The 288,358-nt window shown below is 44.9% G+C and overlaps 3 protein-coding genes and 3 long non-coding RNA genes across 11 annotated transcripts in view; 3 read left to right on the plus strand and 3 right to left on the minus strand.

Annotated features, from left to right (window-relative positions):
- The window catches only part of PARD6B (par-6 family cell polarity regulator beta), a 19,819-nt gene extending 18,793 nt beyond the window's left edge, over window positions 1-1,026 (minus strand). The window contains exon 1 of the mRNA XM_081011467.1: window positions 378-1,026. Coding sequence (XP_080867593.1) covers window positions 378-452 — 75 coding nt within the window. The 5' untranslated portion in view covers window positions 453-1,026. The remainder of the gene's footprint in view (window positions 1-377) is intronic.
- A 27,753-nt stretch (window positions 1,027-28,779) lies between these two features.
- On the plus strand, window positions 28,780-131,579 carry RIPOR3 (RIPOR family member 3). 4 transcript variants are annotated; one of them, XM_081011081.1, is made up of 22 exons: window positions 28,780-29,088; window positions 71,576-71,703; window positions 79,006-79,152; window positions 82,693-82,771; window positions 83,986-84,009; window positions 86,131-86,184; window positions 94,131-94,280; window positions 95,283-95,346; window positions 96,433-96,476; window positions 97,492-97,617; window positions 102,165-102,310; window positions 112,174-112,303; window positions 113,741-114,355; window positions 114,980-115,119; window positions 115,791-115,929; window positions 119,569-119,704; window positions 120,980-121,141; window positions 123,076-123,234; window positions 125,699-125,901; window positions 128,720-128,803; window positions 129,227-129,317; window positions 130,943-131,579. In XM_081011081.1, exons 2-22 carry the CDS (start codon window positions 71,603-71,605, stop codon window positions 131,041-131,043), a joined length of 2,895 nt encoding a protein of 964 aa, XP_080867207.1. In that variant the 5' UTR covers window positions 28,780-29,088; window positions 71,576-71,602; the 3' UTR covers window positions 131,044-131,579. The 4 variants fall into 4 exon arrangements, with proteins under 4 accessions (XP_080867207.1, XP_080867208.1, XP_080867209.1 ...); XM_081011082.1 differs by having other exon boundaries at window positions 28,780-29,059; XM_081011083.1 differs by lacking the exon at window positions 28,780-29,088 and adding an exon at window positions 29,969-30,059.
- Window positions 131,580-132,550: 971 nt separating this feature from the next.
- PTPN1 (protein tyrosine phosphatase non-receptor type 1) lies at window positions 132,551-222,150 on the minus strand. 2 transcript variants are annotated; one of them, XM_081011341.1, is made up of 9 exons: window positions 221,849-222,150; window positions 160,715-160,805; window positions 158,211-158,311; window positions 153,918-154,016; window positions 149,204-149,341; window positions 145,769-145,978; window positions 144,262-144,423; window positions 142,370-142,602; window positions 132,551-136,601 (listed from the first exon to the last, which is right to left on the minus strand). In XM_081011341.1, exons 1-9 carry the CDS (start codon window positions 222,050-222,052, stop codon window positions 136,412-136,414), a joined length of 1,428 nt encoding a protein of 475 aa, XP_080867467.1. In that variant the 5' UTR covers window positions 222,053-222,150; the 3' UTR covers window positions 132,551-136,411. The 2 variants fall into 2 exon arrangements, with proteins under 2 accessions (XP_080867467.1, XP_080867466.1); XM_081011340.1 differs by having other exon boundaries at window positions 142,370-142,605; window positions 221,849-222,142.
- Window positions 222,151-222,276: 126 nt separating this feature from the next.
- LOC308480292 lies at window positions 222,277-230,088 on the plus strand. Of its 2 annotated transcripts, none has more exons than XR_013988001.1 (3): window positions 222,277-222,587; window positions 227,516-227,592; window positions 228,811-230,088. It is a non-coding gene; the product is annotated as an uncharacterized lncRNA (long non-coding RNA). The 2 variants fall into 2 exon arrangements; XR_013988002.1 differs by having other exon boundaries at window positions 222,277-222,580.
- Window positions 230,089-242,267: 12,179 nt separating this feature from the next.
- LOC308480300 lies at window positions 242,268-254,494 on the plus strand. The gene is made up of 3 exons (XR_013988010.1): window positions 242,268-242,748; window positions 244,104-244,179; window positions 252,901-254,494. It is a non-coding gene; the product is annotated as an uncharacterized lncRNA (long non-coding RNA).
- Window positions 254,495-255,350: 856 nt separating this feature from the next.
- LOC308478885 lies at window positions 255,351-258,371 on the minus strand. The gene is made up of 2 exons (XR_013987354.1): window positions 258,014-258,371; window positions 255,351-255,815 (listed from the first exon to the last, which is right to left on the minus strand). It is a non-coding gene; the product is annotated as an uncharacterized lncRNA (long non-coding RNA).
- Between the last annotated feature and the right edge of the window lie 29,987 nt (window positions 258,372-288,358).

Here is a 288,358-nt window from a genome sequence, read left to right on the forward strand (position 1 = left end):
ACATACAATCTTAAAAGAAAAAAAGCAACTGTGGGGGTTAAGACTGCCTGCTAGCTGCGGCCACTACCCAGGACGAGAGCACCTTCCCACACCCGGTTTCAGGTGCCTGGTACGGACTGTGGGCCGGGGATTGGTGAGCCCTGAAGAGAATGCCCTTTGTACGTGCTCAGAAACACTGTTGCGCGCTGAGGTTCTGGGCTGCGGAATTAAACGCGGCCACCCGCTTCCTTGGTAACCACTCCCCCCCAAAAAACAAAAACACCCACAGAGACCCCGAAAGAGCACCCGCACCCACCCACCCACCTCAGCGAGACGTCACAAACCCGAGTACCCCTCCCCAAAGCCGAGGCGGGGGCCGGTGTGGGGACGCCACCCACCTTGCTCTTCACTTCCATGGTGCCGAGGCCGCCGCGGCTCCCCGCTCCGCCGCCTCCGCGTTGGCCCCGGTTCATGCCGCGGGCGAGTCTGTCAGCCAGCCCGTCAGCCAGACGCTGGTCCGCTCGGCGGCGCGAAGGGAGCGAGTCTGAGGGAAGCCCGGAGCACCACCACCACCACCACGACCGCCGCCGCCCCTCTCAGCCTCAACCTGCCGCCTCCCGTCTGAGGAGGAACGGCCGCCGCCAGACCGACCTCGCGAAGCCGAGGGGAGGGGAAGGGAGGGGGAGGAGGAAGGAGAGGGGGAGGGGCCGCCGCCGCCGCCCAGCAGCCTCCTCCTGGCACCTGCAGCTCCGCGGAAGGGAGGAGGAGGAGGAGGCGGCGAGGGGAGCGGAGCGAGAGAAAAAGAGCGAGGCACGAAAGACGACGCATGCGCACGAGCGCGCGGGAAGGAGGTGGGGGAAGCCAGGAGGAGGGAAAGCCCCGGCGCACCTGCACCTCCAGCGCGCGTGCGCAACCTGCCGCTCCGGCAGGAGGAAGAGGAAGAGGAAAAGCACCTGCTCGTGGCAGGAGCGGCCGTGGCCCGTGAACGCGCGTGCGCACAGTTCGCGCGCGGGAGGGCAATACCTGCCGGGCTGGATTCCAGAGAGAGATGGGGGGCGGCGCATGCGCGTTTAGCGGCCGTCTCTTTCCTTGGGTTTTTTTTTTCGCCTGAGGGTGGAAGGACACCTAGCCACCTTCTGAGGGATAAATATATACAGTGCTTTTTTTCCCCTTAAAAATGTTTAGGGGTTGAAATATACTCAGAGTCGCAAAGTGATTTCATGCTCTTTATTCAGCTCATAGTGGTGAGGAGGAATGAATAAATGTCCCCTCACAGTATCTGCTTTATATACATTATTTACACAATGGGCTGCACATGATTGGCTAATTCTGGAATTCTACTGTAAGCCAATCAGGTTGTGGATTCACTTCTATCTGGAGCAGGATTGGGTGGTTCCTGCCAACCAATCATACTGCTGCATTGTTCTAGGACCAATCAGACTGCTGCATTCTGAATCCTATTGTTCTAGGACCAATCAGACTGCTGCCTTTTGGATCCTATTGTTCTAGGACCAATCAGACTGCTACAGTTTGGATCCTATTCAACTCAGTACATAACACCCCTCCCCTCTAAGTTCCAGTCCTGCCCGGGAGGTCGCATTCATAGTCCTCAAGGTATGCCGGCGGCCTACGTGTGCGTTGTGGCCTGGGGTGTTCCCTGGTCCGGGCTCCGGGTTCTGGCTCGTGTTCCAAGGATGCTGGCTGTGATGCGGCTGTTTGGTCTGGTGCAACCGGCTCGCTCAGTCGTGGTTCTGGTTCCGGTGTCCTTTCGGCCTCACGGGTCCTCTCTGTATTTACTGATTCTGCCTCTCCTGCTGGCCCCTCCTGCTCTATGGGCCTCACTGCCCCGCTGTTCCCTTGGGACTCCTCTGACCTGTCCTCCTCCTGGTTTTCTCCCGGGAATCGTCGCCGTATCTGGTCGCAGTGGCGGCGCCAGCATTGCCCCCCATCCGTTAGCACCTCGTACGACACGGGGCCAGTGACCCTGGTGATTGTGGCGGGTACCCATGCTGGGCCTGCCCCAAAATTCTTTGCGTACACTGGGTCCTGGGCCTCGAAGGTCCGGGGGTTCCTGCCTTCCCCCACCACTACCTCATCCTGAGCTCTATCGGGGTGAAGGCGGTCCAATCTGATTGCAAGGCGCCGACCCATTAGTAGTTCAGCGGGGCTCCGGCCAGTCGTTGAGCTGGGGGTGCTGTGCTGTGCTAGAAGGAATGTGGCAAGGCGGTACTCCCAGTCCCCTTGCGTCATGCGGCGAAGGGTGTCCTTGGTGGTCCGCACCATGCGTTCTGCTTGGCCATTGGTGGCAGGGTGGAACGGCGCCGAACGGATGTGGCGGATGGCGTTCTGCGCTGTGAAGGTTTGGAATTCTCCTGACGTAAATGCAGTCCCGTTGTCTGAGACGAGAGTGTCAGGGAGCCCGTGGGTTGCAAACAGCCTGCGTAGTACCCGGATGGCTGCGGACGTGGAAGTGGACGGTACCAGTGCGACTTCCAGCCATTTGGTGTAGGAGTCCACCACTATGAAGAATGTTTTCCCCTGAAAGGGGCCAGCGAAATCCACATGCAGGCGTGACCATGGTGCTCGGGCGGACTCCCAGGACTGGACTGGGGCCCTTGGGGGGTCTGGGCGGGATTCTTGGCAGGCCTGGCAGTGTTTGACCCAGGCCTCTATCTCTCCATCGATCCCCGGCCACCACACATAACTCCTGGCAAGGGCCTTCATTCTTACTACCCCTGGATGTGTCTCGTGTAGGGCTGTGAGGACCCTTTTGCAGAGGGGCTGGGGAACAACGACTCTGCTTCCCCATAACAGGCACCCCTTGTGGGCCGACAGTTCATGTTTGCGGGTTGTGTAGCCGGCGAATTCTGGCCCGGGGCTGCTGCTGGGCCATCCCCTCCACACCCAGTCCAGGACCCGGGAGATGACCCTATCTTTCTTGGAATGGTGTGCAACTTCTTGTGCCTGAATGGGGCGGTCGGGAAGCAGCTCCAGGCTCATAACCTCTTGTGCAGGTGCTGGGTCAGGGCCTGTTTCCGGTAGTGGTAGCCTGCTGAGGGCGTCCGCATGGCCCATCGCCTTCCCAGGTCGGTGAATCAGTGCATACTGGTAGCTGGCAAGGAAAATTGACCACCTGAGGACGCGAGGAGACAGCACTTGGGGGGTCTGCTTTTCGGGGGCAAACAAGCCAAGCAACGGCTTGTGGTCAGTCACCACGGTGAAGGGCCGCCCGTACAAGAAATCATGGAATTTTTTTACTCCCTTTACGATTGCCAGACCCTCCTTGTCGATTTGCGAGTAGTTCCGCTCGGTTGTGTTGAGTGTCTGGGAAAAGTACGCCACCGGTACCTCTCTTCCATCCGGGAGTTGGTGCCCCAGGACAGCTCCAATGCCATAGGGTGAGGCGTCGCATGCTAGCACCACCGGCAGCCTCTCGTCGAAGTGTGCCAAGACCGAGTTTGAGACAAGCAAGTCCTTGACTGCCTGGAATGCGGCCTCCTGGCGCTGGCCCCACACCCAAGGGGCCCGCTTGTCCAGGAGTCTGTGTAGGGGCTCCGCTACCGCCGCCTTGTGGGGAAGGAAGGAATGGTAAAAGTTCAATAGTCCCAAGAAGGCCTGAAGTTCAGTCTTGCTCTTGGGCGCTGGGGCATCACAAATGGCCCGTACCTTGTCCCCAGTTGGGTGGACCCCTTCTGCGTCCACCATAAATCCCAGAAAGTCCACCTGAGGCACTCCTAGTAGACATTTTTCCCGCTTCACCTTGAGACCCGCCGTCTGGAAACGGTGCAGAACGGTGCGGAGGCGGTCCTCAAACTCCTCTGGTGTGGGGCCGGCAATCAACACATCATCGAAGAAGGGGGTGACGCCAGGAATCCCTTTAAGGAGAGAGTCCATTATATTCTGGAATATGCCTGGTGCCACGCTGACACCGAATTGCAGCCGCTTTACCCTGAACGCTCCTCTGTGCGTCACAATCGTCTGTGCCTCTGCTGTGGCCTCATCTACTGGCAGCTGTTGATATGCTTGGGCCAAGTCCAGCTTGCCAAAAATTTTCGACCCAGCCAGGGTGGCAAGGACATGGCTGACCACTGGCACTGGGTATGCGTGGGCCGTGAGGGCCTTGTTTATGGTACATTTGTAGTCTGCGCAGATGCGGACCGAACCATTAGGCTTGACGGGTGTGACGATTGGGGTTTCCCAGGGAGCATTAGGCACCGGCTCCAGCACTCCTTGCTCTACGAGTCGGTCCAATTCCTCGTCTATACGGGGTTTCAAGGCGAACGGGACCCGGCGGGCCTTGAGCCTGACCGGTCGTACTGCGGGGTCAAGCTGTAGCGCAATGGGGGGGCCCGTATACTGTCCCAATTTCCCATCGAAAACCCCTGGAAATTCCTTGCATATGGCGTCCACGTCCACTTGTAAGCTAGTGTGGTTCACCCCGGTGACAGCTAGCCCCAGTGGTCCAAACCATGCCAATCCCAGTAAGCTAATGTAGGGGCCCTTGACCACAAGCAAGTCCAGTTGCCGCGTCCGCCCTCGGTATTGCACCCTGAAGGTCCCCACCCCCATTGTGGGGACCTTACGTTTCTGGAAGTCCCGGAGGGTGAATGGGGCCGGCCTGAGTTTGGGACCCCCAGTGGGACACAGTTTCCTTAAGGTCCTTGCCGAGATTATGGATAGAGTTGAACCCGTGTCAAGCTCCATGCGGCATGGGGCCCCCTCTATCTGTACCTCTACATAAATTTTCTCTACGTTGGGGTGGGGCAACTGGTATACCTGGAAGTCCGTGAGCTCCGTCGAGTTGCCTTGGTGCGTTGGGCCCCGGGACCTGGGGCTCTTGGATTGGTCATCTGATGCCTGGTGTCGGGTGGGCCGAGCCCGACACACCCGGGCGATGTGTCCCGATTTTCTGCACTGCCTGCACTCTGCGTTGCGGAAACGGCAGGTCCTCCTCTCGTGACTCTCCCCGCAGCTTGCGCAGTTCCCTCCTTCTCGTCGAGGCAGCTGTGGTCTGTGCGCTGCTTGAGTGCGCTGCTGTACTCGGTGCACCTCCTCCCTGTCGGATCCTGAGTCGTCGGTGAGGTCTTCATGGTGGACCCTCGGTTGGGATGGCAGGCTCGGCCGTGCCTCTTGGGTCGACCTCTCGGCAGCTTCTGTTGCCAGGGCCTCCTCCAGAGCGACCTGGAACGTTAGGTCCTTCTTAGCGTAGAGGCGTCGTTGCAGCTTCTCATCCTTCAGGCCACCGACGAGGCGGTCACGAAGCATGTTCTCCAGCTCTGAGAAGTTGCAGAACCGGGCGGCTTGGCGGAGAGAGGTCACAAACCCAGTTATGGTTTCCCCAGGGGCTTGCCGCTTTGTGTAGAAGGCATTTCGACGAGCCACCACTGAGGGCTGCGGCGAAAAGTGCCCCTTCAGCTGTTCCATTATTGTTTTGTATGGAACAGTAGCGACGTCTTCAGGCGCAAGGAGAGCCCGGGCGATTTCAAACGTCTCCTCTCCGCAGACGCTGAAGAATATCGCCCTCTTCTTGGCGTCTTCTTCGTCGGTGACCCCTTTGGCTTCTAGGAGGAAGGTGAAACGGGAGGCGTACGCTTCCCAGTCTCCAGATGCTGGGTTGAATGGCGAGAAGCTGCTGTTGGCTGCCATTCTGAGTTCCTTGTGCCCCGGAGCTGAAGCCTGGATACACGGTGCGAGGCAGCGGTGCGGCAGTTGGCGGTGCTGCGGTGCTGTGTGTGGCAGTCAGCTCAGCGGGATCCCATCCTCGTCGCCAGTGAAATATACTCAGAGTCGCAAAGTGATTTCATGCTCTTTATTCAGCTCATAGTGGTGAGGAGGAATGAATAAATGTCCCCTCACAGTATCTGCTTTATATACATTATTTACACAATGGGCTGCACATGATTGGCTAATTCTGGAATTCTACTGTAAGCCAATCAGGTTGTGGATTCACTTCTATCTGGAGCAGGATTGGGTGGTTCCTGCCAACCAATCATACTGCTGCATTGTTCTAGGACCAATCAGACTGCTGCATTCTGAATCCTATTGTTCTAGGACCAATCAGACTGCTGCCTTTTGGATCCTATTGTTCTAGGACCAATCAGACTGCTACAGTTTGGATCCTATTCAACTCAGTACATAACAGGGGTACTCTCATTTTCCTACTCATATTGAAATACTGCCCCTCAACGAGGCCAAAGTTACATTCACAAAATGATTAGGGGTATGCGTACCCCCAGAAAAAAGCACTGAATAATATATATATATGTTTATCCCTGATAAAGACCCTGATGTTGGGAAAGATGGAGGGCACAAGGAGAAGGGGACGACAGAGGACGCGATGGTTGGACAGTGTTCTCGAGGCTACCAGCATGAGTCTGACCAAACTGCCGGAGGCAGTGGAAGACAGGAGTGCCTGGTGTGCTCTGGTCCATGGGGTCATGAAGAGTCGGACACGACTACACGACTAAACAACAATGTTTATCCCACTTCTGCACCACCCAATAATAATTGCAACCAAATAATACAACACAACCCTCCCACCTCAAATAATAATAATTCAGTCCTTTTTGTTTAATGTGAAACTCCTGGAGAGGGGAGGAGGGATGGGGTAATGTGGGGGGGAAACCATCAAGTATATAGTCTGTGAGTGTGGGACAGAGAAACAGGAGAGGTTGATAATATGGAACCTGCTGTATTTATTTACTCCATTTACAACCCCTCTTTTGACCAAGGAAAGGAGTATATTTTCATCCTCACAACAGCCCTGCAAAGTAGGGCTAGTCTGAGAGATAGTGATTAATTTGGCCTAAGGTCACCCAGTGAGCTGGGATTTGCACCAACAACTCTGAGCCCAACCTAAGACTCTATGAAATGAAATATTGCTTTTAAAGGGGAATGGAAATGTTTGGGAATCTGCAGAGAGAGGAAGATGCAGTAAGATCAAGAGGGACATAGGAAACCGTCCATGATTGGGATTGGGATTAATTAAGATCAACTGTATAGTGTTGTGATAAAAATAGAAACCATTTGGCATTTACTCATTGTTAGTAAAACCGACTTGTCATTGTGTGGGTGGAGACTGGAAGAATGGGATTGTATTTTAAGTAGCATCTGTATGTATAGGCAAAGCGTCTCTGGGAATTATTTTCTGCTAGTAGGCCAGCAAAAATTTGCAATGGTCAACTGGGAGGGAGGCTGGGTTTGTGATGTTGGCTGATGCACCATAAAAACAGGCATCTCATTGCATAAAATGTTTCAGGTTTTGCATGAGGTCTAACAACCGCCATGGGGTGGGGAAACATTTCCATTAGCAAATTGTGCCCTCCCAGTCCACTGAACTTTCACAGTGGGCTGTAATTATTGCTCTTGCTGCTGCTTAGAATGTAAGATAAAAGTCTGTTATAATAAGTCCTCTGGAAAAAAAGTAATGAAGTGTGTTCTAAAGTAATGTACACAGATCAAATTTAAGTGTTGTTAAAACAATTACAAGTCTTCTCATTTCACTCAGGTGCCACATTATAGGATGTGATAACATAAGCTGCAACATCAGCAACTCATTCACTGACCTGATCTATGCCATCACCAACCCAGCAAAGCTCATCTGCTTTTTTCATAGGATAAAAATAACAATTCCTACAAAAATAATAATAAAGGGACACAAATCTGACAAAATAAATTATTTTGAAACATTCAGAAACCAGTAGGAGAACATGACAGTCTCTTGGAGCATTCTACAAGTGACCTAAAAACTGCTGTTCTTCAGTAAAAAAAATTTAAAGGAAGACTTCAGGGTACAATAGTTGAATTAGAACTTATTCAGAAGTTTGATTCAGTTAAACTTTAACAGAGACTTTTGTTTCCCTTCACACTACAGATGTCAATTAACATAACAAATCTAGGATGATAGTGTTTTTAGTAATTCGTGATAACACAACCATCCTAGATTTTCTATGTTAATTAACACTTGTAGTGGGTCAGGCAACCATTGTCTCTTTTTGGAGTCCAACTGATAGAATCAAACTTCTGGATAAGTTCTAAACTTCCTTTATAGAAGGAATTGATTACTGCAGTGAATGGTCAGTGTGCTTATCTTCCATACAGTTGAAATTCAGCACTCTAGTTCTTAGCCTTTAAGGGGTTCCAGTTACAGATAGGTAGCCGTGTTGGTCTGCCATAGTCAAAATAAAAAAATCCTTCCAGTAGCACCTTTAAGACCAACTGAGTTAGTTCTTGGTATGAGCTTTCGTGTGCAAGCACACTTCTTCAGATACACTGAAACAGAAGTTGCCAGATCCTTTAAGGGGTTGTAAGACTTCTTGTTCTTTTTGCTGCAACAGACTAATCTGTAGCTACCCCTCTTGTGGCATTGTGGCCCCTTGACTAAAATATGTCTTGTGGCAGGCATTATAGACCAGAGCACATTTCATCACATGCTTGAAGAAGTTAAGATTTGAAATAACGATAATATATGCAAACATGCCTGCTTTTCCATCTTTCATTTCCATACAGAGCAGCTTTTCCATCTTGCTTTTTCAAGGACTTTTAAATTTTGTGTTATGTGAAGTAAAACAAGTGAAATTTTTGGGAACTAACTTGAACAGTGGGGTAAAAATCCATACAATGGGAAGAGAGAAAACATTTTAACTGGGATGCAGTTCAAAAGGAACATTGGAAACTGCCTTATACTGAATCAGACTATTGGTCCATCTAACAGTCAGCACTGACTGTTATCGACTCTCCATGGTTTGGGGGGGGGGGGACGACACTCCCTGAGCCCTACGTGGAGATGATGGGGACTTTTTGCATGCAGAGCAGATGCTCAGCTACAGAGCTGGAACACTTCCCCAACTCCATAGGGCTACAGTCCTAGTCACACTCACATACTTGGGAGTAAGCCCTGAGGAACTCAGTGGAATTTGTTGTTGTTTAGTTGTTTAGTCGTGTCCGACTCTTCGTGACCCCATGGACCAGAGCACGCCAAGCACTCCTGTCTTCCACTGCCTCCTGCAGTCTGGTCAAACTCATGCTGGTAGCTTCGAGAACACTGTCCAACCATCTCGTCCTCTGTCGTCCCCTTCTCCTTGTGCCCTCCATCTTTCCCATACAATTTTGTTGCAAATGTATTTAAAATCCAAATTTTTTTTGCTTAACTGGTTTGTGGGTTGGCCATTCTGGGCATGCACTTGAAGTATATCACATGTTGCTATTTAAATGATCAAGTGTTGGAGAGTATAGGGAGCAGGGAATCGGAGCTCGGTTTCCATTCATTTTTAGATTACCAGAACCTATCAGAAAAGAGCCAGGCCGATTCTGCTTTTCTTCTTCCATTTTCCTCTCTAACTTTCTGCTGGGCAGTGCAATGGAAAATGGAGGAGATCACAGGCCACACTGAGGATTTGCGTGTCAGTTGAACTAGCCTGCTTCTGAGATGCAAAAGCTGAGCTCTGGGTGCTTAAACCCATCATGTGGCTGGTTTTATCGCTAAAGATTTATTAGGTTTCTATGAAGGAAGTTTATTTCTCCCCCTGCATTCCTGGAATTGTTGGAGTGCTATAGAAGGAGGGTGTGGCAAAAGGTTTCTTGAAGTCAGCAAGGTACAGTCATATGAAACCTTTGGAGCCAGTCACATAATATTAATCGCTGCTTACGTCACATGAATGACTTGGTAGCCATCAAGGAAGCAAACCAAGGAACAGTTCAGTTTCTGATCATAGTAAAGAAATGGGCATGTCTTCTGCTCCTGGAGAGAAAGTACAAGATTAGAGAGCTATTTTAGTCATCCCTCTGCAGAACCTGTGAGTCAGACTTACTAGAAGGTGGTGATTTATTTATTTTTTTACTTCCCCAAAAGAAAGGAATGTTCTATTTCTACCAACCAGTTCAGAACAAGATGGAGAGGTTTGATTTCTTCCCCTAATGCTAACATTTATCATGGTCAACCTTAAAATCCAGTTTGCGACTACCAAAGTTGATAAGAATTTATTGGAGCGAAGTTGTACTGACTGCATATTAATATTAACATTTACTCAACAAGCATGAAATCCTATACCCACTTAACTGCGACTATGGCTGCATACACAAGCAGATACATTTAAGGCATCCCTCCAAAAAAAATAAAGGGAACTGTAATATGTTAAATGTGCTGGAAATTATAGTTCATTGAGGGGCAAACTAGTTTCCAGGATTCTAGTGTGGAGGGGTGCACTTTAAATGTATTATGTGTACACAGCCCAAGTTACATTTAACTCAGTGTGACTGACTTCTGCATAAGTACATTGGGGGGTGAGGGTGGTTTACAATGCAGGTCAAGTCAGAAGTAATTGCAATTAGATTAAATAGTTCTCAATCCCATGTTAGGGAGTTTAGGCTTGCCCCCTCAATTTTCAGAACTAGAAATTTTGGGCACTGAGAAAATCCTACACATGACCAGACTTTTCCACCTGCCAGATTAAGATCACTTGTAGCATCTTAAAGACTAACACGTTTATTAAATTTATTTAAATTCCTCAGATTCATGAAGTGTGATCCTCACTTGTCAGATTTCTATACACATGGGCATAATGGGTGGAAGGAATGTAAAGGCTACAATTAAATGGCAATAGAAAGAAAAAGTACAGGGTGGGTTTTTTTTTTTACAATTAAATTAGAGCTTAAATATATGCAAAATGACTGCTCACAAAAGCAACAATCGTTGATACTGATAACGCAATCATCTTGCCATTGAGTTGCTGAGTTTCTTTTTTATTCATTTGGCCTGAATAGGGACAACTGTTTCTTTAGCAACACAGGTGGTAATTTCCTCAGTAATGCTAAAATAATTCTGTTATTGTGGGTAACAACTAAGGATGGTAGCTGACTAAGTCACACCCACTGATTTGAATATCACCCAGAGAGTCTTATGGCACTTGGAGGAGTTAACATATTTATTATGGGTTATGCTTTTGTGGTCTAAAGTCCACTTGCGTCAGTTGCAGGAAGGGCAAAAAGTTGGGTCTATACAGAATGAAATAAAAAAAGCACAGTCTGTGACAATGCAGTTTGAGGTTAACGGTGTAGTGGTGTAGTCTCGTGGGTGTGTACTTATAAGTAAGCCCTACTGGACTGAATGGGACTTACTCTTAGGTACATGTGTATAGGATGGCAGCACTGATACATACAAAATAGCTACAGATATATTTTGGTGAATAAAATAACACTTGTAGTTGGGCAGGAGACCACTGCTATCGGGGAAAGGATTTCATGCAGTAGCAAAGCACATGAAAAAGATGCTAAATTCAATGCCAGTACTGCTAGGTAGGAACAGGAAAGACCCTCCGTCTGAACCCTGGAGAGGTGCTGTCAATCATAAACAATACTGAGCTGGAGGGACCAGTGGTTTGTTACCAAACTTCCTGTTCAGACTCAAACAAAGGGAATCAAACTTTGTTATTCATTCCAATTCAGCTATTTTGGGGTGGTGTGTCACTGAGAAATTATGAGCTCTTATGTCACAATAAATGTTCTTAAGATGAATCTACAAGGCTCTTCGTTTTTTTGCTGCAACAGGACAACACAGCTATCCCTCTGGAAGCAGATTGTTCACGGTTGCAAACATGCAGAAATGACATTTGCGGCATGCAAACAACTTAATCCCACCCATGGATCACTTCGCACAACCAGCACCACCTCCTCACTCGTGATGCTGATGCTGCACGTGCCAACATTTCAAGATGCTACAGCATGTCCAGTGGTCATGTGAAGCAACCCTTAAAAAGATTAATAAAGCTGGTATTGTCGCTGGTTATGTGACAAGCACACAGAGTGCAATGAGACTGAGTGTTTGGGGGGGGGGGGAGAAGGCTCGGTTAATTTCATTGTACACAGGTTGTACATTGACAATAAAGATACTGTGTTGTTGTTGTTGTTGTGTATACCTACTAAAGTCCATGAACATAACTAAGTCCAGTCCATTAATTTCAGTGGGTCTGCTCTGACTATTATTGGATATAGTTCGCATATACACGCAGAGGGAGAGAGAACGACATAGAATCATAGAAACAATAAAAAGTTTATGACATTTGCACATTTCTTTACAGCATATATAACACCCATTTATGTCTTTAATGTATAGATCTTTTCCTCTATAAGGAAGTTATAAGTTAAATTGTCTTGTAAGTTAAATTATGCACTGCTCTTAAAGGGCAGAACAAACTGGCAATCAAAACTTTAACTAATTACAGATGTTTAGGAACCTCCTATGAATCACTTGCTCTCAGAGATGAGACAGATAAGATTATTTAAGACGTTAATAAATGTGAAAAATGTAGTCTCCCGCATAACCATTTGAATGTTCTTCATTCCTTTGGAGTGATGATCCTGATATTTCAACATAAAACTGAGTATGTCCTGGATCTTAGGTTGCAATCCAGAAATAACCAGTGCTCAGATAGGCACCAATGCTGGACTGCAGCCTTAAGCAATTTGTTCCAGATGTGTTCTTTGAGGATTGGGCCTGCTTCACTGTGTCCCCCCACCCCAAGCCCTACACTTCCTCTGTTGTTTGTTGAATCTAGGGCTAAGTACACACAGCATTTTATTCTAGAACCAATGGAGACCGCTGCATTGAGTGGCAAGATATGGAGACTTGTAAGCTTTTACAAACCTCCCCATGACTGCACATCCCGGGGGAGGGAGATTGTGAGCACATTCAGGTGAATACATTTACAAGCCTCCTTCAGACCTTGCCTCTCACTGTGGCAGGACTGGGGCTAAAGGGGGCAGGGATGGCATACAGGGCCCCATGACTCCAGCATGCTTGCGGTTTAGTAACACCTGAAGAGTGCTTGTGGCTGTGTAAACACACTTAACCATTTGTAGTGCGAAGAAGTCATGTTTCTCAATAAGGAATCATCCTCAGTGTGTTGCCTTCATTCTAGAAATTGATTCAAGATTCAATTTGCCATGCACGAGGTTGGGTGTGGTTACCTGATCTGGAAAACTTCCCCTTGATTTGGTTATCCCTGCCTTTCCTCCTCACCCATGCCCCAGGTGAATGAAGGAAGAAGCCTTATTGTGATCTTGGTATAAATCCACCCATAGTAGGTCTCGATTGTGTGTGGATTAGGCAGAAAAAACAAGATCTCAGTCGTTTGTTAAGCATGCTGGGCATGGGCGTAGCCAAAAGGGGACAGCTGCCCCCCAATCAATTAATAAAAGAAAATAAAAACAACTAACTGACAAGTTGCATCACAGAAAGCTCAGTTCTGCCCCCCAAAACATAAAGCCCGTTTACCCCCCAAAATTCCTGGCTATGCCCACGGGCTGGGTATTATATCTCTGTGAGGGGTACACTACAGTTCACAGGATTCTGGGGGCTTCACATATATTACACAGCCTCAGTTTTGGTAGTGTGGTGTAGTGGTTAAGAGCGGTCGTCTCGTAATCTGGTGAACCGGGTTCGTGTCCCCGCTCCTCCACATGCAGCTGCTGGGTGACCTTGGGCTAGTCACACTTCTCTGAAGTCTCTCTGCCCCACTCACCTCACAGAGTGTTTGTTGTGGGGGAGGAAAGGAAAGGAGAATGTTAGCCGCTTTGAGACTCCTTCGGGTAGTGATAAAGCGGGATGTCAAATCCAAACTCCTCCTCCTCCTCCTCAGCAGAGAGGAGGATGGGGACAAACTAGGATCTGCCTTTCAATGTCTCTTGTCCTGCCTATTTTGGGGGCTCCCTGCCTTCTGGTTCCCCAGTACCAATGGGCACAAGCCACTGCTGCCGCCCACAGTGTCTTTGGGCAGCTGTGGACCACCTAAACCTGTTTTCAAATTGACACACTGCAATGTAGTGCAGAATTGCTCTGCAATGAGCTTGTTTTCTGAACAAAAACACTTTCTTGAGAACCATTTTTATGGGCCCAAAATATATGTGATGGATCCATATTGTGCGTGGAACTCTGTGAAAAATGCAAGTATTTGGTCTCAATTCTGTGCATACACAGGCTTCTTTTTCTGCCTCTGTAATCTTTCCCACTGGATATCTGTGTTCTGCAAGTGTCCCTGACCCAACTGCTCTCCAGATCAATGCATCCTAGAAAATAGGCTTCTGCTTCGGAGACTGAAGGCCGCTTTATCTCATTCTGATCCTGCAAAAACCAGCTCCTTCCATCTAGTACAGTTAGCTCCCATTGCCAGCACCATGTGTGATCTATTGAAGTGAACTTTGCTACGGATTTCAGTTTCTATGCAGGTTGATTACGTAACGTATTTATTAACACTGTAATGCTGTGTATGTTTACTCAGAAGTTAAGTCCTCAATTGTTTTTCAGTGCGGCTTACTCCCAGAGTTAAACATGCCCAGGACTGCAGTCTAACAAGGTGTTATACAGTTCCCTGGCAGAAACCTTCAGAAGGCTTTCTCTCAGGTCCAAGGAAGAAAGAGCTGTAATGGGGAATGTGGAGGCTGGAAGTGTTTCAAAGGACAGGGCACAGCTAATTCACTGATGTCGATGAAAGCAAAGGATGTTGATGAAAGCTCTGCTAGGTGCCTGCTTCCAATATTCAGACTTCTGCAGTCAAACACTGGGATTCCCAAGTATCCCATTAGGAAGCATACAGCAAGTGAGTTTCAGCAGGTGACATTCTGCCCAGCTACAAGAGATGCCTTGTTCACTTTTTCATCTAGTCACCCTAGGCTCCATCCAGCCTCCAAACTCACTGATTGATTTGACTAAGTCTCTCAAGCCAACCTCCCTTGCAGGGTTGTTTTCTGACTGGGACAACATGCTGCTTTGAGCTCCTGAGAGCAAAGATGGAGAACTCATGGTCCTTATGATGTTCTTGGACCTCCCATCTTCCAGCAGCCCCAGTCAGCATGGCCAATGATCAGGGATGAAAGGAGTTGTCGTTGTCTTAACAACAGCTTGAAGGGTCACAGTTTAGCCACTTCTGCCTTAGTGAACAGATGATGTAAAGGTAAAGGTAAAGGGACCCCTGACCATTAGGTCCAGTCACGGACGACTCTGGAGTTGCAGCGCTCATCTCGCTTTATTGGCCGAGGGAGCCTGCGTACAGCTTCTGGGTCATGTGGTCAGCATGACTAAGCCGCTTCTGGCGAACCAGAGCAGGGCACGGAAATGCCATTTACCTTCCCGCCGGAGCAGTACCTATTTATCTGCTTGCACTTTGACATGCTTTTGAACTGCTAGGTTGGCAGGAGCTGGGACCGAGCAATGGGAGCTCACTCCGTTGCGGGGATTTGAACCACCAACCTTCTGATTGGCAAGCCCAAGAGGCTCAGTGGTTTAGGCCACAGCGCCACCCGCATCCCTTTGGATTGGCTTGTCTAAACACAAATGTATTTAGCCGGCACAAAAAGAACACAGTGAAGGCATCTGCCTCTTGTCAATAGGCAGGGAGTGATTAATAATCCATTTTCTTTCTCAGCTGTCTGAAAATTTACTCTCTGAAAAATTTCTAACTTTCTATTCTGTACAATGAATAGTTCCACAGAACTTAAAAGCTTGCATATTCCTATCCCAGCAGCAGTTCGCTTCATTAAAAAACCCCAACCCAGTGTATTAGCTTTCTGCCCTCTATATTTATATTTCCTTTTGTCACGGAAGAATAAATAGAGAAGTTACCCATTAGGATCCACCCTATGCGAGCCCCAAACTCCCATTTACTCGGCTTAGGGTGGAGGGGATTTTTCCATCATATTTATTTGAAAGTGACACGGTGTTGCAGCGAAATATTCCAGGCTGGGCCTTTTAAAACATTCCTCTCCCCCAACATGGGTTTTGGGGCCCACCCCAATTGACACTGGAAAACTCTAGATTTGCTTGAAAATGGAAATAATCAAGCCCTCGAAGCTTTGCTTATCACGCCCTGCCTTTCACCCTGCTTTATGTCTTAAGCAGCCTTATCTTTTTCAGGCATGGGATTTTAGTTTGAAGTTTGCAGGCAACAGAGAGCATTTAACACTTTCCATTCTCAAAAGCGCTTTTCGGCCACAGTTAACTTAAGCCTTGCGGAATTATTGCCCTGGACGCTGAGAGAAAAGCAGTGTTTAAGGCTCTTCACGTATACAGTAACCTCTTTTCCTCCTGGTACAGACAGCTCCTTCTGTAGGCGTGTGGGTCATAGCTTTTGCTGACATGTGTGGCTTACAGTGAATCTGGCATTTTCGTTCAAGGAAAGTGTATAAAATGGGGCACAGCTTACTTAGCAATAAATTCTGAAACACACCCACAGAAAACCCCCAAATGCAGAAATCTGTTATTGCACACATTCCTTCAAAAAAAAAGCAGCAGTACACAGCAGAATACTGTACCAGCTTACTGAGATAAATATGACTGCAATCCTATTCATTGTTACTTTGGAGTAAGCTTCACCGGTCAGTGGTGCTTAATTCTGACTGCACAGTTTCAACCTTAAGCTTAGACAAAATATATTCAGCCTGGTAGAACACAAAATGTAGCTTTTAATGAGAAATACAAACCATCTTGCACTGCCCAATTAAATTGCTAGTATGAAGTATTTCCCCATCAAAGAAAAAGAAGTATCCAGCCTCTGCCGAATTATTTCGTTAATTCTCTGACTTGCTGTGTGCGACTCTGCCACAAACAAACTTGAAAACCTTGTTGTCCCCTCATTAACTTGCCAGAGCAAGGAAAATCTGTCAATTACCCTGGCAATCCAGCAGATGGTTGCTTCTACTCTGGAAAAAGTCCTGGAACTGTCCTCCCCTGCATTCTCCCTCTACTATACGGGTAAAGAGATTATTGTGTTGATTTAGCATGCAGCCCAGTCTGTAACTCAGCCCAAATTTATTCCAGTACCACATCCATCCATATAATTTGTCCTAGCGTTCTTGGGACCCCAATCAACCACGTCAGTTCCTGATCGCAGATTCACACAACAATAGGGAATTCACTGTGAAAGTTGGAAAAAAGTGCTTGACAATCCTGCACATGCTGGCCTTCTAAGCCTTTGGACAGTCATGTTCACCTCTTGCTACAAGCAGTATTTAGAAACTGATATGCAACTGTAAATTACTATTTTGTCAACATGTCCTGGAAGCTAAAACTTGCTTGCAGCAGTGTGTTTGCATATGCAATTGGCTGGCGACAGGCAGGCAGCTGCAATATAGGTGGAATTGACACACATAAAAAACGCCATGAAAATGCTTTTTAAAAAAAGTTTGGAAAAATACATTGAATTTGGCATAACTCACTGTCACCATCTAGTGTCTCATTTGTACACTGCACTTTACAACACAAATAAGGAGAAATGCCCAATAAGCAGAGTATCTGAAAGTGTGCTGAATCTTTTGCATCTGTTTAACTTTAAAAACAAAAAATGGAAAGGTGAAATGTTCTCCTAGGTGTGATTTGCTAGCCACCCCACAGAGATATATATATTTTTTTCCTGGCATCTGAAGTGATGTATGAAGCTGGACTTTCCCAGAATATACCTCCTCTTCAGAGTTAACTCTTTGTTTACTCTTGCACTTTGCTTGTGAACAAAAGTTTTCCTCACATTAAAATAAAAAGACACCTCCTGAAGTTTCTTTTGTGATAAAAGTGCTAAGATTTTCCGCTGTGGCTGAAAATCCTGGGATATTTTTTGTAGCAAATCTATCTATCATCTCTCTTCCCCCCCCCCATCTATCCATCTTAATTAATTTTGTATTCACTGATGAGCTGGAATAAACTTTGGATTTCTATCCACTGGGGTGTTATTGTTGTTTTGTTACTTACCTGTTATATTCCTCTCTTCTACTAAAATTTAATACAAATATATTTTTTTTAAATAGTCACTTGTTCCCCTATACTTTCCTGCTTCTTCTCATTCCTCAAATCACCCTTTAGTTCAGCAGATTGTAGGAGGACTTGGTTATTCCCACAGATCCTGGGCTGCTTGTATTCAACTAACTTTTACTCTGTGTAGACCTATTGAAACCAGTGAGCCTAATTTGGTCATGGGACTCCTCTGAGCAAAGATTAGCTGACTACAACCCACAGCTCCCTTAGTCCCAAGGCAAGATGCAATTCCTTCCATCTATCTCCCAATCCAGCCCACAATTTCTGCTTTGGATATGGGTAGGTTGTGCTGCTCTCACTGGCAAGCTACCCACATGCATCTGGGCCCATGTTACGGTTGAGAATGGGCAGGTCTCTGGTCATCATGCACCAAGAATGCCTTTGCATTCCTTTCAACATACCTTTCAGCATTTCTGTCATCTGGCTTTTTTGTGGCTGACAGCTACTTTTGATCTGTTCTGAACTATTTGTTAGTGCTGGGGAGGGTGCAGCCTAGAAGCTAAGAGTGAGCTGGAAAGAGATTGCTTCAGATCTTGCAGCAGAGGACTGGGCTAGAGGGCCCTTTGCTCCAAATAGGTGATCCTATATTAAGCCCACGCAGAGTTTAAGACAACATTCCCCATGTCCTCCCCCCCCCCCCGAGAAAAGTGAACGCTTTATACTTTCCCCACCAAATTTCCTTGGGCCGATTTGTCCGCAATTTGACAGGTTGAATCCATTCTGGATTGCCTGTAAACTGCATAAATTTTGGCTGGTGGTGATGTTATTTCAATTGTAGTGAATGGGGAACACAATGTGGCTTGCACCTCAAAATGCAGACTACAGTGGAGAGTGCACAGTGGTTCAGGTTTTTTTTTAAAGTGTTGTTGTTTGTTGTTGTTTAGTCATTTAGTTGTGACCCATGGACCAGAGCACACCAGGCACTCCTGTCTTCCACTGCCTCCTGCTGTTTGGTCAAACTCATGTTGGTAGCCTCAAGAACACCATACAACCATGTCGTCCCCTTCTCCTTGTGCCCTCCATCTTTCCCAACATCAGGGTCTTTTCCAGGGAGTCTTCTCTTCTCATGAGGTGGCCAAAGTATTGGAGCCTCAGCTTCAGGATCTGTCCTTCCAGTGAGCACTCAGGGCTGATTTCCTTAAGAATGGAGAGGTTTGATCTTCTTGCATCTTCTTGATCTCAAGAGTCTCCTCCAGCACCATAATTCAAAAGCATCAATTCTTTGGCGATCAGCCTTCTTTATGGTCCTGCCCTCACTTCCATACATCACTACTGGTGATTTTAAAGTGCACAGAGGTGCATCTTGGGGCCTTTGTACATCTCTTCTAGGGGATGCTATATGCCAACCCAGGCCTGCACCTGGACGCGGGTGGCACTGTGGTCTCTTGTGATTGCCGATCGGAAGGTTGGCGGTTCGAATTCCCATGACGGGGTGAGCTCCCGTTGCTCTGTTCCAGCTCCTGCCAACCTAGCAGTTCAAAAGCATGCCAGTGCAAGTAGATAAATAGATACCACTGTGGCAGGAAGGTGACCGGCGTTTCCATGTGCTCTGGTTTCCGTCACGGTGTTCTGTTGTGCCAGAAGCGGTTTAGTCCTGCTGGCCACATGACCTGGAAAGCTATCTGTGGACAAACGTTGACTCCCTCGGCCTGAAAGCGAGATGAGCGCCGCAACCGCATAGTCGCCTTTGACTGGACTTAACTGTACAGGGGTCCTTTACCTTCTTTTTTTAACCTTTTGCACCTAGTGTGGTGTTTGCCTCCTAGGTGGGTCATAAGGAAAGGGTTAAATGAGTGTGAAGTGATTGGCCAGTGGAAACCTGAGGGGAGGAGTTAGAGTTAGGGTTGGAGTTATGTGGAAGTCAGTTGAGAGTTGAGAGTTGGGAGTTGGAGAAGGGAGAGAGAGGATAAGTCTGTGGGTTGGTTGTGTTGTGAGAGAGTGAGAGGAACTGTTAGGTGGAGTCAGATAGATAGTTGGGATAATCAGTTTGAAGTTGTTAGGAACGAATAGGTCAATAAAGTAACTAAGATTAAAAAACTGACAAGAAAAATTAACTGAAACCTTAAACTTGTTCATGCTTATAAAAATAAACTTGATTATTTGTTAATGTTAACAACTGTCTGGACTCCGTGTGTACCCGAGGGAACCGGGTTGGTGGCAGCGAAGAGGCAATCACAGTGGTGGCACAGGGATCAATAGACCGTCAAACGTCTGGGGACCCTGTGTGATCGCCACACCCCGCTCATGACATACTGAACAGGAATTGGCTACATTACTAAAGAAAAAGCGTTTTAAATGTGTTATAACACTGTGACACCAGATGGCGCTGTGGAGTTTCGTCTTTCGGCAACTTGATTTCCCATTATGTTTACAACGTGTTTTTCTGAATTTTTTGGGGGGATGTGTCTAGATGCAGCCTGAATCTCCATTATTCCATATTGTTATGAATGTACTGAGATTAAAATAGGGCAACCTCGCCTTAATTGAACTCTTGTGTGCCTAGCCAGTGTATCTGACGTGAACTTCCACAAGCGGTTAAAGATGGAATGTGTTTTGTCTCGTGTCAGCCACAAGCTCGTGATAGAAATGCCTTGCAAGCGCAGCAAAGCCAGGAACTTTCTGGGAAGAACAATTCTGCTTCAAAAACTACCTTGAGATTTAATGCAAAGTTTGGAAGTCCTCCTTGCTACAGATGAAACCTGGCAGGCATTCATTAACCAAAGTAAGGAAACAGCATTGGAAATTACAGCAATAACCCAGAAGAGGGCACTATCCATTTATACAGGCCTCCAGGATTAAGAACAGATTTACAAGGCTGAAATCATTCAAGTAATAAATTCAGTATGAATCTTAAATTCTGGATTATGTGAGTAGTTATTGTGACAGATGTTTAATGTCATCCGTTTCCTTTGCAGGAATAGCATCCAACTACACAAATGTCTTCGTATTTTCACTAATTATATAACGTCTACTGCTGAGTAATAAAGCAGAAGGTGATGCGTTTTACATCTTACATTTAAAAAAAACACCAGGGCAAATCCATGACATTTTAACAACAACTTATTGGCACATTTTATAAAGAGACAAGAATAGGTTACACGTAACGCTTTCAAACTGGGAATTTCAAATATTAAGACATTAAGTAAAACATTGCTGTAACAGCATTTTTTCTGATAAGAATAGTTGATCCCCTGCATTTTTGCAAATATAAAATGCTGCTGAATGAAGAGTTCTGGAGAACTTGAAAGCTTGTGTGCTAGTTGACTATCCTAATTACTGCCCTAATATGGATTTTGGAATTTTCCAGCCGTATTTTTTTGATGAATGTGCCACATGTATTTTATTTTTTGATGCCCTCTTATATCTCACATATGGATTTTTCTGATGGTTTTATAATCTACCGGTTGTATTTAGTGCTGTATGGTTGGTGTTGCACTCACTCAACAGGATTTCCCCTTCCTTTTTTTCCTCCTCCCTGCCTCCATCTGCTTCCAACCCTCTGGAGCACCTTGGGCGGCGGGGGGGGGCAGAGTGCATGGAGGAGGAGAAGGAAGTTCTCTTCAAGGGGAAGTCTGCTGTGCAAGTGGAACAGCAACGCTGAATATGACCCACTAGTGGAACGGTCTCCCTTGAGAGGTTGTGGACTCTTTTTCCTTGGAGGTTTTTAAGCAGAAGTTGGATGGTCATCTGTCATAGTTGAGATTCCTGCATTGAAGCGGGTTGGACTAGTTGAGTCCCTTCCAACTCTACGAATCTATCATCTATCTATCTATCTATCTATCTATCTATCTATCTATCTATCTCTATCTATCTATCTATCATCTATCATCTATCATCTATCTATCTAATCTATCATCTATCTATATCTATCTATCATCTATCTGCCTACCTACCTACCTACCTAAAGCTAAAGGTAAAGGGACCCCTGACCATTAGGTCCAGTCGTGACCGACTCTGGGGTTGCGGCGCTCATCTCGCTTTATTGGCCGAGGGAGCCGGGGTACAGCTTCCAGGTCATGTGGCTAGCATGACTAAACTGCTTCTGGCGAACCAGAGCAGCACACGGAAATGCCGGTTACCTTCCCGCCGTAGCAGTACCTATTTATCTACTTGCACTTTGATGTGCTTTCAAATTGCTAGGTTGGCAGGAGCAGGGATCAAGCAACGGGAGCTCATCCTGTCGCGGGGATTCAAACCGCCGACCTTCTGATCGGCAAGCCCTAGGCTCAGTGGTTTAAACCACAGCGCCACCCGCGTCCCACCAACCTACCTACCTATTGCTTATTAGTGCTTCATGGTGTGTGTTTTGCAAAGTTAGCTAACCTTGGCAAAGCTTTTGATACTTGGATGGATATTTAATCGTGTCCTATAGAGATTGCAAGTGTAGCCTGAAACATTTCAGGATTATTCTGAGTGTAAGGCTCACAAGGAGCTGTCATGATGAATTGTCCAGGGCTTGTTCGCAACTCAAGAAAACTATGCATATGCAGCTTTAGAAAGCAGATTCCAAACATGCAAAATCAGCCGGGGAACAATAAATTTGCAGCCTCATGCCCTTTGTTTTCCAAAGTATTCACTGGATCATGGAATTCTTTTTCGAATGCTGTCTGAGTAACTAATTAAATGATCTGAACACCAGTTTCTATCTGGAAGATTTATAGCCAAGTACCGTATTTTTTGCTCTATAAGACTCACTTTTTCCCTCCTAAAAAGTAAGGGGAAATGTGTGTGCGTCTTATGGTGCGAATGCAGGCTGCGCAGCTATCCCAGAAGCCAGAATAGCAAGAGGGATTGCTGCTTTCACTGCGCAGTGATCCCTCTTGCTGTTCTGGCTTCTGAGATTCAGATATTTTTCTTCTTGTTTTCCTCCTCCAAAAACTAGGTGCGTCTTGTGGTCTGGTGCATCTTATAGAGCGAAAAATACGGTATATTATTAAGAGTTTGCTGGGAGGGGATGAGGGTGGAGGAATGAACAAGCCCCCCGCCAGCAAATAATTCGGGGAGACTGTTAAAATAATTCAAACCAACTACAGGCATTGCAACTATGCCAAAGGAAGATATGGTTCCAAGCAGTGCATTGTAAAAAGATATGTTGCGATGAGTCCAAGAGCACCACCCAAAGCCAGCTCCACATACATACACACACACAGTAAGAAAATATCTATCTGTAGGTTCTGAGAACTCAGGCACATGCTATGGAGCAAAGCATCAATAGTCCCTGCTGCTTAAGGCAAGGGTGACAAACCACCAACTCACCATATGCCCAGCTTCCTTCAACCCTGTTTACTGGTGGCAACCAACGGTGCAACTGGAAATAAAACAGTCCCCTCCCCACAGCCACTACGGAGATGCACTGTGAGGCCATGGCATACCGTGGGTTGCCAGCACCCGGTGCTGTGCAGAGTGGGGCTGGAAGGGAGGGAAACAGATGGAGTAGGCATGCTCATTCCACTGCCTACCAGTGTCTGCACCATCAGGAGATGGTAGCCACAGAGATAAGAAAAGAAGAGTTGTTCCATGGTATGCACTTTCTGGTTGGCATGGAGAAGCTGTTTTCCAATGACCCCCAGCAATGGAGATGTGCAGCTGTGCTGAGGCATCACCAGGTGTTGAAATTTTGTGCCCTTAAATTTTTTGCGCCTGGGGCAACTGCCCCTGTGCCCCCCCCCAAGCTATGCCCCTGCTACAAAGCGGTGCTCTGAAAACAGGAAGGAGATGCTTTACTTGCATACATACATACACTGCTCCCATCATCCCTGCTGTTATGTACTGAGTTGAATAGGATCCAAAAGGCAGCAGTCTGATTGGAACTAGAACAGGATTCAGAATGCAGCAGTCTGATTGGTCCTAGAACAATAGGGTCCAGAATGCAGCAGTCTGATTGGTCCACAGGAGCCACCCAATCCAGCTCCAGGTGGAAGTGAATCTGCAACCTGATTGGCCTACAGGTGAATCCCGGAATTAGCCAATCACGTTGGGCCCATTGTGTAAATAATGTATATAAAGCAGACATTCTGGGGGAACTTCCATTCCTCCTCACCACTATGAGCTGAATAAAGAGCATGAAATCCACTCTCGACTCCGAGTATATTTCACCTGCTTAAAATGACCCAATGCAGGGCCAAACAGTGAGACCTGCAACATTGAGTGGCTTCCCCATCCCCAATGTCCATTTGTTGGATGTGCATATGTCTGAACAGGGTAAGCCTACAGGACTAGAGACTTATAGAGGTGTCGGTTTCTGGGGAAGCTGGAACTCTGGGTGGCTGGTTCCAGTTCCTGTGGAAGCGCGCGTGCGCACACACATGCGTCTATGTGCATAGGCCTCTCTGGATCAGTCATCCTCACTCAAGGTATAGAAGTCAGGCGTGAGGGCTGAGAAAGCTGTACAATGCTGGGATGTGAACGCTGGCCTTTCAACACTTGGATTTCATTTGGATATGAAAGGGGCTCAGGAAGGGGTAGGGGTTGTTGAACACAAATTCCTATCAGCCCCAGGCACCATAGCCAATAGCCAGGGATGGTGGGAACTGCAGTTCAGGAACATCTAGAGAACCACTAGGTTCTCCACCCCTGGTAGAGTCTGTGCCCCCTTTAAAAAAACGAATCATCTTTCCTCCAGCATATCCAGGATATAACATCCCACAAAATACATAAACGTTACTGAATAGAGACGAACAGAAACGACGAAATTCAGCAACTTGAGACACTCCTGCTTATAATACATAAGACAACAGTTCCCATGAAATGTTGGCATTACAGCAAATAAAATTGACAAATCAGCAGATACCCTAGGGACAGGTCTTTGGTTTTCTGGTGTGTTTGTGAAAATAACAAAGCTCCACCATTCGCCTGCGAGTGTATGGATATGTTTCTCTTGCCATTCTCAACTTATCTTTTCAGTGACAGCTATTTGCCACACCCCCTGGTACCAACATGTTAAACTAGCCCTGTTAAAATCTTTCCAAAAAGTAAGGTAAAGGTAAAGGAACCCCTGACCATTAGGTCCAGTCGTGGCTGACTCTGGGGTTGCGGCGCTCATCTCGCTTTATGTGGCCAGCATGACTAAGCCGCTTCTGGCGAACCAGAGCAGCGCACGGAAACATCGTTTACCTTCCCGCTGGAGCGGTTCCTATTTATCTACTTGCACTTTGACGTGCTTTTGAACTGCTAGGTTGGCAGGAGCAGGGACCGAGCAACGGGAGCTCACCCCGTCGTGGGGATTCGAACCGCCTACCTTCTGATTGGCAAGTCCTAGGCTCTGTGGTTTAACCCACAATGCACTGCACGGTTCCACGTAAAGCTTAAGTGAGCCCAAGATAAGCTGAGCAGTTACTGACAATATCAGTACTTGGCGATAACACACTCAACCTGTCTTTGTTATGTTAATTTCCATCTGTAGTTGGATAGAAAACCTTTGTCTCCATTCAGACCTTGTGGGCTTTTAAGGATTTTATCAAAGCTGACATCACCTAAGAGAAAAGGATTTTAACAGGTATGGAACACAGATATGCCTGGGTAGTACTGGTTATGCCGCTTTCCCTAACTTGTGCCCTCTAGACGTGACTACGTCTCCCATCATGCCATCTGCTGGGCCTGATGGATGTTATAGTCCAAGACATTCAGAATTCGCCAGGTTGGGGGAGGCTAAGATAATGGATGAATGCAAATGAATTTGTTTTCTGCAAAGAGGAATATTGCGACATCTGTGACAAAGAGAGTGGAACAATAGGATTCATATCAAATGACAAAGACAGATGAGGGCTTAACAAACGAAACTGTTGGCAAATGGTTTACACAATTTTGTTTAATTGTTTACACCTTCTTGATCCAATCTGGTGGAGTTATGGAAAGCACCTTTGAGGATTAGGGCTGGATTGCGGGTCCCCTGTTGGCCTGCAATCCCTGCCCTTTGCATAGGACTTCAAACCACTCCGTACACTTTGGACCCACTATTTAAGATTTGTTTCCACCCTGGTGTAATGTCATGACATTTCGGTCTGCATCTTTTTTCTTTCCTTTCTATTAGAGAAAGGAGATGCAAAAGCTTCCTTTGCTTGGCACACCACGCACAATGCACTTCCAGACTGAGATCTGGTGTGCTACACACAACACATCCCCTAGTGTCATGCGGAACACAGTTTCGGTGAGCTGTGCCAAACAGAGCAGATGCGAAGAGGGTTTCCAACTCCCCCAAAGAGCCCTTGTGCCTTTAACAGCTTAATCTATAGACATCTTCAGGTAAAGCTTTTTGCTGCATTATCACTATGTTCTAGGGAGGTAAAGGACCCCTGGACAGTCCAGTCAAAGGCGACTATGGGGTGTGGCACTCATCTCACTTTTTGGGCCAAGGGAGCCGGTGTTTGTCCACAGACAGCTTTCCAGGTCATGTGGCCAGCCTGACTAAACCGCTTCTGGTGCAACGGGACACTGTGACGGAAGCCAGAGCGCACTGAAATGCCATTTACCTTCCGGCCACCTATTTATCTACTTGCACTGGTGTGCTTTCAAACAGCTAGGTTGGTAGAAGCTGGGACAGAGCAATGGGAGCTCACCCCATCATGCAGATTTGAACTATTTGAATAGGGTAATGGCATGATTTGGTGTCTTCCTCACCAGGAAATCGTGGGCATGATATTTGCAAGAGCCCAGAAGTGCAATGATTTACTTATCTAAGAGTTTTCTTGCTTGCCGGTGTAAAGTCAGAAAAGGGAAAAGGCTCAGTGGTAGTGCAGAAAGTCTTTTATCTGGTCTATGGCATCCCAAATTAAAATACTTCAGGCACATGGACTAGGGGAAAACCCTGCCTGAGGCCACAGTCAAGATAGACAGCACTGGTCTAGCTTCTGTTGCTTCCCTCTCCCAGAATTACTCTGTGTAATTGAAGATTTAGTTTTGCACAAGGTTAAACCACAGAGCCTAGGACTTGCTGATCAGAAGGTCAGCGGTTCGAATCCCCGCAACAGGATGAGCTCCCGTTGTTCGGTTCCTGCTCCTGCCAACCTAGCAGTTCGAAAGCACGTCAAAGTGCAAGTAGATAAATAGGTACCACTCCGACGGGAAGGTAAACAGCGTTTCCGTGTGCTGCTCTGGTTCGCCAGAAGCGGCTTAGTCATGCTGGCCACATGACCCGGAAGCTGTACGCCGGCTCCCTCGGCCAATAAAGCGAGATGAGCGCCGCAACCCCAGAGTCAACCATGACTGGACCTAATGGTCAGGGGTCCCTTTACCTTTACCTTACAGGTAAAACCTAATTAATCTGCACGAAGCTTCCTTCTGCATTACTGAAGCAAACTGAGATCAGGTTTTAATTCCAAACCCTTGGGAACAATATTTTTCTTAACATCCAGCATGCAGAAGAGTTCTGCTTAACGGGAAAGCACGCTACACTATGCATTTTGGTTGACCCTAATTTCTGTGCGTTGCTTTTTTTTTAATTATCCCAAGAACAAAAATATACTTACTTATTGCTACCAATGGGTGGCAGCAACGGGTTCTGTTGCACCAAGACGTGTAGTTCATGCAGTTGGGAACAAGATCCTTAGGGGGAAAGGGATTAAAATTTAAGATATTTAGATGGGGAGATTAATCAATGGAGAACAAAAGCTTTGAAAGATAAGAAAAGCTTGCAGAAAAAGAGAAATAAGAAGGGGGAGGGGAGTCAGTTGGCTTATAGTTAAGGTGATTTAATTTAACATTTCCCCATCTTCCAAAGTCCTGACATTTCTGTATTGTACATTTGCGTGAAACTATTTAGTACATATGTTTAGATAATGATGAGTATGATTATTATGGATCCAGACAATCATACCAGTGAAATCTTGTCCATATTAAGAGTTGGGGTTAAAGATTTGCCTGTTTTAATAGGCAGCGAATATCCAAATGCTGAGAATGTTGAGCAGAAATCACAAGGAGGCATTGTTAACCCCACTTGCAACTTGTGAATATACAGAATCATTTATATATATATATATATATATATATATATATATATATATATATAATGATATATACTGTATCATGTATGCATGATCAGTGGTACTGAATGCTCACTAAATGCATAAGGGATGGGTCAAACTTCATACGTTTCGGGATGTTGGAGACAACCAAAACAGAGTGGACATCCAGCGAGGATGTCCACAGTAGGACTGTGGCTCAATGATACAGCATCTTTTCTGCATGCAGAAGGCCCTCAGCATCTCCTGGTAAGGCTGAGAGAGACTCCCTTTTGAAATCCTGGACAGCCACTGCCAGGTAGTGTGGACAATATTGAGTTAGATGGAACGACTTTTAAAAGAAAGGCCACTTCCCATTCGCCCACTTGAAGGTGTACCTAGGGGTTGGTTAGGTTGGCCTCCACCAAGGGTGCAGACCTAAGCGGTGCAAAAATTGCGCCCCTTCACTGCAGCTCGGAAGACTAGAGGCCGGTCCGCTGGTCCACGCGCTCCCGGGCTACTCCCTGCTGTTTTAGGTAGCCGGACGAGGCGCGCAGGCTCCTTTGGGCGCTTTGGTGGAGGAGCGCAAGGGACGCGGAGGGGGCACAAGGGCGCAAGGGAGCCTGGATACGCCTCTGCCCACTCGCCCTCCATCAGGGTGTGCACGTGTACGTGTGAACTACCCTAGCCTTGGGCGCTGGAGAGGGAAAAACTTTCAGTTTCCCCTTTACCTTCCTTTGCCTGCCCCTCCCCTGCAAGGTTGTATTTGGCCTTTTTCGCTCGCTCGTAGCCGGCCAGGAGGGAGGGGGCGGGCGGTGTGAGGTGCTCCCCGACGAATACGAGCCGAAGAAGGGCTGGCGATCGCAGCATGCGTCGGAGGCGCCTCCATTTCCAGTCCTCGACGCCCCCCACCCCCTTGCGGGCATGGGCGTGAGGGAGGGAGGGTCGTGGTGGAAGGGGAGAGGGAGGGGAAGAGAAGAGAAGCAGTCAGGCAGCAGGGGGTGGGGAGGAGGACGCGGGAGGCGATCCTCCTCGGAGGCCGCCGCCGCTGCTGCGCGCGTCTTCCTGGAAGAGGCGCCCCGTCCCGGTGGTGGCACGCGCGCGCCCAGACGGCGAAGGTGGCGCCCGCGATAAGGCGGCCCCTATCGGGACCTCGCAGGCAGCAACAGCCGCCGACGGCGAGGAGGAGCTGCCGGGGAGACGAGCAGCGGGCACATCCCCAACGCCGAGAAGGGAGGGAAGGAGAGCGGGCGGCGTCAAGGCACCGCGCTGGACGCGCACCGGAGGCTCGACAGCTCGGCTGCCCGGGCGGACGGACGGACGCCGCGGCAGAAGCCCACCCGCCGCCCAGGTGCGATCCCCGGAGGAGATGTAGCAAAGGTCTGTGGCGGGCGGGGGGGGGGGCGGTCAAGGGGGGCGTCAATGCACAGACGTCGAGGGTGCTGGTGTTTGGAGACTGGCGCCTCACCTAGAGGAGACCCGGCTGGGCACCTTTATGGAGAAAGGTGCCATAGTAGAGTCTGGAGAGCTAGAGGTCTGCGTAGGAGAGCGTTTGCTGGAGGTCCGCAGGCAGCCGGTAAAGGGTTTTTCCGTGGGATGTTTCCAGGGCATGCTATGAGGGCTCTTTTCGGCCGGACGAGAAGCTCCATATAACTCGCGATTGGTCCGGCAAACGCCTCTCTTCTGCCTTAGGACTAAAGGGTTCGCCCTGCTGAACACCTGGGACTTACTTGCTTCCCAGGAACCACGCAAATAATTTCGCCACACATCTCCCCCATTTCTCCCCATTATTTAGCTCTAGGTGTCCTGACTTCCTGGGTGTGCTGAGGCACCTATACCGGTTCATGGGAATCGTAACAAATATTATTATGCTAGAAGTACCCAGGGCACTTTATAATCTTCATCCTGTTTGCTCTCAGGTCGGTAATTACCGCGTTCCCATTTTAAGGATGGGGAACAGTAGCTAAGTGAGTTGCTCAAGGGCATAATGAATCTGTGGCACTTCAAATCATCGAATCTAGGTGTCAGTCCAACATGAGTCGACCAACAGAGTATGCCTGGTGATCTCTAGAAAGCAGAAGTAGAATGAATGGGTGGAAATGTCAAGGGCGCATATTTTGACTAAGCATCGCTGGTATCCTCCTATTGGGACAGAGGTAGCTGGTGCCCATTGGGACTGGAAGACAGGGAGCCCGAACAGTGGGTGGGACCAGAGCCAATGCTAGACAGAGCCAAGAATCCTAGCTTTGCCCCCCCCCCATCCTCCTCCCTGCTGAAGAGTGGTAACACTGAGATGGAGGGGATGGAAGGAGAGGTTGGCAGGCAGCAAGACCTCCCTGGACTGGTTGTAGGTAAAAGGACAGGCATGTAGGTTGGGGCAAACTGGGGCTTGGGTGGCAGCATCTCATTCGCCCTGATGGACCACTGGCAAGAGCTGTGTCAGAACAATAGGAAACTAAGAGGCTGCCTTATACTGAGTCAGACCGTTGGCCAGTCTAGTTCAGTATTGTCTACACTGACTGGCAGAGGCTCTCTCAGCCCTACCTGGGGATTCTGGCACTGTGGGGGGTTGGACTAAATGACCCTCCTGGTCCCTTTCGACTCTGTGATTCTATGCTGGGATTGAACCTGTGGCCTTCTGGGTGCAAGGCAGATGCCTTGCCACTGAGCTATACAACAGGAGGGTGTGGACTGTCCCTCATTGGAGGTGTTTAAAAAGAGTCCAGGGTACTGCAGATTCCTGCATTAACCAGGGGATTGCACAAGATGCCCTTCAGAGATGCTGCCAACCACCTATTACATTAGTGTTGCCATATGTCTGGATTTTCCCAGACTCAACAACTTTGGGCAAAACTTTAAAAAACTCAACTTTTGTACCTGGATTTTCACTTTCTGAAATATGGCAACCCTATATTACGTGCCTATGAATTTATGATTACTTTCATAGCCTGCCTTTCCTGCAAGGAGCTCAAACTGGTGTCCCACTGCCGTGTTTTATCCTCACGACAACCCCGTGTAGTAGGCTAGACTGAGAAAAACGTGATTTGTCCGTGGCTTTATGGATGCATGGGGATTGTCCGTTGTAGCACTAAGGTGAACACACCAGCAGTGCAAGGATTTCTGCTTGTGCAATGGGACGTCCTCCCCATCTCCTCCCCCTGCACCGAGGGCTTCTCCAACCCCCTGGAGCAGATTTAGGGTGGGTGTGATGCATGCACAAGGTGGGTTCTGGCAGGAGGAACATCTCATTGCAAATGCAGAAACTCTTGCATTGACAGGACTCAGTAGATAACCACCTTGGGTATCCCAGGCCCTAAGTCCAGCATTCTGGACTACTACACAACACAGGTTCTACTATGATCATAACTTGTCTTAGCTTCCTCCTCGAAAATAGAGCCCTCCAGCATAATCTAACATCCATTGTCTTTGAAGGAATGCGTGGGATAGACTGAAAACAGAGGTTGCTTCCACATGACCTGTTCATTGAACATTCATCCTGATTTGTTTGCAGGGAGATTAGACCATGTTAGCTATTTAATGAGCGTTCATTGTGTTTCGTTCGTGTTTGATAATGACATTGTGTCAAGGCAAGTGTTACTTCACACTTTCACGTACAGCTTCCCATCACTTTCCTTATGGCAAAAGCCTGATCTTTTGGGGACGTGGGTTTGTTGTGCAAGACCAACCCGTCAAGCATAATTGCACAAACTGAGTTTGCTGGCAAGTGATTGAAATTCACCCGAAAACACTGACAGTCTGCAAGCGCCCAGAGAGACAGATCCACTTAAATGAGGGGTAGAAGAAGCAAGTACCTACAGTAGCAGATGGCTTAACTGTATAATACTTGTATAGCAGAAGTTCTCAAACTGTGGAGAATGTCCACAGTAGGGAGTGTGGGGTAAGGCACAAGAATCTGGAAGAGGAGATGCAAACTTTCAGTGTGGGGACAAGAGATCCTGCAGCAGCAGCAGCAGGCAGAGGCAGATAGCAACTTAGGAACATTTGTTGGCATCAGTCTGTCTCAAGAGACAAGGGACTGGGCCTCTGGGGGTGAAGCCAAACCACTGTGTTTGGAGCACTGTGTTTAGTGACCTTTCCAGAATGCAAGCCTGGGCAGTGTGCATGGAGGAGATCCCAGGTTGCACAGATGACAAGACCCGCTTTCTTGGCTTCACTGATGTGGTCCAAAGGACCACTATGTTTGGCACCAGCTTGGCTACAGGAGTTGCTGAAAGGAGGCATACAAAGCACTGTCCAACCATCTTAGGGACTCCAGATTTGTGGAGGGGTTTCTCCTTAGCCTTTTCTTCTCCCAAAGATATCCTGCAAGGCAACGGAGATTTAGGACTGGAGTTTTCCTTCTCCTAGGTGGGCTATCTTCCCAGGTTGATGAGCCCCACCTGCTCCTCACTTCCCTCTACAACACGTGCAGAAACTGCCTTCTTTTGACTGGACTCACTATTGGTCTCATCAAGAGACAATGGAGTGCACCTCCGGGGTGAAGTCAAACCGCTGAAGAATCACAGTGCCTGCTGGGGCTGCAGAGACCGTTAACTTGTAACTGGTGACCTTTCCAGGGCACAAGCCTGGGCAGTGTGTATGGAGGTCCTGGACTGCCCAGACTTGTGCCCCTCTCTTGGTCTCAGCTGCTGTCTATGTGCCATGTGGTTTCTGGAATTCCAAAGGGTGGGAAGGGAAAGCACACAGATAAAAGTCCCTTGATGAAACTGATGAGTCAGAGAGGTTCTTAACTTACAGCTGTTTGACAGAATTTTGTGGAAGAAGTGACAATGGGCCAAAACCAGCCGTGTGGGAAAATACTTTCTTTTCCATTTTAATCTACAAACTGGAGCAAAGCTGCTAAATTCTGGCTCAGGAAGGATGCCACACAATGGGGGAAAGCGCCAATATCAGATGGGGTGGGGGAGAGACTCATTGGACACCATTGCTTGGTGAGAGAATGAGAGGAGCTGTTTTATTGCATAGGTACCAAAAATGCTAGAGAGCTATCTGTTATCTTTCATGCAGGCATAAAATTGGAAGCATAAAGAGTCCTGAATGTTGGAAAGCTTCCCACCACTCTGAGAAATGGTGTCTCGTACGGTATGTGCATGCAAATGAAGACTTCTGGGTCCAACATTTTTCAAAGATAATTCTCTGAGGCACTTAGATGTCGAACGATACGTCCTCAACTCTGCTCCCAGAGGATGCTGGAGGGCAGAGTGTTGTGCGTTCAAGGGTCCTTGAAGAACAATGATCTTCAAACTGCCTTGGGCTATGAAATCTTCATTTCTGCACACCTTTTGAGACTCTACCCCACACAACCCCCTGCTCAGGATGTCACAGGGCCAGATGCAAAAGGATGTTGGGATGTCAACAGAGCCAAATGCTCCCTGGGGGAGAGGGAAGCCAATTGCCTACTGCACCCAATGAACAACACCAATAGGATGACTGCCATTCAAATATAAACATACTGGTACATTGGATCGAGTAAAGATAAGAGATTCTAACCGCCCAGTTTTGGTAAAAGAATCCCATTTTGTTGCTTTCGTTAAACAGTCCATAGAAACTCCTGCCAATCTATTGCAAGTAATCCAGCAACCTACCTGTTCCTGTCAGGGCTGGCCCATGTCAGAGCTGCAAATAATACCCAAGGCCGGTCAAGTTATTTTGGTACCTGAGGCAATAGATCCCACAAGCACCTCTTCCATTCCCTGGGAATAGAAATGCAACAATAATAAATCGGATAACAATTTGCTGCCCTTCCACGACATCCAAAACCAACTGCTTGAAGTGGCACCTCTCAGCTGGGCGCTGCCTTCTTTTCCTAGCTTGCCTCCTGACTTTTGATGCTACAGTCAAACCTCGGCTCCCAAATGCCTCTGTTTTGGAACGTTTCAGCTCCTGAACGCCGAAAACCCGGAAGTAAATTCTCCGGTTTTTGAACACTTTTTGGAAGCCAAATATCCATCGTGGCTTCTGCCTGTGTGCAGGAAGCTCCTGCAACCAGTCACAAGCCACACCTCACTTGTCAAACCTTTCGGAAGCCAAATGAGCTTCCGGGACAAATTACACTTGACAATCGAGATTTGACTGTATTTCTGAATGTGTCTGAGCTGGGGCAACTGGGGAGAGGCAGGCAGGCAGGCTAGTAGGAGAGGAGAGCAGGCGGCAATAGGAGATGGGAGGGGAGGGGGAAGAAACTTATTGCACATGGGCGGAGAACGAGAGGTGAACAGGCGGTGGGGGCGAGAGGAGTCCTGTGTCCAGTTGTGCATGGCAGAGGAAGGTGTGCTTCATAGAAGTTATGGGATGGGGGGAAGAAGTGTGGGCAGGCTAGTGGGCCTCACAATATTTTGTTCAAGTTGGCACCTATGACTCTGCCTAATGATAGGGCCGGTCCTGATCTTCTCATCCTGAAATTGCATTGTGGAGATAACAGTTATATCTCCCTTAGTTACGTTTTGTTTTTGTTATACTTACTTTCTAGGACTATGTAATGATTGTGCATTATTTGCTTTTAGTCCTGTTTGTGGTTTTTGGGTCGCAGCCCAGCTACATTTTACTGGAGATGTGTTGTTTCAAAGTCTCTCTATAAATAGCGCTTTTGATAACCCTGCCCTATATAAAACCTGAATTGACCATACTGTATATAAAGCCCTGCATTATGTGAAAAGTGAAGTACGGACATACATGCCGCCTTTCCATAGTTAAAAGCATGCACTTGGTTGTTTGCAGCATGAAAAAAATTACATAATTACAAAGGTAACAAAAGTAGTTCTAATACATTAAATAAAACATCAAAAAGTGTGCAACCAAATTGCAACAGTTTCTATATAAACCATAGTAAGATCTAAAATATACACAAAATTAATATAAATAACAGCAACAACTCACACCCCAATCCCCCTAAACAATACCCCAGCCTCAGTGTCTGTTCTGCAGCCTCAGCTTTTGTAGCTGGAGTCAGTCCAGGCCCCATCCTCCCAGGCAAGGTGGGAAATGGCCTGCAAGGCAGGGAGCAAGTCTTCCAGGACTCAGCCATGTGAACAAACTCTGTGTTGACCACTGCAAGATCACCAGGTCTTGAACGCTTTCCTTTATCTCTACAGAGGATGTCCTCCTTGTCCCAAACCTCTTTGATGCTTGGGCTTCTCAGATTATGACTTATTCTTTCTATATACAGTACTTGTATCTTTCAGGAGCTCAGGGCTGCAAATCTGTAGGCTATCCCAATTCACCCTACCCCGGCAATGTCCAGAAAATTCCATACGTATGGCAACTCAAACTAGTAGTACACACACACCAACTTGCCTTGGAGTAAAGGTAAAGGTAAAGGTAAAGGTAAAGGTAAAGGGACCCCTGACCATTAGGTCCAGTCGTGACCGACTCTGGGGTTGTGGCGCTCATCTCGCTTTATTGGCCGAGGGAGCCGGCGTACAGCTTCCGGGTCATGTGCCTTGGAGTAAATCCCATCAAAAGTACTTCTGTGTAGACATGTATAAGCTTGTGGTATAAAACTGACACAGTTAATTGAATATAATATTGTTAATTGGGTGACAGGCCTAGTTATCATGTATAGCTTCGCTCTGTGACAAAGCAGAAATGCGTTGCAGTGAAAAAATTCTACTCGTATTCCTCACTCTACACATGAAAATTCTGTTGTCAACCTGCCTCACTTTCACTCCACATGTGAATATCCTGAAGATTAAATATTTTTGATGTTTCCAGTTTGAATACATTTTCAGGTTTTCTCTCTCAAGAATCTGGCTTTTAGTTAGCATGGATGAATCTGTCAATTTAACTTTCTCTGAAATTTCTAATTGTTCCAATCTCATGTTCTGTTCACCAGATTTTCACATCAGTTTGCATATTTTTTTGTAATTAAAAAATGTCCTCCTGAAAACAACAGCATTTCTCCTAATACAGTTGTACCTTGGATCTCGAACGCCTTGGCTTCCGAACAAATAAGCTTCCGAACCCAGAAGTGAGTCTTCCAGTTTCTGAACTATTTTTGGAAGCCGAACGTCCAACGGGGATTCTGCAGCTTCCAATTGGCTGCAGGAACTTCCTACAGCCAATCAGAAGCCTCCTATAGCCAATCAGAAGTCGTGCTTTGGTTTTTGAATGTTTTGGAAGTCGAATGGACTTCCGGAACGGATTCCATTCGACTTCCAAGGTATGACTGTATACACATTTCTTTCTGCAATTTTGCGCAGTATAGACATTTTTGCAAGCAATTCCCCCCAACATTTCTTATGCTATTTTCACGAACATAATGCATTTTTATGCACGTGCCCTAACATATGCCTTTTCGTAAACATTTTTTGGCTGGAGAACTACTTTGAAAATGCCAGAGAAGCGCTAATTTTGAAGGAAAGCAACATTTCAACCAGCGTAGTCTTTTGGAAAGTACAAATCAGATAGGCTTGCAAAAAAAATGTGGACCCAACCATATATTTCCACTGTCCCTAGTTTTCACTGAGGCCTTGTGTAACTTCTTTCATTTCAGTGATGAAACTAAGATTTGGGGTGGGGTGGGAAGTCTCATTTTTGAAGGTGACTTGGCAAGTTTATCTGCTATTTCTTAAACACACCAAATCATATCAGAAGCAAACCTTTGTGCCATTTCCAGCTCTGTCTTAGAGCAGGGGTGGGGAAACTTTTTGGCCCAGTGGGCCAGATCTTTATCTCCCCTATCCCAACCCCATAGGACAGCTTCAGCAGGCAGGTGGGGACTACCACCTGTCTGTCATCTGATGCCACGATGATGTCAGGTGCCTTTCTTTACTTTATGTTAATCAAAAACTTATCTCTCTATTTACAACACTATTTTAGTACAGTGGTACCTCGGGTTACATATGCTTCAGGTTACATACGCTTCAGGTTACACACTCTGCTAACCCAGAAATAGTGCTTCAGGTTAAGAACTTTGCTCAGGATGAGAACAGAAATCGTGCTTCGGTGGCGCGGCAGCAGCAGGAGGCCCCATTAGCTAAAGTGGTGCTTCAGGTTAAGAACAGTTTCAGGTTAAGAACGGACCTCCGGAACGAATTAAGTACTTAACCCGAGGTACCACTGTACATTAAAACACATATATTTGAACACATGGCTTATAACGACCACCTCCATTGATTTATATGTTTAAATCAGGACTAATGGAATATTCTTATTGTTACTGTAATTGCTGGGAGTGGTGTTTTTGTTTTTTTTAAAAAAAGAAACATTGATATTATCTATTTATTGTTTCTTTTTTGCAATAATTTTTTAAAAGGCGTTATTTTAGTACAAAAGACTGTTGAGCACTTCTTCTTTTTGAAACAATTTTTATTTGATTTTACAAGTGAAGAATTATAACAATACAAAATACATATCCATATTTACAGATTTCCCTCTCCTCCATGTAGTCCTATTGTCAACTTTTTCAACTGCATATTATTTCAGAATCCATATCTTGTATCTCACCATATTGTCCATGATACTTGCTACATTACAAGTGTTATTAGAATCCTGCTAATGTTTTTATCCGCTTACAGTGGTCTCCTAGATAAATTATAAATTTTGCCCATTCTTTATTGAGCTCTGAGTCCAGTGGTGCCTCAGGTTAAGAACTTAATTCGTTCCGGAGGTCCATTCTTAATCTGAAACTGTTCTTAACCTGAAGCACCACTTTAGCTAATGGGGCTTCCCGCTGCCGTCGCACCACCAGAGCACGATTTCTGTTCTCATCCTGAAGCAAAGTTCTTAACCCGAGGTACTATTTCTGGGTTAGCGGAGTCTGTAACCTGAAGCATATGTAACCTGAAGCGTATGTAACCCGAGGTACCACTGTACTTCTGAATGCCCTTTCCTCCCAATTTATTTGTCTGCCTTGCTTCTTGATCTGGATGTTCAACGAGGAATGATAGGTGCTGAGAAGCCATAAATTGAAGCAATGTTTTGGGTGTCCCATGCCATCTGTGCCTTATACTGAGTCAAACACTTGGCACATCCCACTCATCATTATCCATTCTGAGTAGCAGCAGTTCTCCAGGGTTTCAGACTGAGGATATTCCCAACCCAACCTGGAGATGCTGGGGATTGAACCTGGGACCTTCTGCATGCAAAGCAGCTGCTCTACCACTGAGCCACGCCCTTTCCCAGATCTACTACCTTCTTGAGTTGGAATTCCATCCATCACTTGTAGTGGCCAAGGAAGTGCTTGGCTCGCCCAAAGCTTTCCTCCGCAGCAGCTCCATTCCTTCAAGTCAAGTGAGGACATGACAACAATGTTTGGAACTGCAGAAGAGATCGAACTGTGCTAAATGTCAGAAAGAGTGTCTTTAGTGGAACAAGCTGCTTGGGAGGTTGTGCAACAATGTGCACCCGAGGAAGCTTCCCAGAAAGGATTGGCGAGGCGTCTCTGGTGGAAACGGAGACCAACTGCTGGCCTGTAGGCTACATCCAATCCACGAGCCCATTTTATCTGGCACAATGCAATCAAAGCCTTGATAAAAATTCTGTCCACAATTATTATGCGCAAGGAAAAGAATGCTGTTTTCAAAAGGTTGGGATAGACAGATGCCCCATATTTTCGTGCCACATTTTTCCCTTGGGTACATTTGCAATGCTGGTTGCTTTTCCATGTATAATTCAGAAAGGCAGAAGAATACTTAGCATTTGACCTTTGAGGCATTCTTTCCTCAGTCTTACCCATACGAATGATCTCATGTTTCCTGTGCAGTCTTTGGTCAGATCCACCCCATACATTTCTAGCACTCTTATTCCACTTTAATAGTCATGGTTTCCCCCAAAGAATCCTGGGAGATGTAATTCATTAAACATGCTGGCCTCACAAAGTTACAATTCCCAGCACCTTTAACAAATTACAGTTCCCACTATTCTTTTCAGTTCTCGCACTAGATGCCACAAACTTTATTCTAGAGCTTGAACTCTGTGAATGGGTTGTGGGGTGTTGCAAAAATACATAAATGAGGACTGAACCGCTGTCTGGAGAACAGAGTGCACCCCCTTAAGATTGGATTGAATTATTATTATTATGGCAGGTTTTGAATAAATGTATACAAACTTTTTATTGATAACATATATATAGATGACTTAAGGATCTTTACAATTTTATAACATGCAGAGAATAACATGTGCTAAGAAACTAGAGAGAGGAGCTGAGGGAAGTCTGGGGGGTGGGAGGGAGGGTTTTTTTTTCTTTTTGGGGAGGGAAAAAATGGAGGGGGAATGAGGATGATGTATTTTTGATTGATTGTTATTTTGAAACTCTTAATAATAATAAAAAAAGAATTATTATTCCTCCTATTTGTGATGTTCAGGTTGTGAGTGCCATTTATTATGTATCCAAAATGGCGGCATCCAGCCAGGCTCTGAGCATCCTGATAACCTCAGGCTGCAGTGTAGCAGGAAATGGAGAAGAGTTTCCCACCAGCCTTAAAACAACCAGGTCCCCAAGGGAATCCTTGCTGGGTGATGGGCCTGAGATGAGACAGGGATTACAAAGGCAGACCATTTTAAAGAGGAATTTGATGGATGGAAGTACTGGGAGTAGACTGAGAGATGTGTTTTTCAGACATAGTAGTCTTTGGTTCTCAACATCCCTTGCCAGTACGCTCCTTGTTTGCATCTTTGGGGAACCATAACGTTGCCAGTCCTTCAAGGACTGGTGTATGGCAAGGAATCTGGAATAGAAATATGACAACTAGAAGGCAATTAATCATATGCTCTTATTGGAGAAATGGGATTGTGGAAGGACTGAAAAGAAGACCTGTGGACAGAATTGTGTAGGCATAGTATTTGTGCTGTATCTGTTTAATGTATTACAAACATGACTTTCACCAAGGGCCAAGAGGAAATGAGCTGGCAGAATGTAATTAATCAAGCTGTAATTTGGCCCGCATTGAACATTGGAATGAAAAGTAGCTGATGGTAACAGCCAAATGTTCCTCAGGGAGCAGCTCTTTTAATAAGCATATTTTAGGGCGTGAAGGATTTAATCTATTTCTGGAGATGGTGAGCACAGCCTATTGGGCATTAATTCTACCATGCCTGGTTGAAATGAACGGGGCGATGGGCAAGAGGAGAATTTGCTGTTCTCCCAGTGAGATTGGATTATGCTTGGAGTCTTCCGTAGCACAAGCAAAGGCAGATCTATTTTTGATGTGCCATTTTCCCCCCAAATCTGTTTCCATTGCCAACTAAGTTCTGCAAAAGCAGAGCTTTCTGTTTTGGAAACTTTCTGTGCAGCTTTAAAGACAGAAGGTCTATAGTCACAATTTCTATGGTAACTCTAGGGAGGAGAGTGAAGAAAATAATTCCGTCTCAGCCACTGAGACATTGAACTCAGTGATGGTTACAAACACTAGGTTTTGACACTTCTGCTGGAAATATGCTAAAACCGCAAAGATTTCAGAACAGTGTGATGGAGTGCGTGCTGAGTTTTGTCCATCGTTTGGGAATCCTCCTCTCTCAAGACTGACAAATTGTTAAGGGTAATCTTTTGTACAGTGGTACCTCGGGTTAAGTACTTAATTCGGTCCAGAGGTCCGTTCTTAACCTGAAACTGTTCTTAACCTGAAGCACCACTTTAGCTAATGGGGCCTCCTGCTGCCGCCGTGCCACCGGAGCACAATTTCTGTTCTCATCCTGAAGCAAAGTTCTTAACCCGAGGTCCTATTTCTGGGTTAGCGGGGTCTGTAACCTGAAGCATATGTAACCCGAGGTACCACTGTACTAGAGAAACGAGTGGATAGGGAACTGGGCCTCCCATTTTTTCTCCTTGGAGCTTGCTACATCCTTTCCATCCTGGGCCCTTAGCTACACAGTCTAACCTACCCCCAGGCAGGTCTGTCATTGCCAGCAACACAAGGACACATGGCCATAGAGGCTGACCAGCTCAATATTGCCATGTACCACCAAATAGTGTGGTTTCAGAACTTTGGAAAAGGAACTATCTCTGGAACAGAAGTGCAATTCTGATGGAAGATGGGAGGAATTGCTCAACGAACAAGAAATCAGCTTATGTTAATTTCTGATCTGATCTGATTGGGTGGAAAGGGTCCCGAGAGAAGAGCTTTTTATTGGCTCCTTGCTATGGGTGGGTGGGCCAAGGAGCACATACTGGCAGCCAGCTCCCCTTCGTGCTAATAGCCGCTGCATTTAGTGCTAAAGTGAATCTAACTTGTACTACATTTGTATAAATAAGCATAAATATTTATGCAGACTTTTCAGGAAGATAAGTGTGATTGCTAGCTGTTTTCGGTTGGTTGGTTTCTGGCTAAGAGCATCACACGGTCAGGAGAAGATCCAGGGTTTTCTCAGTCATAACGCCATGCGAGCGCTTCTGTCTTCAATTTATTTCACACCAAGGTGGAAATGGCAACAACCAAGTTTGTGTCGTTTTTTAAATAGAGATAGTGTTTAAAAATTCCAAAGGCTGTGATATGGTATATATGTTTGCACATTTTTTTTTAAAAAAAATCTAAGCCAGGGTATCTGAAGAGATATTCCATGTGGCTGTGAGTGGAGATCGCGATGGTGGAAGAGCTCTTATCGGATGAGACGCATCTCCACTCTGCTTCACATTTTTCTTGCTGACAACAACAACAACATGATTTGCTGCCTTCCAAGATAGTTAGCATCCTGGCTCAGGATTGCACAACCAGATGTGTTACCACAGAAACAATCTAAACAGTAAAGCTCTTTTTCCAGTTCCAACCCACCCCTCCAATAATGGCGAATCAAAATGTTGCAGCCATATTTCAGCTTTCTGTAAATGTGTGTTTGAGAAAGAGAGTGTAGGAGGACGATACTTTCCTACATCTGTTAACATTTTAAGGTTCTCCATACAGTCCTGGAAATTGAAATATACTGTATTAGGAACGTGATTTATATGCCTCAGAGACAGTTTTATTAAAATCCTGAGTTTTTTAAAACATTTTTTTCCTAAAGAGCTGCTCATTTCTTCAGAACTGATTTATTCTAACTCACTCACAACAGGCTTAGTGGCAATGGCAGATAAAGGCTGTCTCTTTGAAAGCAAACAAAGTAGTTGAGTACTCTCAACTGTGACAGATTCTGATGCTGACAAATGTTAACTTATTAGTAATATAAAGTGAATGTATATTGAATTAAGGGAAGCCTCTCTTTTTTAACCCAGTAGTTCCCATTCTTGGGCATCCTAGTTTGCCAGAGAACTGCTGGTAGACCACACGAGGAATAAATAAATGAAGTTTGCAATCCTAAGTACACACTGGGCTCCTCCACATGATCTGTTTATTGAACATATATCCTAATTTGCTTGCACTAAGCTTATGCAGAGGTCAGTTTCTGGTCTTTATTGAGCATTTCTTCTGATTTGCTTGTGGGGCAGCTATATGACAATGAGAGTCCATCCAGCATTTATCCTGATTGACTTGTGGGGTGTTTATATGTTTTCTCATTAACCACCTGTTCATTCCCTACATTGCAGTGCTTTTCCCTGTCACTTTCCTAACCACAAAAAGCACTTCAACCCAGAACTGAAAACCATGGTTTGGAGAGGGTTTCCCACTCCACTTTGAAGATCGCGTGCTAAGCATTGGCTGCTGTGGTTTGGAGGACCCGCTGCATTGAACCATGGATAACCGAACCCTAGAGAGATAAGCACTATTCTGCTGAGGCATGGGCCAAATTAGATGCTGGATTTTCTATTTTGTCTCCCCGAGCACAGTGCTCTATTTTCTCCCATGTTACTGAATGCCTGCCACTCATGCCTATGGGAATAAGAGACACCGTTTGCCTGGGTGACCAGACCTGCCCTCTGCTCAGTGCTGGCAACAGGTTATGGTGATGCTAGCAGTAGGTTCCCTCTTTGTGTAGCCTTGTCTTCTGCTTGGCATTGTCATATCTGCTCCCAGACTTTTCCTAGAGAAGTTAGACTGGCTCCCTCCTTCTGCTGGCAGGCAAGGACCTTTCATTCCAGTTTAGGAACTGACTGGAAAGGGCTGGCACTGTGATTTCCCCTACCTTCTTGCAGTTACATTACCTGTGTTTTTAGAAATATATTTTTATATTATTTTAATTCTATTAGTGCTTCATTATTTTTTTAAATGACTATCTTTTTGGCTTTTGCTATTTTATCTTTAAACTGCCTTGAGCCCTGATCTGGGGAAAAAGGTGGAATAATAATAATAATAATAATAATAATAATAATAATACATATAGTTCTTGGAGGTGTTATGCTGAAAAAGCCACATTGAGGCATATGGTATGGGCTTGTGTTGTGACCTACTGTATTGTTTTTTGGACTGTAGTTGTTGTCCATATCAATATTGTACTGGTGGAATTCATTGATAATTGCAGATGTTCATGGATTTTTAAATTATGTTCCTATAGTATGGGGGCTAGCAGCAAGACGGCAGAAGTGGATTTTGTAAGTCCTTACTAAGAAATGTGTGCATCAAGCCTGGAAAGATAAACATCCACCATCTATTACGTAATGGTCTGATGGTCTTGCTGTCCTGGCTGCATTCAAGCATGTTTCCTATAAACGATAATCTTATATGGATACCTATTTGGACATCTGGAGGGCTTATATTGATTTATATGTTTAACATGGGTATTGTATCCTCGCTGTGACCTGATGATGTTTCTTGTATTATTATTTTTATTGTTGTTATGATGGTTTCTTTCTTTCTTTCTTTCTTTCTTTCTTTCTTTCTTTCTTTCTTTCTTTCTTTTGCTTGCTAATAAAAGATTCATAAAAAGCGAAAAAGAAATAAGTGGCGTACTATAAACGGGACCCATATTGGAGCTGAATTACACCCCTGCCCAGTCATATCATTAATTTATCTTCCATACTATGGGATCGCACTTTTGTGGCACTGCCGTTGGAATTAAAGCGTTTAAGATTGAGCTGATTGCGCCCTTCCTTTCTCCGAATCTCCCAGATGTTCCTTAAGGATGAGGAAATGTTTTCATTCTGAAATTGCCCGATGCTGACTCCATGTCCCCATCATTTTATTGCTAAAAATGCCTTGGGCTCGGTGTCAGCTGAAAGTTTAAGCGGCCTGCTATGCTATTTTTGGATTATTCGAGTGCATTAAGATGGATGTTTTCCATGAACAGCACGCCCCCCCCCCCAGCCTGGTCCTCCACCAACATATTTCTCTCTGTACTCACATAACCTCTTTGATTTACTGGTTGAATCATCACAAACTTCACAATCTCACACATGCTTCCTCCAGCCTGGACAGACGGGACCAAGAAATAGACACAGCCAGATTCCAGCGTAGTGCTTAAAGGGTATATATGCCTATACCTTTTGTGTTCTTGTGAGGCTGTTTGCATTGTTCCATCCCTGCAGGTGAAACACAATACAAATAATCTCCAGCTAGTTGTATAACAGACTCTTGAAGCGGCATTCTCATTGGAAAGGCTGAGTCTTTTAAAAATAGCATCCACCTTTGCGAATGACCCTCTGGTGGTGTCTTCCCCACGGTCCAGTGGTTTGTAATATGTTACGGAACAGAGTTATGAACTAGGAAGTCCACAGCTAAGATAAGGTGCACTGAACCTGAGCTGTTTGTTTGCTGGTGGCAAGCAGTGTGGGGATAGAGTAGGAGTCACTCAATTCTACATACCCACCCCGTAGACCAGCTGCCCAACAGTTGGTCATCAACAAGCAAGGGTAGAACTTGGAGGAGCTGATAGACAATAACTTGTTAGGAACACTCCCATCCCATGGAGTTTTTAACCCGTGCTGTTGCAGTCCCAGATGAGGCGGCCTCAAAGGAGATAACACCAATGGGTAGCACTCTTTCAGGTAGCACCAAGGCCAAAACTGTCGCCTCTGTTTGTTGTTGTTTTTGTCTTGATGGGTATTAGGGGAGAGGGAGAATGATTGTGGGTGCTCCCTCATGCCAGCAGGGAGTTATAGGGGTGGGGAGCATGCAGTTATCCCCCAAAATATGCTAGTTACATAGATAGCAGAAGTGATTGTGCTGCTGCTTGCAGAATTGGAAGGCGGACTTGGCTGTCTCCATTTTGGACCCGCTAGTAGTTATTATGATCCCCATAAGTTACTCATTTCAGTGCATATTGGTGTTTAATTGCATATCTGATCCAATGTGCTATCCTAAAATGTGAAGTGGGTTTTTTTTGGTATTTGACTTTTTGATATTTTTAGGTTGTTGTAAACTCCTTAAAGTTTTCTTTGAAATATGAAATGGTATATATATAATAACAAACTGGGCAATCTTTGGCATGCCACTCTCTCTCAGCCTCTGCCTTCCATCAGCCCTTAACAACTTGGGGCCAGTTTATCTGCAAGATCACCTTACCAGATATATATGCTTCAATCTGCAGAACTGGTTCTGTTACAGGTCCCACATAATACGCCTCCCCCCATTTGTTAGAAATCCATCTTTTAGTGGTGTGGAACCCACACATTGGAATACCCTGCCTATTGACATAAGGCAGGAGCCTGCTAAAACATTTTTGTTTAGCCAAACCTACCTAGATGTGTAGAATATTATTTACATGTGTATTGAGCTTATCACTAAGATGATGCAGAATCAGCGGGTGATCTGTTCTCTGCTAGGGAGCAATCTATTTATGTCCATGGAACATGTTGTGGGCTGGGTCATGATGACTGTAACCCAGTGCTAAATTTCTAAAATGGGAACTGTCAGTGCTCCAGCAGTTGGGAAGTCAAGTCCAGAGCCCTGAAATATCTTTTCCTTGATTCATGAGAATCTTTTACGTTTACTTTGTAGTACAGTAGTGTAGCCTCGCCTTTGAATGACTATGTTGGTTCCTGCTGGAGTGACCTTTTTTTGGTAAAATCTTGAAAGAACCCCCAGTCTTAAGTTTTCCCCTTCCCCGCTGACAATATATTGTGACTAAATGTGCTTTACGGTGTTAGGCTGTGGGCACAGACAAAGTAACTCTGCCTAGGCAGTTGTCCCCACTAAATCCCTTTTAAAGAACATCTAATTTTTCCAAGTAGAAAGTAAAAGAATACATAATGTATTTTTTTGGGGGGGGGGGGTTAACGATGTTTATATTTGAATAATTCTCCAAAATGTGGGTATTTATTTGAAGAATCTGGTTGTTTTTTTTGCAGGGGGTACTGATAACAAGATTACATTTTGGCATCACTGCTTGCTGACCATAATAGGGTGAAAAAAGGTAAAGGACCCCTAGACGGTTAAGTGCAGTTGGACTTGACTATAGGGTTGCAGCGCTCATCTTGCTTTCAGGCCGAGGGAGCCGGCGTTTGTCCACAGACAGCTATCCGGGTCATGTGACCAGCATGACTAAACTGCTTCTGGCTCAACAGGACACCTAGCAGAAGCCAGAGCGCACTAAAACGCCATTTACCTTATTACCACAGTGGTACTTATTTATGTACTTGCACTGGTGTGCTTTTGAACTGCTAGGTTGGAAGAAGCTGGGACAGAACAACGGGCGCTCACCCCATCGTGCGGATTTGAACTATTTGAAGAGGGTAATGGCATGATTTGGTGTCTTCCTCACCAGGAAATCGTGGGCATGATATTTCCAAGAGCCCAGAAGTGGAATGATTTACTTATCTAAGAGTTTTCTTGCTTGCTGGTGTAAAGTCAGAAAAGGGGAAAGGCTCAGTGGTAGTGCAGAAAGTCTTTTATCTGGTCCCTGGCACCCCAAATTAAAATACTTCAGGCACAAGGACTAGGGGAAAACCCTACCTGAGGCCACAGTCAAGATAGACAGCACTGGTCTAGTAGTCAGGCCAGTATGCTGATTCATTATAAGAAAGTCTCATATGCTTTTATCATGCCATTGGAGGAATGGACTTACAATGCAAACAGGAGGCCATTAAATTATACATTCTTACATTATAATAAATGTGCATGCTGAAGATCCGTTTAACCTCACTTGGCCCTTATAACTAGATGTTGTGAGCTTCCCAGAAGCACTTAACTGCCCACTGTTGGTCTACAGTTCTTGTCTAGAATGACCTTGGTCTGATCCAGCAAGTCGTTTCCTGAGATCTTGTGAACTTGGCAAGAGAGTAAGCCACTCGCTTAAGGAATTGTTTCTTAAATGCTGGTGTTGGCTTCAGAACAACGAGAGTTCAGAACAATGCAGCCAAGAGCCTCCCTTCAGTTTCTAAACACACATTAAGGCAACCATCATTAATGGGCACGCCTTCCTCAAGAACAGGAAGGGGTCAGGGGCCTTACGCCTCTCCTTGAGCGGTAGGCTGTTGTCCCTCAGGCCAAGGCCAGATCTACTTAGCAGCTTCCCTTCTTAGCTGAAGCAAGTCAATGTCCAGGTGGCAAGCATCCTGGACTACAGCCCTCCATTTGAAAGAGTCCTCTGCTTGAAAGGCTATCTAGCCCTTTACTCAGTGGTTTAAGGCAGGGATGGGAAATCATAGCCACATCCCCTCAGGGCTAAGCTGTCAGAGGGCGGATGCCAACTGTGTGTGAGAGACTGAATCCAACAGTGGAAAGGAACTAGAGAAGAAAAAAAAAAAAGAAAAAAGGCAGAGCCACACCTTTTCTCTCTCTCTTATAGCCACATCTGTTCTATCTTTCCCTTTCTGTCATTCTCTTTTGTCTCTCTGTTTCTCCCAATCTCTCTCTCTCTTTCGGCTGCCCTCTTCTCTTCTTGTCTGCTGCCTGGGAGAGCAACAGGTTTGCTCTGAGCCGAACTGATCCTTTGCAGAGGGTGTTTGAAATTAGGAAAAAGGGCTGCACGAGATTAGTCCAAGGGCCACATAAAATCAAATTAGCCCGAGGAATGAAGAATTGCCCACCTGCGGTGCAAGGGAACGCAGCATGAAAACCACCACGCTTAAGACATGCTACCCGGAATCTGGTAGCGATCAAAATTACGGTCTCAACCAAACTGAATTGTGTAATAAATGGACCTGCCCTTCTCCCTTTTGTGACGCATGGAGAGGATAACTTTCTGGATTAATTTTGAGACGTGCAACACACCTCTTTTCAGTCTGCCCACTGGTTTGGACCACGCCCCTAACAATAATAGAACTTCTGAAAAAGTGGAAAGAAACAAAATACCAAACAGATTATTGTCTTGTGAATATATTTGATTGCAGTGTGAGTCCTTAAACTTGACTCCCAGACCATGGGCATAGCCAAGGGGGGGCAGAGAGGGGCAGCTGCCCCCCAATCAATAAAATTCAATAAAAATACATAGCAAACTGAGATTCTGCCCCTCCCTAACAAAAGCCTGCCCCCCATAACAAAAATCCTGGCTACGCCCATGTCCCACACTGAGCAGGCTTGAGCTGTGTGGGTCTTCCCTTTGTGCATATTAAGTGCTGACTCTCTCCCCCCCCCCCCCCCGGCTCTGAGTTTTAAAGCTGAACTCGTGTCCATTTTGACCTTTGTCATTGGAGGTGCTTGGGTGCAAATGGGCCCTTTGATGTGCAGATGTAGGGGAGTCATTTGGCGGGAAGAAAAACATGGGCAAAACACAAGAACAGAGACTTGCCTGAAACTGGCACTGAAGTGGGAAGTTCATTCTTGTGGAGTGGAAGTCACAAGAAGCCCAAGATGTTTCGATTTAAAATCTTCCTCAAGGGCAGCAGAGGCTGTGATGTTCTTCAAAGAGAAGTCTCTTGGGATCCTTCCACAAGAATAAACTTGGTGCCTTTCCATAAGAACTTTCCGATTCAGTATTGGCAGTATTGCCTTACTTTCGGTGTCAGCTGCAAGCAAGCAGTGGCTCTGATCCAGAGAAAGACTCTTGACCAGAGGCGCCAGCTTCTCCAGACAATTGGGGAGAAGCCCAAGATGGAGGGCACAAGGAGGAGGGGACGACAGAGGACAAGATGGTTGGGCAGTGTTCTCGAAGCTACCAGCATGAATTTGACCAAACTGCGGGAGGCAGTGGAAGACAGGTGTGCCTGGCGTGCTCTGGTCCATGGGGTCACAAAGAGTCAGACACGACTAAACGACTAAACAACAACAATGCCCTTGACTAACAAGCTACTGCACATGATGGTGATACAGGAAAATAGGAAGCTTCCTTATAAAGTCAGGCCAGTGGCCCATCTAGACCAGTGCTGTTGACATTGGCTGGCAGTGGCTCTCCAAGGCCTCTTGGAGATGCTGGGGACAGAACCTGGGACCTTCAGCATACAAAGAAGATGCTGTGTCACTGAACTAATAACACACCTACGATCTTCCTGGTTTGTGGTCCTCGATTGTGGTTGGGGATGAGCAGTTCTCGTTGAAAGATGGAAGGTCAGGAGACTCCCTTGGCACACACTGCAGTGTTGGCGGAGAAGGCATTCACTACATAGCATGTATTTGGTTTGATCTCCATATCTGCTGTTGGTTGATCTGGGTGCAAAGTCTCTGAACCTGCTTCAGTTGCTGCATGCCCAGACTCAAGAGTAGTAATAGTAACTGTGCAGGCAGAAGTCAAGGTAACTGTGGAAAAGAATCTGACCCAGTCAAGGAGATTTACGCGTAGATTTTCCTTATGGTTTAACAATCAGGGAACTCTGGACTTTGTAGCTCTGTGTGGGGAATACAGTAGCAGACTTTTTAAAACTCTCAACATCCTTAACAAACAACAGCTCTCAGGATTATTTGGGGTAACTGTTAAATGGTATGGGACTGTTTTAATTGTGGGGTGAGGGTGTGGCCTTGTATCACTATAACTTTCCTGGCTTCCCCCAAAGAATTCTGGGAAACGTAGTTTGTTAAAGGCCATGAGAGATGTAAGGAGGTGTGCTGGTCCAGGGGGGAGGTTACCGTGGGGCGAGGTCCAGGACCTGAGTCGAGGGTCGGCAGACAGTCCTCCACGGGCGAAGCGGGGTCCACAGTGAGGAGCCGGGCAAGGACAGGAACTCTGGGGGAACAGGACTGGGTGCTGGCCGAAACAGCTCTTCAACGACGTTGCTCCCGCAACCTGGAACCGGGCTGACTGGCCTTTATCTTCTCTGAGGCCAGGGGTGGTCCCGGCCGCCAGGTGACCCGCCTCTCCTGGCCTTAAGGCGAGCACTCCTCCTGGGAGAAACCAGTTCCCTCTGCCTCTCTGCCCTGAGCCTCTGCAGCTCAGGAGAGGCCGGTGGGTTACTGGACCCAGGGGGAGACTCACTTTCCCCTGACAGGGCTGGGAGAGGCGCACCTGTAGGCAATGCATCCTCAATCGCCTCCGGAGCCAGAGTGGAATCACCTGGTACCTGCTCCTGAGGATCTGGCACAGGTGCAGGCACTTCAGAATCAAGGCCCTGCCCCAGCTCAGCCGGCCCTGGAGGCAGGGACTCCTGTGCAGGCTGGGATTCCTCCGGTTCAGCCTCTGAATCGGATTCCCAGGCCATCACAGGAGGCCTCTATTCCCCTCCTAGAGCCAAAGTTCCTTGGGAAGACAGGTTGACTCTTAAACCACTCTGGGAATTGTAGTTCTGGGAGAGGAATAGGAGTCTCCTAACAACTCTCAGCACCCTTAACAAACTACAGCTCCCAGAACTCTTTGGGGGGCAGTGGTATAATACTGCTTTGAATTCCAGTCATAGTTCCAGTCCTGACTGACTCTGGGGCTGCGGCGCTCAGCTCGCTTTATTGGCCGAGGGAGGCGGTGTACAGCTTCCAGGTCATGTGGCCAGCATGACTAAGCCGCACATGGAAACCCCGTTTACCTTCCCGCTATTTATCTACTTGCACTTTGACGTGCTTTCAAACTGCTAGGTTGGCAGGAGCAGGGACCGAGCAACAGGAGCTCACCCCGTCACGGGGATTCGAACCCCCGACCTTCTGATCGGCAAGTCCTAGGCTCTGTGGTTTAACCCACAGCGCCACCCATGTCCCTCTAATGGTCAGGGGTCCTTTACCTTTAACAACTCTCAACACCCTTAACAAACTACAGCTCCCAGAACTCTTTGGGGGGGGGGAAGTGGTATAATACTGCTTTGAATGTGTAGTGCAGACGGGAGCATGCTTAGGAGCTAGTACTGATGGCTGTGTCTGGGCAGGTTGAGCAGCTGCCACTCCCGCCAAAAGGCTCTGCATGGAACCCTCTGCACAGTGCTTCAGAGTTACTTTAATTTATGGTCCTTTCCACCGAGCCATCCCTTGTGTTTACATTTTTCCCTTTAAATGGTGTCATACATAATTTGTTCTCATAAATAAAGGAGAGAGCAGTGCTCCTCTGAATTTATTATCTATTTTTGCAGCATGCTCCTGCCAGCTTTTTATGATTATTTAAAGACACTGATAAGTGCTTACTCTCATAAAGGCTATCATAACTGTACACTTTGGATCTCATTCCTACCTGCAGAAAAATAAGACCCCATAAAAATTTACAATGCAAACCTCTGCGTGTATGCTCAGTCCTATAGAGCCCAGTGGGGCTTATTTCTGGGTGTGTATAGAATTATAGCCATAAACTAAAATTCTAACCATGTCTACTCAGGAGTGAATCCTACTGAATTCAGCGAGGCTTATTTTCAGTTAAATAGGGTTAGGATTCTCTTAATTTATTATGACTATATTATCACATGGTGATTTTTAGAAATATAAAGCATCTTCCCTAACAGTCAAGCCAGCCGATTCAGAATCTGCTAACTTGATCCCCTCGTTTCAAGATTAATGCGCTCTCGTTTGGTTTAAAGGAAACCCAGCACATTTTAAACATTTCTAATCAATGATCTGACATTCACATGGCTAGAGTATAGTAAACTGGTTAGAGCTGCGTGCTGTGAGATCTCAGTGAAGTGTGCATCTTTAATATTGCCATTTGCACTAAAATTCAGGTATGCAGAATATTCTGTATTATTCCAAGTCCTTATTCAGATCCAGAGGAGGTGGAAACCCCAAACAACCAATGAGAACTAAGTATACCTAGTGGCCATATAATGCTGAGTGTCATTTAGGTAGAAGACCCAGAAGGCTGGGGAAGAGGAGAAACGGAATGAAGTATCCTGTGCCTGGAACCCCGAATGTTCGAGCATGTCATGCTGCAACATTATGTTGCAGGCCCGACTTGCAAATCTATTTGTGACCACATTTCCATACACATTCCAATATTGGGTGGGTGTTACACTAGTTTATGATATAAGTGCTTATTTTACCCTGTAATAGTACGGGAGGAAAGGAGAAGTGAACAGTACAGGCACGTATTTCTTGAGGCTCAGGTTGAGCTGGGAGACCTGATCGTCATCAATATTATTCCACATTTCTCCATCCATGTGGCTTGTTTTTAAAGAGCTAAAGTGATGTTGGACTCTCTGGTTCCTGCGCTGTGAAGGAGCAGATGGTATTTCTCACCATCCTCTAACTAAGCCCATAGCAGAAGTAGAAGAAGAGAGCAGGTCAGTACATATTTTTCTTCCTTCCTTCCTTTTCTCTTTTCTTTTTTTAAAATGAAACCTTGGAAGTAGGAAAAACCCTGATGTATCTTTCCTATAGAAGGCCATAACTAATGTGTTTTTCCATCATTCAAGCCAAATCGTGATTATAGAAGTCTTGCTCCTCCTCCCTCCGAAGCCATGGCAAAACTCCCAGGGCACTTGCTAGGATCAGGATTGGGCCAGAGAAGCAGGAATGGTGCCATTTCTATCATTATCTTAGCAGCAGCAATTTCCCCCTTCCATTACGGGAGGCACAAGCGGTCAAATCAAAGCATGGCTAAATGTGCAATCGCAGGAGCTGTGTTGATTCTGGGCAAACCTAAGCCAGTGGTCCAGAGCCTGTGGCTCTGTGGATGTTGCTGGACAACAACTGTATTCAGCACCAGCCAGGATGGATTGTAGTCAGGAGTGCGCAGTGTGTTTGGGGACGGTAGCGCTCACCTGACCTGGCCTGAGAGGGGGAGGATTGAGGCAGCAGGGAGATTTGGCGCAGTGCAAATACACCAGCAGGAGCATCCAATTTCCTCCGCCGATGTGCTTGCACCTCACCCAACTCCTTGCTCCTCCACCTGCTGGTAAGCACCAGCAACTCAGCCGTCAGTTGCGTGCTGCCCTCTTGCAACACCATCTGCTACTTGTTGTAGTCCCGCAACTTCTAGAGGTCATCAGGTTGGGGAAGACAGCTCCAGGACAACCACAGCACCTCTGCTAAATGTCAAGTGCTGGACTTTGCACAGCTCCACGCAGCTCACATTCCTAGTGCATCCAGCTGACCTAGGAGGCATTTGGGGACAGGGCCTTTTCAGTGGTGGTGCCAAACTCATGTCATTCTCTCTCCAAGGAGGCTCGCTTTTTGTCCTTTCCCCACTTTCCGCCTTCACTTTTTAAAAATTGCTGCTGCTTCGTTGGTGGTTTTATTATGATTTGCTTTGCTCTGGTTTTATTGTTGTTTGCATTGTGTTGCAAACCGTCATTTGGTTAACGGGTGGCGTCTATATCTAAACACACCAAATAAATCAATTAATTTGTGCTAATTGCCCCTGGAGATAGGGTTAACAGCAAGGAGAATGTCTTGAGAGCTGCATGCAGCCTGAAAGATGTATATTTCCTGGCCTTGTTCTTTCCTAAGGCTTCTCCCCCTCCCTTGATAGTTTCCTGAAAGTATGCCCTTACTTTTAAAGGGCTTATTAGCATTCAGCCAAATGCAGTTCTGGTTCCTGCCAAGACTGAGCAGACTGTCCAGCTAGATTTTGCTGCATTCCAGAATCTGCGATTCAGGCATTTGAATTTGTCATCAGATTGAAATGGAAACCAGCGGAGGCAACAGTGGGCTCTCTCCGAGCTCGTAAATCAGTCTGCAGCAGAGTGGCTTGTTCTGGGCCTTTGGACTGAGTGGAAAGAAAACCTTGCAGGAGAGTGCTTGGAGCACCTTGTCTAGGTCTTTGGAGCAGTGACAAGATCTCAGTTTGCTATTGACCAGAGTGGAGCTCAAGGAGAGTGTGGAACAGCCCTCCAGGTTGTGCAGCGCGGCTGATCTTGTGAATGCGCAGACAATGACACAGACCGAGGGGGAATGCATGTAGTTCGGTAGGAGATCACAGGCTTAGCAGGCGTAAGGTCACGAGTTCAATTCCTGACATCTCCAGGTAGGGCTGGGGAAACACTCGCGCCTCAAATCCCAGAGTGCTGCTGAAAATAATACTGAGCTGGATGGACCCATTGGCCAAACTTGGCAGAAAACAGCTTTTGTTGTAGAGTTGGAAGGGACTCATCCAGCCCAACCCCCTGCAATGCAGGAATCTCAGCTAAATCGTACGTGACGGATGGCCACACCTTGACTGATTAATTCGAAAGACACCTGATTTGGCATTTAAGCAAAATAAAGGAAGGAGGGAAGGCGGGAAGCCCGCAGCCTGTCTCGCCAGAGTGGTGCATGCTCTAGTTATCCCTCACTTGGACTACTGCAATGCGCTCTATGTGGGGCTACCTTTGAAGGTGACCCGGAAACTACAACTAATCCAGAATGCGGCAGCTAGACTGGTGACTGGGAGTGGCCGCCGAGACCATATAACACCGGTCTTGAAAGACCTACACTGGCTCCCAGTACATTTCCGAGCACAATTCAAAGTGTTGGTGCTGATTAAAGCCCTAAATGGCCTCAGTCCAGTATACCTCCACCCCCATCATTCTGCTCGGACACTGAGGTCCAGTGCCGAGGGCCTTCTGGTGGTTCCCTCGCTGCGAGAAGCCAAGTTACAGGGAACCAGGCAGAGGGCTTTCTTGGTAGTGGCGCCTTTCCTGTGGAACGCCCTCCCTTCAGACGTCAAAGAGAAAAACAACTACCAGACTTTTAGAAGACATCTGAAAACTGCTCCAGTTTTTGGTCTCAGCCTTCGAGGCTCTGGGAGAAGCCATCTAATTAATTTTCACATCCAGCCTCTACTGGAGGCTGCTTCATTGCTTGTGGTTTGTGGATTTACTGGCAACAATACCCCTCTGCCTCAGGAACACTGTTTCCTAAGGATCTTCAGAACAACCTTGTAAATTTCCTTGTTTGCAAGGATATACCCTCTTATCCGTCAATGGCCTTTGCATATCTGTACGTGAGACAGATGAACTCAGGGAGACTGTGCAAAGTTTTGTGCATGCACCAAAGTTTCTGCCTGTCTTTGGGTTGCAATGCCTGCGACAGGGACAGAGCCAAATATGTATGCAAACCGCACATGTATATGAGCCTGTGGCAAGCTCTGCCAAGAATGTTGGCAATATTAATTTTAAGAGTATAAATTTCCTTGCAACCAAGAATGCACATGAAAGAATTTAGAAGGCTTGAATCCACGCATTGTAGATTTGTAAAATGCACACGGCTCTGGTTATGTATAACTCGTTAGCTGTGCTGCAGCTTGGTTTGCTGAGTGCTGGGTGATGCTTTAATTGAATTTTGTGGGTGAGGCATAGACTTTCAGTCTAGGGTCTGGGTTTTTTTTTTTTTACAGTCTTTTAAAAAGAAATATGCATGCTTTCTATTTTGCTAATCAGTTTTTGATGTGCGTTTTCTATTGTTTGCTCTGTTTCCCTCTGTATTGAAGGCACCACCCTTTATGGGCTGAAAACCTGGACAAGTTGTCTAACTTGTTTGGTGGGTGGGCTACTTGCTAGATGGAAATCAGGTTCTTAATTTGTCCCAGTGGGCAAGAGGGTGGTGACCAAACAAGACTCCAGAGGCTGTACTCTGTTTGAAAAGATTTATTTTAAATGCATCAGCAGAAGACCAGTGAATGCATTTCAGTTTGTAAAAAAATGATATAAGCCAAATAATATCAAAGAGGAAGCAACAGCACATTGTGCACAAATGAATTTTGGGAAATGCCAAATACAAAGTGACTATTGCATGCATAGTGTGAAATACCATATTTTTCGCTCCATAGGGCACACCGGACCATAGGGCGCACCTAGTTTTTAGGGGGTGAAATAAAGAAAAAAAAAATTATCCCCCCCCCAGCCCCAAAGAGCAAAGAAGCCAAGACAGCAAGCGGGATCCATCCCACTCGCTGTCTTGGCTTCCTCTTTAGCCACGCGCAACCTCTCCAGCTGGGAGAGGCTGCGCGCGGCTTTGGCAGAAGCCAAGACGTAGCTTCTGCGGATATGTCCGCAGATTGCGGATAGCTGTCCGAAGCCCGGGGAGCACAGTGCGAGTTGGCGCTGCACTCCCCGGGCTTCGGGCTGCAGGCTGCCCGCCGCGCTCCAAAGGCTTGAGGATAGCTTCCTGAAGCCTGAAGAGCCTGCATTCGCTCCATAGGATGCACACACATTTCCCCTTCATTTTTGGAGGGGAAAAAGCGAGTCCTATAGAGCGAAAGATACGGTATGCCTTTTAGTTTAAGAGAAGGACGTAGCTACCAATTGAAAGCCAAATTCCAGGAAGCAGGCTCCTTAGGTGCTTGTTTCTGCATATCAACCAGGTGTCCAAGAAACAGAATCCAGGAAAATCCAAGAGAAAATTAGTAAAAATCAAATCTTATAGTAAACCTAACCTGAGAACTAAAGTAATCTATATTTAAAACTGTCCATAGACCGAAGCTCAGGAAAAATCAACTAGTTTGTGCAAAATCTCAAGGAACAGTTCTGATACAAGGGTAAAATCCTCCCAAAACAAGGAACAAAAATTAAATCAATTCTGCACAGCTCAATATCTGGAAAACTCAGCACAGGAAAGCCTAACCCAGTGGAAAATTATTACAAGCAGAAAGAGCAGAATCTAAAAACAGAGGTTTTTTTTCTTTGTGTGTTCCAAGCAAGATATATCTTACAGCACAAAAAGACGTAAGAAAAAACTGCTTGTGTAAAAACGAGATGAAGCTAAGTTGGGAGTCCAGAGAAGAAATAAAAAAGTTCCCTCTGTTCCCCAATATCCCCAAACCCCTTTCCTGCTCGCTGATTAGTTCCTTTAATGTTGTGGTGCAAATGCAGTGGCAGAAGGGCAGGACTGGTTCAACCAGTGCCATTTGCACTGTACCAACCCTTTCTGCCCCGCCCCACCCAGTAAGCCAAAGCAGCTCACTGCTGGGTGGCTAGCATAGTGCCTCTGCCTCACCTGGCAAGCTGCTTCTCTCTGCCTATCCACACACACACAGAGCATCAGTAGCACTGCATAGCATGGTGCATGATTTATTAGGATCAGCAGACAATTCTACAGTGGTGAGCCGGCAAAGGATGTTGCAAAAGTTAGTGTGTTGCACTTGGCTGTGGAAACCTGGGTTCACCTCTGTTATGTACTGAGTTGAATAGGATCCAAAAGGCAGCAGTCTGATTGGTCTGAGAACAATAGGATTCAGAATGCAGCAGTCTGATTGGTCCTAGAACAATAGGGTCCAGAATGCAGCAGTCTGATTGGTCCACAGGAGCCACCCAATCCAGCTCCAGGTGGAAGCGAATCCACAACCTGATTGGCCTACAGGTGAATCCTGGAATTAGCCAATCATGTGGGGCCCATTGTGTAAATAATGTATATAAAGCAGACATTCTGGGGGAACTTCCATTCCTCCTCACCACTATGAGCTGAATAAAGAGCATGCAATCCACTCTAGACTCTGAGTATATTTCAACCTACCAGCCACAAAGTTCACTGAGGCTGCATCTACACAGCTATAAAAAAAACACTCTGAGAATGCTATGAAAAAACGTTTTAAAGCTCACAATGGAAAATTTCACAGTGTTCCAGGTTCAGCTCTACAGCGCCATCTATTGCCACAGTGTTAGAATGCACTTATAACTTCTTTTAAAAAACGAATGTAGCTGAGTCCTTAAGTATCTGAGCCTAGTCTTCTTACAAAGTGGGGTGCCCTCCACCCATGCATACCACCCTGGGCTGCGGTGCTCTGGCAGATGATGACATTGCTCCTGTTCTGTTAAAAAAGTTCCTTATTCATAGAATTGTAGAGTTGGAACTTGGAAGGGACCCTGAGGATCATCTAGTCCAACCCCCCTGTGATGCAGCAATAAGCAGCTGTCCCATACAGGGATCGACCCTGCCACCTTGGTGCTACCAGCACCACGCTCTAACCAACTGAGCTATCTGTTAAGTTGTGGGTGAACATATCAGACGACACAGCGATTCTTCAAACAGCTCTTGATTATTCACAGGCCAGAACTGAACTGAAGAGTTCAGCCAGCCTGCTTTTATAGAGCTCCAGTACAACGCAACTGTAACTATCCAATCACTGAACGTCACTTTCAATCCCTTATTTGCATATGTGGACCTGAGTGAAAACTATCAACAGTATCCCTCTGCTGGCCCAGGGTGAGAACTTCAGTACATAACACTATCCAGGCCCTTTCTTCAATGGTTCCCAATTCATTCCCAAGGGAAGGTGGTGCCTATGACAAGCAGAAGCATCTAATTCCTGTTTGGTCCCCATCCTCTTCCCTGGTATGCTGTACTAAGATGAAGGAGGAGGGAAGCTAACACTCCTTGTACTGGTTGCAAGTAAGAAGGCAGGCAAGTGGGGGGCAACTAAGATTGGCAGGGCAGCTTGCCCTAGTGGACCAGCCTCCGCTGCCTGCGTTCCTCCTCTATGAGCGTGTCTGTCTGTGTGTATTCTACAGCTGCCAGATTTACAGTTAATAATCCTCCTGTGCTTCACATGAGGCGCACTGTTATTTCTGTTTCCTTAATTTGATCTGTCTCCTGGACATCCTAGTCATGCAGTTCCCCAGCTGTAAAATGTAAAATCCTTACATGATGGCTAAAGAGGATGAGGGTGTAGTCAAAGCCTTTCGAGAAGACAAAAGCCAAGATTTTTCCTTTAAAAAAAAAAAAAAAGCATTGTATTAGCATGTATCCAGTTTAAACAATGCAAGATTCTGTGGTGGTGGTGTTAAGGTGGAGAGGACAGACTTTCTGTTGGAGAATAGCTTGTTTGCTGCTTAAAAAAGAAGAAAAGCAATGGGGCAGAGAGGTTTTCCGCAACCAGGGAGGCAAAATGCACAGCCTGGAAAAAGGGACTCACAAAATATCAGCGCATTGCCACGGGAGAGATGGGCAGTACTGCAGATGCTCACCATTTTTTTCCTTAATTTTGAAAGGGAAATGCTCTCATTTGTGAGCTTTATAGTTGTGGACATCTTTGTTTCCAAGGAAGTCCTCCCAAACTGCTGTGAAATAAAATAAGGGTGTTTAAATGTCCGTTTTGTGTTGTTGTGGCAGGGGAGTAGGAGTGTGTCTCTTGCCCCCAGTGGTGTCACAGGCCCTAGATTGTTTCCCTGAAAAATGCACACATGGTCTGTCTCCAGGTGAAGATAGAAAAGTCTTCATTACAGTCTTGGTCCCTAAAATTTGTTTTAATTTGTTGGAAGCAACTCAGAGTGCCTGGGGCAACCCAGTCAGATGGGTGGAATATAAATAATAAGCTATTCTTATTATTAGCCAGAAGGTGACAAAAATGCTCAACAATCATGTCCCACAAAGCACCCCAAACTGCAATGAATGTGCTGACTGGGATTAGAAGAAAAAAACCCAAAACAAAAACATCCCCCAAGTGATTGAAATTCTGCAGTTTCTGTGCTGGGAAAACATGATTTCCTCACAACTGAAGCAATCTGGGGAAAGAAACCCAGACCCCTCACAACCAATGAGTAACAGCTGCCCTTTTTATTGTGCAGTAAAACAATCCTCTTGTTTAACATATGGTTGAGGATGTGTTGATTCTGTCTTTCTGTAATTGTCTGCATTGGTGATCCGCAGGCATCAGAAACACAAATTCCTGGGAATCTTGATGACTCATATTTTAAAAGCCACAAGTTTCTAGTCTCTGTGATTCCAAGGTAAAACAGTACAAATGGGTGTGAGATGCCACATGGCTGAAAATGGTGTGTTTACTTTGGTTAAAAGTACATGTGTGTTGTTTAGCTGATGTTTTAAGGGCCATGGATAGTGCCCCAGAGACAGGGTGACTGTACATCCTACTTTTCTTTATTTGAAGGGTTGTTCAGTCTACGTGTGATTTAAAGGTAAAGAATCCTAAGGAGGGATTGCAGGAGGGGGTCCTTCAATAGTGAAGGTAAAAGTAAAGGACCCCTGGATGGTTAAGTCAAGACAAAGGTGACTATGGGGTTGCGGCGCTTGTCTTGCTTTCAGGCCGAGGGAGCCAGCGTTTGTCCACAGACAGCTTTCCAGGTCATGTGGCCAGCAGGACTAAACTGCTTCTGGTGCAACGGGACACCATGACAGAAGCCAGAGTTCATGGAAATGCTGTTTACCTTTCTACCACAGTGGTGCCTATTTATCTACTTGCACTGGCATGCTTTTGAACTGCTAGATTGGCAGGAGCTGGGAAAGAGCAATGGGTGCACACCTTGTTGCAGTGATTTGAACCACCGACCTTCCGATTGGCAAGCCCAAGAGGTTCAGTGGTTTAGACCACAGCGCCACCCGCGTCCCTAATAGTGAACACCTGGAGAGCAGACTGAGCAGACACCCAGGCCAACTGGCCACAGCCTTTCCCATTATGGTGGTTTTTCTATTTAAATTATAGCAGTCTCTTCTAAATTCACATTTATACATATCTATGCTTTTGTAAATATTATCCACATCGATGTCCTCTTTCGCTCCCTTGTTTGGTGATGCGTTTCCTCCTTTTTGATTATGTGTAGTGCTCTCCCCAACAGGATACAGAATTTCTTCTGTCTGCCTTCACATCCTTCACTTTCTGCTTAGCATTTATCTTAACCACATCAGCCCTGACCAAAAAGTCAAATTTCGGTGAAAACCCAAACCTTAGGTTCAAAATACATGCTGCTAACCAACACATGTCCTAGAAGTCTGCTTGCTTAACTTGCACAGATGAGTACACATTGAGGAAAGAGGATCCCATGATTAAGAATTTGGGTTTGTCCAGTTTGGTGAGCAGTGTACATTGGTGGGTTGCAAACACACACTCACATTTTCGGTGCCTGGTTAATACAAGTACAGTGTACCTTGGTTCTCAAACTTAATCCTTTCCGGAAGTCTGTTCAACTCCCAAAACCATTCAAAAACCAAGGTGCGGCTTCTGATTGGCTGCAGGAGGTTCCTGCACTCAAGCGGAAGCTGTGTCGGACGTTTGGCTTCTGAAAAACGTTTGCAAACCAGAACACTTACTTCCGGGTTTGCAGTGTTTGGGAGCCTATTTGTTCGACAACCAAGCCATTCGAGAACCAAGGTAACACTGAAATATAGTAATGCAGTCCATGGCCAGCCAACAAGCATGTTTCTTTCCATGACTTGATGGCTGCTGACCAGTGGCGTAGCGTGGGTTGTCAGCACCCGGGGCAAGGCAAGTAATTTGCGCCCCCTAACCCGTGGATTTGCGCCCCCTAACCCTAACCCCCAGATGTTGCGCCCGGTGCGCCCGGCCCCCCCCTGCACCCCCCACGCTACGCCACTGCTGCTGACGGTTGCTGATAAATTGGTTGCTTCACACTGTGGAGTTGCGTAACTGTGCCATTTGCTTATTTGTAACAGAAGGCTGTTGAAGCATCTTGCGCAATGCCAGCACAGTGGTTTCCAAGCTTTTTAGGCTGTCTGTATTTAGTATACTGTGTACCCGTCTTTCTCTCCCAGGGAGCCTGGTTTCCATATGCCCTTAGGGCTTAGGGCTGAACTACATATTACATGCAGTTGTGTGCAACTTCCCCAGATGGCATTTTCCCTCCCAGAGAAGTTGAGCGGGAATGATGTAAAGGGAAGAAGGCGTGGGGAAAAGAGATGCCTAGACTTTTCTTCACCTGCCTCTTCTCTTTCCCCCTCAATTATATTTTATTAAGTTTCAACATTTTTAACATTTGCAATCAAAACACAATTTTCTCTTTTCTCTTATTTTCATCAACTTCCCACCCCGTCTTCCATGGGGTTGTTGTCTCTCCCCTTCTGCCACACCCTATCTTCTATCTATTAAATAATAACCACAGCATTATAATCTAATTACTTCCATTGCTCATAACTCAAATCCTGTTTGAGAGTCCTTCGTACTATAATATTTCTTTAACTAGTCCTGAAAAAGGCTTCCATTCTTCCATGAAACACTCACCATTAGATTCTCTTAATTTTGTTGTTAATTTTGCCAGTTTCATTACCATACCTATCCTTTGCCAGTTCCATAGTCCATTACCATACCTATCCTTTCTTCTTTGCTTGTTTGTCAGCCTTGTTGACAAGTAGGGCAGGACGTAAGGAAAACAAAGGTTCTCCGCTTTGGCAAAGGAAGAGTTCTCCGCCTTGGCAAACTGTGACAGCATTGCTCATCATGACTTCATTTTCTTTTCTCGAGTGCTGCTCTCAGTTTTTTTTAAAGTTTTGTACAGAAATTGCAAATCAGAAATGTGGGGTGGGTTTGTGCATAAGTGCTTTTAATGTTGTCGCCTCTCTCCCCGGCGTTTTATTTACTGTATGAGCTGAAGAATACCTCCAGTAAATGGTTGAAGCAGCAGTGATGGAGGAGGGGATGCGCCATCTTTTCCCCAGCACCATTTTGATGTTCTGAATTGCTCTCTCTCCCCCCGCTGCTCCCAAGCTAAAGAGAGGTACCAATATCATACTCATAGTGGTCTATAGCATGTGGGGCGGGGAGGAATTTAGATAGGAAAACGGTGCTGCAGGTAATGGTTTACCTCCCTCTCCTCATCCTGCACCACTTTCTCCAATCAAGAAAGAGCCCATATTTTGTATGACATCTCTTTTGCCCCTATGATGTAAAACTGGAGCGGAGAGCCTCAGACTCTGTGGCCCTCTGTAGTCTCTCTATACGGCCCTTGGAGCTTTCCACAAGGCATACCCCGTCTCTACAGGCCCTGGTTTCAACCTTGAGTGTTTTAGTCTGGCTGGCTTGTGTCCTTCTACTCGAATATTTCTTACTTGTCTTGCTTGAGATTGCTGTGTGTGCAAAGGTCAAGTTCACATTCATTGCTCCACCCACATTTCCTTTGATTCCGCATGTGGCCTCTGAAAGCTTGTCCAGAAGGGAATGCGGCTCTGCTGCTGAAAAAGAATCCCCATCTCTTGGGGGATTATCTATCATCTATCTATCTAAAGCAATGACAAACCTAGACAGCATCTTAAAAAGCAGAGACATCACCTTGCCAACAAAGGTCCGTATAGTTAAAGCCATGGTTTTCCCAGTAGTGATGATGGATGTGAGAGCTGAACCATAAAGAAGGCTGATCGCCGAAGAATTGATGCTTTTGAATTATGGTGCTGGAGGAGACTGCAAGAAGATCCAACCTATTCATTTTGAAGGAAATCAGCCCTGAGTGCTCACCGGAAGGACAGATCATGAAGCTGAGGCTCCAATACTTTGGCCACCTCATGAGAAGAGAAGACTCCCTGGAAAAGACCCTGATGTTGGGAAAGATGGAGGGCACAAGGAGAAGGGGAAGACAGAGGACAAGATGGTTGGACAGTGTTCTTGAAGCTACCAGCATGAGTTTGACCAAACTGCAGGAGGCAGTGGAAGACAGGAGTGCCTGGTGTGCTCTGGTCCATGGGGTCAAGAAGAGTCAGACACGACTAAACGACTAAACAACAACAACAACAACAACAACCTATCTAATCCCCATCTCTTGATGTGAAAAGGATGCCATGTGCACCCTTGTGGAGACCACTAGTAAGAAGACCTCTGTGCCTTCTGATGACTCTTGCTTACTGACAAGCCCACAGCTGTTCACAGTTTTGCAGCGCTGCCACTTTAAAGGAATAAAGGCCAGTGCCAGTGGGGCAGCCAGCCTTTCAGATTTAGGGAAAAGATGACGGAAACGATTTCCAGAGTCCTCCTCATTGACCTTGGAGCACAGCACTTCGGAAAATCCCATCCGAGTCAATGCCAGCCCTTGAGGGAGTGAAAACATAACCCCAACAAAACAAATTAAAAATAGATGTTTTGCAAACTTTGGGCCATGAAGGAGATAATACTATTATGTGTTTCCACTTCTCCATTAAGAAATTCCAGGGGGTGCAGAGCTCAGTGGGTTTGGTCTTCTTTGGGTTGAGTTCACTGGAGGCTTTTGGCATTTTGCAATATTTGCTTTTATTTACAAATCTACAGGTTGTACACAGGTGAATGGACTAATGGTCTGCCTCAGTATAAGGCAGCTTCTTATGTCCAGGAAATATTACGTTCATCTATCCCAGGAAACCATTTGGGGATGTGTTCTTTAATGCATCCCCATAGCCCCAGACATTTTGCTCTGTGGGACAGTTTTTGAGGCTCTGCCTCAAATCAGATTAGGAATTTAAACTTTACTAGAACTTGTGTTTATTTTTCAACAGACACATATACATTACAGTGAATGTCAGAAATGTGGTGGCTTATCAGCGTTCACATGGGAATGCACACAATCCGAGAGAAATATTGCCTGAAAACTCAGAGATTCACTGGTGAACATTGGCCATTGCCTAATATAACTGCCCACATTCTCTTATCTGTATTCCAGATTTGAGGACACCCACACTTGTATAGCTCTTTCTAGGTATTCACAAAACTCATCCACCTTTGTTGGTATTCACATGGCATGTACTTAATGTCTGACATTTACCGTAACCGATAGTTGATGCTTGCATGGAAATAAAAATGAAATAAAACACCACTATTCAAGGAACCTCCATAAGGACTTTTGTGGTGCCAAAGTTTTTAAATAATGGGCCTCTCAGCTTCTAAAGCATAGATAAGTAAATGCAATTTAATTATAGCACCAACAGCATCATTACAGTGCCAGCAATTGGATCATCTTACAGATAGAGGATGCTGATTCTTAAGATTATAGTTTTGGAATGTTTGCATAGCGAAGTATCTTGTTAGGATGACACTGCTACTGAGGTCAATGGTCTCTCTGAAAAAATGCCTGGGAGCAGAGGTTAAACGCAGAGTTTATTTTCCCAGTAGATTTAACACTGCGGTTAAGAGCTGAAACTTAATTAGCCCTGGTATTTAAGTACTTTGATAGTAACGGCAACCCAGTTCTGATGTTTTTGCACAACAGCAATGTCCTTGCCATTTCCCTAACATTTTATAAGCTTTAACCCTTACCATGTTGTTGTGAAAAGCCTCTGGGCAAAATCTGCCAGGAGCTCAAGATACAGTGGTACCTCGGGTTAAGAACTTAATTCGTTCTGGAGGTCCGTTCTTAACCTGAAACTGTTCTTAACCTGAGGTACCACTTTAGCTAATGGGGCCTTCCACTGCAGTCGCTGCGCGATTTCTGTTCTCATCCTGAAGCAAAGTTCTTAACCCAAGGTACTATTTCTGGGCTACCGGAGTCTATAACCTGAAGTGTCTGTAACCTGAAGCATCTGTAACCTGAGGTACCACTGTATATGCATTTTTTATGTGGCCCAAGATTAACACAGATGCCCATGTGCCCATGTGTCTTGGAGGGAGGGAGAGAGAGAGAGAGAGAGAGAGAGAGAGAGAGAGGATGTCAACCTGTTCCCCTCTGGCGATGCCTGCTGTAGTTGATGGCTGCAATCCAGGCAGGGGTTGTTCTAAGCTCTTAGGGACCAGTGACATCAATGAGACGTAATCAGGCATAACTTTGCTGCTTCCATGCCCAGGATGAAGGCAGCCCTCAACTCTGGACAAAGCAGTTCCTGTTCTGCCCAGGTCAGTCCTGGACATCTGGCAACCATGCACAGAGGTAGTTTACTGAACTTAAGTAAATATTATTTGAGCCCATAACTAAAAGAAAAACATCACCTAAAATGGTTTTAGGAGGTAGAAAGGCTAATGAGTCATTTTTTCCTCGCAAAACTTTTGAACTGGCAGAGCCCAGAAACAACCAGTCAAAGGGGGTAGTGTTAAAGGAAAGTAGTCCAAAGTGTAAATAATTACTAGAGGGGAGAATATATCTCGCTGTATCATCAGTATTGTCAGCAATGTGTGCATTGCAAAATTCAAGAGGACAGGTCTCTGTCCCAAGGGGCTTACAGTCTAAAAATTGATACAGTGAAGATGACAGGAGAAGGGGAGGGAGATACAGTGGTGTGTGCTGTGGCTGTATCAGCTGTAACAAGACTTGAGAGGACAGGAGTGATTTTATCCTCCAAGTGTCTTGCAAACTGACTCACAGCTATCTATGCCAAGGTTTCCATAGATCTGTTGCTGAATTCAGGAGGCTAGGCGCAACTCAGAAAAGCACAACTGAATGATTTCTTGCAGATGCAATAGAGGAGGCAGCCCCCTCTTTTTTTTTTTTTTTTTTTTTTGCTTCCTTTGCTGCCACATAATAGGCACCCCTACAATTGTCCATTCGTGCACATCAATCTCTGACTTTTGTCTTCTGGGGGTTTTCCTGTTGTTATTCAGTCTCTCACAGCTACAATAAACCTACCATTAAAATTATGGACTTGTCATTTCTTCGTCAGAGGGCAAGCAGGCAAATTTAGCAGGGGATCAAATACTTTTCCCCTTCACTGTATGCCACCACTGCTGAAGGCCAGCACTGCATGCAACTCCCTAAAAAAATAATAATCAAGGAACTGCCTGGGCTCTGCAGCGTCATATCCTGACTTATAAGCAAAAAACAATCCACAATCTAGGCTCAGACATGGTAAGGATCCAAGCTTAAGTATGGCTTCCTGGTTTGTTTCTGCCACTTGTGCGGGTGGAAGATCAAAGTGGAAACGATTCAGCAGCATGCACTGGCTTTTTATTTGCAACAAACCACGATGAACCTGCAACCCCGTTTTACAAAGTACTTCTTTTGCAAAGAAAGTAATTATTCACACAGTACACATAGGTAACTATGGACCCACTCCCACAGGAGGCAGTGAGGACCAGTAGCCTAGATTGCTTTAAAAGGGAGTAAGACAAATTCATGGAGGAGAGGGTTATTGATGGCTATTAGGCATAATGGCTCTGCTCTGCCGCCACTGTCGGGGACAATATTACTTCTGAATACTAGTTGCTGGGCGTGGGTCATGCTGTTGTGCTTGAATCTTGCTTGTAGGTTTCCCACAGGCATCTGGGTGGCCACCCCAAATCGGAATGCTCCTTGATTGTTCTGTGCATGAATTGTTGTGGAATGAATGAAAATTGAACCCCCTGCATTGCAGGGGGTTGGACTAGATGACCCGGATGGTCCCTTCCAACTCTAGAATTCTATGATTCAATTCTACGATTCTAACTGACTAGCCCCCATTTCATTTCAGTGTTTTGTCTCCCCCCTGCTGAAGTTGACTGTGCACATACCCCAAGTGGAGGGCAAGGGAAGAGAAATACTTAGAGGCTTGAGCTCAGCCTGACCGGGCCAAGTGAACTTTGCAGATGGATTTCAGCAATACATCTTTGGAGGTCTCCTTCCGAGCTCCTCCCTGGCAGGGAAAGAAGCATTTGAATGGAGGCCAGATTCTATTTAATTAGGAGCAGTTGTAAATATGTTTCTGCACTTCCTTAAATTTGATCCCCCCCCCCCAAATCCGAATTAGAGCTTCATGGAAAGGCTCACATGTTCCACATACACAGGTAACACACAGAGAGCAGAGTGGACACACACGCGTGCCAAAAGTAGCCCCTGGGATCCTCAGAAATGCCTAGGTTCAGCTCCAATTTCCCACTCACTGCGCTAGCATAATTTCTCCTAGGCTAGCACTGGGATCTAAAGGAACAGGGGAAGGGAAGGAGCAGCAAAGAAGCCAAGAATGTGTGGGGTCTTCTAGCTGGCTTTTGTTCGAAGAATCAGTGCGAAGGTCTTGGGGTTCATGGTGGATGACCCAAGGCTGGTGTTATGTACTAAGCTTGGATCCTAGAACAACAGGCAAGTAGGAACCTAGAATGCAACAACTGATTGGCCTACAGGAAAAGACCAGTCAGGCTCCAGGAGGGAAGCAGAATCAGCCAATCAGATGGGACTCATTGCGTAAATAATGTATATAAAAGCCTAAGGTTTGGGGGGCAAATGAACCACTGTTTTACAAGCTGCAATAAAGAGCATGAAATCAGTACAGAAGAAGGAGTTTGGATTTGATATCCCGCTTTATCACTACTGTAAGGAGTCTCAAAGCGGCTAACATTCTCCTTTCCCTCCCTCCCTCACAACAAACACTCTGTGAGGTGTGTGGGGCTGAGAGACTTCAAAGAAGTGTGACTAGCCCAAGGTCACCCAGCAGCTGCATGTGGAGGAGCAGGGAATCAAACCCGGTTCACCAGATTATGAGTCCACTGCTCTGAACCACTACACCACACTGGCTCCCTACAGTCCCCCGAGTATATTTCAGTTGGTGACTTTGTGCACTGCAGCACCTACTCCTTTGCAAGCACCTTGAACTGAGCTTTAACAGCAACAAGAGCCAGGTGGTAGAGTACGAGGCTTGCATGCAGAAAATCCCTGGTCCAACCCCTGACATCTCCAGTTAAGGATGGAGGAACTCCCTGGAGAGCCAATCAGTAGAGAGTCTGTGCTCTAAACTGTGTAGCCAGAATTGTGTCCTCCAGATGTTAAACTGCAACTCCCATCACTCCCAAGCAGCATGGTGAATGGTCGGGGTGGTGGTAGCTGTGGTCCACCACCATCTGGAAGACACTACTGAGCTAGATAGGCCAATGATCCAACTCAGCATCTGACAGCTTCTGATGCTCTTGTGTTACAGTGGGCTGAGTGTACGCACCATAAGCTGTGATCCCAGTTTCAAACTTTCTTCAACCTTTCTAGAAAAGAAGCAGTTCTGGTGCCTGTTCCCAGCCTAATAGAACCTGACAGGCATTTGTCCGGTGGACCTTCTCTTCTTCTTGGCTGCTGCACTTCTGACTTGGTGCCAGAGTCTGGGTTCAGCAGAAGACGATGGTCCTGGGCGCATATGAACTGATTTTCTGGGTGCAACAGAAGAGGACCGAAAACATTCTTTGGAACGTCAACAAGAGGGCAATGCCCTCCTTCCCCTTCCCCTTCCATTGCACTCTTCCAGCGGCAGAACACACACCATGGCAACTTTCTTGAGTTGATATTGCAAAGATTTCCACGCTAGAGAATAAAACAGAGGCCTCAGGAATTTATTTATTCCCTGCACATCTGGTGTCATGGGAGCGGGGTCAGGAAATAACCACAAGGTCAAGCCTGCAAATGTCTTCTTTTAATTGCTTGTTATGCAAGGTCTTTTTTTAAAAAAACAAAACCTTATTATTAAGTGGTTTATTTACTTCAGCTCTAATGATTGCAATGATGGAATGACTTTTCTCTGTTTCGCACCAAGTCAGCTTGCAGGCCTCATGGGAATATCCTGCCACTGAGCCTCTTGGGCTTGCCGATTGGAAGGTTGGCGGTTCGAATCCCTGCAACGGGGTGAGCTCCCGTTGCTCTGTCCCAGCTCCTGCCATCCTAGCAGTACGAAAGCACACTAGTGCAAGTAGATAAATAGGCACTGCTGTGGTGGGAAGGTAAACGGTGTTTCCGTGCACTCTGGCTTCCGTCACGGTGTCCTGTTGCACCAGAAGCGGTTTAGTCATTCTGGCCACATGAGCCAGAAAGCTGTCTGTGAACAAACACCAGCTCCCTCGGCCTGAAAACGGGATGAGTGCCGCAACCCCATAGTCTCCTTTGACTGGACTTAACTGTCCGGGGCTCCTTTACCTTTTATCCTGCAGCCAAACCAGGTTAGCGGGTCACCAATCTATTGATCATGTTGAGCTCTGGAGATCATTAGAATTTCCCTCATTGCACAGTTGGAACAACTGAGTCCCCTTGGGGGAAATGACACATTCTATACAAATTTGTGCAACAAAGTGCTGACTTGGGGTGAAAATGGTTGTGGTCACTATATAGATCAGCACATTCGCTTTCTGTTGAGAGCCTGACATTGGATGGCTGCTGAATCAAGGCAGCTGGATGGTACAATATGGTGGTCCAGTACCATTTAAACCTCAGTACCTTATTCAGACTACACATGCAAATGTTTCATTTTTATAGCAGTTGCTAATGGGAGCTCCCCCCGGCCCGGTTTAAATAGCGGGCATGGGGGGAGCAGATTTGACTGCAACAGGGTGGGAGGGAGGTTAAAGCTCTTCCCTGCCCACCCCTGGCCACTACCCAAAGTTTCCATCCAGTTCAGGCCCCCTGGACATGCTGTTTCCTCCTTGAAAGCCCATCTACACAATTGCTAATAGCATTCAAAAAGGCATTTTGTCTGGAAGTTAGAGAAGTTCTCTTCCGGATGTGAATGGGAGCTTTGCTTGGAATGAGTGGCAGGAATTGGGTGCCTCTCAATTCTTTGTTAAAGGCAAACATTTAGATTTGTTGCTTACTTTGCAGCTCAGCTGTGTGTGTGTGTGAGAGAGAGAGAGAGAGAGGGAGGGAGAGAGATTCATTGTCATCCTTTCGCTGCATGGACAGAATTTACATGTATGTTGCATTTTAAGACATGGGTCTAAATTCTACGCACATGCAGCACTGGGAATCCAAATTCCCCCAAGGAACAAAAGGGGAGTGAGTGATGATGGGAACAGAAGCAGCAGCCAAAGGAAACCACGTTTGTTGGGGGAAGCCAACATGACCTGAGTTAGATTAATTAACGAGAGGCAATGTTGTGCTTTGGGAGCGAAAGCCTGCCAGCGACCAAGATTTTGATCCTGGCGTGGTAAAGCTATATCGGGCAACTTCTGGAAAAACAAACAAGAGTCCAGTGTAACTTTCAGTGGAAGTCTGTGCAAGCCCATTGGTGTGGATCCAGTTACAGAATTATGCAAAGCGCTGCCAGGCTGATGCTGGGGGGAAGGGGTATTTTGGTGCCGATGAATAGTCTGACTTCATCTCTTTCTTCCCTTGATAGCTGGACCATTGATTGGAAATTGTAAGAGAGGCAGGGACTTCTGTTTTGCTAGGGATGCTAGCTTGGAGCAGCTGAACAGTTGCCCAGAAATGAGATCTCATGTATGTGTGCATAATTTGGTAATAGCAGCAGCAGCAGCAACAACAACAACAATAGCTTGGTGCTACATTGTTCCAAGCAAATGTACAGCACAGGAGTTGGGCTGTAGAGTAAGTGGTGCAACCCAGACCATGCATGTGGAGAAAAGCCATAACTCAGCGGTGGAGCACATGATGTCCATGGAGAAGGTCCCAAGTTTAGTCCTTGAATCTCCCCAGGGAATCACTGCCTGTCACCATAGGCCATCCTGAGCTATTTGGACCAATGGTCTCTCTCCACATCACCCATTTTATATGCGAATTGCATACCGCTCAACCGTCCCGGAACAGCAACGATTGAGTAGAGTGGTACCTCGGTTTAAGAACAGCTCTGTTTATGAACGATTTGGTTTACAAACTCCACAAAACTGGAAGTAGTGTTTGAGAACTTTGCCTCTGTCTATGAACAGAATCTGAACAGTGGGAGGGCACCGGCGGCGGGAGGCCTCATTAGGGAAAGCGCACCTTGGTTTAAGAACGGTTTCGGTTTAAGAACAGACCTCTGGAACGGATTAAGTTCGTAAACCAAGGGACCACTGAACTGCTAAATCATCCACAACTACAAGCACCCTCAGTGTTTCCTTGGGGCAGCAGAGGAAGAACACAATTACAGCTTGCAAAACAGATTAGCTGGTGCAGCTGCTGATACAATGGAGGATGTATTAAATGGGTTGTTTGTTGTGGCGGGGAAATGTAGAAAATGCATTTAGCAGACAGATCTGTAGGGGGACGATGGGAATGCAGTCAATGCACGAGCCAACGTTTGCACAATACTCCTGCAATTCTCCTTTTAAGGACAATACATGATATCAATCGATACGTAGTATCATAGAATAATAGAATCATAGAGTTGGAAGGGACCATGAGGGTCATCTAGTCCAACCCCCTGCAGTGCAGGGTACCTTTCACCCAATATGGGGCTTGTACCTAAACCCTGAGATTTAAAAGTTTCATGCTCTACCAACTGAGCTATCCTGACTGCAGGATGTTTTTTTAAAAAAAATAACCCCTTGTTCTGTACAAATAGTTGAGCATTTTATCTACTTCCTGTCTAATTTCATCTGTTTCTCCTTTTATTTCCAGAGGCAACAGACACGCTAACCAGGAACCATGTCGGTGAAACTCACATTTGACTCCCCTGCTGATGGGGGAAGGATCAGCAGGAGCTGTTCCTTTGCTGGGTTCAGCAATGCGCAGAGCCGAAAATTAATGTGAGTCGCACCGTTACAAGCAACAAGTTCCTTTTTCTTTTCCTCAGCTTATTTGCGTCTTGTTATTCTGGCTCAACCTAGCCATTCAAAGCCACAAGCTGCTCTCCCATCTCATTCGTTTTAGTAGCTCGTTTCCCCGCTCCCCAAAATGGATTGATAGCTCTGGGCAAGGAGGGCTAGCTCAGTGGTAGAACATCTGCTATGCATGCAGAAGGTTTCCGGTTCAATCCCCGGCATCTCTAGGTAGGACTGAGACCCCTGTCTGAAATTCTGGAGAGCTGCTGCCAGCCAGTGTTGACAATGAAGGGCTTGGGTGACCTGTCCTGACTCAGTACAGGGCGTATTCCAATGTTCCTGGGGTTTCAGTTCTTGCCCATGTGCCATTTTCATGTGAAACCCCCTGCTATTCCCCCACTTAGATACTTGCAGATATGCAAGCTGAGTACAGTGGTACCTCGGGTTACATACGCTTCAGGTTACATATGCTTCAGGTTACAGACTCCGTTAGCCCAGAAATAGTGCTTTAGGTTAAGAACTTTGCTTCAGGATGAGAACAGAAATCATGCTCCGGTGGCAGTGGGAGGCCCAATTAGCTAAAGTGGTGCTTCAGGTTAAGAACAGTTTCAGGTTAAAAACGGGCCTCCGGAACGAATTAAGTACTTAACCTGAGGTACCACTGTACTTAACAGTCAAGCAGGGTGCAAAATGTAGAGAAACCAAATGTGACAGATTCATCCATCCCCAGGCCCAGATATAACTGGATGCCAAGGTTTCCTGGTTTATTTCCCCTGCCCACTCCAGAGGAATCGTGAAGTGGGATTATCCAGGAAGCACGCAGCAGCATGCTCCTTCATCTTATCAAACCACTAAACCAGAAACCCAGTCTTATTGCAATGACTGAATGAGGCCTATGTGCTTGAATGTTGTGTTAGAGTGTTGCATCTCACGCTTGTGTACTCAAATGAATGTATGTGGAGCAGGCACAGGTGCATGTGAGGGAGAGCGAAGGGGTTTGAACACAGAGAAGGTACTATTTTAATTGGTTTAAAATATTTTTCACCTGCTCTCCAGTCATGACTCTCAGAGTGGCTTACAAGATTGACATCCAGTGCCTTTTAAAATGAAAGCAATAAACTATCTACTGCAGTCGCACAATCAATCAGTAGCTGGACTGGGTTCCACACAGTCGCAAAAACAAAACAAAAAGAGCCGCAAAAACAAAAATGCAAAATAAATAGCAAAAACAGGCAGACGTCAGCGTAACACTCAAAATGGAAGTGTGGCTCTCAAATCAGAAGTGTAACACTCAAAACGGAGCACGTTCGGCTTCTGAAATAAGTTCGCAAACCGGAACACTTACTTCCGGGTTTGCAGTGTTTGGGTTCCAAGTTGTTTGCGCACCAAGGTGTTTGAACACCAAGGTGTTTGAGAACCAAGGTACCACTGTACTTATTTTGTGGTTTTTATATTGTCATTTTATGTCATGAACTGCCCTGAGATCTGCATATGAGGGGCGGTATACAAATATAAATTATTATTATTATTATTAATTTATTATTATTATTATTATATATTGAATTTATATACCACCCTATACCTGGACGTCTCAGGGCGGATCACAGAACAAAATAAAAATATAAAACCAGAATACAGTGGTACCTCGGGTTAAGTACTTAATTCGTTCCGGAGGTCCGTTCTTAAGGTGAAACACTTGTGTATAAACCACGTTATAGGATGCTGCATGTGTTGTTGCCATTGCAATAGGTGATTCTTACTGCTTTACAGTTCTGGGAAATAGCAGGTTCTGCCCTGGCACTGCAGTACTGTACAGTGGTACCTCGGGTTAAGTACTTAATTCATTCCGCAGGTCCGTTCTTGACCTGAAACTGTTCTTAACCTGAGGTACCACTTTAGCTAATGGGGCCTCCTGCTGCTGATGCGCCGCCGGAGCACGATTTCTGTTCTTATCTTGAAGCAAAGTTCTTAACCCAAGGTACTATTTCTGGGTTAGCGGAGTCTGTAACCTGAAGCGTATGTAACCCGTATACAGTATGTAACACTGTATATATAATCAAAATAAAAACAGCAATCCAATAACGCTCCCCTCCCCCCAAAGAACCACATTTTAAAAGGGCATAGGATGTCAATCAAATCAACTAAAGGCCTGGTTAAAAAGGAATGCCTAAAGGTGTATAATAAAGCAATCATCATCATCATCATCATATGAATATAGTGAAAGCAAACACAGTAAAAACTGAGTTAACAGCCTCGCCTAGGATAGACATATAACTAAAAGGCTTGGGCAAATCTAAAAGTTTTCATGTAGCACTAAACAGAAAATAAAGTAATCTTCCTTTCAAAGGGGTTTCATAACCTCTGATTTTGGATGAGGGGAGGATATGGACTGGGTAGTCAGCATGGTGCCTTCCAGATATTTTTGGACATCAACTCCCTTAATTTCTAACCATTGGTCATGATGGCTGTGGTGAGTCCAACAAAATATAGAGTGTTGGCTACCGTTTGCTAGGGCCTCTGAAGATGATCTCACCAATCTGGAGAAGGTGACAGACTCTTAGGTTTATCACACTCACCCCAAAATGCGTACATGGATTTCCACTTCCATTATAAAACCTGAACAATATCAAGCTCCAGCAAGTCCTTTCTGCATTGTGCTGGTTGTCTAAACTTCAAAAGGCGGGGAATTGGGGGGGCAGGGAGAAGAAAACCAAGCAGGCAATTGAACAAACAGATTTGAGACTGCAGTACATAGTGGGAGTTCTTGCAGGGAAAGGAGTCGAACAGCTGTTTCCAGGACCAGAGCACCTCCAGCAGAGTAAGAATGCTCCAAAGAAGCGAGTTTACATTTCCCTGAAGGCTATCCAGTTACTATCCAGTTGTAAAGCATTTTTAAAAGCAACAACAATCAGGTCTTTATGTACTTTTGCAGGGTGGTGGAGAGATTGCAAAACCGAAGTCCCATTTTAGCAAGGAAGGGCTTGCACTACAAGTAGGCTTCAGGACTTCCAGAAAACAGATGCTGCTGTTATTTATGATTTCTGCACCACTTGTAGGCAATGTTTATGGCCAGACGCTCAAACTACAATGAGTTGGAGCTTGAACATTGCAAGATACAGGCCACAATCCAACACTGTCTTAAAAGGCACTGAAGCCAATTGACATCAACATTCTTTAGGAGGTTTAACAGTGCATTGGGTCTTGACCACAATAATTTTTGGTAGAATTCCACCTTCTATTGCATTTAATTGTCCTTGTTTCAGCTTAAGTTGAAAATCAAAGGATAATGCACCTGGATGAGTGTTTTGATAAGGCATCATCTTTGCTGGGTCAGGATAATAGGTCCCAGGGCCCATAAGCTAAGCAGGTTGGGGTGTGATCATTGACTTAGAACTTTGGGTTCCATGGCAGGTGGTAGATAATAAGTAAGTTGATATTTGCTGGTCTGATAATAAGGTTGAAGACAGATGGAGCACCCTGTGAGCTTTCCACGCATAGTGTGAACTCAACTTCATAGTTTGCATTAAAGTCAATGCAAGTAGAGACTTGTTTCCAATGCAGGGTGGCCAGATCCAAAAAGGGCTCCCAAACCTTTAGAACAGTGTTTCCAGCTGTGGTGGTTTTTTTTGGACTACAACTCCCATAATCCTTAGCTTGTGGGGCCAGTGGTCAGGGATGATGGGAGTTGTAGTCCAAAAACAGCTGGAGACCCTAGTTTGGGAAATACTGCTTTAGAAGAAGGAACTTCAGCAGGTATAAACTAAGGCCTGTTGAGTCAGCTCATAGCCACTTCTGATCCTTGCTTTGCCACATAGTTATGCAAAACAATGAAGGATCAACTGGCTGCCCCCCAAACATTTCTGATTATGCCGAAAGCAGTCTTCAGGGGTTAGAACTGTGCAGGTCCAGACTCTGCATATTTACTTAGTAGACAATCACACTGAGTTCAATGGACATTACTCTGATCTTGGCAGAGAACTGCAGTATGATCTAAGCATACATCACTGAGATTCTTAAGTAAGTGACTGGAAGCTTTAATAGGATCACATTATCCCTCTCGTCAGATAACCTTCATTCATTCCTAGAGAGGGCAAATTCTAGGTACACATCAATTGCTGCATATAACGGAGGGTTTTCTCTGACGTAGTGCTAAATTAAAGTCACTAAGTGGCATATTTGTTGCTGCTGGCAAAATGTTTTGCACCAGCAGAATGCTACCGCGTAAGAGAAGGGCACAAGCAGTTTGCTGATAACTTTGTTTCCCGATGGATTGTGTAATCGCTTACACAACGAGTTTCCGCTAGTGCAGCTTTTGCACTGGATCTCTCTGTTGCACAACCCTAAAACTCACCCATCCACTAACCAAGAGCTCTTGCACTAGCAGACATTGGAAAGAGCCCTGAGGCTGCAATGGTAAATGTACTTTCTTGGGAAATGGTGGGTCTTGCTTCTGAGTAAGCATGGGTAGGATTGAGCTCCAAGACACCACTCTCACAACAGCTGATAGAACTAGCCAGGTGTGTCTGCTGCAGCCTTTGTTTGTTTGTTTATTAACAGGTGGGGTGGAAATCCAGTTGATTGCAAGGAGAGAATGGATGATGTTAAAGGAGGCAAGAATTCACTGAGCTTGACTTTCTGAAAAGTAAATAAATGATTAAAGGACAAGGGAGTCAGCAAAAGTCAGGTACAAATCATCAAGTATTCCAAGAGAGGGATAAACTAGCCAGGAATCTGTCAGAAAAAAGACCACCTTCAACAGAGATTCCCTGGATTGCCTTTACTTGGATAGGTGAGCAATGCTCAGTGGTTCAGTGGCTCTTTGTATTTACACAGCTACATAGTATTATGCTGTAAAAGATACTGAGGTTTTTTTGTTCCAAGTGGGACTCTTAAATTAATGCAACTTGTTCTGTCCTGTGTTCCAAAGGAGGAACAAAAAATAAGTTGGTTTAGCAAGGAGGGCAGAAGTTTAAAGATTTAGTTTTCTTTATCTTACAGAGAGGTAAGATGACTCACTGTTTAAGTAGAGAGAATGATAGGGACTTTTCTTTCTTTCTTTCTTTCTTTCTTTCTTTCTTTCTTTCTTTCTTTGAATTTCTCTCTAGACAAATAGCGTACAACCTAATTCTTCTGAGTGGTAGTTAATGCTGGTCCTACTCAGAGTTGCCCCATTGAAGCTGAGGACATGACCAACTAAGGTTTGTTAATTTCAGTGCGTCTGCTCAGGGTCTGCATAGGAAGGGTGGGGGGGGGGCGGACTGCACCGGGTGCCCTCACTGAGGGGGGTGACATTTGGTGCACTGCCTGCCCGCAACTCCCAAGCCTACCTTGAGCCGTCGGGGTAAGGGAGAGAGCTGCTCCACTTTGCCAGCAGCATTCCCCTCTTCCCCCTTCATTTTGACAGCTTGGGGGAGCTTGGGAGTTACGAGCGGGCGGTGCGCCAAATGTCCGCCATGGGTGGCTTGCTCTGCCCCCAGCTGCAGGGCGCGCGCGCCGCTCCAGGTACCTGAGCGGCTATCCCGTACCTGGGAGGGCACCTTCCGCACCACACCCCCTTGGGAGTGCGCCTCCCTGCCCTGGGCAGCGTGGGCATATGCTCCGCCACTGGGTCTGCTCTGAGTAGGACTTAGTAGGGTGCCACCCACTATGTTTAACTGAACGTAGTCTCAGTGACTTCAGTGGGGCTTACTGTCAAGAAACTGTGCATTGTGTAAGTGAAACAGATGCTATTATCCATTAACATTGCAGTGAAACGCTGCAGTAGTTTAGGCTGTGATCCTATCACCACCTACTTGGGAATAAACCTCACTGAATTCATTAGGACTTCCTTCTGAGCAGACATGGTTAGTATATTCTTCCCAGGTGGCTGTTGGTTAGGGTACAGACCAAATGGCACTGGTTAATACATGGATTGAGGGCGTGTGTGTTACCTGTGGCTCTTCAGATGTTGATGGGACTCCATCTCCTGCCAGGCCCAGCCAGCATAGCCAATGATTGGCGGTAATGGGCAATGGAAGTCCAGCAACATGTTTAGGCAAGCATTCTCCTGATTTGAATCTCCAGATCTAATAGCTGTTTTAATAGTTTCAGTGGCTACTCTGTTTCAATGAGTTTGTTCCAGTGTCCATTTTAATCATGGGTGCTTTCATTATGTGTGTATTTTGGTTATGTGTGTATGCTCTTATAATTAGTTTTACACTTGCAAACTGTTTAGAAGCCATTCTGATGCCTGTATATAAATAAATATGGAGATTTTCGCTCGCTCAACAGGGCTTCTCTCCCGCCTCTTTCCCATGCCCCCCAACATTGGCTAGGGGTATGGGTTGGTGAACCCCAGACCTGCATACTGTGTGGCAGGGAGAGAAAGAGGCTGGATGATTGTTCCATTTGGCGAGCTGTAAAGTTTGTGAAGATGGAACATTCGTCATAGCATGACGTTGAACTCTACCCCTTGGGTTTAAGTTAGCCATGCCCATGAATTTGAATGGGTCTACTCTAAGTAGGGCTAATATTGGATACATCCTTTGTCTTTTTTTATAGATGAATCATTCTCTCTCTCTTTGGCAATGCTTAAATGGCTACTCTACTAATACTGTTAACTCTTCTGTTCCAGGGAAACAATTTATTTTAAAATGAAATAAAATAAAAACATCTCAGCCTTTTTTTTTGTTTTTTTGTTTAATGCTGCTTGCTAGCTTGTTTCTGACTGCTGTTTTGTCTTTCAGTAGGTCTTATTGTAACCAGCTAGGAAACCTTTGTGGAGGGATGGTGTAAAATTCTATCAAATAAATAAATAAAATTCTGGGGGAGAACTGGCAAGGATAGGAAGGTTTAAATCGGGCTTTCTCAAACTCGGCCCTCCAGATGTTTTGAGGCTACAGTTCCCAGCATCCCTGACCATTGGTCCTACTATCTAGGGATCATGGGAGCTGTAGGCCAAAAACATCTGAAGGGCTGAGTTTGAGGAAGCCTGGTTTAAATGCTCCAGAGATACAGGAGTATCAGGAGGGTATGTGTAAAAAGCAATCAATGGGCAGCATGTGATTCTCCCCTGCGCTGGTTTTGGAAGATGTGTTTGTTAAGGTAGCACTGTTCTCTTCCTAACCAGAACACACTTCGACTGGGTAGCATTTAATTTTTGAGTTAACATGCAGAGGATTAGGTTTTGGAATTAGGCTCATCTTTCTAATCTTACATCCTCATCATGGGCAGTGAAGCCAAGCAATTTGTGTTCTTGTTTAAATTCATCATGGTCTCCTCTCTCTCTCTTAATTGCCCTTTCTGCAGGAAGTCTCTCAGCAAAGGTTCTACGAGGTCTAAAATGTCAGTGAAATCTGCCAAGACCTATCCCTCTCTGCAGAAAGGGATGGTCATCTGGGATCCCAAGCCACAACAAGTGAAGAAGGTTTTTGAAGCTTTGAAGAAAGGACTCGAGTAAGGCTTTCTCTTCTCTCCCCATCCCAGCCCATTCCTTTTATCACACTAGAATGTTGGAATATGCTGTCTTCTCTGTGTTAGCATTTACTCAGCTGCTGCTAAGTGCATTTATTAATCATTATTATTATTATTTATTCAACTTATGCACCGCCCTATACCTGGAGGTCTCAGGGCAGTTCACAACAAGACCACAACATATAAAATCAAGCCAAAAGCAATAACCCAATAAACACCCCCCCTCAAAACCACATTCTAAAAGGGTCTTGGATTTATTCACTGTCTTCTCTGTATTAGCATTTATTCACCAACTGCAAAGTGTTGTATAGCATAAGGAAATAACTCACCCTGTGCTCCAGGGCCCTGCAGGGAGAGATGCCTTTTCTTGGTACTTTTGCAATAGCTGAATATGGTTCCTCAACCAATATTGACAACTGGAACGTGTCTGCTTAAATGGGCGTTCATGGCTGGTGGATGCTAGCTGCTAATCACATTATGCCTGGGTCTGAAGAGTAACTGTTTGCAGTTGGCCTAGTCAGCAAGAGAGACAAAGTTTGAGGAGGTTTTTGTTTGTTTGTTGTTGTATTTATTAGTCATATTTTCCACAAATGTAACTCAAAGAGACTTACAGGAACATTAAAAGCAAGTAAAAAGCAGCCTAAAATACTCCTTGGTTACATTTATAAAAGGGCAGATGTAGCTCAGCCCACCCAACAAAAAGGGTGATCAGCAGAAGAGGCCGCAAGCATAATTTACCCTTCAAAACAGGGTCCAAAAGCCTGGGTGAATAAAAATGGCACCTAAAAACAGATAGTGATGGTGCCAGCCTAGTCTCCCTAGGGAGAGCATTCTGAAATGGGGAGGCACCACTGAGAAGGCCTGTTCTCATGCTTTCGTCCTCAATACCTCTCTCAGGGAGAAAGGCCTCAGATGACAAATGCAAGGTCCAGTTTGATCCACGAGGGGAGAGACGGCCATACAATAGACTCATAGACTTGTAGAGTTGGTATTGTGGTCCTGTGGAAGACTTTATAGATCAAATCCAAGATTTTGAACTGGGCCTGGAAACTAATTTGCAGCCAGTGCAGTCATGCCATGATGGCTGCTATATGGTCAGACTGTCTTGCTCTGGTCAGCAGTCAGGATTCTGCACCAGCTGCAGTTTCTAAACCACCCTTCAAAGCAGTCCCACCTACAGCCTTTTGCAGTCATCTCACCTTGAGGTGTTCCTGCTTACTGGGAAGAAAGAGCCTTGGGGAGTTCAGTGGAACCAAGAAAATGTACACATGACCATTTAAATTGTATTTTAACCCGTATTTTAATAAACTGGTTTTTGTTTGTTTGTTTGCCCCCCCCATTACGTTTTATTGTAATTTTATTGGTGTTAGCCGCCCTGAGCCTGGCTCTGGCCAGGGCGGGCGGGGTATAAATAAAAATTTATTATTTATTATTATTATTATTACTCAGCCATGTGGAGAATGCCCAACAGATAGTAGTCAACAATGTAGAATAATAGAATTTTAGAGTTGGGAAGAACTACGATGGTCTTCTGGTCCAACTCACTGCAATGCAGGAATCTTTTGTCCAACGTGGGGCTTGAACTCACAACCTTGAGATTAAGAGCCTCGTGCTCTACCAACTTCTTGCCACCAATATCCATTGAGGGAAAGGATTGTTGTGTTATAATTAAAGGTAGCGCTGCCTTGATCCATGCCTTATACTTTTAATTTGACAAACGCTGACACCCCCCTATATATATATATATATATATATGCCAAAATCGCTAGCAATCATAAATAAATAGCTAGCTGTTCAGCTCCTGAATGGCTTTCTTGGATAATAAATTTCCTTTGATGCAGGTAGCTACTTGTTTTGTGTTATCTTTGCTTGGCTTGGGAATTTATGAAATAAGAGCAAGCAAACCTTTCGCTCCAGTAAGTTTACTGCGCTGCCGCGTTTTATAGAGGTTGGAGTGCAGAAATATTTAAACTAGCTTCGGAGACCACTGTTCTTGTGTTAACTGGCAGATGATCAAATGGCTGGATTCTGGAGGAACAATGTGTCTCGGGTGGATGGGTGGGACTGTCTTTGCAATGGTTAGAGGGAGGGGAAAATGCCCCCAAAAGTAACTTGGAAAAGGCACAGGCTACTTAACATAAACACATTGACCTGTTTAGGTTCTGCATCTTGTAAAGAAGCACTGACTGCATCCTTTTTTTAAATACAAGAGGAGAAAATTGAGTTATTCATGTCTGGTCTGAATTAACTCACAAAGTTAGAGGAATGTGAGCCTAGGAGGTTTTTGCCCCCTGGGAGCTAACATGGAGTTTTGAGTCTGTAACTATTACTTCTACTTTTTGTGTGTTGGGAGGGGGGTGTCCCACTGGACCCAGCAGGAGCTAAGAGGCCAGAACCCTGAAGGGTAATTGTTCAGTGGCAACAGGCATTTTCCATTCCATTCCCTTGTTTCCACGGACTCTCCAAAATAGCAGGGAGCCGTGGTGCAGAAGAGGGGTAAAATGGGAGAGTGAAGTTCTAGGGCTTTATTCAGCATTGCAATGACAGCTTCTGTTGAGTGCCAGGGAACCCTCCTTGCTTTGGCAATAAGGAGGCTTTCATGTTAACAATAGATAGATAGATAGATAGATAGATAGATAGATAGATAGATAGATATAGATGATAGATAGATTATCATAGAGTAAGGTTGGGGAACTGGATCTTTCCAGTGGTGGGTGAGGTGGATCTGGATTCCCACCCCATCCTTCCCAGGCCTACTTTTACAGGTGGGCCAGACTACCCACCTGTCAATCACCTGGATGTCATAATGATATCCGGTGATTAAAGTAACCACCAATCAACCTCCTTCGAAGATGTGCTGGAATCGGAGAATGAGGAGAGTAATTAAGCAGAGACTGGGTACTTCCCTCCTTTTCTTTGAAAGGGTTCCTACTTCAGGCTAGCCAATTAAATTAGAACACTTCATTCCAGGATTATTGGCATTTCTAATTAAAAGCTGAGAATGTTGCAATACAGCTGGTTGAAGGTCTTTTTTTTAACGTTTAGTTTATTATTATTATTAATTTGCATGTTTAATTCATTCTATAAACATCTGTTCTAAGCTGATCCTAATGTTTTGCTTTTCTTGGGGGCAAGTATATACATGTGTGTGAAGATGTAACCTTCCCATGCCCAATACTCTCCTGCATATCTCCCACTTCCCTAAAACAATCCCCTCTGATTTATGCATAGTGGGTGGCGCTGTGGGTTAAACCACAGAGCCTAGGACTTGCCAATCAGAAGGTTGGTGGTTCGAATCCCCACCGCTCTGGCGGGAAGGTAAACGGCGTTTCTGTGCGCTGCTCTGGTTCGCCAGAAGCGGCTTAGTCATGCTGGCTACATGACCTGGAAGCTGTACGCCGGTTCCCTGGGCCAATAAAGCGAGATGAGCGCCGCAACTCCAGAGTCGTCCATGACTGGACCTAATGGTCAGGGGTCCCTTTACCTTTATAATAATCACATCTGATTCTTCTCTTCCTGTAGTGAATATCTGGAAATGCATCAGGCTGAGCTGGATTACCTCTCAGAATGCCACAAAGATACAAGAAGAAACTCAAGGCTGGTAAGTTGTTCTCTCTTTCTAACTTCAATAATTTGCTGGTAGACACTGTAAACAAAGAGTAGGGAACCTGTGGTCTGCCATATTTTTATAGGACTCGGTCTTGGCATCTGTGGTGGCACAGAACTGTATGCACCACTTGTTCCAAACATTGAGCCTTAACTTCATGCTCTATACATGACCAGGCCAAACCAACATCTAAACAGAAAGGATCTTCTGTTGCCCCACTCCAATTTAGTCCTAAATCATAGGAAGGACAAAATATATTTCTGCAGAGCCCAACCCTTTTATCTCCTGCTGCCGCTGTGGTCTAAACCACTGAGCCTTGGGCTTGCTAATCAGAAGGTCGGTGGTTCGAATCCCCGTGATGGGATGAGCTCCTGTTGCTCGGTCCCTGCTCCTGCCAACCTAGCAGTTCGAAAGCACATCAAAGTGCAAGTAGATAAATAGGTACCGCTCCGGCGGGAAGGTAAACGGCGTTTCTGTGTACTGCTCTGGTGTCAGTGTTCTGTTGCTCCACAAGCGGCTTGGTCATGCTGGCCACATGGCCTGGAAAAACTGTCTGTGGAGCAGACAAACACCGGCTCCCTCGGCCTGTAAAGCAAGATGAGCTTTACAGTTGCGACTGGACTTAACTGTCAGGGGTCCCTTTACCTTACTAGTAAAAATAGCTTGTGGAGCTGCAACAATCCTGCCTTCAAAAAAAAAAAAAAAAAAAGCAGTACAGCCCTTTGGACAGAAGAACTTCTCCTTGCTCCCTTCAAAGGACCCACAGGCTGCAAAAAATGGGTTCTTTGTAGACATCTTCCAGACCATGTGGCTCTTGGGATGGAGGCCAGAGGTTTCTCACTGCTGTGGCGGTGAAAGCTTTCATTCAAGCCCACCTGGACCACACAGCTAATAAAAGCGAAAAAACACCCTCTTGCAGTTAAGATGCTGAGAACTCTGAAACACAAGGAGGAGGAGCAGACTTCTACATAAAAACAATATATTGAAACAATAAAACCAGAACTTTTTTCTGGGGGTACTCAGTACCAGCATCAACTACCCTCCCCAAAATGTTAAAAGTGTGGCAGTTACTGTAACAACTTCATGGTGAGTACCAGCATCTTTTTTTTCTAACACCCCCCCAAAAATATAACTCTTTTCTAGCATTGCACTGTATGATTGTGGATGTAGTAATCTGCATGCTAAAATTTAGCACATTTCTCTTTCAGGCTTTCTACTATGATTTGGATAAGGTAAGAAATGTATTGGTGGATTCTGTTTTACTTTTGTTTGTTTTTTAAAAAATCAAGCTTATTGTGTTTTATGTAAGCTACTTACAGATTTTTGCATATTTAGTAGCATAAAAATATTATTAATGATTATGGAAATTGGCTTAAGGTGACTGAGCATGTGTGCACTGCAAGCAGCACAAGGTCAAAGAGACATATTTAAAACTATTGGCAGATCTTACTCTCCCTGACCATCCCCAAATATTTGCCTGAATGCTTATGAACATTGGAGAAGTCTAGTGGCATGAAGGCTGGGCCTTGGGGAGTGTGGGATTCTGGTTGGTGCACCTTGGATTGTGAGCAAGAACACAAAGGAGCTCCTACATGCCTGCACCTAAAGTACCAACTTCCGAAACCTATCTGTATGGAGGGGTCAGTAATTCTGATCTGACAGGGCCTTCTTTGTGGTGGCTCTCAGACGGTGGAGCTCTCTCTTCTCAGAAGTGTGCAGTGGGCATGCCTAGATGATTGTTGGCATCCGTCTGTCTGGAGAGCAATGGAAGAATGTGCCGTTGAGGGTAAAGTCAAACTGTGGGAAAGTATGTCTATACGCTATGGATTTTTTAGCAGGCTTTAAAAATCCATCTTTCCCAAAACATCCCCCCCCCAAATTCTGTTACTAAAAAAATTAGTTGCTTTGCTAAGCTTTTATAGCTGTTATGCTTCATCTTTTAATAATTGTCAATGCTACTCAGTGTTAGAAACTGAGATATGAAAGGAGCTAAATGGCACCTTAAACCTAGGTTATGGGCGCAACAACGAAATGTCTAGGTGCTTTTTTAATAAAAAGAATACAAAGCTGAAAATGAATGAACTGCAGCTAAAATCCTGTGTTCATTTTTCACATGGTCTAGTCCTTCCCCTGCCCGCCCCCCTAATATTCTTAAGAGGGTCTCTTCTCCAGTCTTCAGAGAGTAGCTGGAAGTGGGGAGGCAGAAAAAGGTCCTCCTTTCCTTCCACTCTACAGTTTTAATCTGAAATCTTTGGCGCAGTACTTTGTCCAGAGCTCAGAAACTGCTTGCACTAATGAAATTCCTTGTCGCAAAATGCGCCTAGAACAATGGGAGTTTCGAACACTGATGCTACTGCTTCAATCACTTTGTTTATAGCTCCGTTACTTAGAGAGTGGTGCTGATAATGCCAAGTTTGCAGGATTGATCCCCGTGTGGGACAGCTGCATATTCCTGCATTGCAGGGGGTTGGACTAGATGACCCTCATGGTCTCTTCCAACTGTAAAGGTAAAGGGACCCCTGACCGTTAGGTCCAGTCGTGACCGACTCTGGGGTTGCGGCGCTCATCTCGCTTTATTGGCCGAGGGAGCCGGCGTACAGCTTCCGGGTCATGTGGCCAGCATGATTAAGCCGCTTCTGGTGAACCAGAGCAGCACACAGAAACACCGTTTACGTTCCCGCTGGAGTGGTACCTATTTATCTACTTGCACTTTGACGTGCTTTCGAACTGCTAGGTTGGCAGAAGCAGGGACTGAGCAATGGGAGCTCACCCCGTTGCGGGGATTCGAACCGCTGACCTTCTGATCAGCAAGCCCAAGGCTCTGTGGTTTAGACCACAGCGCCACCCGCGTCCCCTTCCAACTGTACAATTCTGATTATTTCAGAATCTTGCATTTCTTCTACACAGTGGAGGCCAGTCCATTGAAGTGAATGGGGCCCTACCCTACAACCAGTCTAAGGGGGGAACATTTGCCTTCAGCTTCTTTCTCCTCTTTAGTCTCAGTGTTGCCGCTGTAGAACTTGGGACGGAGGGTGTTGCTAACAAAACCATCATTGGTAGGATTTGCCTGTCTTGAATTCTGGCTCTTCTTCCTGTTGGTCTCCCTCCCTACCAATCCCAATGGGCACCAGCTGCCACTGCCTTTTTGCCGCCAAAGGTGGCATATAAATTACAAATGTGGATGCAGTTAGCCCTCATTGGTATGCCAATACTGGTTCATCGTAGTCTTCTTAAAACAACACCACATGTTTAGGCAATGTCTCATGGTAACAAGTTAAATTCTTTCCCAGCAGTGCAGTGTTTGGTGATGTATAAATAACCTCTTGCATGTCTTTTTGTCCCTCCCTTAAAAGCAAATCCGCTCTGTCGAAAGATATATCAGGAAACTGGAATTTCATATAAGCAAGGTAAGGGCTTATATTCTCTGTTTGCAGGGTTAATGCCATGATATAAACAAATGTAGGGCAGGGAAAAAAAAACCTTTTGCCATAGTCTGTTTGAAGGCAAATCACATTAGGTGCTTTCTAAAGCCACAATAGCTTTCTTTGCAAAAGGAGGAGACCTTCTTTTCTTTTCTTTTTTCTTTTGCGGTGCCTCCATGCAGAGTGATTACTGAGCGCAGCCCAGGTTTAGCCTGTAGAACCAGTTTGTATGCCCTGCCAGCATATTTGGAAGAAAGCAAAACTGCTTGAGGTCGGAGAGAAGGGAAGGAAGGAGCCATTATTAGCTGCATGACAGCTAAAAGAAGGCGGCCCATTGCTCTTGTGCCAGGAGATTCCCAAACCACAGAAATATATATATTCCTCTCTCTATTTTGCTGGATTCGTGACTAGTTCATGAGGACTAGTCTAATTCAAGACCAAGAGCTTGCTCCTGTCCTATTATATTCAGCCAAGAATAAATGTTAAAAGTATACCATCCTCCACTGGGAGGAAGGGAAAGGAGAATGTTAGCCGCTCTGAGACTCCTTCTGTCAGGGAACTGCCATCGGAAGGAAGGGAAGTGAAAGGGCTCACACAGGTTGGGAGAGACTCAGCAGCTGAAGAGGGAACCAGTAGGGGGAGAGGAGCTGGGCTGAGGGAAAGGGAGCTGGAGGGATGGCTCAGAGACACTTCCAGCGAAAACAGTGGGGAGGTTTCAGGACCTCCTGTAGGGACACCCACTCCTCGCCGGAAACTGTCACGCAGAGAGTCCAGAAGACGTGTTTCCGTTAAGGAGCTTTTATGTTGGAAGCGATTCCGAAAGCAACCACTGTCGGAATCTGCCAGCGACTGACGGAGCCATGTTTAAGGGGCTCCGTTACAGACAGAGGTTTGCAAACTTGACCAAACTCTGAGGGACTAGGATTTTACACACAAGCAGCTCATCGTCCCATCACAGCATTCCGACAGTCTTCGTGAGCAGCTTGTGCAGGAGAAGGCATCATGAGCAACCCAGCCGGAACCGGAGAAGCAGGAGCTGGAGCGGGTCCAAGCCTGGAAGAAAGGTACCGGGTGTTGGAGGTCCAGCTAGCGCTGCAGACGGCGAGGCTTGAGGAGAGGAGGGCTCAGGATGCAGACAAAAAGGGGAAAGACACCCAGCTCGTCAGAAAGGTACCAGGATTGGTGCAGAAGTTTGGGGGGGAGCCCAAAGACTATCATGGCTTTCGGACAGAGATGCAATATGCCCTCAATCTGCAGTTTGATGAATTCCCTGACGAGGAATCACGAGTGGCTTTCGTGATTGGGCATCTTGAAAAGGGGGCGAGAGACTGGGTTAGACCCCTGATGGCAGCGAATAGTGACGTCCTAAAGGACACGATGAAGTTCTTTCGCGCCATGGATCTGATGTTTTCCAGCGATATTGAACAGGGAGTGGTCCGCAGACAGTTAATGGCTTGCAAACAGGGGAGCCGATCTGTCCGTGAGTACTGGACTGAGTTCACCATGTTGATCCATAAATTGGGGTGGGATCTATCGGCGGAACCCATTCAAATGCTCTTTGAAGAAGGGCTTTCTTCGGCTGTGAAAGACGAACTTTCCCGGGCGCCCAGGGCGGAGTCTATGGACCAGCTGACCAAATCAGCGCTGACCATAGGAGCGCGCCAGGAGGCGAGAGCATTGGAGAGGCGGGAAGGGAAGGGGGAACGTTGGAAGGAGTTCCGCATTCCAGACATTCCAGAGCCAACTTTCCCGCCGGCAGAGCCGATGGAAATCGGAACAGCGCGCGCGCGCGCAGTTTCAAAGCCCAGTGAGGGGGGAAAGAAGGAGGGAAAAGGCGCCCGGAAATGCTATCTCTGCCAACAGCCAGGTCACTTTGCCAGAGTCTGCCCCCAGAGGAAGGAATGGCAAGGGATGGTAGGAGCTGTGGAGGGAAGAGAGGAAGAAATACCGAAGCAAGTAAAAGCCAACGCCTGGCTGCCACCGTCGGGGCACAGCAGCCAGGCCAAAGAGCAGTGAAAGTGCCCACGCCAGAACCTCCTAAACCCGCCCTAGTGATAGAAGTGGCGCTAGAGCTGCCAAACGGACACCCTCTAAAGATAAAGGCGCTGTTGGACTCAGGCAGCTCCTGCAATTTCATGAGCAAAGAGTTTGCAGCTGAACACCAGATACAGACGATCCCTTTAAGCAACCCCCTGCAGGTGACCACGATCGATGGCAGGGAGCTGTTGGGAGGAGAAGTCAGCTGGCAGACCGTCCCAATGATAATGAAGGTGGCAAGGCACACCGAACTGATAGCGTTTAATGTGGCCACCTTGGGAGGAGCTCCCATTATATTGGGGATGAGCTGGCTAGCGTTACATGATCCGCTGGTGGGCTGGCATCAGAGAGTGGTTTCTTTTGGTTCAGCACATTGCTTAGAACACTGCAAAGAGGGAAAGGGTTTGGCAGGGGCCCAAGCCACCCTAGCAGGGACTGAAGTAACGGAGAACGTGAAGGTACCACGACAATACGCAGATCTCCGCGACGTCTTCAGCGAAAGGGAAGCTGACCAATTACCCCCGCATAGACCCTTTGACTGTCAAATCAATTTACTCCCTGGGGCACAGCTCCCTGTAGGCAAGCTGTACGCCATGTCAGACAGAGAGATGCAGGAGCTAAGAGAGTTCATTGACAAGAACCTGAAGAGAGGGTTCATCAGAGAGTCCAGGGCGGTGGGGGGCAGCCCAGTGTTTTTTGTGGATAAAAAAAACACGAACAAGCCGAGGCTTGTGTGTGACTTCAGGGCCTTAAATGCAGTGTCAGAACCAGTGGCTTTCCCTATGCCCAGGATTGACGACATTTTGACAAGGGTCAGGAAGGGAAAGATTTTTACTAAACTGGACCTAAGGGGGGCGTACAACCTGATACGAATAAGGAAGGGGGATGAATGGAAAACCACCATGTTCACCCCTTTGGGGGCATTTGAATATTTAGTTATGCCCTTCGGCCTACAAGGAGGCTCCGCGTGCTTTCAATCGTTTATGAACCACGTCCTGGGGCCTTTGCTTTACAAGAATTGTGTGGCCTTCTTAGACGACGTGTTGGTGTATTCTGAGAATGAGGAGCAGCATGTGAGAGACGTCAGAGAAGTGTTGAGCAGGCTGCAAGCCAACCAGCTGTGGGTGAAACTGGAGAAGTGTCAGTTTCATACCAAGGAGGTGGAATTCCTGGGGTATCGCCTGTCAGACAAGGGATTGGCCATGGATCCCGGCAAGGTCCAGGCGGTGCTGGAATGGAAAACACCCAAAACAAGGAAGGATGTGCAGAGGTTCCTAGGATTTGGGAACTTCTATCGTAAGTTCATCCGAAACTTTGCCCACCTGACGGCGCCCATTACGGACTGTCTCAGCAGTAAGAAGAAGTTCGTTTGGACTGAGGAGGCGGAGCGAGCATTTGAGGAACTAAAAAGGGCCTTCGCCTCGGAACAACAACTCCTGCATGTGGATTTACAAAAACCGATGAGAGTGGAAACTGACGCATCAGACAGAGCTATTGGGGCGGTGCTTCTGCAGCCAGGGAAGGAGGAGTCAGAGTGGAGACCGTGTGCCTTTTTTTCGCGAAAGCTGAACAAATCCGAGAGGAACTACACGGTGTATGACCGAGAACTACTAGCCATTCATGAGGCGTTCCGGAGATGGAGGCACCTGCTAATTGGCGCACAACATAAGGTGCAAGTGTGCACTGACCACAAGAACCTAGAGTATTGGAGGACGGCACGAGTGCTCAACCAACGGCAAGTGAGATGGGCCCAGGAGTTCTCCAAATTTAACTTTGAGATTTGTTACGTGCCAGGCCCAGAGAACATTAGGGCGGACGCTCTCTCACGCAAACCTGAATATTTGGAGGGGGAGGGAGCACCCGAAGAGAGACATGTCATTCCAGAGGACCGCTGGGTGTGTGGGGCGGCATTGGTGGGACAAAGAGAACTGGTAGAGGAAACAGAGAATGATGAATACGCCCAGAATAAGCTCAGAGGTCTTAGGGGTGAGGGAGAGGAACCAGGGGGTTTCGAGGAAAGAAATGGAGCTTTGTATTACAAAGGGGCACTGTATATCCCTGAAGGAGACTTAAGGGGGAGGGTACTCAAGCAGTTGCACGACAGCCCCACGGCGGGGCATTTTGGACAACACAAAACCATGTGGTTGGTCACCAGGGAATTTTGGTGGCCTAAGGTGAGGGAAGATGTACGGGAGTATGTAAGAGGGTGTGAGCAATGCCAGCGAGCCAAAGGGGAGAGGCGGGCACCGGCGGGGCTATTAGAACCCTTACCAACCCCAGAACGACCTTGGGAGGCAGTGTCGATAGATTTTATGACTGATCTGCCGAAGTCCAAGGGGAAAACAGCCATCATGGTGGTGGTAGACCTACTAACAAAGATGTGCCACTTTGTAGCCTGCTCGCATGCAGTCACGGCGGAAGAGACAGCGAAGTTATTTGTAGAACACATTTTTAGGTTGCACGGGGTGCCATTGAGGGTGGTCTCAGACCGAGGAAAACAATTTACTTCCAGGTTCTGGAGGAAGCTCATGAGCTTACTGCAGGTGGAGGTCAACTTTTCGACTGCCCGGCACCCTGAAACCAACGGGCAGGCGGAAAGAGCAAACGGGGTCCTCCAGCAATACCTGAGGTGTTATGTCAATGACAGAGAGAATGACTGGGTAGAAAAGTTGGCGCTGGCGGAATTTGCCTACAACAATGCCGAGAATGTGTCCACAGGGATGAGCCCCTTCTTGGCTAATTATGGGTGTCATCCCAGGGCTTTCCCAGGGGGAGAAGGGGAGAGATGGGGTGTCCCGGCAGCCGAGCATTTTGTAGAAGAAATGGAAGCAATCCATCGTCAGCTCCAACTCAACTTAGAAAGGGCGAAGGAAGAATACAAGAGGCAGGCAGACAAGAACCGAAGGGAAGGTGAAACCATAAGGGTGGGAGATAGGGTGTGGCTGTCAACCCAAGGGTTGCCGTTCAAAGGAGGTTGTAAGAAATTAAGACCCAGGAGATTGGGTCCCTTTGAGGTCATTCAACAGGTCAACCCAGTGGCTTTCAGGCTCCGGTTACCCAACCACATGAAACTGCACCCAGTATTTCACAGGTCGTTACTGTCACCGTATGAGGGGGGACGAGAAGGGATGGCCACTCGGGGACCGGTCATAGAAGAAAGGGAATGCAGCAGCCATGTGGCAGAAATCCTCGACGCCAGATGGAAGGGGGATCAGGTGGAGTATTTGGTAGCGTGGGAAGGAGAACCGGAGTCAGAAAACACTTGGGTAATGGCAGAAGATATCAATGACGAGGTATTGATAGAAACGTTCCATCAAAGGTTCCCAAGGAAACCTCAGCCTGTGGAGAGGTTCCGGAGGGAATACTTTGGGACCACCGATGAGGAGGAGGAGTTGGAAGGATTCTCGGAATCGGAAGGGGAAGGGGAGATGGACTCTGAGGAGGAGGAGTACTTCGAGACCAGGAACCGCAACAGGTGGAGAGAAGTGTTCGGGACATCGGAAGATGAAGGAAGTTCATTCCGGGGTTTTGCCTCCTCACCGCCCGTAGAGGAGGGGGCGAGAGGGGATGAAGGGGGCCCTGGAGGGGAGGTGGATGTCAGGGAACTGCCATCGGAAGGAAGGGAAGTGAAAGGGCTCACACAGGTTGGGAGAGACTCAGCAGCTGAAGAGGGAACCAGTAGGGGGAGAGGAGCTGGGCTGAGGGAAAGGGAGCTGGAGGGATGGCTCAGAGACACTTCCAGCGAAAACAGTGGGGAGGTTTCAGGACCTCCTGTAGGGACACCCACTCCTCGCCGGAAACTGTCACGCAGAGAGTCCAGAAGACGTGTTTCCGTTAAGGAGCTTTTATGTTGGAAGCGATTCCGAAAGCAACCACTGTCGGAATCTGCCAGCGACTGACGGAGCCATGTTTAAGGGGCTCCGTTACAGACAGAGGTTTGCAAACTTGACCAAACTCTGAGGGACTAGGATTTTACACACAAGCAGCTCATCGTCCCATCACACCTTCGGGTAGTGATAAAGCAGGATATCAAATCCAAACTCTTCTTCTTCTTCCTCCACTATTCAGTTAACAGCAGAAACCTTTTCTGTTGAGATCTGGGTTTGACTTGCTCTGATTTCATGTAAACATTTCGTTGTCTTATACTCACTGCATTGACTCTGATGAAGTAATCTGAGGAAGAAAAGGTCTCTTTCAATAACTGTGTTGGCCATTGCACTTTGCAGCACTTTGATGGCTTCCACTCGGTGGTGCCAAGACTAAATATTCTTGTAAAGAGGCACAAAAGCAGCAGCATGGCATCATGCCAAGTTTATCTGTCATGCAAAGAATTGTTGCGTGTCATGAGCAGGATTGTGCCTGACATCTAGAGGAATCAAATGCCCTTAACTCTTAGAGACAGGACCCGGTAGGTTTAAATGGTGCTCAGCAGACCCCCTTTGTCTGACTACTTTAGAAAGCCAAATAAAGGATTTTAAAATATTTTGTGCAGAATTACCCATTGGTGCTTTTGTTGGCTTGAGTGAGGGGTATGCCTTCATTAAGGGTTTATGGATTTTATTGGCCTTAAAATTAGAGCAAACTGTGCTTTAAGGTTGCACATTACAGTGGTACAGTTGTTCCTCTTTGGCATAAGCATTTTCATTACTGCCATATGCACTCAAATTTTACAGCGGGTATAGCATCCTGTTACATGTCAGATTAATCCCTCCTTATTGCCACAGCTCTGAAAACAGGCTTTGTTTGTGGGTGCCTGAGTTGGATTTGAATGTGGACAGTAGGCCAGGTTTCTTTAGGCAAATTGCCCTCTCCTCAGTCAACCAACCTCCCAGGATTTTTGTGGGATCAAAGGCCGGTTCCCACATTGTCCTGTCCTCCACATCTGCCTTGCCAACCAGGTGTCTCTGGAATACGGCTCCTGTCTATCCAGCTTGGCGTGCTTTCTAGGGTTGATGGGAGTTGCAGCCCAAAACACTGGAGTTTGGTGAAGGCTGCTCTGTGCCTGGCAAGATGGACTGAACCTTGGACTTTGGTGTTCTCCCAATGAATAGCATGAGCCGAGGCCTTTGCAGATTTCTTCTGCCACAAGAAAGCGGGTAGTTAGATTGCAGAAGTGTCTCAGCTCAGTTGCAAAACATTCATCATGCCTCAGGTTCAATCCGTACCATTTCCAGCTTTAAAGACCTTGGGTAGGATCTCTGCCTGAAACCTTAGTAACACTGATGGAGTACACCAGTGTTTCCCAAACTTGGGTCTCCAGCTGTTTCTGGATTACAGTTCCCATCATCCCTGACCACTGGTCCTGCTAGCTAGGGATGATGGGAGTTGTAGTCCAAAAACAGCTGGAAACCCAAGTTTGGGAAGCACTGGAGTGGATCAAGGGTGACTAACCTGTGCACCCCCTGCAATTGTTATTGGACACCCATCAGCCTCATGTATTCAACAAGACCCGATCTTGACTTTTCCTACTTGATTTCACTGAGTATGATCAAGTCAAAGACAATACTTTCAGCTCCCATTGGTTTTTGTTGAAGAGAGCGCATGCTGAACACTGCAATTCAGAGAGTACCTTGGATTGTAAACTTTTAAAGAAAAACTCATTCTTATAAAACAATTGGTTTTATAAGAATGTTTATAAGAATGTTTTTACTTGCAATGTTTCCATATATGAGCTCTGGGAACATAAGAAGCTGTGCTGGCTGGCAGTGGTTCTGTAAGGTTTCAAGCAGGCGACATTCACAGCTTTATCTGGGTAGACCAGAGACCTGGACTTTTTGCATTCAAAAGCATGATAACTGTAAGGCGTCAAGCATTATTGAAATCAATGGGATTTGTTGTAGTTGTTGGAATGAATTGCAATCTTTTTACCTTTCTTCCCCCTCTTTTTTAAAAAGGTAGATGAATTATATGAAGCTTACAGCATCCAGTGCAGGTTGCGAGATGGTGCTTCAAATATGAAACATGCCTTTTCCATGTCTCCGTCCACAAAAGCATCAAGAGAGAGCCTGGTGGAACTTTATAAAAACCTTCAAGAATGCACAGAGGTACAATTACTTTTGTATCTATCAATTCTTTGTAATCCACAGGTTTTTGTGTGTTTTATTTTAACGTTGACATTGACTGTTCTTGAATGTCACCCTTGTAAAATCTGTCTGGAGAGCAATTATTACATTTATATTCTGCGGCACCTAATGAGGATGCTCTGAAATATGTGATTATATCACTCTTATCAGCCTGATGCTGGCCAGTTTGCAACGTGATCAGTATTAATTTTGCCGAGGACAATATAAAGGTGTACTAATGTATGTTTCTTTTCTACCAGTCTAATTTTCATGGCTTCCCCACAAAATCGTGGGAGCTGCATTTTGGTAAACAGGCTAAGAATTGTGTCAGAGATCCCTAGTCTCCCTCTCTGCGGAACTGCAGCTCGCAAGGTCCTCTGGGGGAGACATAATTACCATTAAACAGATTTGAATCTGTGGTGTGAAGCTCCTCTTAGCTGAATTTGGGACCCTTTTCCAAATTCTGTCTGTTGTAAGCAGATGAAACACAGGAAGCATTTCTGGGGAACCATAATAAAGGAGTTGCAAGCTTACCTGAAGAAGATTCCCCCCCTCCTTTAAATGTCCAGGAATTTTATTTGTTACAATTCCTTTTTGCATGGCTTGCATTGCGGTATGTGAAATGGTAATGAACTTGCTTAACTACTTCCAGGAAAGATTTTCTTTGTAGGTTGTAAATCTGCCAGCTCTTGCCTTTTCCATCCATGTCTATGCTGCGATGAGTCCAACAAGTAACTTAACAGGCAGAAAGAAACCAATGTATGTTGGTCATTTTGGGTTGCATTTAACGTAGCATTCAGGAGACCATTCCATCAGTGCAAAAATTCTTCCAACCACCCAGAGAAGATTGGGGGACAGTGGGTTATGGGAGGGGAGAGAATGGGGGAGATCCTGTTGCGCTTGTGCTAATTGGTGCCTAGTGCAAATATTTGACCATCACTCTGAAATGTTAACTTGTGCTCAGTGCCATTTTCTTTCTTTCAGGATATGTGTCTGATAGAGGGTACCCTTGAGGTGCATTTGGGAGAGTTTCACCTGAAGATGAAAGGTAAACCAAACTTTTTACTTAGGGGTTTGGCATGAAGAACAAATCCTGGATTCAAGAACAGAATTGTTGCATCGCTTCTCTTTTCCACTACTGCCCCCTTGAGAATAAACCGGTGTGGTTCTCAAACCAGCCATTAGTTTTTCACTATAGATGTTGCCAAGGAGTTTGGGATGAGGCAGGTTCTTATGAAACTTCCATTGAGTCTTCTGCCAGTAATTGAATAGCATCAGACATCTTCAGAATCAAGAAGCCAACCCACTTTTGGTGGTTCTAGTAGTAAATTGCTACCATGTAATAATCATATATAGTGGTTTAGAGCAGAGATGTGAAACAGTTTCTGGCTGGTAGGCTGAATGCTTTGGTCTTCCAACTTCCATGATTTGCACTGCCCACCTGCCAATCACTTGAGGGCACCATGATGTCAAGTGAAGCATATTTCTTTGCTCACGTGGTTTGAAATGGGTGGCTTTGCAAGCACTAATGGTCAGCTGGTTACCAGTGCTTTAGAGTGTTCAAAGCAATCTTATATCCTTATCCTTCTTTTGTGTAAAGGACCAATTGAAAGTGAGTAGCTGAAGACTACATGCTACAGAGAGATGCATGTAACTTCTTTAAAAAATGAAAAGCAGCCAGTTCTTTTAGATTTTGGCAAAGGAAAAGGGATGGCAGGAGAAGGGTTAAGAACATACTCCCCAAAGACTTTTCTTCTTGTCTTCACTGCAGCTTGCAGTGGCTGCTTTTCATTTAAAATAAAATGTCATTTGAACATATATGCAGCTCTCTCTGTAGCGCTGTTTTCTGACCCTCGTTTGTTCTCTCAAGAGGTTGTCCCGTATAAGCAAGCTGCTGGTCTGTGCTGTGCTCTGGAGTTATTTACATCCATTGCAATTATCTGCTGGATATGGTTTATTTAAAAACAAACCTTGCCACCACCTCCCATCCCAAGAGATTTGCTCACCCATAAATCTTCCTTGTGGCATTTACTTGAAGGGACGGTAACCAGAACTGTTTTGAGATCTCTAACAATTTATGTTAACGGCTTGTGTTCTCTGAGTTGATGAAATTCCTTCTTGTGCTTCTTTCCAGGGTTAGTGGGATATGCACGTCTCTGCCCAGGGGACCAGTATGAGGTATAGTATTTAGCAGTCCGATTGCAAAAAGTTGCTTGAAGGTGGCAGAAGGGCTTCAGCTCAGTGGCAGGAAGCCAGACTATTGGTCCATTGAATTCAGTATTGTCTACACTGATTGGCACTGGTCTTCCTGGGATTCAGACAAGCATCTCTCCCAGTCCTACCTGGAGATACCAGGGATTGAACCTGGGGAGCTTCTGCTACAGCCCTTACCTACATAGTAAGGCACATGCTTTGTTCGCAAACAGCCCCACATTCCATGCTTAGCATCCCCATGTAAGGCTGTCAACTCCAGTCTGACATCCTGGAGAGATTCTGTCCATTGGTGAAGATGAGTGATGGGTTCCTGCAACTCTCCAGGTCCTGCTGGACTCCCTGACCATTAGCTGTGCAGATGGAGGATGATGGGAGCTGGAAGTAGAGCAACATCTGGAGGGCCACATGTCCCCCTATTTATGGTGCATGGAAGACTGATCTAGACAACGCCTCATTTGAGCTGGTACAGATTAGCTTCCTATGTCCATATAAAAAGAAACCTAGGATGCTGTGGAGATGGATTGAGCCTCCAAAATACTGAATTAGGTTGTTGCCTCTGGTTGGATAGAAGAAAGAGAAAGCATACCAACTCATATAATATGCAAATAAGTCATCGCATATTTGCGTATTTTAATAGTTAAATTGGTTTCTCGTTCAGCACTTCACATGACTGGGAATTGCCTCCTGTGTACTTACCTAATTCATGATGGTTTGATGAAACTTGGATTATATGTTTAAAGGTATACATGCATTTATGTGACTTGGATAGCTCAGTCGGTAGAGCGTGAGGCTCTTAATCTCAGGGTTGGGGGTTCGAGCCACAGGTTGGGCAAAAGATTCCTGCATTAGTTCAGGGGTTGGACTAAGTGACTCTCAGCCTTTGGCCTGATCCAGTAAGGCTCTTCTTATCAATCTTTTGAGATCCCACAAATTAAGACAAAATACATGCTCCTCCAAAATCTTGGGTTTTGTTTTTTAGGTGTTTGTACGGCTGGGGCGCCAAAAGTGGAAACTGAAAGGCCGGATTCTGACCGACGACAGTCAGACTTGGGATGAGGAGGAAAAAGTTTTCATACCCAACCTCCATGAGAAGTTTGAAATCAAGGTAATGGCATGTATTGACTCTTGCTAGCAAAGCAGCTGCCTGCTTCATGTTTCTCCCTAAAGCTCCTGAAACAAATTTCATAACTGTTTGCTGAAGGCCCAAATGTTAGCTTCTTTGAACCAGCCATAGCTTCACTTCCTTGCCTTTCCTCAACATTTTATTTCTTCTGTGAGGCAACATGGTTAACTTTGGTATGATACATGCGAATCTTGAAATTCTGTTGGTATGATACATGCAAATCTTGAAATTCTGTTGGTATGATACATGCAAATCTTGAAATTCTGGTGCTTAGTGATCAAAGAACGGACTGGAGAGCCTGTATTTAAGACTGGGATGCAATGAACATGAATATTTGAAGTAGGACTGAGGGACTCCAGCACTGGATCCATCAATGACATGGCACTTTGAAGGGTGTATGGCACCAGAGTAAACTGGCAGATCTTCTTGTCAATCGAGTTTGAATTGGTGAGTAGGAACTAGTGGCAGGAAGTGGTCCAATCATCTACCCAGAACTTCACTTCTGACAAGCTTGCATGCAGGTTCATACAGCCGCTACCTGTCAACACACCTGCCAGTTATCCAACATCCAGTGAACCTATCTTTTGTGATGAGTTACGGTGAGCCAATCAAACCGAGTGAGGGACTCACCCTAGTCACGTTGTTTTGAAACCAGCTTCCTGCTTGTCAAAGCTCTGAATTTGACTCTTCCTGAAATGCGCTGTTCTCTGAAATGACAGTCCACTTGGAGCTTTCAAACTCTCTGAACTGTTGCAACACTCCTTGTTTGCTGGCAGTGAGAATGCTGGAGATGGGTAGAGTCTCATTGAGAGGAATTCCTGATCCCTCTCCAGCAGAGCTTTTGGAAATGTGTTTAAAATGTTCCTTTATTCACTGCCCCCCCCATCCCGCTCACTCCGTGTTGAGAGGTTAATTGAGATGCACTGTGCAAACACTGTGAGAAAACATGCGAGTCTTGCACTTTGCCAGTGAAGATGAGTCATCTCCAGATTCAATGAAGAAGCGATAGACTTGGCTTTTGTGTCGTTGGCAGAGCTCAGTCCCACACGTTTTAAGATTTTCTTGCTTTCTTTAGCCCATAACATTTTAACCATGTTGGGGTGCATTCATACGCAGGCCCAGACAGAGGGGGGGGCCATATGGGCCACTTGGCCTGGGCCTCCGATTCCAAAGGCGGCCTCGGTCAGCATATTCACAATCACAGGGGATTCACTGGGGTGAATGCGGAGGCGCAAAAGCCGTGGCGGTGGTGGGCGGATTCCCTGGGGCCATGGCTGGCAGCACAAGAGAAAAGCTTCCCCGGCATCCAGGGCGGGTCCTGCTATCGGCTCTGCAGAGGAGTGTGGAACAGGCACCGGGTGGGTGGAGGCAACCAGGGCTCCAGCAGCCAGCGCGCCGCGAACGTGATGGTGGACCATATTTTTCATGCTGTTAAAAGTTGGTGAGTTTTTGTTTGAAATCTTGTTTGCCAAAAATTAAAACCATGTGTACCTTAAAGATAAGTGTGCTGGCTTTCTTATCGCTATTTTTTTTTTTTTGAAAATGATGAAAAATGGATGAAGATGTGGCCATTTGTTTAAAATTTTGTTGACTAGGCCAGGAATATTACTTACATATAGCTTTAATAAACCATGTTTTTTAAAGAAATAGTAGCTCACAAGCATACGTCTTTTTAAAGAGTAGAATAAGAAGACAGAGAAGGGACGCGGGTGGCACTGTGGGTTAAACCACAGAGCCTAGGACTTGACGATCAGAAGGTCGTGGTGAGCTCCCGTTGCTCGGTCCCTGCTGCTGCCAACCTAGCAGTTCGAAAGCACCTCTAAGTGCAAGTAGATAAATAGGTACCACTCCAGCGGGAAGGTAAACGGCGTTTCCATGCTCTTCTCTGGTTCGCCAGAAGCGGCTTAGTCATGCTGGCCGCATGACCCGGAAGCTGTACGCCGGCTCCCTCGGCCAATAAAGCGAGATGAGCGCCGCAACCCCAGAGTCGGCCACGACTGGACCCAATGGTTAGGGGTCCCTTTACCTTTACCTAAGAAGATGGAGAAGTTTTAATTATAATTATAATTTAATTTTAATTAATAGTCAAATTTGTCTACTTAAAAATAGATTTATATACTTATTATTTATATACTTACTTATTTTTGAGACTTCAGTTATCCCCAGGGTAAGAAAAAGGGGGGTGGGCACATTATCTACCTGGCCTGGGCCTCTGCCTGGCTCTGCAAGGCCCTGTTCATATGTGCTTTCTCATCAGTTCTTTAAAAAGATCATCAGGTCAGATGTTAGCTTGCATCAGTGGAACGGACACCCTGGGAAGGTGCTGGACTCTCCTACATTGGAAGTTTCCAAGCAGAGGTTGGATGGCCATCTGTCATGGATGCTTTAGTTGAGATTCCTGCATTGCAAGGGGTTGGGCCAGATGACCCTTCGTGGTCCCTTCCAGCTTTACAATTCTAGAATTATATGAAGAGCAGCCAATATGGTGCCCTCCATTTGCTGCTGAAGTACAGTTTCATCATCCCTGACCATTGGCCATGCAGGCTGGGGATGATCGGAATTGAAACTCAACAACATATGGAGGGAATACAGATAGCTCAGACCTAAGCCGTGTAGAAATGAGCCCATGAGAGAGAATTATTGAGGTTGGATAGGTTGCACTTCTGCTGTCATCTTGTTGACCCAGTGAGGGGCAAGCACAAAGTAACCTCATGCACCTGACTGAAATGCTTCTTTGCGTTGTTCTATGATTCAGCGTTCTGTGATTGTGGTTTTATTACTATGCCTACTGCTAATGCAACTACCCTGTCTGCCTTGCTCTGTGCCCTGGGCTATTGCAATTACCCTGACCTGTCTTCCCTCAGGCCCTGGGCTAGTATTTTGGCAGCATGAGAAAAGCAAGTGTGCTTCTTCTACCCCATCCTGTTGTGTTTCTGCAAGAATAGGGGTCTCTTATCCTTTCTTTTCCAATGCTGCCCTTCTTCCCCCACCTCCATCGGGTCTCATCCAGTAGAAATAAATGTGGCTTTGCCATAATCTAAGCAGGAAGTTCTTATGATGCTTTGGTCTGTCTGGAACAGCGCAAACTCATAATTATATCCCATAACCCTTGATCTTGGTGCTTCTACGAAGGGTGTCTTGATGTCTCACCCAGAGATACCTGGCAGTTCTCCTGCTTGCACAATGCAGCACTGGATGCTCATGTTAAAAGGAAGGAGAACAGCATATTCCAAGCACATTAAGAACTCATCGCACCATCCAAGTACCCGAGAAGTCTCTCTGAGTGTTGAACCTTGTAATAAAAACACAGCACTGTTTGTTGTGTATGCCTTGTACCAGGGCAGCGGGCTGTATGGGGATACAGCCGTGAACAGTTTGCACTACAAACTTCTGTATCAGTTTATCTCTCCTGGATATTCAGATTCTGAAATCTGAATATTCTACCTTGATGAAAGTGATAAGATCCATTAGAAGTCTCTTACACCCTTAAGGGGACTACAGTTCCTTGGGGCTCCTGGGGAGAGGAAGTGACTTGCTTGAAATCTGTAGCACAGATAAATCCTGTGTAATCTCCAACTGTTCTGAATCTGTTTTTCTCACTTAATGGCAATGTATGATTGCTGTGAATGGGAAGTGTGTTGCTGCACAAGGATGAATTTGCATGTGTCTTGATTTGTTTTGCCGGGTGGAAATGAAACCCAAGGGCTGGCTTGGTATTGGCTTCGTCTCATGTTCGTCTGGGGAGAAACAAACCATGAGTGCTGATTCATGCATACTGCTGAGCTTGTTCTCTGTTTGGTGTCTCCTTCTGGTTCAACACAGGCAGGAGTGGGGCAGGTGCTACTTGAGCTGTGCTCAAGTTCACAGTAAACCATAGTTTGTTCAGACTAGAGATGGAGAACTCGTTGCCTTAGAAACAGAAGAAGCTGCCTTATCCATCGATTCATTGATTTAGCTCAGTGTTGTTTACATTGACTGATGGCTGCTCTCCAGGATTGCCAATTGAGTTCTCTCCCAATTCTACCTGGAGATGCTGGGATTGAACCTGCATGCTATGCCACTGAGTTATGGACCTTCCCTTCCAAAGGTTGCTGGACCACAACTCTCATAATCCATGACCATTGGCCATGGAGGCTGGGGCTGATGGGAGTTGTAGTCCAACATCTTCTGGAGAGCCATCACTGGTTCACACTATGGCTTACCATTATGTGCCAACGAGGCCACTGTGGGTACAGCCTTTTGGTATGCCGTGAACAGGTAGGGTTTGCCTGGAATTCAACCATTCTGTTCTGCTGAAAGTTGAGATGCTTTTATTTTGGGCTGTTACGCCACACATTTATCCATTTATGATAGGATTGGTGCACATGTGCTCTGGGAGATGCATGAGAATTGAAATGTCTTGGGTAGAAGACTTCGCTACTGTGCTGTAGACGACATGTTCATGTACCAGTTTCCATACTCAGAGGTTGGTATGCATATAGCTACCCTAGACTGATAGCACGGTATCCTTTGTTGTTTTTGTTGTCCAGGTCACAGAACTGCGGGGACTTAGCACCCTGTTGGTTGGCATGGTGACATGTGACGGCATCGACTTCTTCACAACCCGGCCTCAAGCCATCATTGTGGATATAACTGAACTGGGCACCATCAAACTGCAACTGGAGGTCCTCTGGAAGTAAGTGTGTGCTGATTTCGCTTGCTAAGATCACAACGTGTGCTGCGCCAACTGGTACCATGAAAAGCAGTTTTATGTGGTCCTGGGTAACATGGCCACCATTTCACTATGAAGGACAAGCTGTATATCTTTGTAAGAGAGAGAACATGACTGTGTTCAGATGACCACATTCATCTGAGGCATGTATGAGCTTTATGTCCTTTCTATGCACGCGGACCCTTCACTCATTTCTTCGCCACAAGCACAACTCAAACCAGGGGCAGAGCAACTCGAGCTCTGTTTGTGCTGGTGGACTGGGGTGGGGGTAGGGAACATGCCCTTGAGCTCCCTCTTCTATCCGCTGTATGTGTGAATGAGAGGAAGTGCCACCAGTGAGAATGGCATTGCTAGCCAGTAGAAAGCCCCCAAATGAGGCTTTCTAGGGAGAAATGGGGCTAAGCTGGCCCTGGTAGCCAGTGGATCGCAAACCAGGCCCGCTTCCACCATATGACATCATCATACCTAACCTGGGCTTACTCTATGTGCCGTTTTCATGCTGGCACATCAGCCTGCCTGCTTCCTCCATCTTCCACCCTGACCACGTGTGGCAGGGCAGTGATTGCTCTGCAACTCTGCATGTTTGAATGGCATTTAAAGCCTCTGATAAACTATAGTTTTCTCTTTGGACTAAAGCGGCTTGGTGTTGGTTTATTATCCTGGCTTTCTGAAGCTGGCACCCGCTGAAGTTTGATCAGTTACTTTTGTGATTACCCAGCCACAGTCAGGGTTAAAATTTGTCCGCTGGCAAGGCAGGGAGACGGTAATACATAACCAGTAATGCATAAAAAAGACTACAGACTCAGGATTGTAACTTAAACAAACAAACCCGTCATTTAAGGCATAGTATGATTATCTTTGCATAGAAGATAGTGCTATTATGAAATCGGAAGAAGATAAAAGCAACTTAAAGCAATGCAATATGGGGATATAGTGCTTTAAGTAAATAATATGGATTAAGAATTGTATAAGAATAGCATTATGTTTGCGTTGGCAGTGCAATCAATCGTAGTTGGTTTTTACCTATCCTGATTGAAGATTTAGGCTCCCGAAGCTCAACAACCCATCTTATTGGGAAACAGAATTTTTTGGATTTCACAGGATATCTAGGTTTCCTAGTTTGCTTAGCATTTTGGAATAAAGTTCAAAGTTGCATATCCAGAGCTCTGAAGCAGCACTTGCAAAAGAGTTAGGCAGCAAGGCTAGGAGAAAGAGAAAATTTCCCAGGACAGGAACTGGACCAATAGGGTAGAATTTTCCACCTTTCACATCAGTTTTATTACTTACATACCGTATTTTTCGCCCTATAGGGTGCACCGGCCCATAGGACGCTCCTAGTTTTTTGGGGGGGAAATAAAGAAAAACATTTTATTTCCCCCCCCCCCCCAGCCACAGGGCTGGGGCGGGGGAAGCCCGAGCTTCCCCTGACCCCAGCCCCCAGAACAGGCTGCTATCCACAAGCCTTGGGAGCCCGGCGGGAACTCCCGCCGAGCTCCGAAGGCTTGCGGATAGCTTCCTGAAGCCTGCATTCACCCCATAGGACGCACACACATTTCCCCTTCATTTTTGGAGGGGAAAAAGTGCGCCCTATAGGGCGAAAAATACGGTAAGTGAACTTGTGTAAGTTGTTGACTTATGGACTACACTTTCTCCCAGATACATTCTGATACCACTTTCAATAATGCAATGATTGACCATTTTGAAGGTTGATGTTTTTCTCTTTGCATTACTTAGCACCTTATTATGTAGATCTAACGAGGTTTTTCCAAGATGCTGAGGTCTCCTGCCACTGTCGCCGAGAGTCAGCAAAAAATTCCAAGCACCTTACACAAAAGTGACACAGAATATTTACATTCTCGACATCCATTTTAATCCATCAGGGAGTGGCTGCTGTACAGTCAACTGAAGTTGATGTGTGCTCCAGATTAACATGCCCCAAATGGCAAAGTATGGTTTATTAGAGGCTTCCTGGTTTAATTGTGCGTTTTGCACAGGCAGCAGATAATGTGTTCCATTGTGTACACAAAAGGCTTGTGCATATCTCGGCTTAATAAACCAAGATAGAGTGGTCAAATTAGCTCTGTGTTTCAGTGCACACTCTACGCCTGTTTGGGACTTTTGCTGCATATATCTGAATGCATGTGAAGCCATTTCTTGTAAATGGTATCTGTTGGATTATAGCATCTCACTGGGGCCTGGGGTCTGTTTGTGCACTTCCAGCTACCAGGCTGCTGAAACAGGGCATTCCTTGAGCCCACAGAAAGTGGCCACCTCTGCTGTCTAGTGAATCTGGGGCTCAGGAAGGTTGGTGACGGTATAGAATTATATTGGCAGTTCTCTTTCTGTTCTCGCCTGCAGGCCAAGCTCATCTTAGGTAGGAGCAGCTGCCCCACCTTCAGCTTTATAAATGCCACTTCTGGAAGAAAGGATGTTTGGGAGGAGAATATATTGCCCAGGTTGTTTTGCTGTCTTCTCTCTCTCTCTCTTTTTAAAAAAGACTTTTTATTCTTTCTGTTGGTGGCAATTCTGCCAGTGGCTTTGTTCTGCCCTCCCCTTAACAATGAACTGCTCTGGGTGAACTTGAAGCTCACTTCCCTAGGTCACTGGTAATGTCTATACAAATAATGAAGAATGGAATCTGAAGATGAAACACAGCTGAGAACGAAAGCTCCTTAAGACTGCACAATAAACATTTGGCCGGTACCCAAAATAAGGGGAAGGGAAGGAGGCCACCTGAAACAAATTGTTTATACGTTCATCAGCTTTCCCATGTTTGGATCTTAACACAATGACCTGAAATGTGTGTTGTGTCAAGTTCCTACTTAGCCGTTCCAGCACAATCACTTGTCTTCCACTTCAAAAATTCACCAACAGTGGTCTTGCTTTTAAAACTTTTTTTAGGGTCATCCTTTTGTAAACTTTTTTTGTGTGATAAATGATTTGCTATTAAAGATTGGCTTGAAATGCTAACGTTGACTGATGCTTGCTGCTGGGCGAGGCGTGTGAAGCGATTTTTTTATTTTAAAAAAACACACACTTTTTGACCAGAAAGATGGCCTTAATCTTTGTAAAAAATCTACTTTGGAAAGCAATAGTTTTATTTATTAGTTCCTGTTATTTATTAGTTCTTGGACTTGTTTCGTGTTTCCTTTTTCCATGTGGTTAAGATGTCTTTGTTTTGACAGAGTTTGCGCATCACGTTAAACCTTAAACCAAATATTACCATGCGCAAGTAAGTGCTGCCCACTTTACTGTTGCTGGGGAGCACCAGTGAGGAGACTGCTGTTGCACTTGAGATCTGCTGGTGGGCTCCTCATAGGCATCTGGTTGGCTACTGTGAAATCAGGATGCTGGCCTAGACAGGCCTTTGGCATGGTGCAGAAGGATCATGATTGCTGCTCCCCACTCACCCTGGGAGAAAGCTAACCAGGGTGCCTGGCTTAGCATTGTGTGCAAACCAGGAATTATGGTTTGTTTTGCTTCCTTCAGAAACCATGATCTGTCACCAAGGTTTGTTTGGAGCAAATGAACTTGGATTTGATGCAACACTCAATTGGGATCATAGTTTGTTTCCTTCCAGAGCAATCTCTTCTGCATAGTAAGCCATGGTTTTGTAGCTTATTGCAAGTGTGGGAAACCTTTGGCCCTTCAGATGCTGCTGAACTACAACTCCCATCATCCCTGGCCATTGGCCATGCTTCCTGGGGCTGATAGGAGTTGAGTTGGTTTTTTTTGATGCATTAGTAGCACTGAAGTGAGCTCCCTGGGGTGCAAGCCTAGGCAGTGTGTATGGAGATCCATGCTGCCCAGATGACAAGACACCCCCCCCCTCGGCTGATGTGGTCCAAAGGAAAGCAGAGCAATATGTTTTGCTCCAGCTTGGCTGCAGGAGTTTACGGAAGGAGGCATACAAGATGCCATCCACTCGCCTTAGGGACTGCATTCTGGATTTGTGTAGAGTTTACTCCTTAGCCTTTTCTGCTCCTGAAGATGTTCCGCAAGGTAGAGGGTAAGGACTGGTTTACTCTCGAAGCCTTTCTCACAAATGAGTATAGCCACAGGACAATGTGATCAGAGTTTTCCTTCTCCTAGATGGGCTACCTTCCCAGATTGACAAGCCCTATCTGTCCCTTGAGAGCAAGTGTGGTGTAGTGGTTAAGAGCTGTGGATTTGTAATCTGGGGAACCGGGTTCGTGTCCCCGCTCCTCCACATGCAGCTGCTGGGTGACCTTGGGCTAGTCACACTTCTCTGAAGTCTCTCACACCTCATAGAGTGTTTGTTGTGGGGGAGGAAGGGAAAGGAGAATGTTAGCCGCTTTGAGACTCCTTAGGGTAGTGATAAAGCGGGATATCAAATCCAAACTCTTTTTCCCTCTACAGCACATGCAGAAACTGCCTTCTTGACCATTGGACCCACTATTGCTCTCATCCACTCAATCCACTGGAGCCTGTCTTCGCATGCAGGGCAAGACCCTAACTCATTGAGGGTTTGAGACCCATTAGCTACCCTCACCCAGTTTAACTGGTCATTTGAAGCCGTTTCCAGGGTGTGGCTGCTGTCGCATGCTGACAGCTTCTAGGAGCCACGGATGAGAGCTGTGTGCAGAGGGACCAAACCTATGGTGGACAAACTGCCCAGAAGGAGCACGATACGTCCTTCCCCAGAGATACTGCCCCTCCCCTAACACCCCAAGTTCAGGAACATCTGGAGGGCCAAAGGTTCTCCACTCCTTCCTTACTGTGACATGCAAACATGGCCATTGCACCATACAAAAGCTGGAATAAACTGGGTGTGCTTGTGTGTGTGATCTCCCCTTAACTTCCTGGATGTTTACAGCGGGATGCTATTGTTTCTCTGTAGTGTAGGACGAATATAATTCCAGGGAGCTTCTCAGAATCGGTGCTCAGATTATGGGAGAAAAAATGTAGGCCAGCCCTTAATGAAATCCACACGTTCCATTTTCCTCCCTCCAATTTTAGCCAAATAATTGTCCCCCGCTCTCCCAATATCCTTGTAAAAACAGTAGCTAAGGGTGTGTGTGCCAGAAAAGGTAAGAGGCCTGGGTCCTTTGGCTTTTCTGCTCTGACTTCCCTGCAGCTCAAGTCCCATCTCTTGTTTTCCATATAGATTTTGCACATCTCTTTCTGGCTAAACCAGCTTTGGTAGTGACTATATTGCAAAGCCACAGTGCAGAGAAGCCTCTTATGTTTCCTGGCTGGAGCACTGTAGCGAGCGAGTCGTTTGAGAAGCCAAACTCAGAGCAAGTTTAATTGATTCCAATTCTCCCTTTCTGTGTGCCAAAAGTTTCCACGGCACTCTTTGCAGCAACTCCTGGATCACTTGGGGTTTGCCAGTCCTTCCCTGCTGCTAGATCTGCAAATCCAGAAATGTGTGTTCCAGCTCTCCTAAGGCTTGAATTCTTTTCTAACAGGGAAACGTTTCCTCTACAAACTTAAATGGGGACCTCTTGTGGCAACTTTGGCAATCCCTTGTACAAACACCAGTGAGTAAGGCTGCACATGGAGGATTGTCTGTTCAGAAGTTGCACAGAGGAGAAAAATTTTCGGGTTCACTTTTTCTTCTTTTTCTTTGGCTGAAGCTCAAACATACTTGGGAGGCTGGGAGCCTCAATGGTGCCTCTTTGGAGGCTTCACTTGGGGCAGAAACCCTGGCTAGACCTCCCCCCCACCCCAGCTACAGCTCTGCCTAAGAAGTGCTGGGAATTCTTTTGTGGCATGGCGTCATGGGGTTCCAGGAAAATACAAATCTGTTAGGCTAACGTCTGTGCTAGGTAAATTGTGTGTGTGAAAATATATTCCGATGATATACTGGATCTGCATGGAAATGAAAACTCCAGGGGGATTCCTGCAATCCTGTTTGTAGTGGGAAACTAACACACAAACAACCCTTACTGTCTTTCCTCCAAGAAAGAAACATTTTATTCCGAGAAACTCTTTTAATTGGGGGCATGTTTTATTTTGTGAGCTAATCCTTGGTAGGAAATCTAAAAACATTTTTGCAGTGTTTTGAGTTTGCTCAATATGTTGGTCTTTCAGTAAGTGGATTCTCATGGGGCTTTGTGCAAAAATCCCCCAATAAATTGACACCCCCAAAAAACCCCAGCAGACTTGTTTGCTTGCTTGTAGCCACATTTAAAAATAAATAAATACACACTTTCCTTCCATTTTCAGTGGAGATCGTTACACTATAAAATGACTTATTTACAAACCAGCTGCTGTGTGTGTGTGTGTGTGTGTGTGTGCGCGCGCGCGCTTTTTAAATCTTTAAATCTCAAGAGCAGGGAGAGACAGCCTTATGTTCTGTGCAGGGCCATAAGCCCATGGAAAAAGCCCACCAGGGTTGCAACTGGTGGTGGGTGGAGCCAGAGCATCGCTCACTCCATGCCACACCCCCAGGGCCGTATCCATGATTCTCTGTCCACGAGTTCACTGGTCTTCAACTGTTGAATTGAGACCCATGAGTAGGTCATGACCTGATTGAAGGTGGGTCGCAACAAGAGCATTACCACCTTGCAAAGATATGTTAAAAGATTAAGAAATGGGTCCCCAAATGCATGTTTGGGTTAGAAGTAGATACTGGATCTGAAAAGGTTGAATTCTGCTGCACCTAGTACAAAGAGCTCTTGCCCTACATGATGGGTGAATTTTAATGTTGTGCACCAGTGGAATCGGTGCAACAGCTTTGCTGGCGGAAACTTGTTTTGCACAATTGATTGTGCAACGATGTTACCACAGCAACGCCTTCTCTTGTGCAACAGTGTCATTCTGGTACAAAACATTTCACCAGCATAACATGCGTAAATGCATCATTTTATTTTTTATGCCCCCTTTCCGTAACTAAAACCATGCTCAAGGCGGCTTACAAGCCAAAATAAATAAATACAAACATAACAAAAGCAGTCATAAACTATGAGCAGAGCTCATCAAAAGTCCTCAGCCCACCTGAACAATTTCCACATGAATTGTAGGAGTTACAGGTAAAAAATAAAAAGCAACAATACTCCCCCAAAACAATACCCAGATGTTGCACCCACCCCAATCCCTGAGCGACAAAGAGACCTCAGGGGTTCCAGCACTTACCCAGCTTTTGTTTTTCATGGAATGAAGATTAATTGATGGATTTATTCACTCACACAACCTGAGCACAGCATCATCCCATGTGCTCTACATTTTTGTAGAGCTGTGAAGAAGAAAGAAGAAGACGACGTGGTCCTGTTCCAAAGCAATAGCTGAACTGGAATATAGAAGGGAAATGGGCACAGATCCAGTTCCCTGGCGTGTGTCCCCCCCCTAGAAAAGTAAGAAAATACAGGCAGAAAACTTAGATTAGATCCAGAGTGTTGAAAGTTCCTAAATTATTTGTATAGTTGTATAGGGACACAAGAATGGCTTTGTAGAAAAGGCCCTGCGTTACACACCAGAGTTCACATGGTAGACTGAGGAAACAATATACATTACAGTCGTACCTCGGAAGTCGAATGCAATCCATTCCGGAAGCCCGCTCGACTTCGAAAATGTTTGGAAACCAAGGCGCGGCTTCCGATTGGCTGCAGGAAGCTTCTGCAGCCAATCAGGAGCCACGGAAGCGGCACTGGACGTTCAGGTTCCAAAGAACATTCACAAACCGGAACACTTCTGGGTTTGCGGTGTTTGGGCGCCAAAACGTTCAAGTCGAAAGATGTTTGTCAACCAAGGTACGACTGTGCATTACTTCCTTACTCCCATGATGAGGAGGAGTGGCCAAGCTTAGCCTGGGAGGACAGCTTACTCTATGATATTAACTACTTCATGCATTAATTAGACGTAAGCATTTTGGTTATATGAGGCTGGTGGTCCCACATATTGAGGTTTTAACACTGAAAACCATAAAGTGCATCTTTTCTGCATATCGGTAGTCAGGTGAAGTGTATGCATTTGAAACAAGCCAGTGAAATGGACTTGTAAGTAACTGTGGCGTCTGCTTTGGATGGAATATTCTCTGCCGTTCAGAGATCTTCTCTTGTTTTGTTACAAAGTGAGAAAAAGCAGATGAGTTGCTAATCTTCCTGTGTGGCACTGACTTGCTTTGACGAAGCCCAGCTGTGTGACACTGGCGAACTTAGCCAATTAAACTTCATTAGTCTTAATGCTGCGTAAGCCTTGCCTCCACGGTGGTATCGCAGCAGCACCTTCGGAGTAAAGAAGTTATTATCCGTGCTCAGGTTGTCTTCAGGCTGAGATAAAGTGGTGCCCCGAAGTGCACAAAAATAGAAGAAAATCTGATTGAAATCCATGGGACTGAACAGCTGAAATCTGGCAGAAAATTAGCTCGTAACTGGTCTTCGCTAGGGCATTTCCACCTCCCCAAGATTGATTGTTATCCATCCAGTGCCCTTGCTAGATGGTGTCCACCATTATATTTGAATATCTGTGTTTTGGGATGCTGCTCTGAGCATCTTTTTAGGTGGCAGAGTGATATGTGCATGTAAAAATAAAGATGTATCTGAGGGGCCCTGCAACAAAACGTTGCAGTGTGGAGTTTGCTCCCTTCCTCAGTTTTCTACCACCCTCACCGCATGCTGCCTTCTGTGCAAACTAAGAGTACTCTGGACAGCACTGCAGAGCTCTTGCAAGCTACTCAGAACCTTTCTTGTATTCAGCGTGAACTACAGTTCACTGGAATTGTCAGTCACTCTCTTCCTGCCCCTTCCAAACTGCAATTTGGGGACAAAAACATTCATTTGCTTTGGGATTTGCATTAGTAGTTTTGTGTGTGTGTGTGTGTGTGTGTGTGTGCGCACGCGTGTGTGTTTTAAATGCTACACACGAACTTGGCTATAGCAGGAACGCTGCTACCTTCTGCATTTTTGGAAGGTGGGGTGTGTGTGTGAACACACTTGCTTCCTGAAAGCATCACATTTGAAAACTGCTGCGCTAGATGAAGAATTATTTTGGATGAGTGTTCAGCTTCTGAAGTGTTAAAAGCAAATCAAAGCTTCAGTTCACAGGACGGCATCCCAGCGGCAGGATGTGCATTCATGCTGCTCCTCGTTTATTTTAATTTATTTCAGTCATATCTTTTACCCCCATTTTAATGAAAGCATTTTCAAGGTGGCTTTTACAGTAGAGTATCTCAAACAGTAAAAAAACAAGGTGAAACAATGCTATAGGCTAGTAATGAAAACAAAATTAAAGCAAGGGACTAAACAGCAATAAATCAATAAAAACAGCCAGTGGATAAAAGCAACATAAATATGCTGTGTTAAAAGGGCTTGAGCAAATGAAACTGTTTTAATTTGGCAGTTAAACACACAGTAGTGGGGGCTGATTGCCCATGATGCTAGCAATGTCATGGGCACAGTCTAATAGGTGCTCTCGACACTCGCAAAACCATATTCTGTACTGTACTCCCAAATGCAGCAGATATCTTAGCTGGGTGAAAAAATTGTATCGCTCCCGCCACTGAACATGACATTGGTGTTTTTCTTCTAGCTGAGGAAACGAGATATTCCTGCAACGGAACTATCTTCTGCAACAGCACTTAACAATCAGTCTGTTTAAGGAAGTTTTTAATGTTTGAAGTTCTATTCTGTTTTTAATGTTCTGTTGAAAGCCGCCCAGAGTGGCTGGGGAAACCCAGTCAGATGGATGGGGTAGAAATAATAAAATTGTTGTTGTTGTTGTTGTTATCAAGCATTTTTCCATACAGTGGAGGTGTGCAAACATACCATGGGGGAGAGGAATGACACTTATTCAGTGGTTATGGCGCATGAAACCTTTGAGTTCCGAGTTCATCCTCTCTCTTTCTCTCTCTCTCCCTCCCGTAGCCCTTTTGACACTGAAAGCCTTGTCTTGTCTCCTGGATCTGCCTCCAAGTTTTCTGTGGGGAGCAGGAAAAACTCCATATACAGCTGGACCCCACCAAACACCCCCAGCTTCCGAGAGAAATATTACCTTGTAAGTATGAGCGAGATGCAAAGAGCTTCTGCGCTCAAGCCCTTACCCTCCCAGCCACTTTTGCAGTGTGTCGTGACGCCTGCAGGAAATTGTCCCACTTGCTGAAATGTATCGGGCAAAGGAAAACAAAAGTATGCTCAGTTAACAGCCTCTGATAAATGAGTGTCAGCTCCACAATATACTAGTCTTTTCTGGCTCTCCTCAGACAGGAGCCATGCCATTTAGAACTGTTGCTAATTAATGAAATGAAGATGTAAAGCACCAAGGGCCTTCAAGGAGCTGAAAAAGCTTCTGGTGAGGCAGAAAGACTGAAAAACAATGGGTTAGGGGTGGAATTCCATGTACATTTACATGGGGGTTACGTTCCGAGGCACCACACCTTTAAGTGAAATGGTGTATATTGGGAACATCATTGCAAAAGCCTGCAAACACCCTCTAAACCTCTGGAAACCCTTTGAAAAACAAAAACCCTGAGGGGGGGGGGGAAGAAAAAAATTCACCAAACTCCACCACAACCACTCCCTTCTTGCTCAAATTCCAATTCTCCACAGGCCTTAATTGTCTGTACAAAGGCTTATGGGATTGCTGGGCGCTGGTTTTGCACCATTTTTGCCATTTTCATGCTCTTTTAGGGTCGTTTCTGCCCTTTTCTGTGCCACCTCCAGGTTTGCTGCAATGCATACAAGTGCAATTATGTATGTCTTGAACATGCATAAATGGGACGTTGCCTGTAGCGCTAAGTGGGGCATGTGCACAGGGAATGAGGGCCACTTGAGCAATGAGATGTTCCCCACCCCGTCCTCTGCCCATGCTCCCCAATTCTCCAGTGTGGTGTAGTGGTTAAGAGCGGTAGACTCGTAATCTGGTGAGCCGGGTTCGCTTCCCCGCTCCTCCACATGCAGCTATTGGGTGACCTTGGGCCAGTCACACTTCTCTGAAGTCTCTCAGCCCCACTCACCTCACAGAGTGTTTGTTGTGGGGGAGGAAGGGAAAGGAGAATGTTAGCCGCTTTGAGACTCCTTCTGGTAGTGATAAAGAGGGATATCAAATCTAAACTCGTCTTCTTCTCCAGAGCAGATTTAGGGAACGTGGGGGAAAGAGGAGAGGGTTGGGGAAGTCCCATTGTACAAGAGAACCTCATTCCACATGCACAACAATTTAGTTGAATCCCTCCCTGGATGAGTAATTTTGCAATTGAGGGACACTGTGGGGGGAGAGCTTAGCCTCTAGAGAGGAGAACTGAACTTAACACTGGAAAAATGAGAAACTGAGAGAAAATGAAGTTGACAGATTTGCGCAGTGTAGCCATTGTTCAGAGATGATGATAGTTGAGATTCATCAATGTCTGGAAGATCGCAGGTTCCTTTTAGGAGCTGCGCTTACTATGTGCTGTAGAAAGGCACTAATTGCGTAATTCCACCTCTCTCTCTGCCTCAGTCTGTTTTGCAGCAAGGGAAAAAACAAGCAGATATCAGAGACGAGGCCCGAGATCCCTGCATCCTGAGCTACTTGGCCGACTGCGATTTTGACATGAGTCTGAGGAGCACCAGCCACAGCCTTACGGAGACGACAGAAGGCAGCTCATTCAGCTCAGAGGACCCGAAAGGGGCAGAAAGCAGGAATGTGACGCCACCTTCGAATCAGAGGGCGCTGCCCATGCCACTGACTATCCTACAAGATGCTTGTGTGGCAGAAGAGCAGCAGGACCTTCTGCTGTGCCAAACTCCCAGCCGCAGGACTCTAGACATCCTACAAGAGACCACCCATGCTGACCCCGCTCTCGCCACACCAACACACCCACTGGATCAGGAGAAAGTGGGGAGCAAGTCCACTGTCTGGGACAGGAGTAACCATTTAGTACAGCAAAGGAAGGTCCTCTCTGCTGGTCGAAGAGGATTGAGAGCCAATTCTGATGTCAGAGCTGGTAGAAGGACTAAGTTGATTGAGAAGACGCTTCAGGAAGTGTTCCTTTTGTTGAAATCCCAGCATCCGAGCCCTATCCAACTGGAGGAATTGGAATACCAGCTTTTCTGCATCCGGGGCAAATTAAAGGTAAAGAATTGTTGTCAATTTTTAGCTCTCGGTTTGGCTCTTATCCTTTCCACTCCTAGATTCCCAAAGATGGCAAGAACGTTTGCGCAGACATATGGATTATGCCCGAGCCATGCACAAGGGTGAAAATGTTCCTAGAGAAATGCACCCTAAAGCAGGTCTGGGGAATCTGGCTTTCTAGATATTATTGAGAGCCAGTGTGGTGTAGTGGTTAAGAGCGATAGACTCGTAATCTGGGGAACCGGGTTCATGTCTCCGCTCCTCCACATGCAGCTGCTGGGTGACCTTGGGCTAGTCACACTTCTCTGAAGTCTCTCAGCCCCACTCACCTCGCAGAGTGTTTGTTGTGGGGGAGGAAGGGAAAGGAGAATGTTAGCCGCTTTGAGACTCCTTAGGGTAGTGATAAAGCGGGATATCAAATCCAAACTCTTCTCTTCTTATTGGACTATAACTCCCATCATCCCTGACCATTGGCCATGGTGGGTTGGGGCTAATGGGAGTTTGGGAAATCAGGGTGGTGGTGCTGGAATATTCACTGGTGATATCTGTGCTACTGATAGCCCATGGGGATGAAAAGGGTTTCTACTGAAAAGGAAATGCAACTCATTTTGCATTTTCCAACAGCCGAAAAAGTACCAACTGAAACACTCCTCTGTGGAGAGCTTGATGGTTGAGACAGTGCTGGAAAGCTTTGACTTCCTCAATGCTGATGGCAGTGCGGATGAACTGTCATCTCTTGGGAGTGTAAGGACCCGTAGTACCAGGTAAGGCCTTCTATATAAATTTGCAACCTTCTTTCCCTATCTGCAGAAATGCTGTATATACACAGCCCTGCCTCTGAGAGGTTAGAAGACTGTGAGAAAGAAGAGTGATGGCCCAACAGGGCTAGATTAAATAATTATGCTGCCTATAGTATTGAGTTGAGGGAGCCTTCATGCTCTACCAACCGCTCATCTACCAACTGTGCTACTCTGATAGCTTCCCAGAAGCTTCTGGTTGACCACTCTTGTCAATCAAAGCCTTTTTGGTAGTGGCACCTGTCCTGTGGAACGCCCTCCCATCAGATGTCAAAGAGATAAACAGCTATCTGACATTTGAAGACATGTTTAGGGAAGTTTTTAATCTGTGACATTTTAATGTATTTTTAATCTTTTGTTGGAAGCCGTTCAGAGTGGCTGGGTACAAATATATTATTATTATTATTATCATCATCATCATCATCATCATCATCCACTAGGGTTCTTCTGATGTCCTGTTCTTATGCTCCTTTCACTGAATTCCTTTGTATCACTGGAATCTGATCCCGGATCATAACCCAGAGGAAGCCTTGACCATATTTCCTCAGTAAGATAGGGCTTGGTTCACGACCCATCCCCCTGCCGCCATGCTTTATTTTCATTCTATTAATTATTTGCTTCCTTATCCTTGTCCTTAGCACCAGCAGCTACAACAAAGCCACACTTCCATCCCTGGGCTATGATACCAAAAGAGAAAAGAAGGAGTTAACCACAGGCAGTGATGACCTAGATACACTTCTGAAAGTTCATCTGCATTTTTGCAGAGCTCTTCTGCAGGTGGGGAATTGTGTTTGATTGCTTTCTCTCTCTCTCTCTCTCTCTCTCTCTTTTAAAAAGGGGGGAATTGGAGTCTTATTACTATGATTAATCTTACGGAACGGGAGACTCAGGACAGTCGGTCTTTGGAGAGAAGATTGTATTGTTTTAATGAGCACAATCAGCAGACATTTGAACCGTTTGTCATGAGTTGGGATTGGCGGGAGAAACTCAAGTTAGTTCTCATTCAAAGGCGAACCTACCTGAATTGCACTTTCTGAAGCAATATGCAAACCCAAACACAGCCATCCTTTGAAATTCTCACTTTTCCAAATTTTGCCTTTTAGGTCTCCAAGGCATGTGTTCAGGAATGCATATACTAAGGCAACGTGTGTATGAAAATGTACATATTGGGGAAGATAACAAATACAAACGGGAAAATCCACTTTGCAAAAATGCGTATTGTTGCATACGAATTAGGAGAAATTCTCACTTAAAAAAATGCTGATGAATCTTCGTGAGAACTTTAAGAAAAAATCACAATCTGATGTGGAAATGTAGAGAACTGAACTTAAGGCTGGGAAAAAGAGACTGGGAGAAACCAAAATTGAGAGATTGTTGCATCCCTGTGACTCATGTGTAAGAAGAAGCTCTGCTAGGTTAGATCAAAGATCCATCTAGGCCTGCATCCTCTTTCCCAAAAAGATACTTCTTGGGAAGTCCACTAACAAGACAGGGAAGTAATGGCCGTCTTGTGCATGCCTTGGAAGTCTGACTTTTTTGTGTAATTGGAACTCTGACTTTCCCTTTTCTCATCTGATGACAACAGGGCCGGACAACCCTAGGTATTTTTCAGGTTGGCTTGCAGCCCTATCCCTGCATCTTTTGAACATATGAAGCAGCCTTTATGCTAGTTCGGACCACTGGTCCATCTAGCCCAGTACTGTCCATTCCAGGGGTAGCCAGCATGATGGACCACAACTGCCACCATTACTGACTACTGACCATGCTGGTTGGGGTGATGAAAGTTGGAGTCCAACAACTTCTAAAGAGCATCGCCACACCGAAAGGGGTACCTCTGGCCCAGTCTCATTGGCAGCAGCTCTTCAGGATTTCAGGCAAGGGGTCTTTGTTGACATGCAGAGGGCCGGGAGGCCAGCTGGCTAGCTCCAGCTGGGCCGTCTCCTTCCTGGCGTCCTGCTGTGAAGACCCATCACCTCTGCTCCAATGTAAATCAGCGACCCGGGCTTCAAAGCCTGGGCACACTATCAGCAGATCAAACTGCGCACACAGAATAGGCGTGAGGCTTGTGGAAGCATACTACAACTACAGATTTATTAATCATAAATCAGGACAAAGAAACATGTCATCTCTCTCGTCTTCTCAGAGAGAAACGGGAAAAGCAAAAGCAACACACAATGGAAGTTCCCAGCAAGCTGTGCTGGAATGTAAACAGACATGTGACACGCAACAGTTCCATGCGTCTGCTTCTTAAGGTGGAATAGAAATCTCAGCAGTCTTTCCCAGCTGCTGCTGCCTGATCCTGCTAAGCGGCGATTCAGGTGGTTGTACATGGGACCTTCAGAGCTTCTTTCTCTGAGCTATGACCTTCTCCTTGCTTCTGAGAGTGCCACACTGATTCACATACAGTGGTACCTCGGGTTAAGTACTTAATTCATTCCGGAGGTCCATTCTTACCCTGAAACTGTTCTTAACCTGAAGCACCACTTTAGCTATTGGGGCCTCCTGCTGCTGCCGCATCACTGGAGCATGATTTCTGTTCTCATCCTGAAGCAAAGTTCCTAACCTGAGGTACTATTTCTGGGTTAGTGGTGTCTGTAACCTGAAGCATATGTAACCTGAAGTGTATGTAACCCGAGGTACCACTGTAATGGATATCCAAATATTTAAAGAAAGGTTTGCCTGGCTGTTTTCTCATGCCAGGGCAGCTTTCCCACAGGAAGGTGGTCCAGCTCTTATTTGGCGCTCTGGTAAAAACAAAACAGACACCCACCCTTTTTAAAATCTGCTTTCCTAATACATGCTCGTCAGACTATTTGCAACAGATAGTTATGTTTCCAGGGCCTGAGCAGAAATTCTCAGGAAGCCTTTGAAGGCACTTCCAGATGTTGACTTCCCTGGGGACATGACTACCCAGTGCAGAGCTGAACAAGGAAGCACTGTGATGATTGTGAGGTCCCAGGTAACTCTGGCACACAGGCTGACTTCCAAAAAGTCTCTGCTCCTGGCTATATCTCTCAGCAAGTAGGCCCCTTCCAGCTCCATTGATTGCTGGCTGTGCTGTATCTGAGAACAGGGCAGCCAGCTGCTCCTTCTTTCATGCTGATCATCTTTATACAGTAGTAGCAGTCAGGAGTGGGAAGAGCACAATTCACAAAGGAGAGAGAGAGAGAACGATTTTTGGAAGAACCCTGAAGCCTTAGACTCCCAAAGGTTCTGTTAATGCTTACTCATGAACAGATCTTCTGGCTAGGAACCATTCTCAGTCAGCAGATGTTCAATGTTCCATACAATGTCTGTTGAGATACTACAAGGAAATGCCTTCTGGTGAGAACTCATTATTTTCAGCTGTAAATGTGGAGGCAGAGCATCCCAGACAGGGGTAGGGCCAGTGTTACAGTCTTGCTCCCCATCCTCATTCAGTTATGAATCACATGGGTATGGGGGTGGGAAGTTAGAATAAGGCTCCAATAGCAAACCTATTTATTCATTTGTGTCAACTTAATATTGAGCTAATCTCAGCTCACTAGTGAGTGCGCTTATATAGTTTGCTTTTTCCAAGGTATTTGTTGCCAGTGTTGGGGTTTCTGTGTCAGTTTCTGCTGTGCATAGGCCCTTTTACAGGAATTTTCACACGAGGACGTATCTTGTTTGCACTGGCCTTTACGACCAGCTTTGGATTGCAACTGAGAATGGAGTGATCTGTCAGTTCCAGTTCCCTCAGTTTCTCATTTTCCCAGTCTTAAGATTCAGTTCTCTCCATTTGTATGGCAGTTTGCAAATTGTTTTCTTCTAATAATCACATTTTTATATGCAGCTTTGAGTTATATACACATTTCTGCAAGCAGTTTTCCCAAATTTAATGCATCCTTGTGTGTTATTTTCACCTATGTGTTCAATTTTTATATCTACACTTTCACCTAATTTTTGGAAACATTGGTTGGATGCAGAATTGCATTGCAGTAGTCGGATAAGTGCAAATTTAGAAGGATAGCTGTGTTTGTTTAGATTCTCATATTGTTTTGGAAAAATGCAGATTTGTTAGATTCACCTGTAAATGTGAAATGAACTGAAAAGCCTTAATTGCAGCCTAAGAGCTGCAGTATTGCAAGAGTCCTCTTTGCGCATTTCTCTGTGGTCCATAATATTGGCAGCTGCTTATCGGCATGCACTACAACAACACAGTAATTTCAAAAGGAAGGAAGTGGCTTTATTCATATCCATGCTCAGCGGAGTGCAATTAACTCACAGCTGTTGCATTTGACAATGTGTGTCCCAGCCGCAGAGGTGGGAGGCAGGTGTTCTCCCTGATGGCCCTGGGAAAGTTTTGGATCATGTGCAGATGAACTTGGCTGTTTCGTTGCTTAGTATACAACCCTGAGCAGTAGCCTCTTTACTCCTCCCTTCTTTTGCTTCCAGAAACTTGTCCTGCCAAACCTAGCTCCAATTGTCCAGCAGAGCCTTTTGGAAGAGGTGTCACAACAGAAACACGTTCTGGAGATAATCTCTGCTCTGGCTGCTCCTGTGCCGCGGAACCTGACTTCTGTGGAAGAGAGTAAGTTATGAGATGTCCAAAACTTTAACGTGTGGAACAGACACTCCCAAGAATCCTCTGTTTTTCACCCCCCCCGTTTAGCAGGGGGTGGGGATGGAGGACCTGTTATGACCAAGGGCTGCATTCGCTTGTGGCTAACGTTCAAGGAGCCAGTGGGATCAAAGCAAAAGTGGGTGGAATAACCCCACACAGTTTCTCACACACATCCCAATTCACATACATATAGCACACACCCATTCTCACTCCCCCCCCCTTCGCTCAACCTCCCTGTCGGACTACAGTTCCCATCATTCCAGGCCATTGGCCATGTTGTCAGGGCTGATGGGAGTTGGAGTCCAGCAACACCTGGAGAGCCACAGGTTCTTGAATGCCTTCCTTAACCAAGTGCCACTCCTTCCAATAGATCTTCCACTTCTAATGGCCTCCCAGCTCTCACTTGCGTGCAAAACAAAAAAGTCCACATTGGACATATCACTCTCCCGCCCCGCATACCTTTGCACGTCATATGTGACTCAAACTCTCAAGACGGCAGATATTGATCTGGGAGCTTGGGATCAAGCTTTTATTGAGATTAGTAAAATGCTGGTGGAGTGATTTGGTGACGTATGCATCCGTCTACGTATCCCTATCTGTGCATATTTTCCTTTTGGCGTGTATACTGATTAGCACAGGCTCAATTTAGGCTTATTATTTTATACACATATACATATCTTTAACTTTTATATGTTATTATTATTTTATATTCTAATTGATTCTTGAATGTTACTATTTTGATGTAGGCTGCCTATTTTAAAGTTATGTTTTATTATCACATTTTTCTATTGCATTAGATTGTTATAAGATGTACATTTTTTGTTTCTTTGGCTTGTAAACTGCCTTGAGTATTTTAAGATAGAAAGGCGGTATACAAATTAAAAATGATGATGATGATACATATACATATACATATACATAAACACACACCGCCCTATACCTGTAGGTCTCAGGGCATTTCACTGGATAAAATCAAAATAAAAAAAAAATCACAAAATACATATCCAAAATAAACAACAACAACCCAATAGCAGCCCCCCCCCCCCCCGATTTTAAAAGGGCATTGGAACATTTTTGCCTGGTGCCAAAAGGTGTATAATGACGGTAAACCTCCCTGGGGACAGCATCCCACAGATGGAGGAGCCACTGCAGAAAAGGCATACTATCTGGCATTTCACTTTTAACTTGCAAATGGGTTTCAGGCCCCTTGCTGCCATTCATATTATTATTATTATTTTGCAGTCATTCAAAAAGCTAAAAAGCAGAAGCGCTGCCTGAAGATTTGGAGTGAGTGCACTGAGCGGGGGAGCATTTTATTCTGTCCGGTGGAGAGATTTTGGAACCCTTTGAAATACATACTGATGTTCAAAACGAAAGAGAACTATCAAGGACACATAGAAAAAGGTAATACCTGTCTACCCCGGGTGCATGAGATGCACGATTGTATTTGTGCCTTTGCTTCTGATTGCCCAGTGTTGATCACTTTAAAAACTTGGCAGCAGTTTTGGATTTCAGTTAATCCAAAGCGGTGCAATGATTAAAATATCCACTGACTGATTAAAAGGAAAATGTATTCATTTATAAAAATGTAATCTGTGTAATAATAATTCTTCAGCATTTATAACTTGCCCCATGGCTGTTCAAAGCCCTTGATGTATATTAGCTCAGCAATTCTTACAATAATCCTGTTCAGTATTACTGTCTCCAGGATTCCTCAATATTACACCTTCACTACAGATAGTGGAACTCTGGCTGTTGGGTGAGTCACCTATAAAAAGCTACCTGGCAGAGGGGACATTTGAACCCAGGACTTTCTGATCCATGGCCCTAGTAGTCACTTAGCTGGTAATGCTGCATGATGTAGCTTAGACCCGTCCTGTAAGCAAAGGCTGGCTAACCTGTGGCCCTCCAGATGTCATTGGACTCCAACTCCCATCAGCCTGTGTCAGCAAGGACAATGTCCAGGGATGATGGGGATTGTAGCCTAGCAACACACTGGGGCAAGACAGGTTCCCCTATTCCTGCTGTAGCCAAGGGAGCATTACAGCAGAGGTGGGGAATCTGCAGCCCTTCAGATTTTACTGGACTCCAATTCCCATCAGTCCTAGCCAGCATGACCAATGGTCGGAGCTCACTAGAATGGTTGCAGCCCAACACCACCTGAATGGCCTCAGGTGATCCAGCCCTGAATTAGAGCCGCCACCTCCTCTGGCATCCCAAAAATTCATTTGACTGAAGTGGGTTGAAGAAGGGCAGCGATGGTTGCAGGCTCTCCTTCTGCAATTTCATGCCATAGTTTTTCTTCTTCTTGCAGTTGTGTATGTGAATTCACGATTGCATAGAGAAAAAAGCACCTCGATGCTGATTCCAAGTTTGAAAATTACCTCACTGACCCAATCCATATGTTTTCCACTCAAATATTTCAAACTAAGAGGGCTGGTATTTTTCATCTTTTAATTCTTTTTGCTTAATTCTTTTTGCATACAAGTGACCGAGCTCGGGATTTCTGCCTGAGGCTGAAATCTGGCACCTTCTGACTTATGCATAAAGATGTTTCCCCCCCTATGCTCAGGTGGTGAATACAGTGGTACCTCTGGTTGCATACAGGATCCGTTCGCAACGTGAAAGGCCCGCAACCTGAAGCGCCGTATCTGCGCAGGTGTGCGGCGTGATTTGGAGCTTGTGCACATGCGCAAAGCACGATTTAGCGCTACTGCGCATGCACTAGCGGCGAAACCTGGAAGTAACCCTTTCTGGTACTTCCTGGTCGCCGTGGGATGCAACCTGAAAAAACGTAACATGAAGCAACGTAACATGAGGTATAACTGTAGTTGTGCCCTGTGGGTACTAAGCAACACCACCATCTGCTGCTGCTGCATGGCTTCCATGAATTACACTGGGACTCCTGTCCTGTGTACAGTTATTCTCGCAGCCATGCTAAGACTGTGCCCTCTAAGTAAAATGGTCTTCTCTTCATTATTTTGCCTCCTACCTTTGTGCATTGTGTGATGCCGTGATTACAAGTGGAGAAAGGAATATTGGGCCCAGCATTTACTATATTCACAATTTCAACTTTCTTAAAAAACAACAACACGGCATTATTGTTTAGTTCTGAATGCAGTGAGGATGGGCTTGAAAGTGTTTAGGCAATAGTGGTTACACACAAAATATTGATCTAGATGCACCTTTGTTTTGATCCAGCAAGGCTCTTCTTATCTTCCAATGTATAGGAGGAAATTCAAATATCCAAGCCCTGGCCATCTCTAGATAGAACTGCTTGCCTCATGTTTATTTTGTTTAAAGCATCCCACACCTCATTTCTATGTGCCCCCTTTCAGTTTTGCAGGTGTTCCTGGAGCAGATAGTTGGAGGCAGCCTGCTCTTTCCCTCGACGGATCTCCCAGCTGAATCAGTGACATTATTCCAGTTTTACAGCTACCTGGAGAAGCACCATGTGAACAATTTGGAAAAACACCTGGCCAGATTTGCTAAAGAAGGTAAATGAATGGCTGGTGAGGGAGACCCTATTTGAGATTTGGTCGGGTGTCTGCCAGGTTACGAGTTACTATATAGGGTGAATCTCCAAGGCCCACCACTGGCTGTTGCATGTTGAAATGATAGCTACTTGAGAGACTGTCCTGTCCCTTGAGCTGTACCCAGCAGGTCACTGTGTTCTGTAGGAGAGTTTCCCTTTCAAGTCCCAAGGCTAGCAGAAGCTGCTCCAGGGCAACTCGGAACAGGGCTTTTGGTGTGGTGGCCCCTGTTCAGCAGGGTTCATAGGATAAGTGCTGGCTATTTGCACTTCCTGGAAACAACTGAAGATTGTTCTAGGTGCCACCATTTTGATTTCTCATAACAGTCCCTTCCCCAACCTGGTGTCCTCTGGATATTTTGGACTACAACTCCCATCATTTCTGACCATTGTTTGGAACTGATAGGAGTTGTAGTCCAAAACCTCTGGAGGGTGCTCAGCTGAGGACAGCTGACCTAGAGCAGGGGTCAGCAATCTTTTTCAGCAGGAGGCCGGTCCACTGTCCCTGCGACCTTGTGGGGGGCCAGACTATATTTTTTGGGGGGGAAATGGACGAATTCCTATTCCCCACAAATAACCCAGAGATGCATTTTAAATAAAAGCACACATTTTACTCATGTAAAAACACCAGGCAGGCCCCACAAATAACCCAGAGATGCATTTTAAATAAAAGGACACATTCTACTCATGTAAAAACACACTGATTCCCGGACCATCTGCGGGCTGGATTTAGAAGGCGATTGGGCCAGATCCGGCCCCTGGGCCTTAGTTTGCCTACCTAGAGCAGCCTTTCTCAACCTGTGGGTCCCCAGATGTTGTTGAACTACAACTCCCATCACCCCTAGCTAGAAAGGTCAGAGCTCAGGGATGATGGGAGTTGTAGTCCAACAACATTTGGGGACCTACAGGTTGAGAACCGCTGACCTAGAGCAACACAGTGATATGAGTGCTGCTGTTGCTGTCTGCCACTGGTAGGCAATTCTTTCAGGGCCCACCAGGGGGCACTTTACCAAGCGCTCATTCAAATTGGTAGCCTTGCAGGTAACTCTTAGTGGCACACGGGTGGCGCTGTGGTGTAAACCACTGAGCCTCTTGGGCTTGCCAATTGGAAGGTCAGCGGTTCGAATCCATGCAAGGGGTGAGCTCCTGTTGCTCTGTCCCAGCTCCTGCCAACCTAGCAGTGTGAGTAGGCACTGCTGCGGCAGGAAGGTAAACGGCGTTTCCATGCACTCTGGCACTTGCCACAGTCCTCCATGCACTAGAAGCGGTTTAGTCATGCTGACCTGGAAAGCTGTCTGTGGACAAACACCGGCTCCCTTGGTCTGAAAAGCGAGATGAGTGCCTCAACCCCCTAGTCTCCTTTGGCTGGACATAACCATCCAGGGGTCCTTGACCTTTACCTAGGAATGGAAGGAAACAAGTGAACACAAATATGAGGCAAAAACGTGATTATGGGGCAGGGAGACATGACAGAGGTTTATTCAATTATGCCTAGGGTGGTCTAAGTAGATAGAGAGAGAGAGGATTTTCTCCTCCTCTTTTAACATACTGGTCCTCAGTGTCACCCAAACATCTTCACCGTCATTGCATTGTGTGTTACATAATATCCACAATTAATTGCCACCAGGTGTGGCCCTGGTGCTCACCTAGGTGACTTAAGAGGGTGATTAAACAAATTTACGGAAGGTGAGTCATATGATCAAAGAAGAGTAGAAGTGGAAGGGACCCCGAGGGTCATCTAGTCCAAACCCCTGCAATGCAGGAATTTTTAGCCCAACGTTGGGCACAAACCCTGAGATTAAGAGCCTCACATTCTTCCAACTGAGCTGTTGGGTTGATCAGAAAGATAATTCTCTACCTGTGACCTAGCCAAAGTTGCTAGCGCATTGGGCGGACCAGTGTCTGATTTAACAACCTTAAACGTTAATTTGTACCGGCAGTTGTATACCTTTAAACAAAAAAAGGCATTGGGGTTGTGTCCAATGAAGTTGTCCTTTTAGCACAATGTTAATCAAGCCTGGGTCCCCAGCTGTTGTCGGACTACAACTCCTATCACCCTTGCTAGCAGGACCAGTGGTCAGGGATGGTGGGAGTTGTCCAAAAACAGCTGAAGACCCAAATTTGAGAAACATTGTTTTAGTACAAAGACTTCCGCCTATGCGATGGGACTTCCTCTCCCTGCATACCTCCCAAATTTGTTGAGGTGGTGTTCCTTCAACTCTTTGGAGAAGATTTTGGGGTGTGGGCAAGGGAGCCCATGGGGAGAGGAAGTCCCGTTGGTGCAGAAACGTCATTGTTTCAGACTGCACTGCATGCAAACTGTTGTAGAATAAGTTACCTTGACATTATACCGTGGAGGGAAGAGAGAATAAATCGGAAATAGCTTTTCAGAGCCATAATCCACTTATGGTTGGGTTCCTCCTCCGCAGTGATGCTGACTGAGGACCTGCAGCGTCCTGGGAGAATGAAGAAAATAAAGAAACTGAAAGGGAAGCGACTCAGCCGACTGCAACCCCTTCCACAGACCTTACAGCTCCTTGCTGTTCTACAGCTTGATGAAAACCATCGTGTGGGCAAGGCAGCCATGTCGTGTCTCTCTCGGGCGGCAGCTGATAGGAATTTCAGGGAAAAGGTAACTGGCTTTCCACTTTGCTTGGCATTCCCTCGTTTGCTGCATCCAGATAATATATGCCTATATGTTTGGGAAGGGGCCATAGCTGAGTGGTAGGGGCAATGGTTTGCATGCATAAGAAGAGTCCTGCAGGACCAGGCCAAAGGCCCATCTAGTCTACCATCGAGAGCCAGTGTGGTGTAGTGGTTGAGAGCGGTAGTCTTGTAATCTGGGGAACCGGGTTCGCGTCCCCGCTCCTCCACATGCAGCTGCTGGGTGACCTTGGGCCAGTCACACTTCTTTGAAGTCTCTCAGCCCCACTCACCTCACAGAGTGTTTGTTGTGGGGGAGGAAGGGAAAGGAGAATGTTAGCCGCTTTGAGACTCCTTAAAGGGAGTGAAAGGCGGGATATCAAATCCAAACTCTTCTTCTTCTTCTACCATCGTAGTCAACCAGGACTTTTGGCTGTTCCATGGCCTTCAGATGTTGTTTTGAGGCAGTGAAATACCAAAAAGTTGTGCAGGGCTGAAACGCACCAGGGCCAAAACTAGGCTTTCTGTCACCTGGGGCAAAGACCTAGTTTGTCACACACACCCCACTTGTTTGTGTACATGCGCGCGCACGCACACACACACACACACTTGTTCATAAAGGGCATAAAAAGTAGTTTGAAAGAGGCTGGAGAAGAGAGAGTCTCTCCAAATAGTAAAATTGTCTGTGTATGTACCTGACTTTCATTCAGCCTTAAGTACATCTCCTCATACAGTAACAGATCCTTTGAGGAATTCTATGAAGTACAGTATTATGACTGTATGATATAATAATAATAATAATAATAATAATAATAATAATAATAATAATGGAAACTGTGATAATGATCAGGAAACAAACCAGCGAGTAAGTCCTATTGAACTCAGTGGGACTTATTTCTGAGTAGAAATGTTTAATATTGCAGTATAAGACTGCAGAATCTTTACACAGTTACCTGGGAGTAAGTCCCATTGAATTCAGTGGGACTTTCTTATGAGTAGTGAAGGCTTCCAGTTTAAGGCTTGAAAGAATAAATAAAAGAATAAATACTCCACAGGTTTCCTTAAAAGATCGCTGGCTGCTGAACCATTGCAATTAAAGAATTTAAAGTGGATTGGCTACATTTTCCTCCCAAATTACAGGAAGGGACAAAAACAAAGGTGCTTCGCATGTCAGCATCACATTTCTTTCATTGCAGGTATTTTATTTTCAGTATAAAGAGGATTCGGTTTTTGTAGCTGATTGTATGCAGCAGTGCCCTCTTTATGTATTCACATGGTGTAAACATAGTTACAGGTAGGTAGCTGTGTTGGTCTGCTGTAGTAAAAACAAAATAAAAAAAATTCCTTCCAGTAGCAACTTAGAGACTAAGTTTGTTATAGGTATGAGCTTTTGTGTGCATGCACACTTCTTCAGATACAGTGTGCATGTACACGAAAGCTCATACCTATAATAAACTTAGTTGGTCTCTAAGGTGCTACTGGAAGGATTTTTTTATGGTGTAAACATGAATGTTGTCCTTTAGATCCAAACCCACACACACACACACACACACACAGAGAGAGAGAGAGAGAGAGAGAGAGAGAGAGAGAGAGAGAGAACACATAAGCAAGCAATACTCCAAAGTATCAACTTGACATTTAAATTGTTTAATCATGATAAAAGCTTCTGCTTCCAAAAAGGGCAGGAGGTGGTGTTCTTATCTCTTTGCCACTTTTAATTGATCTCTGAGACTTTGAGGGAAGAAGAAGAAAGCAACAAAACTTCCCCTTTTCAATTTTGCTTGGAGAGCAACCTTCTCCAGGATTTCTCTTTTGCACACAATTCCCAAAACAAAATAAAAAAAATTCCTTCCAGTAGTACCTTAAGAGACCAACTAAGTTTGTTACTGGTACGAGCTTTCGTTTGCATGCACACTTCCAGGAAAGCTCATACCAATAACAAACTTAAGTTGGTCTCTAAGGTGCTACTGGAAGGAATTTTTTTATTTTGTTCCGCATATGGCAGACCAACACGGCTATCTCCTGTAACTAAGCTCCCAAAACAGACAGGGGGAAAGGGGAAGGAGGATTGTTTCCCAGGTTTTCCTGCTTCCCTTTGCAAATTAGCATCCTTTTGGTGCTCAGCAGCTCAAGACAAGAAGGACCTAGTCCTAGCTAGAGGCTTCACCCAGGGCTGAGACCCTGGCGAGCACCCCCACCCCATTAACTACGGCCCTGCTCCTCATCACTGTAATTGCTGCTTGCTAGCTAGCCTGTTAAAGGACGCGGGTGGCGCTGTGGGTTAAACCACAGAGCCTAGGACTTGCTGATCAGAAGGTCAGCGGTTCGAATCCCCACAACGGGGTGAGCTCCCGCTGCTCGGTCCCTGCTCCTGCCAACCTAGCAGTTTGAAAGCATGTCAAAGTGCAAGTAAATAAATAGGTACTGCTCCGGCGGGAAGGTAAACAGTGTTTCTGTGTGCTGCTCTGGTTCACCAGAAGCGGCTTAGTCATGCTGGCCACATGACCCAGAAGCTGTACGCCGGCTCCCTTGGCCAATAAAGCGAGATGAGCGCCGCAACCCCAGAGTCGGTCACGACTGGACCTAATGGTCAGGGGTCCCTTTACTTTTCCCTTAGCTAGCCTGTTCTCCTCTCCCTATTCTTTCCTGGTATCTCCCAGAAATATCCGTTCACAGGAAGAGAAGCAGTGGAAACGGTGGGGAAAACAGCAGAGTTAGGAGGCTCCAATATCTTATGTTAGGGCACTTTGGAGCAGAGGAGGAGGGAATGTTATCCATGCCATTGAATGCTCCATTGTCTTTTGCAGGCTCTGCTTTTTTACACAGATGCCTTAAGTAACGATGATGCGAAATTGCAGCAAGCCGCATGTCTGGCCCTCAAAAACCTCAGAGTGAGTATTTTTAAATTATTGCTTAGTGGGGTCGTGTGTATGTGCAGAGTCACAGGCAGCCAGGAGAGGGCGCAAGAGTCACCAAAAAACATGATCATTGTACAGTATTGGAAACTGGAACACAGAGAGGGCATAAGAAAACACATACACGAAAATGAGTGTTGTTAAAGGGTGAACCTAGTTGAAAAACCACCTTGAGATGTATGGATAAAGGGTGGTACACAAATTTAATTAATAATAATAATAATAATAATATAATACAGAGAGCTACAGATTATTTATGATGGTGATTTATTAAATCTCCAATTTATTAGAGTGCCACAGGCTATCCATCCGTCTGAGTCAGTGCATTGATGTAAAGAGTTAGGAAGCATTCTGAAATAATTTAACAGCTGCTCCTGCACTGCTTCTTTTATATAACAGGGTGTGGAAAGCATAGAGCAAATTGCCAGACTGTGTCTATCAGAATCAGAGGAAGTGCGGAACGCCGCCAGAGAAACGACTCTTTCATTTGGTAAGTGCTTATAACGATTCCCTGCAGATGGATTTCGAATGAGCGAATAGTGAGCTGAAAAGCAGAAGCAACAGCTAGTTGGCCTTGGCTTAGAGAAGCATCGCCGCTTGCTCTGATGGTCTCTGTAGTGGTCTCTGTTTTGGTTGCCCCTGCAGCGGATCTTCTTTTGCCCTCAATTCCCAGCACTGTTCTTGTGACAGATTTCTGGAAAAAGAGCATGGCACAGCACAAATGACTCCTGCAAGGGAAGGACACGCCAACAGAAACCCTTCCACCCCATTCCTACAAAACTCTGTCTCTTGTTCCTGCAGCACCAACCGCCTCTGCCCTTTTATCTTCATGAGAATTGACTTTGGCCTGCACCCTGAAGTCTTGTTAAATCATTTCAGCTCCCTGTCCACCCTTATTCAGCTTTGTAAATTGCTCTACGTATTATATACTGCTTAAAAACCTACGCTTGGTTCTGATGCATCAGACCAATGGTCCATCTGTTCCAGCATCCTGTTGCCACAGCGGCCAACGTGATGCCCGGGAAGCCCCAAGCAGGACCTGAGTAGAAAAGCACTCTTCCCACTTGGGGTTCCCAGCAACTACTTCTCATACTGCCTCCAACAGTGGAGGTAGAAGACAGAACGTATCCATAGTGGCTTGTTGCCATGGCTAGATCCTGTGATAGTCATCAACTTCACGGGTTTTAGAAGAAGCCTTGGACCTATTCATGGAGGAATGAATAGGTCAAAGTCTTCTTCTAAAGCCCGTGAAGTTGATGACTATCACAGGATCCTGTAGGAACAGACTCCATGGTTTAACTATAAGAACATAAGGTGAGTCTGGTGGATCAGGCCCATCTGGTCTAGCATTCAGTTCTCACTGGCCAACCAGATGCCCATGGGAATCTCCAAAGCAGGACTTGGAACACCCTTGTGACCTTGAGAGACCTATAGCGAAGGTGGAACAATACAGCCACTGTGGCTAATAGATATGCGCTGGTGTGACTATGTGCTATGTAAAGTAATATTTCCTTTTGTCTGCCCTGAATCTTCTAACATTGGATATCAGCTATGTTGGGTGGGCCAGGTTCTAACATTATGGGGGAGGGAGAAACAGAGAAACTTTTCTCTCCATTCTCGTACTATTTTTTCTAAACTGAAAAGCCCCCAAGGTTTCATCAATGGAGTTTTGTTCCAGCTACTTGAGTCATTTGGGGACAGATCCATACCATACACTTAAAGCAAACAACTTCCCTCCCCCAAATCACGAGAACTTTAGTTCCCCCCTACAATTCTCAGCACCCTTAGCAAACTAGAGTTCCCAGGATGCTCTGGGGGAAGTCATCAGCTTGAAATGTGCAGTGCATGTTCCCTTAATGTAAGCCATTACTCTGCTCTTGAGTTCACCCTTTGCCATACCTGTTCCAGGTTAACAATATCCTTTTTTTTAACTTTTGGATATTACCAGGGGAGCCATTAGGCAGGCCCTAAACCTCTTCTTCATAATAAATTATTTCCATGTGGTTGTGAAAAAATTGGTCGCAAAATTGTAAAAGAGGGAAGAGTCGTGCGCAAGGAAAACTTTGCTTATCCCACAACGGCAGTCAACCTCCTGATTTGTCCCTTTCTTCACAGGTGACAAAGGAAGGCTGGCTTTTGAAAAGATGGACAAGATCTGTTGTGAGCTGAGGGATACCATGTACCAAGAAGCTGAAATAGAAATCACAGTATTTTAAGCAGTGCCTTTGAGGGAGAGGCCAGATAATCTTGCACCACCTGCAATTTGGCTACAAGAGTGTGGGAGAAAAGCACACAAATGTTAAATCTGTCTCGGCTGGATTTAAAAACACATTATCTTGAGAATGAGCAGAGTTTCCGCACGGTGCAAAATCTCTTTGGGTGACTCTGATCTTATAACCAGAAAGGTACGGTGTAAACCATTAAATATCAGCACCCCCCTGTCTTCAGTATCACAGGAAACATTCACCCTGAACTAAGAAGGCATCCGAAAATCTTGCACTGAAGCTCTCCATTTGGAGGAGAGGAGACAGAAGCAGCTTCTTTTTTGACTGTGAGATGTTTTCTTAGGAATAACCAAGGAGAGAAAAAGAAAACCACAAGGATGGGCCACACTGGGAATGCAGTGAGTGGCATTAATGAAGATTTTGCAGCCCTCTACAACTTCAATCCAACCTGCTCCCCTTTTTTAGGCCATAGGAAAATAACTTGCATATTTATTTGCTTAATATTGTGGACAAGGACTTCCACACAATCTCTAAAGTAATTAGCGACAGTAAATTAACCTGAAATCTTCTTTCAAAGGGCACCTTGTTCTGGCAGCGGATGTATTGGGGTCTTAAGATAAGACTGAAAAACATGGGGTTTGTGACCCTAGAGCATTGCAGAGTTGGAAGAGGTTAACAGCTAAAGAATCCTCACCTCTTGCTGGTCACTTCCCACCATTAAGCCCCTGAGCCATTCTTCTAATATACATACACACACCAGAATCTAGCGCCAGGAAAAACTGAGAAGCCAGCTGTTCCCATGAGTGCTTAATTCTGGGTTTATAATCTTAACCGAGAAGCTGTTTTTAAGTGGACTGTCGCTGCAATACTAAGCACATTTACATTGATCTTTTACTGAACTTGGTGAGATGCACATTTGAGTAAACAGGTGCAGATGCTGATGAACACCACCTACCATCTTTTTTTACCACTGAATGCAGTTGGGGGGGGGGCAGTGGTCCTTTGCCAATTGCTGAGAACAGAAACGCTTTCATCCCTGAGTATGTGTGTTTATATGCAGCTGCCCATCACTGGATCCTGGCCCCTTGCTTTTAATGTACATATTTTATACAGAACTTTGTGCTTTTTTATTATTAAAAACTTTTCAGTATTTATTGCTGGGGCTAGTTTACATATTGTTCTTTTTTTAAAGTTTAATAAAATGTTTGAAAAGTCAATTGCATTCTTCTTCCAGTTATAATTTAAAACACAATGCAAAACACAGCACTAGAAGAGAGATGCTTTGGAGGAACGAAGGTATTCAGCAGTTTGACAGGAAAAAATATCAGGAAGGTGCTGCTCCTGGTTCTCTTGCTAATGCACAGTTGCAGTGAACCAAGTTAGGCGAAGCTGATGTTGTCGGTAGGAAAGCGCACAAAGGAGATGGCTTCAGCAGCAATATGAAGTTTAGAAGTTCAGGACTAGAAAGAGGAAGTGGAAGACACTCCAAGAGACATGCTTCTTTACAAAAGAATTTTATTGTTGCAGCTAAAATGAGAACTGAAAATCTTTATGGGAAATTGAAAAACTGTACAGTTTTTTACTGAAACTGTGAGGTCATTGCAGCGCCTTACACAAAAGACAATATACCTGAAAACGTATTATACCAAAACATTTAGCTTGTTCGTTGTTGTTGTTTTTTTAAAGATTTTATTTTATTTTTCTTAAAAAAAACTTTTCTATGGCAATCTGTAAAAAAGAAAGACCTGATGAGTATATATTTGCTTAAGGCATATAGCAGAGCAGCTCACTAACTTTCTAACAAGTTTAAACATGGATATTTTTTTCCCCGGCCCCCACTTCCCACCCCACCCCTGCCCCCATCCCAAGAATAGGTTAACCAATACATCCACTTTGAAATGCTACTTGTATTTACACACCCAAACTACTACATACATAGACAGGACACCAAAACAAAATGCTTACAAGTTCAGCATTATAAGCCTTATACACACCTCACCGGGCTTTTGACTAGGGCAATTCCACTGCATGTTTTCACTACAGTACGAGTCCTTCTCGAGTTCAAATAGGATAAAAAGGCAAATCACTAATACTGGCAAACCCAGGAGAGACGTGGTAGCCAGTCCACCCTCCCCGTATCTCTGGCTAGCAAGGGAGATCTTTAGTTTCTTCCTCGCTGAAGGGGACAGACGTAACAGTACAATCAAGTCACTGTGGATTTTAAGGAGAGACATTCTGAATTCAACCATTCCCCCCACAAAAAAAACCCCCCAACAACAAGCCCAAGGAATAATATTACCATTCATTTATCACCTGCTGCTAAGTTCAAGAGCTTTGATTTTCATATCCTCTATATAACAACAAAGCGCAGATTTCAAATCTCACTTTGGTTCTGATGGCCTATGCAAAAGAGAGAGAGAGAGAGAGAAAGAGAGAGAAAGAAAAGCTGCTCCTTTGGGGTTTCAGACAGCAGCTCCGTGGATCTGGGCACCTGTTTCCTGCAGGGAACGTGTGTGTGTGTGTGTGTGTGTGTGTGTGTGTGTGTGTGTAGAGAGAGAGAGAGAGAGAGGGGTGTGTGTGAATATGGCTTTGTACACCCTCTGGAATGTTTGTACAATATTTACTCAGCTTAAGAGAGTGGCATACAACCGGGTTGCACAGCAGACGTATAAAACTGAATAGAAAGTCATGCCAAGTTATTAGGCAAGATACAGGTAACCTGATGTTTGTTGGTTGTTGGTTTGTTGTATTTTTTAAAAAGAGCACACCTACCAATCTATTGGCTGAACGAAGACATTTCAGCAACACTCTTGGAACCACGGCCATTTAAACAATCAGATCATGCAAATACAATCTGGGTACATCGGTAAGCAGAAATATATATATATATTTTAAACTCTTTTTCAACTTTCAAGCACATGGATTTTGACCAGGACTCTCTCTTTTTGGGGGGGAGGGGACTTTATACATGCATCTGAATAAAAATGTGCTAACTAATGTTGCTTCTCAACAAGAGCCTACTGAATGAGAGGGAGAGAGAGATGGGGACAAAGCAATCACATACTGTATAGTAAAAATACACAGATGAGCATTATATAGTTATACCATTTTCTATACTCATAATCAGTATTTTTCACGCTTGCACTATTACTGTACTACTGAAGATTGACTGCTTGAGTATTCCTCCTTTCAAATTCTGGTCTAAACAGCAATCTCACGGGTAACTTTGTCTGTCTGTCTGCCTGCGTGTGTGTCTTAACTTTCCCATTACTACCTGAAGATTATTATTGTACTTTTGAAAAGCCCTTGATGCAAAACTTGACTTCATTTATTTTTGATCCAACCACTCCTTCCTTCCCCAAGATCCAGTGGTTCAAGGGAAAAAAACCCAAAGAGCTAAAGTTTGTGAGCGTGGTGGCAAACCAAAATAAATATGGAGTGAGAAGTCTACTCTGTTGTTGTTGTTTTTTAAGGTAGATGGTACTTAAGTGCTATATAATTAGAATTTTGCAGAATTTTTAAAGCATTGATCAGTCACACTTGTAGGTCAATTGTCATGGTTTTACTTTGAAACAGGCTACAACTCTAATGAATGCATTTGTCTTGCTCTCTGCAGCACCGACAAAGGATTCTTCTGCGTGATTATTATTTCAGTCGAATGCAGTAAGAAGAGTTGACAAAGTCCTAGCTTACTACCCCCCATCATATCATCCAGCAAAGAGACAAAATACATGATTGGTCTAAACTTTTACCCTCCTTTTAGCAGCTATGGTCAGTTAAGCTATACCAAAAACAAAAAACTCAAATCTTCATCTTCAGATGGAGCAGAACAGAACCTGGATCTGTTTCGAGTTAGGCTGGACACTCTTTTCTGCAGAGGCAGGCAGGTGGCTTAAGCCTGGCTACTGAACAGCATGATCTTAAGCCAAATAAAAGCCAAACTTGAAATCTTTGTTCAAGGGCAGGGGGGGGGGGGGGAGGCAATAAAACTAAAAGCCACCAGCAGTGACTTCTTGCATTTTGCAAAATGACTTGTTGATTTGGAGAGCCAGTTCATTTGCTCAGCTTTTCTCCAAAAGGGAAGTCCCCCTCCTGCCCACCCCCTGTCCAGCAATAGCTACTTGGGATTCCTTGAGACACATTTCTGCAGCATAAAGGAGCTCTAAGAATTATTTTAAACTCTTCTTGTTCCATTTTGTACAGAAAGCGTATTCTTTTCACATGGCAGGTCTAGAGTGAAGTTGCATTTTACATTCCAAATTATGATACCGATGCTTAAGAACACTGGTCCTTTCCAAAACAATTTTGCAAATGCTAGTGGATATATTTTGGTTGTATTTTCCTTCCCCTCTCCCTAAAGGACAGGGAGAAAGACAGAAAGAGAAAGTGTGTGTGAGAGAGAGTTATGGAAGGGTGCTAAGCAATGGGGATAATAAGGAGTGCGACAGAAGACTTGCATTTGGTGTTGCTGGTGAGTGGGAGATTTTGTCTTAAAGGAAGAAGGAAAGAGTAGCGTTTGACCTGCTGGGATGCCCTGAGCAACAGCAGATGCCCATTACAACTGCGCTGAAAGCAAGAATCTATTTAAGATAAAAATCTATCCATGATACCTGCACTGCCAGAAAACCCCACACTTCAGGGTGAAATTCAATTTGCAGAGGCATGTATTTATTATGTAATCTCCATTCATTTACTGGGGCTCCTGAGCAGCAGCCAATTTAAGCAACAGAACTTACAAAAAAGTGGTTCTTTAGAGAGTCCTCAGTCTTGAAAAGGCATGCAGTAAAGAGCTCTCCCCTCTCAAATAAAAATAAAAATAAAAAGTTGTACATTCTTCAGGGGTGTGTGCATGTGTGGGTGATTTAAGGAACCCAATAGTGGTGATTTAAGGAACCCAATCATGTATTTGGTTACAAACACTTGGAGAATACAAGCAATTTTTCACTTGCTTCCCCCCCTGAAAAACAACAACCAAAAGAACGAAAACTGGCTTTAAAAGACTTCTAAAAAACAATGTGTTGTAAACTCTTATTATTCCATTTTTAAAAATAAGGAAAAAATAATGAAAGGAAAAAAAAACCCCACAAGACTTATTTGGCATATTCTCTGCTTACTCCTGAATATCTTAAGGCCCTGAGATTAGAATATTATGTTCTTGGGACCATAGGGCTAATATTAAACCCTAGTGCATCAATTTTCTCTTTAAGCCCTAACCAAAGTTCCAGCATCTCAAACTTAAGATATACTTCCACTGGGGCAAAGGCTTGGATGCCCCCCCGCTTTAGCTTTCTTTTATTGTAACAAAGTTAAAACGCCGGCGAAGCTACTGGCGTTCTCGATACCATCGCTGGCATGTCTATCAATGGAAACATACCCTGTAGCAGAGGTATGCTCCTGCGGTCAGAACAGTGAACATGCAAATGTTGACCAGAAATGGTTTCCAAGTTGACATCATGTTCTCATCGTCGTCTTCTTCCGACTTGACCATCTCTTCACTTTGTGGTGAGGCATCGACAGTTCTCTTCCTAAGCTCAGTGTCTTGACTAGTGCTGAGGAACAAGAGAGAGCGTATACATTCAACATTTGTTTTTATTAGATTTTTTCAAAGGTCTTAACAAACTGACTTCACATCTATTTTTCTTTCTGACTTCCTGCCCTGATGTTTTCCATCCTTATCCTTAATTGCTGCGTTCTACTTGTTCCTAGGTCCGTATAGTTAAAGCTATGGTTTTCCCAGTAGTGATGTATGGAAGTGAGAGTTGGACCATAAAGAAGGCTGATCGCCAACTTCCGGGGTGGCTCCATCGGTAATGGCGGATTCCCTCTGATCTGGAGGGACTGGCTCCACGGAAAACGGGTCTGTTCCGCTACGGCGAAGCGGGGACCCTTTAAAAAATCACAGGCGGATGAAGCCTGTGACCATGGGACTCGGCGGGCACCTTTCGCGCCCCCCCAACTCGTAAAGGAACCCAGCTACGGGCTCCGGAGCGAAGAGGGGCAAGTGGCGCGGTGCTGAGAGTCAACTGCTTCTTCCGTGGAGCGAAGCCGCACAGCCGTTGCCGGAGAGCGCTGCCTTTTTCCTGGGACAATTTGGCTACAAGAACAATCACCCATGGGTAGGTTAAATTTGGTCAATTGGACTTTAAACAACGACTTGTGAGTAGAATGGAAAATTGGACTAAGAAATTCTTAATTTGGCACTGAAACGGGAAGGTCTAAACAGGAAGTCAGCCTTCCGTTTCTTGTAGACAGATTAAAGCAAAGACATGGCAAACTAGAGTTCAGAAAATCGTTTGTAAAGGATTAACTTTCACCATCTAAAATTGTTGAACCCCCTTCGGAAGCAGGAGAAGAGGGGGGGCTTTTTTCGGACTGTTTAAACCTGCAGAAGAGAGTGTGAAGAAAAGTAATTTTCCACTGTCTTGAACCTGGGAGCGGGGTGTCAGGATTGACGTTTTTGGGAAGTTCATTGACTATAGACAAACGTCTTTGACAGACAGTTAAAAGAAGAGAAACATAGTGATTCCATTGTTCTCCTTCGCATTTTAAAGGAACAAATATTGACAAAATATCTGAAAAAGGAAACTTTGTTGTTAGATCTGCTTTTTAAAAAAAAGAAGAAGAAAAGAGACGGATACAAATAGAAGTTCTTCCCCTAGAGGGAGCCTGTGAAACTGTTACTAAATTTGATCCGGGGAGCTTTGCAGCTGCAATAGATTAAGATCGTGGGAACAGACTTCTGACCTTGCATAACAATGTATTCAGAAGCTCTGGTGCGTGCTTTCTGCAAAACAAGTGCCTTATTGGAACAGTTACATGAGAAGACGGACTTGATGACTGTTGCGATCAGAAATTTTGGACAGGTAGTGGGTATCTATATAGAATCCACCCAGGAACCAACTCAGGAGTGTGCTCTGACAGATCAGATGAGGGAGGAGGTTGTTGCTGGACCTCGGGTGGCAGAGATGGAGGGAGCTGTGGCCCAGAAGGAACATGAGTTGGATTTGACAAATGAACTTGGAAAAAGCCAGATTTGGAGAGATAGAGTTTTGTTTGGTTTGGAAATGGGGGGTTGGATAGACCCCCCTATGCAGGGATGTTTTGACTTTTCAAGTCTGGCAATGGGCCGTGAGATGTTTGGGGTTGTGGGGGTTCTTAACTCTGGAGGGACCTTGAAACATGTTTTTAAATACCACATGGAGTTTAGTGTGGACGATGGAAAAGGGGCTGATCTGTCGAGAAGGGACAAAAATACTGTCAAGTTGGAGTTTCCACGAGTGAAAGGAGCAGGAGACAAAGTAAAGTACAGGTATAAATATGAAGAAGATCTGCGGAAGGGACATGGAAGAGACTTAAGGGCCTCGGACATAAGATTACCAGGTTAATGAACTAGATGGATGGGATAGAAAGGACTGACAAAACCCGGGACCAGGAGGAAGAGACGTTGGATGAAGATTAGAAGAAAGTTTTAAAAATTTTATTAGGATTGTTTTGTAAAATTGATGAATGTTAGAAAAATGTTGGAACGAAATTATTTGGCTTTAGCAGAAATGTTGAAAGAATTATGTAAGAATATGTTATGGTTATGAGAAATTGGTATAAATAAGATCTAAGTTTTAAGTTTTAGGGTTTTTTATAGTAAGATAAGGTTAAAATAGATTAAGGTAATTTAATGACAGAATACTATGAAAAATGGAAAGGATTTGCTGTGATAATTAACATCAAGAATACAAAAAAGGGAGGAGTGAGGAGGTCGATGAAATAAGGTAATGACAGTTAAGGTTTTGGGAATATTGGATTTGTTTTTAAATTTTTGTGGTTTATTTTTGCTTTTTGATTGTGATGTGTTATGTGTTTTGTTGTTGTTTTTTGATTTTGATTTTTATCAATTTGTATTGTATGATTGTTGTTTGTTTTTCCTTTGTTTTTCCTTTCTTTTTCTCTTTGTTTTTCCTGTAACTTTAAAATTCTTAATAAATATCATTTTTTTTTTAAAAAAAAAAAGAAGGCTGATCGCCGAAGAATTGATGCTTTTGAATTATGGTGTTGGAGGAGACTCTTGAGAGTCCCATGGACTGCAAGAAGATCAAACCTATCCATTCTGAAGGAAATCAGCCCTGAGTGCTCACTGGAAGGACAGATCCTGAAGCTGAGGCTCTAGTACTTTGGCCACCTCATGAGAAAAGAAGACTCCCTGGAAAAGACCCTGATGTTGGGAAAGATGGAGGGCACAAGGAGAAGGGGACGACAGAGGACAAGATGGTTGGACAGTGTTCTCGAAGCTACCAGCATGAGTTTGACCAAACTGCGGGAGGCAGTGGAAGACAGGAGTGCCTGGCGTGCTCTGGTCCATGGGGTCACAAAGAGTCGGACACGACTAAACAACAACAACAACAACTTGTTCCTAAACAACAACTTGTTCCCCACCCGCCGCTTGTATCTCAAATCCAGCTCACGATTTTGTATCATTAAGATACTTTGATAGTGTAAAAGAAAAAAGGCCTCCGGTTCTCCATAATACAGCCTAGGACCCTCGTACCTACAGGACTGCCTCTCCTGGTATGTCCCACGGAGGACCTTACAGTCTTCAAATAAAAACATCTTGGAGATCCTGGGCCACAGGCAGGTTAGACTGGCCTCGACCAGAGCCAGGGCTTTTTTGGCCGTGGCCCCAATCTGGTGGAACGCTCTGTCACAAGAGACTAGGGCCCTGTGGGACTTGACATCTTTCCGGAGGGCCTGCAAGACAGAGCTGTTCCACTAGGCCTTAGGCCAAGGCACAGTTTGACTCCCTTTCTCCTTCTGTATCCTTCATAGAACTCTAATCCGACGGTTGCCATTAATGTGATTCTGAATTGTTTCTAGAATTGACTGTGCGATTTTATGTGCACTGTGCTATTTTTACCTGCTGTTAGCCGCTCTGAGCCCGGCTTTGGCTGGGGAGGGAGGGATACAAATAAATTATTATTATTATTATTAGCAGTTCATCATTTTGATCTCTTGGTTTTACAGTCAATTTCGCCATTTCAGCTATTTTGCCATTTATTTTAAAGCCATTCTTCTTTGGTTGGAACCTTTTCCTTTTTCCATTTTGGCGCATATAAGGTTCTGGCTGAGGCTGTTGCATACATAAAAAGATTAGTCAGCTTCTTTGGAACCTCCGTCCCAGGAAGAGCATACCCATTCAAAACCAGCAGGAGCCACATCCAACATCCAGCTCTGCTGGCTCCCACGTGTGGGGCAGAGTTTCCTCTTCTGTCTCCTCCAGCACATCTCAACATCAGCTCTGAAGGGCTGGGACTTGGGAGACCCCCCTGGGGCATATTTATTTGGGGTGGGGGGCAACCCACAGGAGGAGGAGAGGAAGCAGAAGTCCTGTTTCGCTACCAGACTCCTGCTGGCACAGCACAGGCTACAACTCAAGAGTTCCTTGCCATCTGAGAAAAGGAACTGCAAAAGTGTTTTGCAGATGCTTATTTTGTGGAAGGCTGATCGCTGAAGAATTGATGCTTTTGAATTATGGTGCTGGAGGAGATTCTTGAGAGTCCCATGGACTGCAAGAAGATCAAACCTCTCCATTCTGAAGGAAATCAGCCCTGAGTGCTCACTGGAAGGACAGATTGTGAAGCTGAGGCTCCAATACTTTGGTCTCCTCATGAGAAGAGAAGACTCCCTGGAAAAGACCCTGATGTTGGGAAAGATTGAGGGCACGAGAAGGGGACGACAGAGGACGAGATGGTTGGACAGTTTTATTGAAGCTACCAGCATGAGTTTGACCAAACTGCGGGAGGCAGTGGAAGACAGCAGTGCCTGGCGTGCTCTGGTCCATGGGGTCATGAAGAGTCGGACACGACTAAATGACTAAACAACAACATTTTGTGGAGGACAGCGATAGGACAGTAAAGGAGCAGCAATGCTTTGGGCATGGTGGAAAGCCAAGGAGCCAGGTTTTATATATCACAGAATTGCAGAGTTGGGTTATCAAGTCCAACACTCCCTGCAACGAAGGAATCTTTTGGCCAATGCAGGGCTCGGATTGAGTTATTGGGAGATGGGAACAAATTGAGCACTGAGAGAAAAAAGGACCGAGAGAATAATATGAATGCACTGCTACAAAACTGGCAAAAATGGGAGGTTGCTTTTCAGCACACCTGCAGGGGAACGTGAAGCAGGTTAAATAGGTTTTGGCTCAGTTCTAGATAAAAATGGCCAAGTCAGACTCCAGTATTGCTGTACCAGGAAAAGGAAATCTCCCGACATTATTGCACATGGAGCAGTAGTGACACCTAGTGTTCAAGCAGTGCATTTCCCCTCTCTCTCCCAGCTTTTGATAACTTTTGGTGGCTGTTTCTAGAGTTTTTCATTTCAGCTGTCTGGAATGACAGGTGAGCAAGCCCCTTACTGAAAAGATAAAACCTCAGATTTTAAGCTTCTTCTACTAGAGTAGGAAAAACTTCAACCATCTCTTAATTCTTTTTAAACTGTCTGATATTTTGCAACAGCCTTTAAGCTATATTTTGGTTAGATCCATAATTAAGTCAAAACAATTTTCTTTCTCTAAAAAAATGGAAGTTGGGTTCCACCCTGACAATGTTTTAGTTCCAATGGAAATACTTCAGTCCTACTGAGAAATGGGGAATTTGCTAAATAAGTGACCTCATTCATTCTTATCTAGTGCAAAGACTTAAAAGGCTCTTTAGCACAAGCAGATTGCAGACAAACCACCTAGTGCCCCTGCAACATCTTATTTGAACTGACCTAGTTTCTCAAGAAATTCTGAACATTTATCCTTTTCAGAAGATTTTGAAAGCATGCAAAATCAGTGTAGCTGCTTTCAGAACTACCCCCTTTTGCTTCTTTTAATAACATCACAAAACGATAACACTATAAAGAATACTTCCTGCTATATTTAAGTAACAAAGCTCAGCTGCATCTTTGGTTTACTAAGAAGCCTGTGTACAGCTTGGAAATGACCACATTTCATTCTCCACCACAAATTATTTTACTTGTTTATTCTAGAGACAGATCCCCCCCTCTCGTGGCATTTTTTTCTTCCTTATAGTAGAGGAGCAAGGAGTTAAGAGGAGTAAGGAAAAAAATACATCAAAAGGGAACTTCCTCAAATGCTTTTGTTCCTTTCCCCTCAATCTCTGCCGCTCCATTCCTACTTTCTACATGAACGGATAAAATGTTATCGGGTCCTCGCTCTGCTTTAGTAAAAACACTGGGGAACAAAAGAGACAGGCGGCTTGCTGGCTGCAAGGCTGATGGCAATCTGATGCAAGTGTTACCCCAAAGAAATCCTGGCCAACATTACCTCTCCATGTCTAGATGTTCAGAGGGGTGATCTCTGCCATCAGGAACCTTCGCCACCAGAGTGCTCACGGAACATGCGACTTCCTCCTCCGTCACCCGATGTTTTGAAGAATTTTCCATGTGGTCGTGCACCCTTCCGTTATTCATTTCTGAGGTTCGCTTGGGTGGTCTTGGGGGTGGGGGAATATGTTCTGGCGGGGGGTCCAAGTCTTCTTTAGAGAGCTCTTTCCATTGCTCCTTCAACAGAAGCAGGAGACTCATTAAACCTTCTTAAAAAAACAGCAAGGAAAATGCACACACGCTTTTTCTGTACACGCCCAGGATGCACCATTAAGGTGTTCCCATTTATCCATTTTTTAAAAAGAAATGTTACTGTGCAGTTTGTTGTACCTATTGGCAGTGGGAAAATCTGAAGTGCAGGAGCTCATCATGACAGCCCCTATAGCCACGAGATTGTGCATTCCCTTAGGCTCCTAGCTAGACTAAAGACAAAATAACAAGATTTACTATTCCTTGTGATGTAACTGTACAGTGGTACCTCTGGTTGCGAACGGGATCCCTTCCGGAGGCCCGTTCACAACATGAAAAGCCCACAACCTGAAGCGCCGTATCTGCGCGGGTGTGTGGCATGATTTGGTGCTTGTGCGCATGTGCGAAGCGCAATTTAGTGCTACTGCGCATGCGCGAGCAGCAAAACCCAAAAGTAACCCTTTCCGGTACTTCCGGGTCGCCATGGGACACAACCTGAAAAAAAGTAACATGAAGCAAACGTAACATGAGGTATGACTTTAATCCTATGCGCAGTCACCTGGGAGTAAACTCCACGGAACTCAGTGGTACTTACGTCTGACTTGGATGCATAGGTTCAAGTTGTGAAAAGCATTGGAAGGGCACAATTCACCTGACCAGTCCCAACAGAGGAATGTCTGCATTATCATCATTTTATTATTTATATGCTCCCATCTGACTAGGTTGCCCCAGCCACTAAAGGCAGCTTCCAGCAAAGATTTCTGCTTGCACTCTGGGGGGCTTCCCTCCGGCCCACCCCCTTGCACTCCCTGAAAATGGGGTTTGGGTGAGTGTGTCAGGAGAGCTCCCAGAATAGCATGATGGAGGGGGAAATAGGTCCAGCTGGCAAGTTGCAACGCTTGCACAGACAGAACCATGTTGAACAAAATGTATTCAGAGTCACTTTGAAACTCCTCATTGGAAACAATTCATAAATGGAAATACTGATAATAATATTCAAGGACCCCATCAAAAGAGGGGGAGGGATCTAGCCTCTGCTTAATTCCCTTCCTCATTCTCTGACTTCCTCTTTGCAGTCTTGTTATCACCTCATTCCCTTTCCGGAGCAAGGAGAGTGCATCAACCACCCCGGGTGCTTGGGCACATGAAACCATCACCCTGCTCTGAATTTTTCTTTTCTTTCCCTCTCAACTATTCTACCGCCTATTCAAATAACGTTTAAGTGACAATGGCATGATGCGCCTTAAGCAACAACCCTCAGCTCAGCGGATACCCTTGTCCTGCTAGAGTCTTCACATCTACAAGACATAAGAAGACACGGGTTGGATAATGAACTACAGTACTGCAGTGCCAGGGCAGAACCTGCTATTCCCCAGAACTGTAAAGCAGTAAGAATCACCTATTGCAATGGCAACAACACATGCAACATCCTATAACCTGGTTTATACACAAGTGTGTGTGTGTGTGTGTCTGTGTAAGTATATATGTGTGTCAAAGGTGCATTTGTGAACCACTTTGCTTTAGCACATCTAATTGCCACTCGATTCTACACACTGCTGTTCCATAAAAATCTTGGCCCATTCACACACAACTTTAAAAAATGAAGACAACCTATGCCAGTCGAATTCTGCTAATGCTGCTCACCTGCACAGATGAGTCTCCCATAATGAATTTTGATCCTTCTAGAACAGCCAAATATGAGAAGCGAAGCTGGTCTGCAGTCTGTATAAGCCCCATGCGGTATTTCCTCATTTCTAAAAGAACCTGCTTAATGTCAACGGAAGAAGGGTCTTTTCTTTTGTCCATCTAAATAGAAAAAGGTGAAATTCAGATCGTTTTTTGAATTACCTCCGAAGAAGAAGAGGAGTTTGGATTTGATATCCCGCCTTTTACTCCCTTTAAGGGGTCTCAAAGCGGCTAACATTCTCCTTTCCCTTCCTCCCCCACAACAAACACTCTGTGAGGTGAGTGGGGCTGAGAGACTTCAGAGAAGTGTGACTGGCCCAAGGTCACCCAGCAGCTGCATGTGGAGGGGCGGGGACGCAAACCCGGTTCCCCAGATTACGAGACTACCGCTCTTAACCACTACACCACACTGGCTCAGCCACAGTACAGCTTCTCATTTGTGGAATATCTGGAAGACATCTTTATCAAGGTTGCAGTCCTAACCCACATCTACTCAGGCCTTACAGAATGATGCCCAGTGGAAATTCACCAGATCCAATATTTTTTAAGAATAGCCAACAAGCTATTATTGGGCCCTCCCCCTTCATCCCACTAAAACTGGTGACCCCAACAATATGACTTGTCGAAGACACACATATTCTGACACTGAACTTAAGTAAACTCCCATGAATGCAATGGGCATTCATAAGATTTGGTTGAGAGGCTGTTGTTCTCTGCACATTTATTCAAAAGCAGCAGGACTCATTTCCAACACATGCTTAGGACTGGAATGCCAGAGGAAGGAGAACAGAAATGGGATTCTCCCCAGTTTCTCTAGCTGCGGTGCCAAGGATCATGTCAACAAGGATCATGTCAACATACTCAAAAATCAGGGCGATAAATGTGAAAATTAAGGCAACAAGTTTTCAGAATGAAGTGGATAGAACATAGCGTTTTTGTAGTTTTCCTGCCAAAAGCACATTTACTGAAACAAGACACAGAAAGGGTTTGGAAAGAGAGTGTTACCAACTGGCTAACCGAAGGCAGGCCTCACTGAAAGCTAGGCTTGATTTTAAACTTTGAAGTGGAAATAGATTACTCTAGGATGGGAGTTGTCTGTGGGAATTTCTCTCTCCCCCAAACCCTTTTCTTTTTCAGGGTGAAGATTCAGAAGTATCAGGTTCTCCTATGTATGGGCCTCTATACCATGCCACAGTTTAACTGTGCACTGGTGGTACTGAGGAACTGTGCGCTGGTTCCTCCATGACAAAGATTGGTGCCAGCTCAGCACAAGTCTGAAACGGAATTAGGTTAAAGCAGAATTCAGACAGATGTCCCACATAGTCACTGCTACAAAGGGTTTGCCGAAGTTTATGAAGCCTATTTCGCTCCGCTCTGCTTAGCATCATAGAATTGTGGAGTTGAAAGGCACTAAACAAAATGGCAGCCAACACTCCCTTCCACCTTACAAGCAAGCTTCTCTTACCAAAAGGAGACAAGTGTCAACCAAGCAGAAAGTTCCTGATCTGCCAATCCCTGCACTGCAGTGTACTACAATGGGTCCATGTTCAGGGCTCAGTGACCCCGACTCTCTCACTTTGACCAGGAAGTTGAGGAACGAAGCTGGAGACTCGGGGACTCCAAAGTCAGGCCACGTTGTATAATGAAAGTGCAGGATTTCTCGAGTTTCATGTGTCTGCAAAAGACAAAACTGTTTTCACCCAAGGTTTCAAGAGAGTGAAAGTATGCAGCGATACTCGTTATGGCCTGCAACAATGCTTCAGCGATTAGGAAACTGACATTCAGTTTATTTTCATATTTCTTCTAAAAAAAAAATTACACGTGCATGGAACATAACACCCGACAACTCCCCACACCTGCCCTGGCCAAACTAAAGAAAGTTGATTTCAAGGCTGCATTTGAACAGGCATTTACTTCATGAGGTGCCACAAAAAGTTTACTCACATGTAAAAAAGATTCACAGAGTATATTAAATTCCACTGTAGGGCAGTGGCGTAGCGTGGGTTGTCAGCACCCGGGGCAAGGCAAGTAATTTGCGCCCCCTAACCCGTGGATTTTGCGCCCCCTAACCCGTGGAGCGCGCCCCCCAGATGTTGCGCCAGGTACGGCCGCCCCCCCTGCACCCCCACGCTACGCCACTGAGTGCCACGCTTAGCCTTTGTGGCCAGGAGCCATCGCGAGCATATTTTAAAGAGGTCTAGAAAGGGAGAACCCCCCTCTCTTTTCCCAGCCCCCACCCTCGAAGATGATGGTGGCGGTGAATTAAATTTGTATACCGCCCTTCATCCATATATCTCAGGGCGCTTCACAGCATAAACATGGCCGTTCACATCCTGCACCGGGTCTTTCCGCGCTCCCCACGATGCCCGCCGGCTACCGAGGAGAGACCCCAGACCCGGGCTTTGCGCAGGGGGGTGTCTATTCCCTCTGTGCGCCAGGTGCCTCCAGTGAGGCTGAAGGGCAGAGGGATGGGTGCTCCTGACAGATTTGGATTTTTATGACTTTTTTGTATTAGGCTTCTGCATTCTGGCCATCTTTTAGCGCAGTGTTTCTCAACTGGGGGCCATATGGCTCCCTGGGCCCTCCCCCCAGGATATTCCAAGGGGGCCACAGATGAAAATCGTGTAAATGGGGCGGGTACGGCACGAGACTGGGGGGGGGGGCAGAGAGAGAAGTGAGAAGTGAAGAAAACAGAAGTGACCTAGAGAAATAAACAAGAAAAAGACGTTGCTGTTTCTTTGCAAGAAGTGCTGCTAGAGCTGCAGAACGAAGTAGCAGCCAGAGTAACTTTCAGTCAAGAAAAACACCGTTTTTGGATAAAGTGTACAATATCTTTAAAGTTTCCACAGCTTTGGGATAAAGCAAAATTGTTTTAGTGGCATTTCCTACGTCTTACTTAGTAGAAGGAGGTTTCTACCTGGCCTGAGCAGTCTGAATGGCCGGGGGGGGGGGGCAGCAGAGCGTAGAGGAGAGGGTCCCTGCCTAACCCCTTTCCCACCAGCCATTATCCAACTCAATATTATTCCAGGCTGAGCCTGCTTCTCTCAGCCCCGGGAAGCCATGAGTCAAGAGAGAGCCGGAGAGCCAGCGCTGAGAGCCGGAGCCAGCGGCGCCCCCTTCTGCCGGGAGACCCTCGCCCGCCCGCCGGCTTCCTCTCGGACGGTTTAGGCGCAGCGAGGCCCCTTGGAGCTCTCCTCCCTCCCAGTCGGCAGAAGCAGCTGCCGCCTGTGGCTGGGCCGAGGGGATGGTGTCGGCGTCGGGGTGCGGAGGCTGCCCGTGCCCAGCCAGGCGCCGGTGGCAGCGTCGGCGCTGCTGCAGCGGCTGCTCCTCCTGCGAGCAGTGAGTGGAGCGCAGCGGCGGCGGGGGGCGCGCGCGCGCTAGGGGCGCAAGGCTGGCGGTGGCGGCGGGGAGCCCGGCGGAGGAAGGAACTTGTCCCTTCCCTCTGGACTCGCGCCCCCCCAGATGTTGCGCCCGGTGCGGCCGGCACCCCTGGCACCCCCCACGCTACGCCACTGCTGTAGGGACACTGTAATTGATGATATTCTAGGGCAAGGCTGTGGAGTCTCCAGCCCAGGGGCCTAATCACACTGGCTAGGCCTCAAATCTGGCATGCGAGACCATTTTGGCCAGGCCAAGTCCACCTGTCCTGTGGGACAGGTACAGACGCAGTTTCCTGCTGAAAGTGGGCTTTGCAGGCACTGCTGATTGTCGGCACTTGCAAAGCCCTGTTCCGATTTCAAACCGCACAGGCAAAGGAAAATTCTTCAATGGATGTCACGGTGCCATTAGGTGACTGGGGAGTGTGGTCTAGCGCACCTGTCAAAATCGTTGGGGGAAAGAGATGAACCTCAGGGTCACTTCCAACTCTACAATTCTATGGTTTTGTGCACTTGGGTACCAAAGCATCTCTTCTGCTGGCTGGGAACTGTTCCCCATATCTGCTCTAAGATCCTATATGATTATTACATGGTAGCTATTTACTACTAGAACCGCTAAACAGGGTTTGCCTCTTGATTCAAATGCAGTCTGATTCTGCGGTTTGCCATCAGCAATTGGCACAAGATCTAGGAGAAAGTTCATGGGAACCTGCTCAGTTGAAGGAGAGTTTGCAAAGCCCCGTGCAAAGCGATCCACGAGGCCTGGATATAACTTGATTCTTTGCAAGACAGCTTTTTTGTGGCAAGGGACTTGGGAAGAGGGTCTGCCTGAGACCCTTGCAAAGCGCTATCTTGTTGAGTGTTTTCCAAGGGTCTCAGCAAGACTCAACTATCAGCTGATTGCTGGGTCCCTTGCAAAGCATTTTGCAAAACCCATGCTGGCGAAAAAGGCTCACTAAGCATAACTGTGTCAGGTGCGGGAGGTAGAAATCTGCCCCACTAGACCAACACAGTCCTCCACACTCGTTCTAGGAAGTACTTTACTATGGGACATGACCTAATTGCTCTTCTCATTAAAAAAGCTAAAAAAAGAGAAATGGGGAAATATGGAAAACATACTGCTTTCCCCACTTCTATTTCCACACAACTGCCAAGAATGTAGAGACAGGAAACTCTGAGAATTCCTGCGGTATTTCTAGCCCCCATGGCTGCAAAGATGTTTGAAGGTACGATGGCAGAAAAAAAAACACTGATGTGCTTATCTGTGTTGAATGTGCTGCCCATACCTAGGAACTAGAATCCGAAGAGCCAGTGTGGCAACTTCTCAAATGTTAGAACAAAAAACCTTCAACGCAGCTGAGATTCTGAAACATCAGCATTGAGCAGATCTTGAAGCTCTAGCAAAGAGTCATCAAGTATCCATCTTCTTAATGCAGGAGACTAATACAGCAAAATACGGTTTGTAAAAAGTGTGTGTACTGTGTGAGAGAGAAATAGTTAACGCTGAGCTTCCCCATACTTACTGTGAGGTTTTCCAATTCTAACTGTCGTACTGTATAGTAGGATTTTATATCTTCTGATATCAAGGTTAACGTCAAGTTTGTATCCTCAAAGAGCATCACTTTCTCCTCTTTTTGCGGCCAGTACTGTGCACATTTTATCTAGAGGGGGGAAATAAGCAAGACTCGTGTTCAAGCTGCTTAACAAGGAGTCGCCCAGAATGGCAAGCATTATTTACAAATCATCAGCATGCATGGCACTTATAGACAGCCCCTTCGCATTATCCGTGTACATGTGGCACACAGACGTAGTTTACTGAATATCTTAAAGCAGACTTGCAGAAATGAAAAGGGGGGGGGGGCTGTCGTTTCCCACAGGCTTCCAGTCAATAAGAAGAGGAAGGAAATTGCACAGGGAAGGACTTGAGCAAAGAGACGAGTCTTTAAAATCAGTTGTTGTGAACCTGCGTTTGGCTTCCACAATAACTGACTAATGGTTGTGCTGGCTGCAACTGATGGGAAGTCGACATCTGGAAAGTCACAGAACCCCTAACCCTCCTTTAAATGCTCCTTGAAGATGCCAAAGGAAGCATGGGTGATGTTGGAAGAGATCACTTGCAAAGTGCAGTGATTGAATGCAGTGCACATCAGTTCTGGGTGTGGAAAGACCTTTGCCTTGGATACCAGCTGGAGTGGAGTGTACTCTAGATAGGCTGCAGCTTCCAGTGCCTGTGTGTGTTCATCCACCCCTAAGAATTTACGCTGAAAGTCTCAACCGCTAACAACAGGAGAAACCCCTGTGATTACCCCTTAAGCCACTGAAACCACTGAGTGAACAAAACATATTTTCGAGTGCCACGGACTGGCGCTAGGCACCGGGTTTCTGGAACCGATCTGGGATTACAGAACATGGCAGCTAGGGAAAACCTCATTTGGGCAAAACTGACAACTGCAATGAGCCAACGAAATTGCCTTAACGATTTATGGGACTCTATTCAGGAGAACAGCTAGAAGTATACATGCACACAACTGTAGCTTTTAATTAGGAATCAAGAGGCACAGATGCAATTGAGTTGTTCAGTTCAGTTCAACCCCTTTCCCCCAAATCCCAGTCTTATGAGATCATTTTGATGCCATATGGGATAGTTTAAAGGTTACAGCGGTTTGTTCTCACTGAAAATGGAGTCTGGGCATTTCAATTACCTAAGTTCTTGACTGATCATAGTAATTTTCTCAATAATAATTTCCCAGGAAGTCCAAGATTTGCATCGCTAGAATGTTTATATGCCATGAAGCTGATGGTGTCCAGTGGCTGAGACAACTATCAAACCTACAATTGTAGACACCAAGAACTTAGGTTCATGGAGAATGCTGTCCTGCAGAATTCAATACAACTTCAATGACATCTGACGAGGAAAATGTTTACTGTGCTTGGATTTTTAGTGTTCCATTTTCAGTGCAATAGCCTAATTCTTTCTGCTTTTTCTACCATATGACAAAGAGATGGGTAATTATGCTATTTAATTACTGATCAAAAATAGTCCAACATGGGATGGTAATACTGGAGACCTTTTATAGAACGGAAACTGGTACAATCCACTAGGGAGTATTACACAAAAGAAGTGTTTGAGGCAATAGTTTACCAACCCACAAAATGTTTTATCCAGAGGGGGGAAAAGGAAATAATTCTGTGTAGGATAGCCCATCGTAGAAGGCACCAACGTCTTTTTCCATTTAACTCCTGAACAATACGACTTGGTTGGAGACAGAAATAATTTTTAATCTTCTGCAAATTTATTTTTAATCGCAGCTTGCAAGAGAATCTGCTACATGTAACTTTTTTTTTTTTTTGCACTAAATGGTTTGGCAAATAATGTTTTTGCCAAGTTCCCATTGAGTATCCCCCCTCAACCGTTTGTCGAGAAGCATTAGCAGCCTTCCCCCAGGGGATCTCAATAATTCTGTGCTTTGTTCAAGCTTACTGGCAGTGGAGAAAGAATGAGTGGGGGTGAGTGGGAGAGGAAGGAATGGTTGAGTCTGTGGTTACTGTACTTCTCGTTTTAGATTTGTTTCACTACGAATATTACTGGGGAACTGGAAACCTCCACTCAACAAGACAGTGATTACTGCAGACGACTTCTCCATAAATCTTTCCTATATCCTGTAAGGAATACAATTCGCTCTTCACTCCAAGGACTTTTGAAAAACGCCTGTGAGGTTATTTATGGCAAGTGGTCGACTGACTGTCGTTTGGAAAGAGAAGCATGGGCAGGCGAGCCTGGCAACTCCTTCAAGGCCGAAGACTTGAAGGAAGACAGAAGAAGAGAGCTCGTAACACAGGAGAAGTCAACGTGGTGCCATTCAGATGTTCTTGAACTCCAACTCACAACTTCCCAGAGGCTGATAGGAGTTGGAGTCCAACAACCATCTGGAAGGCACCATGTTGACAACTCCTTTCATCACACGCTACTTATCAGTTGGGTGAAATGAGAGGCATGGATGATGGCTCAGCTGTCAATCTCTCGCACACAGGCCACGTGGCACATGGACGCCCATGTGTTCACCACTTTAACTTAAAGGGAATGATTTGGATGTCTGTGATTCAGACGTCAACTAAGCAGCTCCTTGAACCATTTCCAGATTAACCTGTGTAAGTGATGGAGCCACTGCCTGTTTTTTTTGCCTAAGGTGGGGAACCTCAAGCCCAGGGGCTGAATGCTCCCCAGTCTCCTCTTATCTAATCTTCAGGTTCTCCGCAGCCACCTCAGATGCTTTTGCTTGAACGGGAATGTGTCCTTGAACTGCCCTTGAATAGTATCTATTACATGCATGGATGGTAGATGGACAAGTGCACTTGGGGGTAGGGGAGGTTGCACATGGCCACGTGAAGAGTTACATCCATTGTTCTGTCCACTTTTGTCTTTGGCCCCAAAACGTGGTTCCTGGGACGTTCCCCATAAAGTAAGGCAGTCCTTGAGGTTAGAACAGTACACCACCTCTGCCCTAAGGTAAACCTGGGTATGAATTTCCTAACTATTTAAAGGCAAAGGGACCCCTGACTGTTAGGTCCAGTCGCGGACGACTCTGGGGTTGTAGTGCTCATCTCGCTTTATTGGCCGAGGGAGCCGGCGTACAGCTTCATGTGACCAGCATGACTAAGCCGCTTCTGGCGAAACAGAGCAGCACATGGAAACGGCGTTTACCTTCCCACTGGAGTGGTACCTATTTATCTACTTGCACTTTGACGTGCTTTCGAACTGCTAGGTGGGCAGGAGCAGGGACCGAGCAACGGGAGCTCACCCCGTCGCAGGGATTCGAACCGCCAACCTTCTGATCAGCAAGTCCTTGGCTCTGTGGTTTAGACCACAGTGCCACCCGCGTCCCTTCCTAACTACTTATAAAGTGATTTATTCATCAGTGAGTGCACCATCTGCTTTACAGCACCCACACACAGGGCTGTTTGTGATGCGACCCAAAAATGCATTATGCAAAAACCCTGAAGCAAGAAAAATATGCATATCAAATGTGCTTACTAAAGCGTTTGAAGAGCTTTCAAAAACACACACGCAGCAGCAGTATGGTTTCGGGAGTGGTAAGAGAATGTGAAGACCAGAGGGGGAGCAGGAGGAGAAGAAAGTAAAGGGAAAACAGCGAGGAAAGGGACTATCATTGTAGCTATGGCAGCCACAGAAGTCCCTGGATTGCCTGAGAACCAGATGGACACTGGTTTGGGTTCCACAACAGAATGAAGGACATACACAACTGAAAACAAGTAAAATAGTGGCACAGTGTGGTTCTTCTTTGGACATGTGCAAAGGGTTGAAAAAGCAACAGCAATGTCAGCTGAAAGTTTAGGTTACTAAAAGGTCTGATCTGGAGGGCGTCTAATAGCTAAGAGTTGACACAGCTGTTATTGCTGTACCAAGTTTTCAAGCTGTTCAATTTTCAATATGTAAGTTGCTGTTTTAAAGGCTACAAAATGTCTCCAAAGTTTCCCTGCTTTAAACACTTACATGCATTTTTTCATACCTGTTTGCAGTCATCAATCATCAAAACACTGCTGCTTCAGAGCCACTTTTAAAATCCTGAACGGACTTCTTCACTGTGTGATCCCAGCCATTCAGGGATCACATGGTGAAAGCAATTACATCACTGACCCTGGTTAACTACATGAGGGCTCTGCTGATGCACAAAAACACCTGAATTGAAAATAGTAATAACTGAGGAATGTCCCAAGAATTTTTCACATCTTTCCACGTGGCCCAACAATAAAGGAACCCCCAAAAAATTGGGATACGGAATAAAAAGTCTGTGCAACTTGTTCTCCTGGTGAAGCTCAGTGCTAGCTTCTGTACTTGACACTGGCTACCACATCTTATGAACTAACTTGGGACTGAGAGAGAAATGAAATACAATTAAATAAATATGCTCAGCCCCCTCATTACAACCAAATGCTGATACTGCAAAGGAGCAAAGTAAAAAAGTTCATTGCACTGGGTTGCAGGCTGGTCATATATTGCACTCATAGTGCACAATTGGTTCTGAACATAATAGATTCCATTATATTTCTACGTTGTCTAACCAATACTTTTTTTTCTTCACTTCTGGCATGTGCATTATTGCATTTTTCCCCCTACAGGACCATCTTCATCAGGTTTTTAAATTGTGCATGCACCATGTGCTCAGGATCCCAAAACAAACATGGGGGGGGGGGGCGCACGATGATTTAGTTACTTACTGATCCCTTTTCCATCACTCTGTTGAGCATGACAACGCCACGGCTTTTCTGTTCCCAAATCATCTCCCAAAAGTGACCACAAGTATTTGGCAGAGGCCCCTGCAAAGATACAAAGCCTTAATGTGGTACAAGTTCAGAGAACAGCAGCCTAGCAACAATTCTCTATTTCTAAACCCAACACTGGGAGTGGCTCCTCTTTTCAGATACATAAAATGTGAAGTTTTAAGTGATTTCCACCCCGCTTCATATTGTGAAGTTGCCAAATACTAATCTTTAAGGATGCAGAACTTTAAAGTTTTATAGATAGAGAACCATGTCCTTATTTCATTATTTGTAGATAGGAACAGTAAAGAACAGTTCTAAGAAAGCTTGTTGAGAAAAAAATGAAAATGCCACTCCGCATGATAAATTTAAGACGTTTGTTCAATCAATGGAACTTGCAATTCACAGAAACGAGAGACAATAAAAGCCAACTGCTAGGAAATTCAGCCATCTTTATCATTTCATGAAAAGTCTTGGCATAGCATTGACACGCAAGGTCAGGAAGAGTTTACTATTCCTGCTAGATGTTTACCCGATCCACTTTCAAAGTAACCTCTCTTCCAGGTCAAAGGTTCTTCCTTTCCCACCAGTCCCTCACATATCAACCCATGAGGTCCAATGTATTAAAATGTATCTACAAAAGACTTACTAAGGATATTAGGCTGGCCAAAATGGGAGCCCTGCACTCACCAAGCTTGCAAGTGCAGCGAACTAGCCCCTTGGAAAAGAAAGTGACTGATGGCCAAGTGGCTAAAAGTCAATTCCATTAGTCCACAACTGGCATTTAATATCACCCGAATGCATGCTTTATCCTGTTGCTATTCAAGTAACTAATCCAGAATAGATATTGCTAGGAATTGGGAGCCAAAGGGATTTGGATTACCCAGTCTATCCAAGTTTAGGATGTCAGGAACAAAGGCTTCCTAGTCCCTTAACTTCTGATTAGCTGCACATGGGTACATGATTGAGCCTTAAGTCCAGTGGTACCTCTGGTTGCAAACGGGATCCATTCCGGAGCCCCGTTCGAAACCTGAGCAGAACGCAACCCATGTCTGCAGGTCGCGATTCGCTGCTTCTGCACATGTGCGTGATGTCATTTTGAGAGTCTGCGCATGGTACTTCCGGGTCGCCGCGGGATGCAACCTGAAAACGCTTAACCTGAAGCAAACGCAACACGAGGTGTGACTGTATTACAAAGCTTATGGGGAGATGCTCAGAGCAAACAAAGGGCTGCTTCACCACTATGAATGTGATTACACCAAATTTAACTTCTCATCCTTGCATTTCCTCTGTCTCATGTACATCTCTGCCCACCCACAGCGTTTTGCCTCTGATGCACCCTCAACAATGCATCCTTGAACCCAGACTCTGACTTGTACCCTTGAGCAGATGTTGCCTGTTTACTTGACTCCGCAATACTGTATTCGCCCCAGCTCAATAGGGAGACTGGTTGCTCAGGAGCAGTTTATGCAAATATTCGTTAAATTTAGATGGGACTTTGCCACCTCATTTACTAAAGAAACCACACCTGAATACTGTGTTTGCTGGATAACCACTTTGGTACAACTTGGGGCCGGATTTAGGTTTGATGAGGCCCTAAACTACTGAAGGTAATGGGCCCGTTTATATGTCCAGTTGTTCTTCGTCAACAACAAATTGTCGCTGTTTTTTGTGTTGAATATGTGTTATATGGTAATTTATGGATCTAATAGTATCTAAAGCCATTTGCCACTGTTGCTGCATGTAGGTTTTATTTTATTTGTTTTTTATCTTATATTTTGGAAATGTACATCCAATTTTTTCCCCTTTAAATTTTTTGGGGCCCCCCAAGAGAGTGGGGGTCTTGTACCAGTGCCGTAAATCCGGCACTGGTACAAGACCTTGAGCCTTGTAGGTCTCATTTCACATGATTGTTTTTCTATATGGGTGAGACTTTGCCCTCAATTTTCCATGCTGTGGACTAGGGTGAATGCACCCTATGTAATATAATCATTATTTAGGACACCTACACATGGAAGAAAAGGGATGCGGGTGGCGCTGTGGGTTAAACCACAGAGCCTAGGGCTTGCCGATCGGAAGGTTGGCTGTTCTAATCCCCGCGATGGTGTGAGCTCCCATTGCTCGGTCCCTGCTCCTGCCAACCTAGCAGTTCGAAAGCACGTCAAAGTGCAAGTAGATAAACAGGTACCGCTCCAGCGGGAAGGTAAACGGCGTTTCCGTGCGCTGCTCTGGTTTGCCAGAAGCGGCTTAGTTATGCTCGCCACATGATCCAGAAAGCTGTCTGTGAACAAACGCCTTTACCTTTACCTATGGAAAGCCCAAAGTAAATTGAAAAGACATTCTCGGTACACAACACAGGCACCTGGAGACTTGATACTTTACTGATTCTGTCAGTTCAGCCACATTATCATCACTATTCGTGGAGTATGCAGAGTGTTAGAAACTGAGATATGAAAGCCAGGAGCTAAATGGCACCTCAGACCTAGGTTATGGGTGCAACAATGGAATGTATAGGTGCACTTTTATAACAAGAATAAAAAGCTGAAAATGAAGGAACTGCAGCTAAAATCTTGTGTTCATTTTTCACATGGTCTAGTCCTTCCCCTGCCCGCCCCCCTAATATTCTTATGAGGGTCTCTTCTCCAGTCTTCAGAGAGTAGCTGGAAGTGGAGAGGCAGAAAAAGGTCCTCCTTTCCTTCCACTCTGCAGTTTTAAATTGAAATCTTGGGCACAGTACTGCCCCCAGAGCTCCCTGTTGCAAAATGCACCTAGAACAATGGGAGTTTCAAAGACTTAGTGTGCATTATTAATTTGTGTAATTTTTGAATAGAGGTTACTTTTCCTTACAGATGTTCCTAGTCGACTGCCACCACCCTTTGCTTTAATAAGGTTTAAAGCTAAAGAAAGGCTCTTCAAGTTGTCCATAGGGACTTCCTCGAGTCATCATTGGTGTTTCGCATGACTCCTCATACAAAACTGAGACAAACAGACACAAGAAACCAAGACGGATCGGGCCCAAACAAATCAATGGAAAAGTAATTTAAAGTGCCTGGGCCAATGAGAGAGAGAGGAGGCAGAGTGAAGATTCTATCAAAGGAAACAGCTTCAGAAAGAGAAAAGGACACGACTGATCACAAAACCCACCATCAACAGGAAGGGGACTGGGTGCACAGCTTCCTGCACTCTGCTCTGGGGGAGCAAATGATCCTGGTTCAGTAACAACAAAGACATAAAGCTGGGAGGAGCCAAGGAGGGATGCAAAGCTCTGCTGGAAATTACCCATGCCTCCTCTCTAAGGAGGTCTATTTTTGAGAGTCAAAGAAGAAGAAGAAGTAGAAGAAGAAGAAGAAGAGCAGCTCCATGGCCTTTTACATGCTAGGAGGAGGGAGGACTTGACTAGGCAGCATCAAAGTTACTTAGATCACAAAATCATGGATATACTATGCAGTAAGAGATGCTGAAGGAGCAATCCCTTGTTTAACTTGAATGGATTTCAGAATGCTTAAATCATAATTTGCAATTCATAATTCTGGGCATACAAATGACAAAAAGAAAAATCCTTCGTGTAAAAGAATTTATATGCTTTTTAAAAATCTTATTCCATGTAATGAAGCTGTGTAATACAAACAGAAGCAGGCCTTATAAATACATTCTTCCAAAGGGGGTCCCAGGTCTTTGGAAGTCATATTTCATGTCAGTAAGTACTTCAGGGTCCAGCATTATCAAAACATTGGCAGGGTCTCTTTTCTAGATTGCCACTCTATTGACTTTCCCCAGTTCTCATATGTGAAGAAAGCAATTCTTCACGTGGTGCATAGTTACACTATAGAACAGGCATAGGCAAACTCGGCCCTCCAGATGTTTTGGGACTACAATTCCCATCATCCCTGACCACTGGTCCTGTTAGCTAGGGATGATGGGAGCTGTAGTCCCAAAACATCTGGAGGGCCGAGTCTGCCTATGCCTACTATAGAATATACTCTCACAAGAGGCAGGGGTGGCCACCAACTCTTGATGGCTTTAAAATAGGATTAGATTAATTCATGAAGGAAACGGCTATCTATGGCAAACTTCTATTTTGGGCATTTCTACAGCAGTGAAATGTTGCACAACAGGGAAAACGAATGCCTTTAACCAATTCTCTCTCATGCCACACATGAGCTATGCATTTATAAGATTCAAAGACCGAACGAGAGGTAAGGAAGACTATGAAATGGGTTCTCCATCCTTCCTCCTCTCTCAAGCACTTACCTGTGTGAGGATGTAGCTCCTGTTCGCCTCTTCCATTTTTATCAAACTGGCATTGATATAGTCATTATCATCCTGCTGCAGCTTAATTCGACTGTGGTCAACTGTAGAATGCACAGTTAAGAAAATCACTGTGTGTTATTCATTTTATGCGAAGCAGCTTATTCAAAAAGAAGGGCTAACATCTTTCAATTCAAAATATTGAAGTATGGGACAGCACCCATTATATACGATTCTCAAGAACTCTTCTGAAAAGAGTGTGTGACTGATGCTTAATAAGATGTGTTACTAACAACAACTTAGTTTGCACGTCATGTTAACCCATAGTTAAAATAAGCTATGGTTTAATGCGAACAAGCATAGGCTCATGCTGGTGTACACTGCTGATATTGTGGGTGCTTTGACCTTTCCCACTCCTGCTGTGCTGGAGGGGAGACAAGCCACAGTTTGACTTGTAACATGCAAACCTGGGCTTGAGGTTTGTTTCCCGCAAGCAAACCACAAGTGGTAAGTGAAGAATAAACCTTGGCTTCAGCTTGTGGTTTGTTTGGAGAAACAAACCATGAATCCAGCTTGGGATGTAACAAGAAGCCAGACTACAACTTGTCTACTTTCTGGTACAGTTCATACTGATGAAATCATGGGCGTCCATGATTTCATCAGAATGAACCAGCATGCTGATCAGACACATAAAACCATAATTCACTTTAACTATGGTCTAATGTGGTGTGCAAGCTGGATTAAAAGAGATGTTATGTTCGCATTTTCACTTTCAATCAAAATAGATGTAAGCAGACCTATACCAGGCTGAAGTTGTATGCTTATGTCACATATTTTCAGAAGAGATTGGAATATCAATAATTCCAAAACATAATCCTTCACCTACACTGTTGCGTATCTTTTATTCAATTAATGTTTCACCCAGCTATTATCAATAGTCAAACCACTTTGACAGTATCTGCACTTCGTTTCAAAAGATCTGAAGTTTGCTCTATTTAGCCTACCCAGATATAGAAGAATCCCTACATTTTACAGGAAAACCAAACTGACTGGAAGCCGTTTCATCTAAAACAAACAAAAATCAATGGTGGTTACCACAAAAAGAACCCCTAAAACTGATCAGTAAGCAAAATTATGTGCAACATTATAGCTTCTATTGAGTTTTCCTGGAAGACTCAGCTGATTTTTAGTCTATTAAGTGATGGTAGAGATTTTCCAGTACATGGCGATACCGTATCTTCAACATTAATGTAGATAGGAGATCTGTGACTGAATGCACATGACTTTTTTAAAAAAAAACCCTCATGAGATGCAGGTGGTCATTATGACACACTTGGGAATTGAACAGCTAGAAAAGTTCACCACAGCTGGTTTGAGAGCCAGTGCAGTCAACGTGGAGACAATCCAGGATTTGAACCAGGGAGACTTAATTGCAAATCCCCACTCATCCACCTCTTAGCCAAACAGGCCTCATAGGATTGTCGCAATGATAAATTGAGATAACTCAATGCACATGGTCCTGAGCTTTCTGGAGAAGAGGTGGGTAACAAATGGAATTCACTGCTACGAATTGTGGCAACAGCCACTAGCTTAGATGGCTCTAAAGCCAATTAGACAAATTCACGTAGGACAAGGCTATTCATGGTTACATGGTACAGCCAGGTCTAGATGCAAGATTCCTCTTAAGACCAGTTGGTGGGGTAGAAAAGCAAGATGGTGCTTCTGTAGGCGTCCAGTGCTTGTGGGCATCCTGCAGGCACTGGTTAGTTACTCTGTGAAACAGAATGCTGGACGAGAAGGCAAAGCGTTTTTACGTGATTAAACAGGAAACCACCCAGCTTTTAAACTAGACATTAAAAATGAAAGAGACTGAGCAACGGCAGTTCTTCTCTTAACTTCTAAAAAGCCAAGTGTCTGTGCTCATTGCTTGCCTCGGAACCCAAACCCACCAGTCCATTCTGGAAGCCCTTGCTTAGTGCTTGGAAACAGGCTGAGCTTACTCAACGAGGAAAAGAAAACGCAACCTTCACAAGCTCACAGGCACTTCTCTTTCACTACTGCAGGCATTCCAGGACGAAGGTCTGATATTGGAAAATGCCACCCAAGGTCGAACCCTAGCAAAGTTTATCACCGGCATGTAGAGAAAGCTGGGCATTTGAAAGGTTGGGGGGGGGGGGAGATGAGCAAGGTGGACATACTGCAAGTTCTCTACAGCTTTGGGACAAACTGGACTCCATCTCTGCTTGCCCCAGCTGCGAATTTCTCTGCTTTGCATGTCTTTGCCCAATTACAATGCTGGAGGACCAGCGGTAATATTTTGGTATACTATCAAAATAGCACAGAGCAACCTATTTTGAAATTGTTATTTAAAGCAACAGCAGGGTGTTGTTTTAAAGTTGCACGCACATTGGAAACAATACAGTTTTACCTTGTTTGGCATTGCATCTGCACTACTCCACCCTTTTGTAAAGACTCCTTGAACGTATTGAGAGGGATACAGAACTTACATGGGCTGACATCTCTGTATCTGTTGCGATTTTTGTTTCTGGGAAGTTTGGCCACTTTACATGGAAAGTCACTGGCTTCATGCCTTATGTCCTAGAAGGAAATAAATTAAGAAATTTAGCTGTGCTGTAAATCTACATGGCGGTCTCAGTTCGTTCACTGTACATTATTATTATTGCTTTCTTTTGGTTGGTTCAGGAATAAAAAACACTGAAAGCTGATGGCTTATCACAGTGCTTGATTCTATTTTGTGGCGTCTGCAAAGAAACCATTAAAACCATTGTTTCCAGTTTTTAGATTGAATCACCCAAGGAGAATCCTTGCCATGTTCAATCTTACATTAGAGGCTGAGCAATATGTATATATATACACACAACGTCACCGAAAAATGATTTTGCACAGTAAGGATTTTAGGATAGAGACCATGTTATTTGCCAGATTTCATTTGTGTGACATACAGGAGAAAGCACAATTTCACTTCCAGACCACGATTACCAGTAGTGGGTCTTGTATTAATTGCAAAATAAGTAGATAGGCAGGGATATCTCTGCCAGAACACATTTGTCCTTTGGTATCCTACATGCCACCATTTCGTAAATACGTATTAATAGCTAAGGGCTGTACATGTCTGGTTAAGATAAGAACCCAAGTTTTCTTGAGTCATCAGCGCCATGGGCTGGAGCCATAGATTTCAAAAGAATCCTTTGTATGCAGTGTGTTCTGTGCACCAAGTCAGCAGTACAGTTTAGAAGCAACGAACTTAAAAGATTTTTGCGCTGCCTGTCTGAAATTGGATTGCACTATGTAGCAATGAAGTGTGGATTAAAAATATTAAGTAAATCAACCATTTTTTAAAAATGACAGGGACTTGGTATAGAAATCACACAGCATTAGAAAAATACAGAAGACCTGGTATAGATTCAGAAACTGAAATGCAAATTGCTGGGTTTTAACTTGAAGCAATATGAAAAAACAAGCTGGAATAAAAAAAACTTAAGAAGTTCCAGGAGAGGGATCTTCCTTGCATATGCAAAATGAACAGTAAAGCTCAGCTTAAATGGTCATCCAAGAAAATTAAACAAATTTGGCTGGGCCAAATGCATCATTTTTGACTAGGCTTGGAGTGAAGCCATTTTTTATATTTATTTTGTTAACTAAATAAATATAAGACTTACATGAACACCATGCAAGTTCACTTTGTTTTTTGTACTCAATTTAGACATAATAGAGAGTTAGTGCCAGATCCTAGTGAATTTTTTTTTTCAGGGACACACACACACACACACACCCCACTGGCAGAATATACACAGTTCTGCCAAGTACTAAACTTGCACGTGGCCTTGTAAACCCTCTTACATTCCGAGTTTATTCTGACTTTTTATAACATTTCCCAGCACATGGTAGAATAAGTCCTCCAGTGTCAGAACTATTGCTGAACTAAAGAGACTACGGTGTAATTGCTTCTGAAGAAACTTTCCTTGGGCCCAGAAGATGTGAACAGATGTCCAATGGAGGCTAACATTCCCTTCCTGGATGCAGAGTAGCCAGTCAACTTCTAGACTTTCTAGATTTATTTTTGGAAGAAAAACTCCTTTGTCCACTCCTATAGATGACATGGGCAGTACAATGCCATTGATTCTCCTGGACCTCATTGTGGCTTTTTATGCCATCAGCTATAGTACGCTTTTAGAGAGGCTTATCGTGTTGGGTCTTGGCGGATCCTGCTTTTTGGCTGCTCCACTCATACTTGGATGGCTGATTCAAGAAGATGGGATTTCCTCAACATTTATACTCTGGGATCCCACAGCACTCTACAGTCGTACCTTGAAAGCCAAACGCCTTGGCTCTCGTACGTTTTGGCTCCTGAACTTTTTTAAAAAACAGGGTAGTCTATAAATACTGCAAAATGAAACAAAAACCAGAGCATGGAATTTCCAATTCCCCAGCCATAACGAAGGCCTTTGGAGCCACACCTGTCTTTGCCCCCAACCACAATAGTCTACTTCTGCGTCAACTTCTGCAATAAAACACTTCATCTTGGTACTGTCAGTACAGATGCTTTGAGAGGTGAAACTACTGCTGTTCCTCTTGAGAAGGACATCCAGCTACGCACTTTGTGACAGGCAGGGGAACCAAAACCGTACGTTGAGTTTTCTGTTCTTATGAGACGTCTCAATGGCACTGAGCTCATTAAGCAAAGTTCTAGTCACAAGTGGCCAACTTCTGCACCCTTGGGGAGCTGGAAACATCCCCCCCCCCACATGGTAAGACTGAAAGAAAGCCTGTGCATGTACTCTGACATCAGTGAAAGGGGAGGAGGCTGTGGAATGAATGTGTTTTCCGAGAGATCTCAAGAGAGAGATTGGCATCAACTCACTTCCTTCCAAGAATGAGCATGACCGACATTTATACAGAGCGTGCAGGATGATTCATTGCTTCTTCTAGATACACTTTTACTGCGATAAAAAAACCCAAAACCTTCTTGATTCAAGTATGGAGAAAGCCCTGCTCCAGGTGCCCCCATCAGGTGAAATAAGGCAGGTGGTCACTACAGAAAATGCCATCTTGGTGCAGGTACCAACCTGGCTGTGGAATTCCCTCCCCAGAGATTCTTGCCTGGTACCTTCTTTATGGTTGTCCTGGAACCTGGCAAAGACTCTCTTTTTCTCCCAACAACATCTGGAGGGCAACCACATTGCCTACCCATTTGAACTGCATTTTATCATTTATATGTCTTGCCCAGAAGACAAGGTTAAGACTGTGGTGGCCTAGTGGTTATAGTGCCAGGCTAGGACCCAGGAGAGAGGGGGCACATTCTAGTAGAGGGTATGGCGAGAGACAGAAATATGTGTAGCAATAGGCGCAAATATTAGCTCTGTACAGTGGACACACACCTGCACACACTTAACCTCCATCCAGAGAAGCAAGATGTATTATAGCCCGAAAAGAAAATGGTGAGGATTGTGGCCTGGGAAGAGACAGTGTTGCTGAGGAGTGAGGGTGGCCTATAGGGAGAGTCCTGAAAGCCAGATTGAGAAGGGTATTCTCTCTCTCTCTCTCTCTGTGTGTGTACGTGTACACATTTGGCTCCCAGTCTGAGATTCCCCACTCCTGTTGTGCAGTATATCAAGGACAAAACTTACATTAGAGCAATAATAATAATAATAATAATAATAATAATAATAACACTAAATACGACAACAGGATTTGGGTTACTGCGGTGCAAATGTTTTAGTGCAGAATGTAGACACTTGTTCGCTGTCCGATATCCCTCCCTGTTTAGAATACTTCTTCAGCCCTACTGTAAAAGTTCCAGCGGTCAAACATCACAGAATCGTGCTGTTAAAAGAGATCTGAGATAAGCAGACACTGATGTAACTGAATGCAGATGACGTGCAGGGAACAAAAATAGAGCTAAGGGCTCGCTGAAGTGGCAACCTTTTGTCTGGGTAGTACCACTCCCAAGTCTTCAGGTGGGAGGGGTCTCACATGATTGAGTGCTCCTTCATAGAGGAATGAATATATATACACTGGGTATACATAATCAATAATAACATATTTAAATCAACCATATGTACAATTCTATATACCTTAACACTCCTCCCTCCACAAGGTTTATTTAACTTTTAACATTTTAATTGCCCCAAATTGTTCAAACCTGCCCAAATACCTTCTCAAACCAATCCTCCTCCTTCTCATTGACCTTATACCCTTTCATTTTATGTATCTTCACAGTTAGATATTTTAAGATTATAATATTTTCCCGTTTCCACCTCCATTGGTTCAATGGGAGAGGGATATATATATATATATATATATATATATATATATATATGAAAACTGGATGCCAGAGGAAACCTAGCCTAGTTCCGCCCCCCCCCCCCGCAGATGGATTTTTCATTTTGATTTTGATTTCCGTACGGAGGAGCACTGAAACGCTGCAAGCCCCCACTAGCAGCCTGAAGCAGCCCAGACGCAGGTTCACCACTTACTCCCACTGGAAACAGCCCCGTCATTCCAAGAAATAGGTGGCATTTCGAGTAAACCCCAAGTAGAAAGAAGAAGAAGAAAACCTTGAGAGGAAGAACCTCACCAACACAAGATTTCCAATGTTAAATACTTAATGTGCTTTAAGCATGAGTCACAATAATCTCATGTGCTTGAATAGTTCAGGGGGAAAAACAGACATGGCAGCAAAGTGCAGCTTGTGAATGGGGGGGGGGAAGGAGGTGACAGATCACTATCCCCCACCTTTCCAGAAAATCTCAACTGAATAGCTTCCCGTTTCTTTCATGAATAAGAAGACTGATTAAAGCTGCACGAGGGTGAAGATTCATCCCTGGTCTACATGAACCTAAGGGGAACAGGCATGACTTTGTCTTGCTAGAGTCGCTATACCAAATCCTCATCAAATGATTAGGTATCGTACAAAGTATATTGGTGCTAAAATGGGTTGCTCTGTATGGAAACTGCTCCTCCCACGGCGCCCTGCGGTGCTCACTTCCATCTCCTCTGTTCTTCAGCATTAGGCCACTGAAATGATTGCTGTATTTTTCGCTCTGTATGATGCACCTGACCATAAGACGCACGTAGTTTTTAGACGGAATAGTGGATGTATGATTTTTGTGGTACATGCTGTGGCGACACACATGTGATTTGACAGTGAGTTTGGGGTAGCCCAATGCAAAAATCCTGAGGATCCATGTGGATCCGTGCTTTGTACCCATGTTTTTGCACCATTGCTGCCCCATGAAACAGTGGATGCGTGATTTTTTGTGCAGGCTACAGCCGTGGACATGCTATGTGATCTGATGGTGAATTTGGTGACCCAATGTAAAAATCCTGAGGATCCATGTGCTTTTACTTCCCCCCACCCAGGCAGCCTCCTTTATCGCTAGTGTCCCTTATCTCCCTCCCGATCGCTTGCTGATCAGCTGATCAGCGGCTTTGTTTCAACACCCCCTTCCCTCTTTCTAAAAAAAAAAAGCACAATCTGTTTTTCGCCCCAGGCAATTCGGCTCCAGGGACCACACATTCGCTTCGTAAGACGCACAGACATTTCCCCTTACTTTTTAGGAGGGAAAACGTGCCTCTTATGAAGCGAAAAATACGGTATGTGGAAGATGAGCCGTATAAATCCTACGCCTATATAGCTGTAAAGATTGTCTCTTTCATTCATACAGAGCTGTCCATGAATGCTCGTGCATTATTAACACAGCCACCCACCTTCTGGTGGGGCGAGGGGGGGTGAAAAAGAGGGAAGCAGTATGCAGTATCACCATCGACTCAAAGCAAAGAGCGGTCACAAGTAGGTGCTCGAAACTTGCAAGGTGGCCAAGAGAAGCAACTGCAACACCAAAGTAAAGAGGTGAGTGCCAGGACCCTCTTAGGCAAACTAAGGCCCAGGAGCTGGATCCGGCCCAATCGCCTTCTAAATCCGGCTCGCGGATGGTCCGGGAATCAGTGTGGTTTTACATGAGTAGAATGTGTCCTTTTATTTAAAATGCATCTCTGGGTTATTTGTGAGGCATAGGAATTCGTTCTCCCCCCCCCAAAAAAAAATATAGTCCGGCTCCCCCACCAGGTCTGAGGGACAGTGGACTGGCCCCCTGCTGAAAAAAACTGCTGACCCCTGCTCTGCACCAATGCAGCAGTTATTTCCATCAAACCACACAATGCAAGGATTGTTAGCCGCCCTGAGCCCGGCTTTGGCTGGGGAGGGCGGGATATAAATAAAATTATTTATTATTATTATTATTATTATTATTATTATTATTGCAACACTCAGGGCAATGTTATCCATGGGCTGCATGCTGCAGAGCTCTTTACAACTGAAAAGAGACCTTTGTTTCTAACTCATCGTGGAATTTAAATCCCTTTAAAATAAAAAGCTCTGCAGAGGAAAAGAAGAAACAATGTTGCTTGCTAATTAACCTAGATCTGTGAAAGAATATACAGAACGAGGAAAACCATTATTACCATTATTTGGAATGTTCTGCTACAACTTTGTTGCACCTTCTACTTGAGAACCTCTGCCCCTCTAAATATTTCCCAATATGAAGCTATCTTTAAAAGATACAGTGGTACCCCGCAAGACGAATGCCTCGCAAGACGGAAAACCCGCAAGACGAAAGGGTTTTCTGTTTTGGAGGCGCTTCGCAAGACAAATTTCCCTATGGGCTTGCTTCGCAAGACGAAAGCCCATAGGGAAATCTCCGGGGACCTCTTTTAAATGCTGTGGTGGGGAGCAAAGCCTTTCCCCCCCTCCGGCCTTCAGAAGAGGTCCAGGAAGGCCGGCGGGGGCCGAAAGGCTTTGCTCCCCACCGCCAGCATTTTAAAAGCAGTCCGGGATAGCAGGGAAGAGCTTCCCGCTATCGCGGACGGCTTTTGAAGGCAGGCGGGGGGGCAAAGACTTTCGCCCCCCCGCCGGCCTTCAGAAGAGGTCCTGGACCTCTTCTGAAGGCCGGCGGGGGGCGAAAGTCTTTGCTCCCCCCTGCCTGCCTTCCCGGGAGAGCGGAGAAAGGCAGCGCCTTTCTCCGCTGTTCCCGACGGCTTTTGAAGGCAGGCGGGGGGGAAGACTTTCGCCCCCCGCCCGCCTTCAGAAGAGGTCCTGGACCTCTTCTGAAGGCCGGCGGGGGGCAAAAGTCTTTGCTCCCCCCGCCTGCCTTCCCGGGGCAGCGGAGACTTCTCTGCTGTCCCGGGCGATCTTAAAATGCTGGCGGGCGGCAGCGAAGCCCTCCTGTCCCCGGAGCTTGCGGGGCGGGAGGTGGGGAGAAGGGCTTTTCTTCCCACCCCCAGCCTTCAGAACAGCCTTCTGAAGGCTGGGGGTGGGAAGAAAAGCCCTTCTCCCCCCCCCCCAGCCTTCAGAAGAGGTCGGGGGACAGACTGTCCCCAGACCTGGTCTGAAGGCGGTTTCCCTAGGAACGCATTAATTGATTTTCAATGCATTCCTATGGGTGCTACATGAGGCAAGAACAGCTGGAAAGCAAATGAAGCTTTGCCGAAACAAGCAATGGCTTGTCTTTGGGATAACTAATGGTTTGTTGGACAAACCATGGTTTAGTGCTAACTGTTAATGCAGGCAGTACCAGCCACTCATATTACTGCAGCTGTCAAAGGTTTCACATTTATGCTGGCTGACTATGTTGTCACAAACTTTTTGCCTCAACGTGGGAAAGGGAGAGGACATCAATCACAAAGCACTGGAAGGTAGTGAAGTCAAGCTTATTTCATGTACACCTTTTCTGCAATTACTGCACTCGAAGTGGGGTTGCAACAGATAATAGATGTTGCAACTTAATGATTCAGTTCATTACAGAAACTGATAAATCAAAAGCAAAGGCAAGTATCAACACAGCACTTAATTCAAAATAATCCATTGTACTAAAATTACTGAGACTAATTGTGACACAAAGTCACAATTCATTTAACCAATCTAGCAAAAAACCCGAACAAACTCAGCAGCAACAAAAATATAAATGAATTAAGATAGTGAAATGGCAGCAATAACGGCACATATCCAGGTAAAATTACTATCTAAAGTGGTGAAATTGCAGCCGGGGAGGGGAGGGGGGCGTGAAATCACACAATAACCTTTAACCCCAGTAAGTGGTCAGAATGAAAAAATTATTTGGCAAGCAGGAGAAGGAGCTAACTCTTCCTTCGCACACCAACAAACATCCACACAAGCACATGATTAGCAAGACTGCCAATCAGATAAAGTTTTGTGTGAAGTTCTTAGGAGAGATAAACTCTTACAATGAACAATGGATACTGAGAGTTTTGATTCTTGCAATTATTTTATCACACTGCTTCGCATTTGCTTGACTACACAGCACTACTTGCTAACATGGCAGGGAAAGTAAACAAGCAACTGTGACCTTAGCCCTACAACCCTACCCGTGCAATGTGGTATATTCCTAGAAAGCCCCTTGCTGCTTCAAGTCCCAGAGAAGTAATTTGACGCATGCATGTGAATTAATGCGAGCAGCCATTCAGGGACCACATTCAGCAGGCCTAAGTGCTGAAACACACAAGCCTCAGTATGCAAACTAGGTAGAACCATTAAATCATGTCAGCACTTGGAAAGAGGTTAATGCAGAAGCCTTTGCTCCTTCCCTAGTCATCACACCATGTTGAAACCGGAGAAGTCACTGCTCCTCCTCAAGTCTGCCATCTTTGCCAGCTTATGACGGTAAGGGCACACAGACGGGCTGTCAGCACCCCTGCCCTTCTTATTGTGAAATGGCCCAGTGCTGGGAACTTTCCAAAGCCACATGAGCATTGCCTGGAAGCTTTGCAAATCTTATTTTAGGCAGCTTCAGGAAGCTGGAGATAAGGTGTATACGACTGCCGAGTTTTAATAAAATAATACGGTGTTACAAGCATCCTGTTCGTTTGAAATGGTAATATATTGTTCTTCATTGCCCAACTTTTGGGATGCAAACAAAAAAATCAATCAATCAATCAATCAGATTTCAAATATTCTGACCAACCCTTGTAAATGCAAGTTAATGCACACAATAAACAAGCCCAGGCAAAGGAACCATTCCAAACATTTGTGTGAATATGCAATTCAAGTGTCTTCTGTAATACCCAGTACTGTATCTCTGAATAAGATACTACTAGTTTTAGTCATATAGGAGTTTCGTAGCTTGCTCTAGTGGTGTAGAGCTTGCTGTTTTAAATATGTTTTATTGCTTTTATGGTATGGTGTTACAGTGGACGCTCGGGTTGTGAACGTGATCCATGCGGGATGCACATTTGCAACCCGCAGCATCCGCAACCCGCGGCGGCGTGTCTGCGCATGCACGGGTTGCGATTCGGCGCTTCTGCGCATGCGCGACCGCCGAAACCTGGAAGTAACCCGTTTCGGTACTTCTGGGTTTTGGCGGTCCGCAACCCGAAAAAAACGCAACCTGAAGCGTCTGTAACCCGAGGTATGACTGTACAGTTGTACCTCGGGTTACATATGCTTCAGGTTACAGACTCTGCTAACCCAGAAATAGTGCTTCAGGTTAAGAACTTTGCTTCAGGATGAGAACAGAATTTGTGCTCCGGCGGCGCGGCGGCAGCAGGAGGCCCCGTTAGCTAAAGTGGTGCTTCAGGTTAAGAACAGTTTCAGGTTAAGTACGGACCTCTGGAACGAATTAAGTACTTAACCCGAGGTACCACTGTACTGGTATTTTTATGGTTGCACCCCATATTGGGATCATTATGATGAAGATAAATAAACTAAAATGCGCCTACTACTCGGCTTGTTAGTGCCATTATTCCCACAAGTAGCACATGTTCTTTTGGCTGACATGGAAGACTGCCCCCAAATACCAAGGTAATCACAACAGATTCTCTACTGCGCAAACACAGAGAAACAAAAGGACACAAAAGCTGGTCAGAGCACAGAGACACGAAGTAATCAGCTAGAACAAAAGCTATCGTGCTTCCTAATTCTGGCTGCAAGCTGAAAAGAAGACATCTACCCCAGCAAACAATGCCCATTGTTCAACGAAAAGCCCATGCTTCACTTGGTCCCTGGCATCTTCAGCTTGAAAGGATCTCATGCGAAGGGGCTGAAATAGAGATCTTGGAGATCAAGACAAATAGTAATGGCAATATGAACTGGCTCTGTGCAACATACTCTGTGAGGTAGGTTAGGATGAGAGGCAGTGAATGGTGGCTGAGTGGGGATTTGAACCCTGATCTCCTAGGGCCTAGTCTAAAACTCTAACCACTACACCACCACTCCCTTTTTCAAAGCAGACTTAGAATCAAACCATGCACAGCAATAATCATGCAACTTGCTGGGATAGCTCAGTTGGTAGCGCATGAGATTCTGAAGCCCAGGGCCATAGGTTCGAGCCCCACCTTGCGCACAAGTTTCCTGCATTGCAGGGGGTTGGACTAAATGACCCTTGGGTTCCCTTTCCAACTCTACAATTCTATGATTCTATGACTGGCCATGGTGTGTTTATTTAAACACACACAGCAGTAATGGGAAGGGGCTTTATCACAGCTCACCTGCCACTGCAGTTACTAATTATGTAATTATTGTCCTATTTGTTCTGGCCCTCAATAACAAAGGATAACCCAGTTTAGTGTGGAAGGCATATATCTGGGCTTCCTCTATAGGGGTTACTAGATTAATGAAATGCAAGTTTCCTATATAACAGAAAGGTGTGGGATATTTTTGGGAGGGGGAGATCCCTATGTCAAATCTGTGTGGGCTGGTGGTTGCTAACTGAAGTTTAGTTCTGTTCTCTTAGGAAAGCTCACCACAGTTGCCTCTAAGTTAAGAGTTAAGAAAAGTCGATAGGTGAATGGAAGAGAGAATATTAGCTTGCTCAAGTTGGTTTACAGATCTCTAAACATGTTCACTGCTACACTTTAACCAAATTTCGCCCAATGAATCATCATCCACAACGGCGCATACCACTGTGATTAGCTATGAACGAATGCCACAAAATAATCAAAACACGATCCACTGTTAGGTGTTTGTTGTCTACCATGGTAATACGTACAATTCAAATTACAGAAACGGCATCTAAATGTGAGAATTGCTCCCAGACCCAAACTACCCCGACAACAGCTATTATTTCCATTCACGGGCCGCCATTACAAAAACTCCTCAATGTGCATTTGTTGGTAAAGGGCCAGGGCTTTATTTAAACAGCAACACATACTGTATTTTGGGCTCTATAAGACTCACTTTTTCCCTCCTAAAAAGTAGGGGGAAATGTGTGTACGTCTTATGGAGCGAATGCAGGCTGCGCAGCTATCACAGAAGTCAGAACACAAGAGGGATTGCTGCTTTCACTGTGCAGCGATCCCTCTTGCTGTTCTGGCTTCTGAGATTCAGAATATTTCTTTTCTTGTTTTCCTCCTCCAAAAACTAGGTGCGTCTTGTGGTCTGGTGTGTCTTATAGAGAGAAAAATACGGTATATTCTGGCTCATTCAGCTTTACATGTACCTTTTTGAAAACACAAAACGGTTCGGCTTACATCTTTTGTTACGACAACCTTACATTTCAAGGGATTTCTCAACTTCAGCTGAATGGGGAAGGGTAAAGACGGCGGTGGTCTTGAAAGAACAAGAACAAACGCTTCGTTAGAACATTCCAAAATACCCAGCGGTGATGAAAGAAAAGTGAAGAAACAACATCTGACGCTCAACCCCACCAGTCTTTCTAAGTGCTTACAAGTCAGATGTGAGCAGACAGGAAGAGCGGCAGAGGGGGGAAACTGGCAACACTAAGTCCATGTTTGGACAATCAACTCTTGGCTTAACCAGTGAGAGATTAACAAACTCTCCCGCACATTCATGCAGCTGCTTCTGCTGATCTGCTGGATCAGACCTCTGTTCCATCGAGTCCAGCATCCTGTTCTCAGAGAGGCCAACCAGATGTCTGTAGGAAAGCCCAGCTCAAAAGCACTCTCCGCTCCCATTGGGTCGCAGCAACTGGGATTGAGAAGCCTTACTCCTCCAACTATGGGCTTAACCTTTGCCCAAGCAGAGAAACAGCATTGTAGCCAGTGTTTGGAATTAGCCAGGCACCAGGAGCATTTTTTTACCTGGCTATCGGCCACTTGTGACCCAGTGAAGATGTCTGAGTGCCAGAATAGCACCATCTGGAGGTACATGCCCAGGGAATCCTTGGACCTTGGTTGTTTTCACACCCCAAAACAACAACAACAAACCTATGGTTACGTGAAACATAATCAACACACAAGAGAAAAATAACTACCAAACTTTTAGAAGACATCTGAAGGCAGCACTGTTTAGGGAAGCTTTTAATGTTTACCAGGTTATTGTATTTTAGTGTTTTGTTGGAAGCTGCCCAGAGTGGCTGGGGAAACCCAGCCAGATGGGCGGGGTATAAATAATAAATTATTATTATTATTATTATTAGACGTAACCGGCTGTACTTTTGAATAAATAAGGTATACTATTCATTGTATCAAGTTGTAGATTTCAACGGAAGTCTCATAAAGTTCAACGAAAAAAGCAGAAGACCCAGTGGATCAGTTCATTCTCTAGTCAGTTCATGCATAAGGTCCATACACGTATAAGTGTCTATTCCACCTGTCTATTCATAAGAGTCCAATAAGCCACATGAAGGGTTGCTACAGTTCCACAGAATCCTTTCAAAGAGTCTTAAGACAAGGATTTCTGGAATATTAGCCTTGTTTCGCCATCCTAGGCTTCATCAGTAGAACAGGCATATGTAATATTACAGGATAGTGGATCTTATAGCATAGTAGTGGTTGACTGTTTTCACACCCCAGCAACAAATCCTGTAGAATTCTATCTGTTATATTTTATCTGCACAACCAGAATGGATTTCAGGAACCATAAAGTCGTAGGGGGAAAGTATGGCTTTCAAGCTGCCTGGCCCCCAAAATGACTATGCATTCTGTTCTGGCGACTGTAACCCTGGTTTAAGGAGCCATTTTGTGCCTAGCTTATATATCTGAGCTTCTAACACTGCCGTCAGTCCCAGCCAGCATGGCCAATGGTCAGGGTTGATGGGAGTTGAAGTCCAACAACATATGGAAAACCACAAATTGCTCATCTCTGCCTTATAACATTCTTGAGTTTACAAAATCAGATAGAATTTGATTTTGTATCAAATCATAGAATCATAGAGTTGGAAGAGACCACAAGGGCCATCGAGTCCAACCCCCTGCCAATTTGCACCATTCTCCAATTATGAGGGAGGGGAAACTGTCACTGAACGATGTGCTTGTTAGAATCAAATTGTGCACAAGTTTAACTTGTCTGTATTCAATTAATTCCCATTAAAACCCTTTCCTTTTAAAAACAGAGAGGGCTTTTTCTTAAATAAATAAAAAAAATGCTAACACACCCCATTGATTTTTATCTGCCTTAACTCCACACCCCAGCCCTTCCCCAGAACACAGCTCAGAAAGTATGTGATGGAGGTGGAGAGGAGAACACAGGATATCTCTAAGTCAGTGTAACTAAAATTCCCAAGTCACTCACACAAAAAGGACCAAAATATTTTTTTGCAAATGAAAACTGCATGTGTTGCTATTTGCAACATCAAGCAGAAACCCGTGCCAGAAAAAAACAAACTATCAGCTCGTTATAGCATCAAGATTAAATAACTAATTCAACTATTCAGTTCAGCTCCAGATAGACTAATGAAGTCCAGAACCAGAGCTGAAACTGCCTGTTCAAATTTATGTCTATACGGTTGCAGCCCAGCTCTAGTGTGTATCTGAGAACCCCTGGCTCCATTTGGCTCCTCAAGTCTCAAGAAATATATCCTCAGGCAAGTCTGCCTGAATTCAGATAGCCTCAGGCAAGTCTGCACAAGTTCAGCTTTTGAGACTGAAGAGCCAGGGAAAGGGGAGAGGAAACCAGTCTGGCTGAAATATAGCCTATGGTACGAAGGTGAACATCACATCTGTTTGCTGGGAGCGGCCGCCGAGCCCACATAACACCTACTTTGAAAGACCTACATTGGCTCCCAGTACGTTTCCGAGAACAATTCAAAGTGTTGGTGCTGATCTTTAAAGCCCTAAACGGCCTTGGTCCAGTATATCTGAAGGAGCGTCTCCACCCCCATCGTTCTACCCGGACACTGAGGTCCAGCACTGAGGGCCTTCTGGTGGTTCCCTCACTGCGAGAAGCCAAGTTACAGGGAACCAGGCAGAGGGCCTTCTCGGTAGTAGCGCCCTCCCTGTGGAACACTCTCCCACCAGATGTCAAAGAGAACAACAACTACCAGACTTTTAGAAGACATCTGAATGCAGCCCTGTTTAGGGAAGCTTTTAATGTTTGATGTATTACAGTATTTAAAAAAAAAATTTGGAAGCCGCCCGGAGTGGCTGGGCCAGATGGGCGGGGTATAAATAATAAATTATTATTATTATTATTGCTCTGCTCGCTTTGGCATCTGGCTTCCAACCCCATCCCGGCCGACAGCATGTGGCCCCTGGAAAGCTGCCCATGAGAAAATGTGGCCCTCTGGGTGAAGAGGGTCCCCCTCCCCTGGTTTAAGGGTTTCTCCTTCCAGAATCAAGTCGCCTACACACAATATATTTAAAGCATATGGTTTCCACTAAAGAATACTGGGAACAGTAATTTTAAAGGTTGCTGGGAATTATAGCTCTTGGAGGAGCAAACTATGATTCCTAGGATACTTTGGGAGAAGTGACAAAGCCTAAATGTATGGTGCGGATGTGACATAGCTCTAAAGCAGAGTTTCCCAAACTTGGGTCTTCACCGGGGTTTTTTTTAAGACTACAACTCCCATCATCCCTAGCTAAATGGTCAGGGATGATGGGAATTGTAGTCCAAAAACAGCTGGAGGCCCAAGTTTGGGAAACCCTGCTCTAGAGCTATGTCACAGCCACACTTGGGTCTCCAGCTGTTTTTGGACTGCAATTCCCATCATCCCTGACCACTCGTCCAGCTAGCTAGGGATGATGGGAGTTGTAGTCTAAAAAACAACAACAACAGGTGAAGACCCAAGTTTGGGAAACCCTGCTCTAGAGTTTCCCCTTCTCCACTAACAAATTCCGAGGAGGCAGCAGTGTTATTCTGCTGCAGAAAACGTAACCACAGATAGTATTATGATGCCTTCAGGACTAATAGACTTAAAGACTAATCCTACGGCGATATCCACTGGGATGAGCAGCTTAGGATCTCTGCAGATCTCTGGTTCAGCTGGCTGATTAAGTGCCCTACCCCAGCTCAGCCAAGGTTTTGGTTTTTTTGTTTTTAATTAGTTTTTATTAAGCATTTTCTTGTGAAACAACAACAAAACCAAAGAAAAGTACATATAGTGTGTCCACTTTCAATCCATAGAGTTCGTTTACATTCGGCATGAAACACTGTGGTCATATGTGGTGGGGGAGAAGAGAGATTGGGGGAGGGGAGAAAACAATCCTTTGTTCCATTGCGCAGTGGTTGTGCTGGGCTTTTGTGTCAGTGTCAGGCAGGTAGGTCCTAAAATATATATGTGTGTGCCGGCATTGAGAGAGACTGGGGGCCCCAGAGCTTGGTTGGTTGTGTTCGGTTGGTTGCACTGTGGTTTCTCTGTGTGCAGGGTGTGTATGTTGTTGAGTCAGATAAGCATACAGTGGTACCTCGGGTTAAATACTTAATTCATTCTGGAGGTCCATTCTTAACCTGAAACTGTTCTTAACCTGAAGCACCACTTTTGCAGGCCATCTCTCTTCCATCCAGTCTAGGAACTGTTCACTAATAACGCCTCAGTCTTATCTGGATTGAGCTTCAGTTTGTCGGTTCTCATCCAGTCCACTACCGAGGCAAGACCTCGGCATCCATTGCCTCACCTGTAGATGTCAAGGAGAAGCAGGGCTGTCCGTCACCAGCCTATTGCTGACAATGTACAGTGGTACCTCGGATTAAGAACTTAATTTGTTCTGGAGGTCCATTCTTAACCTGAAACTGTTCTTAACCTGAAGCACCACTTTTGCTAATGGGGCCTCCCACTGTCGCCGCACGATTTGTGTTCTCATCCTGAAGCAAAGTTCTTAACCCGAGGTACTATTTCTGGGTTAGCGGAGTCTGTAACCTGAAGTGTATGTAACCTGAAGTGTAAGTAACCCAAGGTACCACTGTATTGATTTGTACGCTGGTTGGGTTTCTTGGGGGGGGGGGTGTCTTCCTTTGCTCAGCCAAAGTTAAGCCGGCACAAATTCTCTGTACTGGCTCAGCTGACGCTCGCGGTGCCAAGAGTGGGACAAGTTCTCCAAAAGCGGTATTCCGGGGGCAGGACTAAGGGTGAGATTTAGACTGAATCCTAAACCCATCCAGCTCAGTTATGTGAGCTGGGAACCCAGCACTGGACACCATTTTTAAGGCTTGCTTTCCCACTGCCAGGGCTTAGGCAGAGCAGCAACCCCACTGCTGAACATGGGGTGGGTGTGGTGTAAATTTACACCAGCTTAACTTACACCGGCTTGCTCTATGCCGGGGGTTGGACTAGATGACCCTTGGGATCCCCTTCCAATTCTTATGACAGCTTCTTGCGCATAGGATTGCTCACTAAGTGCAGATAACGGTACTATAGAATCTAGAAGGGAATGAGAGTCAAGTTCCCAAAAACTGATGCACATTCTTGCATTCCGTTCAATGCACACGATTATATATGCAGATAAACTGAAAAGCCGAGAGGAAAGAAGTATCCAAGGATTCCGAAAGTTGGCTACGTCCTAATAAGAAAAGCTTGATTTTAAAAATGTATAAAACTGCTGTCCAAGAAAGAACACAGCATTTGACAGGGGAGTGGGAGGGGTAATAAAAGAGAGGGATAACAAGGAATTGCTTCAACATTTTATTTATGCAATTTGTGCCATAAAAGCTATTAAAATTTCTGGATCCAGAGATCTGTAGCCGTTTTAGACTTGCATACCTACAAATAATCATTCTCTTGTGACACACACTGTACACTTTGCATCCCAATGAAGGCAACAATTTGGTAATGCACCGAAGGAAAAAACAGAGGCATGTTTCCATCGAACTTTTGGGTTCTATTAAGTAAAGGTAAAGGGACCCCTGACCATTAGGTCCAGTTGTGACAGACTCTGGGGTTGTGCGCTCATCTCGCTCTATAGGCAGAGGGAGCCGGCGTTTGTCCACAGACAGCTTCCGGGTCATGTGGCCAGCATGACTAAACCGCTTCTGGCGAACCAGAGCAGTGCATGGAAACGCCGTTTACCTTCCCACCAGAGCGGTACCTATTTATCTACTTGCACTTTGATGTGCTTTTGAACTGCTAGGTTGGCAGGAGAAGGGACCGAGCAATGGGAGCTCACCCCGTCGCGGGGATTTGAACCGCCAACCTTCTGATCGGCAAGTCCTAGGATCTGTGGTTTAACCCACAACGCCACCCGCGTCCCGTTGGGTTCTATTACATGACTATTAATATAGGTCTTGTGTGGTTAGGTATAATTCGGCCACATAATTGTATTTATAACTCCACTCCAAAGCTGAGAAGCCTTCCAGAGTGGCTTACAGACTTGCCCTAAGGTTTACAATCCAAGAGACACAGCACAAAATGAAAAAAGGAGCAGGAGGGATGAGGCAAACAAGGAAACTCATGAACCAATTGTTAAAAGTTACAAAGTCACTGTACGGATGGAAACAGCTTCATAAGAGGAAGAGCCAAAACAGTCAAACCATTATCAGGACTGGCAGGGAACAATTGGGGGGGGGGGCAGAGAGAAACACCATGTATTTGATGCTGTGACTGGTTAATTTCAAGTGGTTGCCATCATGTTAGTCCCCCCTTTACTTATTAAAAAAGGAAATCAGAACATTTACACACACACACAATTTTCTGGCAAGCATCTAATACAGTGGTACCTCGGGTTAAGAACTTAATTTGTTCTGGAGGTCCGTTCTTAACCTGAAACTGTTCTTAACTTGAAGCACCACTTTAGCTAATGGGGCCTCCAGCTGGCACTGCACCACCGCTGCATAATTTCTGTTCTCATCCTGAAGCAAAGTTCTTAACCCGAGGTAATATTTATGGGTTAGCGGAGTCTGTAACCTGAAGTGTATGTAACCCGAGGTACCACTGTACCGTGGTACCATGGGTTAAGTACTTAATTCGTTCCGGAGGTCCGTACTTAACCTGAAACTATTCTTAACCTGAAGCACCACTTTAGCTAATGGGGCCTCCGGCTGCTGCCGTGCTGCTGGAGCACAATTTCTGTTCTCATCCTGAAGCAAAGTTCTTAACCTGAAGCACTATTTCTGGGCTAGTGGAGTCTGTAACCTGAAGCGTATGTAACCCGAGGTACCACTGTATTAGCATCCTAATCAAAGCCAGCATGGGTAGCCTGTGTGGCATATGACCTTAAACAACCTTCTTGGCGTGCATAGAGGCAGAATATAACAGTAGTACTTTAGTTTTTGTTTTCCACAATCACCATTAAGGTCAGAGCTCAGAGGTAGAGCTCATGCTTTGTCTGCAGAAGAACAAAGCTTTAACCCTTGGCATTGCTAGGTAGGGCTGGGGGAAACTCCTCTCTGAAATCTGCCACTCACTGTAGGTAATTCTAAACTTCATTTAGCTTGTACCTTTGAGTTGGAATCGTTTAAAGCGCTGCTAAAGTTTTCAGACAACTACACTGAGCAGCATCATGAAATGCGGGGCACGTCAAACGGAGATTAATGTATGTCTATAGAAGCGAAGGCAGCTGGACTGCAACTGTCTATTAACAAAGGAGTCTGTGAAACTGTTAAGATGAGAGCAGGACAATTGTCTCTTTCACAGATCATATTCTTCCATCCGCCAGTATAAGCTTCTGCAACGAAGAGTATCCGAGTACGAGGAATGCTGCCTGTTTCGCACCAAGAACAGCTGACGCTTTTCATACTTATCGCTGGACAGATGAAATATATATAGATCAAATGAAAACTAAAGTTCCCTAAATCACATTTCTGTAACGAAAACACTCCAGGCAACGCATAATAATTGCAAAAGCAAAATAAAATAGGCAGCTAGCTGGAGGGGTACAACCTTCATATCACCTATTGGGCTGATTTTAATTTTACCCAAGTAAGTAAAAGCACTGTAAGGTGCACAAGTAAGGCGCCAAGTAATGGAGTGGCCACCCAAGCAGTCTTCATTCAGAATAATAATAATAATTTATTTATATCCCGCCCTCCCCAACCAAAGCTGAGCTCAGAAGCCATTCCAGAACAAGAGCAGCACCAAGAAAGTCCTAATCAGCTGGCAGAAAACCCTTAACAGGAACAAGGAGAAAAGAGCTTCCATGCTGCAGGAGATTAATGCACTTATTATTCAATGGAGTACGACCTTCTCTCAAACAGCATGCCCTTGGAAGCAAGCTCCCTTCAGTTCAGCAGAACTTGCTTCCCATCGTGCATGTTCAGGGTGCCCCTTTTCTTCTCCAGCCTCGGAGAAGAATTATATTTCCTTTTGCATATTTTCACCATAAACCTTTATGCCTCAGCGGCTGTGGTCTCTGCTCATGACTAATTCATACACTTGCTGTCAAAAACCCTGTATAAAAAAAATAACGACATGCTATAAATTTACCAATATCAGGCACGCTACTTAAGTGACTTTGCAACATCTGGATGGGCTAGGAAATAATCCACAAGGCTGGAGCAGAGAGTTTCGTAAGGATACACTGGCACACACTCTACTAAGTGTGGCCTCAACATGCCAATCAGGAGATGGGGAACCTCCAGGTCACAGAATAAATACCGTATTTTTCGCTCTATAAGATGCACCAGACCATAAGACGCACCTAGTTTTTGGAGTAGGAAAACAAGAAAAAAAAATATTCTTAATCTCAGAAGCCAGAACAGCAAGAGGGATCGCTGCACAGCGATCCCTCTTGCTGTTCTGGCTTCTGGGATAGCTGCGCAGCCTGCATTCGCTCCATAAGACTCACGCACATTTCCCCTTACTTTTTAGGAGGGAAAAAGCGAGTCTTATAGAGCAAAAAATACAGTAAGGCCTGCCAGGGGCCCTATTTTGGCCTGTGAGGATGCCAGGCATGGCACAGGTAAAGCTGCAGATCAAAATGGATAACCAAGGTCCTTGAAGTGCTCATCTGGAAGCAGGACTCGCACCCTGTCTCTTCATTTGGCACCAGGCACAACTCGGGTTCAACTCAGGCACTCTCAAGTGGGGCCAATCCTGCTGAAAGCGAGGCCGGCAGTACAGTGGTACCTCGGGTTAAGTACTTAATTCGTTCTGGAGGTCCGTACTTAACTTGAAACTGTTCTTAACTTGAAGCACCAATTTAGCTAATGGGGTCTCCTGCTGCCGCCGCACCGCCGGAGCATGATTTCTGTTCTCAACCCGAAGCAAAGTTCTTAACCTGAAGCACTATTTCTGGGTTAGCGGAGTCTGTAACCTGAAGCGTATGTAACCTGAAGTGTATGCAACCCAACGTACCACTGTACTCACTGATTCAGCCCCAGTCCTGATGGGGACTGGAACGCCCAAGGGGAGCCAATTCCTGCAGAAAGGAGGGCTTCCAACTGGTGCACCAAGAGCAATCCCTGCCTTCACAGTCACAGGGTGGCAAAGTAAGAAAAGAATCTGATATTAGATTACTGTAGGAAGCCCTAAACATTTGCCAGACGTGATCTGCAGAAGGTGGGTCAGATCCTGATCTGGCTTGCCAGATCCAGTCCAGTCCAGTCCTGCCCCCCTCCCAACCCCTTTGGTTACCATTAAGGGTTTGCAATATGAACTGTAACTGCAACCCACACATTCCCAAGCGATAAAACTCAGATTTCTCTCCATTGATTTATTCTAACCGGAATAGCCCATCAGGGACAATCAGGGGGAATTTAACCCACAAAACATCTGCACAAAAGCTCATGCTACAGAGAACTACCACTGTTATTTGGATGCAAGGTGGGGGGGGGGGAGCATCTTGTTTACACGGCACATTTGTGGCAGAAACAAACCACGATAACGTCTAGCAAGATATTGTTGTTCCCCTGTTGTGTTCATAATGTTATGTTCAAACCTCCTATAGGTCTGCAGGTTTGTCTGTGTTCATAAATAACATTCATCTTATACCAACACTGTGGGTAATCATTGCTATCAACAACACTTAAGAGTATTCAAAGCATTTTGCATAAATTATCTTGTTATAAGCCTTGCAATAACCCTCAACAGTGGATCAGTATCACCTCCACATGGCAGATGCAAGCAGTCTGTAGCGAGCTGAGTGCTCCGAGTACATGTTTGCCTTCTGTAAAAATGAGAATCCCATTGATCCCAAATCCTCTTTCCCTCTCTACATAAGCATGAACGATTTTTCTTTGTTCATGTTTTAATGATTACTACGGGTGGCATTTGAGGCATTGAAATCAATGTACTTAAGTTATTCATGACTCTACCAATCCACAGTTTAACAAGTTGTGAAGAGGAGGAGGAGAAAAAGCAGGTGCTTGATAAAACCTTGTCACCGACTACAAAAACAAAATTTAAAAAGTGCAAATCTGGTCACATTGTTAAAAGCTGCAAGGGTTCATCATTTAAGAGAATCAAGATTCAAAAAATAAATTAAGGCTGAACTTCATAATTGATTTCCAGCAGAAAACCAATAGAATAAGAGGCATTGAATCTCGTTTGTTCTTGTAAATAAATCTGGAAACCTCAGAACAGAGTGACAGATGGTAAGTTCAGGCTCCAGTTTTGTATGTGTGCTTACCTGAGATCAATGGGGCTTACTTCTGAGTAAACTTGCATAGGACTAAGCTGTCATCACAACAACTTGCAGAGGGCACTTGCGTTTGCCACAGCAAACACAACAAGCTGTTTTATGACACCTTGAAGATTTAACAGATACCTCTGAGGAGTAGAAAGCTATTTTTTTCAGAAGGAACTGATGAGAAGTAGATTCGAGTCCACAAAAACTTGTGTTGCAATGCATGTGGTACGTCTAAGGTGTCACAAGGCTTTTGTTGTGAACAGCATAAACCAGGCATAGTCAAACTCAGCCCTCCAGATGTTTTGGGACTACAAATCCCATCACCCCTGATCACTGGTCCTGTTAGATAGGGATGATGGGAATTGTAGTCCCAAAAACATCTGGAGGGCCGAGTTTGCCTATGCCTGGCATAAACTAACACAAGCATACGGTGCGCTTCTGGATTGCACGGTCAAGAGAAACAGTTTTTCAGTCATTCTTTCCCCCTTCATAAACAGTTTTACGTATTCAGGGGTTGCTAATATGGCACCCACCGGTCCCAGTAGGCCTTGAAGTACCACCTATGACGCCCATGAGAGGTATCAGTAAGCATACAGTACCATCAAACACTCACAATGCCCCAGAGTCTGTTGCTCTATTCAGTTCCAATTTGCAATGGCTTGGCCTCTCTTGCATTGAACACACATCCTAAGACATACCCACATTTACTTGGCTGCCAGGACTGGACACCAATCCTTTTTTCTGATCTGCACGTGAGAGAGGTGCAAAGATCTCTCTGTGAGCAATCCTGGTGGTGGCTGAGATGTGCCTTTCCTCCCACTGATATGAGGGGGGGGTTACAGTGCTTGCACCATTTCGCAGGCCTTCTCTCTCCTCCCCCACCCCACCACTCTTGTAGCAGCCATTTTGTGTCGGGCCACGCATCCCACGGCAGCCATTTTGTGCCAGTGCTGACAGTGTGCTCCTCTCAAGATTCCAGATGTGCTCACCAGCACAGAACCTTTAGTGACCCCCTGATGTATGTGATCACCTACGGTAGAGCATCTAGGGAAGAGCAAAAAAAGTGTGGCGCTTCGTTAGTCACCGATTTGAAGATTTTTCATTTCTCTTGATCTTGTGAGGAATTATATATCGTTACATTTTCTACCTTCCCTGTAGAGATTAGGCATTTGGGGTGGCTTGGTTCGTGAAGGTTCAATTAGCATGTTCTTTATTTCCCTTTTATAGCAACATACTGTGATGGGAGTGCACAGCTGCTGATCATTCAGAAATGTTCTGAAACCTTACTGCACTCCTCCAGCTTCGTTCTTCCTTTCAAAGCTATGAACTTATTTAGGCTACAACATTCTGTTCTTTCTGGAAAGTTAACAGAACTAGCTCTCCAGTTTTTTGTTCAAAAAATATCTTTGAAGATCTTTAAATGATGACTTTCCCAAATGATGGAAATGGTCCCATTAATCCAATAATGTCCAGCTTATTAGAAGGGGTGAGCTCTTCATAGAAGATCTGTATCGCTGTACAACTTAGAAACATGGGTATTGTAAGCAAAAAAGAAGGGCACAGAACACAGGAAACCACCTTACGCAGAGTCAGGCCATTAGTCCATTCAGCTCAGTAAAGTCTACACTGACTGGAAGTGGCTCACTATAGTTTCGAGCAAAGTAATCTCCTTGCTGTACCTGGATATATTGGGGAATGATCTTGAAACCTTCTACATGCAAAGCAGATCTCTAGCCCTGAGCTATAGCCTTTCTGCAGACAGACTAAGGACATGCTTCTGGGTCACGGTGCAATTCTGCAGAGCCTGGTCAAAAAATCCAGGGCATGAAGCTTGGGTTACAGTAATGCATTCTATTTAGGGCTGCTCTTGAGAACTGAATGGGAACTTGAGATAGTCCAAAATGTGACCGCTCAATTACTGGAGTAGATCATCCAGTCGAAACCATATTTCAACAGTTCTCGGGGGTTTGTACTGGCTGCCAGCTTGTTTCTAGTTATTGTGAATGACCTACAAAGCCATGAAAGTCATGTGACCTAAACACTCGGGAGTGCCTCTCCCTACACAGTCCTGCCCATACGCTACTATCTGATGGTGAGGCTCTTTTCAGTGTCCCACCAGGGTTTTCTACAGTGATATATATAACAGGACCTTCTCTGTAGTGGCACCCCAATTAGGGAACTCTCTAATGTCTGAAATCTGGCCGGTACCTACTATGGTACCCAGCTAAAAACCTGATTTCTCAAGCTTTCGACTGTTCAGCTGAAGCCTTTCGCTATTATGAAGTTTATGATTGTTTCAATTTTACATCAGTGCCATCTGTTTCTTTTGCAAATGGATTATGCATAATATATACTTTTATTATTCTGTGTCCTAAAATCTTAGGATAAAGGGCAGGCTCTAATTATTTTAAATAAATGAAAATTAATTTCTGACAGGTGTCCCATACAGAGTGACAGCCCTATTAAGAGTTCTCTAGGGCATTTATGAAGGGGACGGCGACTAGTCAGAAACAGAATGCGGCCAGTTTTGTACATCTGCTCTTGATACCACCAGAGCTCCTGTGGCAGGCTCACTTTTCACTGTGTGAAGAACAAGAGCCAGGAATTGGATGGTACCTGAAGGATAGGATGAGCTGGTCATACCTGCAGGCTGAGAGTTAGCCATCATTGTATTAACCTCCACAAGCACATTATACTAAAGTGCTCAAGAAAGTTTAAAAAATGCTAGCTGCATTTAGGAGCTTCTCATGTAATATTTGCCTTTACTATTATCAACACTCACTTTGTTGGGCATTAAGGTGCCACAGTTGTAGTTTTGGGTTATGTGCTCTTTACAGTAAATTTCAAGCTAGCCTACATATTAAACTTGGCCTGCTTAGCCTTTCCTCCTTTTGGAATTGCAATTTACAGCTGCTTAAAGTTAAAATCAAGCCAGGGGAAATAATACAAGATGAAGCACAAAAATAATACAAGATGAGGCAGCTTCCCTGTTTCAAATCTTCATGCATTTTTGTCATCCCATCCCTCTGTAACCACGAGGAATAAACTCCTCCCCAACCTGATTTTAAAAAGAGAGTTCACTGTATGAATGAAACAGTTCCAGGTAACATATGTTGCCCACGTTAACAGGATACATAGGAGGACTTCTGGTTCTAAAGTGGGCTTGAGGAACCTGCTGAAGCTCTTCAGCAGTTGTTAGTTGCCAGGATTAAAAATACAGCCCCCCCCCCCAAAAAAAAGTTTTTAAAAACAGCTGAAGACTCTTGAGATCCAGCCACTAGAGACTGCCAAAGCCAGGCTGGAAAAGTGAGAGCTCGATTTGGGCCAAAGCAAGACTGCCAGGAGCATCACTTCACTTCCCCCATCAAATTTGGATGTGGCAGAATGGCTCTATATAGATGTTCAAAAGCTTCCCAATTGAACAGGCATGTTCCTTCCTTAGCTTGTAACTGCAAGTCGTATGCCAAGTATAGAGTTTCCATGGACGAATATTTCCATCAAACGCATTCACCAGTGCTTTAAAGGAAACGGACAGCTTCAATGCTCTTTTAACAAGTGGCAGATGTAACATGGACCTTCGAATATCATGCAAAGAGGAGAAACCAAAATTGAAGTGTCCAAAGGCATTCAGATGCGTCAAGTCCACAGGAGTCCTGTGTTCTTCTGCCTTGAAAATTGTGCGCTTTGAAAGCATGTAAACTTAGAATTAGATAATTGCACTGTTTCGCTGCTTTTCCAAGGCAAACAGCTCACACTTTTACACTGGAGCATTTGCTTTGAGTTCAGAAAACAGCAAATGAAATTTGTTTGTGGGATGTGTGATCTTCCACCTACGGCCTATAAAGTTCATTTGGCTTTTAAACAACAAGTAGCAATGCCACGTAAAAGCCAAAATCTGAAGATATTTCACTCAAGCACAACCTACACAAGAAATACATCAACCTTCAAAAAAGTACTTCCAGACCTTTATAAAACCAAAGCAAAAAGCAGATCTCTAGTGTTTGGACAGCTTGCATTCAGTAAGGGAACATTCAGAGTTTTGAGTTGGAACGGCACCACATAAATGCAAACCCACTTGGTATTGAAATCACCGCAGAAACCTTTCAAACCAAAACAAGAGAGCTTTGTCCAATTGCATTATTCTCCCAAGTACAATACTATATGTCTAAATATTGGGGTGGGAGGTGAGGAAGGAGAAGGGAATTACAAGAAGGAAATGCTGATAGCAACTTTGACAGATAGATTGCATGACAGGCAAACGTTTTTTGGCTAAATTCCAATCCATGTGCAAACATTCAACTGCTACATCCATGCCCCAGGCAATTTCTTTGCCCTCCCTAGCCCAAGGCTATGCGAAACATTTTCCTTCAACCTCCCTTCTCTCCATGGCCATCAAACCTTGTTACTGCTGGTGTTCCTCTTTTCCCCAAGAGATATTTCCCTTTGTTTTCTCAAAGGAAAAATGGAATTCATGCACACACAGAGTTCATCACTAACAGCAGCAGCAGCCACAGCCACCTGCCAGGACCATAAACAAAATGGAGCACTGCATAGGTCTTCATTTATGCTGTGGTTTACTGGGGGGACGGGGGACGGGACGGGACAGAGATCTGTTTTCAGTAACAACGAGGAGACCAGTTGCAACATGTCAAGCATGATGGACAGTATACAATTGTAATAAATAATGATGATGACTGTCAAACATGGCTTCCCCAGCAGATCCTTCTTTTTAGAAATTAAAAAATGGCCATACCTATTTGTCAGGACAAAGCACAGAGAATTAATTGAGGCCTGGGTTTGCAAATATCTACCGTAAGTTTTCCTCCCAACCTTTCCTCACCCACCCACTCCAATTCTTTGCCATCGCCACCCCAGGACAATTCTCCATTCTTTGCTTCCAAAATCAGGGCTACACTGTGCCAGGGCTCCATCCAGGAATCTGTTTTTAATCTCAGGGCCCCAATGGACATCTTCCCCCACCCGGATCCACACGCCCCCACCTTCCTCCCAGAGCGCGTGCTGTCTTCTTATTCCACCCCCATCAAGAACGATGCTGTTCCTGCCCAGGTTTCACTGACACAAGTGCAATACAATGTGAGCGACAATGAGGCTTCTGTAGCTTGGAAATCCGGTTTTAAGCATATAGCATCAGCCCCAGTTGGAAGTCGTGAGAACAAGACACAAGGTCAAAACCTGAGGAATGCAGTGAGTGGGCTAGAGCTAGTGGAAACACAGGAAGCACATAAACAATTCGTGAATGATTTAGGAACAGGGATTTGGAAGAATGAGCCAAGTGTCCTTGCAGAGGTGTGAGCAAGCCCTACCTCGTTTGATCATCTGCCAGAGCACTGCCTGGGAAAGAGCAATTTTTTGCAAACCAAATCCCATCCCTCCCGTCTCCTTCATTTTTGGGAGGGATTCACTGAGGAAGTTTGAAAACTCTTATAATTGGGTGGTAATGGAATGGCGGGAGTGGGGAAGAGTGAAGAGGTAGCTTGCCAGGTTTTAGGTACCAGTATGCAGAGAGGCAAAGGGACACGAGTGGCGCTGTGGGTTAAACCACAGAGCCTAGGACTTGCCGATCAGAAGATCGGCGGTTCGAATCCCCGTGACGGGGTGAGCTCCCGTTGCTTGGTCCCAGCTCCTGCCAACCTAGCAGTTCAAAAACATGTCAAAGTGCAAGTAGATAAATAGGTATCGCTCCGGCGGGAAGGTAAATGGCATTTCCATGCGCTACTCTGGTTCACCAGAAGTGGCTTAGTCATGCTGGCCACATGACCCGGAAGCTCCCTCGGCCAATAAAGCGAGATGAGCGCCGCAACCCCAGAGTTGCTCACGACTGGACCTAATGGTCAGGGGTCCCTTTACCTTTTATGCAGAGGCAAGGGAAAAGATGGAGCCAATTAGTAAATTAACAGCCTTCCAGAACAGGGGAGATCCATCTCAGGTGCTATCAAGGGTGAAACATCATCACAGACAACAATTCAAACCCTGGCTAGCAGAGTCAGTGACAGGCAAGAAGTAACATCATTCTGTATCAAGGAGCACAGTTTATGGGAAATTGAGAGCTTGGCTGCAGGTCAAAATCCTATGTCCCCGTTATGCTGGCTGTTGCACCACAAGGACTTAAAACATTGCTAGAAAATGTTTGCACCCCTGGAAACCAAGAGCAGAGTCAAAAGGGAACAGCTGCCAATACAACAGCTAACCTGTCAACACCAACCAACACTCCCACAGTGTCACCAGAAACCACAGTGCACTGAGAAACCACACCTCCATGGTACCATCAGGAACGACAGCTATCGACTCAGGCACACTTGCAGGAATAGACAACAGCACCTGCCCCATCAGAGACTGACCATCACAACAGCATTCAGGAAGCACATGTTTGGAATTCTGAGGATACTGAGGAAAAGGATTACAAGCCCTACCCACCGAAACGATTCTGCACACTCTAAGCTAGGAATACTGTGCAGAACACATCTATGGGAGTCTGTGGAAGGGGAAGCAAAAGTTTTACTCCCCCATGGGATAGGGAACCACATGAGGAAGAATTGACATTTAAGCAGCACCCACGAGCTGCCAGATACACAACTGGTAAGACAACGCAAAAGAAAGGCAAGGGATGTGTGTTTGAGTTCCCACCTTTGGGGCATGCAATGTGGCAATGCTTACAGTCTATGGCAATAATTATGGAAAGGCAGGCCTTCCATGTCACAAAGCAACAGCATAACCATATAGTCACAGAAGCAAAGAAAAGACAGGCAAGACCCATAATGGGAACTTTGTAGTCTCCCAAGAGCCACCACACACCCTTCCCTCCCCCTCTATCCCAAACATCACATCCAGGGACCCTAGAGACCATATGGAGCGCTGTATCTCAGTGAAAAAGCACAGGCTTAGGCTTTGTGACATCCCAAGTTCAATCTGGGTAGATTGCCAGAAAAAAGGGATGGAAAGACAGACCCACAGAACGTGATAGCCAGAGCCAAGGTCATAGGGAAGATGCAGATTCTCAGTATTGATGGGGTATGATGGTAGAAAATCTACTGGTCCACCATGAAGCCATCCAGGATGAGTAACATGGACCATGGACCAAGGACAAGGTCATGGAGAAGATGGAGACTCTCAACCCTGATAGGGTTTGTTGGTAGAAAACCCACTGCCCTATCATGAAGCCATCCAGGATGAATAACTAAGAGTAGTTTTGAGAACAGACACACAGATGAAATAGTCACAACTTTTATTGAGCAGCATCCATTGCCAAAGGAGTTCTGAAGTCAACTCAGATGAGCAGGGCTGCCCACTCTTTGGTTTATGCAGACCTGCTGTGCCTTCGAAACCCACAGAAAATCAGCAGGGGACAGCTGTTTCCATTATCCACATCACGCTGTCTGTCCAGCATCCTGGAAAGGCACAGGAGCCCTGCTTGACGGGAAAGGTGGCAATCCCAAAGAAGAATAGATAGCTGGCTTCCCTCCTGCTAAATGCTGTTGTTGTTGTTGTAGGCCTCTCAGGCATCTGCATGGCACGGGGAATGGGATGGTAGGAAAACACTTTGCCTTGATGCATGTTAAATGGTTGCCTGAGGGGAGATGAGACAGATATGGGGAGATAATGAGAAGCAGCTGCAGCAAATAAGATGACTAAATGTTTATTGTGGATTGGTGAGAAAGTGTGTTATTATTCAGGTGCCATTCCACTGCCAGTTGACTAGTTTTGCATCTTCCAAGTGCAAATCATTAGCCCCTGACATCTATGCCTGGGGGTTCACTATGGGGAGATAATGTAGTCATCATAACAATACCCACCTATCCAACGCAGAGTACTGCACTAGAACATTGCATGCAGCTTAACACTTGCCCTGTTCCATGTGCTTCAGCTCATAACCTGTAAAGAAAAACAAGTCCTGAATTATACCATCAATGATTGGCGTTCTCCCAACAAAGGTGGTTATGCCTTCACTGGTGTATTGTAGGATCGTGCATACATTTGGGAGTTTAGGGCCCCAAGAAACTCTTTATGTATAGTGTACACACCCATTCATAAACAACCCCACCCACCATTATGCCAGCTCATACCATTACCCCAAACTACATGGGGTCTTGCAGCAGGGGGACACCCTTTGTGACCTAGGAGTAAAGACAGATGGCCTCCTTTGAAGCATGGTCCCTCATCTCTGTTTGCTTACCCTTTGTGCATGCCTTGTCCTTGCAGACCCAGTTTCAATCGTGGAGTTGAGGTTCTGGTTGGCGTTTGCCCCAAGGCAAGGTATCTGTAAGGGTTCTGAGAAGATAACATTACTCACTTGTTCTTTCCTCTCCCTGGCTGCTGGGTACACAAACAACTAAACGCTGCTTCTGCACCATCTGTGCGTTCTCTAGGCATGGGAACAAAGGGATATGGCCTTGTGTCGCACAACTTGATATATGCAATCCAAGTTCCTAGTCTAAGGAGTGCAAGCTCTGGTGTTGTGTCATGATTAGCTGAAGAACCGCTCTGGATCCTAGAACTGCACCCAACTAAGTCACTGAATGGAGAAGAATGATTTTTACTTGTGCAGTGGGACCTCCCTTCCCTCTGTGCACCCCTTGCACTCCCCCCAAATTTGCTCAGAGGAGGTCATGACTTAGTTGGATGCAACCCCTTGCCTCCTTGCGTGTCAATGGAAGCAGTTGTTTTGGGCATGATATTTACTTGCTGGAAGCATTTGAACTTGCATATGCTCTTCTGCAAAGATAATGCACTGGAAGTGCAACTAGCCAATGGACAACCACCCGATTCCAAGTAAACTCTCACTTCTGCCTCAACAAGCTCCAAACTCCACCCGGCCTTCCTCATACCCCTTACTTTTGCAATGTACCATCAGCGCATGGCTTCCTCCAGCGATAGGTACTGCTAGCATAATGGACTGATATTTCTTATGTATATAGGAAGAACAGGGAAATCCTACTAAAAGGAGTCTGCCTTGTGCAATGTTGTCAAAAGACAGGGTGGTGGCCAACACAATAACAGATCCACAAGCCAGCACTTATGCTATTTTTATTCATGCTTTTTAATAGCTGGTTGCTGATTTATGTAGAATGATAGCTCTTTGGCTTTAAACTATACCCAAAGCCCCGTGTTCGTTGCGCTTTACTGTTTTATGATGCTGTTATAGTTTTAATTTCCAGTTTTGCAATCCACTTTCAGAATGCAGACAGAAAAGTCTGCTCTAAAAGGTATAAACAAAAAGGATAAAGATTTAAATTTTTTATATAGAGAGGCAGAGTGCTTATTTATTTCAATGTAATTTTAGCCAGAAGAAATAGCTCATAAAGGAGAAAATGTGTAAAATGTTCATGCCTCGGTATCAGCTAATGGAAGCCAGGCATGTTTCATTATGCACGTCCTATAAATTTGTTTATCTATACTTGTGCTTTCAGACAATGTTGACTTCCGAAGTTCACTGCTTCATTCGACAAAAATGTTATTCAGGAGAACCGCAGGCTTAAACTTGTCTGACCAAAACTGTATCTAGATGGGACCATTTCTTTTGTATACAATTCGTTGTCGTTTTCAGGCCAAGAGAAGATGTTCTGTATATATAGACTTAAAACTAAGACGCTAAACTGTAGAGCTAAATTAATAATAAATAGTAATGCACATATAGCATATTCCTTTATTTTGTATCATCATCATCATCATCATCATCATGGCATCGTGTATTGACAGCACAACTTACCATATTTTCCTTAACCAAAGACAGACTGCAAGACTATGATTGGACTGCATACTTAAATGTCTCAAGATTATTATTTTTAAAGCAATGTTCTGCAGCCTCTGCCACATTAATCTCAGAGTTTCTTTTTGCCAATATTTTCCCCTCTCCTGGACAATACCCCTTGGACAGATCTGTTGTGAGCCTTGGATTCACATGTTCCATCTCTCCACAATGACTGGGAAAGGAATGAGCAAGTCCAAGGAAGCTTCCTAATATTTATCTAGGTATAATCCTGGTTAGGAAAAGACACCGGGCAGATCCATCATTCCAAAAGATACTGAAACAGTAATGTCCTCAAAGGTATGTGGATACGAAGGGTAGATGTAAACCCAATATAAAAGGAACTATCAGAACACCAGCACAGAGCTGGTGATTCCCAAAAAATAAGTTATAGAGTAGTAGCTGCAAAGCCAAACATTCACCTTAAAACTATTTAAATTATTAAAGGGAGGGATTAATAACCCAACTAATTTCAGAGTTTCATGAAGAATCAGACCTATGGTCTCCAGCTGAAGAGGAAACTTGGCTATTAGCAACTCTAGCTTGCAATTTGTTGTGTTAATTATTGTTGCCAGTTTATTATTGCTGTCCGAGTGGTTAAATGGTTGTGTCCTTCAACTGAGCGGAACAGTTGCAAAACACTTTGTGTCACCCCAAAATTTATTTGTCTTCAGTAGCTGCCCAGAGTAGCTGGGGCAACCCAGTCAGATGAGCGGGGTATGAGAAATAAATTATCATCAATCTTTTCAAGAAAATCGTGTAGGAAAGCTGTATGCTTACATTTACATTTTCCTGACCATTAAAAGTTAAACAGGATTATTTGACATTGTGGCTTTACTCCAAATCAACAAATAAAAGGATGTCTGGGAATCAGAACTAGGAAGTACTGCATTTCCTTTTAAGTTCTCTTTTTGGCAAGAAGAAGAACCGAAAAATGATCTATCGTTCCAGTAAAGAGTGTTCTTTACTGACCTTATATCAGGATCCAACGTTCCTATTCTAAGCCTACAGAGAGCAATCCTGTTTCTGCTATGGGGTGTCAATATTACTTTGAATGAAGGTACAGACATTTAAAATGTAGTGGAATGCACACTGCCCTGGTCTGTACATAATGTTAAACCAAGATATATCATCAAGTCTCTGTGAGGCCAAGCAAAGTCTTGAGTTTCAGTACTCCTCCAGTCAAGAGTAACAAACCATGGTTCGGTTTTACTTTCCCCAATTTCTGACTTGTTGCAGATGAATCAGGAACTGTGGTTTGAAATCAACTCATTGGTTAAACAAACTAGCTTCATAACGCAACAAGTCTATTTCAAATAATGATTCCTGGCTTGCACATACAGGCCTTGTTTGTATGACACAGTAAACCACTGTTAATGGTTTGCTGTGATTGTGCCTTTCTAACCAATAAACTATGGGCTGCACATTAAAAAAGAAGATACAGGAGTACTTTTAAAATAACAACAAAAGTTTATTTTTAAAGCTTTTAGTTCATACATTAAGGACGTCTTCGTGCAGAATACATATAATATAACATAGCATAGTGTAATATAATCATTTCTAATTACCTAAGCATCCAATATTAATTACACCTAAGTGTAACCTCTTGTAGATGTAATCTTAGCTATACTTTCAACCTCGTAACATGCAATTCATTTGAAATTCATATACTTATCTCCAGATTATATTTCTGTTTCACAGACACAATGAAATATTCACCCTATATTTAAAATATTTATCCTAAGATTTTAAAATAAGTTTTGCATCTATTTAAACTCTGTTTTTTAATGTTTTTCAACTAAAAATAAGCTCGGGTTAATGAAAGAGGGGGAAGCATTCTCGTTTTCGCAAAGATAGAACATTTCTCATAAGTGTTCTGCAGAAAACAGAACTTGGATAGCATTTTAGTTTGAGAAATTCAATGAGCCCTGGACTTGGATCTGGCTACTAACAATTTACCTGACATTTGACAAATAGACAGGGATCTGTTTCACATGATTGTTGGCAATGATGAGGAGATAGAGGAAGTGTATTCCTGGAAACATGAAAATTTTGCCCGCCTTGTAAATGTGTAAATGGGTTACTGACGAACACAAACAAATGGTAAGAGACTTAGTTCAGTGGTAGAACATCTGCTTTGCATGCAGAAGGTCCCAGGATCCCAGTATCTCCAGGTAAGGCTACACTAGACCCTGGCTGAAAACTGGGAGAGCTGCTGCTAGTCAATGTACACAACACAGATCTAGATGGAACAATGGTCTGACTAGCTAAGTCTTAGGCAATTTCTGAGGCATGAGCTGCTCCCATACTATTTTTCCATAGCAGGTAGGAATACAGCAAAACCAAATGGAGACACAAGCCCCTCATTTGGCAGGATAAGAATGGATGGGAGGTGACCTGCTCTTGATGGGGATTGCCCTCGATGGGGATTGCCCAAGGAAACAGCTTGGAAACTTTACTGTCACTTGAGGCTCAGGTGGTCTCAGTGGTGACTTCCATCAGTTTTGGCTGGTGGTCTTCCATCAGTTTGGGCTGGTGGTCCAGTTGCAGCCCTATCTGGGCAGGGATAGCCTAACTTGTTTTGAACTGGAAAGATCTAAATGGCTCAGGACCACAATACCTCAAGGACCGCCTCCCCCCATATGAACCAATCCAGACCCCGTGATCATCACCTGAGGTCCTTTTATGTGTGCCCCTTTCGCAAGAGGTCCAGAGGGTGGCAACACAACAACAACAGGCCTTTTCTGTGGTGGCTCCGTTTGTGGCATGCTCTCCCCAGGGAGGCTCACCTGAGGCCTTTGTTAAATCTCCTTAGGGGCCAGGCAAAAATATTTATCCCAGGCCTTTCGCCAATTAAAGAATCTAGGGCCTTTTAAACTGAGTGTGAAGTGGTGGGGGGTTATTGTTTTGCTAGCCATTATGTACAGTGGTACATCAGGTTAAGAATTTAATTCGTTCTGGAGGTCCGTTCTTAACCTGAAACTGTTCTTAACCTGAAGCACCGCTTTAGCTAATGGGGCCTCCTGCTGCCGCCGTGTGATTTCTGTTCTCATCCTGAAGCAAAGTTCTTAACCCAAGGTACTATTTCTGGGGTTAGTGGAGTCTGTAACCTGAAGCGTATGTAACTCGAGGTACCACTGTCTTTTGGTGCTTTTATACTGTAAACTGCCCTGTGATCCTCAACTGTAGGGTGGTATATAAATTTAATATAAATAAATGAATTTGAAAGGGTCTGTGCCAACACTTGTTTGGCTTCATTTTGACCACATTTTCATTTCCACTGAAGGCTTTGTGCAGCTGAGATTCCTGTAGCATACAAATTTGAATAATCCAATAATAAAACCAGAGTCACACAAAACGGGAAAAGGGTAGGGACTGAGCCATTGGCACATATTTCATTGTTCCCGTGTAAGAGAGTAAGTCTCCTTTGGTGGCATGCTAAGGACAGACAGTGTTTGTGCCATGAAAACTTGGAATGGGACACAATGTTCAAAGTGCATCTCAGTTTACAACATGATGTTTCTCTCTCGGTTTTTGTTTTGTTTTTTTGAAGAAACCAAACTATATCTCACTTTTTGTAAAAATCACTTGAAGCTTCATGCAACTAAGGGCAAGTGCCCTCATTGTCTAAGTGGTTCTTTTTCCGCATAGAAAGCTTAAATGTCCGATTAGCAGAAAACCAAGACATTTAAATCAATAATTTCACCCCCGTGCATTCTGAAATGGTGCAAAAACATCAGCACCTTCCGCATTTGTACAAGTTCTCTTGATTGCTTTGCCACAGTAGTGGTCCAAAGTACGTATCCATCTTCCTTCTATATAAAGTTATGCTCTACAGAGGAAGTAGCAAAATCTACAAGTCAGAAAGTTGCAGGAACTTCCAAGAACGAAGCTGTGATCTCTAAACTTCATTTTTCAAAGCTAGGTCAATGTTTCAAGTCTCAATTTGAGGGAGAGGTTACAAAGCACAGATATTTATTTGTACAATACACTGTTTTCTACTGACTGTATTCTGAAGCAGTCTTTCTAAAATACGTTGGCCTTGTTTGCATGTCACAGTAAACTCTGCACGGACCTATCCTGGCCATGTTGTTTCCCCCCAAGTTCCCAAGCAGTAATCTGTAGCCAAGGTTTATTCTTGGTGTGTACATCATGGTTTGGGCATAGCACTAGGTCAGGGATCATGGTATGTTTCCTCCATGTGGGGAGGAGTCAAACACACTGAAGTACACTATGGTAAACTATAGTTTACTGTGAAATGCAGACTGGACCATCAGTTGTATTATAAGTTTAAATTTGATGCATACGTAGCAACTCATACAAATTAGGGGGCGGGAATTATACAAATACACTCCAATCTTCCTCTGAGGCATCTACGTAGTCAATGGAAGGGGTAAGAAACTCAACAAGTATGGCTTACATCACAGTTAGCAAACCACAAGCCTGTATATACATTTACTTCCCACTGCCAGGTATGTGGAAGGGGAGGTCTGAAACAGCCTTGCATGGCAATGAAAAATCTCAGTCTGCACACCCCTCAAAGCAACTTCAGCGAAATTGCAGCCAAAGAGTTTTATTTAGGGGTAGGTAAGTTGCAAGTTGGGACGCGGGTGGCACCATGGGTTAAACCACAGAGCCTAGGGCTTGCTGATCAGAAGGCTGGCGGTTTGAATCCCCATTACAAGGTGAGCTCCCGTTGCTCTGTCCCAGCTCCAATCAACCTAGCAGTTCGAAAGCATGTCAAGTGCAAGTAGATATAAAGGTACCGCTCCGAAGGGAAGGTAAACGGCGTTTCCGTGCGCTGCTCTGGTTCACCAGAAGCGGCTTAGTCATGCTGGCCACATGACCTGGAAGCTGTAGGCTGGCTCCCTTGGCCAGTAGAGCAAGATGAGCGCCACAACCCCAGAGTCGTCTGCGATTGGACCTAATGGTCAGGGGTCCCTTTACCTTTTAAGTTGCAAGTTACCCAAGGCCTGAAAGATTCAATGAGGGCTAGAGACAAGTTTGATTAAAAAAATGCCTTATATGCACATGAACACATTGTCCAACTCAGATAAGAATGACTGCTTACTTAAAGGTGATATTTATTCTGGATCTCGGTTGCAGATTTCTTACCCAGATGATTCAGAGAGACACCATGTATGTTTATTAAACTTGCTCCTTGCTTCACAGAAGCATAGTGCGATTCTAGCCTGTTCTCTCCAATGCACATTGCAATCTGCACAATCACACACTGTACTTTTCTCAAATGAGTTATCAGAATAGATCTAAATGGTTCTAAGAAAATGGTTCTAAGAAAAACTTTTCTTTTCTTTGGAAGGGAACAAAAGCCGCACAATGGAGTGCTCATTTTTTAAATCGTCAAAACCAGTTTAAGAATCTCAGGTAGCAAATGGCACCAAGAAAAAGTCAGATATGATTAACGAATGATGAAGACTGAATATATCTTATACTGAAGCTAAAAAAAGAGACCTAGAGATTCAGGAAAATAAATGTAAAAGTGCTAGCATATCTGTGAAAAAAGTTATACCAAAAAATGGGAGGGGGAGAGAGAGAAGAACCAGTAGAATTTTAAAAATAGTACAGAGAAGAGAGAATGCAAAAATGTTATAGCCCAGAAATAATCTGCTCTGCTGGAGGCGGCTTGGATGGGGTAAATGTCCCTCTGCTTAATTTTCGAGGGGAGTACTGCTGGCTGGGCATAGCTTCCAACCCAATCTTCAAGAAGGAGGAAGATAATCACATTATTAGAGGTAATAAGAAGCACTGCCTACAATTCCAAGCCTTTTCAATTTAAGGTTCGAAAGACAGCTTATGCAGCACGGGCATGCCATGAGAAATAAGGAATTTGTTACTAGGTCCAAAATTCACTTCTCAAGAAGCATGCTTGCAAGACTGAAGGTTTTCCAAGGGCTAATTCAGACAAGGCCACCTACCATTAAATCTTCAAGTATTCTTGTTTTTCCCCCCATGGATTCGCCTAACGTCCTGCTGCATATTGACTTACAGAGTGAAAATTTGTGCTGCGAACGCACAAATCTGAAATCCTGGAGAGCCACGGCTAGTCAGTGCAATGATAGAAAGCAGTTTCCTATCATTTACGCCCTTTATCTTTGCTGCACAAGCGGCAGAAGAGCAGGCACAGCGATAATCCAAGCAAGTGAGAATCCTTTCAGTTTAGTGACCAAGCAAAGCCATGCCTTCACTGGCGGCCTTGGTGTGTCTTGCAGTAATGCACTGCTGCTGTATCATTTACACCAGAGTTTCCCAGCTGTTTTTGGACTACAACTCCCATCATCCCTTGCTAGCGGGATGTGTGGTCAGGGATGATGGGAACTGTGGTCCAAAAACAGCTGGAGACCCAAGTTTAGGAAACCCTGATTTACACCAATGTGTTAAAGGCTCAAGAACGTTAGGACAAACTGGACCGAAATACAGAGCATGCCCCCTCCCCCTTTTTCCCATACCAAGAAAATTAAGACTTGTGGGCAAAACAAGTTAGACAGCCCGCAGTTGGTAGGCTTGTGAAATGAGAGTGTGTTTGTTTGCAGAGCTCCAACCCTGTTTGCAGAGCCAAGTACAAGCAACTAGCAAGGACTTGCATCTCTAAATATAGAAGAATCCTCTTTGGAAGATCACACAACTCCCATGACATTCCTCCCTGCAGATTTCACCCTCCAGACCATGTCGACACACCTTTACCACTGTACCCTGCAACTAAGCTTGTTCCCTCCTCGTAATTCACTTTTCATCTGCATGTACCATTATCACTTACTAAATCCCAAAGAATGATTGAGAGATTACCTCAAATCCCTGTTGGCCCTGAAACTTGAGAACACATCTAACCACCAGCATGAAGATTTAATAACCCGGGTGGATAAAGTGAACCGTCCACCTTTCCAACTGCAAAATTGTTAGTCTAGTAGATGGAAGCAAGTCTACAAGCCTAGGAGGAGAGTATAAAGGCAAACAGAAATATAATTTACATCACTTTATACTTGAAAAGCATGCCGGAGAAACCACTTGCCAAGGTAAGAGGGAAACGCATGGTACATATATTCATATAGTAAACAGGACTCTTTTTTGATCTTGTAGAATATACAGTTTTCATAGTTTTAAGGGAAGGGTAAAGATGCTACTGTTTTGGTAGACACCCCTAGGTCTATTCAATCAGCTAAATACAAAAAAACCTGGCATCTATAGGTGACCCAAACCCAATTTAAAAAGCAAGTTGATATGTGACCACATAACACCATGAAAATATCATGGCCTCCCACCATATAGGGGACGTAGATACTCATGTGTTCTCACCAGGGCGAGTGTGTGCTGCACTCTTCCAAAGCTGATGAAAGGCGCTCCATGCCATATGAGCCTCAAGCAACAGCCATGGGCCTAGAAGAACCCCCCAAACTGCGTCCCCGCTCTTTTGGAGAGTGTGCAACCCCATAAAGAGCAGGCCATCTCTCTTCCATCCAGTCTAGAAACTGTTCACTAATAATGCCTCAGTCTTATGTGGATTGAGCTTTAGCTTGTCGGTTCTCATCCAGTCCACTACCGAGGCAAGACCAGCACATCCATTGCCTCACCTGTAGATGTCAAGGAGAAGTAGGGCTGTGTATCACCAGCACATTGCTGACAATGTACAGTGGTACCTCGGGTTAAGAACTTAATTCGTTCTGGAGGTCTGTTCTTAACCTGAAACTGTTCTTAACCTGAAGCACCACTTAAGCTAATGGGGCCTCCTGCTGCTGCTGCTGCGCCGCTGCTGCACGATTTCTGTTCTCATCCTGAAGCAAAGTTCTTAACCCGAGGTAATATTTCTGGGTTAGCGGAGTCTGTAACCTGAAGTGTATGTAACCTGAAGCGTCTGTAGCCCGAGGTACCACTGTATTCCAATTCATCAGATGACCCCACTCAGCGGTTTCATGTAGATGTTAACCAGCACAGGGGATAAAATTAAACCCCGAGGAACCCCAACCATATATACTCATCCCTCCTCACAGACAAACACTGCTTTTCTCCCACCCCACTCCTTTATTTACCTGTCTTCTGTGATCACCTCCTGCTCTGAACTCACTTTTCACTGAGCTATAAAGCCAGGAGGTTGCAGCCAGCTGAATTCTACTCAGAGTAGGACCCACTCAAATTCATAAACCTCAGTTGGTCGTGTCCATTAACTTCAATGGGTCTACTCTGAGTATGACTTGCACTGGGTTGTGTGTGTGTGTGTGTGTGTGTGTGTGTAAGTACACACATGCACATGTCACAAATACAGTGGAATAGAGGCCTTTCAGCAGCGACGCCTGTTCCTTTGACAGAAAACAGGAAGCCAAAAGTCTCTTCTTCAAAGATTCGTTTCTAAAATAGATTGCTCATCTTCTACCTCCGCCCACAAAAAGGTCATGCTGCTATGGAACTCTACCATGAAGTACAGTCAGGGAGGTTGGGGTTGAAGAATGTTTCTCACATATAGTGTAATTATGTTGTAAACTTGTGTCTTGACCACAGCTCTTCAGCTTTGCAGTTCCTGCTTAAAGTATGGCATGTCCATTAGCTGAGACCCCTATTAATACTGGTGCATCTTGTAAGACCTTGCTTCCCAAATTCCATTTGCTTCTTTCTGTTTGAATGTGGTTTTATCTTGTTGCATAGTTGTTATCTATATAATAGCTAGCCCACATTATTATTAATAATAATAATAATAATTTTCAAAAAATATTATTTCTATTGCTGCCCCAAATAGAACATGGGCAGCGCACAAAGCAAAAATTCAGACTACAATACACATGCACAACCAAAGAACTGCTAATATTTAGGTAGTTAACACTCAGCATGTCTGTTAGCAACTGTTGAATCCCTCCACTCCCAAACAACAGCACAGATCGCACTTGCTGTTTTGGTTTTCCTTCTGACTTTTGAATCCATAGTTCTTTATGTTTCTGACACCGACACATTTAATGCATCACATCAGCAATCGGAGCCAATATAAGACAATGGCTTGTTTCTCTCGCTACTTGAGGACCACAACCCAGGACCACAACAACACCCTCAGTGGAGAATTAGGTTACTCTTCCTCCCTTACTTAACCTCTGGAAGGAGAAACCTTTAATCTCCACGGCTATTTGAGCACCTCGGGATCAAAAAATGTCTCTCCTTCGTCTCATAGTGGCTGCAAAGCCCACAGCAGGAGCAGGAGCTGACTCAGCTGATAGAGAAACAAGAACGGAAACAGCAGCACAACACCCATGTTACAGATGAAAGGGGCGAAACAGCTGCTGCAGACGGCATGCTTTTTCCAGCTCAGCGGATCAGAGGAGCTTACTGGCTAGTCACTTGGCTTCCAACCCACTTAAAAAAAAAAGTTCTTCTTCAAGAAGGGATGCTGACGTACGAAGGAGGAGGTGGGGCAACGTAAACAGCGAGAAACCCTCAAAATGGTGGGTCAGAAAAGACTCAATAACATGGAAAGAAGGAAGCAAACTGTGAACGGTCAAGGTAACGCCTGCTAGGAAATGCTGACTAGCACAGAAGGAGGAGTACAGCCTGTATATATGAGGATACATGAATGTTAATGGTATCCAGGCTGCCAATAAAGTCAGCAGCAAAATTTACATCAGATCGGACTGGACTGGAGAGACAAGCCAAATGGTTTGGTTTTTTCACTCCGGTATCTCAACAGCCACTGTTTGAAAAGTTATCTAGCTGGTGACAACAAACTTCTGAACTATTCTTCACGCGAAATAAGAACAGGCGAACTTCTCAACATCTGCATATCTTCGCTTCCTTTCACCCCCTACTTCTCTCCCCTCTCGTCCTGAAAAATGAAAAGGGGACCTTCAGAAATAAATCTGAAATAGTTCACAAAGAGACTGCTTACATGCATTTCCTGTCCGCTTGCATAAGAAACAGGAATGCCATGTACCGTAAGTGTATGCTAATAAACAAATCTGAAATCCTGGAATAAACACTATTATTATTTTTTAAAGCACCCTCAGCTTGCCCTGCTCCACAAACCTCTCACCTGGTTTTAAAAATATATATTGACATCTTGTGACATTCCATGTGGAACTGTCATTGTATTGTACCATGCTAGCTTTTCTTTAGAATTGCAAACAGGAAGGTCTGTGCTTGAAATAATTTTAAAAAGCCAAATAATTTTTTCCCTGATGCTGTTGAAAGGAGAGAGCTTAATGAATGATGACAAGCTTGCATTAATATATGCATTTTCTGTTTATGTGACCAACGCAACACAATACAAAAGAAATGGATTAAATACCTATTCAGGGCCAGCTAATGCTATAGTCTGAGCAATCTAATTACATTAAACAGATATATGGGCTTTAAGACTGGAGTGATTAATACGGAAATAAGCTGATGAATCAATTTGGAAGTTTTTACTCATTCCAGTGCCAACAGGCACACGCATTTGCCAGTCTAGCCAGCTGAAAGAGGAAAATGCATGTTTGTGCACATATTGTTGAGATATTAAGCCCCTCGGCCATGATTTGCCAATCTGGATCTTAGTGTGAACTCCCCAATCCAAACCACATCATGCTCAACTGTATTCCAATACCAGCGTCCGAAACTCACATTGTTCTAGGTGCGTTTTGCAACAGGGAATTCCATTAATGTGAGCAGTTTCTGAGCTCTGGGCACAGTACTGCGCCTAAGATTTCATATTAAAACTGCTGAGTAGAAGGAAAAGAGGACCTTTTTCTGCCTCCCCACTTCTAGCTACTCTCTGAAGACTAGAGAAGAATACTATTATTATTAAGAATATTATTAAGAATATTAGGGGGGCGGGCAGGGGAAATACGGCCTTGTTTTTTAGCATTCTTCAGATGAGGACTAGACCATGTGAAAAATGAACATCAGATTTTAGCTACGGTTCATTCATTTTCAGCTTTGTATTCTTTTTATTAAAAAAGCATGCCTAGACGCTCCATTGCGGCGCCTCTGACCTAGGTTGAAGGTGCCATTTAGCTCCTAGCTTTCATATCTCAGTTTCTAACACTGGACAATACACAAGCAAAGGACTCCCAAATAGCCTCCGGGATAAACAGCAACAGAAACTTCTGCAGAGTACTCTGTAAGCTCTAAGAAAGAGGGAAAGGGCTCAGCCCCACTCCTCAATGTGGACAGTAGGAGCCTCTCCTTTTAGTCGCATCAGCTAATAGCTCCAATCCTTAAGCCAAGACACCATAAACTGATGCCTAAGCAGAGATCAGTGGAGAAAGACAAAGTTAGACAGACAGCAGTGACCCTTCATCTCCTCCTCAACTGAAATAATCAGTTGCTAACCAGGTGCTTCTTATTGCTTTCTGTTCCAATATGCCTGCCAAGCTCCAGTCCTAGGCCAAGAAAAAAATAGCTTTAGCTCCTTGCGCTGCACTGCCCCACACTTGCATTGCACAGCAACACCTAGGGAGCGTTTACACATAATCATCAACACAGCATAAAAGATTAAAGCGCTCCAAACAAAAATCTAGTAATGCCAGTAAGATGTGTTGCTAAGACCAGGTAACATTCCGAAAGCCCATGTCAAATAAAAGAACTCACTTGGCACTAAGCCTTGGAAACTGAATCCCAAATATGGGGCAGCATTACCTAGTACAGGAGTAACTAAGGTGGTGACCTCTGAAGGCTGTGGACTACAATTCCCACGAGCCCAGGCAATCATGGCCAATGAACATTGCTGATGGGAGTTTAGTCCAACCACCCTGGGGCAGGGGACCAACTCTCATCCGCCCTGACCATTGCCCATGCTAGCTGGGGTCGATGCAAGTTTTAGTTCAAGGTCTGAAGGGCACCTGATAATTCAGTTTAGGTCCCAGTCTCATGACACAATGGCCGGATGAAGCTGATCATCAACAGATCAGTGCCAAGTGCCCTCTCCAGCATACTGAATTGCTCCTTAGCGTTGTGGAGAATGAAATTACCGTATTTTTTGCTCTATAAGACTCACTTTTTCCCTCCTAAAAAGTAAGGGGAAATGTGTGTGGGTCTTATGGAGTGGATGCAGGCCGCGCAGCTATCCCAGAAGCCAGAACAGCAAGAGGGATCACTGCTTTTGCTGCGCAGCAATCCCTCTTGCTCTTCTGGCTTCTGGGAGTCAGAATATTTTTGTTGTTGTTTTCCTCCTCCAAAAGCTAGGTGCGTCTTGTGGTCTGGTGCGTCTTACAGAGCGAAAAATACGGTAGTTGGGCAACGGCTGGAGCTCAAATGACACAGAACTTATTGTGAAGATGATGAAACAAAGAGTACACAGGCATGCCTACCACACAACAGTGAGGACTGCATTGACCATGTTCACCCTGATGGATGCCCTTAGGGACAGGGTGTGCGCAATCTTTTTGCTCTTGGTCAGTCTCTCACTTCTAAATACTGTTTTACAGTCCTTAAAAGTAAGAAGAACAAGTGTCTTATCTCACAAGATTCAGAGGGGTAGACATGTAAGCCACTTGCAGCAAACACCATAAGGTGACTTGGGGCATCCTGAACACCCATTAATTGTATATATTAAAATTCTTCAAGGTGCTGCACAAGATGAGTCGCTGTGTCTGCTGCAACAAACCAACATGGCAACCCCTCTGGAAATTGTTAGTTGCCAAGATGAAGAGCAGACATTTTCACTTCTCCTAGCATGAACTGTGCTTGCCAACAAGGCAACTGGCCACTACATTCCCCACCCCCCACCCCAAAGGCAAGCACAGATTTATTCAGCACTGGTTTCATCTTCTAATCTCGGTAAGTGATTTCCACCCCCTCCTTGCAAACGTTTAGGCTAATTACTCGGCATTCCTGTAAGTGATGGATGACATTATACTGCACTTCTCATCATTTATATGAAGAGTGGGTGCAAAGTATTTGAGAAATAATCAAGTTTTTTTTCTCTTTTCTTTTATACAATCAAGTAAAGCAGAATGTTTTTCAGAACCAGCATGAAGGAGGAGGTGCCAGGAGGTTTTTAAAGCAGCCGTTGGGCATGTATGCTTCTCAGTGACTGAAATGCACCAAATGAATATTTTAACGTAAAAATGTTTTAGCTTAAACGACATTGGGCAGAAAATGGGTTTCCAGACCAAATGATATTTGCTTCGTTTGCTCATGACGAGTCATAAACTCGCTGGATAGCCGTGTGCAAGTTCATTCCCTCTCTCATCTACATCCGTCATGAGAGCAGTCTAACCATAGTAAGCAATGCAGAAAGCACACATACACATACTGTATAAAGACTGCACAGCTGTACCTTGTGTAGTACATCGCGAAAGGATATAATTATATATTATTTGCACTGAAGTACTTATCAATTTCAAGCTCCAAGGCAAGTGTGTTCCCATAATTTTACCTCCAACACAATAGTTATGCCACCTTTATATGCACAGTTCACTGAAAGTTCTTTTGCAAAGCCAGTTCGAAGTCACCAGAGCAAAGGAGAACGGGCGCTTAATATGGTTCTACCACAAGTTCAGTGCAATATTCGGCTTCATTAACATTACTCGTAAGTGCTTTATGTATTGCTTGTTTTCAGATTGCTAAAAAGCCGTAGTAAAGTTCACTAGCCGTGATGATGCAGTAATACTTTGATAGACTTGCAGGGGAAATACATTAGATGAAATCATTAATGTATTTTTCCCTGCAGTACTAGCAAAATATGACTTTAATTCTTTTCCCATGCAAGAGATTAAGCATCACTAAGCTTCTGCATCGTAATTTATGTTATAATCTCCATAAAGTAATTACTGGTTATAATCTCCATTTCAGATGTATGGGAATTAAGATGGTAAGGCCGCCAATTCTGTAAACCTCCACAGGTCTACTCTAAAACAAGAAGTGAGCCACATGAACTAATTTCTGCCTATAACCCAGAGTTACGTTTATTAATAATAATAATTATTACTGTTATTATTATTCTATATCACCCTTCACCCGAAGATCACAGGGTAGTTTACAATATAAAAACACAAAAATGCATAACATTTTTATAATATATTTATACATTTATGTATAATATAATTGTACATTTTATAATAACAAACAGGAGCAATACCTTCCTCCTCCTCCCCCCCATTTAAAAGTCCACAAATTATTTAATTAGCTAAAGGCCTGGGAGAAGAGGAATGTTTTTGCCTGGTGCCTAACAATATGTAGCAAAGGCACGAGGAGAGCATTCCACAAGTGGGGAACCCTTCCACCAAAAACAAACAAATCAGCATGGGGCAAATTAAGAAGCACAAATGAGTAGGAAATATTAACTGCAAGTCTACTAAGCTAACAAGCGATCAGGTTCACATACCGTTTTAAAGCACAGTTGAACTTAAGTATGGTTTAAAGGTAAACACACAGTATGGTGGCACACAAGGCTAAAAGAACAGCCCAATCCTGTTAAACTATGGTTTTGCTCTCCAAACAAACCATAAGATGTAACAAAGCTTTGAAGTGGGATTACCACTTGTCATTTGTTCATGGGAAACCAAACAATGACCTCTAAGAATCATAGAGTTGATAGGGACCTGGAGGGTCATCTAGTTCAGGCTTCCTCAACCTTGGCCCTCCAGCTGTTTTTGGCCTACAACTCCCATGATCCATAGCTAGCAGGACCAGTGGTCAGGGATGATGGGAATTGTACTCTCAAATCATCTGGAGGGCCGAGGTTGTGGAAGCCTGATCTAGTTCAACCCCCTGCAATGCATTACAGTGGTACCTCTGGTTACATACCTAATTTGTTCCGGAGGTCCGTTCTTAACCTGAAATTGTTCTTAACCTGAAGCACCACTTTAGCTAATAGGGCCTCCTCCTGCTGCTGCGCTGCCAGAGCATGATTTCTGTTTTCACCCTGAAGCAAAGTTCTTAACCCGAGGCAGTATTACTGGGTTAGCGGAGTCTGTAACCTGAAGCGTATGTAGCATGAAGCATATGTAACCCGAGGTACCACTGTACATCATATTTGGATGAAATGGCCAAGGCAAACCATGGCTTGGCTCTCGGAGGTGCAGCAGCAGGCAAGGAGCAAGATATTAGTCCTGTGCGCTAGCAACACTGCACATCCACCTTTAAAACAAAGCTATGCTTTAAAATAAAGCTATGCTTTAAAACAAAGCTATAGCTTTAAAACAAAACTATGCTTTTCTTGGGAGAAAAGCGATGACAAACCTAGACAGCATCCTAAAAAGCAGAGACATCACCTTGCCAACAAAGGTTCGTATAGTTAAAGCTATGGTTTTCCCAGTAGTGATCTATGGAAGTGAGAGCTGGACCATAAAGAAGGCTGAAGAATTGATGCTTTTGAATTATGGTGCTGGAGGAGACTCTTGAGAGTCCCATGGACTGCAAGAAGAACAAACCTCTCCATTCTGAAGGAAATCAGACTTGAGTGCTCACTGGAAGGACAGGTCCTGAAGCTGAGGCTCCAATACTTTGGCCACCTCATGAGAAGACTCCCTGGAAAAGACCCTGATGTTGGGAAAGATGGAGGGCACAAGGAGAAGGGGACGACAGAGGACGAGATAGTTGGACAGTGTTCTCGAAGCTACTAACATGAGTTTGACCAAACTGCGGGAGGCAGTGGAAGGCAGGAGTGCCTGGAGTGCTCTGGTCCATGGGGTCACAAAGAGTCAGACACAACTAAACAACATGCTTGATTGTGGTTCACAGCAATAGGTACACCAAAGCAAGGAGGAAAAAGCATAGAAAACCAAACCGGACAATTACCTGCAACCTCTCAATATTTCTTTACCAGCTTTTCAAACCATTTACAGCAATATAGCTTTGTGCATCTTTAAATAGGGGTAGGAGCCGGGATCAGTTTTCCTTATTTTTATACGCATTAGAGTGCACCTGTTGTATATATCCTACCTCTAAATCCTCGTGTATTTTAATCACGGCCACAAATGCTGGACAACTGTTTTGAAGCAGAAGGGCTGGTGAGACAAAGCATAGCTCAAGAGAAGTGAAGGGCTTTACATAGCCATGGCTGCTTATACAGAGTGCTGGGCAGAGGAGGGGATCAAAATCCTGTGTTGGCACTCCACGTGTGCCCAGAGAAGAATAATTATGCCAAGATGTACAGATTACACACATTAAAACAGCCTACATATATTAAGCAAAAAATCAACAGAATAAAAATACATGGGTGTATTTTTTTTTTTAAAAAGGAAAGAATAGAGATTAATAAATAGATCAATCGGTCAAAAGGAGGTTGAATACTCTTGGAGCATATTCTTCCCTAATATATAATTTCTCCTATAAAGAAAGCATTATAAATCAGTATGATTCACCTCTAATGCATATATTAAAACAATACAAGCAGGAGCAGAGCCCTAGGCCTGTAATTTCTTTTAAACTGTTCTTAATACTGCATTTTTAAATTGCTGTAAGGATGGGTACGAAACTGACCATATAACAACAAAAACAGCAACACAACTAGAACAGTTGCAAAACACCTAACACATACCTGAGATCTGAAATCAATATATTAAAAAAATAATAATCAAGAAGCAACAGGTTTTTACCACGTTCGGTAAAGAAGATCCACTTTATTATAAACTTAACCTGTCATCACCTCCCCCTCACTATCTCTCTCTCTCTCACTTATTCTAATGTGATGTATTCCTTTGGCAAATTCTCACATTTTCTCCTATCCACCCTTTTACAAATGGCAAAGGTTTAATCTCCTCCCCCCCCCCCCCACTTTTCTTTGGCCAGCAAAACGCTTGCTGTTATGACCACACATGAAACTAATTCTTTATGCTACACGTTTAACGGAGCCATCTATAAAATTCAACAGAAAAAATACCAGATCCTGTGGGGTCTCATATTCTATAACCAGTGTGATAATTTATACACCCTTTTTAGTCTCAGAACAACAATATGGCCTAGTTCGAGAGTGTGTGACTGGTCCAGTCTTACCCCAAGAGCTTTGTAGCTTTGTTTACAAAGCTATTGTACTACCAACCTTACTATATGCTTGTGAAACATGGACCACTTACAAACGCCATCTCCAACTCCTCGAAAGATTCCATCAATGGTGTCTCCGAAAATTTTTACACATCACTTGGGAAGACAGGCGAACTAGTATCAGTGTATTGGAAGAAGCAAAGGTCACCTGTGTTGAAGCAATGATTCTTTAACATCAGCTTTGTTGGACTGGTCATGCTGTGCGGATGTTTGATGATCATCTTCCAAAGCAACTACTCTATTCCGAACTTAAAAATGGAAAGCGTAATGCCGATGGACGACAAAAGAGGTTTAAAGATGCTCTCGAGGCAAATCTTTTAAAATGTAGTATAAACACTGACAACTGGGAAACACTGGCCGGTGAGCACTCCAGTTGGAGAACAGCCTTTACCAAAGGTGTCATGGGCTTTGAAGACATCGAACTCAGGACACAAGGGAGAAACGTGCCAAGAGGAAGGCACGCTTGGCAAATCCACACTGTGATCAACTCCCGCCCGGAAATCAATGTCCCCACTGTGGAAGGATGTGTGGATCCAAAATTGGCCTCCACAGTCACTCATGGACTCATTGTTAAAACCGTGTTTATAGAAGACAATCTTACTCGGCTATGAGTGATTGCCAAAGAAAAAGACGACCCCAAGATCGTCAAAGGTGCAAGGGGATTTGAACAGACTTATTCCTGCTCCAAGTCCGATGTATTCTGTCCACAGTGTTACCCTGGCTGCTGATCAAAGACAAGGGCAGCCTGTTCAGACAGACCGCTGCCGTCTGAGATGTTATTAGATACTACCCACATACATTCAAACCCATCTTGGAAGCCTTCAGATCTATTACTTGCTTTTGAAAACAAATAAATAAAACCGGAGATTTATAAACTGATTGGCACTCAGATATCTTTCAGGCCATTATGTTCCTTCCCCTGCACGCTCCATTCAGTACACGAAGCCTTGCTCTAGATTCCTTGGTTGTTGGCTGCAAAGTGGAGAACCCACCACAGGGAAATGCCTGGCAGGCAAGATTCTTCAAGCACTGTGTGCTTTTAGATGCTTGGAAGCAAAGCCGGCTATTCAAGAAGGCTTTAGTACTTGCCCTTTTTGTGCTATGTTCATGCCGTTCTCCTTTTAAGCTAATTGGCTGGTTCACATGCAACAGTAAACCACAGTGTAGTGCCACATGGACAAGTCCCAAGCACTCACCCTCCCTGCATGGCCAGAAGGAAGAGGACATCTGTGGAGTTTGCCTTCGGTTTCAAAGAACCTTGGCTTAACATTACGTGGGAAACAGGAATCCTGGTTTAAAACAACAGTCGCGGTACAAGCAAACATCAACCCATGCCTTATAAAACTGGCTTGTTTAAGTCTTCCTCCAGTGGGACAAGGGAGGACATGATGACAAAGCTTTGCTCAGGGCCATACATGTAGCTCTAAGCTGAGCCAGGGATTACAGTGCCATGGGCACAGTGGCACTCTTGAGGACCTCCCTTGGTGCTACAAAGCCCCTGGCTTGGATCTACCAATGCCCAATCACAGCCTCTTTGTCATGAGGTGGCAAGGGTAGTTACACTGATCCCCTTTGCAAAGCATAAAGAGCTGAAGGGGAAGTTGGAAGAGGTACACTCTCTCTCACTTCCTCTTTCATCTCTATGTGCTTTTCAGATTATACCTAAGCAGCTGAACAGAAAGTGGAGCAGCTGAATGGGAAAGTTGTAGTGATCTGGGAGACCAGTGGAAGGAAAATGGAAAAGATGTGCTTACATATCATATTTCATAAAATGGTTCCTCTGGAAATTGTATACAGTGGTACCTCGGGTTACATACACTTCAGGTTACAGACTCCGCTAACCCAGAAATAATACCTCGGGTTAAGAACTTTGCTTCAGGATGAGAACAGAAATCATGGCGGTGCGGCGGCAGCGGGAGGCCCCATTAGCTAAAGTGGTGCTTCAGGTTACGAACAGTTTCAAGTTAAGAACGGACCTCAGGAACGAATTAAGTACGTAACCAGAGGTACCACTGTAATTGTCCCCCCCCCCCCAACAAAAGAACCATAAAATCACACACCACCTTTGTCTCCACTGACTGTAAAGACTCATGGATTCAGTTCTCTTCAGTGCAGCCATGGAACAAAAGTGTGCATCTGAGGCATGGATTGTTATGGGTAGTCAAATTTCATAAACATTTTTTTTTTTTTTGTAACAAGGACACCCGCTTAAAACTGCCATCAAATCACAGGTTACCTCTATGTCCACATATATATTCTGCAAGTCAAACAGCAAATAAATACTTTCAGGATGCTGAGTTTTGTCCTCATGTGATTCTGTGCTTGCTGGCAAACAGAGAGAACACATACAGCTCTGAAAGTAGTCACCTTCAGGTTGGCACTTAAATTACTGCCCCATTTGTATCTTACTTGGAACACCTGAAGTTAGTTTTGAAATTTCAAAACATTTCAGCCTAGGTGCTGTGTCCATCACAGCCCTTTGTGACAAGTCTAAGCCACCTAATACCGCACAAGATAGCAACAGATTATCACCAACAACATTTAGTCATGTGAATGAACCTCATTCCATTCACAGCGTACAATCTAACCACAGGCAGCTATTAATGCCATATGAAGGGGTAACCTGTTTACACAGATGGTAATCACAGATACACGGTAGTTTTGCTTCTATAAGAAGTTACCTCCGCTGGCAATATGCTAGCAGAAGTATTGGTTATGCATAGCCAGGATATTCCTGGGTTCAGGAGCACAGCAACCTAGCAGTTTTTGTTAAAGGGTAGTTTCTCTGCCTTTCAGGCCTACTGCAGAAAACAGAACCGATACACAACACATAATACTGATCACAGAAAAGGGTGGCAAGTCCATGAATGAGATGAGTTTTGCCAATTGAGCAGTAAGTGAAAAGAATTAATAGGCTGTAAGAACAAAAACTTCGCTCCTCCCTCTCCTAAGTCCAGTCCAAGGTTAACAATAGTAAAAGGAAGCTTCTGATAATTCTTCCTGCCATATCTTTGGTGGGACAGCAACAAAACAAGTCTTTGTGCATATCAAACCAGGCACTAAATCAAGGTGACAACAGCCAGCAACTTTCAGCTTATCCAGTGCCAAAACAGTGAGCCCCAGATAAAATCAAAACACATGCATAGATGACACTGCGAAACATCCTCCTCCCAATCTGGTACTTTGCAACAAACATGGTCAATGGTGGGAATTGTAGTCCATCATCTAGGTTGGAGACCCCCACCCTGAAGCGTCTGTTCTGTTGTCCTAGCTGGTTTATCCTAGCTGGTAAAGCTGTCACTTGTTTTCTGAACAGAATAATTTTTGACATCCCAAAAGAACTGACTGAAGCACTGGGTTAATTTCCGTTTTCCACATTTTGTAATATTTAGGAACAAATTTGCATGTGGCATTTTAGTCTGGAGAGGATGAGTCACCCGAGCTTTGAAAATGATGAGTTCATTTTAAAAGTAAGAACCCATTAAAATTAACACACTGGAAAAGTTGCAGACAGATTAGAGGGTTGGCTTTCAAAATTAATAGGTCCCAAACCACCTCCTCCTCCTCCTCCACTAGATTTTTACAAAGATTTCGAGATGCAAGTTTCCAAAGAACATGGTCTGTAAAATGCTGGCTTCCAGTTGAAAAATATATCCACCCCAGCGCCCAGCGCTCTAGGCAAGTAGAAAATTGTGACCACGAGAAAGAAGATTACAGTAGTACAATTTGTAGGCCTTTAATCTTCTGCTGAATCCAACCTTATTTTCAAAAAGCCCAATTTCTACCATTACAGAACTTTCTGTGCCTGAATAACTCATCTAGATTGGGATGGCCTGCCCAAACTATATCCACAGAAGTAACGTTATGCTCCCTGACGCTGCTGTAGAGTTCACTATCAGAGTTTTGGATTTTTTTAAACAAACTGTTTAGGATTTGATTATACCAGAGACCAATATTACTTAACTGAAAACCTCATGGCATTTTAAATAAAAGAAAATGCTGTTTTAATTCAGCGTTAGCTTGAAGGCATGAGGCCTTAGAAGTGCTCAAGATTTTAAGAGACCAGACTCTACAAGAGAGTATTGCAGGTTGAATGTAGACCACAAGCTGCTCCCTTGCATCTATTTTCAATTCTTAGGAACTTCAGTAATATTAATTGCTACTTTAGCAGGAAATTCTCTTCAGATACCACCCTCTTGCTTATAAAGAAATTGCCAAAACTTGCTTCCCTTGGCTGCCAGCTATTGCTCAATATCCTTCACATTGAGAGTAAATACGCCAGAGAGATCCATGTACTAAATGACATGTTCTGAAAGGCACACCATTAGCTTTGTCAGAAAGATTATCACCTACTTAGAAGCAGTGTTAGAAACTGAGATATTAAAGCTAGGAGCTGAATGGCACCTTAAACCTAGGTTATGGGTGCAACAACAGAATGTCTAGGCGCTCTTTTTTATAACAAGAATACAAAGCTGAAAATGAATGAACTGCAGCTAAAATCTTATGTTCATTTTTCACATGGTCTAGTCCAGGGGTAGGCAACCTAAGGTCCGTGGGCCGGATGCGGCCCAATCGCCTTCTCAATCCGGCCCGCGATGGTCCAGGAATCAGCGTGTTTTTACATGAGTAGAATGTGTCCTTTTATTTAAAATGCATCTCTGGGTTATTTGTGGGGCATAGGAATTCATTCATCCCCCCCCCCATACAGTCTGGCCCACAACATGCTCTGAGGGACGGTGGACTGGCCCACGGCTGAAAAAGGTTGCTGACCCCTGGTCTAGTCCTTCCCCTGCCCACCCCCCTAAGGGGGTCTCTTCTCCAGTCTTCAGAGAGTAGCTGGAAGTGGGGAGGCAGAAAAAGGCCCTCCTTTCCTTCCAATCTGCAGTTTTAATCTGAAATCTTAGGCGCAGTACTGTGTCCAGAGCTCAGAAACTGCTCGCACTAATGAAATCCCCTGTCGCAAAATGCGCCTAGAACAACTGGAGTTTCAAACACTGCTTAGAATATGGTTACCAGATTTTTTTTCAATGAATCCGGGGACATTTTTTTTTTTTTTTTTTTTTTGGAAGCTTAGTAGCAACAGGGAGTCAGTAGTGGGGATGGTGAGGCAAAAAACCCTGGGCCCAAGCACACATGCATATTGTATAAAGGTGCAAAGCCCTTCTTTCGCACCCTGTGAAACATAAATGCGCAGTTTTTTAAAAAAACTGGGCAATGGCGCGCCACCTGCCCGTGACACCCGAGTCTTCCCTGATCTCCTTCCCCTTTTGTTTTGACAGATCAGGGGAGGCTCGGGAGTCATGGGCAGGCGGCCATTGCCCAGGAGGGGCCAGCCTGGTAGTGCAGTTGGCTCTGGCTGGCTTCAGGAGATGCTCGCTGCTGTGGTGCAGGAAAAGTGGCAGGCGTCATGGCAGCGAGCAGTGCTACCAGGCTGGTTCCGGGCTGCTGAGGCTGCTGCTGCCACGTTTCCCGGGGACAGATTTGCAAATGTGGGGAAATTCCGGGGGCGGAATTTGTCCGGGGACAGATTTGCAAATCCAGAGACTGTCCCTGGGAACGTCTGGTAACCCTAGCTTAGAAGTCTCCTTTAATCTGGCACTTGCCATTAGCACTAAGTTGGGGCTGGTCACCATGTTGCTCAAGAGATATTAATGGACTACAACTCCCACCAGGTTCAGGTGGCATTGTCAATGGCGAGGGATGGTGCCAGTTGTAGTGCAACAACATCTAGCTGGTGCCACGCAGGCCACCCCTGCTCTTTCTCTGATACACAGTGTAAGCCTTGGCATGCTTGTTTGCATGAAAGTCCCACAGCTTTCAGTGGGCTTACAGCTTGGTTTAGCATTGCAGCTGGCTGTTTCTTTCAGCCTGCGAGCTACTTATGCCACATTTATATGAACATAAAGATACCTTGCTGAATCAGGCCAGTGGTCCACCTCATCCAGTAACCTGTTCTCACAGTAGCCAACCAGAGGTCTGTGGGAAACCAACAACCAAGATGTAAGAGAAAAAGGACTCTGCCTTGCAGTTTCCAGCAACTGGTATTCAGAAACATGGCTGCCTCCAGCTGAGAAGGCAGCACAATAGCCTCCCTCGTGGCTAGTAGCCATGAATAGTCTCATTCTCCATGTTAACATCACCCCATATCCTAAAGTCTAGTTCTCTCATCAGGTGATAAATATGCGTCTAGACTGCGCCACTTAAGGAGGAGACTCAAGACCAAAGTAGATGTGGCAATAATTGCATGGGTGCAATTAACTTGCATGTTTTTTTGCTACACATGTAGCAGCCTCAGGGGACCCTCCGACAGATCCAGATCACAGAGGCTGGGAGAGAAGAGTTGTAACCCTTTTCCATAAAGTCCCTCTTTGCTTAAGAAGAGAGAAACCTCCCTTGGTGCCAATGCAGGCTTCCTCCCTGGTGTAAATAGGAGCCACTGATTGATTGATTTTATACACCGCCCTATACCCAGAGGTCTCAAGATAAACTCAAAATATAAAACCACAAAATACATAATCACAATAAAAACAGCAACTCAATACCCCCCCCCATTAGGCGCACATTTTGTTGGGGCCACAGGAAATGGTAAGATTAAACTCTTATTTATTTTTTAAAAATTTAAATCCCACTTTTCCTCCCAAGGGCAGCTCCTTAGCACCATCCTCTCCACTCATGGTGCTGCACAGACTATTTACGTTTTGTTTTAAACATGCACATTTCTAGCATTCATGCAATTAACATCACAGAGACTTCAGTCCAAATGTAAGATAGCATTCAGTTAAAGTGTGTTTCAACATACGAAACAGAGATGGATAACCTGAGCCCAATGGCCATGGTTGATAATCACTGTCATCCCACCACATGTGGAATTCAGCAAATTCATCAATCCCTGGCCTAAAGTCCAGAGTACACCTGAAGTCCGTTCGACCATATCAGGTCTGGTCTGTGCGTACAGCAGAATGAGATGGGTTTGTTTTTCATATGATGGAATTCTCCCCCATAGGAATTCTCAAACACAGAAAACTGGATGTCAAAGAGGGTGGTTTTAGCATCATTCTCTCTACACATCATTCTCTTTATGCGTAGAATTTCCTCCCCCCAAAGGTGGGTATTTGCACGGTGAGATGCTCATCTGCACTCTGAAGGGATACAACCAAGATGCAAGTTTACTGCCTCATCAGCTGCTTCCCAGAACTAGACCACTGTTGCTTCAAGAAAAGTGGCGAGCTATTTTGAGTATTTTCTGAGACATTGGTACAGGCTGGAAAACAGATTGGATTCTTTGCCTTTGTCCTGGGCATCCTTCCCAAACTCTTATGCCCTGAAGAATTTGTGGCAAACCATCTGGCACAAAAATGCCAAAGTACTTTCAGTGAGAACCCTGTGTCATAGTCATTCATGTCAGATTGTGTAATATATTAACAGGGAACTGATATTTTATTCTTTTTCAGAAAGAAATGTCTCTTCCCCCCCCTTGGTTTCTTTCTTTCTTTCTTTCTTTCTTTCTTTCTTTCTTTCTTTCTTTCAGTTCCTTCTCAAAATGCTCACATTTCATTGTTTAATATGTATTATCACTGCTATTGGTCAAATGTAGTTCACCCCATGGGAAGAGGGATAAGATACAACCTCAAAAAATATAAGTGATGCCAGAAATAACATGAAGGGGGGGTATAAATACAGCCAAGTTAATAAAAGTATGTATTATTATATGATACTGCATGAAACATTCTCATTTCTGCCAGAAGGCTCACCTCTAGGCTGGAGTTACATGTCAGAGACTGACTATCCCCAACATGTTTTAAGGACCAGCTCCTTCTATGCGTTCTGCTTAAGCATTAGAGTGTTGCTTTGATTTTCCCCCCAAACAAAAAGTGTGACAGGTAAGTACATGGCTTTTCAGTTTTATTATGCAATGACTTCCCAGAAAAACCCACCAAGCTCTTTAAATTCAGGGATGGTCCTTTAAAAAAAAAAAAACCCCACACCAAAAAATTGGAATTTTTTCCAATGCCCTAAATAGCAATTAGGCTCCGATTGGTATTAGTCTACTAAACAAGTATGTTGTGTTAATTTTTCATGCAACATAAATCCATCAAAAGGTTTTTTTCCCCATTAGCCAAAAGTAGTTGAACTGAAATATTTGATTAGGGAGGAAAAATCAATAAAGCACATTCAATAAATCACAGAAGCTGCCTACTTCCGCTTTTTCCTGGTTTCTCCCTCCTGTTGAAGCCCATACTCAACATCCCAGACTCTTCCAGTGCCACCCAAGCTATACATACATAAATACATATATATATAGCCAGACACTTTCATAGATTATTACAGCTGGCCTTTAGTGTTGGCATGAAAATAGTCGCTCAGCTAGTAACTTTTGGCAAATCAGCACAACCACCAGGCAGAAAAGCTTCTGGAAGAGGAACAGATTGTGCTGTAATTTATCTGCGTGCAAGAATTTGTTTTCACATAGGTATGCATGGGAAGTAAACATTTGTGTAAACTTGACGTGTCTGTGGACTTACTTGCTAGTGTTCAGCACACATTTACTTTTATGTAAAGCCACAGATGGGTGTACATAGACCACCATTCCACTGCACAACTCCAGTCAAGGCAAGGCCTAGAACTCCACCATAGGCAGCTGTTCTACAATGATTTTAATTCTTCCTAGACCTTGGGAACCAGTTGTTGTGATTAGTTATTTCCAATGGAGGAGAGCAAAAGGATAATCAGAAAATGTAACACTCAACATATAGTCTGGAGTTGCATGCATACTACATGCTTCTAAAGACAGCATACTCTTTTATTAAAAGTTCATGTATAATAATAAATAATAATAATAATAATAATACTAAACAACTTTTATTTGTATCCCGCCCTCCCTGGCAGAGACCGGGCTCAGAGCGGCTAACGTCAAATATAAACATTGATATAAAATCAAACAATAATTAAATCACCTCTTAAAAACAAATCAGGATAGAATTAAAATCTGAATTAGATGGCTTTCCGCAGGATTTGGGTTGGGAACAGTAAATGCTCATCAGGCCCAACGGTGAACGCTGATCTTATATGTCCCTGTGAGAATACTGGGAGGCCTCTTTCGTACTAGTTCTTATACCAAAAGGGAAGGGGAGTCAGGCTGAGCCCTGACCAAAGGCCTCTAAAGGCAAGCGGCCTATAAAACAGCCTATAAAACTGAAGGCATAGTGTTTTATTCCAGTCCTATGACCAAGGTAAGGAAAGACGTAACAACCCCAGACCCCCTGAGCCCCACACAAATATTGGATAATGAGTTTACCGCAGGCAGGGACCACTTTAGACGCATCAGATATGGGGGAACAGGGAAGTGGGGGGAATGGGGCATTTGCAGGCCGTTTTAAGTGGAGTTTCAAATATATACAATTTCACTTAAACACGCAGTGCCATGAAAGGTAATTCCTAGGTAAACTGGGAGTTGCCTGTACTACGTTATTAATATTTATTTAGTGCCAGCCTGGGTTCGAAATTAGCAGGGTGCCAGGCACCTTTTACACCTAAAGATTCTCTATTTGCAAGCACCTCCTGAAGTCTGGGTGCCATTTTTTGCACCTGGGTGGCACTCAAGGATTACTGAAATGAATGTGCTTTGAAGCCTCAAAGTACCGTATTGGCCCGAATATAAGCTGCACCTGAATATAAGCCACACCTTTAAAATTGGTGAGCGGGGGGGAGGAAACCCCCCCCCCGATATAAGCCGCTCCATTCCTCGCTGCTCCTGGCTGCACACTGAGCAGGGTGGCGGGAGCTGCACTGCATTGCCCCTTCATTGCTCTCTCCCTTCCCAGCCCTGGGGGAGAGGACGGGGGACTGTGCGTGGGGCAGTCGCCGCTTTGCCACCCTCCTGGCACTGTTTGCCCTATGCTCCTGGCTGCATACTGTAATGTCGCGAATATAAGCTGCACTTTCACTTTTCACAGTCAGAATTGGGCGAAGCTTATTGCTAAACCGGAAGTGGAGAGGAATGAGTACAGTGATTCCTCCGGCTGCAGACAAGATCCGTTCCGGAGCTCCAGTCGGATACTGAGGTTTCTGCAAGTGGAGAGACAACTTCTCTGCATGTGGCGGTAGAGCGCTTCTGCGCATGTGCGCGCGGCGAAACCCGGAAAAATACTTCCAGGTTTGCCTCGTACGTATCCCGAAGGATACGTAACTGGAGGTGAACGTAAGTAGAGGTACCACTGTACAGCTAACGGGGGCAAGGTGCCATCCCATCGATTCATAATTTGCTTCTGCCACATGGACTATACCACAGGTCTGTTTGTTTTATGGGTGTTACACACACACCTGGCAGCCCACCTAGGAGCCCCCAAAGGCCAGCACCACAGAGATGAAGCGAATGGATTTGGCTAGGTAAGAAACAGCGAAGGGAAGACCACTGCGGCAAAGGTTGTTTTTCGGGTGCGGGGAGGACAGATGAACAGGCGACTGAGGAAAGTCTTTGAAAACGAAGGAGTTTTTTGAGAACAATTTACTGCAAAGGCAAGCTGGCTTGATAAAAGAACGTGGCAATGATCCCACATGCAGCATGTACCTTTGTGTCAAAACTGAGCAACCCGCCCACATTTCCATTGAAGGACTTGGTGAACCTAAATATTTCAAACTGCTGTGAAGTTTGCTGGTTTATTCAGGAACTGGATGACTCTGTGTAAGACTGAAGCGGGGGTGGGATGGGGGAGGTTAGGCAGTTCAGCTCCATGGTCTATTCAATACCTGACAGCTCTACTGACCCCAGCACAGGTGAGAATTTAAGTGTTCTTCAGTGACAAGTGCACTAGAGAAAACATTTAGATGCATTTCTCCAAGGCCAAAAGATGCCAGTGTTTATTTCTGACCTGAACTGAACTTGAAGCTGCGATCGTGGAACAAGTGTAGACATTTTTCTAAGAATTAGCAGTTAAGTTTTGCAGCACTCTCTTAAATGTGCCTACTGTGCTTTTAGCAGCGAAGTGCTCAGAAACGCTGTGAAGTGCTACCACATTAAGGAGCGATTTTATGCAAAGCACATGGTGTAAGACTAGAGAGAGAGTGGAGCAGCCACCTTGACCTAATTTCCTTACTTTGGCTGACATAATTTACCATCCAAGTGATACTATACAATGAAGCTACGAGGAAAGGACAAAATTAGATTAAAGCAAAAGTAACAGCTACACTGGTCTAATGCATTTTGCAAAGTCCTTTCTCAGTGTTGTCCCTTCACGGTATCTTCTGTTCCAAGGACATTTGGGCAGGGGGTAACAAAATTCTCACTTTCATAACACACTGAAGAACATAAATGCCACAAGAAGAATCACGGAATTGTAGAATTGAAAGGGACACCCCAAGGATCATCTAGTCCAACCCCCTGCAGTGCAGGAAAAAGAGCAACCCCCTACCCCAAGGCATGCACAAACCTAAACCAATTGTGCATCCCAATCCTACTTGCAGCTAGGTGTGTTGAAACCAGCTGTAATCAATGGGCTTAACTCTGCAAAGGCCTGCAGTCTTGATTTCTAGTTCAGTGGTGCAAACATCATTGCTCACCTTCCAAGTTATGCAAAATATTTCCCTCAATCCTTCATAACATAACCGGAAGGAAAGGAATTGATTTTGCAACCTTTCCATTCTCCAAAAGCCCCAGGGCAAGGTATAAATACATTCACCTCCCCTGCAAAGGGAGTAGTAGCAAAGCCCAATCTCACATATTGATTTAGCCTGGCAGCGTATGAACTAAAACCCCATCAATATCCATTAAAACACATCTTACAAACGCCATGCCAAAACAGATGCTCATTAAAGAATTGGGGAGAAAGCTCTCCTTTCAACCACACCATTGATTCACCCAAAACCCCGAGGCAGCAAAATATTTGTACAAGTATTTGTGCACAGTTATTAAAAGATATACAATCATTTTTTATAATAATGGCAACTGATTTCAGTGACTATTCTTGCCTGTTACTTTCTACCTAATGCAACTTACTCGAGAAGAGAATTGTTCCAAAAAACTTGTTAAATATATGAGCATGACTCCAATCTTCAGACCACTGTTATGCAATAGCGTTAGGGAACATTTTCAAAATTAAAGTCAGCATTATAAAGACTGACAAAAAAACAAGGATAAAAAAAAAGGTTCAAGCTAATACATACGCATGTATCACAAAATATCCACACACAAAAAGATATTCAGGTTATTCAGGTTCCAGGTAGGCTACCCTTATTAGTACAAGAATATATAGGAATATAGGACAATAAAGCAAAATATGCTTGTGGAATTGAGACGCAAACAACTCTTAATGTCCTTGGCAGGGGAAGGATGTAAAAAATGTTATTTAATTCTAAACCTAGACTACTGGAAGACAAGTAGAGTAACACTCTTCTTCACAAGGGGAAAAGGGATTACAGTACTAGAATTATTTCTTGGCAGGGCAGAACGATGGGCTCGACTATTCCTGTTGTAGGAAGCTGTTAATTAGGGAAGAACAAACGGAGAAAAGAGTTATCCTAAGCAGATTGCGCACAGACATGTCTGGGAGGGCATGCCAAGAGTCAGTCCCCCTCCCCAGCCCCCAAGAAACCTTGTACAAGGGGGCAGAGACGCTGGAGGGGTTTGGAAAGAAAGAGCATTGCTTCGAGGGGTAGAACAAGGATAAAAACAACGGAGCCTCTCTCACGCTTCCCAAAGCAGATGTGTTAGAAATGAGATAAAAATAAAACACACCAACAAGACCCACAATTGTAGCAGCATAATCTCTAAAGGGCTCGACAGAACCTGACAGGGAGATGCCTCAAAAGGGAAGCTGACCCAAACCGGCGAGCGCACACAATGCGCTCCCTTCTATGTCTTCCATGCTAGCCAAGCAACAAGGGAAAGGGGGTCAGAAAGTGGGGCAGGAGGAGGAGGGGGGGCTCTCCATACACACACACAACCCAAAATTAAGGCTGAGGAGAAATGCAGTTTTTTTTAAAGTAACACAAAACTCTATTATGAGTGAGAGGAAGGAGCAGGGGCAAGGAGCCCGAGGCAAGGGGCGAGTCTCTAGGGCAGCAGAAAAAGGAGTTGGGGGTGGAGAGGTGGGGAAGGGCGGACAATGGGGCGGCGGCGGCGGCGGAGGACGGAGGAGCCCGAGCTTGCTCAGTCGCGCTCCCGGGCGCCGGCGCTCCCCGCCTGGCTTCTTCTCCGCGCCCGGCCCCGGCTCACCTGGTAGATGGCGGCCCAGCTGTCGGCCTGGTCGAGCCGGCGGAACTCCTTCTCGATCTCCATGGCGTAGGGGGCCCGGGCCCGGCCGGGCTCCTCCGCCTCTTCCTCCTCCGGCTCCTCCACGGCGTCTCCCGCTGCCCTGGGCTGCTCCAGCTCCGGCTGCTCCCCGGAGCGCCGCGGCGGCTCTTGCTGCCTGCTCTGCATGGGCAGCGCCTCCCCTTCCCTCCGCTTCTCCCCTTCCCTTCGCCAGCCCACGGGAAGCGACGCAAGCGGCCCGGCCCCCGAGCCTTCCGGGACGGCCTCCTCGCCGCCTCCCCAAGAGAGGCGAGGCCGAGGAAGGAGGGCGCAAGGCCGGCCTCCGAGCGAGGAGGGGAGAGAGCAGGGCGCGCAGGGCGGAGTCTGCCCGGGGTGGAGCAAAGAGCTCGGATGAGCTGGGCCGCCCAGGGCAAAGGGGCGGGGGATAGAAGCCAAGAGAGCCTCTGAGCGTGTGCAGAGCACCCTCCAATAGCTCGCTTCCTGGGATGGCCGGGGAGGGGGAAGTTGCGCGAGACGGAGGCGTCGGCTCGCCCGTGCATGTTGCGCTTGAGCTCTGCGGCGTTTCTCGTTTCGGAAAAGGGTTGGGCCCCAGTGCAGGAGATTCCCGTGCTGATCTAGGCTCCTTCTTGCAAAAGAGAGCGAGAGAGAGAATTGCAAAGGGATCCCCCGCCTCCACACCGCCCGCTCCTTTTTATTGTAAGAGGTGGGCGATTTTTGTTGCGTTTACTTTCGCAGGTTTCCCCCCGCGACCCCTTTACTGCCGGCGTTCCCGTTCTGGGAAAGCAGAGGGTTTAGATCTTAGGGAGAAAAGACAACATTTGTGGGTCTTGTGGCACCTTCGAGACTTCATAAGCAGCGGCGTAGCCAATGTGGGGCCATCCAATATTGTGGACTACAGCTCTCATCAGCCCCATCCATAATGCTCTGGCATTATGGGAGTTGTAGTCCCAACTCTTTTTTTGTGAAGGGTTTTCTCCGTTGGGTACCCGGGTAGACGAGAGACTACTTCATCAGATGAACGCCATGTTAAAACCTATTTCTTTTATGGTTTCTAGTGGCATGGGCATGTTAATCTGTTGCAATAACAATTACGAAAGAGTTGTGAACCTTAAAGAATAACCAATTTAGTAAGGCATAAGCTTTCATGGGCTACATCCCACTTTGCCCCACGTTGCAGGTGCATATACCTGTACATATAACTGGGAGGAAGGGAATTGTAAATAGTCTGGTCACAAGGAGACAAAAGTGTAGAAAATACAAAATGTGATGATTACCTACATTAACCTGGACCATTCACACACGAAAACTTATACTTTGCGTCCATGCTCAGGGCCTGCTGTATGCGACTCATTACTCTCTTTGTCCTGGTTCACAAACTTTTTATTATTTGAATTTGTCATTTGCTTTTTCTTGCCCAGGCAACTCCAAGCAATTTACAACTGAGCCAATAGACTCTACTACCCACATTGATATACATTAAATCCAAGAGGGGAAAAAAGAAATAAATTAGAAACATCCCACCCATTTCTAAAAGGCCACAGATAGTTCAAGGTCAAAGGCCTGGTTATAGAGGAATGTTTTTTGCCTGGTGCCTAAATATATATAACAATGGTACTCTAAGAAGAGCAATCCACAAGAGTCACTGCAGAAAATGCCTGTTCTTGTGTTGCTACCCCCCCCCCCCGGCCTCTTGTGGAGGGGCCACAGGAAAAAGGGCCTCGGATTACGATTGCAAGGTCCAATGCTTTATTATACAGTACTATGGTTTAGTAAGGGACGCGGGTGGCGCTGTGGGTAAAACCTCAGTGCCTAGGACTTGTCGATCATATGGTCGGCGGTTCGAATCCCCGCGGTGGGGTGAGCTCCCGTCTTTCGGTCCCAGCTCCTGCCCACCTAGCAGTTCGAAAGCACCCCTAAGTGCAAGTAGATAAATAGGTACCGCTTTCTAGCGGGAAGGTAAACGGCGTTTCCGTGTGCTGCGCTGGTGCTGGCTCGCCAGAGCAGCTTCGTCACGCTGGCTACGTGACCCGGAAGTGTCTCCGGACAGCGCTGGCCCCCGGCCTCTTAAGTGAGATGGGCGCACAACCCTAGAGTCGGACACGACTGGCCCGTACGGGCAGGGGTACCTTTACCTTTACCTATGGTTTAGTAAAACATGGCTTATGGATGAACCCAGATGAGTTCTCTCATTAACCAAAGTTTGGTGTACAAACCTCCTGGAATGTTAACCATTTGTTGTTGTTGTTTAGTCGTCTAGTCGTGTCCGACTCTTCGTGACCCCATAGACCAGAGCACGCCAGGCACTTCTGTCTTCCACTGCCTCCCACAGTTTGGTCAAACTCATGCTGGTAGCTTCGAGAATACTATCCAACCATCTCATCCTCTGTCGTCCTCTTCTCCTTGTGCCCTCCATCTTTCCCAACATCAGGGTCTTTTCCAGGGAGTCTTCTCTTCTCATGAGGAGACCAAAGTATTGGAGCCTCAGCTTCAGGATCTGTCCTTCCAGTGAGCACTCAGGGCTGATTTCCTTAAGAATGGATAGGTTTAATATTCTTGGAGTCCATGGGACTCTCAAGAGTCTCCTCCAGCACCATAATTCAAAAGCATCAATTATGGAGGTGGAAGGGGCCATCCAGAATATGCAATTAGGTAAATCTCCAGGACCAGATGGTGAAGGTACATTCTTTCACCTTTGGTGGACATGCCCAAGGATTAAGACATTCTGGGAGATGATCTATAACGAAATGAAAAAGGTATTTAAATATACCTTTCTGAAGAAACCAGAGGCCTTTCTCCTGGGCATGGTTGGCCAATTGGTGTCAAAGAAGGATAGAACTTTTTTTATGTATGCGACAACAGCAGCAAGAATACTCATCGCGAAGTATTGGAAGACACAAGATTTACCCACTCGGGAAGAATGGCAGATGAAGTTGATGGACTATATGGAATTGGCGGAAATGACTGGCAGAATCCGAGACCAGGGAGAAGAGTCGGTGGAAGAAGACTGGAAAAAGTTTAAAGACTATTTACAGAAATATTGTAAAATTAATGAATGTTAGAAAAATGTTGGAATGAAGTTATATGGCTTTAGTAGAAATGTTATAAGGAATTAAGCATAAATAGATTAACAGAGTATCAAAGCGAAAAATAAGGCTAGAATCTGTTAAAATAATTAAAGGATAGAAAGCAGAGGAAGATGGAAAAGAATTGCTGAAACAATCAACAGAAGTGGAATTCAAAAAGGGAGGTGTGAGGAGGCCACGGAAATAAGTGAATGAAAGATAAGATATTGAAATTGTTTGATGTTTTTTTAAACTGTTTTTGTTTTGTTTTGTTAGTTTAATGTGTTGTATTGCTTTTTCTTCTTTTTATTTTTTTTTGGTGTGTTTAAATTGTTGGAAAAGTAATAAATATTATTTTCAAAAAACCCCAAAAGCATCAATTCTTCGGCGATCAGCCGTTAACCATAGCTTACCATTATGTGCAAACTCAAACCTCCTTCTTAATCGTGATTAATGAGCCATCTCTGACCAAAAGCTACAGCGCCACGAGTGAAGAGTAGCAAAAGAATCCCAACAGCTCTCTAGGCTTGGCTGCTCTGTGGCATAAGGTTTAGGTGGTTATCTGCCAGGCACCACAGCTTCAACTATGGTTTATTAACTATGGTTAACATTAACTATGTCTTAGTGTTATGTGTGAACCAGGCCAATGTCTCCCTTGGCTCTCCACGGGTTGCTTTCCCACTAATGCGGCATCCATCCCACATCCTACTACATGCAAACCATGGGGTCTTGCCCCATAAGCCGTAACAGTGATGCTGCTAAGAGCAGCTGCTCCTCTAGGCTGGCTGTTAAGCTACTTGCTCCAGGTGCAAGTTTCATGACAGACAGTTGTGCAACAGGTGAAGGTGTCTGTAGCATGGAGTGTGTGTCATAAACAACCCTGCACCTGCTATTCCGCTGTCAAGCCACTCTCAAGAGCTTTAGTGGAGCGACCCCATACACAACCCTTTTTATTTTAGATTAGAGTTTACCTTGTTTTTATTTTATAAATGTATTGCTTGCCTTTTGTGAATTTTCTCATAAGGCGGTGAACAATTAAACAAACACATAGCTATCTACAGTGCTTTTTTCTGGGGGAGACACAGGGGGACGCATACCCCTAAACATTTTGTGCATCTAAGTTTGGCCTCATCGAGGAGCAGTATTTAAATAGGAGTAGGAAAATGAGAGTACCCCTAAACATTTTTTTAGGAATAAAAGCACTGGTTATCTATAATATGTTACAGTAAAGCGCGCGCGCGCACACACACACACACACACACACACACAAATAAAACAAAACGGTATCTTTCCTGTTCAAGATCCACTCTCCTGGATGCTGATCAATCACTGTTTCTGTGTTGCTAGGGAGTGGAAGATTGGGATTATCATTAATATTCTTTAAATAATAATAATAATAATAATAATAATAATAATAATAATAATTTATTTATTTATACCCCGCCCATCTGGCTGGGTTTCCCCAGCCACTCTCAGCGGCTTCCAACAGAACACTAAAATACAATAATAAATTTGTATCTCACCCTTCATCTGAAGATCTCAGGGCGGTTCACAACACAAAAATACAAAATCAAAACACAAAACACCAAACAAAATTAAAAACAAAAGGAAATCAAACGGATAATCCCCCCCAGGTGCATTTTAATATTAACCATGCTCTTTCCCAAAGTCTACCTTAAGCCAGCACCATAAGATCTGCGGGGAGGGCGTCAAATGTTGGTCTCGCACAGGCATATTACTAAGGTCCATCCCTGAGGACTGGAGAGGGCATTGAGTCCTGATAGGATTTTACTTGGCCAGCTTGACCTATCAAGCAACATAAAGGGTGTCACATGGGTTGCAGGGAAGAGAGGAGGGACAAAAGAGTTGGTTGACTCAGGCTATTGGTCCAGTATGTAATGCTCCCCTTAGTTGGTACAGATGTGCCAGGGCCAAGTAGAGCTACCTCTACTCCTGCCGTGATATGAATACAGGATTATTCTGCTTATGTCTTATCCAGCGTATAGTTATAAACTTAAGTAGGGATTATGAGTATTAATTTCCTGCAAAAATGTCATTATAAATTTTTAAGGCTTAGCTGGGGTTTTTTTTTTTTTAAAAAGATGTGCCAGTTATGAAGCGGTCATTAAAAACTCACATTTGCAATTATTATATAGACTGGCGCACAACACACATTTGCAAATTGTAGAATAGAAAGGACCCTACAGACCTACCAATTTTGAAACCTGTGGAATGGGACTCTGAGTTTCATTTTTCAGCTAAGCCAAGGCATTTCACCTGTGATCAGTGTATTCCGGATTTGAAGATGAGCTACAGTGACATCATTTTCCTGCTCAGTTCTTGTAAGATCTACAGTATCTGTAAACAAGATCCACAATGTCCCTGCACTCTGGCGTTGTGAATACAACTCTGTAATTGCGTTTGGCTAACAAGCAGCAGTTCCAGTAGACTGGTTCTCCATTTACAAATGGGGAGGTTAGCTGTCATTCCCATTCAGCTTGCCTCCTGCTATCAGATTCTACATAATTGCTCCATTATTCCACATTAACATCTCTGTTTTATTTAACAGGAAGATGGTCTTGTATTAAACAAGGCTGATACTTTCTGGCAGCTGTTGGAATGCCTTTTGGGTATTGAGAGCCGCAAGTATGTTCCTTATTTCCTTTCTTGCTGTTGATGGTAATTTAAGTTTTCAGAATGTTTTGTATCAGGAGCCAACATGATTCAGTCATTCATTCAGCAACACTATAATTTCCAAGAAAAGCTTTTGGAGCCAATGTATTACAATAAGCAAGGACCATCTTAGTCTTTCCCAAAATTCTCATAGCTGAGGTGCACTACATATGAATCAAAATGGGAAGAATGAGCGTGATGCATGCTTATATCACAGAAAATTTAGGGTCCCCCCTCACCCCATCATGTTTCTGGAAGAGTCAGTTACCCCAAACAGTCCTCTGTTCGAAGGGCTGTGCAGGATAAAAAATGGTTTCACCTTCCAGTAAAACAGGATGTTTGGGTCGTGGTGGGTTTCTTTCTCACTGGACGAGAAGCCAGTGGTCTTTCAGGTGTTGCTGGTCATGCTGTCTGGGACTGATGGGAGTTGGAACCTCAGTGTGGTTTAACCATCAATCTGTCTTCCCAGGGCATTCTGGGAATTGTAGGAGAACTAGGGGTTCTCCTAGCAACTAAGCACCCTTTACAAACCACAGTTCCCAGGATTCTTTGGGGGAAGCAATGACTGTTTAAAGTGGTATGAGGCCCCGTCTTGCACCCAGGATTGGGGGGCGGGCAGTGTGTGCCACATGAGTGTGACGTCTGGTGTGTGGCGCATGTTGCACGTGTGTGAGATCATGTGCCTGTCACACGCCACACACATGCGATGTCATGCACCTGACACGTGCGTGACGTCACACGTGTGACGGAGCCCAGTGTGGCATGGCTTCCCCTCTCGCGCTCAGGAGGAGCCAGCCACCGAACTGCTCCATGCTCCGCCATTCCCGCCCCCTCAACATGGAGAGGGCCAGCAGATTTTGAGGGGGCTGAAGGCACCTCTGCCCCTAGGATTTTGGTGTGCCTGATACTGCTTTAAATGTATCAGGCAGATGGAGCCCAGGGGTGGGCCTCATCCAAGGAAGTAGACTAGGACTTCATGGAGACCTCCAGCACCACTGTGGATCCTGTTTCAGGAGAGCAGCCCAAGTTGGAGGAACTTCTCTATGAGGAAAGATTGCAGCATTTAGGCCTTTTTTTTTTAGTTTAGAGAAAAGTCAATTAAGAGGCAACATGACAGAAGTGTATAAAATTATGCATGGCATGCAGAAAATGGCTAGAGAAAATTTTTTTCTTCCACTTTTATAATTCCAGAACCCGTGACTATTACTGAAGTGCGAATTGAGTAGGCTCATGTTTTAAATGCAAACTGAATTGGATTTTCCCACTATTCATCTCCTCCTTTGAGCTCCAACTTTGATTTTCCTGCTCTCCATTATGGGAAACTGATAACAGACCATCTCATCAGGCCTTCTGAGACTTCATCTCTCATTGTAGCACATCAGTTGTATAAAATCATGGTTTTGTTTTATTATGTTTAGCAGAAGAAATATTTAACATGATATATTGGTTTACTTTAATACTTTTTTTAAAAAAAGAACAACACCTTGCTAAGTTAACTTATTCCAAATCATTACTATAAACAGACTTGTGTATATTCACATTAGAAACTCGCTCATTGCATGAGTGCTGTAGAAAAATTCTAGTTCCTCCCTTGTCCAAATTTTCTGTTGTCCTTGCTCTTCCCGAACTAAAGAAAGATAAACAGACAAATGCCAGGAAGTGGGCAGAACTCTAAAATAAACTCTCTCACACACACTCACATTTCTCTACACACAGAAAGCAAACAATGAATCTACAAACAACCATCAACGGAACTCGGCAAAAATGCAGCCATTCTACATTCATTGGTTGGAAAGAGGCACTCATCATCATCCTGTTTTGCCTGATTCCACCAAATTCCTGGAAACCAATGCAAGCGTGGCTGGCAAAACTGGCGCGGGGGGGGGGGGGAGAAAATTAACACAACATTTCATTCGAAAAATCAGAGGGCAGCCATTTAGTTAGATCACCATCACTTCAATCCAAATTATTTAATAGCTGTCATCAGTCATCAACATTTGCTGGAGGACAGTATTCTGAAACAGGCCCCTGTTTGTTTGTTTTTTTTAAAGGGGTGTCCTCTCTTTGAAGGCCTGTATGGCTCAAATCTGGTAATAAACCTTAAGAAGGGAGAGGAGGGGCCTTCAACAAGTTGCCCAACAAGAGTTAGCCCCTGGACAGGAGGCAAGTGTGAAATGGACCACAGTCATGAGACATGGTTATGGATGGAGTAGAAGTCAGGCAGACAAGGAGTGCATTGCAGAACAAACCAACGAAGACAAACTACTCCCCTTGGAAAATGTCTTTATCTAAACCTCCACTTGCCTGGCAGCTGTACCAATTCATGAAAAAGGCTTCAGGAGTAAACCTTGAGGAAAAATCTGAGGCATGGGGAAAGCTAAGGAAGGTTGATATTAAGTTTACAGCATGCTGTGCGTTAAAGGAAAAGTACATGAAAATGGTATATAGATGGTATTTAACTCCAGTAAAACTTGCAAAACTACAAAAAAGAAAAGTCAAATGTGTGTTGGAAATGCAAAGATAATGAGGGTACATTTTTCCATATGTGGTGGACCTATAAATCAGCAAAAGCATATGGGGAAATGATATATAATGAATTAAATAAAATGTTTAAAATGACTTTTAGTAAAAAAAAAACCAGAGGCTTTTTTATTAGGTATAATAGGAGAAGAAATCCCAAAAGAGAAAAAGGCCCTATTCATGTATTCGACAACAACGGCGAGAGTGTTATATGCCCATGGATGGAAGGAAGAAAGAACCCCATCGAAAGAAGAATGGATATCGAAATTGATGGACTATACCGAAATGGTGAAAATGACAGGGAAGATCAGACACCAAGACGACAAAAGGTTTTAAAAAGAATGAATTAATTTTGTGGAATACCTGAAGGAGCACTGCAAACACTTAAAAACATTAGCAGGCTTAGAATAGCACCAGTGATATAATTACGGTAAATTTTGAAACAAGGGAGATGAATAAATTAGACAAAGATAAAAAGTCACAGATTAGATAGTAGGCAATGATGGGAAACCGGGGAGGAGGGTGGGCGGGAGTCCGGGGGTTGAGAACCCCCAAAACATAAATGTTTTGTTGTGTTGATATGAATGTAAAAATGTAAGCAAAAAATAAAATATTTAAATAAATAAATAAATAAATAAATAGAAAAATCTGTACCTGCTGCCTTGCAGGATATCTTCAGGAGAAGAAAAGGCTGCATACACAAATCTGGAGCGGAGTCCCTAAGACGATTGGATGGCGTCTTGTATGTCTCCTTCCGGCAACTCCTGCAACCAAGCTGGTGTTAAATGTATTGCTCTGCTCTGCTTTGGACCACGTCAGCAAGGCTGAGGGGGGGGGTCTTCTTCTCTGAGCAGCCCAGGATCTGCAAACACACTGCCCCAGGCATGAGCCCCTGGGAGATCACTTCAAAGCTTCTAATGCAGCAAAAAAACCCATGGGAGACAGCAGTTACGAGTTACCAATATCTGCAGCCACAGCAGCTGCTGTGATTCTCTAGTGCTTTGACTCCATCCCCGGAGGTGCGCTCTGTTGTCTCTCAAGACAAATGGATGTCAACTTGTAAATATCAGTTTCTGGGAATCACAGGTGAGCAGAATGCCGTTGCGACCATGTCCAGCTCACAGGCTTCTCATAAGCATCTGGTTGGCTACCATGAGAGAAGGACGCTGAACGTAAGTTCTTAAAACAACAAAACCATAAATTTCCAACGTACTGTACATAAAGTACGGACAACAGCAAACCAAGACGGAATCAAATTAACAAAACCCTTTTGCGGGTCTTTGCAGCAGAAACGATCAAGCTAGCAACTGTTTCCACAATGATTTGGCTTGTATGAGCCGCTAAGCAGGCCAAATGCCATTCAAAAGTCCTGGTCTAGTCCCGCGAACTGAAAGGGTAAGCAAATTGCTTTAGTCGGCACCCACAGTTACAGATCTGGAATTCCATCGCTCCTGCCACGTAATTTTGGTTTAGCTGATGCTTCTGTGGTTACACTGGGTTGTTCGTGTCCATGGATCATTTCAGCACCTAGTGAACATTTGGGGGTTGGAAGCACAGCTTTGGGATCCCACAAAATGACTCTCGGTGCTTAGGCTTTTTTAAAAAAATGGATATTAAATTTGATCGTCTATAACTGCTTCCTGGCTTTCCCTAAATTATGGTATGATTTCAACCGCTTTTCAGAACCTGGCAATTTAACTTGGCATTAAAGGGGAGAAACATTTGCAACAGATAAATGCAACTGAATGGTGCAGGGTAAAAACAGGGCAAAACTGGAGACATTCCCTTGATGTCAGTCTTTGAAAGCCATTGAAGCAGTAGAGCATATATAATAATAATAATAATACCAGTAGCACCTTTAAGACCAACTAAGTTAGTTCTTGGTATGAGCTTTCGTGTGCAAGCACACTTCTTCAGATACACTGAAACAGAAGTTGCCAGATCCTTCTATATAGTGAGAAGGTGGGGAGGGGTATTACTCAGAAGGGTGGTGGGAATGGGAGATTGGCAGATAGCTGGGATGAGCCTGCTGACGACTCTTAACGACTGTAATGGGTCTTACAGGAAAAGGCAAGGGGTGAGAAGGTGAGAAATGGCTTAGTCATGTATAATGGGATAAGAATCCAATGTCTTTGTTCAAACCAGGTTTCTCCATGGTTTTAAGTTTGGTAATGAGTTGCAATTCAGCAGCTTCTCTTTCCAGTCTATTTCTGAAATTCCTTTGTAGTAAAACAGCTACTTTGAGATCTTGTATAGAATGTCCTGGGAGATTAAAGTGTTCTCCTACTGGTTTCTCTGTTTTGTGATTCTTGATGTCAGATTTATGTCCATTTATTCTTTGGCGTAAGGTTTGGCCTGTTTGTCCAATATAGAGAGCTGAAGGACACTGTTGGCATTTGATGCCATACACAATGTTAGATGATGAGCAATTGAATAGTCCCAAGATGGTATGGTGCCTGCAATAAACCCAGATGCCAACTTTGCTGCCACAAACACCCGGACAACACCATTACTGGCCCCAACAACATCACACATACCGAAATGTGTGATGTTGTTGGGGCCAGTAATGGTGTTGTCCGGGTGTTTGTGGCAGCAAAGTTGGCATCTGGGTTTATTGCAGGCATCTGGGTTTATTGCAGGCACCATACCATCTCGGGACTATTCAATTGCTCATCATCTAACATTGTGTATGGCATCAAATGCCAACAGTGTCCTTCAGCTCTCTATATTGGACAAACAGGCCAAACCTTACGCCAAAGAATAAATGGACATAAATCTGACATCAAGAATCACAAAACAGAGAAACCAGTAGGAGAACACTTTAATCTCCCAGGACATTCTATACAAGATCTCAAAGTAGCTGTTTTACTACAAAGGAATTTCAGAAATAGACTGGAAAGAGAAGCTGCTGAATTGCAACTCATTACCAAACTTAAAACCATGGAGAAACCTGGTTTGAACAAAGACATTGGATTCTTATCCCATTATACATGACTAAGCCATTTCTCACCTTCTCACCCCTTGCCTTTTCCTGTAAGACCCATTACAGTCGTTAAGAGTCGTCAGCAGGCTCATCCCAGCTATCTGCCAATCTCCCATTCCCACCACCCTTCTGAGTAATACCCCTCCCCACCTTCTCACTATATAGAAGGATCTGGCAACTTCTGTTTCAGTGTATCTGAAGAAGTGTGCTTGCACACGAAAGCTCATACCAAGAACTAACTTAGTTGGTCTTAAAGGTGCTACTGGAAGGATTTTTTTTATTTTGACTATGGCAGACCAACACGGCTACCTATCTGTAATAATAATAATAATAATAATAATAATAATAATAATAATATTTATTTATATCCCGCCCTCCCCAGCTGAAGCCCAGCTCAGGGCGGCTAACAACAATAAAATAGTACAATAATAGAATACTGATATCATTCAAAAAATAGAAATAAATCTATTAGAGTTCATATATACAATATAACAGAGTTTCATATATACAATATAACAGACTAGTGGAGCAGAACATCAAGCAATGTGTTCAAGATAGGTGTCAAAGGTCAGTCTCACAATGGTTATTCAAAGCTTTCAAACAGAAGATGTCTCAAAAGTCTAAAAAGTTAAGTTTTCTCAATAGTTTTTCAAACGTTTCAATGGAAGACGTCCCAAAAGTCTCAAGGACAGCGTTTCTGGAATGATACTACCGTTTCGTCAGCTGAAAATACAATATAAAGCATACAACCATTGACATTCGGACACAGATTTATTATTTACAGTATTATGGGTAAATCAAAAGAAATTTGGTATTAGGCAAGATTTTGAACGGCGGTTATGTCAACAAGAAACCCGTTTCATTTTTCTGTTTAAATCTATTCAGGGAGGGGGGCTAATTTCTGAACTTGATTTTAATTGCTTTGTTTAAATATTGCGGTATGCATTATTGTTATATGTTTGTCCTGTGTAACTGCTTCTTATGGGTCTACTTTGTATCCATATGCTGTACTTGCTATACTGTCTCTTTAAGCATATCGTCATTAGAAACACTTGCGGTTTACTTGAGATATCCTATGCAATTGAGTTGCAAGTACCAGCAGCTACACTACTAGTGAACACTGATCCGGAGCATAAATCTTACTTACATATTACAGTGGTACCTCAGGTTAAGTACTTAATTCGTTCCGGAGGTCTGTACTTAACCTGAAACTGTTCTTAACCTGAAGCACCACTTTAGCTAATGGGGCCTCCTGCTGCCGCCACGCCGCCAGAGCACGATTTCTGTTCTCATTCTGAAGCAAAGTTCTTAACCCGAAGCACTATCTCTGGGTTAGTGGAGTCTGTAACCTGAAGCGTATGTAACCTGAAGCATATGTAACCTGAGGTACCACTGTATTGTGAAAAATATTGGGTACGTACCTTTCTTTATACACTTTGTTTTGTATATTCTATTTTATTATACAATGTGTATGCGGGTAGCTTAATTCTGTTATCATTCATTGGTTGTTGCTCTAACAGTTATTAGCCTACGTGTTGTGTCTTTATTTCTGTGATTGGTTCCCATTGCAACACAGGGGTTTGTTTTTGGCACATTGAAGCAGTATAAACAGTATGGCTTTGTTTTGGATCATTCTTGCTTCCCACCCTCCTTTCCCACATTGCTTCCACCGGCCTTCAAACTATTGTACACAAACACAGAGGGGGGGGGGGTCCCTAAACTGCAAAAACCCACAGACAAAGCCAGTGGGATGTGCAAACAATATAAGGAGTAATCAATGGCAATAGCTGTTTGCCACTTCCAAATTTTGGGAATTGATTCTAGTATTGAAGCAATAACCCCCCATTTGGGGAAAGCTGGTTACATTACTTTGGATTATTTACATCAGATCATTCTTTCTTTCTTTTAAAGAGACACATAAGAGGCTAGAAGGCGATTTTCAGCTGCCAACCGTGAGAACTATCTAAGTTGATTTTAATGAAGCAATGAAGTGAGATGCAGTCCAGAGATCTCATCAGCAGCAATGCTGCAATACATTCTGCATAGGTTCAGCTTCACAGAGAATTTTACATTTTCAGTTTATTTGGTTTTTTGGCTACAATGCAAATCTGTTTCACTAAATGTTACACTAGGAGACTGCATATTTTCTTAGGTACTGTTGCGGCAGTCCATTGTACTGTCGTATCTTTCAATTACATCAATTTCTTCTTTGTATTATTTCTTTTATCAAGCAGATGTGTGAACCACTTCGTAGCCAACACAATCGAAGCCATGTGCAACAAGACAGAATGAGATAAGAAATACAAAAGATGCCATTCTAAAAAGCAATAAATCAGTTACTACAGTTGTGCAAATAGGTAAAGGTAAAGGTACTCCTGCCCGTACGGGCCAGTTGTGTCCGACTCTAGGGTTGTGCGCCCATCTCACTTAAGAGGCCGAGGGCCAGCGCTGTCCGGAGACACTTCCGGGTCACGTGGCCAGCGTGATGAAGCTGCTCTGGCGAGCCAGCACCAGCGCAGCACACAGAAACGCCGTTTACCTTCCCGCTATAAAGCGGTACCTATTTATCTACTTGCACTTAGGGGTGCTTTCGAACTGCTAGGTGGGCAGGAGCTGGGACCGAAAGACGGGAGCTCACCCTGCTGCGGGGATTCGAACCGTCGACCATACAATCGGCAAGTCCTAGGCACTGAGGTTTTACCCACAGCGCCACCCACGTCCCCTGTTGTGCAAATAGTATTCCGTAAAATGACGGGGTCACAGTTCAGGGGAAGCCTTCGTAAACAAAAATGTCTCTTTTTTTATGGGTCCCAGATTATTCCATCTGCCAGCTTTGTTCTTCTAGGATCTGGGCTGCTTTCAGCCTCAAGTTAGAGTTTATAATAAAAAATACACATAACAATCTCATCTGATTTTCATAAGGCTCCTGTACATGGGAATAGGAAGTTTAACCCTCCCTCATCAACCACAATTCTGATAAAAATCACACCCACCCTCCGATTTGCAACATTGCTATTAGCTTTAAGAAAAAAGAGCCCAGTGGAACCAATAGACTATCTATTTTATTAAGGCTAATGGCAGTGCACAGGGGTGGGGTGAAAGGCATGCGTAGTTTGGTCCTTAACCAGTTGACCGGTTGGACTAGGAACAGATAATGATTTCCCCAGCCCTGGAGAAAAGATAAATATTACTGCAAAACTCAAGATTGTTGCGAGACATCACTGTATAAGTCTCTAAGCAATCACTTGTCTCTTCCCACTCCCTCCTTTTTTGTGTTTTTTTTCTATGTAGTGTTCATTACTTCATTTAAAAAATGCTGGTGTAAGGGTTTAAAAAATATGGGTAACTCTTAGAAATAACACATGTGGTCTACACAACAAGGAAGGGTGTCTGTTCCCTTTGCCCTCCCTAAATGGTACCTCTGATTTTTATTTCTTTTCTGGAAATGGATTGTGCAGCATGTATCCTTGTCTAAATGTAACTGAGTTTGGTATTTATAGGGTGCTGCAGAGCTGTGAAACAATACCTTGCCAGTAGGTGTCACTGCAGTCCATGTAACCGCTGTATTATTCAGTTCACTTAAAGGCTTTTGCTCTCCTGCTTCGTTTTAATTCTAGGTAACCTGAGATAATGTCACATTGGGTGGGGATATTCCCTGGTACAACTTGTACTGTCAATAGGATGCTGGAAATAGTTGAAGAAAAATTAGAGGATGAGCAGGGATGGGGTGTGTGTGTGTGTATTTTCTCAACACCTGATTTTGCAGATACAAAAGATTTCATTCTAATGTAAGTGTCACCCCAGCATATTCTTGGCTATGGAATATGGATTAAGGTCTACCTGTTATGTACGGGCATCCTCCAGCTTGCTTTGGGAAAACAGAGAGATTTACACCCAGTGCGACTTTTGCATCCCACCTATGCATCCATTAGGGATGCGGGTGGTGCTGTGGGTTAAACCACAGAGGGCTTGCTGATCAGAAGGTTGGTGGTTCGAATCCCCATGATGGGGTGAGCTCCTGTTGTTCAGTCCCTGCTTCTGCCAACCTAGCAGTTCGAAAGCACGTCAAAGTGCAAGTAGATGAATAGGTACCACTTCAGCGGGAAGGTAAACGGCGTTTCCGTGCGCTGCTCTGGTTCGCCAGAAGCGGCTTAGTCATGCTGGCCACATGTCCCAGAAGCTGTACGCCGGCTCCCTCAGCCAATAAAGCGAGATGAGCGCCGCAAACCCAGAGTCGTCTGCGACTGGATGCAATTGTCAGGGGTCCCTTTACCTTTATGCATCCATTGGTCCAGATGTTGGTTCCATTCCACCAATGGAGTATGAAATCTTATTGATGGAGGTGCTTTGTGCTTCCCTTTCTTCAACATCCATCTCTTTCCATTTTGTTGTGATGGAGTCCTTCTGCCTCTATAGGATGACTTGGGCCCTGAGATCAGCAGGGAGGGCCCTGCTTGTCCTGCTGACAGACTGAGACCCAAGTTTGGGAAACCCTGCTTTATTGTACACTTCCCGCAACATGTAATAGACCAGGCATTCCCGACCTGCGGCCCTCCAGATTTTTTGGCCTACAACTCCCATGAACCCTAGCTAACAGGACCAGTGGTCAGGGATGATGGGAATTGTAGTCCAAAACATCTGGAGGGCTGAAGGTTGGGGATGCCTGTAATAGAGGGAAGAGCAGCCTTGGTGAGATGGTCTGAAGACTGTGGCAATTGTTACTAGTCACTTTTGTGACTAGTAACAATTGCCACTTTTGTGTTTTTTACTGTAGTGACTTTATCCTGAGGTCACTGTGGAAGAAGAAGCCAACCTAAATTCTGCCCAGGGCCTTGAAAGCCAAACAATGAATTTCAGAGGAAAGGCATGGAGGATTGTGGGTGGTAGGAGGACATGCTACTAGCGAGAGGTTGGGTATGTGCTGGTAGGAGGACAATGTCCTTTGCTCTACTTAGGCTTGCAAGCAGCAACAGAGCCATTGGCTGATGATCATCAGCTGCATATGTCAGAAAGAGAGTTGTGAATCAGATGTTGCCTCATTGGCTCCTCATTAGCTTATCCATCAGTGCAACCTGTGGAGAAGGCAGAATCTATATATCTGGGCATGAATGCAAGGAGTTGCATCACCTTTTCACCCAGTCAACACACACACACACACACACACACACACACACACAATATTTGGTGGGTAGGGTGGATTTTGTCAACTGCTTCATCTTGAAGAGAGACAGTGTGGTGTACTTGCTTAGCATGATGAGCTATGGCCAGGGGAGAGCAGAGCTTGAATTCTCACTCTGCCATGGCACTCACTGGGTGAACTGGGGCCAGTCACCATCTCTTAGCCCAGCCTACCTTGCAAGGTTGGTTGTGAAGGCTAAATGGGGTTGGAGAGGGCCATATACATTGCCCCAAGCTCTTTGGATGAAAGGGTGGATAATAATGTAATAAACAATTAATTTTCAAATTGTTTTCCTGGCTGCTCCCATTGGCACCTGCTGCATCCTGTGTACCTTGCTCAGGGCAACCTCAGCTTAGCCCCAAACACTTGATGGTGTGGGTGGGGATGGGGGAGAAAATCCATTTATCTTGCATTTACAGGTGATCCTGCTTAATTCACACTTTCCAAAAACAAAGACGTGAACAAACAAACCATGATTAGAGCATGGTGCTGATAATGTCAAGGTTGCATATTCCTGCATTGAAAGGGTTGGATTAAATGATTCTCAGAGTCCTTTCCAACACTACAATTCTACAAGTCAATGATTCTAAACCGAAATCCAGACAAACTTCAAAATTCGCACTTATCTGAATTGTGCAATGTGGTTCTTCAGCTGAGTAATATGTACAAAAATGCATATATTGGGCTAAGACATGCATAGAGATGCATCCAATGGTGAAAATAACACACGAACATCCAGTATGTATATTGGGCATTAAAAATTGCATTAAAAATATGTTTATTAGGAGAAATCTGCACTAACTTTGCCAGTGAATTATCGTGTGTGTGTGTGTGTGTGTGTGTGTGTGTGTACACTGATATGGAAATGTGTAGTCTGGAAAAGTTTGGAAACTGCAAAAAACTAAAATGGATGGATATGCCCATCCTAAGCCCTCGCTGGGACCTGCAGCAGAAGCCACATCACCCTCTCACTCCTAATGATCAAGATCCTGGGCTCTTTTGTTGTTATGTCACCAAAAGTGATTGGACAGGTTGAGGCAGAACGTCATTTTCCAGTTAATAACAGCGCTTACCTCTTGGTTGTGGTGCCCACACACACCCATTAAAAAAACAGTTTCAGACATGTTTTCCCCCAGAGATGGTTGTTGTGGCATGCTGTATGGTGTTTGACGTGCCTAATCGATGAGCTCTCTGCAACTTGAAAGCCTGCAGTCTCTGTGTCCTCACACGCACAGAAGTCCGTCTAACGAAAGATACGGCCTTATCTGCTTGCGTCCCTTAACTCCCTCACAAGGCCAGACTTGGACACATGATCTGTGCAAAGTTCAGACCGTGTCATCTGTGATATCACACAAACAGGAGACTGAGGTTTCCAAGGGGTTTCTACCTCACAAAGCGTTCTCGTTTCACACCACAGGCTTCTTTGCCATTGAATTCCGCACCTCTCTCTGTCATGGGTGGAGAAGCTATTGGCCACCTAGGGATTCATTTATCTTTCAGGGACGGCAGTGAAGTTTATCTCCTTTGCTTAGCGCATTTGTGTCCGCCTGGACAGCTCAATCGCTTAGAGCACGGTGCTGATAACACCAAGGCTGCAGGTTCAATCCTCGTGTGGGACAGCTGCTTATTCACTTGGACTTATAATAATAATAATAAATTTTATTTATTCCCCGCCCTCCCCGGCCAGAGCCGGGCTCAGGGCGGCTAACACCAATATAATAAAATCACAGTAAAAACATAATAGGGGGAAAAGAGAGGGAGGAAAAAAACACACCAATTTAAAATACAGGTTAAAATGCAATTTAAAATGCAGCCTCATTTTAAAATAGCTGATAAATCAAGACCATAAGGGGAGGGAAAAATAAGGGTCAGACCGAGTCCAAACCAAAGGCCAGGCGGAACAGCTCTGTCTTGCAGGCTCTGCGGAAAGATGTCAAGTCCCGCAGGGCCCTAGTCTCTTGTGACAGAGCGTTCCACCACGTCGGGGCCAGTGCTGAAGAGGCCCTGGCCATAGTTGAAACCAATCTAACCTCCTTGAGGCTCGGGACCTCCAAAGTGTTGTTATTTGTGGACCTTAAGGTCCTCTGCAGGGCATACTAGGAGAGTTGGTCCCGTAGGTACATGGGCCCTAGGGCTTTAAAGGTCAAAACCAGCACCTTAAACCTGACCCTGTACTCCACCGGGAGCCAGCGCAGTTGGTAAAGCACTGGTTGAATGTGATCCCACGGCAAGGACCCCTTAAGGAGCCTTGGCATGGTATTCTGCACCCGCTGGAGTTTCTGGGTCAGCTTCAAGGGCAGCCCCGCATATGGATGATCCTCAGGGTCCATTCTGACTGCAACAATTCTAGGAAGTTTAGTCATATAGATCTGCTTGGATTGCTGAAAAAGTCATGTGATCCAAACAAAATCCCTGACAAAATTCTGACATGGTTAATTCCTATGGGAGTGCTGTGCCAGGGGTACAGGATGGTTAAAATTAATTTTATTTATTTATTAAATTTCTATACCTACCTTCATCCTAAGATCACAGGGCAGTTTACAATATGAAAACACAAAAATACATAACATAGTAAAAAACAAAACCAATAATCCTCAGCCCCTAGTTAGCATGTGGGCCGTTATTTACGCAAGTAGCCTTTGCTCAGGTGAGATAACAGTTTGTCCGAATGGCATTATGAATGTATTTCAGTCTCCACTCCTCTAATTTTGAACTTGAGAGTATGTTCAGCGCACCTGGCCAAGGTAGAAAACCCCGCCCTGACATTTCCTAGGTATGCTTCATGCATTTCCCTTTACAGGACAATTACTGCCACCTTGTGGCTCTTCCTAGACTGTTTCCAATAACATACGCAACTTTCACTCATGAATGAGATTACGACAGAGTACGTTCTTTAGACATCACGGTAGTGAGGGGCATCTAAAGGCATTAATCTGTAACCTGGGTTGTGGCATGCAATATCATCGCTCCAGGTACCTATGGAGCAAGCTTTCCTTTCTCTCTGGAAGTTCTCCAGTTCACATGATCTGGTGGCTATGTGTTAACCTGTTTGTGTTAATAAATACGTTCTTAGTGATACACACTTGTGACCTGTTAGTCAATGTGATATAGTATTGTCCCCAGTGGAATCACACTAGTTTATTGAGGTGTTGGTTGGCACCTGCCTGTTGCAGGAGACAATGGAGAAGTATGCCTTTGAGGGCGAAGTCAAACTGTTGGAGAGTTACAGCGCCTGCTGTGGCTGTAGAGACTGGATACGGAAGAGACATGTTTCGTTGCAGCTGGGGCAGTTGGAGGCAGTGCCGGATTTACATATAAGCTAAACAAGCTATAGCTTAGGGCCCCACTCTCTTGGCCCCCCCCCAAAAAAAAAATTAAAGGAGAAAAACAACTGGATGTAGATTTCCAAAATATAAGATAAAAAACAAATATGATGATCAGGCAGTATAGACTAAGAGTATGAGCAGGGCCGTCTTAAGCATATGCAGTGCCTGGGTGCAGAGATCCGTCCTGCGGTCCCACCCACTCCCGGGTTGCCCAGAGTTGTCTGCTTTTTTTTTAGGAAGCTGACAGCACGCTTATCTCTGCTCAGGAAAATAAAACAGGAAACATACGGAGCCCAGCGCAACAAACCAGCCCGAGGCGTTGGCATTAGTGACTGAGTGAAGCCAGGTGCCTCATGGTGTAAGCCTCTCCACAGCCCTACACCAATCCCAGGCGCACAGGAGGACAGAGGCGGCCGGCCGCCTCAGCACCTCGCTGGCTAACTCGCCCCCGAACTCGCGGGGCAGAGCCGCCCGCAGCAGAAGAGCCTGCCGCAGCGCTCTGACGGACAGATGGGCTCTTCCCTGGACTCCAACTCTTGGGTCCTGGACTCTCAGCCTGGCGCCCCTGAGGGCCCGACGCCTGGGTGCCCCACACCCCTGGTGCCTATGGTTAAGACGGCCCTGTGTATGAGCATATATTCAACACACAAAACAGTGACAATTTGTTGTTGACAAAGGACAGCTGGGCATATAAAGGGCCCCATTACCTTCAGTAGCTTAGGGCCTCATCAAACCTAAATCCGGCCCTTGTTGGAGGTGTGTGGTATTGCTGGTGAAGATGCACCATGGCCTTTCTTCTCTCTGCGTTCCTCTCAGCAGTCATTCCTCCTCTGGTCACGGCTATGGATGCACAACCTGGCTGTCTCCAGGCAGTCTGTAATGGATCATCTGCAGTCATCTCCAGGTTGTCTGCAATGGATTCCCACAGAACGAGGTTAACGCCACCAGCCTTCATGCATCATTTGCAGACATCTTTGTAACGCTGAGTTGGTCGGCCAATGGGCCTGGTGCCTGAAGCCAGTTCTCATTAGAGCATGTTCTTGGGGATCCTGCCACCTTCCATGGAACTGACCGAGCCAGCGTAGGGGTAAACTCTTGGTTACAGATTATGCTTGGGATGGGTGAGTAACACTTGGCATTCGCTTTACGAATGTAACTGCTACTGGATAGCAACACATTACAAAAGCGAAATGGCTATGAATTCTGCTGAGTGCTGAACTGCCGCTGAACATAATAACTCATAACAACGACAACAGTGAATCTGTTCCATCGTTTTTCTCATTTGCAGCATCTGCGGTAAACACTTGGAATGCTATGCAGAGTATTAATTGCTGCTTCTGTTGCTTTTATGGCTGCCATTATATTTCAAGGCAGGTTGGTTATTGATGACTGGGGAAAGAGAATGGGTGGTAGGTTCTGTGATGGACACCACCTGCCTTATAGGAAGGAAGAAGGGAGGATGGGGTGGTGGTGGAGGAGAAGACAGTATCAGAGCCTGATCATACAATGCCTTGAGAGCTGCTTCCAGAAAGTAGATATGGAAGGCAATTGTTTGGCACTGTCCTGCAGTGCTCTACAAGGTTCCATCTCATTTCCCGTGCTCTTTAACATCTATATGAAACTGCTGGAAGCTGTCATCAGGCAACATGAAGTGGACGACACCCAGCTCTATCTCTCTGTTCCATCTGAATTGGAAGAGGTGGTGGAGATATTACAGTAAATCAGTTTCTTGGAGGTGGTGATAGCCTGGATTCCTGAAAAGATAAGAGATGTTAACATGTCCTGTGTTCTCAAGTATAGGAGATGGGGAGATGGCCTGTTCTGGCCTGAGCTGGCCCACAGCCTATGGATGCAAGGATCAAGTGCTCTTGGTGGCTAGGAATGCCTTTTTCCAGCTCTGGCTGGTTTGCTACCTATGACCCCTTTTGGCCAGAAATGACTTGGCCATAGTAATCCATTCTCTGCTAACTTCCTGACTGGATTATTGTAATGCACTCTACACAGGGGCACCCTTGAAGAAGACCTGGAAACTTCCATTGGTCCAAAAGGCAGCACCCAGATTACTGGCTTGGGTTCCATTTAGATCTCATATTATCCCTGTTTTAAAACAGATGCATCGGTTGCTAGTTTGTTCCCAGTTTGAAGTTCACAGACATAACAGCAGAGGTGGTAACTGCTGTGTTTTTGACTTCAAGGCCACATCCTTGCAGGAGTTGTTGTCGTCGCTGTCAGCTGCTAAGTAGTTCTCGTGGTTGGTATTCATGTTAGAGATTTAGGCCCCAATGTCTGAAAGATACAGGACCTCTTGGGAGTTAAGATGAGCAGAGGGGGGCTTCCTGGTAGTTCTGCTGCCCACAGAAAGTTGGGGGGGGCGGCGGCCCAATAGACTAGAGGGAATTCTCTGTGACAGCCACTAAGTTGTGGAATCCCAACCCCCATAGATGTGTGTCTAGCATATTTATTATACATTTTTCAGTGAATGTTGAAGATGCACCTCTCTTTACCCAGGCCTTTGACACCTGAGATGCATATTTTAAAGACCAATTGCAATTGTAAGTTGCTTTTCATTGTTTTTATCATTGTATTTTAGGTTGTTGTAACCTGCCCTGGCTGTGTGTGTGTGTGTGTAATGAATGAAAGCACTATTATTAATAATAATACCACATCTGGATGCAGATGTAGTCTGGTCCCCTCACCATCCATTCACTGTATGAACATGCAATACAACATGAGTGAAAGTAATCCATTGATTGGGTAAGCTGAAATCAGCACTGACCTAGTGATTTAAATCTATATGCTGCTCAACCCTCTAAAACAAAGGATCAAAAACAATTCTTGTAAATCTGGGTGAGGTTGAAAGATGCACATGAAGATAAAGCCAAATCAAACTTCACATCAGGCATGTATGCAGATTTTAGTATCTAGGACTGAAAAATAGAGAACTGAACCATTGACACTGAAAAGGGCACTTCATAGTTTTTAGCAAGACATGTTTTCTTTACTGGTGGCTGTTCTCAGCTCCACAGTTCTCTCCCTCTTGAACTTCCTTAAAACCTGAAGATCTTCCCACAGCAAGGCAGATTTCTCTTTCTATGCAAGCATTTTAAGGAAGCTGGGAACGAGAAGGGTGTGACTGGAGAAAGTTTGTTTGCAGTACATACAACTCTCCATTTGTGCAGGGGTTGCATTTTGGGTCATCACCCTGTCAGTGGAGTGTGCTTAAGCCCACACCACCCCATTCTGCCCCCTTCTAGGGCCAAAAATGGCGCACACGGGGGCAGTTGTGCCCCAATTGAATGTGTGCAAAATGGTTTCCACCTGTGTGGGTAGAGTATTAGGGGAGAGAGTAGTCCCTCTGGTGGGGGACACCTTGGGCTCCTTCTGGGATAGCTTGTCCACCTTTGGTCCCACCCTGCACTCATCTCTCACCTGTGGCTCCTAGATGTCAGCATGTGACCAGCGGCCACACCCTGGGAATGGCTTTGACTGGCCAACTAAACCAGTAGGGTAGCTGATGAGTCTCAAAGCCTTGGTGAGTTAGGGACTTTTCCCTACATGTGAAGACAGGCTTTGACAGATTGAGCAGACAAGACCAATAATGGGTCCAACAGTCAATAAGGAGGTCTCTGCATGTGCTGTAGATGGAAGTGAGGGGCAGATGGGGCACATCAATCTAGGAAGGTAGCCCCTCTAGGAGAAAATCCTAAACCTCCACTGCCTTGTGGGACATCTTCAGGAGAAGAAAGGTCCAAGGAGGAAACCCTACACAAATCCAGAGTTTGTACCTAAGGTAGCTGGATGGTGTTTCATAAGCCTCCTTCCAGCAACTCCTGCAGTCAAGCTGGTGCCAAATGTATTGCTCTGCTTTCCTTTGGATCACCTCATAAAGTATGAAAGGGAGGTCTTGTTGTCTGGGCAGCCCAGGACCTCCACACACACTGCTGAAGCTTGAGCCGCACAAAGGTCACTTCGGTACTGTTAGCACAGCGGTTTGAGTTCACGCCTGGAGGCACACATTGTCTCCTGAGACGGACGGACAACAACGACAACATGGTTTTTCTAATGGCTATTTTTATGTACAATATTCCTGTTTCACAAAGGATGTCACCTGCCCTAACCCTAATCCCAAGTAGTTTGGGATGGTGCTGGTTGACTGGGGAGATAGACAATGCTTTTATGCGTGTGTGTATGCCCTCAGATCTCTGGTGTCTCCTGATTTTAGGTAGCTGCTGCAGACCGCCCAAAAGGACATGTTTGATGGAGACCAGTTCACTATGTAGAAGGTTGTAAGAAGACAGCCCTCTGTCTGAAGGAGTTTTCTGTTTGAAGGGCAGTCTGGTCCAAGTCCTCTTTAAAGATGATGGTCAGGATTCAACCAAGAAGCTCTGCTAGGTGAAGCCCATGCAAGGACTCCTGCTAGTGCAGTGGGACCTCCTCCTCTCCTCCCCTGTGCCCCCCTGCCTCCAAAATTGGTGGGGGGACAGTTTTGGGAGAACCCTCTTAACAGAGCATATCAGGAGCAGAGGGCAGGTCACTCCATCCGGAAGCAGAAATGCCCCGCTGCTGCTTAGAGGGGTGAGCCAGGGATGTGGTTGGGACCATATGAGTGCCTCAGCAGGAGTACCATATGGGAGACTGGATCTGCTGGTGCAATTGCACCAGTTCAACCTTGCTGCTGCTTTGCCTCAGCCTTGTCCATGTAAAATAACAATAACACTGGAGTTTGGAAGTGGCTCCATGACTCTGCCCTACCACTCTCTCGGCTGGGACTGGGCATGGACTGCTAACTAACTGTTGGAGGGAGATGGTGGAAAACTGGAGCTGGGGCTGGAATGGAATGACTGGACTCCTGAACAGAGAACACCCTGCGCTGCAACATTTTCTCATTCACCTCCTGTACTAGATTCATCAAGTGAATTTTTATACAAGAAGCGTTTAATATTTAACTCCAAGAAGGAGCATTTACTACGCTACTCAAAGCAAGCAACCCTCTTGGCATATTTGCTTTCGACGTTTTGTATTTATTTATCGAAAAGAGCTTTCTTTTAACAGCTTGGTAAACATAATGAGTACCGGAGGGGAGAGGAGGAAAGAAGACCAGCAAAAGCTATTTAAGTCAGCGCTGCTATTCTTTTGTCTGTTCGTCCTGCCGTTCCAGCTATACTACTTAATCAAAAGCACAATGGTTTCTGAGAATGTATGAATTTCCTAAGTAATAATAATAATAGTAATAATTTATTATTTGTACCCCGCCCATCTGGTAAGGGGGCAAAAAAAAGAAACAAAAATGGGGGGGGGGGGGAAATTATGGTACACATTATATTTGCATCATTTTCATTTTGCCCCCTCTCGATTAATGTCTTCTGTATGTTTCAACTTGCTGCTATGTCGGCCTGCCCCCCCCTCACCACTTCGTAGTAAACTCTTGTCCCATAGCCAGTACATTAAGTTCTTGGTTAGATCCATGACGTCAAATGGTATCTGGCTCCCAGCCATGGAATGATGCATGAATGAACTGGGTTCTCAGTTCACACGGTTCTCTCTCTCCCTCTCTCTCTCTCTGTGTGTGTGTTATAAGGCAGTGAATCTCCATCTTTTAAACATTTAGCCATGGGGGGGGGGAGGGGTTGGAATGGTGCCCTGTGGCATATGCCTCCAAGCAGAAATCACACAAGAAAGTTTTCCTTCTCTTGAAAGGTGTGAACGAAGAGATGTCACTCCAAACTAGCGTTTAGACAGAGGAAAATGCAAATCCATGATGCAACTCATGCTAGAACAACTTTTTTTTTTTAAAAAAAAGGCTGGGGTTTTTTTTATTTTAAAAAATGAACTTTAATCATCCCCAAGTCTAGCTACAGCTCAAGACATAGGGATTTATTTTATTTTGGGGAGGTTTTTTTTAGGGAAAGAGGAAAAAGAGAAAATTGACAGAGGACTGGAGACTTCAATAATTTATGAACGGAGTGGCAAGAACAAACAGAAACTAATCTTTCTGCAAATGTGGAATTGCTGCAATTCTAAGGGAGATGAACCGGGAGTAAGCTGCACTGAGTTCAGTGGGACTTACTTCATGCCCTCCAATATTTCTCTGATGAAAATAAGGACGTCCCATTCCATCATGATAGTTTTACTATTTATTCCCCCAAACATCTTACTGGATTGTCCCAGCCACTCTGGGCAGCTTCCAACATATATAAAAACATAATAAAACATTAAACATAAAAAAACCCTTGCCTATACAGTGGTACCTCGGGTTAAGAACTTAATTCGTTCTGGAGGTCTGTTCTTAACCTAAAACTGTTCTTAACCTGAAGCACCACTTTAGCTAATGGGGCTTCCCGCTGCTGCCATGCCGCTGCCAGAGCACGATTTCTGTTCTCATCCTGAAGCAAAGTTCTTAACCCGATATACTATTTCTGGGTTAGCGGAGTCTGTAACCTGAAGAATCTGCAACCTGAAGCGTCTGCAACCTGAAGTGTCTGTAACCCGAGGTACCACTGTACAGGATTGCCTTCAGACAGCTCTGGGGTTGGATAACTCTATACCCTCCAACATTTCTCCAATGAAACCAGGGACATCCTAAGGAAAAGTGGGACATTCCAGGATCAAATCAGAAAATCCAGGATGGCTTCTCTAAATCAGGGACGTCCCTAGAAAATAGGGACCCTTGGAGGGTCTGTTACTTTACAGTAAGCATGTTTAGCATTGCATTGCACAGCTTGGAGAATCCATCCAGTTGGTGTGGATGTTCAAAATGAGCAGAAAAGGAAGTCTTCCTGCATGCAACAGAAAATTTGTGGAAATTATCAAATTGTGAAGCTCAGTTTAAAGATGATGCTTGACATGCTGTAGTGTAGTCATTGCTGCCAGTACTGTTGCAACAGTGGGCGATGCATTCCTTGGTGGCCGGATCTGCTATTCTAATGGATCTTGCCACCCGAGATAGTTGCTTCACCTGCCTCATGCGTGGGCCAGCCCCAGTTCCTGAATTTGGTAACATATTATATCAGGCCACAGCACGTTTAGCAATAGCATCATCAGAGGCCTCTAGTGAACCAGTTTATATGGTCATATGGAACTCACCCCAAAATACACTTAAAGTAGGCCATCATTTTAAAATGATGATCCAGTGATGGTTACTAGTTATAAAAGCTAAAAGAATAAAAATAAATACATTATTGATATTTAGACATAATCTAGCTCTGATTGCGAGATGGTGAGGACAAGGAGTAGGGAATAATGATCTGCATCAGGACTTGCTGGTGAATATCTCAGTTATTTGGCTGTCCACTGTCGGAGGCAGCATGCTGGATTAGAATGGACCTTTTCTCTGACCTTTTCTTAATGAAAGCAATGTTCAGGAATGCATCCCAGAGAACCAAACACACAAGTTCACACTTATCCAAACTTCACAATGCAAACAATGCTTGCAAAAAATGCATATATTGGCGAAAAGTGTGCCCAACATGAAGATATTAGTGAAAACAATAGACAAAACGCATTATATTGCGGAAAACTGCTTGCAAAAATGTGTACATTATTCAAGACTGCATACAAAATTGTGTTTGCTGGGAGAAATTAACACAAAGATGAATATTCACGAGAATTAAAAAAATAAAAATAACTTCAGATTGCTGCAACATGTGGAGAACTGAATTTAAGATTGGAAAAATGAAAAATGGAGAGACCCCAAACTGACAGATTCTTTCATCTGAAGCTGTGACTATTGGTCAGGCTGGCTGGGGCGGGTGGGAGCTGGATTCCAACAGTGTCTTAGAGAGGAGGGAGGAAATTTAACCACTGCCCTTTCCTGAACCTGCGGCAAGGGACTAAAAGTTCAGTCTCCGATTTACCTTATTTCACCTGCTAGGGGATTAAAACGTGGTTCAGGCCAGGTGATTGGGCTGGTTTGTAGGGGACATTCTAGGATAAATTGTTCTCTCCGCTGCTACCCTGAGTGTGATTCATAGACAGCGTTTTCTGCTTAAAACCTAAGATGACCTGGCATTGACATGCAGGAAATGGAGCAGTCGGGTTCTCTCATTAAACTAGCTGTCACAGAAGATAGAGAAGAAACTGCTAGGAAACAAGAAAATATACTTTATCTCAGACTCTCTTTTAAGATAAATAACAAAGGCGCTCACTGACCAGTTCTGAAAATTCATCAATCAAGGGTGCCTTGGTTTTTTGTTCTTTGTTTTTAAAAGAAGGCTTTTTATTCATTTATGTAAACAGCTCTGATTTCATTTGATGGAGGGCAGTATAAAAACTGATACAAGCCACACACCCCTCTCAGGCCACACACACCACTGTAAGATGTGTGGAGAGGATGGTGTCCAAAGTACTTCATTCAGAACAAATTCAAACACACCTTAAAAGGTAAAGGTAAAGGGACCCCTGACCATTAGGCCCAGTCGTGACCGACTCTGGGGTTGCGGCGCTCATCTCGCTTTATTGCCCGAGGGAGCCAGTGTACAGCTTCCGTGTCATGTGGCCAGCATGACTAAGCCGCTTCTGGCAAACCAGAGCAGCGCACGGAAACGCCGTTTACCTTCCCGCTGGAGTGGTACCTATTTATCTACTTGCACTTTGACATGCTTTCTAACTGCTAGGTTGGCAGGAGCAGGGACCAAGCAACGGGAGCTCACCCCGTTGCGGGGATTCGAACCGCCAACCTTCTGATCGGCAAGTCCTAGGCTCTGTGGTTTAACCCACAGCGCCACCCGGGATAGTGAAACCATGGAGTTAGGAATCATTGATGGCCACCAACTTGAATGGCTTTAAAAGAGAAAAGCACTTTTGCTTTGCTGGAATGTGTCCTTGAGTTAGGATAATGTTTCTGTTTTTCCTGAACGGAGATATGCCTGTGTGGGATTGTGGGTAGAGAAATTTGACTGCAGGCAGCTGTGCAATGGGAAGAGTCCCATATGAGGAAATAGTCCTGTTCGATATAAGGCAGTTTCATCAATACATCCATAAAACAGAGAACCACTTGGGGGCCCTGCTATTTCAGGGCCATTTGTCTATGGGGATAACTCTGGCACAGTGGAACAAGACCTGTGGTTTCACGGCCGGGGTACCAGAGCTTTCAAGCCTTCTCTTAGAACAGCTGACCAAAGGAAAGAAGAGATTTGGGTTGCCAATCTGCAAAGCTAAGCAAGAAATGTGTCATGGGAGTTTTCATTGCATTGACATGTTTTCTTTTAGCCCATGCCAGACGTTTAAATATGTAGAGTGGGAAGAAGATAATGGACAGAAATTAAGCGGACCTCCCTAAAGGTCCCTCTGTTGTGCTGTGTTTTGTTTTTGTGTGGGCAAAGGTTCAGAGAGGCTCTTGGTTCAGCTTCAGCCACTTTGCTTGTTTCTAAGTGAAACCAGCTGCGGACATGATCCAATGTACATAGCCTCCAGCGCTGCAAAACATTTGCATGAAAAGGTCTTTTTCTTTGCCTTATTTACTGTCTTGAAGCAAAAAAGAAAAAAGAAAAAATAGGGTAAAATGTCAAAATTCTGTTCCAGAACAAATTGCACATCACCACCTACTCTTGGCTAAGCTTATTGTCCTTCACCTTTTTGTGGGGAAAATCTGGATGAAAAAGTGAAGATAATGGGTGCAACCAAGAACAGTGGAACTGCTGCTGTCTCTCCTCTCTCTCTCTCTCTCTCTCTCTCTCTCTCTCTCTGTGTGTGTGTGTGTGTGTGTGTGAGAGAGAGAGAGAGAGAAGGGCATGATTTTATTAAAGGCAAAATGCGCTGTGCGTTTGTGACACACAAGTGAGCAAAACTCCTTATTATTGGTATATGGAGAAATAGAACAAAAACATATGAATGAACAACTGTAGCAATTTCACATAGCCAATGAGCTAACCTAAATAGTATTGGTCCAAGCACCACTCAAACAGCAAAACAACCATAAGTTTGAAGTATCACTTCTCAAGACAATTAGAAGAGCCAAGCAGATTTTTAAATCTTTGAAGGTGACCCGGAAACTACAACTAAACCAGAATGTGGCAGCTAGGCTGGTGACTGGGAGCGGCCGCTGAGGCCATATAACACTGGTCCTGAAAGACCTACATTGGCTCTCAGTACTTTTCCAAGCACAATTCAAAGTGTTGGTGCTGACCTTTAAATCCCTAAATGGCCTCGGCCCAGTATACCTGAAGGAGCGTCTCCACTCCCATCATCCACGCCGGACACTGAGGTCCAGCACCGAGGGCCTTCTGGTGGTTCCCTCACTGCGAGAAGTGAGGTTATAGGGAACCAGGCAGAGGGCCTTCTCGGTGGTGGCGCCCGCCCTGTGGAACATCCTCCCTACAGATGTCAAGGAAATAAACAACTTTTAGAAGACATCTGAAGGCAGCCCTGTTTAGGGAAGTTTTAATGTTTGATGTTGTTGCTTTCTTATTGTTATTGATGTTCTGTTGGGAGCCGCCCAGAGTGGCCGGGGAAACCCAGCCAGATGGGCGGGGTATAAAGAATAAATTATTATTATTATTATTATTATTATTATTATTATTATTATTATTCAGAGTCACCCTGGGCTCAGCCTGGGAGAATCATTGGGTGCCACAGCGCTGGCAGGCATGGAATGTGCAGAGCGAGGAATCGGCTCTTTATTGTCAAAAGTACACTTGTAAGTTAAGAAAAGGGATGTCCATCAGTTCTGCATTTCTCAGCTGCTCCTAGATGTGCACCTCATGAGGCAGTTGCTCCAACCTTGGCTTATATCTCCCACCCCCACTGAGCTGTGGGCAAGCAGACGAAGACTCCACCTTTGTGTATACTGTTTCTGCTTCTCCCTCTTCACTCCTCTTCTGGTCCTGGGAGACAGTGGAGCAGGAGAGGTAGAGGCAGGAGGCAAGCGAAAGGTTCCAGGTTCAATCCCTGGCATCTCCAGGGAGGGCAGGGAAAATTTCCTATCTGAAACCCTGGAGAGATGCTGCCTCTCAGTGTTGACAGGACTAAATAAGAACTAATTTTCATGTAAACTGCTTAGAGGTGTTGATGCTTAAGAGGTATATAGGTCCTGTTAAAGAAACAAGTTTGATGGGCACATGGTCTGATTTGTTATAAGGCAAAAGGCAATTTCCTATGGCTGCTCCCAACCCCAGACTTCTCTTCAGTTGAATGATGAGACATTTGCGCTGAATGCAGAAGCTGCTGCTGAGACATAAGGGGAAGCTCAAGGAATTATGATGACTAGACAAGATAATCCACTCAGGTGCTTCACAAATATTTGGCGTATAGTCCAAGTGTGTTGTTTTTGTCAACAGGCACGTCCAATTGAAGAACTACCTGGCACCATGGAAGATGCCGTACATTCTGTACTCCAGACCCTCCTGACATGCTAAGGCTGCTTGCTTGTCTCAGAGCCCCGTGCAGGTGTGTGGTCTGCAGCTTGCAGCGAAGTAAAATGTTGGCAGAGAGGAAGAGCTGAACACAGGAGAGAGAATATTTAACAAGCAGGGATGATTAAAAGCCTAAAATTGGGTTAGGCAGATGTGAACGAACAATAGGAGCGAGCTGATTGCAAAGTGCATACTAATCTAGTTATTCAGGCACCATGGAGATGATTTGTGTCATGAAAATGACTCCAGTAATGCTCTGGAACATTTTCCTTGTGTGCATGAGCTGCAATCAGGAGTTAACCTTTTGCTTAAATGTGGACTCAGCACCCACCACGAAATCAGCAGCAAAGAATGTATTGCTGTACGCCACCTCCAATTTCTAAGCATTGCAAGATTCTGGGGATCCTAACTACCAGGCAGTTGAAGTAGGGGTACCCACCCCTTAAGTACTCCGGCACAAAGCCACTTCCTTTGTTACTTAGAGAGCCATTACCTCAACAGGAAGCTAGCCTGGCTATTCCAGGAATTGAGTCCGCGCTGGATTAATTAATTTTACAATTGTTCATAATCCAATAAAAACTATGTAGTTTAATTAATTCAATAACGTTGATGCACTTGATCCAGAGATGCCAGCTTTTCAAAGCCTGACAGTCGTTTGCACCACCAGCATCCCCCAGCTTCCCCCATGACTCTTTGCACCCACCTACATAATTCCCCCTCCCTGGGAGTTATACCATTCATTTTGGAAACTGCTTGGGACATAGGAATCTGCCTTATACTATTGGTTCATCTCTGTCTACTGGCAGCCGATCTACAGGATTTAAGTCTCAATGTCTCTCCCAGCCCTTTCCGAAGACGCCAGTGACTGAACTTGGAACCTTCTTCATGCAAAGCAGATTTTCTACTGCTGAGCCACAGCCCATCCCTAAAGGGCTATATTGGCATGAATCATTATTTCAGATTGAGTGTGTTAATTCGGTGCTAATATGTTTAATTGCAAATGTAGTATGTTGCACATAACCGGGAGAACACAGAGCTTCACTGGCATACAGCTGATTTGTGAAAGTAACGTATTTGATCCTGAGGCTACCTCTTGGCAATGTGGCAGTTGTTTCAGCTTTTTCTAAATGCAAACGCAGTTCCTGATTATGATTCACCTGTTTGATTAAAAATAATTACACAAGGGAGATATGGAGCCCTCTGAGAACTTGGAAGGAGTTGGAGAAGCAGTACCAGATCATTTTAATGTTAGTCATTTGATAAGTGGAGACTAATTTTCTCTTCCGCCTGGAACTGTTGAGTAAAGTTTTGCTTAGATGGTATCACCAAGAGGAAATAGAATTATTATATTGAAATGCTTCTGGAATCTGCAGAGTATTCACAAATATAAACATGATGACGAGTGTTGCATGGGAAACACCAGATCAATCCGAGCTGTACTTGCCAGCTACTAGATCAAGCTGCCTCTTATGTACGAGTCACCTTATTATGATTTTAGTATGATAAATATCATTAATTATACTGAATGTTGATTACCTTTCTTCTTCTTCTTCTTCTTCTTCTTCTCCTTCCTTCCTTCCTTCCTTCCTTCCTTCCTTCCTTCCTTCCTTCCATTAAGATGGTTCTGACCCCTGTGCATGCATTATTTCACTCCCCACAATAACCCCATACAGAGTAGGTCACTATTCTTATATCACTATCTATATTATAGATGAGGGACGTGGATGGCGTTGTGGTCTAAACCACTGAGCCTCTTGGGCTTGCTGATTGGAAGCTCAGTGGTTCAAATCCGCGCAACAGGTTGAGCTCCCCTTGTTCTGTCCCAGCCTCTGCCAACCTAGCAGTTCGAAAGCATTCCAGTGCAAGTAGATAAATACGTACCACTGTGGCAGGAAGGTAAACAATATTTCCATGCGCTCTGGTTTCCATCATGGTGTCCCACTGCACCAGAAGCGGTTTAGTCATGCTGGCCACATGACCTGGAAAGTTGTCTGTGGACAAATGCTGGCTCCCTTGGCCTGAAAACGAGATGAGTGCCACAACCCCATAGTTGCCTTTGACTGAACTTAAGCCTCCAGGGGTCCTTTACCTTTTACCTTACCTATAGATGAGCAAACCATCCATGACTGGTAGGGTTGCTTGGTTTAAAGTTTCGGAGTCGTATCCAACAAAATTCTTCTGCTAGTGCAAGGATTTGTGCGCAACAAAATGTACCTTCCCTCTCCCCACATATCCCCCAACCTGCTCCAAAGGGGTGGTGGAAGTTCCCCAGAACAGATTTAGGGGGGTGCAGGAAGAGGAGAGGAAAGGGAAGTGTCAGGATGCTGGCAGCAGCTCCTAGCTGATTGCCTGGAAAAGTATAAAGACAAGGGAAGGTTTCTTACCTTCCTTTTTTATTCAATAATTACAGAGAGAGGCTATAGAACCCAGACTCTTGGATAATGGCGTTGCCCCGAGTGAATCTCCACTCCCCTGTCTCTCTCATTTCCTCATTGTCACTTCTATGGGAGCTGCTACGTGCCTTCTGTCTTTGAGCTCTTTGCTCTCCTACTTTCAAGGCTCGCTGGGTTCTGGGGGGGGTGGGTGGGTCTGGAAAGCTTTCTAAAGAGACTTGTCACGGTCCTGTTCACAGGTGATCGACGTCCTGGCTGGGGACTTCGGGACCAGAGGCAAGATGGCGGGGTGGGAGCAGGAACGGAAGAAGCCAGGAGTCAGAAAGCCAAGAGCCGAGGGTCAGAGAGCCGGGAGTCAAGAAGCCAAGGGTCCGAGGATCAAGAAGCAAGGAGTCACAAAGTCAGGGGTCTGAGGATCAAGAAGCAAGGAGTCACGAAGTCAGGGGTCTGAGGATCAAGAAGCAAGGATTCAAGGAGTCAAACTCAGCAAGGCAGGGAACGTGTTGCTGTGGCAAAGAGCCGAGGAGAAAATGCTGACCTTATATCCCATCCCGGCTCTGGCCACCAGGTGCTGTGAGTTACCAATCGGCCTCACCTGTGTGGCTGCGCCTTGCCTCTTCAGATCAAACTTAGGAAGGCCCCAGTCCTGCAGGGTCCTATTCGTCACAGGGCCTGGCTCCTGCACGCACACCTGACAACACTGTGTCCATCAGCTGTCGCCCTGCTTCCTCCTCCTCCTCCTCTCTCCCATGATCTCCCAACTTTCCCCCTTATCTGCCTCTGAGCTATGACCTCCCGCAAACCCCTTTGTAAATCTAAACTGTCTTCTTCTTCCTCTTCTTTGGAAGGTTCAGGCTGGGGGGGTGGTCTCACCATTCCTCCTCTGCCCAGTCCCTGACAGGAAGTTCCATTGCACATCCACCCCTAACTGGAGATTGTGGGGACTGAACATGGGACCTTCTTCAGTCAAGGCAGATGGTCTTTTCCTTCAAAAACCTATAACAGTGGCAGGGATGTGGATTCATCATGTGCCTTACTATAGGCAAAGGGATGTTCTAAGCATGTGAAATGCTGGAAGGCATGATATGTGCTGTGTTCCTACAAGAAAACATGTCTTGAGTTTTTAAAGTCACAACAGGAAGATGGTGTGGGCAGGGCAGAATAAGCATGGTGTTACTAGCTGACACGAAAGACTGTCCTGATGCAGGGCAGAAGGAATATTGGTCCTTGCCAGAAGAACAAAATAATAGTTCTGAGGACTAGGTAAATACCAGAGTAACTGTACAAAAGAAATAAAACCAATCTTCTCATGTCAGTCTTTTGCAAATAAAAAATAAAAATAAAAAATCATCTACTTAAGAGAAGAAATAATAAGTCCATTAGAAACCATGTACACTCCAGGCAACAATTCAATATGTTGAAAAAGCCATTTGGGCTGAAGATCAATAATTGATACTGGCCTTTAATTAAATTGGAGTTTTAATAATTTCAGAACAGTTGTTAGTTCCCAAGGCATATGTGTCACAATGAAATGTGTGTGGTAATCAGTAATCAATAATATTGTGTAAACAAAGCATTGCCCTGTGAAAGCACAGCTAAGCAACCTTCGTTGGGGAGTATTTATGGAGGGGAATACCTCTGCTTTGATTGAGGTTACAAATCCCCCAAAGTAGCTTTGCTAATCTTTTGCAGCAAAAGCAACAAAGAATTTTGCAGCACCAGGGGTGCCAACTTAGGTAAGCCCTGGCACACATAATCAATCGTATGATGCAGTACACACACACCATTTGAGGGGCAATGCCCATAAACTTTGTGGGGCCCGGCCCCCTCAAATATTTTATTGTGTGTGGGGGGGGGGTCAAAGCCCCCACAGCCCTTAGGAGTTGGCTCCTATGTGCAGCACCATAAAAGATTGTCACATTTCCACCATGGAATCATAGCACTGTAGAGTTGGAAGGGACCCAAGGGTCATCTAGTCCAACCCCCTGCAATGCAGGAATCTCAACTCAAGCATCCATTACAGATGGCCATCCAACCTCTGCATAAAAACCTCAAAGGAAGGGGAGTCCCTCACCTCCCTAGGGGGTCCATTCCACTGTCAAGCAGCTCTTACCACCAGAAAGTTCTTCCTGATGTTTAGTTGGAATCTCCTTTCTTTTAACTTGAAGCCATTGGTTTGGATCCTTCCCTCGGGAGCATGAGGAAATAAGATTGCTCCATCTTTCACGTGACAGTCCTGCATCTCTCTCTATTCTGCAATCTCCTTTTGTGCGCACACCCCAGGATGATATATGTTGCTTTAAGATGCATAGAATCTTAAGAGCAAGACTGTTGGTTACCTTGTTCAGTTAGAGAAGGTTAAGTTCAGCTGATGGATGGATATGGAGGCTTGCTTGTTCATAAAATACCTGTTCTAAACTACTACATTCAATCTGAAACTTCACGTTGAACACAACACATGGTTCCAAGAGAAAGATGTATTGTGTATCAGTGCAACAACCAAGATCCTGAAAAGCTCTGAAAGACTTCCATTATGGGTTATTCTCAAACCACCCAAGTCCTGTTTTCTAGGATGCTGTGTAGCCATTTTCCGCCATATTGGATAAGCAGTTATAGTGAATGCAGACACAAACTAGGTAACTTACGATGCTATGCTTCCTTCCTGGCTATTTGAACTCCTAATCATAATCTTCTCCATGCTTTGACATTTCCCTGCTTGAGAGTCCATTGGAAGCCTCGTCTTCTTGGTGTATATTATTTTCTCTGGCATCCAGGGAACTGGCACAGCTTTGCAAGATCAGCTTAAAAGAATACAACAAGGCAAATATACTGGCACAAAGGAGACACATACAATTCCAATGGTTCTTAATTCCGGGCACTATCATCAAATGCTCAGGAGTGCTGCTCCGATCAGAGAGCAGCACTCCTGAGCTGCTGGGTGAGCAGTTTTTACACAGGCTTTATCTTTGAGACGGAGGAGAGGGAAAAACTAGGAGGTTGGCAGGCTGGGACTGGCAGCCAGCAAGCTGCAAACCTGGCAAAACCCAATCTTGATTTCTTTGTTGTTTTGTTACCAGTCCACTTTGTGGCTGGTAGTTCTGTTATCATCCTCTATATTTGTTTGATTGTTTATTATTTGTTTTGGATTGTTACACTCGCTCCAATTCTCTGAGTGGCCGTAAGCTCCAAAGGCACAGTGCTTACCCTGGTTTGCTTCTCTTTCGAAAGAGTTCACCGGAAGTTTTACTGGTGCTTTGTAATGTTTACATTTATTTTACAAACATACAGGTTGCAGAAACACATAGATGATGATGAGGACACAGCTTGACAGACCGCGAAAGTCCTCTGCTCCTGTGTCAGATCTCTAGGGAGACGGGCGGCATCCTAAGATGCTTTCACGAAATGCAAAGGCATGTTTGTTTCTTGAGCATTGATTCAGATTTGTTTGTTTGTATGACATTGCCTCATTCCAGTGCATTTTTTGTAACCTTTCCAAATTGCAAAAAGATTTGGCCGCCCTCTATTGCTGCCTTGTTCCCCCAGTGTATGTGTGTTCAACATTCATATAGTTCTATGCATCCTCCATGTGAAGATGGCACTTTCTGCCAGTGTCCCAGAAAAAGCGGGACAGCCCATTTTTTCCGTGAAAGAACTGCAGCCGTGTTGGTTGTCACGATCTCACACGATTTTGCAGTGCGATTACCCCCCCCCCCGAGAAAGTTCTTTTTTGGGGAGGGAATGCATGGCGTGGAATCATGCAAGATCGTGGAAACCAAAATGTCCACCATGCTCTCAAGATAAAAAATGGGAAGAAGTCAAACAGTCATACCTTGGTTTACAGACGCTTCGGGTTGTGTGATTTCGGGTTGCACACCGTGCCCAACCCGGAAGTACCGGGACGGGATACTTCTGGGTTTTGGTGCATGTGCAGAAGCGCTGAATCGCGACCTGTGTGCGCGCACACGCGGTGCTGCGGGTTGCAAATGTGCTTCCCGCATGGATCATGTTCACAACCCAAGCATCCACTGTATTTAGTCGCCAGATTCTGCACTACCATGATAGATATTTGTTGAAGGATGGTTTATGTTACAAATCAGCCCTAAATTGAAGGCCCATATTTTTAGATCTGCACTTCTGAAGACCCACCCCATACAGCTGTTTTTAACTGATCTCTTTTAATTTTTCTTATCAGTTTTTACTCATCCATTACCTATGCTTAATCAAGTATTTTATGTATATGTTTTAATCTATGTTTGGTTCTTTCTCCAATTTATTTTATAATTATCCACTTAGAGATACTGTTATGCTATTTATTTAGATGTTTTGCTTATGCTGGTCTGTGACCATAATAACGTAAATTCATTCATTCATTCATTCACAGCGAGGGATAACAAACGTCTCCCTCTAAGAATGGCAGTGCTTCCAATTAAGGCTACCCCCCCGCCCCTCTCAATACATGTCACCCCTATATCTGGTAACCTGAGCTTGTAGTTGCTGCGCTTTCTGTTCGGCAACTTTCTCAGCTCTCCCAGAATGCGGAGAGTGGTGAAGGGGGATGCTACACAATGACTTTGAATCTGTTAACCCTCTCTCTCCCAGTGTTTCTTCTCCTAGCTGCTCTTTAGGATTTCCCAGCTTTTCTCTTCTGAACTATGCCCCTTTGCAAACCGCTGTTCTAAATCTATACTCTCCTCCTGCTCCTGGGGAGATTCAGGGGCAGGGGCAGGGGCAGGCGGCGGCACCCACCATTCTTCCTCATTGCAGCCCTCCTCAGCACGGGCCCTGACAATGCATGATGGAGGCACATGGTGAGGGGGCCAGTCCATGCACAGCGGTTGTAGGTGAGATCAGAGCATGCAGTGATGTTGGCAGAGAGGGTTAGGCTGTGTGAAATCATGATCACTCCCAGCATGTTCTTTCAAAGCATGGAAGCATTTGTGTGGACACCCATATATTTCTCAATCTAACACACCTCAGAGGATTGTTGTGAAAATAAAATGAGCAGTGAGAAAGAACCTTGTCCACTTCCCTGAGCTCCTTGGAGAAACGGGGGGCTAAAGACATAATGAGTACAGGAAACTCTGAGTGGTTTTGTGTTCCTTTATGTCTAGGCCAATTTCAAGCAAAGCAGATTTAACATTCCACTGTGATCTCCATAAAACATATTTGGCAACCCTGCTGTGGAAATAGGTCATGTTACAGCTGGACACATAGCTGGAGTCCCCGAATATTGAGAGCGTCTGCATTTGTGGTATAATTTATAGCTGTATGGAGGAAACAGCAATTAAATTATCATGCAACGCCCGGACAGGAACGTCTCCTCCACAGCTCATAAATGCATGTGAGAGGGGAAGCAAAGTTCCCGAATAAAATCAAAGTTCTTCCTTTATCTGAACATTTAGGAGGATAGAGAAAGAATCTGAATTCTCATCCAAAACGTATTGTTATCTGCTTTTCACTCAATGAATTTAGCAGGAGCACAGCACAATTTTGGAATAAGGTCGTATGGCGTTCTTTTGTTTTTAATTTTTGGTGCATGAACTACTCTACTAGGTTTTCCTACTAGCTGTGGGAATGTAGTCCTAATATTACACCTGAGAATCTTTGTGGGGCAGTTAAGAGTGTGAGCCAGGACATCCCTAGTTCAATGCTTGCCTCTGCCATAAGCTTGCTATAAGCCTTGTGGTCACAATGGCATTGGTAAGTAGCTATTGGGGCCCCACTTCTGTGCAGTCCTGTGTGTCCTGTGTGTCCTACTTTATAGAGAAAATGGCTGTCGGAGGGCAGCCTGCTATCTGAAGACATCTGAAGACATCCCCTATTTGAATGGCTGTTTGGTCCAAGTTCAGATTAGAGATAGGAAAAGATGGAGGGGTCTTGAAGTTGCCTGTCAGCAGTGAACACCCAGACAGCAGACTTGGCAGGGCACACACAGGTCACCTGTTCATAGTCTTCCCTATTCTGGTGGGCTGCATTGTATTTCTATCTAAATTACACTCCTTATTTCTAAATTTGCATCTATACATATGAATCAGCCCATTCAGACTTTGTGCAGATCTGTATCCTTTTTCTTCCTATTGTTCAGTGATACATTCCCTCTTTTTGGTGATTCTCCATCCTTGGCAAGGACCACTTGTGCCAACGCTTGTTCTGATTACACCTGCCATGCTTTTAATGAGCAGCAGTGGGATGCCATGGTGAAGCTGCCATTTTGAATTGGCTTCCCTGGTGCAATGTTCTCTCAGGTACTTTTAATGAAGGGTGTTTTACAGCAGATCATGGTGCTATTTCTGCTGCGAAGTTCACTAGGGTGGGTTCACTGATGCCATCAGAGGGCCCTCATTTGGCAGAAGTCCTCACATTTGCCACTGGTCCTGACTCACACAGCCACCACTCTTTCAGGCTCCAGCATCTGCATTAGCTCCCAAAGTTACATCAGACTCTAATGCAATCAAAACACAGAACCCAGGATTAGGCTATGCAAATGAAAGGATCCAAACGCTTCTGGTAAAGAGAACATACGAATCTCAACAGCACCCATTAACTTGCATGGAGTAAAATAATAATTTGGGACACAGTTTCGTTGCATACTAAAACACTTTAGCATGCCCCAGGCATTAAAGGTAAAGGTAAAGGGACCCCTGACCATTAGGTCCAGTCATGGCCAACTCTGGGGTTGCGGCACTCATCTCGCTTTATTAGCCGAGGGAGCCGGCGTACAGCTTCCGGGTCATGTGGCCAGCATGACTAAGCCACTTCTGGTGAACCAGAGCAGCGCACAGAAACGCCATTTACCTTCCCGCCAGAGCGGTACCTATTTATCTACTTGTGCTTTGATGTGCTTTCGAACTGCTAGGTTGGCAGGAGCAGGGAGCTCACCCCGTCACGGGGATTCGAACCACCGACCTTCTGATCGGCAAGCCCTAGGCTCTGTGGTTTAACCCACAGCGCCACCTGCGTCCCGCCCCAAGCATTGCTTTTCTGCAATTAGCTTGAAGGGGAATTAAAATGGAGAGCCCACCCAACACTTGAACATAACGCAATATATATCCCCTATGACTAACTAATCACCATAAATTAGGAGACTTGAAAAGCGTCAGTAGCGCCTCAAGTACATAATGGCCAATGGCCCATCTAGTCCAGCATCCTCTTCTCATAGTGACCAACCAGATGCCCGTGGGAAGCCCACACTGGCCAGAGTGGTGTAATTGTGTGTAATACACACCAACCCACCCACCCACACCCCTGCACACACCATAGATCAGGTTCTGAAAAAGACAGGAGGAATACTCAGAAAATAATGGAATGCAGCAAGCTAATGTCATCATGTGGATGAGATGTAAAAAGTGAGAGGGCAAAGAATGGCAATTCTAAGCAAAAAGTTTTGTTCCCGTGCAGAACTGAAAGAACATTCGACCGGCCCATATCTCTAGCCACTCCTGTCACCAGTCACAGGTTTAAGCAAAATGGTTGTTGGGGTTATTGTGTGTGTGTGGAAGAAGGGCATGTTTGGCTTTCCTTCGGAAAGTAATCTTGTTCAAGAAAAAGTAGAACCAACCACCCTCCAAATGAATGTACTTGCACTACTTACTTGCTTTCAAATTCTTTGAACTATGCAAATGAAAGAAAGGAATCGTCTGATTTTACCCACCTGCCAAAGATCATCAGTTGATTGTCCATTAGGAAGGACACAAACAACAGAAAAGGCAAACTGACTTTTTATTGTCTAGATTGCACCAGCGCAACAGTCCTCATTGGGACTGTTTGGCCAAGCAGATAAATCGTGCAACAAATCTGCTCTTCCAAAGAGTCTGTTGTGCATGTAATATAATCACTTTGCAGGAATTCAGCCCAGCATATGAATGCACCACGCTAGTAAAAGTTAGACAAATGGTTCTTGAAGATTGTCAACATCCCCAATGAATGCTACAAAAATCATTCAGTCATGGAACATTTTGGAATCCGCTCAAGCTGGCTTTATTGCGTTCCTTTATTTTTCATGCATGTACAGCCTTGAACAGGGAGATTTCAGGAACAGAATGTGTTAAGATTTCCCATTCTATTACTTCTAAATTTATGTAGGGGCAACTTCTTTGGCGATCACTCGTAGCCGTGTAAGATTGTCTTCCATAGATACAGTTTTAACAATGAGTCTGTAAGTGACTGTGGAGGCCAATTCTGGCCCCACACGTCCTTCCACAGTGGGTACATTGGTTTCTGGGCAGGAGTTGATCACGGTGTGGATTTGCCAAGCATGCCTTCCTCTTAGCACATTTCTCCCTTGCGTCCTGAGTACGAGTGTCTTCAAAGCCCATGACACCTATTACTCAACATCCAAAAAAACCAAAGTGCTGCACCAACAGGTACAAAATAACCCCTCTGCAGCGCCACAAATCCAACTCAGTGGTGTAACTTTGGAAAATGTTGATCACTTCTCCTACCTAGGCAGTTATCTTTCTACAAAGGCCAACATTGATGCCGAAATCCAGCATCGCCTGAGCTCTGCGAGTGCGGCTTTCTCCCGATTGAAGTGCAGAGTGTTTAAGGACCGGTACAGTCACAGGGAAACCAAATGTTTGTACAAAGCTATTGTACTACCAATCTTACTATATGCTTGTGAAACAAGGGGCAACTATGGGATAGGCACTATACAGAACATAGGATAACATATTTCCTGCTGCATCACACTGGTGACTGATGCTTAGCTTGTGTGTGATGACAACCCTGAGATCCTTTCCACATATGCTGCTGCCAAACCAGGTATCCTCCACTGTATACCTGAATATTTGTATTTCCCACTTTTTGACTTCTGCTCCCCCATTATCCTCAAAATGCTCCTCAAAATTCTCCAGTTTTTGGAATTGGTTGGTAGATTACGAGCCCAAGAACTCACATGGTGAATTCCTGCTGTCATGAGTCATCATCTGAAAATACAATTTTTTTTTTTAAAAAAATTACCTTTAAAATGTTTCATTTTCTATATATTAAACCCCCTCTAGTTTGATTTAAAGCAGTTTAACACCCTCCTGTGTTTTACTCAGACTTGAAATTGATGGACCTAACTTTGTCCATGTTCTTTAACTTCCACGAATCTGTTCTGAGTAAAGGTTAGCTGAACAGCACCCCTTCTGCTTTTAGTTTCAAGGCCTAGATTCCAAGTGTAAAGTTTTTAGTAGTTTTGGACACGAGAAGCCTATTCAAGGCCATCTTATTCTTGTGCTAATGCAATTAGAAGATCTGCATTCATTTTAAATTGGTACATTTTATAGGCATTTGCATGGAGCCAAAATTAAGTTGGAAGGGAGGCAGAGGGGAAGCATGGATAAAAGCTTTCTGATGGGTTTCAGCTTCAGAAGCCAAGAATGAGTTTTGTCACTTGACTTCAAGCCCTTGAAATGGAAATGCTGGCAGACCCGGAGCTATTATGATGCCGAGATGAAGAAAATGTATATGGCAAAGAACAAGGTGAAAATGCTGAAGGCTTTCTTTTTCCAGAGTAGTTACATCTGTTCGAATTCCAAGGCAACAAGCAACATCCTGATCAAACAGTAAGAAAAACGGAGTACTGCGTCCAACAGAAACATCTGGATTCAAGTGTGAGTGCCAGCATGCAGTTCTTCTCTTCACTATTGGAATACTGCAAAAAAAAACCCCACATGGAACCATAGAAGTGAACTGGATCAAAAGGCCACAGTCCTTCACCCAAGGTGGAGTTGTATATCAACACACTCCCAGCAACCAAGGCCCACAATCTAGGTCAGGGGTGAGGAAGCTTTTTGGCCCAGTGGGCCAGATCTGCAGATGAACTTTGAAAGGTGGGCAGGACAACCCACCTGTCAAAGTCCCTTGCGCAGGGCATCTGTTCTTAAAATTACATAGTGGTGGGCAGCAGGCAGTGTGGTGGAGTGGCTTCAAGAAGATCACCAGCTTTCTCCCCTGGAAAAACCCACAGAGCATCCATAAATCAGATCCCATCAGTCTCTGTGGATGGATCATCCAAATGAACACGCTTCTGCCATGTCCAGCGACTCTCTCCTTGGCTTGCCCCTCAGTGCTGGCTTCCTGGCTCTTGACCCAACTCTGACAGCTGTGTACCACTCAGTCCTGATAATCAACCAGTGAGCAGAGAATATGGCAAACAGCAAGGTGGCCATTTCAACAAACAGCCATATCTTTGCAGCATAATACCCAGTATTCCTCTCCTGTGCAGAAGTTTTCCCACACCATTACTGCTTGGTCTTTGTGGTGGCCGTGTCCCCATTATACATTTAAAGCAGCCCCCCCCCAAACCTCTGAGAACTATAGCTATAGCTCTGCAAGAGGTAAACTACAAATCCCATGATTCTTTGGGATACATGTTTTTAATGTATGGTGTGGTTTGTATGCAGCCGGTGTTCACATTATTAGATTTCCTATAGGTTTGCATTATACTTCAGCAGTGGAGAGGTGAGACCCTTTTGTGCCTTGACAATGATGATCTTTTAAAAGGATAGTGTATGCCTTTTCATGCAGGTCTTTGAAGATAGTTGGCTCGACCTATTAATGTAATGCAAACCATCTTGAAACCTGTGAAAGCACAATTTGTGAAATGGGAAACCTTCCTATTTAAAGTGGTACCTGATGTTATCCTGTTGGTTTAATATATTTACAGTATTTACTTAACATTAATGTGTTGGTAGATTTTAATGAGATATTTATAAAGTTCTACTGAACATCTACATTCTTCTTAGGATTTTTAAAAATCCGACTCAGATTTCCTGGAGATGCTCCTTTAGGGCTCTTCCTCAGCAAGCTTCAATTTAGGTTTGCAGATGACGGTTGTTGTTCAGTGCTGTTTGGATGTGTGATTGCTTCTCTGTGGGTGGGTGATCTGCGATTGCTCAGATTTAATTTAAAAATGCAGATCAGAGGCAATCAAACGCCCTGGCATTCCTGGTTAGCTATTTGCTTCACTAGGCTCGCTGCTGAAGCTGTGCACACACAATTGATAGTGCCCTAGATTTCAGCGAAAAACTATTGCTGTCTTTCTGGGAATTGAAAGAACAGGAGGACTAATCCTCTTTATGATAAATAAAGGGCAAGCTTACCTGGCAGGGCATGAGGAGGAGGTGATCTAATGCCAAGTCATGATTTCATCAGGACGTTTCTTTGGAAATGGAAAACATTTTATAGGCTCTTCATTTTTATGGACCTTCTTGCAAGCACACGCACTCACGTGCGACTACACCAAACATACGAAAAGATCAGCAAATGGGAATGTATTCCCTCCATCTCCAATAATCCATGTGGATTTTATTATAGCTGTAAAAACAACCAAATGCTGGGAGAAATCCTGAACACAGAGAAGGCTCTCGTGATGTCTCTTTTATTTGGCCTGATTTGTTGATAGGAAGCTTTAAAAACCAAAGACATTCTCCAGCTACACTCGGGGCTTAGAACAAATGTGCTAGAGCAGTCCAAAGCTCCATCTGATGGCCCAGCATTTTGTAGACACTGTTGATCCATCCAGATGTGCCATCTGGAAAACGCACAAGCAGAACCATAGAAGGGCTGTAGCTCAGTGGTAGAACATCTGCTTTGCATTCAGAAGGTCCCTAGCTCAAGGCAGGACAGGGAGAGACCCCTGTCTGTTATCCAGGAGAGCTGCTGCCTGTCAATTGGGGCAGTATTGAGTTAGACAGACCAGTGGTATACATCTGCCTTCCTGTGTCGCTGTGTCATGAAGACAATAGCCTCAGCTAGGGATGCAACGATCCGACAAATTTAGGTCTCCCGATGTCTCATTTTTCCAATCTTAAATTCAGTTATCCACATTTTGCAGCAATTACATGCAAATTTGAATACATTTTTTATATGCAGTTTTGACTAAAGCACACATTTTTGCAATCCGTTTCTCCTAATGTACTGTTAACCATTTTTATGCACATTCTCCTCTAAAATATGCATTTTTCTGAACTTTGATTGGAAAACTGCATTGCAAAATTTAGATAATTGCAAATTTTGAAGGATAGTACTGTTGTGGGACGCGGGTGGTGCTGTGGTCTAAACCACAGAGCCTAGGGCTTGCCTATCAAATCCCCGCTTTGAATCCCCGTGACGGGGTGAGCTCCCGTTACTCGGTCCCTGCTCCTGCCAACCTAGCAGTTTGAAAGCACATCAAAGTGCAAGTAGATAAATAGGTACCACTCCGGTGGGAAGGTAAATGACATTTCCATGCGCTGCTCTGGTTCTCCAGAAGTGGTTTAGTCATGCTGGCCACATGACCTGGAAGCTGTACGCCGGCTCCCTTGGCCAGTAAAGTGAGATGAGCGCCACAACCCCAGAGTCGTTTGCGACTGGACCTAACGGTCAGGAGTCCCTTTACCTTTACCTTACTGTTGTGGTTTGTGTATTGTTTCAGAAATTGGAAATTTGATAGATTCAACTTTAAAAGCTATTGAATCACATTTATCCTCCATCTCTAGCCTCAGCTAATGGCATAAGTTTCATTTAGCTGGTATGGCTACTTAACTACCATTAGATTTATGCTGCACAAATTTGCCTAACCCCCTTCTTCAGACCTTCGTCAAGCAAAATTGTTCAGAGCAAATTGGATATTAAACAAGTGGACTGTGCTTATATGCATCTATGTTGAGCGACTGCATTAGGTACAGGGTGGGCAGATTTCAAACTTGTGAAGTTGCTGATCTGCCACAAAAATATGAAATTTGTACCTAAGATCAGCCTCTGTACCTGAGAACTGGAAAGGGGTCAATGGAACAATTATTATTATTATTATTATTATTTTAAAGGGGGAAAACTGCAAAAATTGCAAACTTAACATCTGTTCTGGGGAAACTTGTGGCAAATATTATTGAATATATAATTACTAAGCATATAAAAGTACAAGAATTGCTGAAGAAGAACCAGCATGGCTTTTGTAAGAGTAAAATATGTCTCATTGAGTTTCTGGAGTTAACAACCACATAGTTAGGGGTTATTCAGTCAACTCCGTGCACTTAGACTTTCAAAAAGCTTAAAGTAGTCTTTCACCAGAGCTTAGCAGTCATGGGTTACTGCAAATCACTGTATGTAGGGCTTCCCTTGCACTTGATCCCGAAGTTGCAGTTAGTGCAGAATGCTGCAGCACAATTGCTGACAAGGAAAGCATTTCCCCCCTTTCCTTGTTCAATGTCTTTCCCAGTTGTGATTTTGTGTGTACAAGAAGTGAATACAGTGGAACCTTAGTTCCCAAACAACTTAGTTGATGAACAAATTAGCTCCCGAACACCACAAACCTGGAAGTAAGTGTTCCGGTTTGCGAACGTTTTTTGGAAGCCAAATGTCCATTTTGGCCATCAGCATTGTTTCTGGGGCCAATCAGCCAATCAGAAGCTGTGCCTTGGTTTTCGAACGTTTTGGAAGTTGAACGGAATTCTGGAACGGATTGAGTTCGAGAACCAAAGTACCACTGTATGTTTATGAGATCTCAAAAAAATCTATCTGAGAAATGTCATTCCATTGATTAACGCAAGAATCACAGTTTCTTACAGGGTAAGTTCTCCCATCCCTTGCACACTTACATACAAAGCAAGTTACAAAAATAAAATACCATGCAAAAGCAAAAGTATGGAAATTGCTAATAAAATCCTGTAATAGGTCACACTTAATAGGTCACAAACTGACTCCATTGACAAACACCTTGTTGGATGCAATGTGGAAATCCTACCAGCACTGTTTGATCTGAGACGGCTCATTCATGCATACATGTTGCCACTTGATGCCGCAGCCATCAAGAGACAAACGTGCAGGTAGGAACCAGCCTCTCCCAACTTGCTGTGCTGGGGAATAAGTATTCAAGATGCCATTTTCGGTGCCTGCTGCACTTGTTGAAGATCGCAAACCCTGATGCTACAATGGTTTCTACAGAGCCATCAGCATTATTGCGCTGACTCAGCACGCCGAGTCAGTATTGCCAGGTAGCAAGGGATGTTGTTGACAGAGGCTGCTCAGCTGTATCACGTGAAGGTGCGCAGCACTGAACTGTGTGGGGAAGAATTGTATGGGGCAGAAACAATGCACAACTTAGCTGTGCGAGAAAGCGTTCTGGGATGGAAAGGATCCAATCTGATAGGCAGCACAGCAAGAAAAGAATGTTGCTTTAGCAAGGACATAACCAGACACCTAGGGATGAGGGTGGTGCTGTGGGTTAAACCACAGAGCCTAGGACTTGCTGATCAGAAGGTCGGTGGTTCGAATCCCCGCGACCGGGTGAGTGCAAGTAGATAAATAGGTACCGCTCCGGCAGGAAGGTAAACGGCGCTTCCGTGCACTGCTCTGGTTCGCCAGAAGCGGCTTAGTCATGCTGGCCACATGACCCAGAAGCTGTATGCCGCCTCCCTTGGCCAATAAAGCGAGATGAGCTCTGCAACCCCAGAGTCGGCCACGACTGGACCTAATGGTTAGGGGTCCGTTTACCCTTTACCTAACCAGATACCTTGTGTATTTGTGTTGCAAAGCAGCCCAGGGCAGCAAATGTCAAGTGCTAAAACATCTTAACATTTCCAGGACAGATGCAGAATGGGAAATAGTTCAGCTTAAATGGCTTGTTGGAGGAGGAAGCAGGTGCCAAAAAGGCTGGAGAGATGGTGCCTGTCTAACATGGAAAGGCAACGGTGAAGCAATGGGATGCCCTCTCGCAGCTGCCACTGCTGCCACCACCGCTCAGGACAAGCGCTGGCTCATCCTCCTCCCTGAGCTCAGCAGCAATGGCAGTGGCGGGGGAAATAGGGGCAGCCCAGGATCAAATGAGAAGCTGGGTGGATGGCATGCATATCTGTGGTATGATAAGGTCAAAGCACATAAAGCATTTAAAAATCACATTGTCAGGAAAGCACTGTTTAATGTTTGGATAAGATACAAGGATTTATTGGAAAATAGAACTCCAAGGTGGTTGTCACCAATGGAAGCGAAAGCCTTGAAAAAGCTCAATATGGAGGTCAAATGGCCAAAATATTGGGAAATTTTGGAACAAGATGGAGATAGACTGAAATTGCAGAGTTTTGAAAAATTAAAAAACAAAGTGCGAGACTGGCTTCATTATTATCAGATAATGGAGGCATACAATTTGGACAAGAAAATTGGCTTCCAGGTGGAAAAATCAAAATTAGAAACAGAACTGTTAGAACCCAAAACTAAGAATTTGTCAAGAATGTATAACTTGCTGCTGAAATGGAACACTCAGGATGAAACGGTGAAATCTGCTATGATTAAATGGGTACAAGACGTTGGACATAACATTATGTTTGCTGACTGGGAACAGTTGTGGACCACAGGTATGAAATTTACGGCATGTAATGCCTTAAGAGAAAATATTATGAAAATGATATACAGGTGGTACATAACCCCAGTCAAGCTTGCAAAAATCTACCATTTGCCTGATAATAAATGTTGGAAATGTAAAGAAACTGAAGGTACATTTTTTCACCTTTGGTGGACGTGCCCAAGGATTAAGGCTTTCTGGGAGATGATATATAATGAATTTAAAAAGGTATTTAAATATACCTTCTTGAAGAAACCAGAGGCCTTTCTCCTGGGCATGGTCGGCCAATCGGTGTTAAAAAAGGATAGAACTTTCTTTATGTATGCAACAACAGCAGCAAGAATACTCATCACAAAGTATTGGAAGACACAAGAGCTACCCACACTGGAGGAATGGCAGATGAAATTGATGGACTATATGGAATTGGCGGAAATGACTGGCAGAATCCGTGACCAGGGAGAAGAGTCGGTGGAAGAAGATTGGAAGAAATTCAAAGATTACTTACAGAAATATTGCAAAATTAAAGAATGTTAGAGTGATGATGGATTGAAATTAAGTGGCTTCTAGCTGTACAGGCTTTAAAGTTATATACAGATCAAGATTAAGGATTAGGATTAAAAAGGCTAAAAGAATGGAAAATTGGTTTTTAATAGGTAAAAATTTAATGTTATATTATATTAAGATTAAGGATTGGGATTAAAAAGGAGGGAAAGGAATTGCTGGATAAACAAACTGAATTGGAATACAAAAGAGGGAGGTATGAGGAGGTCCGGGAAATAAGTAAATCTAAAAGTAGTGATGAAAAGATGGAATTGTTTTTAACTGTTTTTTCTTTTTTCTTTTTGTATTTTGTATTGTGTATTTTTCTTTTTATTTTTAAATTCTTTTTTTTGTTATTAATGTGTCTCTTTTCATGTGAAACTTTAATAAATATCATTTAAAAAACAAACAAACAAATGAGAAGCTGGGGTGGCTTCCATAATTCGGGGTCCGTCCCTGGGAAATAGGGACACTAGAAGCATATGGAAGCTTTCCCCATAATTGTAGAAAAGGCTTGTCCTGTTTTTAATTTTGAAGACACGAAAGCTCTGCTTTCCCCCAGCGCCAACCCTAAGCCATATTAAGAACTCAGGTTAGATCAAAAACAACAACAAAACATTTGTGCAACTTGATAATAACTTTTTAAATGGAAAATATTAAAAATGAGCAGCTGTTGGTCACAACTCTGACATCACTCATAGGCTAAAATGACTGAAAAGTGGGACCATGCAGTCTGGCGCATCTCACAGAAATTGCTTTGACGTTTGCCTGGACGTTTTTGCTTCATAGCTTCTCGTTCAAGAGACCTAAAGACTAGTTTAAAAAGGGGGTAGTGGTGGTGGAATCTGGGCCTCCCTGCTTGCTGAAGATCTGATACATCAGTACGCTCTGTAGCCACTTCTCAGTAGCCCTGCGTTCACAATGTAATAAACATAGGTAAAAGGTAAAGGACCCCTGGATGGTTAAGTCCAGTCAAAGGTGACTATGGGGTGTGGCACTCATCTTGCTTTTCAGGCTGAGGGAGCCGGGGTTTGTCCACAGACAGCTTTCTGGGTCATGTGGCCAGCATGACTAAACTGCTTCTGGCGCAATGGGAGACTGTGACGGAAGCCAGAGCGCACAGAAACGCCGTTTGCCTTCCCACCGCAGTGGTACCTATTTATCTACTTACACTGGTATGATTTCAAACTGCTCGATTGGCAGGAGCTGGGACAGAGCAACAGGAGCTCAGCCCGTCGTGCAGATTTGAAACACTGACCTTCCGATCGGCAAGCCCAAGAGGTTCAGTGGTTTAGACCACAGCGCCACCCGCTCCCTTAATAAACATAAACATAGTTCCAGCACCTCTCAGGTGGCCACCATTGCCCTTATAAGAGAACAAGGGAGGTGTTCATGGTGAGTTCCTGCACCTCTTTGTCTAGAAAAATAGCCCTGAACATAGTGAAACTGTGGAACACACTCCCAGGGGAGGCAACAATAGCCACTAACTTGGATGGATTTAAAAGAGGGTTAGACAACTTTGTCAAGGACAAGGCTACTGGTGACTACTAGCCACAAAGGCCATGTTCTACCTCTACTATCAGAGGTGATATACTTCTGAATACCAGTTGCTCAGAATCATAGGTGGCCAGAATGTTGGTGCACTCAGGTCCACTTTGCCGGCTTCCCATAGGCATCTTGTTTGCTGCTGTGCGAATAGGATGCTGTGTGAAATGGACCACTGGCTTGATCTAGCAGGCTCATCTTATGTCCTTAATTTGGGGCTTTCCAAAAGCTCTTTGCCAGGTCTCCTCTCATTTACTTCACACAGTGTTCCCCCAGAGAGGATTTCCGGGAAGCTGGCAGATAGTTCAATAAGAGAAACAAGCTGTCGAGAGTGAGGGTTCAGAGCTGAGGGTTAGCCAGCCCGCCCTGGAGATATTCAAATAAAAGTCTCCCTGAAATGTGAGAATCCGAGCATGGAGAGAATTAAGCTCCAGAAAAGCTGAGGAAGCATCACGGCTGTCGTCTTGGCTCTGTCTTCATGTGTGCAGATTGGGAAGTCACCTCACTTGCCTTTTCTTTACAGAGGAAAAGAGAAAGAGAGAGAGAAATATTTGACCCTGCTTCAGATTTCTGACTGCAGTTTCAAACCCTCCTCCTTTCCCCATTTAGCTGAATATACCAAGTAAACACTCCCCGGCCCGCCAAGATGCCCATTTTCTGCTGAGTTGCAATCTGGCTAATTATGGCTCTGGACCAAACTCTCATATCTGGAATTCTTCCCCTGCAGAGTGATGGCCAGTGTTCTACGGACAAGACCTCCTCCTCTGCTGTTGCGAGAATCTTGGCCGCTTGCCATTAGTAGAGAGTGAGATGCCAGATTAACTGTTATCGGATGCATTTGGCCAGGACAATGGACTTCTTGTGGTCAGCAGGGCAATTCCAGAGACAGAGTGTTGGGGGAGGCGGAGAGAGAGAGAGGCACTGCTTGGGTCTAGATTCTTAGAAATTGTTTTCTGGAAAGGAGGCCGTAATCATGAGAAGATCTGCCCTGATGGACCAGACAAAAGGCTGGTCTAACTTAAAAGCAGAGCTGGGACTGGGGAGAAGTGTCTTGCAAATGGGGATCAAGGGCTAGAAGCAAAAGACAGGGTCACAGAGGGCTTGAAGGTCAGGCCTGGAATGACGCCATGGGTTTCTGAGGTCAGTACTCAACTCTGTATTGAAGCCTAGAGGGCAGTCTTGATCCACAGAGGCTACATTCACATGGTCCACTTAAAGCACCATGTTACCACTTTAGACGACCATGGCTTCCCCAAAAGAATTCAGGGAGTTTGCCAAGAGTACTGAAAGTTGTTAGCAGACCCCTGTTCCCATTACCGAGGTACAGTTCCCAAAGTTCCCAGTGAAGAGGGTTTGCTTGTTAAACCAATCTGAGAATTGTAGCTCTGTGGCGGGACCACTGTGGCAACGTGGTCACAGTGCAGGTCCTCTTCCTGACATCTCACCCAGGATGCCTTGCTCTGAGAAAGGGTCCCCTCAAAGTGGAGGGAGGCAGAGTCTAGTGATGGCACAACAGCAACAAAAGAAAGATAAAGAGGGGTGGGGAGAAATAGGAATAGCCATCTGGAGAGCGACATCAGTAGTGGGAACAAAGACCGGGATGCTGTTAAAGCAGCTGTCCTCTTCAGGCTTCTTTATGCAAAATATCTCTGCCTCTGTAAAGTCAGTTTGTTGATGGGGGCCACAGGCACTAAAGGATCAGTGGTGGTTCCAAACAACTGAAATGCATGTCACACCCACTTTCTGGAGGTGGGATAGAGATCTCAAACTAGCTTTGCATGAAAGTGTGTGCAAGTAGAGCCGAAAAGCAGCAGATTTTGGATATGGATAAGAATTCTAAGGTCTCAAATAAATAATAAATATTCATAAATGCTCACATATCTAAATATATAAACCATGAGTCTGAAATAGTACAGGAGAGTGATCCTGAAGCCATTTTGACTCTCCTAATGATCTCAAATATTCCTCTGCAGTAAGGGAGGCAAATGGGGAAAGCCTTCCCTTTTTCTTTTCCATCTACAAATCCTGTCTTGGGGGCGTCTTTGTGTATGAATAGGGTGAGCCTGTGGGATGCATTCAGGACATCATTAACCATCACAAAAGAATGGCCAAGCTGCCCAGGTAATCAGCGAGCATTATCAGGTATCCTGGCAGACAGGATTTCTGCTGCAGACCACCTCCTATGATGTATGAATGATGATTTTGGGGCGGTCTTTGGCTAAGGGGGTTGGGCAATGTCAAAAGTCTTTAAAGGTTCCTGCACACTTTTGTTCAGGGTCTCTCCCTCCTTGGAAGGAGGGGAGGGAACACTGCTGCAACAGAAAAATAAATATCTGCCTTGCTTTCCACTGGATCCAGTCTCCATCCATTTTTCTCTGACCGATCATGGACCTAGGGGACTCAGAGTCCCATGGGGCAGCAAAAGCCAAACCCCAATTTTTACATCAATTTGGAGAGCTGGTACAAGATTTTAGTTTGGACCAAACAAGGTGTATCTGTGTGCTTGCTTCTGCAACCTGCAGTAAACACTACATTTATTTGTATTTTACAAAAGCACCATTGGCTGTGACTGCCCTTTCCTTTGAAGAAAGCTTAATTCTTAAAGCTGGGATGGGGGTTCCACCAAATGCTTTTTGGATTCCAACTCCTATCAAATGTAATGAGCAGGAACAGTGGTCAGAGAGTATGGGAGTTGTAGTCCAACAACCTTTGGATCCTGTACATGCTTAAAAGATTGTCCTGAATCGCCACTGTTTGAAGAACGAGATCACATGAATCCGTATGAAACTGAGCACCACCCTTGGAGCTGACTAACAAACCATACATTTTATTACACTTGTCTGCGTGCAGCAAATCCATATCTGTGCAGGTTAAAGCCAAGCATGGTCACTTGATCTGGTTGGCAGATACTCTGAACTGATGCAATCTTGCAAGATACAGGAGGCTTTCCTCCCCTGAGGCCCCAGGACTGGGTCAGATTCAAGGTGTGAGGCCTAGGTCACCAGAGAATGCTTGGGCTATATCACTGCCCACGCCAAATAAGCCTAAGGCTTAGGTCCTTTTGTAATTGGGCAGTTCGTGTGCCTGATCTTCTGCCAGTTCTCTAGCAGAAATGATGATTTCACAATAGACTTTTCTCCCCAGCATGTGAAACTCTGCTAATCTGGAAATCACCCCTCAATCAGCTTTCATCTTATAGCTGGATGCTGTAGAAGCAAGCAGATTTTCGAAATGCCATTGGGAAGTTAAGTGCAGGCAGACCAAGTCACGATTATCTGGGTTGAAGCTGAAGAAGCCAGAAGATTATCTTAGAAGGCAACATTTCCTTTTAAATAAGCAGTTCCGTTTAAATAATGCCCAAAGTGAAACAAAAAATGGGCTCTGTGCATGAATCTAGAAATTACAAGTCTATGCACTGGAAGTCCTGCTGTGCCCTTTCCCCCTGCCTGAGAACTGGCTACAGGGTGTCTTGGGGGTGGCAACAGAGTGAAGGGAAGAAAGCACTTCTGATAGCGTAGGGCTGCCATACACCTGGAATTTCCAGGACATAGCCAGGATTCACGCATCAAAAATTCTGGGCAGAATTTTCCGAAGTCCCTTGAAATGTTCAGGAAAACCCGGGTGTATGGCAGCCCTGCTCTATCAGAAGTGAAGCCCTGATAATTTGCAGAGTATTTTCACGCCTTCAGGTTCCTTCCTTCGGAGACCTACCAAACCCCTCTAGGAACATGGGCGGCTGTCTCTTAGAGAGTCAGATCATTGGTCCCTGTAGCTCAATATTTTCTATGCAAACAGGGACCTGTTCCTCTGGATGGTTGGTTCTCTCCCAGCCATATCCAGAGATGCCATGGATTGAAGATGCTTCTGCTAGGTTGGCCACTTGTTCCTTATTTAGTGTTAAAATTTAAGTATGACTAAATAAGGAGCCATTTACTGGAATAGGGAACAGGTGACAAGCCTAGTTTCCTCCCCGACTCCACCCAGATTTTCCTTCCATTGGACTGTATGTTGACATTAGGGATGCAACAACAAAGTATCTCTGGGGATATTTCCTGAAGGCTACGAGTCCCATACTCAGTGGGGCTGTTGGGAAGCTCACCACAGTGAAATGATGCATTTTACTATCTAAATGAGAAAGGCTGCAAGCCCATTAAACCCAAAGTCTCAAATTACCTAACACTGGCTGTGTTGCATGAAGCAGATATGCTCTTCAATATTTGCCCCTTCTAAACCATTGTTTCATTCCACTCTCGCACATCGTATCTGAAATACACTCAGAGTCCTGTAGTGATTTCATGCTCTTTATTGCAGCTTGTAAAACAGTGATTGAATTGCCCCCCAAACCTCTGGCTTTTATATACATTATTTACACAATGAGTCCCGTCTGACTGGCTGATTCTGCTTCTCTCCTGGAGCCTGATTGGTCTTTTCCTGCAGGCCAATCAGTTGTTGCATTCTAGGATCCTACTTGCCTATTGTTCTAGGATCCAAGCTTAGTACATAACAATATCCACAACTGACTTCGCAAGAAGTTCCCTGCTGAAGCAGACCAATGGGCCATCTAGTCTAGCATCCATTCTGCCAGTCGGATGTCCCCTGGGAAGGCCACAAACAGGGCTTGAAGACAATATCCCTCCCGCTGCCCCCCCGCAACTGGTATTCAGTGGTGCATCATTCAAAAGGACAGAACCACTTTAATTGCAGATCCCTGCTGCCGGGTGTGTGTGACTGAGAACACTGTGCTCTCTCTCTCTCTCTCTTAACCAGCACGTTTGTAAATAGGCATTTATCTTTCACAAACGAACATTTCAAAAATGTTGCAAAACTGCTCTGCGAAGGGCAGAGATGGCCAGTGGGTTCCTCATTTAAAAGATTAGTTCTGGCTTAACTGCAGTTTGCAAATGACAGGTCTAAACTGTGCAGATATGATTTTTTTAAAAAGCAGCACATGTTCCTTTATCATTCACATTATTATTATTTTTATTGGGGGGGAAACAGACCTTAATTACTATGGCCATCCAGTCGGAACAGGGAGTCCTTGTAGGCCAAGGCTTCTTCTCTCGGTTCCTGAAGGGAGAGCTTAGAATGTTTTGGAATATCTTCTGATAAGATTTGGAATGACGTGTTCCTGGTGATGCAGCCTTGTTGGTTTAAGCATGAATCATTAACAGTGGGCAAAGTGTGACAATGGATAGCCTGGCTTAAAGCCAAACCAAAGATAAATTTCATTCTCCAGGGAACATAGTGGCCCACCTTTGAAAGGGCAACTGGCCACCAGGAAAACCAATGATTCAGGCGGCAGCCACGTGGTATGCTTTCTCTGCAGTTAGAGACTGTCTAACTTCAACTTTCTAGATTTGTCATAAAAGACTACTGTCTCCAGGGCTGATTACCCAGCTCATTCTCCAATATTAATGTAGATTCCAAAGAGGTATACCAAGCAGAAACCATTGGGATTTCATTTGGATTCCCCATTCACAGCAAATAAGACCAAAATTCCTCTGAGTTGTATCACTGCTGGCTAACCCTGCTAAGCCCACTCAGGCTGAGCTGAGAATTCTCTGCTGGCTCAAATGAGAAGAATCGAGGGAACTATTTCAATGGGATGGAGGAGAAATTTGTTCAGTTTGCAGTTAATGTGAGTCCACCCAATCTACCTTTTAATACAAACTTACCCAATTAGCATTTCCTGAGCCAAAAATGTAAACCAAAATGCAGCTATTCTTCAAAGCTCACTCTTTTTGCAGTACAGTTCTTCAACCAGAAATGCATACAAAGAAGCATATATTAGGTGAAAGTGTGCGGAACAATGCACATATTAGTTCAAACAACATATAAAAATGTATTATATTAGGAGAAACTGCTTGCAAAAATAAGTATATGAAGCAGAATGTTACAACAAAAATGTAGTTTTCGACAGGTTTCACATTCCTTCCGAATCACCAAGATGCCCCCCCCCTTTTCCACCTGCAAATAGGGCAACAAAACTAGTTTATTTCTGTCACTGCTGTCACTCTTCTGGCCAATAATGCCTCTCTTTGAGGAAGGACCCCATTGGCCCTTTCTTGAGGTGAGGCAGGAACCTGGGAGAGGTGGCAAACCAAACCAAAAGGTTAGAGAAGGAGACGAAGACAAATGGAGGTTTTTTGAGGTGGCAGAGGGAGAGAGGTCAGCGGAGATAAAATGAGGACATGGTAGCAGGGCCATGCCCCTGAACAGGAGGCATTTCATAACAGCTCTGAAGAAAACACCTTTCCTACAACATAGCATGTCACTGAGGAGGCTAGGGCACTCCATTAACCCTGACAGATTAGTTTTCTACATGCAAGGTTTCTTTGTTAATGTGGGGACCACTCAGATATGCAATACTTTCTCTGCAGGGCTAGCCCAAGGCAATTTGTTGCCGGAATCAGAGCAGCAAATGGCACCCCTTCCCAAGTCACTTAGGACAGTTGTGGCAGAGAAAAGTGCCTGGAAATTAAAACACGGCACTAATACATTTAATATCTAACAGCTTGCTGTAAAACGCAGAAGCTGAGGCAGCCAATTCAAAAGCTTTAGCCTGGGAGGTCTGGCATCAGCAGGCAGAATCTCTTCTCACTTACTGGGTCCTCAGCAGGGTCTGCCACCGAGAACTGCACTGCGTTCTCCTTAAGTCACTGTTCCAGCCTGGCAGCTGCAAGATGGCTGAGTCAGGGAGCCGCCATTTTTATTTCCCACAATGCTCATGATGCACGGCTGCTCTGGGGCACAGCGAGGAAATAAAAATGGCAGCTGCTGTGGCCATCAACACCAGAGACAATCCCAGTGTAGGGGGCATTTTGTTGAGGGGCCCCCTAACCCTGGTCCCAATGCAGTGTGCAACTCCACACTGCAATGCAAACATGTACAGTGGTACCTCGGGTTAAGAACTTAATTCGTTCTGGAGGTCCATTCTTAACCTGAAACTGTTCTTAACCTGAGGTACCACTTTAGCTCATGGGCCTTCTGCTGCTGCTGCACTGCCGCCACATGATTTCTGTTCTCATCCTGAAGTAAAGTTCTTAACCTGAGGTACTGTTTCTGGGTTAGCAGAGTCTGTAACCTGAAGCGTCTATAACCTGAAGCATCTGTAACCTGAGGTACCACTATACAGAAGGTTTCTGTGTGACATTGAAATTACCTGGAATAGACATGAATATGTGGAAGGGTAGAAGGATCTACTTGTGCTTCAGACACAGCAAAGGAGTGTGCTAGATCAGCAGGAATTCTGGGAGTTTATGTCCTTGTGCCTCCCGGTCTCATGCACCTCTTCCCTTCATAGGGGGAGGGAGCTGTGGGCTTGGCCAGTTCTCAGGGCTGTCTTAAGCATTTGCGGCGCCGGGGTGCAAAGACCCCCCCCCCAGTTTGCCCAGTCCCAGGCATGCAGGAGGGCTGATCTGGCCGGCCACCTCAGTGTCTCACTAGCTCAGTCGCCCCCGAACTCGTGGCGCAGAGCCGCCTGCAGCAGAAGAGCCCGCCGTGGTGCCCCTTCCCCGGACTCAACTCTCGAGGCCACGGACTCTTGGCCTGGCACCCCTGGAAGTCCGGCGCCCAGGTGCCCCACACCCCTAGCGCCTATGGGTAAGACGGCCCTGCCAATTCTGTTTGTCAGAGGGTGGGAGGTGTAGGAGAGATTAAATCTCTCCCTGCCCACCACACACCAGCCCTAAACAGCCCTTTTGACAACAGCTTTAGGCTGCCAGGATCTCTGAAAGGGGGGTGTACCAAGCCATGGCCAATCCTCTTGAACTCTACCACCATCCTTCTGCGTCTGCAGTTTTGGCCTCGGTACACAGTATGGGGGGTGTAAACCCCGTGCGATTTGCTGATTTGGTCATCTCGGGAAAGAGGCTGTGTCAGTGTTTGAACTGATCTGGTGCTGCTGTCAGCAGTCACAAGATGGACACTGATTACGCACAGAATGTAAGCATGTCAAGTCACCGACCCTGCTCTAGTAAACCTTGCTACTTGCTCTCATTTGCCACGAGGGCAGGAAACCCACACTTTGACTGGGGGGAAAAGTGGAGTTTCCCTTTGTGCCAACCGTAGGTCCTACTAGAAGATAGAAAGGATTACTAGAGAAAGAAAGAAAACCTCCTGCTGCCTATTCATGATTTTCACTTAGGAAGTCATGCAATCCATGAAAATCATCAAAGAAGCTGAATGGAAGGCTTGCCCTCCCTTCCCTCATGTTATTTTTTTAGATTGTGAGCTTATGGGCTATACATTTTATGCATTTTAGAATGCTTCTGTAAATAAATGTGTACAGTGGTACCTCGGGTTAAGTACTTAATTCGTTCTGTTCTCACCCTGAAGCAAAGTTCTTAACCCGAGGTAATATTTCTGGGTTAGCGGAGTCTGTAACCTGAAGCGTATGCAACCTGAAGCGTATGTAACCTGAGGTACTACTGTATCCTGAAACATTTCACAGATGAAAGTGGGGACATTCTGGCACACTTAGGTTCTTGCATACCCTGCAAGTGTCCCAGAAGAACCAGGACAACCCGTATTTTCCCCATGAGAGCACGGCAGCCATTTTGGGTGCCATGATATAACACAATTACAAACCAAGATGTTGGTGCTTTTTTCAGGACTGCAATCTCGTGCAGTGCCCCGAAACATGTGCTGGGGCACCGTGAGAGTACAGCCCCAAAGAAAGCTTTTTTTTTTTGCTCTGTGATCTTGTGCAGGTTTCATGACTTGCTCATGAGCACGGACAGGAAGACACACGTCCTGGTTTGGGGATGCAACATGTTGGAGGGTATGTATCTTGTACCAGGGCTCACATGCTGAGCTGTTGTATCATTTCCCCTGCTCTTGATCCTCTTATGACTTTTTTTTTGGTCCCCTGATGCAAAATCCAAACTTTACAAGACTTTGGCAATGTGAAACAGGATAGTGTTTCTTAGTATCTGTGCCATTAATGGAACAATGTGACTTTGCCGATTGCTCCAGGGATATTCTCTCTGACAATTAACCCAGGCATCAAAGCATTACAGCGATACAAAGTTTATGCCCGGGCATCAAAGCATTACAGCGATACAAAGCATTACATAACAGATCTTCCATCTTCATTTTATTTTTTTTAATAAAAAATGCTTTTTTTTTAAGGTTGCGTTTCACAATAGCACAACCCAAGGCATGTTGTTAATAGGCCAGCACTGCAATTTGCCTGGCATGTACTGTTGCCTAATTATTTATATTGCTAATTATAAATAGGGATAATCTAACATAATCTCATGAGAATCAAGATTTAAGAAACACCCTGCGCTAAATCACAAGGAAGAAAAAACACTGGATTCAAAGAGGGTAGGAAAAACAAACAAAAAACACTTCCTACACATCCTTTCAGTGCGCTGGAATTTCTATCTAGAAGGGCTGCAGTCTGGGCTGTTTTGCCACTAGAGAGCTGTCTAACGCAACTGAACTAAAATTTTGTGACGGAGCAACAGAACACAATAATATCCACACCATATAGCCCTTTAGGGACTGTACCATGTCAGAATGTAAGTAGGGGATGGCAGAATTAATGCTCTTTGCAATCTGCCCCCCCCCAAGCCATTGTAAGAGGAAAATCATGCAGCAATGAAAGGGGTTTCACAACCTTCCATTTACCCCCAATGCGCAGGGTGCATGTTTATACATGTGCACACCCCACACCCACTTGCCCACCCACACATGTGCCCTGCAATGCGCCAAAGGTAACAATGTTTTCCTTATGAAACTTAGATTTATAACCACCGATCCAGTGTGGTGTAATGGTTAGATTGTCAGACTAGAACCCGGGGGACCATGGTTCAAATCCCCACCCAGATATAAAGTTCACTGGGTGACCGTTGAAGCAGCCACCAACGCTCAGCCTTGCCTACCTCACAGGGATGCTGTGAGTGATAAAACGGGGAGGGGGACAACAAGGCACGCCACTCCGAGAACCTTGGAGGAAAAGTGAGATGGGAATATAGCAACGGCAGCAATAATAAGAGAGCCCAACGTAGGGAAGGCAACATCAAGTGCTTTTTGTTAGTGCTGCAGCTATACCATTTGCTATGACAGGAGGATGCTATAAACTGTACCCTAAGTGGATTCTTTGAATCTGTTATGAATTTTGTACAAAGCTGTGCATTTAAAAGTGAACCCACCTATTTAGCGTTTTCCAAAACAATATGCAAACCAATACTTAGCCATCTTTCAAACTTTCTCCTGTTTTGAATTTTACAGGGCAGCAATGTGTACAAAAATACATAAAACACACCGATTTCACAAAAATAGCACACAAAATGCACTACATATGGGGAAATGGCTTTGCGAAAATGTTTACAGTCGTACCTTGGAAGTCGAATGGAATCCATTCTGGAAGTCCGTTCGACTTCCACAACGTTTAAAAGAAGAAGAAGAAGAGTTTGGATTTGATATCCCGCCTTTCACTCCCTTTAAGGAGTCTCAAAGCGGCTAACATTCTCCTTTCCCTTCCTCCCCCACAACAAACACTCTGTGGGGTGAGTGGGGCTGAGAGACTTCAAAGAAGTGTGACTGGCCCAAGGTCACCCAGCAGCTGCATGTGGAGGAGCGGAGACGCGAACCCGGTTCCCCAGATTATGAGACTACCGCTCTTAACCACTACACCACACTGGTTCTCAAACCAAAACCAAAGCTCCTGCAGCCAATTGGAAGCTGCGGAAGCCCCGCCAGATGTTCAGCTTCCAAAAATAGTTCGTAAACCAGAACAGTCACTTCCAGGTTTGTGGCATTTGGGAGCCAAAACATTTGAGAACTAAGCTGTACAAAAACCTAGGTACGACTGTATATTAGGCAAAATTGATTTGCAAAAATGTGTATCTTAGGATGAATTCTCACTAAAATGCTGAATAATTTTCATAAGGATTTTTTAAAAAATGCTTGTCCCTTCTTTGTTGGATGTTAACCTTGGGAGAGTTGAAAGTAAAGTGAGTTTACTATGACAAAAAAAACCTGGATGTCTTCTCCATCAGCTCATCACTTTCCACCTTTATTGGCAGCAATGAGGTCCAGAATGGCATTAGGGTGTGGGGTATCTTTGAATCTCTGTCATGTGAAACATGTTCATCTGGTGGGCTTATATTCCAAAGCAGAGAAAAAGAACTATGGCCCCTAAAATGTACCACTTGTCCCAAGTTTTGCAATTTCCTGCACCTTTCATCATCGGCAGACTTTGGTAATATGGTGCCCTGACACTGCCGGGAGATCAGCAACAACAACCTCCCAAGTGCTCTGCCCTCTGCTAGTCCCCTCTGCTGCCTGATGGGCCCCTAAAACTGCTGCCTGGGGTGTGGTGGAGGATGTAAGCCTGTCACTGGTCTGTCTCGTCACCGGTGTCAAAGTAAGTTTCAACTGCCACTCCAGTTGGCTTCTGTATATGGAATGGAGGGTTCACCACCATCTTGCCCAGGCTTCTTCAAACTCGGCCCTCCAGTTGTTTTGGAACTACAACTCCCATGATCCCTAGCTAACAGGACCGGTGGCCAGGGATGATGGGAATTGTAGTCCCAAAACATCTGGAGGGCCAAGTTTGCCTATCTTGTACTTTGCCTCTGGCAGCAAAAAAACTTGGGGGAAATACTAGCAGGAATAAGTCAAATTAAAGGTGGTTGGCCCCTTTCCCCAGGACCAAGACTAGATTGGCTTCATTATTAGCAGGTGTGATAGTTCCAGCTGGCCACAAGAGACTCACCTCGTGTTACACCTTAGCTTTTTCTCTAAGCAGCTCCCAAGAGCCACCTGAGAATCGGTACGGAATGAACTAGGAGACACAGGGCTGTGTCAAGTACCACTGAGGTTGCGGGGAGCTGAAAATCACAAGGATGAGGAAGAGGAAGAGGGAAAAGCCCCAAATACCTTCCCACAAGCCACCCGAAGAACTTGTCTCGCAAGACTTGAAGTGTTTGTTGTTTCCCTCAGGTCTACCCTTGGCACACATACAACAATCTGGGACTGCCACGGACCACAAGGGGGCTGAAACATTATGGTGGGGGAGAGGAATGACTCTTGTATCACAAAAACTCCTTGGAGGTGTATGTGTTTTATGGCTACCAAGCACAAAATGAGCACTTGTGCTATGTGCCTCCAAACGGAGCTGCTCAAAAAATAAGATTAAAACACATTTAATCATGTTTTTTTTTAATGTAAGCACACACACACACACACACACACACACACACACACACAACTTCTACATTGCAATTCCATGCATGTCTAATCAGAAGTATGGCCCATTGCAACAGAGCACACTCCTGGGTAAATGTGCCTTAATGGGCTAACATGTATAAGAATAATCAGGCACCATATTTAAAAATGTCTGTTTACTTATGAAGAGATATTTTAATCTCATGGAGAAAAGAATGCCTCTTACTTTCAGATGATGCCTGTCATATACAGGCTAAAAACAAAGGAAACATGCTTCAGAATGATTGGTTCTACCTGTATGCAAATTTACGCAAAGTCAATGGATATATTAACCAGCTAAAACTCATATAATTCATTGACTTATCTGGCTGCTATCCTATGCTTGTTTGCCTGTGAGTAAGGGCAATGGGTCTTATTTCTGAGCAGCTGTGCCTCAAATTAGGTGCCAGAGTTATTTAACTCAGCGACAACCTCACATTAAAAAACTCCACCATAGATGGTATTTAGTCTCCATAAAAAGCAGAGACATCACCTTGCCAACAAAGGTCCATATAGTTAAAGCTATGGTTTTCCCAGTAGTGATGTATGGAAGTGAGAGCTGGACCATAAAGAAGGCTGATCGCCAAAGAATTGATGCTTTTGAATTATGGTGCTGGAGGAGACTCTTGAGAGTCCCATGGACTGCAAGAAGATCAAACCTATCCATTCTTAAGGAAATCAGCCCTGAGTGCTCACTGGAAGGACAGATCCTGAAGCTGAGGCTCCAATACTTTGGCCACTTCATGAGAAGAGAAGACTCCCTGGAAAAGACCCTGATGTTGGGAAAGATGGAGGGCACAAGGAGAAGGGGACGACAGAGGATGAGATGGTTGGACAGTGTTCTCGAAGCTACCAACGTGAGTTTGACCAAACTGCGGGAGGCAGTGCTCTGGTCCATGGGGTCATGAAGAGTCGGACACGATTAAACGACTAAACAACAACAGCAATTTAGAGTAGTGGTCATTTCCTGCTAACTGTCCAATCCTATGCATAATCACTCAGAAGCAAGTCTTTGTTCACTGAAGCTCACTCAAAGAAGAGTGCATAGCGTTGCTGCCTAAAAGCCAAATACTAAACTCTTCAAATGTATAAGTGGCCTTCATAGCAGTCTAAGTAAATGAGGGCTGGTGGATGTGATGTAGCTCCATTTTCTGGAGTGAGGTGCTTAGTATAACCAGAGAGGTATAAGTTGTGATTAGCAACAAGGTACCAAACAACGTCGTGCTAGAGCTGCAAACGACAAAGTGTGAGGCCTTAGGCGATGGATATTGAGTACTATGAAAATTATTTAATTTGTTATAGTGCATTGTTTTAACTGCAAGGGGACGAGTGTCTCCTAGGGATGGGGGACAAACTCGATTCAGCTTGCATATTAATGCGGACATATCTAATTCTCACCTACTGAAACAATACGCAAACCAAAATGCAACAATCCTTTGAAATTCACACTTCCCCGAATTTTCAGGTGCAGCTCTACAACCAAAACAGGGCACAAAATTGGGAAAGAAGTACTAAAAACTGCACACAATAGTGAAAATGCATTCTACTAGGGTGTGTTTTATTTGCAGAGGTGTGAACATTAGGCAAAATTGCAAACAGCAGTGTACAGATTCGGAGAAATTTGTACCAAAATCCTGATAAATCTTTATGAGGATTTAAAAATAAATAAATGCAAACTGATGAAGAAATGTGGAGAAGACCGGAGGAATGAGAAACTGAGAGAAACCAAAATTTACACATCCATCTTTTCTTAATATCTTCATTTGGATTTTCTAACTCGGATGCTAACATTTCTTGCACTGGCTCTGAACTGTGGGAAACAAAAAGGGGAGAAGCAAAGACGGTCCCCCTGACTCATTGACAGTTGGTCACCAGCAGAGTGTCATGGAACACGGCTGGTTTGACAGCTGGTCTGGAAGCTCTGTGAAGAAACAGGGGGTGCTGGGAAGTTTCATGGGTTCCCACATCTTCTCTGCTAGCTTTGAGCCTGGTTCTCATTCTCTGACAGGGATCTATCACCTAGTTTGATAGAGTCTGTGGGCACTCTGGAACTACATTTTGAAAGATCTGCTACGGGAGAATCCATAACCAGGAACACACTTACTTTCTCCAAGGAAACAAAGTAGGCGTTATTGGGACAGTCAAAAATGTTCTTCAGAGCTCACAGAAAAGTTTGTAGGATGTGGATTCTGTGGGTGCATCAGAGCCAGTAGAATGAATGAATAAATAAATTCTCACATCTATGGAGCAACACAGATTGAAGTACCCAATAAATCAGGTTGTTGATATCTGAGTCTGGATTATCTACGAATATATTTGCTTCCTTACTAGGCTGCTTTTCCTGGTTCTTCTATAGGTAACCCTGGGAAGAAAATGCCTTAAAAATCCCCAATATTTATAATATTTATTGAAATATACTCGGAGTCGAGAGTGGATTTCATGCTCTATATTCAGCTCATAGTGGTGAGGAGGAATGGAAGTTCCCCCAGAATGTCTGCTTTATATACATTATTTACACAATGGGCCCCACGTGATTGGCTAATTCCAGGATTCTCCTGTAGGCCAATCAGGTTGCGGATTCACTTCCACCTGGAGCTGGATTGGGTGGCTCCTGTGGACCAATCAGACTGCTGCATTCTGGACCCTATTGTTCTAGGACCAATCAGACTGCTGCATTCTGGATCCTATTGTTCTAGGACCAATCAGACTGCTGCATTCTGGATCCTATTGTTCTAGGACCAATCAGACTGCTGCATTTTGGATCCTATTCAACTCAGTACATAACATTTATGTATTACAATATGCATGTATTTGTTACAATATTTATGAAACAACATTTATCTGGGCAGTTTTCAAGCATCATCTGGGTTGTTTTGAGCTTTAAAAAGCTTAATACTTCAGCACTGGAAGAGTAGAATGTGCCACAGCATATCTATATTACAACTTGCATTAGTTTGATGCCAGTTGCAACCATCATGACTCCCCCCCACAAAGCACCCTGGGAATTGTGGATTGGTGTGGAATCTACAGCCGGAGGAAGCTCATCTTCTATCACAGGTGTGGGGAATCTTCTTCATCCTCATTCCCTCATGGATAATCTTCTGGGTTCAGTTGACTCATTTACCAAGTATACCATCCAAAATTTATCTCTGACTTTGTTGATAAATACTGCCATGTTTCACTTTACATCTGCCGCCCACCTAACCAGGAACCTGTGTGGCTTTTCTTCTTCCAGAATTCTAGGTGAAACCTAATACTTGCAAGCATCTGGAGGAGAGTCACCCAGTTCACGATTTCCATCTTCAGATTGAGCCTAAATGTAGACCTTCAACCTTCAACACCCAGCCTAATTTCCCCAACCTTTCCTCTGTGTAACATGGAGCAT

The sequence above is a fragment of the Podarcis pityusensis genome (assembly GCF_964106645.2).
Source record: "Podarcis pityusensis genome assembly, chromosome: 6".
Taxonomy (NCBI): domain Eukaryota; kingdom Metazoa; phylum Chordata; class Lepidosauria; order Squamata; family Lacertidae; genus Podarcis; species Podarcis pityusensis.

Excerpts from the sequence above, each read along its gene's own strand:
- RIPOR3 (XM_081011081.1), top strand. The coding sequence starts at position 71,603 with ATGTCGGTGAAACTCACATTTGACTCCCCTGCTGATGGGGGAAGGATC. Across the intron at positions 86,185-94,130 it reads TGGAATTTCATATAAGCAAG|GTAGATGAATTATATGAAGC; the intron begins GTAAGGGCTTAT and ends TTTTTTAAAAAG. Across the intron at positions 121,142-123,075 it reads TCAAGGACACATAGAAAAAG|TTTTGCAGGTGTTCCTGGAG; the intron begins GTAATACCTGTC and ends GCCCCCTTTCAG.
- PTPN1 (XM_081011340.1), bottom strand. The coding sequence starts at position 222,052 with ATGCAGAGCAGGCAGCAAGAGCCGCCGCGGCGCTCCGGGGAGCAGCCG. Across the intron at positions 160,806-221,848 it reads GCTGGGCCGCCATCTACCAG|GACATAAGGCATGAAGCCAG; the intron begins GTGAGCCGGGGC and ends ATTTCCTTCTAG. Across the intron at positions 136,602-142,369 it reads GAACATCTAGACATGGAGAG|CACTAGTCAAGACACTGAGC; the intron begins GTAATGTTGGCC and ends CTTGTTCCTCAG.